This window comes from Muscardinus avellanarius, assembly GCF_963383645.1.
Source record: "Muscardinus avellanarius genome assembly, chromosome: 12".
In the NCBI taxonomy this organism is placed as follows: Eukaryota; Metazoa; Chordata; class Mammalia; order Rodentia; family Gliridae; genus Muscardinus; species Muscardinus avellanarius.
The window spans coordinates 91,940,083-92,185,872 of NC_137798.1; the positions used below are offsets into that span (position 1 = coordinate 91,940,083).

General features: G+C 43.2%; 1 protein-coding gene across 1 annotated transcript; it reads right to left on the reverse strand.

Annotated features, from left to right (window-relative positions):
- Window positions 1–38,111: 38,111 nt before the first annotated feature.
- On the reverse strand, window positions 38,112–181,981 carry KCNK10 (potassium two pore domain channel subfamily K member 10; the record flags this gene model as incomplete). Its single annotated transcript, XM_080707368.1, has 7 exons — window positions 38,112–38,732; window positions 41,065–41,207; window positions 44,856–45,042; window positions 82,874–83,034; window positions 95,689–95,806; window positions 123,092–123,426; window positions 181,930–181,981. The coding sequence occupies 7 exons, from the start codon at window positions 181,979–181,981 to the stop codon at window positions 38,112–38,114; spliced, it is 1,617 nt and encodes a 538-aa protein (XP_080563494.1).
- Between the last annotated feature and the right edge of the window lie 63,809 nt (window positions 181,982–245,790).

The window sequence follows — 245,790 nt, forward strand, 5'->3', positions numbered from 1 at the left end:
TGCGCCTGTTTACAGTGATAGCACCTCGACTGAGCACGGCACACACCGAGCAGCGAGAAATCCTTCCCCGTGAAAAGAAAAAGCTTCATGCCTATATTTTGAGGTTTAAGGTTTGGGTGTTTCTGTTTGTCTGTTTGGGGGTTATTTTTTAATTCTCCATCTAGGTAATATTTATAAATATGCATTTCCTAACATAGAAATTTCTTAACAACTGTCTTTCCCAAGGCCAAGCCCGTTCCACTTTGCCACCCTACCGTGGAGCCACCAGGAGGCTCTGCGGGAATCCATCCCTCTGAGTCGGGCCCTCTTCTGCATTCACAGGGTCGGAAGGAGCTACACTGGTCTGGACCATTTGTCCTCTTCACCACGCCCAGGAGACTGTGTTAGTGGTTACTCCTCCCCAAATAAGAGGGCTTGACTGGCATTCAAGTACAAAGCTCCCATTAAATAAAGATTCCCAAATATAAATTCTATTTTAGCCAGCCAAGGTGGCTCATTTAAGTCATCACGATTAAGACACCAACTATTTCCTGGAAATAAAGCCCCCCTAGAGGTGTTTGGGAGCCCAAAGTATTATCAACACCGGCTGACAGCTAATCTCCAGGGAACACTCTTCCTCCAGTATCTCTGTTACTGGCTAAATATACCCTAAATGTAACCTAAATATAGACGCGCCATCGATTCCTCCCATTCCCTGGCCTGCTGGCTTCAAACAGGGCTCAGACCAGCAGCTGGCAGGGCAGGGCACCCCCAGAGGCTCCCACGGCTCATCTGCTCATTTGGCTCTGCAGAGCTAGAAAAGGCATCAATTTCTCTTCCCTCCAAAAATACGCATGAATTTCCTGATTTTGTTTTAACTAGAGAATGGAGTTTAGCAAAATACAATGTGGACACGAACATTAATCATAAAGTTGCATCTACGAACTTCCCTGTGTTCTTTTTCCACAACATCTTGCCACTTTTGAAGCTTGGACCAAAAAAAAAAGGAGATATATATACATATATATGTGTGTGTGTGTATATATATATATGCATCCGTATGCATTTAGTCAAAGAAGTCAAATGATACAAGAGAGGAAGGACTGCCACGGGAGAGAAACGTAGTGCCAGAGGAATAAAATGGCCTGATTGGAGGCTAAGGACCGTGCTCCTTAATTTAGCATTTTGTAGACCTCTCTAGCCTGAAAAGAAAGCTGCTGGCTCAACTAAAGAGTGAGAATAAAAGATCAATCGCAGGACACGAGAATTGGGCATGATTCCGACTTCTGGGGAAGCAGCGACGCGCATAACCTGAAACTGGCAACTTCCTGACACACGCGGAAAGGAACAGGAAGGAAGCCATCCCCACCACTGGGATCTTCCAGCACAGGAAGAAATGCCATTTCATACCAGGGTCGACTGAACCAGTGGGCCAGACCACATACACACATCAAGAACCTGACACTGCCGTCTGCAAATTCTTTTGCCTTTATGCTTAGAAAATATGTCCAGTGTTTTATTAGAAGTGCTCTGGCCCTGAGTTTTAAATCCCACTCAAAGGGTGTTTATGATTCTTTAAACTCTCTCTTCCTCAGTAGCTATTTTATGCAGGCTATCAGGTATAAAATTGTTTCCTCTGAATATGTGCATCTTCCTCTGGCCGAGGCTTGACTTTGAGATATGCCGTCAAAGCTTATTGCTGGGCTCAGTGGCCTCTCTGTCCACTCCCTCCTAGTGGTGATGCTGGTGGCAGGATATCTCGAGCCAGCCCAGACCTTCTGACCATGCCCTGCCACATCTCATATTCTGTGACCACACCTCACAGAAATTGTCTGGTCACTACCAAAGTCTGATGCCTGACCCCACCCTCTTCTAAGCAATGATGTAAACTGGTACCATTTTTAAAATGGCATTGACGCATGTACTCTTAATATTCCAATAGCAAGCAACTAAGTCATGCTTCAGAAACAAGAAGTCCACAATCTCTGGAAGAGAAAAAAGGAAGAGCAAAATTGGTCATTTCCTAAATATTCTAACAAGTGGCCAAAACCCTTTTTTAATTCGTAATCACTGAACACTACCAACATGTAGAGAACTCTCTTTTAAACATGACTGTAGCTAAGTGTCGGTGTGTTTGTCTCAACGCCTCATGAAAATACACAGAAAATACACCAGAGGACTTTGTTCAGTGAGTCCAGTTCCACCTAGGGGAGACTTGAAAAGGCATATGAGTCGTGAGGCAGGGCCTTTCCTTCATAATGGAATGTCCAAAACAGTCCTGATTTCAAATATTTGGTCCTATTGCACAACCAAAAGATACTCCAACACTTCTTCATCCAAACTGCATCTCTGGACCATCCCACGCACATCAGATTTAGATAGAGGGTTGGGGAAAAATGGTACCCATGCACCCATCCCAGCAGTGATGTCCCTCCAACTTAGGGCCTATGTAGCCACAGCTAAGCAATGCTGTAAAGCCCTTCCCTGGATGATTACAAAAGAGCTTCTCATGCTTCTCTGATAATCCACAGCGAGTCTAGGAAACGCTGGCCCTACAACAAGAGTGGGGGAGCCTGTGAGCAGAGAGCTCTACAGCGCATGCAAAGCACAGGAAGTGGGCAGAGACTGTGTGCCTGAGACAAGGCTCATCCAAGGGTGTGGGGAATGCGGGAAGAGACTTGGAACACGGAAAAGAGGCAGTTAGTAACAACTTACATGGGACTGCCTTCTGAGTCCACGAAAAGCCTGTTTTTGATCCACTGGGATCAAATCACTTCAAGCTTGGTGAAGTGTCCCATAGGAGATAACCACAGAGTTCCTGTACCCACTCCCCCAGACACACTCTAAGGGCTCTTAGAGTGCTGTGTACGAAGATGAGACTCCCCTGACTCTTCCTTCATTGATAGGCTCACCCAAGACATTGACCTTGGAATTAATCTGGGTTAACACAGTCCCTCTTCCCATCATGAGTTTGACAAATTACCCATTCTGGGTCTGAGTGTAAGCCTTGTGCTTAAAGGTGCTCCTCCCAGTCCAGTCTTGTAGTCTTCCCAACCTCATGCAGCAGCCACAGGGACAGGGGAGAGTCTCTGCTCCTTCCACCTGCTTTTGTCAAAGTTCACCTGCTGAGAAGGCCACTCTAGCCATTGCCACCCCATCCGACAAGGAATTCTCCAGTCTCTACTCGCCACACAGCTGGCGTATCCCCAACCCCAAACCCCAAAGGGCATTGAGTTTTCAAGGAGCTGGCACAAGCACCTGGCCATCCAGTGTCCTCCAGACACAGCACAGATGTACCACAGGCAGATAGTGCATGTCCTAGAAAAAAATCTTGCTAGGTCTGATATGCCTATGCGTGGACATTTCACACAATTCACTGACCTCCTCTATCAAGTATCCCTTCTGACTTCAGCACAGTCACATCCCAATATTCTCATCAGCACTTCAGCTTATGGAATTCCTAAACACCCAAAAGAAAGTAAAAGACAATAGCTCAAGACCCATGAGCAGGTCTCAAGGAGTTCACAAACACTCCAATTTTGTTCAGTGTTTTTCTTCTTTATTCTGAAAAAAAAGGGGGGGGGGTCTGTGGCTTTCATGAGCAATCATGAGAAGCCATGACCAAGTGATATCAAGCTCCACTGCTTAAGGTAAAGAAAGAGTTACCTTCTGAGTCTCAAGGGAAGATTTGAGGGAAACCATTTTCTTGTGCCTCAAATGAGAAACCATTACCAAGAAACTTTCGGTGTAACCAATGCCACAACCCCATAGCCTTCAGGTTGTATCCCCCTCCCTTCATAGGCATGAATCCCTGCCCCCGTCTCTCCTTATATCTTCCTGTGCCTGGTTCATCTAGTCCTGGGCTCAGCGCCCACACACTTTGGAGACTCTGTTGAGGGTCTGAGAGCTCATCTGTCTTCATGAACATCAGAGCCAGCTTTGGCATTTATTCCTATAAGGAAGAGCCCAAACTGGAACAGCAGCTTTTGGGTGCCTCTTTTTTTCTATTCCACCAACCCTTTCCACATAAAGATCCAGGTGCAGCCTTTCAGTGGGCAGGAGGGTACCCAAAGTTAGGGGAAATCTACAGCCCTAGAATACAGCCTAGTGCACCTAAGCATTCCTCAGCAGAGTGCATATAGAAGACCACTGCATGCAAGAGTACCCACTAACAGAGTCCTCCAGGACCACCCTTCTGCTTAGTCCTGCAGGACTTGACCAAAGCATTTTCCCCTTCTTCCTGAGATGATTTAGAGTATAAGAGGTTACAGAGCTCTAACTCTTTATTCCACTTTGTTGAATGAAGGTGGCAAGGGCGTACAACAAATCAAGGTGGCGAACACGACTGTCTTCACCTATGGACCAAGAGGCGGGCCTTGCTCATCTTTCACCCAGCAGGAGAAACGCGTATCATCGGATCTATGGTCTTACTGGGGAGGCAGCAAGAGAGCAAGGAAGCGTACCTGCGACCACAGCACCTGAGCTCGGGATCCGCTTTGTGCATCTGGGTCCCTGAAACTTGGATTCTCCATTTCAACGTACAATCTCAGGACAGCAAGCGCCACAGAAACTTCCAGATTTATTGCAAATCCCACTTTGTAAAAAGGTCTGAATCAAAACGTACACATATTTATATGGGTGTGACACCTTCCTACGATCTTGCCTGCGCTCCTATGGGGATGGGGGGAAGCCCCCAAATCTCCTCTGGGGTGGCAGAGCCTTCACCACCTAGAGAACATTCGAAACTCAAGCAGCCTTTCCCAAATCCTGTTCCTCGATTTTCTTCACTCTGAATAAATACCTGGGCTTGCCCCTGCTGCAAGACTTGGCAGATGGTTACCAAACACCGTCCCTAGTGAGCACATTGTGTGGGATTGCCTATGCAGTGTGAATAAAATCAAGGGGGTGTAACAGGAACTGGGGACTTGCCAGGGTCCTAGAAATACCTAATGAGACGCTATGCCAGTCTCCTTAAAACAAATGACCTATTTTAGCCAGGAAATTTAACCCACGTACTGTTTTTCATGGAAAAAAAAAAAAAACTTTGTATATAGTTCAATGAACTCATACCAGAGAAATAGCATACATGGTATTTGCCACAGAGACAGAGGGAAAGGGAGGGGAATCTCTAAATTCATTCCAGTTTTTGGATTTTTTTAGTCATTTGTTCTGCAAATAGAGTTTGGTCTACCACAGATTCTGTTTATGTGCACAGGTCCCCGTTCCTCGGTCCCACAGCATGAAAGGACGATCACAGTCATCCCCATTCTGTGTCTTCATGGTCTCTATACAGTAGTTTTCCAGCAGAAGTTTTCTTGGTTACTAAGAACTGGACATCTTACCAAACTAAACCTGGGCAGAATTCTTGTCTCAATGTCAAATTTAGCAGCCCGTTCGTTCATCCTGTGGAGTGGAGGTGGAAGACCTATCACGTGGTATGTTAGGAAGAGCAGGAAAAGAAAGGTTCCTGGAAAGCAAGTCTGACAGCAGGTGAAGGGGCGGAGGAGGCCGCAAAGAAGACAAGCACAGCCGGGGCTTCACGGCAGCCTTCCCGTCTTTTCCTTGACTCAAGCAAGTAGATAGCACAGCGAATCCCACGATCATGTATTATTATAATGCACCAATAAAAAGAAAAGCAAGGTGCTGTCTCCTGGATGCCCAGCACTGCAGCTGGCCCACTTGCAGTAAGTATACTTTAAGTGACAGACATTTCAACACCAAACCACCAACCACAGCCCGGGAACCAAGAGGCAGCAAGGAGGCGGGGATGACCTGGCGCATCTCAGACTCCAAGAGTGAGCAGATCCTCTTGCAGACTGGGTCATGGGTATAAAGGGAAGGTCACTGTGTTTAAAGACCCATTTTCTTTTTGTAACAGACTCCCAAGTTCACGCTGACACAAAGTCTTGGATCATCCATTCCATGGTGAATCCTGAATTGCTCCTAAACCGCTGGCCTCTCTGAGAGCAAAGTGAGTGGGTCCCATAGAAAACCCCACCCCAGGAATTCACCTGCTTCTCAGGTATTGCCAGGGTTGGCACCTGAGCACACACATGGCACCTCTCCGTTTTTTACATTACATGCTCTCAGCCTTTGGGGCAGGGGGAGGGAATGCTGTGTACATCAACAGAGGGTGCGGGTATTTCTGCCTTCCAGGGGACTGGCATGGCCCCGGTCCCTGTAGGTAGGTTTTCTATTCAGATACCAGGTCAATAGACTTCAAAGAACTTTGGGGAGTATAAGAAGTGAAGCCACTGAGCTTGCCTTCATGGGTATGAATTCATGAAAGAGACAGGTAAAACATTCAGTAAAATTTAATACTTAACTCATGATAGGTAGCTTTCAGCTAGAAGAGAGAGTCAATGACCGTTTGAAGGGTACCTGGTAAAAGCCTATCCACACCGAAAAACATATTCGGAAGTCCAGGTCAGAAACCATATTTTATTCATTCTTGTAATGGAATTTCATAGATATCACGTTATAGTAATTTTAAAAATAGAAATCATTACTGTTTATGATGCTATAAATATCTTTTTACTAATATTCAGGACCAACAAATTAAGATATTTATTAAGAGCCTAGAGAACTACCTGATCCAAGTATTTTTTTTTTGCTTTAATTATTGATTTTAATTTGGTGAGTGACTGAGATGTTTAGTTGACTCAGGCATGTTAAATGTAGGTCACAACAACCTGCACCAATAAAGTGCAAGGAGATGACTTTGGGTCTCATCATAAATGACCTGATCTTCTCAGATGTGTCAACACTTCTCTAGCAACACTGCTTGCAGCACTTGAGTTTCCAGTTTGTTCCAAAATCATCAGAGCCTCCTGGCTTCACCAGCCTGCAGCTTTGCCCATCTCTTCCTCCTGGTATGAGAAAGCGTTAACCAAAATTCCAAATCTTTCCTTGAATCATTTGACCTTGAATCAGGGGCTTTTCTGGTGCTCAGAGAGGGAATGTAATTTTAGACCTCAATGAAGACTTAGTGACAATTGGAAAAGTAAAGTTGTTAGTGTAGTCATCCACTCATAAAATAACAAATCCTGAACTCAGCTTTTTCAAGTCAAATATAACTTGAGTTTACAAAAACCCAAATAGAAGGAAGCACTTTCTTTTTGGGAGTTTACATGGGTCAATTCAACAAATATCTATTGAGCAGCTGATTTTTTTTTTCTTGGACCCTCTGGATATTAAAAAAAAATGAATCAAACAAGATCCCTGTCTTTATGGAATTTCTAGGTTCTTCGGGGAAACCTACATGTAAGCAGGTAATGATAATTGGCAGAACTGAATTCATTGATTGAGTAGTAGAAAAGAAAGTTAAAGAAGGCTTTCCTGAGGGAGAAACTTCTGGGTTCACCCAGAAAATAGGGGCAGAAAATTGGGCAGAAAACTTTCGGGCCAAGGAAAATCCAAGTGGAAAATTCCAGTGGATGAAATGGCCGTACACATTTGACAAATATTAAGAACTTTCCTATAGCTTAAGAGAAGAAGCCAAGGAGAGCCAGAACAGGAGATGGGGTGTCAGGCTGGAGGAGTAAGGCACTGTTTAAACCAGCACCTGTTCCCAGAAGCAATGAGCTGATGCCACAGATGAAAGAGATCTCACACCCCCTGGAAGCAGCAGTTGGGTCTGCCACTTCCTGCTTTCTCAGCAGTGCAAGTCATGAACTAGCAAAGGGTGGGAGTCCGTGTACAGGCTGGGAGGCTCATGCTTTAGAAAAGGAAAGACCTCAAGAGATCTGCTTTGCTGACTCCTCTTAACCTGGAAGAGTTGTGAGGGGTGAGAGTGGAGGTATATTGTGTGTCCTCAAATTAAAGCTTTCACTGGGAGTGTTTGAATAATTTGGTTAACCTGCACGTGGAGTTTTCCAGTTGATGTCAAGATTGGCAAAACCAACATTATTTCCCATCTTCCTGTCCTTCAGGCCAACATGAGTCCAAAGAAATCCACTGAGGCAGCTCTCGCCTCAATTTGTTCAAGCAGCAGGAGAGAAGCCTTGCCTGGCCTGACCTGGCCTTCCAGGTGTGCCAGTATAAAATGAAAAATCAAGAGTCACTAAACATCTCTTTAATCAGAAAAAATGAGCCAAATAAATAGGAGACACTCATCTATTCCCAAAATTTATTATTTGTCTGCAGGGGTGTGAGTGTGTGTGTGTGTGTGTGTGTGTGTGTGTGTGTGTGTGTGTAGAAACCAGAGAGTATTTTAAGTCCACAGAGAAGTTTCTCATTTCTCATTGAAAATTCCTGTCCGCTAAGAAATGGGGTGGGAAGAACTGTGGCACAAGAGAGAGAGTCCAAGTGCTCCTATCTGAAGGAAACATCATCAGGAAGATGCCAGTGTATAGGAGGTAAAAAGAATCCTAAATTACAAGTGCAAATGCCTTGACATCTACTTATTTTCATTAGAAGTGGGATATTGATGCTGACATGAAACAAGTTTGAGATGAAAAGAAAAAAATTATTTCCCTCTCTCTGAGCCCAAAGGTTTTGTCTGGACCTTTGAGTTTCTCTCTTCCTATACTAATTGAATTTATTGTACTCTCCAAGTAATTCTTTTGGGGCAAAAAGAAGGCCCATCTATCTATATTTGGCAATGAATCTGTCTCTTCAAGAGCCATATCCACCTTACCCACAGCAGAGCACCTTCCACAAGGTTGCTGAGGGGTCCTGGCTCAGTGTTCCTGTATCCATAATGTACTTCTACTGAAAGGACACTAGATCAACTTCCCTCAAGCTCACCGTCCCCAGACAAGGTAGAATCTCCTTAAAGGAAATGTGTGATCTTATGGAAGAGAGTGTCTGGCAAGACATTAAGGTTAACTCTATTAAACCACTGTCGGCTCACTGATGAAAAAGGGTCCTTCACATCCTGTTGCTCTAGACAACTCAAGTTATTTCTTTGGGTAACAAGCCATGATGTATAATATAAGAACTCTGTTTTCAGGCACTATAAAAACCCCAGGAAATAAACAGCCTGGCCTCTTATTAGGGTCTTACAGTTAAGCTCTATAGACGCTCCTTGGGTTATAAAGTACCCACAGGCAAATTTCATGTTCACAGATTGTTCTTGAAGGGTCTTGAAAAAATCACACATTACCAGAGTGGGCACAAAGCAGGCTTGAGCAGATGAAACCAACGGAGAGAGAGGACATCAGGAGGGGTGAAAAAGGGAGAGACTTTCTTTATTTCAGGCTCATGTTTCTGAACCATCTAGATTCTTCCTTCATCAGTCATGTTATCTCTGTTTTGTGTATTATTCCTTCCCTACCTGCCTTCTTGCACACTGCTATTACATTTTCATTGCGATTTGATTACAGTTCAGGCAAATGGTATAAACCTCTTTGAGGACATAAAGCTTCCTAATTCATTTTGTAACTGGTCATGACTGACACAAGAAATTTAAGATTTATGCCCATCGTATGATGTCCAAGTGATTTATAAGGCTTCTATGAAATTAAAGCCAATAAATACATAGATAACATATACTAAAGCTCTCTCACTAACTTATAGGAAATCTGAATTGTATTTGAGTTATTGCTTCAACGAGGGATGTGTTTATAGGTGTGGGCATATAACCAAAATATACACACATCATCAAGTAACTAAAATGGATGGAATACCAAAGTGGGAGATGCCCATCTGTGTCTAGAGTTCCCCGGGATAGGAAACGTGAATGCCCACATGGCTGCATGGAGGAGCTGAGTCTTGAGTAAGAATGGGTAGGAGTCACAAGGGGAGGCAAACAGAAAGGGGCTTCCTCCAGAAAGGAGGAATTCTGCAAGAAATTTTCATAGAGGTAAAAGAGTTAGACTCAGAGGTGCGGATGGACCCATTTGGATGTGAGGTTAATGTAGGCAAGCACGGTAAAAAATAAATAAATAAATAAAGGGGTGGACTTGTAGGATGGGCCCACGGCATGTAGGGCCATATAGCTCCAATGGGTAGCCAGCAACCACATTCAGGTACTCAGCAGGGAAGACTCATGACAGTAGCTATGGTTCTGGAAGCTTTTCTAATATATCTGATAGTCCCACAGCTCCAAACTTTCAGAATCAACCAAAAAGTCATTGTCCAAAGTGAATGCAAACATTAAGAGAGGCTAACTTCTTTTTTCAGACCATGGCAAAAATGAACTGATTACTTTTTCCTTGACTAGTTTCTTTCCCTAGTCCCTATGAACTTTCAGGCTTTGGACACATATCCATCAGATACGTCTAGAACAGATAGAGAACAAACGGTTAAGACATCCGAGGATCTTGGAACAAGAAAAGCTCTGGAGCCACAATTCATTGTCAAAACTAATGAGTGGAATCCGGAAGAGGTGATTGATAGTAAGAGACCACACAAAGACCATACTTAGAGCCAGGCGTGTGTACAGGTTTACAAGTGCAGTCACAACAAGATACGCAAACAAGAAACCAAGTCACCATTCAGCCATATGACTTCCCAGATGAAATAAAATGTGTTATGTGAATTTCAGTGCTCCAGGGTTTCATTTTGGTTTTGTTTTCTCTTATTCCTCATTTTAATTAGACCCATCCCCATAGTTATCCCCACTTCCTACATGATCAGAACTGCACTGTTGCAACTATCAGAAATCATTTAGAAAATGACTTTGTGAATTTGAGAAAATATAATGCATTGTTCAATGCAAAAGCAGGCAAATGAACTGTGTAATACATAGTATAGCAGCAAATATGTAAAGGCAACATCTATGATTATTACGTGCATTTCCATTCTTTTAATTCAGGGGAAGAAGTTAAATATAAACCAAGTAAGTGGTTTTAGGTGAGGGGTCTTCAGTGCTTTTCTTCCCCTTAATACTCATGTGTAATACTGAGCATGTATGTTACCACTATTTTTAAAACTGTGGCTTTTTTAACTATATAGAATTTTGGATAAGAGAAGACCCAGAGATTATAATTTAGATTGCCAGAGAGATTACTGAGCCCCTTGCCCTTCTCCTTCTAAACAATTTGACAGTAGAAAGCATCAAGAAGAATCACTGGCTGATTTAAAACCATTACCAGCCCTCTGCTACTGCCAAGTCGGGTGCTTTCTAGATGTCTCGTTGAGAGATGAAGAGCCCAGGCATTTCCACAAGCTATTAAGCTCATGTAGCTAGAGCAAGAGGGAGTGTGATGGATGCCTGTGAATAGAGGGGAAAAAAGATACTTTTTTTAAAAAGTTGAATGATAAGTAATTCACAATATTGAATCCAAGCTGTTTGTGTGCTCTCACAAACACTTAGTCACTTCCAAGAACTCTCTCAGTCTACGGCTGCCAGAGTGATGTGGGTTTTATTTAAATGATGGATGGCTTGCTTCCTCATCTCCCAAATCAAAAGCACTTGCAAACAATGGATCCCGCTGCACCACCGTGCAGTGCAGAGACAAAGGGCTGCTTGGGGGCAGACAGTTCTGTTTCCATCCTGGGTCATTGCCTTCAGGGGGGGGGACCATGAATACATAAGGTCCTGCCTGCTGCCAGAGTGCCAGAAAACACGCAGGCAGTATCTCTCTTCCGATGGGTTCCTTACGCTGTTGTCCCAAATGCACTTGCTTCTGTGTTATAGATGTTTTCAAAGCCAGAGTCTACTTCTTCCTTAATGCGCATCCCAAAACCCATTGGTAATTAGAATTATGGGGCTGCATTTTGCATCTGTAAGTCTATGGATGGAAGCTAGAGCGATCACACATGGTTTCTGTCTACATGCTTTTCTTTTTTTCTCGGGAAGAAATGCCAATTTATGTTCACCAGAGGCTGGCAGTAGGATGACAGACAGGCTTCACATCAAGACAGATGGGACCAGTTCCCACAGTGCCAGTGCTTCCAATGGGGTTTCCCCTTATCCTCAAAAGACTCCCAGTGGTCCCTGTTTCTCTTTCCCTGAAAGAACTTTTTAGGAAAAGAGAGGCAAAAGGCCTCTGAGGCAATGCAACCCCGGAAGTTGTAAGTTGAATACAGGGTGAAGGATAAAAACCTGAGTATCTGAGCCCATGGGTCTTTTCATGTTCTGCCTCCTCAGATGGAGCCACTCTGCACATTAACATGTCATCTGATGGGTGCTTTTCAAACTTTTACATTCACATGAATCTCCTGGGGACCTTGTAAAATGCAAATTCTAAGGCCTGGACTGTGACCTGCAATTTGGGATTTCTATTAAGTTCCCAGATGCTGCTCAAGATGGTTGGTCCCTGGTATTAGGGCTCTTGATCCTTCTAGCTTTGGCATCTTCTGGATCTCACTGGCTAAGATAATTCGTTAAAACCAGTTTCATCTGGTGATATAGGGGCTCACCCCTGACCAGGAGGTACTATGAAAGCAGTTCAGATCCTTTGTGCCCTGAACACTCTGCAAACAGGGAAGATGAGAGGGAGACGGAGAGCACGAGACAAGAAGTGGCATGCAGTGGGGAAACCTATCCAGAGTTGCTACAGAAGCTTCAAAGGGGAGAAAATGGCAGACCATGTTCTTTTATTGAGGTCAAAAGAAAGCCAGGAATCAAAAGAACCCCAGAAAGAAAACAAAACTGAAACAGAGCAATTTGTTTTCCTATTTTATCTTGGAATACAAAATTCTGGGGAAAAGAAAGGCTTTTTCAGGACAGAAATGGGATGGTATTGCCAAGGCCTCTGATGGAATGTAGGTGACATAGTGCCTGCTGAAGGCCTTAAGAAACCAAGAACTAACAAGGCTCTCCGTGCACTCAACACTAGACATGCAATTATACAAACATGAGCTATAGGGCAGATCACTTAAACAGCCTGCAGCAAAAGAGACTCAGTTCTTATTTTTGATGTTGTATGATTACAGGAGACTCCTGAGTGAGACTGGAGAGATCCACTTTCTTCCTATATGAAATACGTGTACCTACTTGTCCCTGAGCCCATCGAAGATGCCAGACCTCCTTGATTCCCATTTACACAAAATGGGTAAGGTTGTCTGGGTGTGCTCAGATATCCCACGCCACGACATTGCGAAGTTAGCAAGGGTCATACACCCAGACTCTTGGGTCCGCAAGGGACTCCGAGGACCACAGTTCTATATCTGAAGCCAATTCCCAGGAGAGGGAATACTCTACTGTACCAGGAAATGGGGAGACCTTTAGGAAAAACCACAGAGGCTCCACACCGTCTGGATGTATAGTTTCAGCTTGGCCCAGATTCAGAGTTTATTTTTAATTCCTTTGCCTTCAACATGTCACAAGGTTCAGGGAACAAACAAAAAGCCAAAGGAGAAATTTTTATCAAAAATGTATTCTTCCTCTATAGTGACTTCTTTTAGAAAACAGCAGATCCCCTGAAAAGGGCACAGAAACTGATAATCTGGCTTATGTTTCTCAGTCCTAGTGAGAGGATAGGTGGTTGAATTGAGGACCAAACAACACATCCCCATAGCTATGAAGGAGCCTAATTTTGGCACCTGTGTGACGGCTTTCACATGAAAGATGTTCCTTTTTTTTTTGTCCCAGGTTACTATAGCCAGAAGCAAACGCTTGGATTCCTGCCAAACAAGGCAAGAATCTAACAATTGAGGTAGAAGGAAGTATTATCATATATTTAAGAGATGGACTCCCTATAATCACCTGGTTTTCTCTTTTTTAAGTAACTTAAAAACTAGGAAAAGGAAGGAAGGCATTTAGGATGGCCTCACCTGCACTGTCAATTATCTCGTGGGAATGTGGATTTCTCACTCCAAGACAGAGAGAAGTGCAGTTAGATAGTGCTGATTTGAACAATATGTTAACCCAATAAAAAGTCTGCTGGAGAAGGCATTCCTCCAACAGCCAGACCTCCATCCAAAACAGCACCAAATCTGAAATATTAAGACCTGGCCTCCATCTCTCATTATCCGCCTCTCGATTCCTCTTTGTTTCCTTCCCCTTACACCAGCTCTTTGGCCTCACTGACCCAGTGCAGCCCTCCCAAACTCCCTCCTTCCCTCCCTCCATCCATCCCTCCATCCCTTCCAGCCATCTTCTCTTTGTGGCTTCCCTTCTCATTCTGGAAGGACTCATGGTGAGACTACCCATAAAGCCCTTTCCCATTCCTCCCGGCATCCTCCATGCCACAAAGCCACTCATTTTCCAGCCCCACTTGACCCATGGCCACCCTTGGATCGATCCAAACATTCTCTCCCTCCTAGGTTTCTGTTCCTGCACTGCTGACCACTGCTTGAAAAAGTCACCACACCCAGATCCTGCAGCCCCTCCTGGGATCACAGGTCCCATAATGACCCTCTGCCATTTCCCACCACAGCTGCCCCAAACCCTCACCACTCTTGCCAAATCCCCATCCCATCACCAGGGAAGGACTTCTGCTTCACTGAGGACAATACAGTTCTCAAAGAGATCGGGAAAGATGCCATATGCCTATGAATGAGTCTAAATTAACCTCTATCTTTGCCCCAGCGCCTTTTTAGAGCACATTGTCTATTCTTCTGCTCAAGGTAATCCCACCACCAGTGCTCTACATGTGACCCATCCCTTTTCTCTCCCTCTTCCTGGCCCAAGCCCCCATGCCCTCCCAGTGCCACCTCTCTCCTGCATCCTCAACTTCTCTCATCAGGTTCCCTTTGTGCAGCTCAGAAATGTGCCCCGGTGCCTGCCATATTTGTGGAAAAGGCAAAGGTCTCTCTTGATCTTCTTTCTTCTCTAGAAACTACTGCTCCATCTTCCTGGCTGGACTTGGCAAAGCAACTACACTTGCGTCTTTCACATTTCACAGCCTTCTTTGGCTCATCCCAACCACCGTCCTCACTCCCTCACCACTGAAACATTCTGGCAACGGTCTCAAGTTGCCTCCAAAATTAACAAAGGCAGACACCTTCCAAACTCCTGTGAATATGCTCCGTGACTCCCTTCTCAAAACATCCCTGTGTTCCAGTCTTGGCTTTCACCTTCTTTTTTTTTTTTTTTTTGGTGGTGGTACTGGGGTTCCTGGAAGCCCTTCTACCTCCGGGCTACACTCCCAGACCTATTTTATATTTTTGAAACAGGGTCTCTTATGCCAGCGCGGCTGGCTTCGAACCCGCGCGATCCTCCTGTCTCCGCCTCCCAAGCGCGGGGATTACAAGCGTGCGCCACCACGCCCGGCTGGCTTTCACCTTCTGATGCCACTTTTCCACTTCTCTGCCCCACCCTCTGCTTTATTAATTTTCAGTAAGTCTCTCTTGCTTGCTTCTCCACTTCTTTTAGGCTTCTTTCCACATGCTTGGGCAGAGGATGTGGAAAGATGTTCTGCTCCATTTTCATGGCCTTATCTCCTGGATAAACAAGTGACCCCACAATAACCAAGCCATTTTCTAATGATCTCCTGCAAAACTCATTAACCTTGCCGGGCGTGGTGGCGCACGCTTGTAATCCCCGCGCTTGGGAGGCAGAGACAGGAGGATCGCGCGGGTTCGAAGCCAGCCACGCTGGCTTAAGAGACCCTGTTTCCAAATAAAAATATAAAAAATAGGTCTGGGAGTGTAGCCTGGAGGTAGAAGGGTTTCCAGGAGCCCCAGTGCCACAAAAAAAAAAAAAACTCATTAACCTCATTTTCTGATCAATTTTCCTAGCCCACAACCTTAAGTCACAAAGTGGAACTCACTAAGTGCGGGCATCCTCATGTAGAAAAGAATCTCAAAGTTAGAAAGGTTGAAGGAGCAAGAGAGAATAGGTCTGTACAAAAACCAGGGACAATGGGATTATTGAGGAAACTGACAGAGGACATACATAGCTTTAGACCTAAAAACAATAGTTGCTTTTGTTTTGTTTTGTTTTAGGAAGAAAACCTGTATCTATTGAGTGCTTATAAGCACCCACAGATACCCAGCACTTGGCATTTTCAGTAACTTGGGTTAGACTCATAATAATCACATGGGGTGGGGATAATCACTTTGGTTTTACAGAATAGGAAAACCACACAAAATGAGGTTAATTTGCCCAAGGTCACAAAGCTAGTAAGTGCCAAAATAAAGATTCAAACCTAAACCACTCCCTCCAAATAAACAAAAGAAATAAAACCAGGGTCCTGGAAAAAAGAGAGATGGTAAGGTGGGGAGAAGGGAAATTGAGAAGTCTGATAAACTTATTTGAATGTGGATAGAAGGAGAAAAGGAGGAACGTCAGAAAATACAATAAACACAAAAGTCTGGGGAAGAGTTTTCTATACCAAATCTCCCTTTTCAGGATTTATAATATTCAATAGGCAGCTGGGTCAATAGTATTTCCTTTCCAAATAGTGTTGTAAAATATATTTTAAAACAACTATCATAAAAACTCTCATTTCTGATCTTTATTATTTGATTGAGTTTTGAATAGAAGAGGAATAGAAATTCTTGGTGTCTTGGTCTGGTGACTTCTATGTTTTTTTTCTTCCACCTTCTCCCTTTTCTCTTTGCCACCACCTCAAATGTTGGGGAGAGAATTCTGTACTCCCCAATCCTGGTACCAAGCATTTGACACTCATAGCAGCTACACCACACCCTGGGAGCTCGGCTATGTTAAGAGTGTCATCAAAGTTGGGGTGGGAGATAGAGTAAGAGCTCCATAGAATTATTTTTTTAGATTTTTCTCTAAACTTGGTTTGATATTCTATCAGCCAAGCAAGTAATCTCTCCCTCGTTTGCTTAGTTTTGGAAGAACCATACTGGGCGCTCAGGGATGGCCAACAGTTCTATGCAGGATGTGTGTGTACGCGTGAGTATGCATGCACGCTCCAAGAACAGGCTGAGGACTCTGTCCCTAAGTGAACATCAACTGAAATTATATTTCCAGAAATGTTACCCTTCTCCAGAAGAATCAAAAACTAAGAAGTTGGGTGTTCTCTGCAAATATTATAGTAAGAAATGCCATGTGAGGCTGGCTAGTAATAAAATCACAATGTTAATGCAATGGTTCCCATTTAACGCCTAAATGCATTGTCTATTCAATAAACACTTCTGTTATTCACTTAAGCACTGCTGAAGTGCAAGCACAGTTCAAGACTCAGTTAATAAAAGCACACTATGTTGATGTTCCACTGGTTTTCTCCTTGTCTAAAACACTCCTCCAACTAGACCTCCAGATTTCTGGCGACGTGCACAGTGAGAACCACAATTCCTCTATCCCTCTGGGCCCTGCTCGGGTACTCCTGAGTTACCTCAAAAATCCCACACTCGTTCTAACTCCTCAGAGTAGCTTTCTTACAGAGTTTGTGCTAAAGAACAGGCTATCTGTGCCCCTGGAGAACCTTTGACCCCATGTCTTCATGAAATTCACAGAGAAAGATGGAGAAAAATCCTTCCAAGCTAAACACCCAGTCTGATTTTGTTTTGTTTTGTTTTTGTGGTACTGGGGGTGGAAGCCAGAGGCTTTCTACCTCCGGGCTATACTCCCAGACCTATTTTATATTTTCTTTGGAAACAGGGTCTCACTAAGTTGCTGAGAGCCTCACTAAGTAGCTGAGGCTGGCTTCGAACCTGCGCGATCCTCCTGTCTCAGCCTCCCAAGCGCGGGGATTACAAGCGTGCACCACCACGCCCAGCTCCAGTCTGATTTTGGAAACAGGGTCTCACTAAGTTGCAAAGGACCTTGCTAAATTGTCGAGGCTGACTTCAAACCTGCAATCCTTCTGTCTCAGCCTTCCAAGTACTGGGATTACAAGTGTGTACCACCACACCTGGCTTGAAAAGCCCATTTTTAAAACACACACACAGAGGGGAAAAAATGATGAGAGCTGGAGAAATTTGATGTGGACCTTGAGATTCAAGGTAACGCAGACACACAGGGAGAAGCCAGTGCCGTGTCTCTGGGGAAATGTGTTCCTGTGCAAGTGACCAGGAGAGCCGAAGGGCAGTTTAACTGAATGGAACCTTAGGGGGAACAGAATGCTCAGCAATCCCCAGCCTTGGAGGAGGGTCTTTGGGGGCTACAGAGCTCCCCACTGTGGTCGCTCTCATGTTTCAAGTGAACGTGTGGCACTTCTATAGTCGCCACTCATTTTTATTTTATTTTCTTGTTCATCTCCCACTTGGTTACAGGTAATTTAATTTCAGTGCCTCAGCTAAGCCTGGCACATAGTAGGCTACCGATGAACATAGAAGAAAAGAATGGAGGGAAGGAAATGGGAAGGAAGGAAAGAAGAAAGAGAGGGCAACTGGAAAGCTTATAACAAAACGTAGGAAACAAAATCTGAAATGAATAGTAGCAGTAAACTTTTCAAGTGGGTAGCTGAAAGAAAGGTCCAGAACATTTTGTAGAATTTCTGGACATTTCCATGGGTTCATCTGAGCATAGAAGAAGTCTAAAATGTTCCTTATGGTCCAGATAAACAGAGCAAGCCTGCGGATGGGCACGCTGAGCTCATTTCTTCTTCTCTGTTCCCATGTGAGTCAAGGCCAGATGTTAACACACAGCCTGGCAAACAGGTGCTCCCTAAAAAACAGTAAATGAATGTGAAGCTCCTCATCTCTAAGGCTCTTTCCAGCTCAGACATTATGAGACTTTTACTGTCTCCTATGGCAGGAAAAGTTCTCTGACCCCCATGCGTGGACCTGACCAGAGAAGAATAAAACTGTAGTTTACAGGCGAGAGAGATAGAAGTGACTGCTGGACTTTGAGAAGCAACCTTGCTGCTCCAGCTTGAAGGGCATGCTGCTGTTGCTGACCAAACTGATGTTTTCTCTGCAAAAGACCATTCTGCCAATGAATGGTGGCAGCAGATGATGCGCTGGGAGGAGGAGGGTCAAGATTCAGCCTCTGCCTCCTGATGGCCTGCTTGATTGATGTTCTACACCGCTGATCTCTCTTCCACAGTTTCTCCACTGGAGCTCTCCATAACCCAACTCTACTAAGAGGAGGGCTAGCTCCTGGTTTCAGGCATATGCCCACTTTTCCTTAGTTTTCTTTTCTCTTCTGCGCTCACTAATGAGGCCACTCAGGTGGCTGGTCTCACCTAAGGATGCATCATACAGGGAAACTTCTCTGTGCCTTAACTAGGAGACACACAGATCAGGGGGGTTGCATGCTGGGAAGGATGAGTTTTTTGCCTGCATTTACAGATGGACAATATGGAAGGAAGAGGGAAGGAAGGAGAGAAAGACAAAAGGAAGGGAGGGAGGGAGGGATGACAATAACTGATAAGCATATATGCAGTTGAAGCTGTGTCTCAAGTCCACAGCTAAAAAAAAAAAAAATTTTAAAGAAACAGATAACTTTAAAGTATTTGTTTCTAAGAAAGGAAAAGCCACTATGTCAAAATGCTAAGTATTTAGGGTTGGTTCTCTGCTGCTCTTTTCTAGCTGGGTGAAGAAGTCTCTTTAGCCCAAACATCAAATGCCTTTCCTCCTTGGCGAAGCTCAACACACTTTGTGCCTTCACCGTACTCTCCCTCCCTGCAGTTTTGGGTTTGCGACCCTAGACAAAGTTTTGATAGGACGCCCTTCTTTGGCCTCCCGTTCTCATGCATAACTTCAGTGCTGCCCCAAGGCCTGGAGTATAAAATGCACATTCTTTCATATGATATTTGGGGAGGTCCTGGCTCCTCCCCAAACCCCCATTTTGGTCTTTCCATTCTAACAGCACCAAGTGGCTCATAATTCCCCTGAGTCCACCCTAACCTGCTATACGTAGCTCTGTGCAGTTGCTCAGAGATGCTTTTCTGCCTGCAACCTCCACCTGCCCCGCTTCCAGTCCAACTGCTTGCCCAGGCCCCTGCCTCCTTCATCTACATGTGACACCCACACATAACCCCCTGGACATGCCCTCTTTCACCTCAATGGTCACGCTCCGTGGCATTGGTCAGCTTCATGGCTTCACCTCCACGAGGTAGTGAGGTCTTTTGGGCAGGAACAATGTCTCACTTCTACTCTAGCTCTCTACTTGAGGGCACCATGCTTGGCACACAGTAGGCACTCAATAAATGTTTGTTGGGTGAAGTGAATGAATGGTCATCTCCCTTCCTGTACTTTAGAAGCCAACCATCCTTTAGAAGACTGAGATTTAAGTTTGAAACCCTTCTGTTTGTCACTGCTACCCTTTGACTTCTTGGCAGGTACATGTTTTGTGCACCTTTTACTCCTTAGACCTTCTCTCCTGTCTCTCTCTCTCATTCCCCTTTGTCACAGTCGTAGTGTGCTAGCTGGCTGAGCAGCTGATAAGCCTGGGAGCTACAGTGCTACCACCAGAAAGCATCAGCCCCCAGAAATGGCCACAGGGTGAATTAGAGGCCCCAGCTAGGACAGACCTTCCTGAAATGTCTTCCTGGGAGGTCAAAGCATGTGCTGAAGATCATTTCTCTTTTGACAAACCCCTGGAAGGCAAGGGTGGGAATACATCAGGAATGCTCTATTCCATTCTAGACCCTTCCGCACTCCTAGGAAATGTGTACAAACTGCACCTGAAGAAGGACATCAATCAAGGTAACTGGAGTAGCAAGTTTGGAGTCAGTGCAGAAGCTCAGAATAAATTATCTTGATGGTCTCTGCCTCTTTATTGGCAGCTCTCAGTCTTCTGAGTTGAGTTTGGGAACTTGCAAAGAGTTTGGAATGGATGCTCTGATTCAGACCTTATTACCTCCTCCCCCTTTCCTTCCCCTCCCCAGTTGGGACTAGACAGGATCCCTGCATATCCCTTCCTCCAGCCCTGCTCTAGGAAAGCCAAGGCCAGAAGTTAACACAGAGCCTGGCGAACAGGTAGGTGCTCCCTAAAAAACAGTAAATGAATGTGAAGCTCCTCATCTCTAAGGCTCTTTCCAGCTCAGACATTATGAGACTGTCTTTTACTGTCTCCTATGGCAGGAAAATTTCTAGGAAAGAGTTCCAATTTCTCCTCTTCTTTTCTGTTCTTCCAAGGTCCAGCCTCTTAAGATTAAAGTAAACAGTAGAGTCATATAAGACACTGAGCAAAACTCAAGTGATGAGAAATATTCACCCAAGGTCCCTGACGTTGCGTGATCTGCATGCACAAGACATGTAGCACCTCCTCCGGCCTCCAAGGTGACCGGGGCCCCGAGGGGCAGCAGAAGCAGCAGGCCCGCTGGCAATGTTCTGAAATTGGCCTTTGGAAGGAGCAGTCCCCTGGACTTTGCCTAGGATATCTGTCCAGAGCTAAGCTCCAGGCACAGCACCTTCTGGCATCTTCTATAGCTTGCCTGCTGGTTTGAGCCCTGGCAGCAGCCCAGAGCATCAGCCAGCCGAGCAAGGGAAGCATAGAATACTGAGCACTGTGTGAGAGAGTCCCTCTTTGGGGAGATGGACTGGAGAGGCTGGAGCCTTACAGGGCAGCAGGGGCCAATGCCTGGGAAATTATGCTTTGTGGCCACCGCTACAATTCTAACCCTCCAGGAAATCTGGTCATCTCCCCATGTGGTCTGGAACAACTCAACTAAGATGGCTACCTCCTGAGGAAGAGTTTGGCAGTAAAGAGGAAGGAATGATGGCTCAGGATCCAGGGACACCCAGAGCAGTGGAGGTAGCAGCAGATACCTGCCAGGCTGCAGAGCAGAGGGGAGCCTGGTGTTTGAAAGCAGCGAAGGGGGAAATGACAATGCTGGAGTCGAGAGAATGCAAACCATTTTTTTTTTTATTGTAATTACACAACTGTTGGCAAGGACAGGATTTCCTGGCCCACAGGGACCTGGGAAATGGGGACCCTGAGGACTTTGCTGGGTTTAGTGGGACAGCAGCACAGGTTCTAGGCCAGGCAGAGCCATAGGATGCAATACAACTGCTTGTCCCAGCCCTGCCTAGAATAGGGCACAACCCTGGAGTCTCACCCCAGATCACACGCATTCCTGCACTACCGTCACCCTGGCCTCCCAGACATGGCAAACCTCATGGGATGGATTCTTAAAAATATTAGACTCTTAAAAAAAAAAAAACTAGAAGGAGCAGAGACTAGATTTCAAAGCACAGGCAAATTCTCTTGCAATCTCCAGCTCCTACACCTCACCCTCACTTAGACTTTCTGGTCTCCTAAGAGCAAATGGAAGTGGGTCCTTCCAGTGGGACATGATTGTCCTATACCAAGAGGGATTTTTGAGTAGAATCCTACAGCACTTGAAAGGGCTCATGCAAGACATAGAATGAGGAGAGATGCAATAGCACTGGCTATAGCCAAAGCTTCTCAAATCATGGGGGCGAAACCCCTGACAAAGGACCAGCTCCCAGTAGGGAGTTCTAGCCCAGGGCCAAGGCAAGGGAGGAGAGGCAGGAAGGAGTGAAGGAGAGGGAAAGGGATGTCCCTGTTGCCTCCATTTTCTCTCACCAGGAGCCACATTGGGTGAAGAGAACCCATTCTGGGTAGAGAGGTCCAGCATGGCTCTCCAACAGTCCTCCCTTCTTAACTGATTTAGAGAGGACAAGTGTTAGGAAACAGTAGAGGGAGAAAGCAAAAGAGGAACAGGAAAGCATTCCCCGTCTTTCCCCTGTAGTGCCTGTGCTTGTCCTGGGCTAACAATTGGGGAGTCTAAAGGGAATAAGCCAAGGAGTCTCTTGATTTCTCCAACACTATTGTGATAGTACAGCCAGCGCTTGACGAGGCAGGAAGGAGGAGGGCAGGGTGCTGTTCTGTGTGTAGGTCTGAGTCATCACAGAGCATCACCGAGGTGAGCGCCTTATCGCTAATTCAGCACTAAGCTGAGACACAGGGACAGCAGATGGAGGGAGGAGGTTCTGACAGGCAGATGATGCCTTCCCCTCTCCCATCCCCGGTTTGCTGCCCGTCTTCTAGCTGAGGGGAAAGAACTCCTAACTCCAGGGGTTGGTGGCAGTCTGCCCATCCTGAATAAATTTGTCGAAGTGATCCTGGGGATAGTTGAGATGCCACAGGCCCATTCCATGTCACTGAAAACAAAGAGGTGGCATCTCTGGGAGCTTCCATTCTCTGTTATGGAGTGGTTTCCATGTTTGGATTAGAGATGTCATAGTAGAGAAGTGCCAAGGGAAAGATGGCAAAAAAAAAATTGAGCTAAGCATGTCTTGAATTTTCAGGCCAGCCCTGGCACCCATTGGTGAAGAATATCATCTCAAATGAGCCACTAAGTTGTCTGAACCCTTAAGGTGTCCCCTCAGCGATAGAAATTGAATTTTTGTTTTCGTTCACCAGAAAGGTGGTAGAGAAAGGTGGGTCTACCAAACCAGCAACTGTTGAAAGTCTCTTCCTTTTCTCTTAGGATTTTTTTTTAAGTTTAATTTAAAGGGGGGAGGGCAAGAAGTTGTTTTCTGTCTGTTTCTTCTCTCTGTGTTTGGCTTCAAATCTTCCAGAGATTCCCCAGCGAAAGTCAAATGGGCTTCCCGCATGTTTTTTTCCACTGGCTGAGCTGTTGTTTTCTGTATGGATAATAGCAGATATTATAAAAAAAAGAATCATCATAAAATAGCTATTAAACACTTATTCCAATATGTAATAATCAAGTCCTTAGTTTTGTGCACGTTTGCGTCTAGATCATATTCATGAGTTCAGAGTATCTCTTGGGGATTCTAGCCCAAAAAATTCCAACCTCCTGATTTCTTTTTAAATATTTAACAGGCCACCTGTTGCTCTGTTCTAATTGCCTCTGGGATACCTTCTGAGTTCTTTTTTGAGAAAAGGCCCAAGAAGCTTGGGCTTAAAGATACAGAAACCAAGGAGAAATCTCCACCAGCACCAGGAGAGAGTTGCACTGTACATTCCTGCTCACAGGGGTCCTGATTTGTAACTTTGGTAAAGACACTTACCATTTCTCCAGGTTTCTCTCCCTACTTGGTAATCATGAACACAATTTTTCCAAAGCCTGGCCTTCAACAGATGGAGCCATTTGCGCAGAGGCACAGAACCTGACATACTGCTTGGGTTCAGCCTACACTTCAGCGCTAACTAAGCCCCTCTGTCCCTGTGCTGGCTCGAGTTGAAGCTAGGCACTTCGGGTATCTGGCCTTGAATCTTCAAAGACACCCCCGCCCTGGTCAGAGGCAAGTGGGCTTCCCACGTGTTTCAAACTACATTGAATTATGTCTTTTGTCTTGAGCACAAGATGGACCCTTTGAAAGGTCGGTCCCCTCAGGCCACCACCTCTGTCCTAGGAATTATTTTTCCTTCTTGTGGAACACAGCCAGGTGTCCTAGAAGGAAACAGAGCTGCCTGGAGCCAACAGGACTCCAAGCCCTCTATCTACTTCCGCCTCAAAAGATCTCGCCAATCCCTTTGGTTCCCTTTGGGTCATTTTCATTGATACCTCTTCTTGCTTCTGACTGTTACCAAAGTCATTTTTCCCAAACTTACCTGCTCAGAGCCTAACCCTTGGATATAAATTCTGTGCCCCCCATCAGCCGTGTTATTCAATGGATTTGGTTCACCCCTTCCCTTGTCATGACACTGAAATAGCACCATCTGTCCCTGGTAGAACCCATGCCCCAAGTGGAAAACGAAGCCTCAGGTTCCCTCCACCCAACCCACATACCCCATGCAGGCATTGCCTCTTGGGGTCCTCCCCTCTTCCTCTTTGCATTTTTATTTTTCTCTTCCTAGGGTAGGGGAATACCCCCTTACCTGCGCTAGCTAAATTCTTTGGTCTTTCAGTTTGTTCAATATATTTTTGTCTCATGATGCTTTTGGTGTTCCCCCAAGAATCTGGGTTTTTGATAAAAATAAAAAGCCAGAATAGCGTTAGGCTATTTCTGTTTTCCTCCTAGTTACAGCCTTGTCTTGTTCAAGGAGTTGGAGCTGGTGGCGTGTGCAGGGGATGGTCTGTGAGGAAAGGAAAATTCAAGGAGAATAAATGTTGTGCCATGCAATATTATCTGACCCCATTCATAATGTGCAGTCAAATGATTGTGATCTATTTAAAGTTTTTTCTTCTAGGAACTCCTAGGAGGCCTAGGGAGGGAAGAAGGAAAGAGGGGAGGAGGAAGACAGGGAGCTGCCCCCATCCAACCTCCCCTTGGTGCACACAGGCCTGTTTGCTGGAATAAATGCACCCATGTGTGGACAAGAAATTGCTCCTCATGCAGTGCTCAGCTAGAAAGGGAGCTTGTCCAAGAGTGGGCACCAGGTATGTGTCTGGATTCCCAGAGTATACACAGTTCCAGGGACTGAGGTTAGGTTCTTTTTCCTGGATTGCTCACAGGGCTGACTGGATCATTATCTCCTCATGATGACTCCCGCCAACTCTTCTTCTCCCCTCTTTTCTTTGCTCAGAGGAGGGAGGCAGGCTCTGCTCAGCATTGGGTGGCTCTTTGCCCCCTACACCCACTTTTCAAGGCAGAAAGGGGCTATAAAGCAGGAGCTCAGCTAGGAATGTTCTCAGCCTCTAGTTACAGGTAAGTCCCTCTTATGGCCCCTTCCTTGAGAAGAGATGTCCGGTCTCTGGTATAATGCATGCTCACATGGTGTCTCTGGGATACGAGTCTTCCAAATATCAGGGAGAAAACCAATCTTCTATTCTTGCCTAGGAAGCAAGATGATACAGGTCCAAACTAAAGAAGATTACACAAAAGGTAGGGAGAGCTCAGGTGTACCAGAAGTATCAAGGCTCTTTGTTTTCTGTAAATCAACATGGCTTCAGTTTCTAGACTCATCTTACCATGGTGGTGAGAGATTTTACCTCCATTGATGGTTTGGATTGGGATTCCAGGGCCCTGTACCTACCCGTGAACCTTCTGGCGATGCAGCCCTGGATCTCTTCTACTAAATCCCCACAATGCCCTCTTTTTGCTTCAAAGGGGTGGTTTACTGGGCGCCGCTCTGTGCCCTGTCTCTGATCTAGGGTGAAGCCCGCCTTTCCCAGCAGTGTGTCACGAGTCCCACTGCTATTTGTCAAATGAAATACTCCTGCCGGTCTGGCTTTGGAAGGAGAGCCCAGAATTACTCTGCCAATAAATTCCTCTCCAGAGGAAATGAAACCAAAACCTTTTATCCATTTGATGCAAGACAAGAGGAAGGGAAAAAAAAAAAACCGTAGGGAGAAAGGAGAAGTGTTAATATTCTGCAAGTTATTCAATCACACTTGCTTTCAAAAGGAGTTACAATTACTGTTGCAATCGGTGACCATAGTGCTGACCTTCTGTCTAGCTTTTACATTTGGCTTAGAGTTTGTGATTTATTTCAGTCATTTTATAAGGCATCCCCGCTTCACAGAAAATGTCTTACAACAAAGTAATCCCAGACAAGGATATATATATATATATATATATATATATATATATATACATACATACATACATACATACAGTATTCTCAGGGTCAAACAGATCAACCTTAAAATTTATTACACAAAATTAGGCTGTAATTGTTTGGAGCCACCCAGGTTCCTTTGCTCCCTAAAGATCCTAACTTGGCCTTAGGATGCTGCCCCCTCTTGGTGCAATACCTACCATGACTGATGGGCTGCACACTGGCCCTCTTGTGATCATTCCTTGTACTTTGGGACCTGATCCCATGCTGTCTTGTTGCTGGCTTTCTGCCTCCCCAGAGCAAATAACACGGATACTTCACTCTGCATTGTGTTACTGTGAAGTGCAGGAACATGTTCTAGTTGTCTCTACACACACACACACACACACACACACACACACACACACACACACACTCACACTCTCAGGGCCTCATACATAGCTGAGCTCCATCTATTACGGCTCAGTGAATAGATGGATTATACAATTTTAACCAGTTACCAGTGCCATTAGTTAATTCTCCCCTCCTCACTCCACTCCCTGGGCTACAGTGAAGTGGAGAAATTGTTTTGGATTTTTATTTACTCGTGGAAATAATGGAAAGGCCCATTGCCTTTCTTCTTTCTGTGGATTCAGAACGACAAGAAGAACAGAATGTTTTTTAAAGGCATGGATGAAGATCGTACCTAAAATATAGAAATGCACAGCCATACATTATGCTGGCATTATGTGTATTTCTGTTTCCTTACATTTGCCATTGATGCTGTTGATTCCAGAAAAAAAGAGAGTTCTGCAAGACTCTTCATTACAAAATAAATCCATATCTTACTGAAATTCTGGAGGTGTTCACTGCCTCGGGCATTTGCAAGTAATTCAAAAGGGCTTTTGGTGGAGCAGTTTAAAGACAAGAACATAAATTATTATACTGGAAATTTTTAAGTTTTCTCACATTCCAAGTGAGGAAGAACTTTATGTACCCAGAATAATTTCAAATGATCAATAACTTTTAAAATTCATTTAATAAAAATGACGTTTTCAAATAGGTCATGCGAGTAAACATTTTTTTTAAGACTCTTTCAATGACTAGGAAAACAACTCGTCAAAAATGTGAAACATTTCACGTGTAGAGGATGGACGCTGACTTGTGTGCCATCTCAGACTCAGGTGGGCAGTGGCACCTTAAAGCTGAAATCGCTTTGTTCCGAGGGAGTTTGCACTATTCTCATTCCACTGGTGATGCAAGTTCATGGAAATAACTAGGTAAAAAGCTGCCATCATGGTTGGAGTTTTGACTCCATAAATCGTCCAAGGTACTTTCTCGATGTCTGGATGACTGCCCTTTGTCCTAGGCTCCTCTCATACACTAATACACTACAGCCTTCTGACATTTCCTCTGGCTCACTCCAAATTCTAGCTCTCTCCTGCCCCCCCCAGTTAACATTATGGTTTTGAATTTGCCATTTGTTCTGCAAATATCTTTTGAGCTCCTACCATATACTGTGCTGTCCCAGACCCTGGAAAGCAGTGAGAGAAAGAGGGCTTCCTCCAGGAGCTCCCAATATGGAAAAGATGGACCGTTAGAAAAATGGAGAGACCGTTGTCACTGGGGGATTATGGAAAGGCCATCTAGTCTAGTCCTAGAGCACCAGAGAGGCTTCTAGAAAGCTCATTCCCACGGCATGGTGGCCCAGAAATGGAGCATGTGCGAGCATCCCCTAGGAACTCTCAGGACTATTAGAGAAAAAACTAAAGGGCCAGAGGCTCCATGGAGCAGCTCGGGCAGGGCCAGAGAGACATTGGTTTATGGCCACTGCTATGTTCCATTCCTATGAGGACAAGTGGGAAGCACTTTCCAATGAAATTTCTGTATCAAGGTGCTTTTGAGTTATCTTAAATGTAGGCCAGTTTACTACCATTTTGGAAAATTCTTTTATGTTCAGCGAAAGATATCAGATTACCTTGCCTGTGTCCTCAAAGTGACTAATGCCACTCGGCTCTAACTACTATCCCCTCATGAGTGGACGAATGTGAAAAAGACAAACCGTATCTGGGTATTATTCTGAAAATAGCTCTGACGAGTTTTTGTATGTGCTGAGGTGTTTCCCTCTTCAAGCCTTCCTCCCTCCTCCCATCTCCCTCAGATTAGGTCCTCTCCTTTGCTCTGCTAAGGTTTCTCCAGTGTCTGGAGTTCCTCCTGTGTCCCAGCTTCTCTCTAGTTTCCACAGATGAGGGAGAACGTCCGACTCTTCATTTTCTGTGACTGACTAATCTCAGTATAAAATCTTCCAGTTCCATCCATTTCCCTGCAAATGACATAATTGTGTTCTTCTTTATGGCTGAGTAGAATTTCATTATGTATACATCCCATAATATTATAATCCATTCATCTGTTGATGGGCATCTTGACTGGTTCCATAGTCTGGCGATTATGAGTTGTGCAGTTATAAACATGGATAGGTGTGCATCACTATGGTATTCTGGTTTCCGTTCTTCCGGGCAGGCACCGGAAGTGGAGTGGTATAGCTGGGTCATATGGTGGGTTCGTTCTCATTCTTCTGAGGACCCTCCACATTGTTTTCCAAAGTACTGGCACTAATTTGCAATCCCACCAACAGTGCATCAGAGTGCCTACATCTCCACCTCCTTGCCAGCGTTTGTTGTGTTTTTAATGACTGCCATTCTAGTTGGAGTTGGGTAGTTTTCATTTGCATCTCTCTGATTGCTAATGATGTTGAACAGTTTTTCATACGTTTATTGGCCACTTGAATTTCTTCTTTTGTGAAGTACATACACAAACTCATCAAAGACGATCACTATGCTGAGCACAGGAAGGTAGAGAGGGAGACTGAGTGTGGTGGGACACCTGCGGGAGGGCCCAAAGGGTACTGTGTACATGTATGCCTCTACCACCCTGAACTGCATCAAGTTGTATGATTACAATGCACCAATAAAAAAAGAAAAAATAGCTCTGATTTCATAGACCCTGTGCATTCTAAAAATAGTTCTAATCTCCTAGACCCCCACGCAAGTGTCTCAAGGGCATACAAGGGGTCAACAGACAATACTTTGAGAACTACTAACTGGGAGGATAATCTGAAAATGGGACACTAAGAAAGCACATGAATTAATGAGGCAGGAACTCTGTGCTTGATGGATGATGTCTACCTTGAGCGCAGGAGTAAGGAGGGGCAGCACACTTCCTGTATCTGACATCCCCACTGAGCATAACCTCATATTTCCTAAGTACATGGACATCCCAACTCTCTAATAATCCTGGCTTTTAAATAAACGTTCCATTATCTCTACATCCAGATGAAAGCTATCCTTTCAGTCCTTTCAGTCCAGTTATTTCAATCAACAACTACCCGTGTAATTACAATTTTGGAGTTCCTTAAGGATTCAAAATTCAAATTAAACTCATTACATTATAAGAAAACTTGGTTTTACAAAAAAAAAATACTTAGAAGTTGGACAATTGGCTTATCCAGCTTCTTTTAAAAAATCATCCTCCTTCCATTGGTGCATTCTAGTCTCACATGATAATGTAGTTCACAGTGGTCGTGCCAGACATGCACACAGCACTTGGTGAGCTTTCCCCTGGTTCCCTCCCCACTCCCCCTTCCCCACACAAAATATTGAGATTGGCATTGCTATTCTCACACATGGAGGTGTTCCCTTCATTACTTCTCCCACCTCCCTCCCTCCCTCCCTCCACTGGAGTTTCTCCTATATTATCTGAAGTTCTTCTTATATCCCCAATTACTCCCTAGTTCACACATAAAAAATAATTAAGACCCCTCACTTTCTGTGACTGGAAAATGTTCTCCATATCCAACTTCTAAGTCTTGGCTCCAATGACTTCCAATTCATGAGGAAAGAATTAAACCTGTCCTGATGGATTAAAAAAAAATTGCTATCAACAAAGGCATTAAAATTATTCCACTGCAGGATGTGGTGGTACTCACCTATAGTCCCAGCTACTCAGGAAACTAAGGAAGGAGTATCAGCCTGCACAATTTAAAGAGACCCTATCTCAAATTAAAAAAAAAAAAAGCCAGGCGTGGTGGTGCAGGCTTGTAATCCCAACATTTGGGAGGCGGAGACAGAAGGATCGTGGTTCACCAACAGCCTCGGCTACTTAGTGAGGCTCTTTGCAACTCAGTGAGACCCTGTTTCAAAATAAAGAATAAAAAATAGAGCTGGGGGTGTCGCTTGGGGTAGAATGCCCCTGGGTTCAATCCCCAGTACCGCAAAAAATATTTTTTTTTAATTATAAGCTAGATGTGATGATACACACTTGTAATCACAGTATTTGGGAGGCTGCAACAGGGGGATCGCAGGTTCATAGCCAGCCTCAGCAAGTTATGCCTTCTGCAACTTAGTAAGACTGTGCTTAAAGCTATAGGGCTGGAGGTGTAGCTTAAAGGTAGAATGCCCCTGGGTTCAACCCCTAGTGTGTGTGTATGTATGTATGTATGTGTGTGTGTGTGTGTGTGTGTGTGTGTGTGTGTGATATATATATATATGCATTGCTATTTGCACACATGGAGGTGTGTAAGAATATATATATATTGGATATATATATATGTAGCTGGGATATGTGTGTGTGTATATATATATATATATATATATATATATATATATATATAGCTGGGATATGTATATATATAATCTAGGATGTAGTTCAGTTCAGTCATAGACCACCTCTATTTTTCATCCCTAATGCCACAAAACAAGTTATTTCACCAGTAATTGGAGTGTCTATATTATATGAGGTACCTTGTTCAGTCCTGAGATAGAAATAAAAGGCATAGTCCCTGCCCTGGGGAGCTTATAATCTACATGAAACAGGTAAAGAAACCAGCAGTTCAAATCCAGCCTAAGGAGCATCTGGTGGAGGGGCCTCAAGCTGTGTTGAAGGCAGCTGACGGGCTCTGAGCAGGGCACTGGGAGGAGTCCAGAAAGACTCCCTGGGGGCGCCTCTTCTTCTGTGTCCCAAAGCACTTGAATGAGTCGGGTAGTAGTGGCATGGGGAAGGGGCACATAAATGAGGAAGACTTCCAAAAGAGACAGCAGGTGCAAAGACCTGAAGATAGAAGAACTCCTGAGCCATTAGAGGAGCTTGCAAGAAATTTAGAACGGTGGTGTCAGAGACTGGTACGTGATGAGACAGGAATGTACACAAGGCCTGAGAGGCCAATGCTTCTTGGGTTTTATCCTAAAGGACCAGGAGATGGGCTGACCTATTTGCATTTTAGAAAGATCACTTTGAGCTCCTAACATGTGCTCTGCACTATGCCGAGACCAGAAAGACAAAAATATGAGCCTGATCTGTCCCTGACCCACTCATGATCAGCAGTCTCTTTGGGTCAGCCTGGGTGAAGGTCTTAGCGTTGACTCTCATGCAGGCTGCTTGGCCTAGCTCTGTCCCACAGCCAAGAGTGCACCTTTGACGTTGTGCCACAAAGGGGAGGAGAGAGGCAGAAGAACACTGTAAGAACCACATCACCTTCACTGGAAAAGTGACCAAAGCACTGCATGACGTCGTGAGAGGCTCAGGTTTAGGGCTGGATTGGGGCAGCTCGAATTGATTGGAGCTGTCCCGTTCTAAGTCTCAACATCCTCACCCTCACAATGAAGATACTCAACTTGTTGTTTGATTTAGGAGGATAAATGGGATGTTTGTAAACTGCCTAGCAGAGTACCTCGAACATAATAGAGACTCAAAAGTGGTCACCATTCTATCTTTGCCCATTATCCACAGGCCTGTGGCTGGAAGACTTACATTGCAAGAGCAAAGCCAAATACAGCTAGAAATGCCAGCTTCCAAGAAATTGCTCATTTTGGACTGGCAGACCTGGTACAGTGTCCAAACTTAGTTTTTTTCCCCCAGCAAATGTGAATTCTCCTGCTGTCTGACCCCCAGCAGCATGCAATCAAGATCAGATAAAAATTGTGAAATGAAAAAAAATAGGCCAGGCGTGGTGGCGCACGCTTGTAATCCCAGCATTTGGGAGGCTGAGACGGGAGGATCGTGGTTTGCAAACAGCCTCAGCTACTTAGGGAGGCCCTTTGCAACTCAATGAGACCCTGTTTCAAAATAAAGAATAAAAATAGGGCTGGGCTGTAGCTCAGAGGTAGAATGCCCCTGGGTTCCATCCCCAGTACCACAAGAAAGAAAGAAAAGAAAGAAAGAGGAAGGAAGAAAAGAAGGAAGGAAGGAAAGAGTGCAGTAACAATACTAGATGATTGAAGGTTCCTCTGTGTGGGAGTTTAGGGCTCCTCCTCCTCCTGCCAGACAGCGGGTCTCGACAGGCTCTGTGCTGGTGAACGCATGGAAGGAGTGGACATGCTGCAGAAGGATGGACCAGTCCCATGTGGAGCCCTCAACCCACCTAGGGTGAACCCGCGCGGCCCCACGAAAGGAAGGAAAACAGTACAGGTGACAAATTGGATCTTCCAGAAGGTCTTTGTTGCAGTTTTCTCCATCATTGGAAAAAAATTACATCATCAAATAAAGACAATAGCAGCACAGCTTATTGAAATGTTACAAGCAAATACGCTTTTGGACTTTTCCTAAGAACATTACAAAATGCCCTCCACACACATTATCTGTAAAATGCCTATTTTTTTTTTAAGCACCATGAAATCCTACACAGAGAAAAATAGGTAAAACACCTCTGCACTTGGGTTTACTGCCATAGTCACTGGGTCCCCTGCCTGCAACTCTAGGAAGGAAAGGGTCCCCGGGCTGGTGCGTGGGAGAGTTGCGTGCCAGTCTAGGTTCCACTGCATCTCCTTGCTTCGAGCTGGGGGCCTGGTGGTCAAGGAGAGGTTTTGTAGTTACCCTCTCCACACAGGCCTGCTGATGGATGGAACAGATGTCCTCTCAAGTAGATTATTTTTTTAATGTACAAGGAACTCTTTGAGATTTTTCACTTAAGAACCAAGAACACAGAGAAGACTCCAAATCTCAGGCACCTGTGAAAATAATTATTTTCAGTAAAATCAGAGACGCCTCTCTTCTCAATGCCGCTGGACTGATATCCTATGACCCACAGGCTGCCCTGGGAGGGCCAAGGTTTACATGAAGCGTGGAAGGGGGCAGGAGGTTAACGAAATTGAAAAGCTACCACACCTGGACAGAGTACAGGGCTTTATTTAGAGCCACGTAATTAGCACGTTATTCCAGAATGTTCGTATGTGGAATTGACAGCATCCACGATGCTGAATTAGAGTAGCTTCTGCTTCAGAGAGTTACACTTTTCTCTTTTAAGGCCGTACCTAGCTAGCTCTTACTCTGCATGACTCAGCCACCGCCTCAGCACCCGGCTGCATGGTTGGCATCGTAACAGCAAGAATAGCCCCACTTGAGAGAGTCCCTCTGTTGGTCTCCCCGCGCGTCTTCCTGTGGTTCAGAGACCGCAGCACCTGCTGGATGACTCAGATTCTCACACCCAATCCACTGAGTCCAAACCTGCCCCGCCCAAGCCCTGCTCATAAGCTCACTAATCCCCCAAACCAACCAAGCATACACATAGACACACACACACAGCAGTGGCTTAGCTTGGAAGTGATATCATCTCAGGGGGAGGCAAGGGGGCAGTTTGCTAATGTTTAGCACAACTAAGACTTTCAGCAAGAAATGGTCCCCATGGAACTCAAAGCAGCTATACTCCCCCGCCGTGTGTGTGTGTGTGTGTGTGTGTGTGTGTGTGTGTGTGAGAGAGAGAGAGAGAGAGAGAGAGAGAGAGAGAGAGAGAGAGAAGGGGAGGGGAGGGGAGGGGAGGGGAGGGGAGGGGAGGGAAGAGAAGAGAAGAGAAGAGAAGAGAAGAGAAGAGAAGAGAAGAGAAATATATGAAGTAACAAAAGGGAACTTTTAATACAACTGACCACAAATAGTAATGCCTTAAAATTCTTCAACTGGTCCCAACATCCTACAAAACAATGCCCACATAGCATGCACACTCTGGTGAAATGTACTGCTGCAATCTAAGGGAGGATGGTTTGAGACTACACAGAGCACAATCCTAATTTTTTGAATACCAGTCTCCCAAACACATCTGGTTTCCATCGATCACCCAGGAAATAAATTCCCAAAGGAAACACTGAACTCCCACCTTGATTTAAAACAGTGGGACCATACCAGGCGTGGTGGCACATGCTTGTAATCCCAGCATTCGGGAGGCTGAGACGGGAGGATCGCAGTTTGAGGGCAGCCCCAGCTACTTAGTGAGACCCTTTGAAGCTCACTGAGACCCTGTTTCAAAATAAAGAATAAAAAATAGGGCTGGGGGTATAGCTCGGAGGTAGAATGCCCCTGGGTTCCATCCCCAGTGCCCAAAAAATAAAAATAAAAATGGCGGGACCATAAATCAGTAATTACAAATCCAATTTATAATTAATATATTTAACTCATGGACTGGGGAAGTAGTCATTAGAGAACTTATGAAAAGGGCCCTTGACGCTCCCTTCATGAGCAGGTAAGGTACAAGGAACGTGAGCAAGCCTGTGCCCACGACCACGGGCTGTGACTTGTGGAGCACAGAGTACTCTAGGCACCTGGAGGCCACGGACGCCCCTCATGCCCTACACACCCCACTAAACAATCCCACCTCCAAAGTGACAACTTATGGGAGTCATTATTGGGCTGAGACTGGAAATTGTCCCTGTGCTCTCCTAAAGCTCCAAATATGTTTTGAGAGAGAAATTCAATACCCAACTGCCACGCCTGGTAAAGCAAAGGACACTGCCCACCGGAGAAGTGTGCTCTTTCTGTGTGCACTGCAGAACACTTATTCCAGGTTTATGGTGGAGTGGGAGTGCAGACGGTGCCGATGCATGTAGAACATGTAGTATCCTTATCATGGGTGTTCTATGTGCTATTTGGCCCCATCTCTGAAAAGATAACATTCCTAACTTAAAAACAATGGGCTCCTTAGATCTTAGGGTATACACATGAAGAGGCACCCAACCTCTTGTTCCCTCTCAGCTGCTCCTTTGGAGAGTACTCTCTAGCTCTCAAAATACTGTGCCCACATATTTAGCAAATCCATCTCCATGGGGTTATAGCAAAGATTTCTACACTCCCAACTGAAAGCTGTTTTTGATGCTCTGTATCACTGTGATTTGGCCCTTTGGAGAAGCATCTATGTTCACACCAACACATGCAACCTGTTCCATTTGGTAGAGTATGCAACTTCGTGCTCTGAACTGTTTTATTCCTGTTGTATGCAAAGTTCCTGCAAGGTAAGCAAGTAAAGTGCAAAAGAGTGCTTTCAAAGGGCATTTTTAACAATATGGAAAAAGTGCCATATACAGTATTTTTAAAACCAAACCTAAACTGAGTGTACAGCAGATATCTCCAAGGGCAACGCTGGAGGCCACATTTACACAAAGACCCCTGCCCTCTTGGGGGTAAAGATTTCTCTGTATCTTCCTTAATCTTCATAAACTGTATTCATGGGCACACAACACACACACACACACACACACACACACACACACACACACTCACAAGGGAGCAGGACAAGACACTGTAGGAAAGTTGAAAGCAGACTTTGGTCATACTTTGAGTACCAGATCAGCCACCTTCTTGCTGTGTGCCATTGGGTAAGTTACCTAGCTTCCCTGAGGCTCCATGTATCATCTCTATCATGGTTTTACAAATACTTCTCGCATAGTATCTTGAGATGCAGTGAGCTGATGTCCACAAAGTGCCTGATCCAGTGCCTGGCCCGCAGAGAGATGACAAGAGCCTTTTTGCCAGATTGAGCCACAGGCCCTACAATTTTAACACACTACTCTAAAGAGGTACCGAGGTATTATAGGGTGGAAACCCAAATGAATGAGGCCATGGACAGGTTAATCAGGAAACTTCAACTCAGAATAAGAAAGTCCCAACTATCTACTTGATTGATTGCTTATAACATATTAGGTTATAATCATTACCATGGAATGATTTCCATAGTAAAAACCAAAATCCACACCAGCATAGGCACGATTTCCCCAATGCCTACTAAGTATCATTCAGACATAGATGTCACCAGCCAGACTCAGCTCTGGCCCAGTGGAGGAGAGCTAACCCAAACCTACCCTTAAGAATGAAAAGACAGGAAGAGCCACACCAGGGTGGATTTTTAGTTGGCTTCTTCTCAGAACTTTACTGACGCCAGAACGATACCAAGATCCTAAAGGTTTGGGGGGCTGGGAGAGGGGAACTTCCTGTGCTCTAGGCAGGGAAAACTGTGCATTTGTGGGAAATAAGCCAGGAAGGGTCTTCTATGGTACCAATGGCCAAGGCTTAAATCAAGCAAGATTTTCTTTCCCCTGGAAGTCAAATGGTGTTTGGAAGCTTCCCCTTGTGCTGTGATCTTTTGGTAAATCCACTCTGTGAATTAGTTACATAAAAGCCCATGAAATTTCCAACAAGTACTGAGCCTGTCAGGCTCATACCCAATAACTTCCTAGTATGTCCAGATCGACATTCTTAAGTATGTGGCCCAAATAGCTGTCTTTGAACCAGTATAGTGGACAGCCAATTAGAATGCAAACTGAGGCACACACAGGATAATAGCCTCATATTTTCCTTTTCTGATAGAAATCTATTTTCAAAGCCTCTGACTAGCCAGACCCCCTCTTTCCTTCACTGAATGATCATAATTATCACGTGATGATAATTATTGTTAGTCTAGAGACAATCACAGGCGTGCTCCAATTTTTGTGAATAACAGGTAGGAGAAAAAGAAGAAAAAAAAATGATGCTTCCAGAATAAAGGAGTAGCCAAACATAAAAATCAAACGAAAGTTTAAACACTTCTATTAAGTATCAGTTTTTAAATAGCATTAATGGCACTTTAAGCTGAAAGCAATTTAAACATTTCAATCTTACTATACAAGGGGTGGCTGAGGGATTCGTTTTCCTTTTGTTTGGGAGTAGCAAGATTGGATCTCATGACTATGTCTACCCTAAGACACCCCAAGGGACAAAAAGTCCTGAGATGGAAGGATGCCACGGTCCCTCCTCGGTATGTCTCAGAAATGCAGGAGGTCTACTTTTGTAAAAAAAAAAAAAAAAAAAAACTTAGAGTGGGCTAGACAAAACAGCAAGCCACTGGCATCATGCAAGGCAAAAGTTTTGGTATTTTTGCCCTTATCAAAACAAGTTATAACCGAGAAGTTCCAGTAGAAAAGTGAACGTGGACATTTCAAAATCAGTTTATTTTCACCATCACACCCACTGAGAAAAATGCACGATTGGCCTCTATAACCATGCAGTGGCTGAGGCTGAATATCCACCAGTGCTTGTAAGTTCACTCGGACTACCCGCCCCCAGGAGAAGGACGCAACTCCATAGGCATCCGTCCTTGACTAAGGTGATAGCCACAGTGTGATGTGTTTGTGGGCGTTTTTTTTTTTCTTTCTTTTGTAATGAGAAAAGCAATTGCACCTTTTAATACGTGTGCTCTGATTTGCTGCTTCCAACAAATTCCAGGTGTGCTTAGGTCCGGTGGACATTCATTCGGAGCTTAGACAGAGTAGGTATTATGCACTGAACAGTTTGTATCAAAATTCAAGCTCAGAGCACATGCAAACATGTGAGCTCTACATACAGTTACCAATTCGGCAGCAAACAGGTCTCCCTCCTGCACATGACAGCTCTGGAGGTTCAGGAAAGGAGACTCCATTAAAAAGACACACCCGTTCCTTCCGGAGGCTGGTGCCAGCACGGACCTCCCCTTTACTATGCGCTCAAAGCGCCCTGGGTGTCCCGCGGCTGCTATTTGAAACAAGATTCTTGTTCTTTGACTCATTTTGGCAGAGCAAGCTTTCTGTCATTTATGGCACAGTGAAATATATTCTTCGATGCTATGTAATTTTGGACTAACAAGAAGTCTGTTTAAGGCACGTGTCTCAGTGTGAATATATATATATATATGTATATTTAGAAAAAAAAAAAAAAAAGACCACACAAACTCTTAGTCGGAGTCCAGTGTCTCTAACATTTAGTTTCTGTCTTCAAGTAGCACGTTGTTCTCAAGCTCCCTGTCTTTGGTGTCTGTGGGTAGCATGCCGTTCTCCAGCTCGGCATGCTGCTGAATACACTCTGTCAGCATGGCCGTGCTGGAGTTGTCCGAGTTACACATCTTTTCCGTCTCCTCCTCTTTCTTCTCTTCGTCCAGGGAGTAGTTCCGGAAGGTCTTATAGATCTTCTGCACATCCTCGGGCAAGGTCTTTTTGAGGTCCTTGTTTTTCCTCTTGGTGAGTTTGGAGGTGGACCCAAACTTGTTGATGATGTTGTCCTCAGAGGCGCCCTGCCCGTGTTTGTTGAGCTGTTCTGACCCCTTAAGGCGCAGGTTGTTGGGACGGTTATTGATGCTCTCCTGGGAGGAGGCCTTGAAGCGGCCCGTATCCAGGGCGGCAAAGACAGAGCGCTTCTCGGGGGACAGCATGTCCAGCGAGTGGGCCCTCTGGTCCAGGCCCAGGCGCCGGCGCTCCATGCTGCGAATGGTGGCCGCCCGCTGAAGCTTGTCATGGATCTCGACACTCAGCCGCCGCCTGGTCTCCCGGAACTCGGCTGTCACATTGGCCTTCCATTCAGCTGCGTGGGCCTTGATCTCGCCGACCTGGCCAAGAGACAGAAGAGCAGCAACGCGCTGAGAAATTCCTCTCTGCCTGGCGCCTGCCAGTACCCACAGCCTTCTCTGTCCCTATGGGGAAGTCGTCTCTGGGGAGACCAGGGAGTGATGGAACAGGGAGACAGGGTCCCCAGGGAAAGGAAAGAGGCACCGTGCTACTTCCACCCCAGTTCTTTTCTGCCACCCAGATTCCCATCTTGAATTGGCTCCTGACGAATGTGGATCAAGGAGGAACCCCTGGGACGTCTGAGATTGGGAAACAGCGGCTGAAGGAGAGCAGACAGCATCGCGGAGGAGAGATCAATATCTGGGCTTCCAGCTGTGTTTCCACTTTCTGAAAAATTATATGGCCTCCTTCCTCCCACATTAGCTGGGATAATCACATCCATCTCACAGGGTTTCCTTCTTTACATAAAACAAGGAAATACACCTATCTCAGTCTTGGGCACAAAGCAGATGCTCCCTGAGCCCCTTGTCCTTCCCTGTTCTTCTTCCCTGTCTTCTACCTCTATCTGGGTAGGAAGATCAACCTTTTGTCTGGGACTGTCTGTTTTAAAACAGAGTTCAATACCTTAGGAACCCCCTAAGTCCTGGGCAAACTAGGATAGTTGTCGCCTTATATCTGGACCTTACTGTGACCTTATGCTATGGGCTTGCCTTGGCTGAAGCAGACCCACCAGGGCACCTGGTAACCAAATCTCTCAGGTTGGTTATGAAATTCGGAAATTTTTGAGAATTTTCAGAAAAGGAATTTGTTTTGCCAGAGCACAGAGACCATGCTTTCTTAGAAAGTGAGATTTAGCTGGGGATCAGCACCAAATCCCTTGGCTTTTAATCAACAGGGCAGACAGTACCCGTCCCATGCTTCCCTACAGAGATGAGCGACTCACAGATTTGCATTTAGGGAAGTCAATACTCGTGCCATTCTTTTTTGTTTTGCTGATCTTCAGCAGGTCAGCTAACCATCTGGGGAATCAGACTAGAAATTGTATTGACAGTGTTTATGCAAGTCAGGAAAATTAACACATGGGCCCAGAAAGGACGGGCAAAGTTTCTCCTTCAGCCACTTATTCCTGGGGCACCTATACAGAACGGGCAGCTGCCCTCGAAGAAGAGGCTGTCCCTCTTGTGTTCTCTTTGGTTTTTCTGCTCTCTTTTCCTCTCTTTCACTCCTCCTTACCCCTTCTGTTCCTCTCTTTCTTATTTCTTTTCCTCTCTTTCTGGAAGAACTACAGGAACTTCCTTTCAATCACAAAATGAATGTCTCCCTTTTCTGTGTTCTTTCCTCGCCTTTGTGTAGGTTCTCGTCTAAGTCCGTGCGAGGCAGCAAAGACAGGGTGCTCCTGGCCACAGGGATAGATTTATCTCCGTGGATCTGCCAACTGGGGGACAGGGTGAAGGGGTAGTCTGGTGCTCACTTCCCCAGGGCTGGCTACCATTCCATGACCTCAGTCTAACGTGGACCAGAGAAGGAGCCGTGGTGTTCAGCTGCACCTCCTCACGGACCCCGAGACCTGCGCCTCCTAAGCCTTCCCATGTGTTCTGATAAGAGGCAACTTCATCCCTCCTTCATCCGTAGTCTACCTGAACTTTTTGTTTCTATTTTTGTTTTCTTTTTGCATTATCAATTTATTTGGGACTGCAGATTGATCCTAGAGGCTCCACCTGATTCCACCTCCAAGTTACATCTCCAGCCCTATTTTATTTTTTATTTTTTAATTTTAAAACAGGGTCTAAGTTGCTGAGAAGGTCACTAAATTGCTGAGGCTGGCCTCAAACCCATGATTCTCCTGTCTCAGCCTCCCAGGTGTGCACCAGCTTTTACATTTTTAAAAAATCAGTTGTTGTTAGCCGGGCGTGGTGGCGCACGCTTGTAACCCCCGCGCTTGGGAGGCAGAGACAGGAGGATCGCACAGGTTCGAAGCCAGCCACACGTGCTGGCTTAGGAGACCCTGTTTCCAAAATAAAAATGTAAAAATAGGTCTGGGAGTGTAGCCCGGAGGTAGAAGGGCTTCCAGGAACCCCAGTACCACAAAAAAAAAAAAAAATCAGTTGTTGTTTACTGGTCTTCCCAGGGTTTGTGGACTGTTTATTGAATCGCCATGTTTTCTTACCTGCCAAAGGGGGGGGGGGCTCTAGAAATAACTGTTAATCTATTTTTTTCAACCTGGCTTTGAAGTAATGATTCAAAAGGAAGCAGCCTTATGAGCCCTGTGCGGGCTCACACACACACAGTAGCCCATAGAACAGAGACAGGCAAGTCTTGACATGAGTTAATCTGATAGCAAGAATATTCATAGAATCTGGGAGGGGGTCCTACCTCTTCTTTTGTCTTTTTGGATAGAACCCGTAGCCAGTCTCCGATCATACTGAGAACAGCTGCGAAGTAGGCAAGGCCAACAAGGATCCAAAACCACACCAGGGGCTTATACCACTCCCGGTAGTTGATGCCAGCGTTTCCCCCTGAAAACAAGCAAATGTTACTTCGACCATGATCTAGACAGCGCTATTAGAGTCCACACAGTGGAGATGGTGGAGATGCTCTTCCACCGTCATGCAGCACTCGGCTATTTGTCTTGTCATGTACAAGAGGTAGTAGAGAGTGTGTCCCTCCCCCAAGGAGGCCCAACTTAGGGTTTAACTCCTTTGAATCTTGACAGCCAACCTCAACAGCTAGACCCAAGAAATATCAGTGGCCAAGTTAATCCACCTATTCTCAACCCGAGTATTTGTGATGAGTGACTTTTACCTAATACACCCCAGATCGGGCCAAGGTGTCATTTTAATAAAAATTAAATCTCAAAGATCCCAAAGGGTTCGGAACGCGAACCATTTCCATCTTAGGCTAACACTAATTTATCAAGAGATGAGTGGAATTGGGCATAATGGCATCATTAAGACTCTCATCTACACGAGAGTGATTCAGAGCAAAAAGATGATGTTTACATGATGCTAACCCAAAGGGTCAATAAAGCAGAGTAATTAAAATCACCAGAAGCTAGAACTAAAGGGGACCTCTGTGGCCAGCTAATCCCATTCCTTTATTTTTTAAATAAGGATCACAGTAAAAGTTCATCAAATCAGCCAGTTGCTTGAAGGTATTGACTAGCTGTTCCACTGAAAGGACTAGTCATTAATTGCAAGTAATTAGCCTATTTATTCTAGCCTTTCCCACAAGCGCAAGCATGGCAGAGGGCGGCCATGCAAAGCAAAGCTCCCAGCCCAGCCCAGCCCAGCCCACTCCCCCACAGAAGTGAAGGAGTTCCACCAGGCAACCGACAGCAGCCTGGTCCTCAGAAGCAGGCAGGGGCCGTTTCTAAGACGACAGATGTTAGCAGCGTGTCTGGAATCACAGTGTCAGGTGATGAGTGGCTGCCACGCTTTCTCACTGGGCCACTGTGGGAACCACATCTAACACCACTGAAACCATACTGTGCTCTGACTGCATTGATATTACTCTGGAGAGCCAGCTGGACAGATGCTACACACACACACACACACACACACACACACACACACACTCCTGGCTCTTCTCAATGTTCCCAGACTCATGGGACATTGCAGAGCCGGAGGCCTTGGCAGCTTCGTACCAGTTCTTTCTTAAAGTGAGAATTCCAAATACGGCTCCTGCACTTAGTGTCAAGTCCCCTTTGATTTGTTTTAGCTACCTATGCTTTGTCCCTGTAGGCAGCTCTCCCCTGCAGCTTCCTCTAGGATACAATCTGAGCTCCTACAACAATTAAGTGGCTCTTGAGGGTCCTATTGTTTGTGTGCTAGGCCAGAGTACCCCGTAGCTTTCTTTCTTCTTTGGGCTGAGAGTAAATGTTGACCTTTTCAAGTCACTAGTGCCCACTAGGGTGCGCTAGCAAACAACACAGTAAACAGCCTTTTTAGAATCCTTCCATCAGCTGACAGCTTGGAATCGAAGCTCTGTGTGTGTTTCCAGATTGGGATACAAAACACTGCGTATCGCTGGGCTGTCCCGAAGTGGGTTATCTACAGATAAGCCAGCAATCAATCCCGTGTGATCCATGTTCCAGTTATATTTCTATCAGAGTTGACACTACGTCAGATCACAACAGCCACTCACTCTCGGTCCTGAATCTTTTTAATGATTGGGCAGCCTTCCCTGTCACTCTTTGAATATAGTTGACCCTCCTTATCTGCTGATTCTGCATCCACGGATTCAACCAAAGTGCATCAAAGATATCCAAAAAGTACTTGCATCTTTACTAACAATATAGGCTTTTATCCTTTTTATTATTCCCTAAACAAGATAGCATAGCAATTATTTACATCGCATTTACATTGTATGAGGCATTACAAATCATTTCATTATGATTTAAAGTATATGGAGGGGATGCTCATATAGCAAGTGTGAGTACTATGCCATTTTACATAAGGAACTGGAGCATCTTGCAGGGGTCCTGGAAGCAAGATCCTGGGAATACAGAGAGATGGCTGCATTAACAAAAATAGGGACAAAACTTCCAGACTTTGAAGGCATGCATTCTCCATATTGGTCTATGTATGCTCTAGAAACTAGAACTAGGACCTAGTTTAATTACAATCAGCACTATGAATAAGAGATTGCAACCTAGAGAAACAAAGAAATATGGCTCTGTAACCTCGACTGAGTTTTCCCAGGGAGCAGCTATAGATGCTGCTAAGGAGTTGGCCTGAGTACACCAACCTTTGTTCCTCTGAGTTTCTCTCTGTGGTTTATCACTAGAGCTCAGGGTCTCTAATCAAACAGCAATGGTTAAGTGCTGTGCACAAGGAAAGACTGATGGGGTCCTAGGTCCAGGGTTTTCTGTAAATAATTTTTAATCACGTTGGCTCTGCAATTCTTCATCTACAGTCCAGAAAAGAGGTAAGTGGGGAAACATACTACAATTTTTAGAAAGTGGGCATCCATCTTCAACTGTCCAGTGGGAAGCTGCTAAACCACCCTGCCCATCATCTGTGTTACAGAATTGACATGGAGGCACTGTTCTCCTGTTGACGAGCCTCCAACATCCCTTAAAGAAGTTCCTGTTCATCAGGTTCCCAGAGACCAAATCTGGGTCCTCTTTGCCCCATGGAGAAACCAAGGCACTGCCGGGATCACACGCCAGAGAACAGCCTGCCTGGGAGTTCAGGCTGCAGATTCACCAGGAAGTGGCCACAGAGGCACACATACAAGTACGTACGTGCGCACACACACACACACACACACACACGCGTATACACATCCTATCCAAACATTTCAAATGTAAGAATTGTTTCATCAAAGTGTTACTTCTCCAAGTAGAAAATGACCAATTATCTGAACTCCTAGAACTATCCCTGCAAGGAAGTAGAAGAAGGATTAAGAGACTTCCTTTCGTCCCTGCCTTTCTACTATATTTTGGGAAAGAGCAATAGTTGTACAAGTCAAATTTCATTCTCAAGCTTCCTGTTGTTAGGTAGAATTGGCAGCAGTTTTATTTAACCTCTTTAAACAGAGTTCATTGCCATTTTTGCAGTGAGGACTATTGCATTTCTATACATTTATGTAGAATCCATTAGATTATATTCCTTCTGGAAAGTACTCATCTCCTGGGAGTCACCAAAGTTCCATATTTTGCATATGGGCATCCCCGGGGCAACTTCTGCAGAGACTACAGCCCTCGCCTCAGTATCCAGAAGCCTAACCTGCAAGTCACTGCAGGCCGGCTTCTATGCTAACTTCTTCCAAGTTCCATACAGATTTACCCTCTGCTAATAGGGCTTTTTATCAATTGATTCAAGACCCTCAACAGAATGGAGGAGATCAAAAATCAGGGAGAAATTCTTTTCACTTGTGGACAATGCATGTGATGACAAGGGCACGAATGTCTGAATGTCCGGAGGAGGAAGGGGCTGGCTTTCTTTTCATGGCAGAAAGACAAAAACCCAAACCTTCTGCTGTTTATCTCACATTGAACTAGGGGCTTGAAATGAGCCTGCGCACAGCGTGGTGGCATGGAGTCATTTGCATTTTTGTTTCTTTCATAAATATCTGTGACTGTGATTTTGAAAAGCACAACCAACAGGTGACTCCCCCCAACCAGGACCGACCCCAGCGGCTGTGATGCCCAAAGTGCTTACCTGCCACAAAATCACCAAATCCCACCGTGGTCAGAGTGACCACCACAAAATAAATGGACTCCAAGGCTGTCCATCCCTCGATATATTTAAAAATGACAGCGGGGATCGTCACAAACACCACGCAGCCGGCCAAGATGAACAGGATGGTGGAGATGACCCGGATCTTGGTCTGACTCACTTGCTTTTTCTAGGAAGAGCAAAGGAGAGCGACAGGCACGGTCAGCGGTATTACCCTGGCTAGAGTCAGGAGACGGGTGCACAGGAAAAGGTATCAGGTTTTTCACCTTTCTTCAGCCATGGACTGCTTTGTAGAAATCTGATGAGAGCTGTGGAGTGGGAACAGGCATACACACAGGAGTTTTCAGGTGGTCTAGGAGAATTGGGGCCCCTCAAAGTCTACTGGGGCCACCACGCCAAGAAAACCTGCTTAGCTCATGCTTTGAATATTCTCCGTGTGATTCCACGCCTGCTTCTCGCTAGTTCCAAGTGCTGATTTCTCACTTCTTCATTAGTGTAATTATTTTCCAAGAAGCGCTTGCTGCCACTTGGCACGTGGTATGACCGGCCCTGCACTGGGAAGCCGGGATCGGCGCTCTGCGCACAACTAGCAGCAATCGATCTGCACCTAGTTTTCCCGTGACCCAAATGGCTCATTAGAAGTAGTAGAATCCTTGCCAACACCCTGCACCTACCCACTCTATGCCCCCCCACACACACACACACATAAAATTCCTTGGATCAGGTCAAAGTGTCTGAATGGAGAACACAGCCATCCTCCTCTGTGACAGATTCCAGCCATGCACTGGTGTATTTCTGCACCCTCCTTCCTGAGGAGGTTGTACATTTGTAACACACTTTTGTCTTAGGGCACAGTGGTCTGAGCTGGAGCTGAGGTCGTATGCTCACTGGCTAATATTACCCATTAGAGACAGTACGGGAGTCAGAATGATAGAGTCAAACGGGGCAATTGGAGTTGCATCTCTTGCCACCTTTTAGAAGAGTGATCAGTGGAGGTGGTAAAAAAAAAATGCACTGAGAGAGGGAGAATTGGGCTGATACAGGAGCAACTAATTCATGCCAGTGGAGTGAGAGGTGGACAGGAAACACCTGTGGTGAGCAGCTCACACACAGAAGATAACACCGTACCGCCTTTTGGAGGAATTATCCTTTAGGTCTTTCCCAGACTCCCAGAACTGGCACTGAGGATTGCCACATGCTCTCACAAATATATGAAATAATATGTTTAATACCAGAGCACATAGCTTGTCTACACTGCCTAGGCTGATTTTAAGCAAAAACACACTGTGCTCAAGTCCATCGATATAGGAAATATTTTTTCTTCCCTGCAAAGAATTAAAATCAGAGTATTATAGTGATACCTGCATATTCATGTTTAAAGCGGCACAATTCACAATACCTAATTTGGTTATTAGGAACCAGCATGTCTATCGACAGATGAATGTATAATAGAGACGTTGAATATAAGCACATTGGAATTTCACTCAGTCATAAAGTACAGCAAAGTGATGTCATTTACAGGAAAATGGATGGAACTGAGAATGTTAAGGTGAGATCAGCCAGTCACAAAAGTTCAAGGGTTGAGTGCTTTCTCTTTTATGTGGAAGCTAGAGAGGAAGTAGGAAATGAAACGTACTTCGGATAATTGAGGAAAAGACCTGTACAATAGTAAAAGAAAGACAGGGAAGGAGAGAGAAGGAGAGGGGGAAAGGAAGAACTGGTGAAGGAAACAGTTCAAGTTATGTATGAAGGCATCACGACCAACCTAGCTGATCTGTATGGGAGGGCTGGGTAGAGGGGTGGACCCGAAGGGAGTCACACCAAGACCTGCGTGTATGTTTGTTCATGTGACTTTCAACCTCACTCTGATGTATAATTACAGAGTATCCATAAAATCATAACAAACCTTAGTTATTATGCTTCTTGATATAAATATTACAGACAGACCGGTATGTAATTTTAAGAGCATGCTAAAATATGATTTCTATGAGTGTCGCTGTCTGCCTCCCAATCACTGCTTTCTGGTGAGTCAGAAAACAAAGAATCCAGAGCACAGAAAGGCCTTTGCATTTGTACCCTGCATCATACTGATGCAAAACAGAAGCCAAGAGGGGTTAAGGGACTCGCATAAAATGCTGCTGCTAATCTAGATTAGAATCCTGCTGTGATTAACTCTCTGCCCTGTGTTTAATGATGGAAATGGCTTTTTGAGTTATTCAACAATTCAGCAGCTCAAAGGCAATTGCCAAAGTTGTCCTCCACTGACACAAGACACCAGAGTCACTGCCACTGAGGAACAGGACACTGTGTGTCCCTTCTGGGAAGGGAGACTGAGAATAAAAGCCAGTCCCAGGCAATCTGTCCAGGAAAGTCTAAGGAAATATAAGGGAAAGTCCCTGCTCTGGCTCCCATGAGGGTACTCAGTGTATACACCGGGATCTGTCCTCTTCTATTGTCCCCTCCTTATAGCCTCAAAAAAAAAGAAAGAAAGAAGGAAAGAAAGAAAGAAAGAAAGAAAGAAAGAAAGAAAGAAAGAAAGAAAGAAAGAAAGAAAAAATGGTGGTGCATGTTTGTAATCCCAGTATTTGGGAGGCTAAGACAGGAGGGTCACAGGCTTACAACCAGCCTTAGCTACTTAGTGAGGTCCTCTGCACCTTAGTGAGACTCTGTTTCAAAATAAAAAATAAAATAGGGCTGGGGTGTAGCTTGGAGTTAGAATGCCCCTGGGTTCAATCCCCAGCCCCCTCCCCCCAAAATTATAACCTACGGATATTATTAAATCTACATGTGAAAATACGGAGTTTTGGGCCACACATGCAAGTATCATGACAAGATAAATTACCCAAGAAACCATGGGAAATGTTTGGCACATTTTATGAAGTTCCACAGAGTATATTAAAAGGAGGGCTTTGAGGATACATTTGAGCCCCTTGAAAACCCAGGAACTTATTAGTCTAGTTCTGTTCATAGACATGCATGAAAAGTCCAAAGCCCAAAAGGAGATTTCACTGTCGATTATTAAGTTCATTTAATTGCTGGTAATGGGAACATCAACTCCCCCTCTATAAATCGTCCTCCTCAGATGCCTAATGAAATTAAAGTGAATTAAATGTTTGTGAGACGCTTGTTAAGTCATAAATTAGGACGTGAATGCAATTGCCATCTAAATGAGGATGGGTTTGGCAAAGAAGAACAGCATGTATGTAGGAAGCTGGAGATCTGCCCGGGCTTCCCGAGATGGGCAAAGAGAGATGGGGATGGGCAGGAGGGGCTTTGTTCTTTGCTTGGTGCAAGAGAAAGTGGTGTATAACAAAGGTTACATGGAAGTGTCTTCGTTGCGTGGTCTGCTGGAGAGTTTATTAGCAAGGTAAACATGTCTCCTCTGCTCTCTCCCCTAGCCTACCAGTGTGTTCTTGGGTTACTTGTTCCAAGTACCCAACCAAAGGTGATGCTCAGAAAATGATGGGAGCATTTAATGATTTGGAGGTATTTGGGGAACTTGGGAAATAAATATTGTGTGTGTGAGTGTGTGTGAGTGTGAGTGTGTGTGTGTGTGTGTGTGTGTGTGTGTGTGTAGGCGTCTGAAAATATGTGTATACTCATTCTCCATTATAAAAAGAAGAGGCGTGGGAGTAAGGTTTTATCAACAGCTGCTATTCTGGACATTGGTGTTTTCGCTACCCTCTGGATGTCAACAACAAAGCAGTTGCCTCCATTAAACAAGGAACCACACCTAGCATGTCCTGTGGTAACCTTTAGGTCTCTCATCCCCGCTAGATCTGCAACCATTTATTCCTATAGTAAAGCAATGTTTAAGAAGCCAAGGGGTAGACACTTCCTGAGACACTTCCTGTCCCCGCAACCGAGAGAGCAGTGTGCGCATTTAGTCTCTTCCTCAATAAAATAGAGATAAAAGGTGGGCGTGTATTGGTGCATGCCTGTGATCCCAGCACTTGGGAGGCTAAAACAGGATCACAAGTTGGAGGACAGTCTCAGCAACTTAGTGAGACCTTGTTTCAAAATAAAAATAAAATAAGGCTGGGGGTATAGCTAGGAGGTAGAATACCTTTGGGTTCAATCCCTAGAACCAATAGGGAAAAAAGGAGATAAGGAGATAAGAGAAGATAACCTCATAGGGTCCTTTGGAAGATTAAATGTGTGTAAAAGCTTCATGCACTGCCTGGGAAGTGCTCCTTCCGTGATTGTTCATAGGCATTTTAAACATAAAAGTTAAAGTCTCTCCTTGGGTGTAGGCAGTCCCAGATGTGGCGCTTGTCTCTGTTGCTGAGGAATGTCCCCTCACAACTGGCTTAGGATGCTCTCTGTTTAGCTGCAGGAAGTCACTGCCCCTACTCCATCCTGGATACATCATCTCTAATTACCTCATTTGCATTGGGGGGGAGGGGGAGGGCTCATTCTTCCTTAGTTCTTCCACGCCAGCTCCATATTAGGCGCTCAGACATGCTTAGCTCACAGTTTTGGAAACTTTTTTAAAATTGGCCTTTCAATTCATTTCCCCCTCATTTTGCATCAATGCTAAGAATGTCAGGAGCCAGCCACAGAGAAGCTCCCCCCTTCCCCACACCGGGGCCATGTTGTCCCCGCCTCTGCAGCCCCATGTCCCACGTGGCCGTGGAGCTGCTAGGCAAAATCATATTGCTGATTTGCCAGGGAGCAGAATAGCCAGATCTCAGAGAGCCGAGGTGTCCTTAGGCTGACGCAATCGCCATCTGGGGCGAGTTGGCTGGTGTGACATTTGGGCAGAAGCGCGGGGATGACTGTCTATTGCTGGCCCTGTCTTGTCTTCCCGTTTTGTCCATTGCTTAGAATAGAGGATGCGTTCTTCCCTGCTGCCTATACACAGAGCATTATGCAAAACGGTCTCCCAGGCCCCCGCTGGCGTTGACTGCAGGAATTTTTGAAGAACTCAAAATTCATCTCCGGGAGACTTTATTTAGCTGTCACAATTTTATATGTAATTATTCCGAGGAGCAAATGCGCACCCTAAACAGGAGAAAGGGAGCCAGCGCTCAGAACTCCCCTCTGAGAGAAGGACGGATGCTTTGGCAACTCGGCGGTCTTTACTTATTTCAGACCTCAGAGGGTGAGCCTCGTGTTCTGTTCCCACTGAGCAGACCACACTGCCTGTTGTGTTTACTTCCACAAAGCTATTTTAAAGAGTGTAATATACATATACATATACATGTATACATATACATGTATACATATACATATACATGTATACATATACATATACATGTATACATATACATATACATGTATACATATACAAATACATATACATATTTACTTATTTATTTCTATTCCTGTGTGGGCTGCATTTGTCATCTGATTTTCCCCCTCTTCCAGTACCTGCTCTTCTCTCATGATTCAGTGATTTCTTAGAATTCTGACATTAACAATCCACATTGTTTTGTCTGGCCGAGAACTATACTTTTTGGTGTGATTTTTTTTTAGCCAGGACACTGGAGATTTTATATTCAAAGGTACTGCAATAAGAATCCTCACACAGAAAGCTAGCTCTGCAGACAGAGGTCTAGTTGATGGTTGGCTCTGGCCAAAATGCAAACTCGTCACCATGGAAATACAACTGAACTGAGGATAATGTCTGGAAATGGAAAGATAATACCGACTATCTCACACAAGGATTGACTTTATTTTCTTATACTATGTTTTCTTCCAAGATTTCTTCCAAGGGTTCCACTTAGAACTAATGGTTTCAACATTGCCACCAAAGGCTAAGAAGTACTATAAACTTAAGAGAGCTTTTAAACGCTGTTTGCCTATAATCTTCATGGTGGAATACTCTAAATACACATTACTGAGAACAGTGTAGTAAAATCTCCATGGAGACTACTAAAAATGCCCCACTCAAAAGCTGAGTACACAAATGGACAATATTTCTATTTTTTTCAGCCTCTAATTCTGTGTCACGTTGCAACATATAACAGATTGGCCAATTCGGTACTGTGAAGTTTCACCACGCAAAGATTTGAGGAAGATGTCAGTATATACAATTAAATTGCATTTATCACTGGACTGGCAATGCAGGTGTACCTCAAATGGAGGTAAATTTAAATTTGCAAACAATAAAAATTCTTAGCTGTTCCACTCCAGGAAGACTTTAACTAAAGTCTTTGAAAGTTGGTGAGGGTTAAGGTTTTGCATTCAAAACTCAACTCGTTAATTCACTCACCACATAATTATGAAGAACTCTGATAGGTCAGGAAGTTGAAAGAGAGGGGAAAATTAAGCTTTTCCTTCATGCACAAAGTCTAGCAGTCCAGGGAAGGGCAGCAATTTCTGAGTTGAGTCTTTGGCTGGGAAGTCTTTGTGGTTGCCCACCGTGGTTCTGTCCTGATGGCCACTGAAGGCAAAGTTTAGCCCCCCCCCCAAGGCATTCAAGTGATACAGAAAATATCACCTGAGTGAGATGGTGGAGGAAAGAATAATATTCTCATAGCTCTGGTGTGTGCCAACCATGACGGATGATCTTTGGGTCTTTGTTGACCAAGCATTGAGAAGAGATGTCCCAGAGGCTGAAACAACCCCTAAGTAATCACATCATGTGTTGGAAACATTCAGACCATGCCTTAGGAGAAGAATGGTCTCTTTCTTTAGTTGAGATTTGAAAAGAAGGTCCATGGAAAGAAAAGGGGGATAAGGATACTTGCTAGCGAGCCCCATCAACTGAGTTACTCCTGGAGATCATGACAGATGCCTGCCCAGCTGCCCACCCATCCAAGCTCTATATTTATACTATGCAGATTTCAGTAACATAATGAACAATGTCCTTACCCCAAAATGGCCTCCCCACTCTTGCACACACAAGCATACAAGAACACTACAGCAGCAATATTACAGCTATAGATACTGGAGATGGGCTTGCTTCTCCTTCAACTGGCTAATAATTCTCAAGGTCATTGCTTGTTGGTTAGCAGTGCACCAAAGATAAGGAACAAGATTCCTCTGATAAATGCTCATTTCTCACTGTGAGGCTCCTGTCCTTTGACAGGAAGCTCCGCCTGGTGTAACACACATGGCCACTCAGCCCTTATTCATGAACTTTCTCTGTTCTTATTTTGAGAATGTGATGCTCCCAAGACATTGCTCTCAAGATGCACCCCTTGTAGACTCCTTTCAAATTCTAAGACTGACTACTGGGTATCTTTCCAAAAGAGACAGAAGTAGAGAACTAGAGTAATATATGCATACCCATGTTCATAGCAGCACAATTCATAATAGCCAAATTATGGACCCTACCTAGGTGTCCATCAACAGATAAATGGATCACAAAATTATGGGATACACATACAATGAAATTCTACTCAGCAACAGAAGAACAAAACTACGTCATTTGCAAGAAAATAGAGGGACCTGCAGAATATTGTGTTAAGTGAGAGTAGCCAGTCACAGAAAGTGAAGGGTCATATGTTTTCTCTAATATGTGCAAGCTGGGGAATAATTGGGATACAAGTGGGACTCCAGATAATGGAGGAGAAACCTCAGAAGAGACAGAGAAGTGGCCTAAGGAAAGGGGAGGAGGAAGAGTGAGATTCATTAATAGAATTACTACCATCAACTATGTGTACATATGTGATAATACCAATATTTATCTTAATACTCTGTATTGGGGAGGGGAAAGATGGAGAGGTGAGGGACTGTCAACATGATTTACATTATTATGATCTGAGACTGTAGTACACCAATAAATAACATTTTTTTTAATTTATTTTGTGGGTTTGGGGATGGAACCCAGGGGCATTTGACCTCCGATCTATGCCCCTGCCCTATTTTTTGTTCTTTATTTTGAAGCAGGGTCTCACTAAGTTGCAGAGGGCCTCACTAAGTAGCTGAGGCTGTCTGCAAACTGCGATCCTCCAGTCTCAGCCTCCCGAATGCTGGGATTACAAGCCTGCGCCACCACACCCACCCAGTTTAAATCATATTTTTAAAAATCTAGAGTTGCATTAGGAAACCCATCTGGCCACAGATATAAGCCATATTCTCCATTATTGTGGGAACATAGTAATCTTATGCTTCAATTCATCATCTTCTTTGTTTTATTTCTAATTGATTTAAAACTGGGGTGGGAAACAGAAAATTCTACTTATCAGATTCTTTCAAAGATTTATTGGATTCATACTCCTGGTGCCATGATTTTTTTTTTTTTTAGCAGAAAGAGTTGTGTCCAGCCTCTGAGTCACCTTGAGACATCTAACAGATTGGCCAGTTCAGTGCTCTGCTGGTCTCCTCATGCAAAGTTTTTAAGAAAGAGTTTGGATTATTCCGCTATGAAGGAGGAGAGAGGTCAGACCATCTGCTGCGCAGTGCATTCTCCCAAAAGGAAGGCAATTTTCCTTCTCTGAAGTATGGATGCTCACCAGGAAGGAACAAAAAATTAGAAAAGAAAAACAATGAGAATGAGATAACAACAACAGTAAGTCTGATGCTGAGAGTGTGCTCCTAAAATTAGGTATGAAATTGGGAAAGCCCTTAAGAATGCCTGAGCCCTGAGTGGAGTTACCTGTGAGGGGCAAGAAGCTTTCACAGGACCTTAGGAAAGTGGGAGAAACAGAGGTTGGAATCATGACGCAGCTACAAAGCTCGCTAGGTGAAGTAAAACGCTCACTCGCTCCTTCTGCTCACTGGAACCGGCATCCAAGGTGATCGGGAAGTGTGAGAAGGAAGAACGCTGTCATTGGCCCCCATCTCTCATGCTCAGGTAGGAGTAACTAGAAGAAAGGCATCTGCAAACTGGTGGGCTCCCCAGAGCAACCATCTGTAGGCCCAGGAATCAAGGTAAGTGAAAGACAGGCATGCGTTTTCTGTGGCCTTACTAATTTACCTGTTAGAAGAGGTGAAAAAAGCCCCCAAGATTAGCAAGATTGAGGTCAATACCTATGAAAATGCCTACGTATTATTGAGTGAATGATAAACAATACCCCCCATAGTTCCCTCCTCTCCTCTTCTCTTCCCTCCTATTTATTTATTTATTTATTTATTTATTTATTTATTTTTGGTGGTACTGGGGTTTCTGGAAGCCCTTCAACCTCCGGGCTACACTCCCAGACTTATTTTATTTTTTGAAACAGGCTCTCTTTAAGCCAGCGTGGCTGGCTTTGAACCTGCGCGATCCTCCTGTCTCTCCCTCCCAAGCACGGGGGATTACAAGCATGTACCACCACGCCCGGCCTTCTTCCTTCCTTTATAGACAAACACATTTAATGTAAGCATATAGGGATGCTTTTGTACCTAATACTACAAAGAATAATGAAATAAGCATTAAGAGATCTTATAGGGAATAGATTGTGAGCTAGAAGAAAAAAAAACCAATGAAATACAAGAAAAATTAAGAAAGTTTTAAAAAGAATAGTTTGGGAACATAATCAAGAAAAAATATCTTTAGGTATGAAAAGCAGAGATGGAACAATAGTTGAGGGATTAGAATTCTCCTGAAGGTATAAGATGGCTTCTCAGCTAAGCTTGTGCCAAATTGTTTCAGAGACAGAAATAAACTGGAGAGAAGAGAGAAAGAGCTATCCATGCACTTTCGGTCAGACTGGGAACAGAAAAGGTCATGAAGGAAGGGAATACGGCTTTGTAGAAAGCTGTACAAAGAGGAAGCATAAACTAAGAGGCCTACATTGCGCAAACTCAACAGAAACACCTAGAACTGAACATTTTTCTTAGCAAGGTATTTTCCCAGTCATGGATCAAATTGCATTGTATAACTTTTCTAGTCTTTCATTCAGTAAATATTTATCATGCATCTACTTTCTGTCAGATATTGAGTTGACTTCAGAACGGCCCCCAGGCTCACAGAGCTAGAGAAGCCAAGATGCACCCTGAACAAATCACACAAGCGAATATGGAATCATATCACTCCCTATGACAAGAAAAGACCCTGCCAAGTAAGAAAGCATCTGAAGGGGGCCTGAGGACACTGCTGAAGTATTTTTCATCAGAGTCCCCATGTTTATTGCCAGCACCTCAAGAATCCCCCCCACTGTAGTTACTGTAGCAGTGTTGTAACAAATGGTCTAAGATAAAGGCTTAGTACTGGAGAGAAATACTACCTTGCAAGGAGATGGAGGTAGTCACAGTGACCTTGGACTTTGCTTACAGGGGCTGCCTTCTGCTCCTGACCAAGTTCGCACTGATGGCCTCAGGAGCAGAATCCTGCAGGATTCTGAGACATCTGAGAGACTGGGCCTCAGTGAATCTCACCCTAGGTGCATACAAATGCCCCAGGGAAATTCCAGCTTGCAAGTTTGCATGGATTGTGGACAAATAAGTGAGTACCTAATTCATCTGCTTATTTACCTATTGTTCAAATACAGTTATTAAAGAGTAACATTGCTCTTTAGTTTGGTTAGAATAAATTTGGTTAGAATGACTAGTTGAAAAGCTATTCGGATCATTGAGCACATATGATAAATGCCTGTTTTTAGTTAGTTAGCACATATTTCCCTTTTAAAAGATTTGAGTTACATATAAACACTTGAAAAAGCTTAACATAATGATCCAAGTACAGTTTACCTTTTGTTAAGTTAGCTAAGCACAAGAAAGCTGGTGTGAACATCACAAGACTGTGAAGCTCCAGGGACACACCCTCCATAAGACGCAACAGTCAACAGTGGTCCACCCTCTGGTTTTATCACTGCAGATAACATCTTATTTAGAAAAATCACTCCCTTTTAAAAACATAGTTTTAGAATGCACTGTCCCTACAAAGTGTATAGCAGAGAGATGCATGCCTCATCTAAACGGTTTTTCACAGAAGACCAGAAACTGAGACCCTAAAGGCAAAAAAGAAAGAAAAAGGCATCCAGACCTCCTGATATTCACCTCATGTCGGAAGAACAATTAGAAAGTGGAATGGAACTGCTCCTGGTGGGGCTCCGCCTGCAGTCTGCAGTTAATGGCCATCTGTCATGCTGCTGTTAGAGATCACCAAGCCACACTACCTCCACATCCTCGTGGTGGAATTAAGCTCGGGAGGACACAGGAAATGGCACCTTTAGGGCACACTGGCTCTCCTTTCCATCCACCCACCACTTGAGCCCCCTTTTATAATCTAGTGAAAGATAGAGACCTCTTCCCAACAAAGAAGCTGAAAAAGCACCAGCTGCTCGCTCCCCCAGCCTCACCACGAGACCAGAAGCGCATGACCTGGGCTTCCCCAGCCCTAGAGACGGAAGTCTGACTCTGACCCATGTACTGGTGATGCAGACATGACAGGGATCCATGCTGAATTTTTCATTTGATGCTTTTTTAGGTTTTCCCCTCCTTCTCTCACCAGGGCCCCAAGGACCTTCTTCCCTCACTTTGCTCCTAGGTGAGGCAAAAAGAGACATGCTCACAGAACCACATTTTTGCTCTCCCACAGACAAAGTGAGACCCGGAGGGGGATGGAGAAAGAGGATGCAGAATGACCACTCAGCCTGGGGAGGACGGCCAACGGAGAGATGTGGTCTTCCAAGGGTCCCCCAGAGTGCAGAGCGGAAGCCATTACATGAAAAGCCCTCCTCCAGCGTGGGCACAAATGATCCGCCTCCTGGACACGCCTGCCTCTCAAGAGCCCTGGCTCCTCCCAAGTCCTCTGAATTGAAGGTGAGGGAGTTAGACACCTGAGTGGAGTGGGGACATGGAAGGAGCGCTCTGCCCAGGATCAAGGTGGAGCTGAACTGCACCAGGTAGAGCCACCGTGGTGGGGAGGGCTGGCTGGCAGCACTGGACACGCCACGGGTGTTATATAAAAACCCAAGGGACCACATGGCATCCCTTTCAGGGCTGGCGGCGGCCGTGGCAGCATTATACTCCATTTCAGCGGCCGTCCCAGGTGCTTCGAGCAGCAGCAGCCGGCACCAGCTGCGCCATCTGGGCCAGGCAGGCACAGCAGTGGCTTCTTCCAGGACCAGTTCTGCAGTGTCCTTTTGGGTCACTGTTCTTGGATGGGTACCTCCCAAGTTGGGTTATCCAGCTATCACAGGTATTCAGTAACTCATATACACTTTTGGAAAATTTTCCCTTCTGCTTCAATTAGCCTGCCTTGGTTTCACTCGTGTTCAGCTGCACTGCCTGCCCTCCACAGCCATACCTGGAGCTCAGGTAAGCTGGCTTCAGCCACTTGGAGGCAGGGTGGAGACACCCCCCAGATGGACACTTTGATGGCAGGCCTGAAATTCTGGGCTCCAAGAGCAACAGAACTATAACCAGATGTGACTTAACCACCCGGGGTAACATCTCTGCCGTGTGTGTGTGTGTGTGTGTGTGTGTGTGTGTGTGTGTGTGTGTAACTGAAGATGGAACCCCAGGAGCTTTCTACCTCCAGGCTATACTCCCAGACCTACTTTTATATTTTATTTGGAAACAGGGTCTCACTAAGTTGCTGAGAACCTCACTAAGTAGCTGAGGCTGGCTTCAAACCTGCACAATCCTTCTGTTTCAGCCTCCCAAGTACTGGGATTACAAACACGTGCCACCACGCCCAGCTCATCTCTGCCATTTCTAAGTCTTAAGAAGTCTTGTCAAGAAGCACGGCTGGTTCTGCTGTCCTGTGGTAGGAGTTGTACCTCTGCCTGGGATCTGGAGTCCTGAGATAAAGGGCAGGGGGAGCAGTGTCAGTATCACCTCTTTAGGCAGAAGTGCCTGCCGCCTGCAGCAGGGGACCAGTAGCACTCTGAGAACAGTCAGGTGAGAACAGAGATGGGAGACCCAGAAGACATGAAATGACACAGAAGAAGCTCAGACTGTGATTAGAACAGACGCAGGCACACGTGGTAGCAGGCCCGGCAAGTAGCAGGGGGCATCAAGATGTGGAGAGGGACGCAGCAGGGGGCTGCGCAGTGCTGGCGAAGCAGCAGGCATTCGGCCTGGGTATAGCTGCCAAGAGGACAGATTCAGAAGTACAGTTGTCAACATGCTAATGGCAGGTCTCTCTGGACAAAGCCTGGTCCCATGGTTTTATTTTTTCCTTTGACCTCCTCTCTACAATCATGGTATATTTTCTTTGTAATCTTTATGATGAAAGAAAAGGAGAAAAGAGCGAGATGGGGGAGAGCATAAAGGAGAAGGCTACAAAGAAAAAGGAAAGAAACCAACCACCGGGCTCCTGAACATCGCAGTGGCTCCCCCGAGAATGAACAGCACAACGCCCTTGAGAACCCTTCTCTTCTGTCTTTCTTTGGGGAAAGCCGTGACAGCCATGCCTTTGAGGGAAACGACAAGAGAGAAGGGGTAGCTAACCCCCATGGTACAGTAGGAGAGATGGGCCTTGTCTGAGCCCTCAGAATCCCAGGCACAGGTGCCAAAGGTGGCAGGAGAAGCCACAAGGGCCTGGTCTCATTCCCACTCAGTAACTGCATCCTGCCGGCTCCTCTGCGCCACCTCCTCTATCCACAAAACACAGCAGCCCCTTCCTGAATGAATCTGTTGGGGTGCCGTGCCTGCTGCTGGCCAGCACTTGCTGTCCCTCCCTCTGGCCTGGAAGAGCAGTTATTTTGCAGTTGGCTCTCTGGATGGAGTGGCTGGTTCACTAAGGGCCAAACATAATTCTATGCTTTTTTCTTTTTAAGATTTTTTTTTTTTGGAGCAGTTGTAGGTTTACAGAAAGATTGAGAGGAAAATAAAGAGATATTCCATTTACTCCCCATCCCCGCAGGAGCATGGCCTCCTCCATTACCAACATCCTCACTCCACTCGACTGGTACATTTGCTAAAACTGAAGCATCTATATGGATACAGCATGCCGTCCGAGGCCATCGTTTACATCGGGGTTCACTGTGGTAGCCACACACCTCGTGGGTGTGTGAGACGGCGTGTTCGTCAGCATTCTCACGGCTATCATCCAAAATCTGACCATCTAATTTGAAGGGAGGCAGACTAATGGACTCATGGTTCAGTCCATGTGAGGCCGGGAACTGAATATCTCAGAGCATGGCAGTGGGAAGCGGAGTCAAGCAGAACACATGAGCTGGGCTCTTAAAATCACGGGCGCCCAAAGCAAGAGAGAGCAAGCAAGCAAGCAAGGGGAGGAGAAACCATATCTAATCCCCAAGGCTGCACCCCTGGGGGACCCAGCTTCTCCAGCCACACCTTAGGAACCTAGGCCACCGCCACTGCTGGGATTACAACCTCATGACTCAATTACATCAGCTCCAAACGCCAGTGTGTGAGCTCTGCGAGGGCTATTCTATGTCTAATAGTCAAGTTTCTGCTGCGGTGAAAAATAACCTGAGAAAATCAACATAAAAGAGGAAATATTTATTGGGCTCATGGTGTCAGAGGTTTTGCTCCATGGGCATTTGACTTCCTTGGCTCTGGGTCTGTGGTGAGGTAGTGTCACAGCAGGTGAGTGCAAAGCTGATGGAACTGGCTTCTAAGGCGAAGCCCCATCCCGGAACCTGGCTGGGCATGAACCCATCAGTGGGCCAATCCACCCATGAGATCAGAGCCCTCGGGATCCAGTCACCTCAGAAGCCCCACCTCTGCTGCACTGGGGACAAAGGAGCTTTGGGGGACATCTCACATCTAACCCTCACCGTGGGTACCAAGACAGTATCATCCCGAGTAATTTCACAGCCCTAAATCTCCCTGCACTCCACGTCGTCCCCCCTCTCTCCTCACTAGCCGCTGGCGACCACTGAGCTCACTGCCATCTCCTTGGCTTGGCCTTTTCCAGGATGTCCTACCACTGGACTCATACAGCAGGTGGCCTTTTCAGATGGCCCGCCTTCGCTTAGCAGCATGCAGATGCATTCCCACCACGTCTTTTCATGGCTTGATGTCAAGCTTTTTGCTTTTACTTGTTTATGTATCCATTTATTTTTAGCTCCTGTGGCCTCTTTAAAGGCTGTTCCATCTGCTAGGATGCTGTGGTTTCTCTCCCCTTTAGTGATTGTCAAACTCCTGTTCATTCCTCAAAACACAGTGCTGGCGGTACTTCCTGCCGGAAGAATCCCAGCCCCTCAAACACACATCACGCGCGCACGCAGACACACACACACACACACACACACACACACACACACACACACACACACACACACGTATCTGCTGGCTAAAGTGAGTGTTTCTTCCTCTGCTGCCTGTCTTCCTTGCATATTCTCTGTCACGGGAATCACGCAGTCTGCACTGCTGTCTATCTGTCCGTATGTCTCTCTATTGTGCAGTGTTCTCCTACCGTTGTGTTCTGGGTGCCAAGCACAGTGCCTATTTTTACACGTGGCCCCTATATTTTAGCACCTAGAGAAAATATGAGCATATGCACACATATACATTTTTTTCTTGCTGGTGATGGTGGTACCAGGGATTGAATATAGGGGCATTCTACCTCCGAGCTACACCCCAACCCTGTTTGTTTGTTTGTTTTTGAAACAGGGTCTTGCTGAGTTGCTGAGACTCTTGCTTCATTGCAGAGGCTGTCTTTGAACTTGCCATCCTCCTCTCTAGACTGTCCTTGAATCTTCAGTCCTCCTATCTCAGCCTTCCAAGTACTGGGAATAAAGGCATGCCCCACCATACCCAACTATTGGCACGATTATTAACAAAATTAAATTATGCATCTGGCAATAGAGTTAACTGTCAAGATTTTATAATATGTAATGCTAGTTTAAGCATATACAATAAAGAAACAAAGCAGACGGGTATATACACACAGGTGCATACCTATACATCTGCACGTGATAAATGTGTTACGTTGAATATTAGTAGCATAGGAACAACGAGCAAAGGCTTAACTATATGACTATGGCCATTGACAAGGAATAGGCATCTATGCGTGAATTCCTGAAAGTTACGCAGCAGAGACGTCCTAAAGTTTTTTTCTAACATGATTTAGATTATAACACCCTAAGAGGTTGTTTGTTAAGTCTGCCGGGGTGTTTGTGGTTGTCATGGCAACCGGAGGGGCACTCCTGGCACGTGGTGGGTGCAGCAAGACGTCCAGACATCCTGCCACACACCAGACTTATGCCACATGTAGTGTGAGTTTTGAGTATCCCATTGAGAAAAAAATCATGGTTGCCATTATCTGAGCCAAGAAGCTCACCCGCTCCCTTTGCATATAAGCACACATTCAAAAAAATGTTTTGCACCATTTCGATATAAGCTGAGTTTTGCAGGAATGTGACTAATGCTAGCTGTAAGGAAGCTGAATTTAGATTAGCTGGACTTTACTGAGAGTTGTTTTCTGTTTTGGAAAACCACATCACTGGAGGGAAAGCCCTGGTGGCATCTCTGTCACCAATACAGCACACCTGAGGCAGTCTGCCCACGGCGATGCATGTGGAGCTATACACAGATTCAAAGACGCACTGCCTCAGCAGGCCCTTATCCCTGAAACATACATTTATTATTACAAGTTACTTTCTTCTCATTTCTCCTTCACATCGCAGCTAGAAAAATAGCACGGAACTTTTCAAAATCATGTGCCTGGGTAAGCCACACTATCTATGGGATTCGCTTCGATGTAGTTAAAAAAAAAAAAGAAAGAAAGCACAACAAATCTTTGCTATAAAAGGAGATATTGGAGCCGGGCGTGGTGGCACACGCCTGTAATCCCAGCATTTGGGAGGCTGAGACCTGAGGATCACGGTTTGCGGACAGCCTCAGCTACTTAGTGAGGCCCTCCGCAACTCAGTGAGACCCTGTTTCAAAATAAAGAATTAAAAAAATGGGCAGGGGGGTGTAGCTTGGAGGTCAAATGCCTCTGGGTTCCATCCCCAGACCCGCAAAAAAAAAAAAAAAAAAAAAAGGAGATATTGGATACTACAGAGTTTAGGACCATTGGGTGAAAGCAAATTCTATACTGTTCTTAAGAATATCATAACCGCTTGACACGTCTGCAGAATTACACTTCTAAGTGCCACCCGATGAACTAAACATCTAAATGTATGTGTGCATGCACACACCTGATAACGTAATAGGCATTACCACGGTTCATTAACCCCTGAACCATCTTTTCATCAAAATAATAGCACATCGAAGGTTTGGATCTTTTTTTCCCTCCACTGACATTTCTTTGCACATGATGCTACTGTTGCTTTCAAGGTCGTTTTCTATAGCAAGATGCTTGAGGGGACGTCTAGGGAGGTTCATTCATTTATTTACCTGGGTATAGATTAAGAGTTCTCTGGGCACCAGCATTGCACCAGCTCCTGGAGCTGTAGTGGTGACCGAACAGAAAGGAGCACACTGCTCAGGACGATGGGCAGCAGGTGTCGGACACTAACCGGAACGCAGAAGAATGTTATTCAAGACGTGTACAGGGTGCAGTGGGGGTCACGACCCTAGGAACTGGCATTTGAGCTGAGACCAGGGAGGGAGAGGGCCGTGATCTGAAGCATCATATCACACACACAAGCCACTCAGTGCAAACACAAAGGCCCTTTAAGTTTCCCATGGGGAAGGAGAGATTTCTCCCCACACATGATGGTCACCCTCCAGGAAAAAATGTTCACTGTGAAAAACTTTAAAATTTTGGAGCCGGGCATGATGGCACACGCTTGTAATCCCAGCATTTGGGAGGCTGAGACTGGAGGATCACGGTTCACAGATACCCTCAGCTACTTAGTGAGGCCCTTCGCAACTCAGTGAGACCCTGTTTCAAAATAAAGAATAAGCCGGGTGTGGTGGCATACGCTTGTAATCCCAGCATTCAGGAGGCTGAGACCGGAGGATCGCGGTTCGCAGATAGCCTCAGCTACTTAGTGAGGCCCTCTGCAACTCAGTGAGACCCGGTTTCAAAATAAAAGAATAAAAAATAGGGCAGGGGTGTAGCTCAGAGGTCAAATGCCCCTGAGTTCCATCCCCAGATCTGCAAAATAAAGTAAAATAAAACAAAGAATAAAAAATAGGGCTGCAGATGTAGCTCAGAGGTAGAATGCCCCTGGGGTCCATCACCAGGACCACACACACACACACAAAAAAAAAAAAAAAAAACATTTGGATCAATGTGAACTTTTCACAAAATCTAGTAGGTGAGTTCTTTTTTCTGGTGATAGTGCTTAAACCTGGAGACATCTTACCTCTGAGCTACACCCCAGCCCTATTTTATCTTTTCATTTTGAAACTGAGTCTCACTAATTGTAGAGGGTCCACTAAGTTGCTGAGGCTGACCTCGAACCTGTGATCCTCCTGTCTCATCCTCCCAAGTACTAGGATTACAGGCGAGTGCACCACGACACCCACTTATTATCGACTCCTAAAGTCTGCCAACGGTGGCTCATGGAAGCAGGTGTTGCGTATTTATGTGGCCATCCAGACTGGTCAACTTCCTCCTCTTCCTGGGGGAGAAGGATGACGAGCTTCCACTGTTAAAGATCAGCAGAGGCAAGAAACAAACAGCGGTGTCAGGGGAGGGATGGAGCCAAACGGGAGCAGCAGTGAGACCGCAAGAACACCATATGGCGCTCGGATGTCACGCGTTTCGCTTAAAATGTTGATATTTGCCTTCTTGTTATCTCCAGTGCCAATTCTGTCGCAGTTCTCAGTAAAATTCACTTAAAAAAAAAAAAACTCTGAAGCTTCCCATATTCTATTTTTAAAATGATATAAAAATTCCTTTTTTGTTTGTTTGTTTCTTTTGCGGTACCAGGGATGGAACCCAGGGGCATTCTACCTCCGAGCTACACCCCCAGTCTTATATTTTTATTCATTATTTTGAAACAGGGTCTCACTAAGGTGCAGAGGGCCTCTTTAAGTAGCTGTAGCTGAGGCTGTCCTTGAACCCAGATCCTCCTGTCTCAGCCTCCCAAACACTGGGATTACAAGTGTGTGCCACCACGCCCAGCTTAAAAATTCCTTTTCTTTTTTTCCATTTTGTGTGTGTGTGCGCGTGCCAAAGGTTCAACCCAGAGCCATTCTACTTCTGAGTTACACCCTTGGCCCTTTTATTTTTTATTTCATACAGGATCTAAGTTGCTAAGGATTTCACTAAGTTGCTGGGGCTAGCCTAGAACCTGCGATCCTCCTGTCTCAGCCTCCCAAGTACTTGGATTATAGGCATGTGCCACCACGCCTGGCTCTTTCCTTTCCTTTTTTAACTCCACAATATACATTCCTGTTTCTCATTGTTCAAACTAATCTGCAAAACAGTGTCAATATTGGAACGGTAAGTCCTGCTATGAGATGCATAAGGCATTTATTTGTACCTACTCAGCAGTGAAAAAGGGGACCTGGAAATATGGAAATAGACTGGTAGGCAGCCCAGCATTACTGATAATAATAATGTTATAATCTAGTATAATAACAATTTAGTATTAGTCCTTTTGATCATTCCTTGGGCTCATGCTAAAATATGTTTGTTGACTCTCACAGTAAAATTCTTTGCTGCCAAAGAATGGGAAAAACTACAGGAAACATGGCTCCGTCCAAGCAGGGAAATTACAGAAATGATAGTACCAAAACAGGAGGAACGGCATCTGGGCTCAGCAAAACCCATCTTTCGAGGGTGTCTGTTGCGATGGGGAAGGCCCAGTATCTTTAGAGAGGAGACTTCAGTCTTCTTTTGGTATCTTTACTGGTCCCTGTGTTCAAGACCCACTAAAAGCACAGGAAAGCTGAGGCACATTCAGCATGGAGCTAAAAAAGATTCTCATTCTTTGATTTTTTTTTTAACTAGGATCCCTATAGGTGGTAGGATATTTATTTGTAAGAACAGTTGCAAGCTGGCAAAGTGCAGCCCAGGCTGCACTCCATGAAGCCCTGAAGGAGCAGAACCACCTGCCTTCTATATTCTTCCCTTTTCATTTGACTTTCAAAAAGGGCTCCCTTATAATCCCCGTACTGGGGAGGCTGAGACTGGAGGATGATTGCAGGTTCAAGGCCAGCCTCAAAAACTTAGTGAGACCCTGTTTCAAGATAAAAATATGTATTTATATAAATAAATAAAGGGAGCCAGGAGTGGAGCTCAGAATCCATGCCCCTGGATTCAATTTCTAGAACCAAAAAGGGTGGCTCCCTAAGTCATAGTTAAGGCAGTTCCTCCTCCTAGGGCAAGAAAGGATGGCTGAGGTTTTGTCTAAGGCCTAACCCGTTTCCTTCTCTGTTATTGTACTTTCTGTGGCTCCCTCTGGTTCTCCAGCACCAACCCTCCTACCCACTCCTAGGAAGGCTATGACAGAGGGCGGCCCCAGCAAGCATCTCTTCTTCCTTTGGGTCCGGCAGGAATGATGTGTAGCCTACATAACCTGGATGTGGGGAAAGGAACCAGGTTTGTGTCTCTCTCCTCTCCAGCCAGTTCGCAAGCAAGATTTACTAAACTTTACTAACTGAGGGCTCAACACTGAGCAGATACCGCAAGGCCCTTGAGCTTTCCCTGAGGATTACACTCCTTTAGAAAGATAAGACAGATGCTAGCAGGGCATGGTGGTACACACCTGTGATCTCAGTGTTTGGGAGGCTGAGACAGGAGGATTGCAGGTCCAAGGCCAGCTTCAGTAACTGGGCCAAGACCCTCAGCAACTTAGCAAGACCCTAAGAGCAAAATAAAAAAATATTTTAGGGCTGGGGGTACAGCTCAGAGCTAGAATGCCCCTGACTTCAGTCCCCAGTACCAAAAATAAAAATAAGACAAGTGCTATGTGATAGCCAGTTTATAAGCCAGAATTCTCAAGCCCCTCCCCTGGTTCCGTCATTAGTGGAGCGCTGTGGTGGAGCGCGGCGTGTTTATGGAGAGTGGGTGAGTGAGTGAGTGAGTGCCAGGCCTTGTTCTTGTGCACCCACTGAGAACCAAAGAGACGACGCTCTATGATGCTCCACTTTCAATAAGGAAATGTGGCACAGCCGGTGCGTGGCAGGTGAGGGCTCACACATGGGGACGGTGATTTCAGAGCCCGCCTGCACTGCACCATTCTGTACGCTACCTGAGACTCTGGTCTTTCTACATGTCTGTGTTCTCCTTGGGAGAAAGGACAATCTGCTGATTATTGCCACATGCCCCCCCACCTTGGGTCGAGAACGCAGTAGGTATTATTTGATAATTGCTTATTAAATTGGCCTGGGAAGATGTCTGCAGGAGCAGTCTCAGTTGGGGGGCTGCAGGATGGATCATTAAAAGACGAAGATAAGGATTTCAAAGTCAAAGAAATGCCCAGTGGAAAGCGGATGCCATCCATATGCAGAGAGCCCCGTGGGCCTGGCACTGAGCCGCCCTCCCTTGGGCCAGCTCTCTGCAGGGCTGAGGAAGAGGATGAGGTGAAGCGGGAGGAGGCCAGCCACGACGCTGCCTCTCACTCTGCCCCGGCTTCAGGAGCAGGATTCGGGGCCAGTCAGATCGCAATGCATCAAACACCGTCTCTGTGGCATATACATGTTGAAGGGGGAAAACAACAACCACAAGGGTTGGTGAAGAAGTAGAGAAGCAGGAATGCTTGCACAGTGTTGGCAGGAAGGAATGGTGGTGCAGCCATTGTGGAGAATAATATGGTGGCTCCTCAAAAAAAAAAAAATAAGGATAGATTCACCATGGGATTCAGCAATTTTACTTCTAGGTATGTATGCAAAGTAATGAGAAACAAAGACTCAAATGGATATTTATTTGTCTATGTTTATAGCAGCATTATTCAGCATAGCCAAAAGTCAATCAACAGGCAAACTGATAAGGAAAATGTGGTATATACATAAGTGGAATATTACTTAGCCTTTATAAGGAGGAAAATTTTGACTACATGTGTGCTACATGCTACAACACGTATGAATCCTTAAAAACATCATGCTAAGATGTGTGATGCCAGATGCAAAAACACAAATATTGTATAATTCCACTTGTGAGTATCTAACATAGTCAGATTCATAGAGATGGGAAATAGACTGTTCATTGCCAGGAGCTGCAAGGAAGGGGGATGCAGAGTCACTGTTTAATAGGTGCAGATTTTCATCTGGAATAGATGAAAAAGTTCCGGAAATGGGTAGGCATGATGACTGCACAAGAATGTCCAGGTACTTAGTTGACACTGAGGTGCACACTTAAGAGCGTTAAGATGGCATGTTTTATGGCGTGCATTTACCACAATTAAAAATAGGTCTAAGGGCCAGGCATTGTAATCCTAGTGCTTAGGAGGCTGAGACAGGAGGATCGCACAGGTTCGAAGCCAGCCTCAGCTACTTAGTGAGGCTCTCAGCAACTTAGTGAGACCCTGTTTCCAAAGAAAATATAAAATAGGTCTAGGAGTATAGCCCAGAGGTAGAAAGCCCCTGGGTTTCACCCCCAGTACCACAAAAGAAAAAAAAAAGAATAGGCCTAACAAGATTGAAGCTAGGCTTGCGTATTCTATAGGAAAAAAGAACCCCTTTGTAACAGCAGCTATGGCCAGACCAAAAAGAAAAAAAAAAAAATGTTTGTTCCATGGAAAAAAGAAACCAAAATGACATAGAACCAGAGGGATCATTTACAAAGCCCATTTTTTTTTTTACTTTTCTTATTATGGGAACCCTTTTTGGATGTTAAAAACATAATAATTCAGCCGGGCATGGTGGCACACGCTTGTAATCCCCGCGCTTGGGAGGCGGAGACAGGAGGTATCACGCAGGTTAGAAGCCAGCCTCGCTGACTTAAGAGACCCTGTTTCCAAATAAAATATAAAATAGGTCTGGGAGTGTAGCCCACAGTTAGAAGGGTTCCATCCCCAGTACCACCAAAAATAATAATAATAATAATAATAATAATAATAACAATAATAATAATAATAATTCCTTAACCCCCACATAACAAAAGAAATTACCCTGGTGCCTACTGATACTATGAACTTGGGAATCAACCTTGAAGATGAATTTAAATGAATTATTGATGGCAAAACCTCTGCACACATTTGAAAAGGGGGCGGTATATACATGGAAGAAATTGTTTATTCTGCTTCCCGGCAATGTTTGATGCTCAAAAGTATTCTCTGATCTTTTAAAGTAGCACCTCAGGCCCCTGGGGACCCACCATCCCTGGGGTGAGAATGACAGCTGTAGACTGCTAGCAAGAGCCTGGAACCCAGCAGTGAACTTCGAAAACACACCGAGAAACGGTTCAGTCAAAAATGCTGTACCGCGTGGACGCAGCTCTTCTCAGAAAATCAAAAGCAACGCATCCTCCAGGAAAGCCTCTCCCCTCACAGGAGCACAGGAGGCTAGCCTTGCAGTCTGCTGACGGCCCGTCTCCACATGGACAAAGCCGCTGTCAGAGCTGACCGCACAAGCCAGACATGATGTCACCCCCAAGGGAGTTACCTCTTTGGAGCGATGGTTCAGAATCTCAGCACACCTCTTGCCATCTTCCCTTCCCTAAGGCAAAAAGCCCCAAAGCTATCAGTAATTTATCAGTGACTCCAGACATGACAGTCACTTCAAAATCATTGCCAGCCAGGCTTGGTGTAAACATACAGATCACACACCCAGCTCGGGATGGGCAGACTCCACTCAGTAAGGATAACTGTCCGTTTTCAGGAGCCGAGTTTGTTGGAAGCTACATCAGAAGGTTATGACTTGCTTGGCTTGCAAAAGTAGCATAAGGCTAAAGGTAAGAACAAAAAAAATTGCATTGCTAAAGAGAATCTTAGAAAAAGAAAAGAGTTCTATAAAAGAGCAAATGATTATTATTCTATTGGAGGAACCAAACTAGCCTGAGAAAACTGGTGATAAAGGGTGAACAGGGGAAATCATACACCTTTTTAGCTGATTTTAAGATATTAATAAAAATGTGAGTGCTAATAAAACTCTTGCACTAAATTCATAACTTGAGGGTACCTGTTAATATTAGACACGGGTTATCAAGCACCACTGGACTTTCAGTGTCCCTAAAAAGCCAAGACAAAGGGCACCTTAATAAAACTTCTGGCACTCTAGGAAGCAACTGTCTTGCCAATGGTCAAGACCTAGCAGATAATGAATGCCCACGACATTTGCTAGAAAGTTTCCTGGTTTTGACCATGCTTTAAGAAAAACACTGTTGGTGAGACTAGACTGCAAATTAATGCAACCATTACAGCGATCAGTATAGAGGATCCTCAGAGGACTAAGAATGGAAGCACCATATGATCCAGCTGTCCCGCTCCTCAGCATCTTTCCAAAAGAATTAAAGTCAGAATATTATTGTGCTACATGCATATCCGTGTTTCTAGCAGAATAATTCACAATGGTCGAACAATGAAACCAACCATGGTGTCTGTCAATAAATGAATGGATTAAAAAATGTGCCATATACATATGGTGGAATGTTACTCAACCACAAAGAAGAACAAAATTATGTCATCTGCAGAAAAATGGAAGGAACTAGAAAATATTACATTTAGTAAGCTCTGCCAATCTCAGATAGGGCCATGTGTTTTCTTTCATATGTGGAAGCTAGAGAGAAAATAAGAAGCCTGAGGGACTTTAGATAAATGAACAGAGAGACCAGTAGAATAGTCCAAGGAGATGGGGGAGGAGAGAGAAGAGGAAAGAGAAGGGCTGAGGAATGAAAAAGGTCCAATAATGCTGCATCCTCATATATTGCGGTATCACTACCAATCTCACTAACATGTATGTGAAAGGAGACACACAAGTGCTATGTGCGTGTATGTTCATATCACAGTGACCCTCAGTGTGAAGCATACTTACAATGCAATAATAAAGGTGTACGAGAAAAAGAAAAACTTCTACAGCTTTCCTTTAAGGCTGGGCTAACCAACAGAAAGAGAAAAGGAATAGATAAATCACATTACCGAATGCCTTCCGGACAAATGGGTTGGGGACTTGGGTCAAGGCACAGAAACAAAGTTGGCCTGAAAATTTGAACCTGGAGCTCAAACCACTTAATAGAGCCAATGTCATGTGAGCCCTAGAGCTTCTGAGCAGACCGCTAGGGAAGCAGGGTTAGAACCGCCCTGTGCTCCCGTGGCGAGATGGTGAAGTTCCTTAGCCTCTACCTCTTACAGTTAAAATACGATGATGGGATGTCCGAGCCCCCAGGGTTATTTTAGGGGCTGCTATCAGATGCTGAATATAAAGCAGGGCCCGGCACAAAGTCAATGCACAAAGTCAATAAATGCTAATTATTAGGATTTTCTAGCAGTTATTGGCGACTCTTCATTGTTGAAGCAAGGCAGAGTCTTAATCTCTTTCTCCTACACAAATGTATGGTTTCTCACTCCACAGCTTTTCTCAACCATAACTGTCTCTTCCAGACATAGTTCTCAACTGGATTAGACAACTAAACAGTTATTGAAAATTGCTTTAAAGAAAATCTGAAAGACCTAGCTGGGATCTCCAATGCCTTCTCCTTCTAAAGAAGGAAAACATTCATTGGTTTTTCTTGGGTTCGCATGTAAAGGATCTGAACCTAGACATAGAAAAAGAAAAATGATGCAGATGGGGAAGAGGAAGGGAAGGGAAGGGATATTCACTGAGCACATAGTGTGTTTCCAATATCCTTTCGATGCTTTCAAACTCCTCCTGTGAGAAAGGCATTATTACCTCACTATATAGACCAGGAAACTCAGGTTTAAAGAGGGAAAGTAGCCTGTGCAAGGTCACACATCTCATAAGCATGGACACAGGTCCCTGCCTTCTGACTCCATGTCTTCTGATCTTACAGAAGAAGATGAAAGCACATTAACCCTCACCCTAAGTTCATCATGCAAGCCAGGCATGGTGGCGCACGCTTGTAATCCCAGTACTTGGGAGGCTGAGACAGGAGGATCACAGGTTCTCAGACAACCTCAGCTACTTAGAGAGGCCCTCTGCAACTTAGTGAGACCCTGTTTAAAAACAAAAAATTGGGCTGGGGATGTAGCTCCGAGATAGAATGCCCCTGAATTCCATCCCCAGTACTGCAAAAAAAAGAAATCCCTATGCATTCAAAATGCTCATATATCCTGCTGATGGTTGGTAGACACCCCTTAACTTGGAAGTAACTCTCACTGAGATGGGTCCACCTAAAAAAGTAGTTGAATTAAACTTGTGGACTTTGTAGGTTCTCTCCTGATATTGCAACAAGTCTTTAGAGTTGATGAGTTTTGTATGATCTGCAATACCTACTGAGTAAGTATTGAGGTATTCTAAGTAAGAAGGAGGGTCCAGGCCTTAAAGACTACAGGGATTAACAGCCTGTAGAGTCTAACAGTCTCCCATTTCCTGTTAGAAAACATATTATTGCCAGGTGTGGTGGTGCACACCTGCAATCCCAGTACTTGGGAGGCTGAGATAGGAGAATCACTGATTCTAAGCCAGGCTCAACAACTTAGTGAGACCCTGTTCCCAAAAATAAAAATAGAGCTGGGATGTAGCCTGGAAGTAGAATGCCCCTGGTTTCAGTCCCTAGCACCACAAAAAGAAAAGAAAAAGAAAACAGCCTGTTGTGACAATCCTTTTCTACCTCATCATCTGCATGCTCCATCTTTTCTTTCAGAAAAAGGTATAGAAGGCTTCAGCAGCTGTTAGAGTAGAGGCTGGAGATGTTTTAAGGATTTCAGAAGCCTTGGAGAATACCAGCAAAGTCTGAATACAATGAAATGGCAAACTGTCTTTGAAAGGAAGAAATATTTTGAACTATCTGCAATGCAGACTTTAAATTTAGGACTAAATTAACCCCCCAGTGGAAATTAAAATCCTGGAGTTGACACCCTCTAACTCCATGTTCTCAGCTCCACTGAAGCAGAGCTCAGAGGCAAGCCTGCTGCCCTCACTGCCCAGGAGGTTGGGCATGGGACCCTGTGTTTCCTCTCATTTTTGGCATGGAGTCAGCTGCACTGAAGGGAGAAATGAGGTGGAAGAGCGGGAGGGAGAATGTTCCTGCCTAGCAAGCGCTCAGAGAGGTGGGCAGAATGAGTCAGCCTTCGGGACCACATAGGCCCCTCGATTATAAACCCACCTTGTACTAGCTGCAGATACAGCAAGGCATGATCTAAACCCCAGAGTAATCTCTGAGAATGGAATACTCCAAGAAACAGATGCTCACTGATAATGAACCAGCCTTCAGGAAATCCAGCAGGCTCACCAAAAAGACTCAGAGGCTGTCATCCAGTTCAACGTACCAAGAGAATTAAATAAAACCCTTCAACAGTAGAGGAAGACAGGGCCTATATCAGCTTTCTCTGAGTGGCCATTTTTATCTGTCCCCTGATCTTACTAAACCTTTGATGAAGACTCTGCTATCCCTGCCTTACTAGAGAAAGAAGGAAGGAAGGAGAATGGAATGACTAAGTCTATTCGTGCATTCTGGAGCAGTGGCACGAATTCTATTCTCTGTCACTTATGGGCTGGGTGACCTGGGGCCTATGCAAGCACTCTGATCTTATAAAACTGAAAAGATGACAATGGTCTCTTTGAGAGGGTTGTCATAAAGAACGATTTGGGTAAAGCCTACAACCAGTGCCTGGCCCATGCTATACCCTCAAAACAGGTGAGTAACTTATCTCTAGAATTCAACACTGAGGTGCCAGGACACTCAGTCTGACCTCAACCAAATCCTATCAGGCAAACAACAAACCTAAGGCTCCCCACAAAGAGCCCTAAGTACAGAAATCCACTTGTAATTTTCCCATCCCAAAGGAACAAGCAGATTCCCTAAGGTTACCTATGATCAAAGTTTGCCAGAAAGAAAAAAGAGAGTCATTGCTAAGGCTACCTTTAAAAGGTTTAAATGTGAAACACAAAAGGAAGTTTTTTATTTCGTTTTGTTTGTGGTACTGGGGATGGAACCCAGGGGCATCCTACCTCCGAGCTACACCCCCAGCCCCATTTTTTATTCTTTAGTTTGAAACAGGATCTGACTAAGTTTCTGAGGGCCTAAGTAGCTGAGGCTTTCTGCAAACCACGATCCTCCTGTCTCAGCCTCCCAAATGCTGGGATTAGAAGCATGTACCACCACGCCTGGATAAAAAGCAGTATTTTTAAGTAGTTATATCTTAGGCTGAGTTTGATGGTTTCAATGCTCGTGGAAAAGAGTGAAAATGCATTTTAAAGGTCATTAATATCACTTGCCATGATTAACAGGAAACATCAAGGGAATGTTGCCCAAGTATTAAAGATAAGAAAGAGGAAGAATCCTATATTAAATGAGTCCTTCCCAGGGCAGCTAAGGGAGCACAGAGGGTGAGCTTGCTAAAGAATGAAAGCAAAGTACCTCTCATTTTGGGGGGGAGGAATGAGGTAGGATGGGGGATTGAACCCAGGAGCATTCTACCTTCAAGCTACATATCTAGCACTTTTTATTTTTCATTTTGAAACAGAGTCTTCTGAAGTTTCTGAGGGTCTCACCAAGTTGCTGAGGCTGGCCTCCAACCTGCAATCTTCCCGTCTCTGCCTACCAACTATTGGGATTACAAGCATAACATCTATCTTCATGTATATTTATCAGAGTCAAGCCTCCAGGCATTTTCTTTTCTTGGTAAAAAAAAAATTATCTCATTCCCAGAGTACAAATTCTCCAAAGCCCTCTTTAAGGACCCCGCTGAGACAGGAGAATTCTACATCGGAATGACACTAGAACCAAAGAAACAGGTAGGGCCACAGAGGAAGACACTAGAACTTCTGTGGAAGATTCAGCAGGCACCGGAGTGTGTACCCCAGGCCTGGTTGTCATAACTGTGAGCAGCCATGACACTGGCATCTGATAAGTCAAAGCCAGGGACGTTGCTGAACATCCTGCAGAACAGGAGGCAACTCCCAGGACAAAGAATTATCCAGACCAAACTGTCAGCCACACCAACACCAAGAAACACTGCAGTAGAAAAAGAAAGAAAAGACGGGATCATTCATGGAACACTGTCAGGGGCAGCCTTAAGAGATGTTAGAGTCTGCTTTGAGGGTTGGATATGTCTGCCTCTCCTGCATACTGACCACCTCCGCCACCTTCTTGGTCTCTCCTAGAGTATGTTGTTGTTAAGTATTCCTGTGCATGGGTGGCAGGAGCAATTTGCTTTCTGATCTGTTTTGGGATATCCCTCCAAAAATTCACTTTTCTTGCCATAGCGGGTGCCACACTGTGGTCTTGCCTCTAATTCCGCCATTTTCCACTTTCCTATATTTCAGATAGGAAGTCATGACTGAAAATGTTTCTGTGTGTTATCCCAATCAGCTATTAAATCAAAATCTGTTGTCCAGGGTTTCTCAGGGGGGATGCATATCCTATTTGGCTGCTGCTAACCATCACGGCTGCAGTCGTGGTCACCGCTGCAGCTGCAGCTGCAGCCACCACCATCTTCCTCCCTCTTCAATATTTTTTAATAAAGCAGTATGTGTCTTTTGCAGGCGTTGGGGGCCCAAGTACTTAGTACCAATGTGTTTTATCTCCCCAAAAAGAGCAAAGGCTCACAGCTTCACCACAGAGAGAGGGTTCTGAGCTGGGGCTGGGTGCTCTGAGTGCACCCAGCCCCAGCGCCGCGTAGAGGAGCCCAGTGGCTAGGAGCGTGCTTGGCTCCTGGGACACACCGTGCCAGCCAACCCGACTATGTGGGGCTCCATCTGACTTGCCCCGAACATTTTTCTTACATAGTATGTTGTCCAGAGTTCCTGAACATGTGGGGCAGGTGCAGTCTACTTTGGGGGAGATTTCCTCAAATGTTCAGGGTGGATTAGAATGAATCTACCTGCCTCTCCCTGATACTGGCCATTGCCGCCGCCACCATCTTGACCCTCACCCTGAGCATTTTTCTTACATAGTATGTTGTCTAGAATTCCTGAGCATGTAGGGCAGGAACAATTTTTTTTGGGGGGGGGGATTTCTCCAACAGTTCAAGGCATGATGGATTAGTTTTATCTACCTCTCTTGAATACCGGCTACCGTTGCCGTCTCCATCATCTTGGTCTGTCTCTTTTTTCTTATATTTTAGTCAGGAAGTTATGGTTATAAATGTCTTTATATATTGTCCCAATCAGATATTAAACCAAAATCTGATGTCCAGGGTTTCTCAGAGGAATACCTGTCCTATTTGGCCACTGCCAGCTATTGTTGCTATGGCCGCCATTTTCCCTCGGTCTCATATTACATCTTTTCTACACTACTGAAATGAAACCCTTTCTTAGACTAAAGACACAGCCCACCACCTTACCTCCTTCTCCTGTCTACTCGGGTATGTGCATCAGTAATATCCCAATGAGCATTTTCATTGCTATTAGGAATTGGAAGCTGTGGTTAAACCCACAGTGCTGAAAATAACAGCCGGCTTCCAAAACAGGGATATTTATCTGCTTGAAATAATATTAATTTGCAGTTAACTCCTTTGCTTCTGGGTGCAAGCTCAAAGATAGTTTGTGCAAGAAAGAAGCCTCCTGACAAGTGCATGCTTCCAAATGCCCCCTTGCTTCACACCAGGCATGTGGCAGAGGCTTCCAGGAGCCTAGTTTCAGCCACCTGTCTCTTCCCTGTAATGAAAGTGATAGAAAAGCCCACTAACTAAACATCAGCAGCAAACTGAGAAGAGCAGCAGCAGGACTTGAGCATTTGGCAGGATCTAAAGTCACCAAGTGCTCATGGCACCTAGTCTAGGGTAATATGTTATTTGTCAGCTGCACACTGACTTTTTTTTAGCTCCAAAGGCAAGTGCACTGTATCCTTAGGATGAAAGACTAAAAAAGAAAAAGATCGCCCATTGGCTTTGGAGAAAATATCAGAAAGCCTGCTGCTCAGCCTGATACAAAGAGGCAGCTTCATTGTCTCAGAGACCAAAGTCTGGCTCAGAGCAAGAAAGTGGAATCTGGTCCAAAATGTGACCAGTTTTCCTACAGCATGCTCTCAAGTGACAGTCGGACTGGCCCGGCAAAGGAGGGAGCCAGCCCACAGCAGGGGAGAGAGGGGCCGCTCACTGCCAACCTCTGCTTGGGAATCCATGTTAGTCCTGTGTAATCCCAATAATTCTCTTTCCTCACTAACTGCCCAGATCTCTCCCTGGAAACCCGAGAAAAAATTGCTTTACCTTAATTAACATGTTATGATAAAAATTCTCAAATGCCACATTGGTTTTGTGATGTGAATTAACACCCTATATCTGATAGCAAATATTTTCAGCCCACCCGGAAGAGGTTAAGGTAAGATTACTGGTTCAAATCCCAACCCTGGTACTAACTCACTACAAGGTTCCAGGCAAATGAACTAGCAAAATCATGGGCTCCACCTTCTCAGATGTGAGATGAATGAGTCGCATAAGGATAGCCTTCCAACTCACCAATTTTCCTATCCCCTCTTCTTAGAGATCAAACAATGCCTTCCTTCCAGGCCCCTTTGCAGTTGTGTGGTCGGCATTCTTGCAGCTGTAATCTAAAAGACTGACCACATAACTTAAAGGAAAGAAGATTTATTTTCAGTCCATGTGAGCCCGGGGACCGTGAATCTCAGGGCGTGGTGGCAGGAAGCAGAGAAAGGAAAAGCACATGGGCTGTGCTCACATCATCGAGGCCAGAAGAAAGAGAGAGCTACAGAGGGGGGAGGAGTCATTTATATAATCCCAAAGGCAGCACTCCCAGGGACTCAACTCCAGCTGCAACCTACAGCCCTGGGTCACCACCCAAATAAATTCATTGAGATTACAACCCTCTGACTCAATTATATCAGCTCCAAACATTAATAAATGGATACCTTAGAGGACATTTTATATCTAACTATAACATGTGTGGCCATGTGACTAGTTCAGGACATTGGACTCTCACTGGATGCCCAAACTGCATGCAATTTCCACCTCTCCCCCTGCCGTAGCCTGCAGAGTTGCCTGGGCTGCAGTAACCTGACAGGGCTGAGACTAAGCTGGGACTGTTTGTTACCAGAGCATAAACTAGCCTCTCCTAACTAATTCAAGGATCCCAAAGGACACCTACTTTATGATAAAAGGGAGAAAAGATAGCTTCCCTATCTAGGAATGGTCCATGTAGCTAGTGTTGGCTGTGGCAGATGCTACCATCTGCTTACTCTAACTCCTTGCTAACAGAAATCTAATTTTGTTCATCAGAGCAAGTCATAATCCCAATACTTGGGAGGATAAAACAAGAGGATCACAGGTTTGAGGCCAGTCTCAGCAACTGAGTGTGGCTCTCAACAACTTGACAAGACTCTGTTTCCAAGTAAAAAATAAAATAAGGCTGGGGGTATAGCTTGGATGTAGAATGCCTCTGGGTTCAACACCCCCCCCAAAAAGCTGCAAGAGCTGAAACATGATTCCCCCATTCCGGGGGTTCTCAATCTTCAACAGGCATTAGAATCAAGAGAACTTAGTAAGCATATTTCTGGGACATCCCCTCAAAGTATATTCACACAAAATCGCCATTATTCAGACAATGCCAAAAGCTGGCAAGAATGCGAGGCAACAGGCACTCTCACATCTGGTGGGAATGCAAAGCGGTGCAGCCACTTTGGAAATTAGTGGTTTGTTACGAAACTAAACTGCTCATACTATAATTCCAGTAATCCTACATCTTGGTGTCCACCCAAAGGACTTGGAAACGTATACACATACAGAATCCTGAAGAAAGACGCTTGTGAAAACTTGATTCATGAGTGCCAAAGGTGGGAAGCAACCAGGATGTCTTTTAGTATGTAAATGGATCATTAAACTAAGTATATACCAAAAATAGGATAGTATCCAGCACTAAAAAGAATCTGAGCTATCAAGCTGTAAAAAGACATGGACAAAACTTAAACACAGATATAACTAAGGAAAAGAAACCAACCTGGAAAACTAGGTACTGTATTCTTCCAGCCATTTGAGATTCTGGAACGGGTAAAACTATGGAGTGAAAAGATCATTTGTTGTCAGGGGTTACAAGAGGGGGAGAGATAGATAGGCAGAGCACAGAGGGCAGTAAAAAAAAAAAAAGAAAGTTAAAAAAAACTCTCTATGACCCTGTAATGATAGCACCATGTCATTGTACATTTGTCCAAAAACAGATCTTACAACACCAAAGTGAACCCTAATGTAACTTATAGGGAGATACAAAGGGAAATATATTAAGTCATGTGTGCATGTGCATGTAATGTTTGTGACACTTTGAGTCTCAGCATGATGTATAATTGCAATGCATCAATAAAAGCATGAGAATAAAATAAAATGTAAAAATATATGCACGTTGAATAATAATGATGTGTTAGTGTAAGTTGATTACTTGTAAGAAATTTGTCACTCTGGTGGGAGGTATCGATACTAGGAGGACAAGGTATATGTGGGAAATCCTCCTCTCAGTTTTGCTGTGAACCCAAAACAGTGAAAAGCCAACACACCATGGAGAACAGAGCACAGAGAACAAAGCTGGGTACCCGTGACACAGTGGAGCTGAGACATCAACCCTGCAACAACCTGCCTCCAGGATTCCCCCCATGTGAGATAAATACACGTCCATATTTTACCCACTGATAACCAGTGATGGAAGGCTTTCCCATTTTCCTGGTTTTGTGTTCCACATGGAAGGACTTTATATAAAGTATTCAACCAGGCAAGTGACATAGAAGCTGAGCCCCAGGGTCTTAGAAGCTGAGCAACTCCAGCCCAGTTCCCTTCTTCAGCCATTTGCAAACATCTTCCTGCAGAGATGTTCTCCATGATGTCTGGAGGTTAGAAAAGCAACTGTCCTTGTAGAGGAGGTGTGACTATGACTCCATGACTCAAAGTGTAGAAGAAGCAGAATGTCTAAAAGTTATCCCAGGATGATGAGCCAAGAGTGGTTCACCGTCTCATCATACCCCAGACTGGGATATGATGAGCTAGCAGGCCCCCAACTACATGAGATGATACAGTACTGCTGACCTTGAGACAGGGAGATTATCCTCACAGGCCTGTCGCAATCACCTGAGCCCTTCACAGGGCAGAGCTCTTTGCATCTGGGCCAGAGGGGGAGTCAGAGAGATGCCAAGTGTGAGAAGGATTCAAGGCCCCTTTTGCTGGTTTTGAAGTTGAGGGGCTGTATGTCAAAGAATGCAGATGAAGCTGAGAAAATTGTTCCTAACTTAAAACCAACAAGTAGACAGGAATCTCAGCCCTACAATCACAATCAATTTTTTTTTGCCAAAACTTAAATGAGTCTGGAAGTAGATTTTTGCCCAGATCCAGAGGCCAGTCTGGCCTTGTGATGGCCTAACCATACCCCATCCAAGCACAGTGAGCTTGTGATCCACAGAGCTGGAACATCATGAATGGGTGGTTTTATGCTCCTATTTTCAGTCATTTGTGGTGGTTCATTGCACAGCAATAGAGAACTAATAAGTCCTTTTGGCAACAGCTAAAGCTGCATTTTTGGTCAACTTCTTAGCAATAAAACTTTTCTAATTCTCTGTTCTGAAGTCCAGAAAAGAGTTTTTATTTATTCACACCAAAAAAAAAAACCACCAGGAGTCATGTACTTTATCATTCTGAAGCCCAAAGCATTCCTTTAATACAGTACACACCCCAGCAATTCTGCAAAATGAGGCTCAGACCTGGCATTAAAGGGACCTAAACCAGAGTCGCCTGAGAATCCAAGCAGCTAGAAGGTTGAGTTCATATTTTATTTTATTTTATTTTATTATTTTATTTTATTTTATTTTTGTGCTACTGGGGATGGAACCCAGGGGCATTATAACATCCAGCTCCACACCCAGCCCCATTTTTTATTCTTTATTTTGAAACAGAGTCTCAGTGAACTAAGTAGCTGAGGCTGTCCACGAACTGTGATCCTCCTGTCTCCCTCCTGAATGCTGGGATTACAAGCATGTGCCACCACGACCGGCTTCATATTTTATTTTTGCTCCACAAGAAATTTTCTCCTCCCAAGAGCTCAGAGAACCGCTAATAGATAAAAACTGAATGGCTTCCGCCGGGCGTGGTAGTGCACGCTTGTAATCCCCCCGCTTGGGAAGCGGAGACAGGAGGATCGCGCAGGTTCGAAGTCAGCCTTGCTGGCTTAAGAGACCCTGTTTCCAAATAAAAATATATAAAAAAGAGGTCTTGGAGTGTAGCCCAGAGGTAGAAGGGTTTCCAGGAACCCCAGTACCAGCAAAAAAAAAAAAAATGGCTTCAAAAGCATTGTGCAGATTCTTTTAAAAAATGAATCTTCCCATGAGAACTGAAAATTCACAACCTCAAGCTTGGTTGGGTCATTACAATTCTCATTGCTCAAATAACCACAAGCTCTGAAATGTTCAACCAAAATGTTACACTCAGCAAGCTAACTGCTGAAGGATCAGTCATTTGAATATTCTGGAAATATGCTTGTACTCTTTCTGGAATTGGTCAGCCATTTGCAAACATCTTCCTGCAGAGATGTTCTCCATGATGTCTGGAGGTTAGAAAAGCAACTGTCCTTGTAGAGGAGGTGTGACTATGACTCCATGACTCAAAGTGTAGAAGAAGCAGAATATCTAAAAGTTATCCCAGGATGATGAGCCAAGAGTGGTTCATCGTCTCATCATACCCCAGAATGGGATATGATGAGCTATCAGGCCCCCAACTACCCCTTCCAACACTCCCCTCCTCCCCCCATTCACAAATGCATCTGTTGGGTGCTGCCCATTCCATAATGTATGTCTGTCTCACCTTCCTGAAAGACTCCCAGTCTTCTATGGTGCTGAGTGGGCCATCAGCATAAAATAAAATGCAAGCTTCTTAAGCCTCTGCCCCAGAAGCCATCCGATGATCCAGTTAGAGGCGGCTTCAAGGAGAAAGAGAATAGTATGCTTGACTTGTAGTTGGAAATTCAAAGTACCAAATTTGGTAGCAGATGTAGTAAAATGGTAGAAACCTATTCCCTCATTTCAAATACATTTTAAATTGTTTTATGCTAAAGGGAGATTTGAAAATTATTTATTCCAACACTTTCTTTTATAACTAAGGAAACTAAGATATAAAGAGACCAGTCATTTCTCCATGTGAATCCTGTTTTTCTGAATGTTCATCTGCCAGATTCCTTTTCTTCTAACTACAAGGTCCATGAATCCATAGCTAAGAGGCACCTCTGAGAAATTCAAAATAGGTCTTGGAGACAGAGCTGCCATGCCCAGCTTAGAGAGATCTGAGCATCTAAGAAGCAGAGAAGCTTATCAGGATGGTTTCCATGGTGACGACCGAGGAGCCCACTGCACCTTTTAATGAGGCTGCTGGACAGCCAACAGCAAGGAATAAAGACTGTGGGACCTTCCAGAAACAATCCCACACCAGGAGCTACTCAGATCAGACCTGAACGGTGGCTGGCTAGCCAATGAACTCTCCTCTCAGACACACAGCAGTTATGAACTCTGCCTCACCCTGTGCCAGGCTCTTCCAAACACATTATTTCACTTAACCATCATTGAAACCTTATGAATATCATTTGGATTCTGTCGCCTTTTACCAATGAGTAAAGCTTACCCAGATTTTACCACTGAGGCAGCTTACCCAGAACCACGGAGCTTATCAATGTAGGTTCAGCCCAGCTATAGTGTCTGAGTTCTCTCACTCTACTAAAAAAAAAAAAAAAAAAAATACTGAAACTGCTGGGGAACTCCCCTGCACTTTTCTAAAGAGAACTATAATTCTTGATTTCAGACATAGCCTTAAAGATTTTATCTGGGGGAGGACAGCTTTAGTGCTTACCACTTTTCTGTCTTTGCCCATTATTGCTAGATTCCAAAATGGTCTCAAAATGTCATTTTTGAAAATTAAGTCATCATAAGAATTTCCTAATGAATATTTGGATTAGATTGTTACTGAGTATGATAAATGACCTTACACCTAAACTCAAGAGTTCTGTGATGCTGGACATAGTGGCACACACCTGTAATCCCAGTACCTGGGAAGCTGAGGCAGGAGGATTGCAGGTTCGAGGACAGCCTCAGCAAGGTAGTAAGATCCTTAGGAACCTAGAAAGATTTTATTTTAAAAGAAAAAAGAAAAAAAGAGGTGGGGGGCATAGCTCAGAGGTAGACTGCCTCTGGATTCAATTTCTAGTAAAAAAAAAAAAATACTGTGAAGTGATATGGGTGGGTGTTTGCTGAAGAGCACTGAAAATTTTAGTGCAATCACATCTACTCCACATGCTTGTCATTGATGCAAGCATATCATATTGAAAAAAGAATTATCAAGTTGAGATTTTTGCCTCTTGCTTAAATAATTCCAAGAGGAAACCCCTCACTAAGGCTATAGTAGATCATCAATACCTTAGCATGAAGCAGTGCATCCGCAAGCTAGTGCTGAGGGGCACTCAGCAGCAGTAGGCAGGCAGGAGCAGTCATAAGAAGATAGGTGCAAAGCACAGATAGAGTTCAGAGAAGGCTGGCTTCTGGAGGAAGCCACTCTGTATGGAAATAAAATAGAGTGCAGGAGTTCCAGTAGCAAAACAGATGGACTTAAGTTCTCCAAAAACACTCAGGAAACCATCATCCATCTTTAAGGAGAAGCTGAGCGCTGATTTGAATGTGTCCGCTCCCAAGAGATGGAGCTTAACGGCCAATGTAATAGTATTAAGAGGTGAGATCTTTAAAGGTAATTATGTCATGAGGAGGGTCCCTCCCTCATGATCAGATTAAGGTCCTTATAAAAGAGACATCATTCAGCCTTAGTACTTTTTCTCTTCTATCCCTTCTGCCATTGAAGAATTCAGGATTCTTCCCTTCCTTGAAGATTCAGCAACAAGGTGCCATCGTGAAAGGGGAGAACAGGCCCCTCGGCAGACATCCTGCCAGGACCTTGATCTGGGACTCCCAGCCTCCAAACTATGAGAAGTAAATTTCTTTTTTTCTCTTAGTAAGTCACCCTGTCACTGGTATTTTGTTATAGCTGCATAAAAATACTAAGACAGTGAGTATGCCTCACCTCTTCAGAAAATCCATGTTGGCAAATGCAAAGTTGTTTTGTGATTCTCTAAAGTAGGAAGCAACTCAAAAGAAGGGCATTTAAGCACAGTACCTCGGATTGCCATTGGCCAAAACAGAAAACATGATCATAACATTAAACTATTTCATTAAAGGGAAATTATGCCTCTGGTGATGCTTTCTGCACCCTGCTATGGTAACGCCAACTGGATGGCCACGATTACAATTAGAGAGATGAGATGCAGAGATAAGATGCAGTACTCACTCGAAAGACCTTCTCCACTCTTGCAATGCTTTTCCCAAAGATGGTTCCAAGTTGATCTCCAATTCCAGCCAATAAGAACCCAAAGAGTGGGATCCCAAAGATGGCATATAAAATACAAAAGATTTTGCCTCCTTCAGTGCTTGGAGCAATATTCCCATACCCTGGTGAGAAAGGGTAGAAAGAGAGAGAGAGAGAGAGAGACTGGTCAGGTAGAAGACAAAGCAGACCATTGAGCAAAGAATTCAGACTTGTGAAAAGATTTGGATGTTCACAACTTCATGAGCCTTAGGGAGCAGAACCTCATTGCAAAGTCTCTGTACATTTCAAAATGTTGTTCTATTGCTCCTGTCCTTATAAATAGTTTTAAGTTTCCCTAGATCTTAATACATATTAAGGAATTTGTTGTCCCCTGGGGTTGCATTTCTGATGGATAATGGTACCATCCTCTTCAGAAATTCCAAACACTGACATGACTGGTTTAAGCACCTGAACACCTAGAAAGTTTTCACCATTGCCGTTTTAGATTAGACCAATTTTCTCCTGTATAGTCCTGTCCTATGAACATCCCTTGACCTGGACAATCTGTGAGTGTCTTCAACATCTGCTTTCATAGAGTAGTGGGTGCTGCACATTAAAGAGGAAATTTGGTCTAGTTCAAATTCAGAAAGGAGACGATGACTTGTAGAGCCCCATCATGGGAGGCCTGGTAACAGTAAACAACAGAGGAGTAAAGACTTTTGTGCCTCTTTCCCCACTGACAATGAAGTCTAGCTCTTCCTAGATCCCTTTTTCTCTTTACTGGGAACACCCTTGACTTCTATCTCTCCACCCACTGCCTCTTGCACCAGGGCAAACAGTGACAAATAACTGTTCATTGGTGGGCTGATTATTTGAGTTTATAAGAGAATCCCTCTAGAGTCAGGTCTATTAATATGAATTTTGAATAGTGCTTTGAAAACATCAACATTTACATTCTTAAGAATTTTGCAGTTACATAAATAACCAATGTATAGTGAGTACTGGGCCCGCTCCATATGGGTAGGGCTAAAGGAAGTATTACTGGAGGGAGACAATTTACACAGGATAAGAACCTCAATTATTTTGACAATTCATTTTCATGCAGTTAGCACTATAGTTTTATGCAAATTAGTATGATGATCACCTAATCATTCTCCCAAATTTAGGTAGCTCATGCGGGGCCTATTTCTGAAACCATGTGGTGGGCGAGTTATTGGGTCCACAAATGTGGACACTTTGGAATGCAGCACAGTAAGGAATGACGTTGGTGGTTGGCCCATCAGTCATCCTCCTACAGGCCTGGAGAGCTTATTGTTGATTTCTGTCTTTGGGAGGATGAGTCACTTGGCTATTTTTCAGTTTTCTGTTCAGAGTCATTCAAACTTCTTATCACCAATTATTTAACTTACAGTTTCCATTTCTTTAATAAGTGTTCAGGCAAGCCTTCCTAATCTTATAATTCTTTTACTCACCATCATTTATATTTAAAATGTGCCCAAAAAAAAGTTCTTAGAACTTTTCTCAAGCACTTTCAGGAACTTGGACAAAATCATTTTCCCAAGAGTTCCCCTCAAGAATAATCCAACTTAGATTAACCCAGCCCTATTGGAAAAGAAACCAGCGTGCCTATACGGCTTTGCTTTGAATAGAGAGTCTTGCAAACATTTTAGAGATCTATGGAGACTCTGAAGACCCCAGATTGGCTGGCTCAATTGCCTGATTTTAGGAAATAGCATGTTGTCTTTTAGTCTGAGTGCCTCAGAAAGAAACCATGCAGACACAGACAAACTGAATCCTTGAACTACTGAATATACATCTTATTAATCTGCCAAATACCACACACCTCCTCCAGCATCCAGAGAGGACCCTGCCCCTCCTGGGTAAGGTACAAGGCGCAACATGTCGGTGTCACCCAATGAACCTCAAAAAGGTGTGGGGAGATGGAGGCTACAGGTCCCATTCCACCTCACACGACCTGCTTGTTCTTAAATCCTCCTTTTTTTTCTTTCTTTTTCTTTTGGTGGGGGAAGGTACTGCTACTGAGGATTGAACCCAGGAGTAGTCTACCACTAAGCAATACTCCCAACGCCATGTTTTTATTCCTTATTATGAAACAGGGCCTTGCTAAGTTGCTGAGACTGGCCTCAAACCTGTGATTCTCCTGTCTCAGCCTCTCAAGTACTGGGATTACAGGCAGGTGCCACCATGCCTAGCTCCTTAGATCCTCTTAACTTCTCCAAATCCTGGAGGTAGAGAAATTTTAAAAATGCAAAAATAATCAGTAAAATGTAAACTACAATAGCAATGAGAATTATTGCTATTACAATTAGCTGTGTCTCAGACTAGAACACTAAAATAAAATTAAAGGCAAGTTTTTGGGTAAGTGCACCAGCAATATAATATTTAAAGCCTTTAAATATATTTAAGGCCATCTTTCGTGGTGACTTGCTTCACAGTTGACAGAAAGCGATCACCATTCTTAAGTAATGTTTTATCTCTGTGTTCTAGGCTTCTGGTGAACTTATGTCACTCTGGGAAAATTCTAGAATTAATTCCCTGGAGCTTTTCTCTGGGGCAATGAAAAGTTCACATTCTGAGATTCTTTGGCTCTGGTTGTACCAGGACTATTAAGCTGCCCTGTCCATCTTTCTAGAATGCTTGGAGGAACTTTGAGACAAGGAAAGATGGCTACAGGCAGGCTCTAGAACTAGACACTGGATTCCTGCTCTGATCTTTCTATTTACTTACAGATCTTGGGAAAGTTATTCAACCTTGCTTTCCCCATCTGAAAGATGAAGCTATGTAAGCACCCACCTTAGAGGGTTGTTTGTTTGTTTGTTGTTTGTTTGTTTGTTTGGGTTTTGGGGTTTGGACCCAGGGGCATGGAGAAATTCTACCTCCAAGATATACCCCAGTCCTTATTTATTTATTTATTTATTTATTTATTTATTTAATTTTGTAATAGTGTCTTGCTGAGTGGCCTCGAACCTAAGATGTTCCTGTCTCAGTCTCCCAAGTACTGGGATTATAGGCATGCACCACCACACCCAGTGACCCACCTGACAGCTAGCTTTTAAAAGTTCAGCAAGTTATACATGAAGCAGGGATGATACACGAAGATTAATACAAGTGAATCCCTTCACAAAGGAAGCACTCAGGATTAGCATTTATCATCCTGCCCTGTGATTTTATGTGGGAAGAAGTCATTTCTGAGTGAGCAGAATTATCTCCAGGAAAGCAAAGCCCCGGGACAAAAAAAAAAACCAGATGTTTGGTTCCTCTGTTCCTTCTGGAAACTCCAATGTTCTCCCATAGTATCAGGGCAAAGGACAAAATGTCTGTCCCTTGAGCGAGGTTGGCCCCATAGGCTCATGACTGGTGAGGTATGGCTGTCTCATGAACAAGTGGACGCAAAGAAGGCTGAGAAGAGGGAATGAACATCTGCTAGACAAGCAAGTGTCCAGCAGACTAGCCCAGAGCATTAGAACTGGTTTTAAACCACAAAAGGAGTCTAGGAAGTTTCTCCACCAACGGGCTTCTGGTAGCTTACAGGAGAAAAAGGCCAGCCCAACAGAGACACACTCAGAAACAGGGAGGCTGTTACAAATGAGTAGAACCAAGACGGGCTCAGCCCAGTTCACCGCTAGCTAGAAAACAGTTCCCAGTCCTTTAGGAAGAGGGCTGGTATGCAAAGAGGACTAATGCCACAACCGCACACAGGCTAAGCTCCCATTCGCCGCTCACATGCTGAAGTCAAATCCTTGCCACACTATTCAGTGTCCAGCCCCAGTCGTTTGGTTAAGAATGTGCATGCTGACCAGCAGAATAATGGAAGAGGGGCCGGGGACAGAGGAGGGAAAGGAAAGAGGAGGTATGGGGAAGGAAATCAACTGTAGAATGTATCACTGTCAATCTCTCCATCATGTTGGGAGAGGGAGAAGAAAAGGGAGAGGAGAAAGATAGGAAAGGATATAGACCATATAATGCATATGTGAACCTACTGCTGTGAATCCCACCATCGTGTACAATTACAATGCGCCATTTTCTTTAAAAAACAATAAAGGTATATATAAAAAAAGAGTGTGTGTTCTGGAACTAGACTATGCACGCAGGATGCATTATGGACGAGCAGACTGTGCGATCACACGGGCCCCACACTTAGAAGGGTTCCATGCTTGGTTTAGTGTTCTGCCACAGCTAGCTTGATGCTCTTTGTCATTTTTAACAAGAAAACACACTGTCATTTTGCACTGGGCTCCGCAAATTATGCAGCTGGTTCTGATAAAGGAGGCTGGGCTCCATTGCTTACTGTGAGATGACGGGCAAGTTATTTAATGTCTCTGGGCCTCAGTCTTCCCAAAGACAAAGTTGATACCTTCCTGGGGTGGTTATTGTGGAATTAAATGAGATCATGTATGTGAAGCATATTGCCTGAACCTTGTAAGCACTCAGTAAATGTTAGATACAATGACTGCTGTTTCCATGGCTTTCAGTTAAACCTTCAATCTAAGTGCTGGCTGATGACAAGCAACTACCCCAGTACCTTGCCAAGTAGTACCCTTAAGTCTGTCTGCCAGGCAAGTTACCAGCTGCTACCTGGGACCTGACCAGGGGCTGCCTCTGAGGTAAGAAGAGCAGGATACTCAATTTGAAAAATGCCTCAAAGACTAAGGTCTAATTGCATTTCGTTGCTATTGGTAATAACACGATCATTTGCCACCCTTCTGCAAATGATGGTCTATGGGGGGAAAAATATACATGCAGATGTGAGCTTGTTCCTTTTGTTTAGAATAGCTAGTGGCTGGAGGTCCACTAGCAGAGTCAATAATGAAAGGCAAGTGGGACTTTCTCACATCAGAATTAGCTAAGTGTCAGGGTGCTGGCTACCATCGGCAAAGACTGTTCTTCCTTCTGGTTTGGAGAAGTGCCTGAATATATTCCCTTTACTGTACAGTTGTCCCTTCATGTCTATGGAGGGTTGGTTCCAGGACCCCTGCAGAGAGCAAAATCTGTAGATTTTCAAGTCCCTTCTTTAAATGGCTTACTATTTCCTGGGCATGGTGGCGCATGCTTGTAATCCCAGAGCTTGGGAGGCTGAGACAGGAGGACTGCGCAGGTTCAAGGTCAGCCTCAGCTACTTAGTGAGGCTCTCAGCAACTTAGTGAGACCCTGTTTCCAAATAAAGTATAAAATAGGTCTGGGAGTATAGCCTGGAGGTAGAAAAACCCCTGGGTTCCACCCTCAGTACCACAAAAAAAAAAGACTTACTATTTGTATATAAACCTACACATACCCTTCCATTTATTTTAAATAATCTCTAAATTACTTCTGATACTTAATACAATGATACTGCTATGTAAATAATTGCTCTACAATATTGTTTAGGCAATAATGACAAGAAAAAGGTCAGTAAGATGCATTTTTTTCTCCTGAATATTTTAGATCCATGGTTGTTGGTTAAATCCATGGATACAAACCAATGGATACCAAGGGTCAACTGTGCAAGTATAAAGCTATTATCTCAGCATGAGAAAAGCTTTTTAAGAAAGAAGTACTTTGATATCTTCAGATAAACGAAACCTCTGATATTGATTGCTGATTTTCAGAATAGACCTCACTATTCCTAAGAGATATCTCTCTCTCTCTCTCTCTCTCTCTCTCTCTCTCTCTCTCTCTCTCTATCTCCACACAATCTAAATAAAAAAATAAACATATTGTGTATAAAGTATAGAATTCATGCTGTTCATGAGAGTCTTTCTCAAAAGCAATTTGGTGAGGCCACGCCCTTTGATGGATTCGAAATATCTTGGAAATCTTTCCAAGAAGACAACTGGAGATGAAAACCATGCTTCTCACACCAAGATCTTCATGGCGACATTAACACTGATACAAAAGTCAAACTAGCTTAAGCTTCCACAACATGTGATTACACTGTGAATAGTGGATCCAATGGGAATCACCAAAGACATGCTTTTCAAAGAACTCTAAATTCCCAACCCTGTTTGTATCTAGTGTCCTTCTGAATTTTGGAAAAGGTCCTGTCATGTACATCAATTGATACAACACACGGTCCTGCCTCCTGCTAGAGAGGAAACAGCCTCCCAGACAGCCAAGATATGGGCACATGAATTTAAAGGCTCATCTGCCAGGATGGCTCTGTCTAGAACTTTAAATCAGGAGCACATAGCCCAAAGATGGCAGGAGACACTAGCTACAATGGCCAACAGAGTCAGGCACTGCCCGTGGGGCCAGAGGACACTTCCTGGGCTTCTAGGAGCTCTCACCAATAAATGTGCATTAGTTAGGATTTTTTTCATTGCAGGTAATAGGAAAGATAGGAAGGAAGGAAGGAAGGAAGGAAGGAAGGAAGGAAGGAAGGAAGGAAGGAAGGAAGGAAGGAATCCAACTAAGTAGGAAATTTAACTGATTTCTGAACACTTCATGAGTTCAAAGGATGTGATCAGGTCCCCTGTTGCTATCTACTCTGCTTCTTTAGTATTAGAAAATTCTAGGCAGAACAACCTACCAAAGGAAGAAAATTACAGCAGTTCCCTTAGTCTCCTTCCATATTTTCCTCCAATAACAAAGAGAAGAAGTCGATCCCTTCAAATTTTCTCAAGAAAAAGTCCAGAAGGGCTGGGCACGGTAAGGCACATCTATGACACCAGTGACTCAGAAGGGTGAGGCAAGAGAATCCCGAGTTCAAGGCACAAGTGAGACCCTATTTCAAAAATTTTAAAAAGGTTTGAGGATATAGATCTGAAGTAGATTGCTGCTGGGTTCAATCTGCAGTAACAACAACAACAAAAAAAAAAACTCCAAGAGGATTTTCTTGGCTAATCCAGATCATAGGTTCATCTTTGAACTAATGACTGTGGCCAAGCACTGGGAGACAAGGTGATTCTTCCCCGAGGCCGGGGGCCACCAGGGAAAGAAACTTGAAGATGGCATTACCAAGATAAAGGTGAATAAATAAATAGATTATGTGCAGCAAAAGCCAAGCATTATAGGCCATGCACAAGCTCAAAGATTCCAGTGTAAGTACACGCCAAAAAGGGTAGAAATGTTACATATCAAGTGCTCATTGGGCAGATGGAGTCTCCGTTCTTCAATCATACAATATCATGTGGGCCAGTGAGCATAGCTGTGCAAGAAACCAAGTCTCGGGTTTCCTAACAGGTCGACACAATAAATATACCATTAGACCATGTTCCAATGTTACTACGGGTTTTTTTATGCATCACACACCCATCATAAAGCAGGAAAATTAAGAGATTTCTTTTGCTGTCTTTTTTAATAAACACTATCATCTCATGGATACAATACTGGGTATTAGAGACGATGCTCCGAAATGTACCTCTAAAAGCCAGGCGTGGTGGTGCGTGCTTGTGATCCCAGCATTCGGGAGGCTGAGACAGGAGGATCCGGGCTCACGGCCAGCCTCAGCTGATTAGTGAGGCCCTTTGTCACTCATTGAGACCCTGTTTCCAGATAAAGAATAAAAAATAGGCCTTTGGGTGTAGCTCGGATGTAGAATGCCCCTGGGTTCCATCCCAGTACAAATAAATAAATAAATAAATAAATAAATAAATAAATAAATAAATAAATAAAATGTACCTCTAGAAATGGATCCAATTTTCTCAATTTTACAACAAATCCTCCTGGAATACATGACATTTCCCCATCTTAATAACCAGACTTTTGAACACAATTTAACCCAACTTTGGTCTTCTCTGCTGCTGAGGTTTGTAACACATTTGCCCTTACATCAAGCCGTGCCAGGCCACGGGCTTCCTTGCCCGGATGTTGTGAGAACATGACCAAACCTGAACTGAAGTGTCAGAACAGGCCTCCCTACCCCACCCCCTCAAAACATAAAGAACACCAGAAATACTTCTAAGTGCTCATGTTAAATGTTTTTGCAGATTTGCAAGTATACATCTAGAATGTCATTTAAGTAGATTAAAAGACTGATAATTACTTGTAGGCGTCAACTGCCTAGACTAATGAGGTTCTAGAGAACTCGTAAAGCACTGTTTCCGGATGCGTCTGGAAGGGTGTTTCCATAGGAGAGTGGCATCTGGACTGAGTGGGGAAGAGCTACTCCCTAAGTGGGTAGATAGCATTCAATCAGCTGGGATCCTGGATAAAACAAAAAATGCAAAGAGAAGATTTCTTCTCTGTTTCCCAGAGCTTTCTGATTCAATTAAATAAGCCAATTCCCTTAACACCACACACACACACACACACACACACACACACACACACACACACACCTTCTCTTGGTTCTGACTCTGAAGAACTCTCACTGGGTACTGGGGTTCATGAAAACCTTTCTACCTCTGGGCTACACTCCCAGACCTATTTTATATTGTTTTTTTTATTTGGAAACAGGGTCTCTTAAGCCAGCAAGGCTGGCTTCGAAACTGCGTGATCCTCCTGTCTCTGCCTCCCAAGTGCGGGGATTACAAGCATGCATCACCACGCCTGGCTATATATATCTTTCTTAACTTCACCAATGTACAAGCAACATAGATCCTAAAAGCTACATTTAAAAACAAACAAAAATCTGTGCCTCTAAAACACTCCTTAAGCCAGGTGTAGTGGTGCACACCTGTAATCCCTGTCACTTAGAGGTAAAATGTCCCTGGGTTCAATCCTCAATTCCACAAAAAATGAAAATAAAATAAAATAATTCTAGCCAGGCATGGTGACACACGCTTGTAATCCCAGTACCTGGGAGGCTGAGACAGAAGGATCACACAGGTTCAAAGCCAACCTCAGCTACTTAGTGAAGCTCTCAGAAATTTAGTGAGACCCTGTTTCCAAACAAAATATAAAATAGGTCTGGAAGCATAGCCCAAGGGTAGAAGGCTCCTGGGTTCCATTCCCAGTGTCAATAAATAAATAAATAAATAAATAAATAAATAAATAAATATAACCTTTAGCCTCTAAAACATGCACAAATAAGAAATAGACTGTCAACTCTGTGCATCAAAGGAAAGGACTTCCTGGAAGGTATAATTGGACCCCACAGAGTAATAGAGTCAGAGATCCTAATAGAGTCAGAGATCCTCCCAGAAAGTATAAACAAGTTGTAATAAAGAAGCCCTCCCATGGTGAGGGCAGAGAGTCTCTCAGTACCTGTCCATCACTGGCCTGGGTCAACAGCTATGTGTCTCCCATTCTTATGACTGAGAATTTTTATTGTGATGCCATTTCTCTGTTGTATGGGAACAGAATTTCTTCAAACTCGTTTTCTACAGAGCTGCAAGCAAAATGTATCTATAGATTCCAAAATATGTGTAAGAACTATCAAAGGCAGGTGAGAATGAACAGAAGCCATATGGGGGCAAAAAGATAGAATGATGAAAGGACCCATTATGGGCAAGCTTCAGAAAGTACCAGCAGATACCCAAGTATACCAATAGGGTCTCGCCTTGAACTGTAAAAGGGATATTCTTGGATGCACCTGGTATCGAATATAGGATGAAAAGAGATGGCAAAAGCCATCCTGAATTTGATCTGGTTCCGAAAACAAAAGAATCAAGACTCTACAGAGAAAAACACGGATGGGTCATACCTTCAGGAAGCGCTCGGCTTCATCAACGGGCAGCAGAAATGAAGAGAGTTCAGGAGGTGCCCTGTGGAAGTGCTCTGCCCCACCTGCTCTCCTCGTTCCAGACCCACAAACACAGGTTATGTGTTAATGTTGTTCAGGAGTATCTGGATCCTTGGAGGTTTTTAAAACTTATTTTAAAAAGAACCTGCCTGACCCAGCACAAATATAAAGCTTCCATAAGAAAAAGTGTGAAAAGAAGAGTAAAACTTTACCAATGGATGAGAGATACTCCCCAGAAAAATGGTGCCTGAACCAGACAAAAACTGTAACTGACTATAAAATGGTCACCTCGGAGAATCTTCCCCAAGAAACCTCAAAGCAGCAAGGCAAGAAGCCAGAGAAGGGATGGTGAGATGACAGGCACAAGTAGAATGTGAGCCAAGGAATTAGGAAAAGGGAAGAAAAGACCCCTAATAACTGCAGAAATGAAGATAAAATTGGAAGGAACATGTGGAGAGTAGGCATCGCGAAACATGCACACACAAAACGGAATAGAAAAGATAACAGTGAGAAAATGAAAACTAAATTTTCAGAGCTAAAATGAAATAGAAGGTAAATGACAGACATAGAAGTCAGGCAATGAAATGATAATATGTGCATAATTGGAATCCCAGAAGAACAAAACCAAAATCACACGGCGAAGAAAATGTTTAAGGATGGCCATCAAGAAGGCATTCATGAACCAAATGAAAGGGACAAAACATAGCAGTGTTATATGAAGTAATATTCTTTGAAGGAGTTAAACAAAAAGATCAAGACTGTGATAAAAGGGAAAAACATCAGGGCTGTCCAGCTGTCCGGCTTCTGCACAGCACCCCTAACATCAGAAGCCACGCCCACAGGACCGGTTACAAAGACAGCACCAGTCAGTGAGATCGTGAAATGGATTTCTTTCTTTCCTCCAAACTGTGTTTCAAGTGTAAGTCTACCATTGTGAGCAATGTAAGATCGCAGGGTTAGGGCATATTTGAGGTTTTTTGTTTTTTGTTTTTCTTTTGTTTTTGTTTTGTTTTGTTTTGTTTTGTTGTACTGGGAATTGAATCCTGGGGCATTCTACCTCTGGGCTGGGTTTTAAACTGGGCCTAGCAGTTTTAAAATTTTAAACAGAATCTTACTAAATTGCTGAAGGTCTTAATAAGTTGTTGAGGCTGGCCTCAAACTTCTGATCCTCCAAAGTTTTGAGACTACAGGTGTGCGCCACCACACCTGGCCTTTGATCCTTTTCTTTTCTTTTCTTTTCTTTTTGGTGGTACTGGGGTTCCTGGAAGCCCTTCTACCTCCGGGATACACTCCCAGACCTATTTTTTTATTTTTGGAAACAGGGTCTCTTATGCCAGCGCAGCTGGCTTCGAACCTGCGCTATCCTCCTGTCTCCACCTCCCAAGCGCGGGGATTACAAGCATGCGCCACCATGCCGGCCCCTTTGATCCATTTTTAAAGCAACTACTAAACTTAACTTCCAGCCGAGCAGGTAATGATAAAGATAACCATGTCAAACAGACTAGAGATGAACATTGGCAATATTTAACTGTAGAGCAACAACTAGTGCCAATGTATGTATAAGGGTAAGAGAAGAGAACGCAAAGTGTATGCCCTGGTGTTATATGCAGAAGGATACAAGGGGTGGTAGTTGGTGTTGGATGGGAAAGGAAGTTGGGAGGCCGAGTAAGTTCACTGACTGCAATATATGGAATCCCCAAGAGCCAGGAGTTGTTGTTTAAAGCTGACAAATCATATAATAAGAAGACATGCATGTTTAATCATTTAAATGTAAACATGTAAAAGATGTCATCAACTAATATTGTGTGATTTAAAAGGAGTGGGAGGAGAGATGTCACCTCCTGTAATGGGGCTCAGATAAGTACTAGTTAGTGAGAATAGGATACTAGGGTTATTGTATACTGTTATAATTTTAAATCTAGCTCCCAAGACAAAAAGACAAAACCCCCAACTATCATAAAACGCAAACATACACACATAAATAAAATGAGATAAAAATCTGTGCAGGAAAAAAGTAATCGTGGTGGTGATACATGCCTATAATCCTAGCTAATTGGGAGGCTGAGGCAGGAGGACTCCAAGTTTAAGGCCAGCCTGGGCAACTTAGAAACTCTCTCAAAATAAAAATGGGCTATAACTCAGTGGTAAAGTTGGGCATGGTGGTGCACACTTTTAATTCCAGTATTCGGGAGGCTGCGACAGGACAATTGAAGGTTCGAGGACAGCCTCCGTAAGTAGTGAGACTCTCATTAACATAGTGAAAACTTGTTTCAAAATAAAAATAAAATACAGGGGATCGTGTAGCTCAGAGGTAGAATGCCCCTGAGTTCAATCCCCAGTACCACAAAAAATAAAAATAAATAAATAAATAAATAACTCAGTGGTAGCACATCTTTGGGTTTAATCCCCAGTACTACAAAAAAAGAAGTAATCATAGTTCACCTTATGAAAAGAGCATTTACCTAGTCAATTTAAGGAAAATTTCATCTAAATTTATTTGGGAAGATCTAAATTATATTGGGAAGATAGGGAGACAGGAAGAGAGGCCTTCTGCAGTGGGGTAGGGAGGAAGAAAATGAACTTCTCCTCTTCTACAATGAGAAGTCAAGAAGTAACTCCTGAATTCAAAAGTTCCAGAAGTAGCAATGCAAGCATCATATCTAAAGACATATAGATCAATACCAAAAACCATCAAACAAAAAAAGTTGAAAGTGGTTCTTTCCAGAAAGGTGGAAACAGAGGAAAGAGACAGAGAGTGGGGTTTTTTTGTTTGTTTGTTTTTTGGGGTTTTTTTGGTTTGTTTTTTTTTTTTCATAACAAACTTGGTAGAAACATTTTGGTTCTCTGATCTATAACTTTCATAAGAAGTACCACCTTTACAAAAGAATTTGAGCTCAACAGAGCAATCTGTGTTCAACTGACCAGATCAGGTTTGTGATGTCAGCCTTTTTATTAGATCCTCTCAAATGACACACTCGCTAGCCTTTTGTTTTGAAGAGTCTTCATTCTGCCTTTTATTGAAAATCAACACAAGGACGGTATTCGTTTGCTGGTGTTTCATGAGCCTCCTGTTAGCCTCAAATCCCCCTGTATCTGTACCTGTATCCAGGCACGCTGGCTAACCACGGCTCAGGGTGGCCTGCAGGGGAGAAGGTTTCAGCAAAGAAACGGATACCTATGGTGGTGATGACGGTCCCAGCAAAGAAAAAGGCACTTCCGAGGTCCCAGTGACTGTTGCTGTTAGATGAGTTTCCTATCGGGCTGACTCCCGCATTGTCTGCATCCAGGGCATGCTGCAAAGGAAGGGGGAAAACACAAGATTCAGTTTAAAAATTTATTTTTTGATTTTCCAATTTGCTTTCCTGCTCAAGAACTAGGTAAATAAATCAGGGTATAGTCATAAAGTGAAATACTATGAATACATTTACAAGAATGCAAATGTAAGTTTTAGGCAGAAGGAGAAAAACTAGAACATATAGTACGGTGTCATTTATATAAAACTTGCAGGCACAAGATGACCTGGGTTATGCAAAAGGTCAACATACTACTGTCCATACACATCAAAAGACGCCTGAAAGAGCATTCATCACAAGTGGTTGTTTCTAACAGGCAGGATGTCAGTTGCTTTCTGTGCTCTACTCTTTTCTGTCTTATTAGAGTGTTTTACACTGATCTTGTCCACAGCACAGGAGTTAGGCACTTAGGCTCCCAGGTCAGACCATCTTGGCTCTGCCCCTTATTAACTTCTCAACTCCCAACAAGTTACTATTTCAACTTCTCTGACCCTAGTTAACTCATTCGCAAACAAGAGGTAAAACCTTCCTACAGAGAGCTGTTCTAAGAATTGAAGGTACTGGTCCATGTAATAGCCATTGCTCAATGTTGACGTTTGTTAAGGTTTAACAAAGACAGTCATGCATTGTTTAATGCCAGGGATAGTTCTGAGAAATGCATGATCATTTCATCATGTGAACGTCATGGAATGTACTTAAACTGAAATGGCTACAACATCACTAGGTGATAATGATGGACCACATACATGATAACCCAACGAGACCATCATATACGTGGTCCATCGTCTACTGAAATGTTATGCTGGGCCCAACTGTAACACACACACACACACACACACACACACACACACACACTGTTCTCTTTTGAAATAAACTTCAATAAGGTTTAAGGTATATGCATTTGGAATTCCATACATCTTTAAACTTCCACTAAATCAGCTTCAGTGATTAGCAGGACACCGCAGGAGATGCCCACTAGCTCCTCTCTGCTTTTGCTTATGCCCTCCTGCACGCTGCACCCATTTTTTTTTTCAGAGTCTAAGTGAAGTTCCCACTTCTGGGAGATTCAGTGTGTGCACAGATGCCCCACAGTTGCCCCCTTTCCTGGGCTCACACTTCTGCACCAACTGCACATGCCCCTAAAACCCTTCCCCAGCTTCATGAGGAGCGGAGGGTGAAACCCCCTCCGCAGCCCTCGCTGAGCTGGCCCTGCCCGCCTCACTCAGGCCAGAAGAGAAGGAGGGAGGTTCTATCACTGCGGCACGAGTGTGTGCTGTCCACACAGGTGAGCTGTGGCCAGAAAGGGACAGGTGGAGGCTTCGGAGAGGAGGTGCCAAGCACACGAGTTGCTTCTGGAACAACAAATAGAGAGACTCCATTTCCTGGGCAAAGTTGGAATAACCCTGCGTAGAGAGGGCAAGACTCAAATATTGAGATAAGATTATATTTATCCTCAGCAATGCCCATTAAGCTTTGTTTAAACAGGCACTTAGTGACTGTCACAAACCCGATTACAACTGAGAAAAAGCCAATCATCATTTTGCCTTTAATAATGTTATTTAATGAACTCTTTCAAACTCTCTACACCAGGGATCAGCAATCTTTTCTATGAAAGGCCAAATAGCAAATGGTTTTGCCTTGGCAAGCTACATATGGTCTCAAATGCTGCAAATTTTTCTTTTCTTTTCTTTTCTTTTTTTTTTTTTTGGTGGTACTGGGGTTCCTGGAAGCCCTTCTACCTCCGGGCTACACTCCCAGACCTATTTTATATTTTTGAAACAGGGTCTCTTACGCCAGCGCGGCTGGCTTCGAACCTGCGCGATCCTCCTGTCTCCGCCTCCCGAGCGCGGGGATTACAAGCGTGTGCCACCACGCCCGGGTCTTTTCTTTTTTTTTTTAATAAACCTTGAAACATTCCAAAAATCATTCTTACCTCAGACATGGTACAAAAACAAGTTACAGGCTAGATTCCCAGATTCGGCAAACAAAAAGGCAATTTACTGGATAATAGGTGAAAAAAATCTCTTTTGATTGAGTCCTTAGACTATTCATTTTTGCCTTTAAGAACATAAAATATGATGAAAGATGTAGCCAGCCACCATTTGTAACATAAACCCTGGCATGCCAGAATTTAAAATCTGATTTCATGGGCCGTGTACAGACTGTCTTTGCCAATGGTTTATATTGGCCTAAATGACAAGATCATTTTTTCATTCAGAGTTATATTCTGCACTGCTTTTGAGGGGAGACAGATGGTGAGCCCTTTCTACTGATAAAAGATCCATTTTTCACTGTATTATGTGAGTGATATCAGACCAAACCACAAAGCCTCAAACCAAGTGTTTATAACCTCATTATCCATCTAGCACTGATGGACCCACTTGGAAATTTCACCCCAGAGAAAGTTCTAGATGTCAGTTACTCAGGTTACCTCAATCACACCATAGATACCCAATATTTATATCTCCCCTAGAGCTACAAAGAGAGTTTAAGCTAATTCAAGTTTCACAGTGCTGAGAATCACACATAAACGTTATTAGCAGACCCAGTATGGTACATGAAAATAGAAATTTACAGGGAAGACGAATGGGGATGATTATTTGTTTCATAAAAAAAACATCCAAAGCAAGATGCCTTTCCAAGTTTCATTTTTCTTAAATTAATGCAACTTATAAATATATGATGTTTGCATACATAACCTTCAAGGGAAGGGTTTGCCAGTGGAAAACTAACATTTGTTAAGTGCCTGCATTTAGACAGGTGCTTCAGAAATGCTATTCCATGTCATCTCTCTGCAGCTTGCAAAATAGTAGTATCATTCTCACTTTAGAGAAGAGGAAGTGGGCGCTGAGCACTTAAGTAATTGGTCCTATGTCACACAGCCAGGAAGCAGAGAAGCCATGATTCCAATATTGATTAGCCCAAATCAAATGATTTTGCCCTTTTCTCCATATATGGTACAGGGAACACACACTACCCCTTCCCATTCCCATCCTTTTCCCAGATCAAGATGAAAGAGGAGGGTAGCCATTGTCCAAGAATCTAGACAGAAGGGACCATTTCTACACTGCTTCCTGGAACATTTAAGTGTGCCCCAAACTTCATTTGGCTGTTGGAGCTGGTGAGCGCTGTACTATACAGCAATAAAATAAAATAATAAACGCACTAAAAAATTGTAAAGGGGGAGCAGAGAAAACAGAAAGAAGAACCTAAAAAAGAGAAAGAAAAGAAAGAGGTATTAGTTGACAATTGGGAAGTCCAAGCTCAAGTAATTTGGGGAGACTTGTGAAGAAAAGCTCCCTCTAGTAACCAATTTTAACTTGCTTTGTATCTGTGATGCAAATTACCCCCCCCAAATCTTCAGTACAGTGGGCAACATACCCAAATGCCTAGACAAAGCAGTTTGGGGGGAATATATAAGGTTTGTTATGGGCACAATGGGACCTCTGAGCTAATTCATTAGGAGTAAGATTTCGATCTAGATGCAAGAAAGATAAAAATAAGCAAGAAAAATTTAAAAAAGATAAAATATTAAGCTCCCCCCAAATTCTCTCTTATTCTACCTCCAAGTTACATCCCCAGATCTTTATTTTGAAACGGGGTCTCACTAGGTTGCAGAGACCCTCACTAAGTAGCTGAGGGTGGCCTCGAACCTGTGAGCCTTCTGTCCTCAGCCTCCTAAGTACTGGGATTGCAAGCGTACACCACTACGCCCAGCTCCCTCTTATGGTTTGGATCTAGAATATTCCCCCAAAAGCTCATGTGTTGAAAGCCTGATACTTAAAGAATAAGGTTCAGAGCTAGGACATGGATGAACGGGGTGGGTCACTGAGGGCTTGGTCTGGAAGGCTACTTCTATCCCTGGTACCCTCCTTTCTCTTTCTCTGCTTCCTAGTTGCCACAAGCTGAGCAGCTCTCCTCTGCCACACCCTGCCACCACCATGATTCTGCCTTGGAGCCAGCCAGCCATGAACTGAATATCTGAAACCAGGAGCCAAATAAACCCATCCTCCTCTAAGTTGTTCTTGTCAGGTGCTCTGGTCACAGTGATGAAAAGTTAACAATAGTCCCCAAATTCTTAGCAAGGCTTTGGATAAATCCCAGCCCCAGAGGTCTGATTCTAACTAAAATTAAATGAATCAGCAAATTGGATATAACTGATTACTGTCATTTTAACTAGGAGCATTGTTTTTTGAACTGAGATATAAATGTTGTACATATTTATGGGTGCCATGTGGTATTTTGATACATATACTGATAGATGTATAATGTTAAAATCAGGGTAAACATCTCTATCTTCTTCAATAATTATAATTCCTTTATAATGAAAATATTCAAAATACTTCTAGCATTACATATTATACACACACACACACACACACACACACACACACACACAAAGTAGGAGCATCATTTCTAGCTCAGTAATAATTCTAAATGAGTTCATAGCTCTAATTGTTATTAATTCTAAAGAATTTTCCAATAATCTTTTTTTTTGTGTGTGTGGTACTAGGGATGGAACCCAGGGGGGCTTCTACCTCCAGGCTACAGCCCTGACCTATTTTATATTTTCTTTGGAAACAGGGTCTCACTAAGTTACTAAGAGCCTCACTGAGTGGCCGAGGCTGGCTTCGAACCTGCGCGATGCTCCTGTCTCAACCTCCCAAGTACTAGGATTACAAGCGTGCACCACCACGCCCAGCTCCAATTATCTTAATTTTGAAGTCGAGTAAAACTTTTTAAAATTCAATGCATTTGCTTTAAAGTTTTTTATTTCTCTACTCAGGCTGCAAAAGTGAAGATAAGCTATCCCATTAGGAATGTCTGAGTGCACAGATAATGAAATGACACAATTGAGTTGTGCGCAGTTGAGCTTAAAAGATGCTATGGGGCAGAAGTTCAACAAACATCAGCATCAATTTAAACCACAATCTTAGACTTGACAAGCATCATTTGTTCACCAAGAAGTTCAACCATTATCAAGAGAAGTCTTAGAAAGGTCTTCTGAGCATGGTGGTGGTGGTGGTGGTGATGATGATGATGATGATGATGATGATGGAGGAGGAGGAGGAGGAGAAGATGAAGAAGAAACATTGATAGATATGATAGATAGATGATAGATAGATAGATAGATAGATAGATAGATAGATGCATACATACATAGAGGAATGGATTGCTATAGATAAGAAGGCATTACTTTATATTTTAATTCCATCACTTCTTGAATTTTCTTTTTAGCCTCTAAGTTAGAATTTTCAGCACCCCCCCCCCAGCTTCCTAGCACTCAGCAATGAATGCAATGCTTAAGTCAATAATAAATGACAGTACTTGGGGGAGCTGAAATGGAAGGACTGCAGGTTCAAGGTCAGCCTCAGCAACTTAGCAAGGTCCTCAGCAACTCAGTAAGACCCTGTTTCAAATTAAGAAATAAAAGCTGGGTGTGTGGTGTACACTTGCAATCTCAGTACTTGGGAGGCTGAGACAGGAGGATCAAGGGTTCGCAGCCAGCCTCAGCTACTTAGTGAGGCCCTCCACAACATAGTGAGACCGTTTCAAAGTAAAGAATAAAAATCAGGGCTCGGGGCATAACTCTGAAGTAGAATGCCCCTGGGTACAATCCCTTAGTACCGCAAAAAAAACAAATAAATAAACAAGAAATAAAAAGAAATAGGGCTAGGGGTATATCTCAGAGGTACAATGCTCCTGGGTTCAATCCCCAGTAACACAAGATGGTAACAACAACAACAATAATAATGATAATATGCATGAACAAACTAAAATAATAAATGTAGGAACATAATCTTCCCAGGGGTATAAGAAAACTTTGGGGTTTTTTTTGTTTTTGTTTTTGTTTTTGTTTTGCGGGTCTGGGGATGGAACCCAGGGGCATTCTACCTCTGAGCTACACCCCCTGCCCTATTTTTTATTCTTTTTTATTTTGAAACCGGGTCTCACTGAGTTGCAAAGGGCCTCACTAAGTAGCTGAGGCTGTCTGCGAACCATGATCCTCCAGGTCTCAGCCTCCCGAATGCTGGGATTACAAGAGTGTGCCACCACACCCGGCTTAGAAAACTTTTACTTCGGCTGGGCGTGGTGATGAACGCTTGTAATCCTCGCTCTTGGGAGGCAGAGACAGGAGGATCACGCAGGTTCAAAGCCAGCCACGCTGGCTTAAGACACCCTGTTCGTAAAATAAAAAAGTATAAAATAGGTCTGTGAGTGTAGCCCGAGGTACAAGGGCTCCCAGGAACCCCAGTACCACCAAAAAAAAAAAAAAAAAAAAAAAAGAAAAGAAAAGAAAAAGAAAAAGAAAAAGAAAGAAAGAAAAAAGAAAGAAAACTTTTACTTCTTGGTAAACCAGACAGAAGTAACACCTCTCCTAAAAGTGTGTGTGTGTGTGTGTGTGTGTGTGTGTGTGCGTGTGTGTGTGTTAGATTTGTTTTAGTTTTTAAACAGTGAGGAACTGACCTAGAGAAGGACGAGACCTGAAAGAATTTGTGTCTCTCCTTCCTCCCTCCTCCCCTACCTCATGCATTAAGACCATCTTGAAAGCATGAGAGACATTGCAACCTATTGCAGAGCAAGCCAGGCCTGAGGCCGACTTGAATTGAGAGAGGAGGGGAAGGTAATTCTTCCCCTGGCAGGAACCCCTCCCAGGTTGCTCCCAGAAGGCAATGCTGGGCTGTGTAAATCACCATCCCCGACAGTGCCAGATACCATCATGAGTGTTAGTTCTGCCCAGGGAATGAATGATGGCTGACAAGGGACCAGTAACTGTCCAGGGCTTTTCTCCTATGATCTGTGTATTCGGTGAGATCATCCATTTCTCTGTATCACTCTGGGCCACCAAAAAAAAAAAAAAAAAAAATAGAAAGATAAACAAGTGGAGCAATAATTACTCAGCTTCTCTCAGATTTGCTGAAAACTCCAGCTGACCCATGCCACGCGCCTGGACACCGGTTGCTAAGCTAACTGTGGGATTTGTTGTTCAAACCAGATCTGGTAGCAAGTAAGCCGGGAACACAGCACACAAGTAACCCAGGACGCATAGTCATTTTGTTAATACTTACACCGTACCCCTGGGACAAAAAGAAAGGACCTCATCTGAGGGCACAACAGTGGCTCTGTGCCCCTGATGGTCTCGACCTTCCAGAGCAGTCAGCAAAGGGATTTATGAATCGCATACTCGGGGACTGAGGCGGAGCAAGGGCACAAGTGTGGAAAGTGGCCCCATAAGTGTATCAAAAACGAGCAGACTTTTGGCTATTAATGGAAAGAAGGAAAACCAGAAAGGCGTGGCAGACCACACCCATTAAACCCAAAGTTGCCCTCTAATGATTCAAAACACCAACAATAGGGTGACACCGTCTATCTAGCTCCTCATTGGTTTGTGGCAAAGAGCCTCAGGCGAGAGGCAGAGGAATATTAATTTGTTTGCTATAACTGATTTTCCTTCCCCCTGCTTCAGAAGTACTCCACGTATAAATATTCCACAGACACAGAAATGTTTGTTGGGGGAGGGGGCTTTGCCAAATGCAAGGCTGCGTCCAAACATTCCCTGTACAGTCTTGGCTTCAATAGAGACGGAGGGAGCATATGCACCTCAGACACTCCTCTTGCAACAGAGAAAGCACTTGGATAAAATAAAAAACGTTCAACCTGTGCAAATTACTCTGCTTCTCCAAGCCTTGGTGTCTTCTTTGCTAAAACAAGAAGCTAATATCTTCCTTGCATGATCGTTGCCAAGTTTCCTTTTATTTTTTTTTAATGTATGCAAGACTTTGGGCACTGTGCCTTGACATTCTTGTATAGTAATAATAATAGAATTCCTGTCTGAGTACCTCCTAGTGCACAGCTGAACTCTTCCTTCTTGAAGACCATGTGTGATGGGCATTGCTACCTTTTCAGAGAAACACAGGAGACTTGGTGTACCTGGTCCACAGCACACAGGTGGTGCACGGCAAAGCTAGAAAACAATGTTAGACTTGCCTACAGGAAGTTTGTCATGCTCAACTCTAGAAAGCTGGCTTCTCTCCACCCTGAGTTCTTATTTCTCTCTCTCTCTCTCTCTCTCTCTCTCTCTCTCTCTCTCTCTCTCTCTCTCTTTTTTTTTTTTTTTTTTTGCAATACTGTGGATGGAACCCAGGGGCATTGTACTTCTGAGATACATCCCCAGCCCTAGGTTTTTTTAGTCTTTTTTTATTTATATATTTATTTTTTATTGATTTATTTTTTGTGTGTGGTACTGGGGTTCCTGGAAACCCTTCTACCTCCAGGCTACATTCCCAGACACCTATTTTTTTATATATATTTTTATTTGGAAACAGGGCCTCTTAAGCCAGAGGGGCTGGCTTTGAACCTGCGGAATCCTCCTGTCTCCGCCTCCCAAGTGCGGGGATTACAAGCGTGCGCCACCACGCCCAGCTAGTCTTTTTTATTTTTGAAACAGGGTTTCACTGAGTTGTGAAGGGCCTTGCTAAATAGCTGAAGATGTCCACAAGCCGCGACCCTTCGGTCTCAGACTTCTGAATGCTGGGACTACAACAGTGTACCACCACACCTGGCACCATCCCAGACACTCTTGACCCACCTCCTACTTCCTGCTCACACACAAACTAGGACACCTCAACTCTTTGAAAGACTGAGGGAAGAGAGAAAAGAGGCCTGTATATGCATCACCTCCCAGACAGGAAGATAGCCAATATGGTGACCACATTGTATGCTGGCCTGGCCACCTGAATACCCCCTATCCCCTCAAAGTCCCCCACAAAGTGATGCCCATAAAAGGCAAGGAGGGGGGCACCTCCAGGACTGTGGTAAATATTATGACTATGTTTACTTTCCTGCTGCCCTGAGTAGTCAGGTAGGTGCAAATATTAGCCTTTCATTGGGTCCCCAGGGCAGCCAGATAACAGCCTTTCACTAAAACTTTACAGTCTGTTTATAAATCTAAAGTGAAGGACACCTGCAAAAGGGACAGATGAGCAGAGAATCTGGAAATAAGAGAAGCCTAAGATAAGGTAGCCTGGCCCTCCATAGCCCATGATCTGAGACAAGCTGGCTTTCCTTGTGACCCCCAGTTAATCCTTTGGACAGGGGAATGGTCCTGATCTCCATTCATTAGCACTTTTGTGTATACTAATGACTTATCCATCCCAACCTTGTCATGGAAGGCCAAGCCACATTTGGGAAGCTTGTTTATCTTCTAAATTGTGCCTTATTATATACAATGAAAAATCTCAATCTCTCTCTCTCTCTCTCTCTCTCTCTCTCTCTCTCTCTCTCTCTCTCTCTCTCTCTCTCCTATAATGAGGAGGAAAATATGAGAATGTTTTTTTCCCTTTGCAATACTGGTGATTGGACCCAGGAACATTCTGCCACTTGGTTGCATCTCCAGTCCTTTCTATTCATTGTTATTATTATTTTGAGACAGAATCTTGTTAAATTGCCCAGGCTGGCCTCAAACTTGAGATTCTTCTATCCCTCCACAAGTCACTAGGATTACAGCCATATTCTATTGTGCCCAGCAAAGTAAGAGAAAGTTTAAACCACAAGGAAAGCATTAAGTCCACTAAGGAAATCAGGACATATGCATCTACTTTAATTCACTCAGTAACTTTCCGACTAACAGCCACCCTTTCTTCTCAGTTTGGACTCCACCTCTACAGACTGAACAACTTTTGCCAAGTGATGTTGAAAAATCACGCTGGTCCTGAGGATAATATTTGATGTATACATATATGCCCTGCATTCTCTGCACTTGAGATGATTACTATTGAACATAAATCTATCCAATTTCTGTAATAAAAATAAATAACACTAAAATAATGTAATAGGTTACAAAAGCAGCTCCAGGAATCCTGATTCATTGCAGCATGAACTAGATGAGAGATTGTTATTCCTCTTATTGTCACTGCACTGCAGAGGCCTGAAAGTTAACAGATGATTAATAACGCCATAAAAAAAGAGATGCTCCTGCTACATGGTTTTTGTTGTAGCTATTTTCTTAGAATTCCTTAGAGCTCTTGAGTAATTAAAATTAATCCCAAATTAACCTTTTATGTCCTGTGCCCTTTTGGAGAATGAGTCACCACCTACCACCAGCAAGTCTCTGATAAGCACAGTGTGATAAGGGGGGCAGACAAGGAAGTAGAGATAACCCCAGAGACTTTGAAGGAAAAAGTTCTACAATACCCATAACAGTCCTAGTAGTCAGAATCTGCAATGTACTATAGTGACTCCGGTTTCCCAAGGCTGGGATTGCGCCCCCCAAGGGACACTGAACAGATCCAGGGAGGGCAGTAGTAGCCTCGGGTGCAATTAGGGGGCACTGAGTAGAAATGAAGGGTGATAGAAGAGCCCAGGGGGGTTCTGAGTAACTTTTGTAAAGGGGATGGTCAGCAGGAATCTATACCTGACTCACTGTATTTGGTTCCTCATAAAAATGCTATATTAATAGGATCTATTACTGCTCTCATTTTATAAATGAAACAACAGAAAACAAAAGTATTTCACCCAGGGTTACAGTAGTTAGTAAGCAAAAGAGTTGAGACTGGTTAAAGTCCTCTCTTTGACTTCCTGCCTTCTCCTGTCTCCCACAAATAGCCCTGTATCCAGCTCATAAGCATTTTTCTAAAGCATATCGATTATGTCACCTTATAGGGCAATACAGAGAAATAAGAATTTTGTCCTCATTTTTAAAAGAACAAAAAATAGAATCCTTTCTTACTAAGTCAGTTAACCTGCACCAGCAATTTTTTTTCTTCTCCTCACCAAAAAGGAAGGAGAAATAATCGGTCTCAATATACACAGATAAGCTACTCTTAATTGCAGACTTGAGTGATAACCCATGTACTTTGGTTTCAAATAAAATATATTGACCCAGCCTCAACACCTTATGTTAAGACAGAAAGCCCTGTCCCTCTGGGAGACAGCTAGCGAGCAGTCACAGCTCTCTATACTCTACTCACTGGTCAATCTCTCCCTTTTGGGGGTCTTGTAAGTTGAGTCAGAGACTCCTGCTCTGTGACTAGGGATCTTGGCACTCCTTTGCCTTCTAGAAGTAATCACAGTAGGCTCTATACACGTCAAGTCATTCCTTCACCCAGGAGTGAAGTATGGTGGTTAAAAAGCCAGACTGGAGCCAGACTACCCCATGTACATATCAGTTCTTCATCTCACTTAAGCTTAGACAAGTTATCTAATTTCTCTGTTCCTGGTTAACTTACCCCTATCTCAAAGGATCACTGTAATGATTAAATGAACCACTATATATAAGGGACATAGAAGAGTAAGCACTGGGCAATGTTAGCTAGTGACATAAATGAACACTCTACTGCAAGCTCCTTCAGGGCAGGGTGATGGCACTGCGCATATTTTGATATTTTTTTTAATCATTAGAGCCTAACATGGTACCTGCTTCATGACAGGTACTCAGTAAATATTAGATTTGCTGAATAAATCTAATATTAGAGGTTTACTTTATTGAGTTATCTAAATGAATACATTTGGTTATAAGTAATGAGAATAATTTATAAGCCACACACCATCAAAATCTCATTATCATATTGTATACACAGCAACACTTTAAATGAGAACAAACATGTGCACATTTGTATAGAAATGTGGGCATGGTACCCATTCATTCCTGGGTTTAGGTTTTATTTTTATGAGAGTTTTTTTGGTTTGGGGTTTTGAGAACACTGAATTCTCATTTGCAAAATTCATTTCCCGGTGCCATGCCAATTTCCATTAGCACTTTAATTTCTGGCTTAAAAGCCTTAGATCTTCACAAAACACAGTGATGGAATCAGTAAGCCTGGGGTAAAAACAATAACAATAATGAAGTGGAGGCCTTTCGAGGCAGGCTGGGGGCTGCAGGCCCAATTGTACATGCGTTGAACAATCTTTTACATGACCAATCCCCCGGTAAATGGGTAGAGCCTCTAACTTCAAGGTGACATCCAAGAGGAGCCCCTTTAAACCCCTCACGGCTGTCTGCACTAAGAACCGAAGCCTGTACCCACCAGAAGTCACCTGCTGCTGGGCTGCTGCCTAAGCTTCCTGGACAAAAAGAAACTTGGAAGAGAAGCAGCCCAGCACAGGAAAGGGGAGGCTGACCCAGTTGTGAAGTCTGGGGTCACAGCAAGGATTTCCACAGCCCAGTGCCTGACCATCTCAGGGGCCGTGCTTTCTAACAGACGTCTTTCCTTAAAACCCTCACATTCCTCAATCTGCAAAGCTTTGGGAGTTATAAATATCAAGGGAATCTGCTCATGCATAAAGAAGACAGAAAGAAGGTTTGGGAGAGAAGTTCTACTGACAACCAGACAGAAAAGAAAGGACTCCTATTCCCTAGAAACGAGACGATTTTCTGCTCTGCTTCTATGAAAGTTCTAAATGTAGGGCTCTTGGCCTCCCACAAGGATATAAAAAGTACCCAGTTCTTTATTGGTCACATCTTAATCACCTTTTATTGCCTGGCCACTATTGGGCCAGGCACCTCAACTTGCCCCCAGACACAAACTCACCCTCAAGGACCCCCGCTCACGAGGAGATAGATTAGAAAAGTGAAACAACCAGCTGAGAGTTAATTAAGCAATGTGAGTACTGAGTGCTATGTGGCCACGGGAAGGGCCCATGAACAGTGCCCCCAGGAGCTGAGCGGTTGCACCACTGAGGCTCTACCAGTTCAGAAATCCAGAACAAAGCATTTAGCAGAGCGACAACTGTGGAACTCCATAAATGCTCAGCTGTCAAATGACTGAATGAACAAATGACTTAAAACTGGTGATGAAATGAGTCAGTAGGCCAGAGCCCAGCAGCCCAGCATCAGGTCACAGGCACTCTGAGTCAGGAAGGTTATAGGTCACCAAGGTGCCTTCCTATTGGTCACTTGAATGGATTCCCCTGTGAGGGGGAATTGGCCTCTATCTGGTACACACTGTGTAGTCCGTCTGTGTCAAGCCAAGGAAAGAATCTACTTAACAGAGCACAGAAGCTGGGTGTGGTGGCGCACGCCTGTGATCCCAGTACTTGGGAGGCTGAGACAGGAGAATCGTGGTTCGAGGACAGCCGCAGCTACTTAGGCCCTCTTCAACTTAGTGAGGCCCTGTTTCAAAGTAAAGAATAAAATAGGGTTAGGGGTATAGCTTGGAGGTAAAATCCCTCTGGGTTCAATCCCCAGTACCACAAAAAAGAAAAAGAAAAAAGAGAGCACGGGCTCTGGGGTTGGAGAGATCCAGGTTCAAGTCCTACTTCTCCACTAGCAAGGTGTGAGAGCTTCACCTTCTATAAAATGGGTCAGTTACAGTGGCCACCTCTTGGGGCAACAAAAAGAGTCACATGAGGTTCAGTGATATAAAAAACAAAAGCTACCTAGCACCCGGCCTACACAGTCAGTGCTTAATAAATGGTGCCAAATGGTATTCATTAAGCACAGCTTAAGGCCCAAGTACTGAGCAAAGTACCCGAGATTCCATTAGGAGAGGATAAAAGTGCCTGAGCGTCATAAAACAGAAATCAATGACAGAGGTCCTGTTCACCCACATGAAGAGCCACTGAAGGAGCTGGAATGGGGGGAGCCCAGCAGGACAGAAGAGACATCTGCGCTGAAGGCAGGGAGGTCCAAGGAAGTCCAAGCCTAACTCACAGCAGGAAGACAAAAGCTTCAGAACTTTATTCAGGCAAAGAGACTGCCATAAACCCATGAACCAAAGCATGTGTGTGTGTGTGTGTGTGTGTGTGTGTGTGTGTGCGTGCACACATGCACATGGCTACTGGGGATTGAACCCAGAGGCACTCTACCTCTGAGCTACATCTCTATCCCTTTTTAGCTCTTATTTTAAAACACGGTCTTACTCAAGTGCAAGGCTGGCCTCGACCCTCTGATCCAGTACTTGGAAGTCTGAGAAGGTGCTCGTTTTAGGGTCCCCAGAGAGTTCTAAGAAATTAAGGAACTTTCCTGAGGCAAGGACCAAAGTCCAACAGGAAAGTTGTTTTTTTTTTTTTTTAGGCAGCAAAGCAACCTGCTCATCCCGACAGAAATGACAACAGGCTCCCAGAAGCATTCTCCGTTGAGAGAGATTTGCCTTTTGTTGTACGTCCAGATTCTTCGGATGAAAAACTCCCTGGTAGGCAGCTCTTCCAGAAATAAACCTTCTCCCATGAACTGACCCCTCTTCAAACTGGCTATTATCAGGAGCAGCAGCAACCAAGGGAACCACTGAGCACGTTCAAAGTCCTAAAACACCCAAGAATGCACACTCTGCACAATGCCTACTACAGATCACGGTCCAGCTGGCTGAAGCATCCTTCCTTCCCCTGTCAGTCAGCCATGCCTCTTCATGACTGTATTCTCTAAGAATAACAGAAGATGGAAGTTTTATGGCCCTCAGCAAGGCTAGTAGTACTAAGCTTCTGAGGCAATTGTATCCGGGACAGGGAGATAAACAGTTGAGGTAAGTGCTCCGTCCCGGATAAAGACGTTCTTGGAACAGAGTGGCTGTCAATCAAGTTCACAGAAACTTCCAAACCACATTTCATTTCCTTCATTCTGCTGCCAAAGAAATGTAACTGTATGCTTATCTCTGTCTTTTCAACTGCATTCCCTGCAATTCACTTTGAGAAGACAGCGGGAAGAAAACAGCCTTTCTGAGCAGGCAAGGCACTTCCTCACCTGCACTCTCGCCCGTGACCCCAATGAGAAGGGGTGTCATTTATTGAGGGGAACCTTAGGTTTGGTGAGTTAAGGGCCCAAGTCTATCTGATTCCAATGCGTCTGCTCCTCCCCTGCCTTGCACCTCCTTTGAAAACACAATCACCTAAACTTGCAGAGTTAGAACACCAAGCCCAGTTTCCCAAATCATTTTTCCTTCTCTTGCCAGTCTTTTTTTCCTTTGGAGTAAAAGCTTTCAGAAGAAGCCTTAACAGAGTTCAAGAAATACTTGCCATGGATGCCAGTAGGCAGCCCAGCACAGGTGTTAGGTGGCCGGGCTCTGGAGTTGTGCTTCCTGAGGTTCAAATCCCAATCTAGGAAAGTAAACCAGTAGGTGGTAGCTACTCTTTTATTTGCTAGGGTGATGGGGACTTAGAAGCATTTAGATTGAACTTAGAAGCATTTTACCTCCCAGATACACGCCCAGTCCTTTTTATTTTTTTAATTATTTTGTTTTGTTTTGAAACCGTCTCACTAAATCATGAGTACTGGGATTACAGTGTGCACCACCATGCTCAGCACTTTTTATTGTTCCCTGGGTTCTGTAGGATGCTGCACTTGCATCTCAGAGATAAGATTCTAGTTATGGGTGGATCTCCTGTATATAGGTCAGATTGCTGAGCCCCAACCTAAGAAACAAACTTATTCCAGTAGCAGGGATTAGTGTCTCCTTTCCAACATAAAAGGGGTTCACGTTGAAGGGCCTGACTCTTTCTGTAGAAGATCCACATGCCTAACTAGTAGTTAAAGAGTGATCAGACACTTCTTATTGACAGCCCTGGCAGCAGCAGGGAAAGTTATCTTTTTGTGAACACCCACCATGTGCCAACCATGAAAGCCCTTCTCATGAATTATTGCATTTATTCCTCTGACACTCTAACGGGAGGGGATTTTTCATTTTATTAATAAGAAAACTGGAGATAGAGAGGTTAGTAACTTACTCATGGTGTGTCTTACTCTTACCTTGTCTGTTTCAAACACCCAGCATGTTACCTGATACAACAGGAGTTTAGGAGCAATTCAAAGAATGAGAACATGGATGGGGGGATGGATGGATGGATGGATGGATGGATGGATGGATGGATGGATGGATGGAACCGTCTCCTTCATAACAACTATCCTTTCTCGCCTCTTAGGAACAGTGAATCATTAATCTCCTCCAGAGTCCCACAGCACCCCATAAAGTGGTTTAATTTGTCATACATTCCCCCCTGTTCTACGGCTTTTCTAAGCTATCCAGATATTTCATGGGGATGGTGCTGTTCTGAATACTCTGTGTTTGTTATTAATAATATGAATCACACCTTCCAGCTTCGCTTTATGGTGCATTGATTCAATCTAGCCAAGAGATATGACCAAATAAATATCATCAATCTAATTTTTTACCCACCAGCCACTTTTTGCAGATTCTGCTGAGATCCAACCTTACTATTTTCCCAGTTTAGGCCACAGTACACTGAAACCCTTTGAAATGTGAAGACAAACTGTTTTTACATACGGTTTCCCAGGAGCACTATATACAGTGCTGCCTAGAAGCATAAAATATGAAAATGCTCCCCTGGCCCATAAGTGTGGACACTTTCTTTTTTATAAAGGATCAATGAACTAAACGGCAAAACATAATGATTTGTTTCTCGATTAACACAGTGTCAGCAGTTAAACCTGCTTAACCCATATTGTGCGAAAGACTGCAGATAAACTCAAGTGCAAATCCTACACTTTAACCTGGAGGACTTCACGCTAAGTGAAATAAGACAGACGCAAAATGAACATATTCACTTACATATGAGCTCATGTATATGCCGAATATTTAAAAAGTTAAATAAATTGAAATAAAGAGTATAATAAGATGGTTAACAGGAGCAAGGAGAAGGAAAATGGAAATCACAAGTCAAAGGATACAAACGTGTAGTTAGGGAGAATAAAGAGGTCTAGAGATTGAATACACGGCATGAGGACTATAGTTAATATTGTATTATATTCCAAAAAATCTGCTAAAAGAATAGATTTTTGTTCCCTTATCACACAAAATAAATTACAGAAGCTGTTGAGCATGTTAATTGCTTGGCTATAGTAATTGTATCAATATTATATACCTTAAATATATATAATTTTAAGTATTAGTGATAGTAAAATAAAGATAGGAAAATAAAACTTACAACAATAAATTCTTATACCACAGAACATTCACTGAGGAGAGAGAAGTTTGCCTGTTAGGAAACAAGGCATACCAGTGCTTTTTTACTACTAAAATTCTGAAGAGTGTTAAACATTAAACAAGTATTTCACATTCGGGAGGCTGAGACCAGAGGATCGCGGTTCGCGGACAGCCTCAGCTACTTAGTGAGGCCCTCTGCAACTCAGTGAGACCCGGTTTCAAAACAAAGAATAAAAAATAGGGCAGGGACTGTAGCTCGGAGGTCAAATGCCTCTGGGTTCCATCCCCAAACACACACACACACACACACACACACACACACACACACACTAGTATTTCAGAGAGAGTTGATTGTCTTATAAAACAAGACCTACATTAAGGGCTTGTAGGCTCAGGGATGAGGCAACATGATGTCAGACAGACCTGATTTTGAATCCCAGCTCTGCAACTTTGGTGGTTAGAAAATTACTCAAACCCTTTTAACATCAGTGTCCTCATCCTATAAATGGGAAAAATAATACCAACTTCAAAGAGATAATGGGCATACAGTACCCAGCTCATAATAGCTACCTGATAAAGGACAGCTTTTCTTTAATTGTTATAAGATTTTCTGAAGTACACACACACACACACACACACACACACACACACACACATTCCATTTTACAAAGAAATCCTTGTGGTCAAAACAGGGGCATATGAGGAAGGAAACAGACCAAATAACATTATGTGCCTGTGTGATGTACCATTATAAATCTCACTACCATGTATAATTACAAAGCATGAATAAAAAATAATTTTAAAAGAAAATGTACATGATAGTATAAGTACCTTTAAAGGGGGGGGCAAAAGTTCAATGCAATCCCCATCTAAACACTAATGATATTTTTCATAAAACTAGAAAAAAATACCCTAAAATTCATAGGGGAAAAAAAGACCTTGAATAGCCAAGCAATCCTGAGCAGAAAGAATAAAGCTGGAAGTATCCCAACACCCAACTTCAAAACATAGTTCAGGGCCTTAGTAACCCAAACAGCACAGTATTATAAAATAGACATACAGAATCGAATAGACATTCCAAAATTAAATCCATGTAACTTTAGCCAACTGATTCTCAACAAAGGTGCCAAAAACATACATTGGAGAAAGAACAGCCTTTTCAATAAATGGTGCTGGAAAGACTGAATATCTACATGCATAAGACTGAGGCTTGACCACTCTCTCTCACCCTGTGAAAAAATCAACTCTCAATAGATCAGAAACCTTAATGTAAGACCTCAAACACTGAAGCTACTAGATGAAAACATAGGGAAAACACTTCAAGATATTGCCAAAAATAGTTGAGGAAATAAAAACAAGAATTGACAAAACGAGGTTAAACCAAATGAACAATCTGTACAGTAAAGGAAACAATCAACAGAGTGAAGACTCTGCCTACAGAATGGGAGAAAATATCTGTCCATATCTGAGAGTTAACATACAAGGAACATGAAAAACTTAATGAAAAAGTCATCTAATTAAAATGGGCAAATGATCTGGATGGACACTTCTCAAAAGAAAAAATATAAATGACCAACAAATATATTAAAGATTATCAGCATCATTAGTCATCAGGTAAATGCAAATCAAAACTACACTGAGATACCATCTCACCCCAGATTGAACAGTTCTTATAAAAAAAAATAACAGTCCTGGAGAGGATATGGAGAAAAAAAGGAACACATCCCTGTTGGTAGGAATGTAAGTTAGAACAGGCATTATATAGTACGCTGTGAAGGTTACTCAAAAAACTAAAAATGGATCTACCATATGATCCATCTATCCCAGTTCTTGGTATACATCCAACGAAAATAAAATCAGCATATCAAAGAGATACCTGCACTATTCACAATGACTAAGACAGGAAATCAACATAGGTGCCCATCAGCTGATAAAGCAATAAAGAAAAGCTATCTATACACAATTAAATAACATTTAGTCAAAGGAAGAATAAAATCCACTGTTTGCAGAAAAATGCATGGAACGAGAGGACATTATATTAAGTGAAATAAGCCAGGCACAGAAAGAAAAGTATTGCATATTTTCTCTCATCCAAGGAAGTTGAAAAAGTCAACTTGATAGTATAAGAGTAATTACTAGAGACTGTGAAAAGGGAGGTGGGGAAACATATGTTAGATCTGACCCACACACATAATATGCATGTATGGAAATATCACACTGAACCTTGCCAATATGTATAATTAATACATTTTAATAAAACATTTTAAATCATGGAGAATATGCATGCTCTGGTTTTAATTATGAAATGGCAGGGTGTTTTTTTTTAAGAGGGCAAAGGGCAATATCACTTACATGTGGAATCTAAAACAGTTGATCTCGCAGAAGTTGAGAGTAGAATGGTGGCCACCAGAGGCTGGGGGTTGAGGGGGTGGGACAAGGAAAGGTGGGTTGAGAGTGCTAAGTTATATTTGGGTAAAAGGAAGAACTTCTGTTCTTTTTCACAATAGGATGTCTATATCCTATTGTGAAAAAGAACAGATTATGTTATTAGTAACGATTATGTTCTCAACATTTTATATAAAGCTAGAAGAAAGAATCTTTAATGTTTTTATTATAAAGAATGGTAAATGTTTGGGTAGACAGATGTTTGTCCTAGCCAAATGTGGTTGTACAAGCTTGTAATCCCAGTACTTGTGGGGCTGAGACAGGAAGACAGGAGGTTCGAAGCCAGCCTCAGAAACTTTGCTAGACTCTCTAGAATTTAGCAATACTGTTTCCAAATATAAAAGAAATTAAATAGGGCTGGGAATGTGGCTCAGAAGCAGAATGGCCCTGGGTTTTATCCTCAACACCCCTACTCCCCTGCAAAAAAAAAAACTATAAAAATAGATATGTTTTCCCTGGTTTCAACATTATGCAATGTATACATATGTCTAAATATCACAAAATACCAAAATAAATAAATAAATCTAAATAAACCAGAAGAAAATATATGGAACAGGCCTTGATGACAACAGCAGAATTAGGGCCTCCCCCTGGTGTCCTTCATTCTAGCCTCTGAGCTCTTTCAGAAAGGTCATGGACCAGCCAATAAAGAAATGCAGAAATAATCAGCAAATGCATGAATAATCCCGGATACCTGGTGACATTGCCTATGCTAGAGACATACTCTGATATCTCACTCAAAAACATGTATCTAGACTTCCGGTAAGATGGCGACCGAGGAAAGCAGCACTTACAAGTCCCGCTAACAATTGAACTCTATTACCACAAAACCAGCACCTTTCAGAGCCAGAAAACACCACCAGCAAAGAAATAAAAACGGTAAATACAAGGGACAGAGAAAAAGGGCTGGAAAAACAAGACACCAGAAAAAAAACAGCCCGAAGGGCCGCCCCGGCGCGGAGCGGCCGGAGGAGCCGGAGCGGCCAGAGCCGCAGCGTAGAGAAGTCAGAGCCGCGGCGCGAAGTGGGGCGGCCGGAGCAGCCGAGCGGAGCGGCCAGACCAGCCAGAGAGGAGCGGCCAGAACAGCCGGAGCAGCCAGAGCCGCTTCGCGGAACCGCCGGAGCGGCCGGAGTGGCCAGACCCGCGGTGCGGAGCAGCCGGATCCGTGGTGCAGAGCAGCCAGAGAGGCCAGAGCGGCCAGACCCGTGGTGCGGAGCAGCCTGAGCCACAGCGCAGAGCGGCCAGAGCAGCGCGGCTTACATCTCCCCTAGCAGCACCAGGCTCCAGAGAGGAGGGAGACTCAAAACAGAGCTCAAATCCAGAGAGGAGGTACTCTGGCCTCACAGTCTAGGATGCAGAAGCAGTGTCTTACTGCTGGCGGCAGCGGCGAATTCACCAGACGGCCCTAGACCAACCCACACAACCAGCCACCAGACGCCTGAGAGGAGGGGTGGACAGCGAGCCAAGGTAATCCGCTGCTGAACAGCCGGGCGGCAGTCAGCAGTTTCTCCGGTGCAAGGAGTGTCTAAAGCTCCCAAGGGCTGGGCACAGCACACCTGGCAGGGACTCAGCGGAGCTCAAAACCAGAGAAGAAATAGGCCACATCACAGCCGAGGGCGTGGCAGTGGTGCCATATTGCCAGTGGCGGCAGCAGTGAATCCACCGAGTTCACTACAGCTCCATCAGCGCACTCAACAAATGTGAGTCAAATTGCGGCCCCAAGGGGAGAAATCCCAGTACTGCACTCCCAGGGACTTGCGCAGATAGTCTCCCTGGGTCGGAGATTTTAGCAGTGCAGCCCAGTGGGGGAGTGGCAGTGGCAGAGATATCATACCATAGTCACAACTCCCCGCTAGAGAACACCCAACTTGGCACCCCCCACGGTCTAAGCAGCCTCAATTGACTCCCTGGGTCTGAGACTTTGTGATACAACTCAGTAAAGGAGTAGTGGTGACTGAGATACCACAGACTTGAGATCCAGAACATCTTAAGTGAACTCGTAGTGACTCAGGGAAGAACCCAGAGAAGGCACAAACTTCCAAAATCATGGGAAAGAGAAATAACAATGGAGCAGTGAATGCCCACAACCCCACAACATCAGAATATGATAACCCAGAAATCCAAAGATCTCTAGAAGATCAAATTAGGAAAATAACTCTAGAAATAATAGAGGACTTTCGAAAAGAATTTAGAGAGAGTCAAAAAGAGATAAAGGATGCAATTAATGAAGTGAAGGCTTCAATTCAAAGTATAAACAACAGATTAGACCACATGGAGAATAGAATCTCGCTTCTTGAAGATGACCATTCCAAAAATGAACGCATAGTTTCTAATTTAGAAAAAAAAACCCGACAGCAGGAATCTGACATTGAAGAAATATGGGCCCATTTCAAGAGAGCTAACCTAAGAATAATTGGAATAGAGGAGGGAAAAGAAGGTGAAACCAAAGGGATCAACAATCTCTTCAAGGAAGTAATAGCAGAAAATTTTCCAAACATAGAGCAAGAGGTTGATACACAGGTCCAGGAAACTTATAGAACTCCCTTTAGACAGGATCAAAGAAGAGGATCCCCACGCCACATAATTGTCAAAATGACTAATGTGGAAGCCAAGGAGAGAATCTTAAAGGCAACAAAAACAAAAGGCCACGTGACATACAGAGGCAAACCAATTAGAATCACTCCAGACTTCCCAAACCAAGTTATGAAAGCCAGAAGGGCATTGAGTAACATATTCCAAACTCTGAAAGAAAACAACTTCCAGCCAAAAATTTCCTACCCAGCAAAACTATCCATCAAATTAGATGGGGAAATAAGAAGCTTCCATGACAAACAGCAACTGAAGGAATTTATGTCTTCAAAACCAGCGCTAGAGAAAGTACTCAAGGAGATTAACTGCAAAGAGGAAATGGGTAATACACGCCAGAACCAAAGAAACAAGAATTCCCATCCAGCAGACAACTAAGCAAAGAAGAATAAACAGTATCTCAAACAGAAATAAGATCTTAACATGTTGGGAATTAAAAATTATCTCTCTATAATCACACTGAATGTAAACGGCCTCAACTCCCCAATAAAAAGACATAAAGTGGCAAAATGGATTAAAAGCCAGAATCCATCCATCTGCTGCTTACAAGAAACACACCTTACAAGTAAAGATAGGAACAAACTCAAGGTAAAGGGCTGGAGCAAGGTTATCCATGCTAATGGTACTTGAAGACAAGCAGGAGTAGCAACTATGATATCAGACAAGTTAGACTTCAAACCCAAACTTATTAGAAGAGACAAAGAAGGTCACATTTTACTGGTAAAAGGAATAGTCCAGCAAGAGGAAATAACAATAATCAACATCTATGCCCCAAACATAGGGGCAGCTACTTTCATAAATCAAACTCTTTGTGACATGAAGCCACACATAAATCCCAACACAATAATACTGGGAGACTTCAACACACCTCTCACAATACTAGACCGATCTTCCAGACAAAGGGTCAGTAAAGATGTCTCAGAACTAAAGAACACCATTAACCAAATGGACCTGTTGGACACATATAGAATATTTCACCCAACTACAGCAGAGTTCACATTTTTCTCAGCTGCTCACGAAACCTTCTCCAAAATAGATCACATCCTGGGACACAAAATAAGCACTAGCAAATTTAAAAAATGTTACATACTTCCCTGTGTCATTTCAGACCATAATGGAATGAAACTAGAAATCAACTATAAGAAGACCCAAAGAAACAACATAAACATGTGGAGGCTGAACACCACACTTCTGAATGAAGAATGGGTCATAGAAGATGTAAGAGGTGAAATCAAGAAATTTCTAGAAACAAATGAAAATAAAGAAACAACATATCAAAACCTCTGGGACACTTTGAAGGCAGTATTAAGAGAAAAATTTATAACACTGAGTGCTCACATAAGAAAAACAGAAAATCTTCAAATAAATAGCCTTACGACACACCTCAAAGCCCTTGAAAAGCAGGAACAATTGAACCCCAAAGCCAGCAGAAGACGGGAAATTATTAAAATTAGAGCAGAAATTAATGAAATAGAGAATAAAAAAACAATACAGAAAATCAACAAAACCAAAAGCTGGTTTCTTGAAAAGATTAACAAGATTGATAAACCACTGGCCAACCTAACTAAAAAAAAGAGAGAATCAACCCAAATTATGAGGATAAGGGATGAAAAAGGAGACATTACTACTGACAGTGTAGAAATCCAGAGGATTATCAGAAACTACTTTGAAAAACTATACTCCAACAAAATGGAAAATCTGGAGGAAATCGACAACTTCCTAGATAAATACAACCTTCCTAAACTGAGTCAAGAAGATATAGAACACTTAAACCAACCAATAACAATCAAAGAGATTGAAACAGCAATAAAGAGCTTACCATCAAAGAAAAGTCCAGGACCAGATGGTTTTTCAAGTGAATTCTATAAAACCTTTACAGAAGAGCTAATCCCAATACTACTCAAACTATTTCGGGAAATAGAAAAAACCGGGACTCTCCCAAATACATTCTATGAAGCCAACATCACACTAATACCCAAACCGAATAAAGACAGTTCAAGGAAGGAAAACTACAGGCCTATATCTCTGATGAACTTGGATGCAAAACTATTAAACAAAATACTAGCAACACGTATTCAAAACCACATCAAAAAAATCATTCATCACGACCAGGTAGGGTTCATCCCAGGGATGCAAGGCTGGTTCAATATACGAAAATCAATCCATGTAATTCATCATATAAACAGAATCAAAGACAAAAACCACATGATCATCTCAATAGATGCTGAAAAAGCATTTGATAAAATTCAACATCCATTTATGATAAAAAACACTGCAGAGAATTGGAATAGAAGGAACATATCTCAACATTATTAAGGCAATCTACAACAAGCCCACTGCCAGCATCATATTAAATGGGGAAAAAATTCAAGAATTTCCCCTAAAAACTGGAACGAGACAAGGATGTCCACTATCACCACTTCTCTTCAATATATTACTAGAGACTCTAGCCAGAGCAATAAGGCAAGAAAAGGAAATCAAAGGAGTACAAATAGGAAAAGAAGAACTTAAGCTTTCACTATTTGCTGATGACATGATACTATATTTAGAAAACCCAACAAACTCAACCAAAAGGCTTATAGAACTGATCAACAAATTCAGCAAAGTATCTGGATACAAAATCAATCTTAAAAAATCAGAAGCTTTCCTGTACACCAACCATAAATCCACTGAAAAAGAAATTCAGAAAACACTTCCACTCAGGATCTCCCACAAAAAAATAAAATACCTAGGAATAAATTTGACCAAGGAGGTAAAAGATCTCTACAAAGAAAATTATAAAACACTGAAAAAAGAAATCGAAGAAGATCTTAGAAGATGGAAAGATCTTCCATGTTCATGGATTGGCAGAATAAATATCATTAAAATGGCCATCCTCCCAAAAGTGATCTACAGATTTAATGCAATGCCCATTAAACTACCAACATCATTCCTCACAGACATAGAAAAATCAGTCCTTAAATTTATCTGGAATAACAAAAAGCCCAGAATAGCCAAGGTAGTTCTCAGTAACAAAACCACGCAGGAGGAATCACAATACCCGACTTTAAACTATACTACAAAGCCATTGTAATAAAAACAGCATGGTACTGGCAAAAGAACAGATATATAGACCAATGGAGCAGAATAGAAGACCCAGAAACAAGCCCACACACTTTCAGCCAATTGATTTTTGACAAAGGGGCCAAAAACATACACTGGAAAAAAGATAGCCTCTTCAACAAATGGTGTTGGCAAAACTGGTTAACCATATGCAGAAAATTGGATGTTAATCCCACATTTTCACCCTGTACAAAAGTCAACTCACGATGGATCAAAGACTTGGAAATTAAACCAGAGACTTTGAAGCTCCTTGAAGAGGGCATAGGTCCAACACTACAACACATAGGCACAGACAAACATTTCCTCAATAAGACCCCAAAGGCACAACAAATTAAAAGGAGAATCAATACATGGGATTGCATGAAACTGAAGAGCTTCTGTTCAGCAAAGGAAACTATCAAGAACCTCAATCGAGAGCCAACAGAATGGGAGAAGATTTTTGCCACCTACCCCTCCGATAGAGGACTAATATCTAGAATATACAGAGAACTCAAGAAACTCAACACTAATAAAACAAAGCATCTAATAACAAAATGGGCAAATGAACTAAATAGACACTTCACAAAAGAAGAAATTCAAATGGCCAATAAATGCATGAAAAAATGCTCAACATCACTGGCAATCAGAGAGATGCAAATCAAAACTACCCTGAGATTTCACCTAACTCCAACTAGAATGGCAATCATTCAAAACACAAACAACAACAGATGCTGGCGAGGATGTGGAGAAGTGGGAACTCTAAAACATTGTTGGTGGGATTGCAAATTAGTGCAACCACTTTGGAAAACAGTATGGAGAATCCTCAGAAGAATGGGAACACACCTACCATTTGATCCAGCAATACCACTGTTGGGTATCTACCCAAAAGAAAAGAAACCAAACTACCAAACTAATGCATGTGTATCTATGTTCATAGCTGCACAATTCACCATAGCCAAACTATGGAACCAGCCAAGATGTCCATCAACAGATGAATGGATTACAAAACTGTGGGATATGTACACAATGGAATTTTACTCAGCCATCAAAAAAAACTCAATTACATCATTTTCAGGGAAATGGATGGAACTGGAGGACATTATGCTAAGTGAGATTAGTCAGGCACAAAAAATAAGAAATCAGATGCTTTCCCTAATATGTGAGAGTTAGGGAGAAAAGAGGAGCAAACAAGATAACCTAAAGGAAGAGAAAGGAGGGGGAAGAGAAAAATCTCTAAAGCACACAATGTACTTAAACATATCGAAGTCAATCACTAAGCCAAGCAAGGAAGGGAGGGACGAGGAGGGAATGGGGTGGTATTTGGGTAGGGGTTAAATCAGCGATGAGTACATGTTTGTACACACAAGTTTTTTACCCCAATAAGTTGTATGAATATAATGCACCAATAAAAAAAATAATTAAAAAAAATCTAAAAAAAAAAAAACATGTATCTAGCGGGCAGTAAGCAAGTGCAAACTAATGAATGGATGGCTGTGAAGTCATTGATTCCTGGGGAGGAAGTATCTATATTTCTATTTATTTAAAAGGCAAGTCAGATTATTGTGATTAACTTAAAAGGACACAATTATTAAGGTGCCAGATCATAAATAGCATATGAATCCCCTACAGTGTGGTTTAGAATAAATAAATAATAAGCCAGCCGAGACTTGTCAATATTACATAATCAGGGAGTACAGTAGCTTAGAATCTAATGCACAAGACCAGAGCCAAAGTGACATGGTCTATCTTTTAGGTTACAGCAGTGAGAATTCTGGCTAAGACAATCCCCAGAAACCCACTGAAATGAGTCTCTTAAGCCACCAACAGCTTCTACAGCCTGGAAAACTAGGTACCTTCTCTTTACTCATCCTCATTGACCTTGGATAGATAAGACATCCCAGCTTGTTTAAAAAAGCCTTTCTTTGGCTGCTAGGCCACCCTCTTCTCCCGGCATAAACCAAGGGGTTCCTCTGCATACATTGGTGTACTTAAATTTGAAAATTCAAAGCCCTTTGGCCTGCTGCGGCCTCTGGCAGCAAGATCTGAAACCAAGAGATAGAGAACCCAGCCAGCTCCACATCAGGGCCATGGCATCTCTGGTCCCTCTTCCCCGCAGTGTCAGAGGTCTCACTCTCTGGTTTCTTTGGAGTCTCAGCTCAAATGTCAGCTGCCCAGAGAAGATTTCCCTAACTCCTAGGACATCTTCACCAAAGGCAAAACTCGGTGACTGACCAAGACGAAATCCATGCTGCCATCCCAACCCACAGGTTGTCCTGTGCCCACCTCACACCCTCCTCACCTGGATCAAGGTCTCCAGCTCTTGGGGGCTCACACAGATGTGGTCCCGCAGGAACTCTGCCTTCTCCAAGGCGATGGTGTTCTTCTGGCTGCTCTCAAAGGGCTGCTCCAGTGCCCGGAAGACGAGACCACCCGTGACAAGGTAGACCACGACGACCACAAAGATGGCCACCACTGTCTTCCACTTCATGACAGTCTGCAGGCCCCCCTGGGAGGCGCCTTCCATTCTGGCTACCACCGTGGCTCGGGAAGAAATGGAGAGGCGGGGAGTTGGGTGGTGCCCCTCAGCGGGGCTCTTGGGCTGGCACACTGGTGGGGCTGCTGCGGGAACGGCCACTGAGGAATCAGGGTGGGGGAGAGGGAAAGAGAGAGTTTACTTATTAGTACAACACAAAAAAACTTGTCTGAAACAAAGCTCAAGATGCACATGTCTTCCTTAAGCCTGCTTCCAGGGTAAGGATTAAAAACCGCTTTACCAAGGCCACCACTGGATAATTCGATCAGTTGCCAGGTACCCATTTTGAGTTCTTAGAAATGAGCACACTTGTTATTTTCTATGAGTATCCAAATTGGAAAGCCTGGGCTCTGTTTCTTATAGTTCATCTCCTCCCTTAGTGCCCTTGTTGAAGCAATGTGTAAGCAAACAACAGATTACTGCACTTGAAAAACAGGCCTATCATTCAACTTGGAGAAAAATAAATAGGAGAGGGATATGCAGCTGTTCTGAGTCCAAGTGCAGAGAGGAACATCAAGCAATTTGAGCTCGTCTTGTCACAAAACAAAGAAGGATGGGCTTGCTCTAATGAAGAGTCAAAAGTCAGACACAGTAAAGAAGACTTGGGTTTCTTTTTTTTTCTTTTTCTTTTTTTTTTTTTTTTTTTTTTGGTGGTACTGGGGTTCCTGGAAGCCCTTCTACCTCCGGGCTACACTCCCAGGCCTATTTTTACATTTTTATTTGGAAACAGGGTCTCCTAAGCCAGCGTGCACGGCTGGCTTCGAACCTGCGCGATCCTCCTGTCTCTGCCTCCCAAGCGCGGGGATTACAAGTGTGCGCCACCACGCCCGGCGAAGACTTGGGTTTCTAAAGACTATTAGTCATGAAGATAGAAAAAGGTGGCCACAATGAGGGAAGGAAACAAGAGTCATGCTCGATGTCAATTAACCTGGCTTTGTGGTAAAATAATAAGAATAAAATCGATCCCAAATGTATTTCCTAATAGGAAATTCAACAACGTAGATATAACCATTCCTGGTCTATTAGCATTAGAATTTTTCTTCCATTGTCTTCCAATAAAATGCCACTGGAAAGGAAGCTTGCCCTGGTTTGTGGAACACACAGAATTCTCCAAGGTCCCTGGTTCTCTGTGAGGTCAATTTCATTACCTTGGAAATAAATACATTAAGCTGGCAGCTTTTCTGCAAGGACAGGAAATTCGAGGTGGTGTGTTACGTGTACTGCTATCATGCATTAGAGAAATCTGTGCAGTGTTCTCCCCGTATCGTTGTAATTCTTGTTATGGCCTCTGTCTTACTGCAGCCCATCTGTTGCATAAATAAGGTATCAGGAGAAGACAAACCTAAGGGGCACCAACGATTCCACTCCACTGGGGGCTGAGTTGTTCAATCTCTGCATTGACAAAGACATTGAATGAAAGAGCAAGCATGTCACTCTTGCTCAAGACATCGATGCTCCTCATACGGCCTGGCTATCGGGGTGGCCACTTAGGAGACTCTAAGTCTGTAAATATCTGCCTTTCATCCTAGGCCCTTAAAATCAGCTTTCCTCTTTGGAAACAAGGCTGACTTATCAGCCGTTTACTGTATATTATTCTGTCCAACAAAGTCATCCAGTACTAAATTTCCCTCCAATTTAACACAAGATTCTCTGGAATCTCAGATTGAATGATCTATGGGTTAGAATCAGCCACCACTCTGTGGTATGTGGAACGGTAACCTCCAAAGATGTCTATATTATACTTCCCAGGATCTGTGATGATGATATCTTACATAGGAACAGGGACTCTGGAAATGTGATTAAATTAATGATCATGAGGTAGGGAGATTATCTTGGATTAGGACTGAGCCCAGTGCACTCAGAGGAAGGACAGAGAGGAGACTTGAAGGAAGAAGCAGAGGTGAGAATAATGCAACCGTGAGCCAAGAAAGGTGGTCCCTCTGAAGGTCAAAATGTCAAGGAACAGATTCTCCCCTGGAACCTCCAGAAGAAACCAACCTTACATGTTGGCCGTGTGAGACTGATTTTGACTTTTTGACTCTGAGAACCACATGATTATACATTTAAATTATTAATTTATAATCCAATTACTAAATTATCAGTGTATAATTGCCGCTAAGTTTGGGGCAATTTGTTACAGCATCCACAAGAAACTAGTACACCCTCCAGTCAATCAGGTCTCCCTTGTCTAGCGCTCACTGCACCATGATGTTGATGGAGCCTGGTCATTTTTCCAGACCACTCATCAAACTAAAAGCTCCATGAGGGTGGGCACAGCGCCCTGCCCCTCATCAACTCTGTGTCCCCAAATCCTGCACAGTGTGAGGCGCACGGTGATACTTGAATCAGTGAATGATGGATGAAATGAAGAAACGTTGACACAGCAAAACCACATATACAATGTTGATGAGAAGTGTCAAATGGAAAACAACTATATAGTCCAGCAACACTGAACAGCAGGTCCCCAAACATAGCAGCCCCCTGGTCACACCACAAAACCCCTGCAGATGTTCTCTGGGTCTGCTCAAGAACCTCCTCCCCAATCCCATCTGGCAAACTCACACCCTCCCCAATCTCAGCCCAAAGCTGCCTCCTCTATGAAGTCCTCCTGGGCACTTCCAAACAGACTCAGACTGTCTCCTCCAGTAGCCTGGAAATGTGTGTGCACATACATGTGCACGGTACTGGGGATTGAACCTCTACCTCTGAGCTATACCCCTAGCCCTAGTTTATTATTTTGAAGCAGAGTCTTGCTGAGTTTCTATGTCCTAGCCTCAAACCTGCCAATAATCTTCCTAATTTTCCCAAGTTCTAGGATTACGGCCTACACCACCATGCCTGGCTTAACCACCACAGTTCTTAGAGTCAGAGAGCTCATCTTTAAAAAAAAATCACTTCTTGGCACAGTGCCCGGCATAGAACAAATGTTTGCTTTCTGTCGTCCTCCTTCATTCCTCCAGACCACATACAGATAGGTGCCCACTCAGAATCGCCTCCCCTCTCACTAACGAGCATTTATTTAATACTGAATGTACCATGGTGGGGATCAGTCACAGTTCCTCTTGGCTTCTGGACACATACTCCACGGTGCTGGATGCAGCCTCATCAGGCAGCCAACGATGGCCCAGCATAGAGGCTAGTCCCCTTCTCTCATCTGCATCATGGATGGTCCCATAACTGCTAGCATCCCAAAGGTGAGGCGGAATCAGGTTTGAGAAAGGTCTTTATAGGTCAGTTAGTTCCTGGTGCCAGTTTGCTGGGAGGCTGTGCCTGGGATCAGAGTTGGAGCAGAATCCAGCCAATCCTTGAGCTTCCAAATCACAGGAGAACAAACAGTTTCAGTCCTCAATCTGTCAGTGGCTGGGTGACCTTGGAACAGTCACTTGGTTTCTCTGCTTGCTTATCTTTGAAATGTGAATAATGACTGCCAGCTTGTTGTTGTTGTTTTAAACCCACAGGGTTCTCAAGAATAGCAAATGAGCTGCCCTGGTTAAGCAACTGGAGTATATTTGTAGACCTCAGGAAGACAGGCAGAGACCTCAGACCACTGCAAAACCCTTTGTGCATTAAACTAAAAATGGAGTTGGCTGCTTTAGCAAATATGACCGCACATTTTGATGGCTGGAAAGGCGTTTGAGTTGTGCTTTCTCCTGAAGTTAGATAAATTTCCAAAGGGGTGTGTTAATTAGTCTTTTTATTCTTCTTGGAAACCAGAGTGGCCCTCACTGTAATCCAGAATTGCCTGTGGCCTGGGATGAGCCACTGGTGCTCTCTGTGTCTGGCGCAAGCACAGCAAGGTGAGCACAGATGGCGGTGACAGTGGCGAAGGCGACAGGAGCCTCTACCACACACGGAGCACTTACCTGTGCCTGTCACTCTGACAGACACTTGGCTTATGTGGTTGCGTTTGGACCTCACGACAAAGTATTATCACACCATGTGCATCCAGATCCTCCCAGAAGTAGATGTCAAGAGAGGATTAAGTGTGCATGGGATTTAGTAGGGGGAATGCGCACGTGAGAGAAAAGGAAAGGGGGTCAGGGAGGCTGGGGGAGCCATCAGACACTGGATCAGTCAGCCTGCTCCTGAGCGGAGGAGATGGGGTTAGCATGCTTGGATGGTCTGCAGTCTAAGGAAGGCTTGGGGATGTTGTCAAGGAGTTCTTGAGCCGAAGTCAGTCATGGGAGGAGTCTGTGCATCTTTGTGCTCTCAGTCTCACTGGAAACAGCCCCGTGGGCAAAGCACCCGACATAGGAGCCCCACATACGAGCCCCGCAGTGGATTTCACAGCAGCAGCTATGACCCCTGGTCACTTTCCTCCCTCCAAGAGGAAGCCTGTAGGTGTGCACTCATGGCCACCGCCCAGACCCATGGAAATGAACCCCAAGAGGTCAAATGGCTAAGCCATCATCAAGTGGCCAGAAAGCAGTGGACCCAGATTAAAACTAGAAAATTCTAAGCCGGGCGTGGTGGCACACGCTTGTAATCCCCGCACTTGGGAGGCAGAGACAGGAGGATCGCGCAGGTTCGAAGCCAGAGTCTCTGGCTTAAGAGACCCTGTTTCCAAATAAAATATAAATAGGTCTGAGAGTGTAGCCCGGAGGTAGAAGGGTTCCATCCCCAGTACCAACAACAATAACAACAAAAAAAAATCTAGAAAATTCTAATTTAATTGATCCAATAGGGCACAGGAACAGGAAAATAGTAAACAAACTAATTTCAGGTAGAAGGACACATCTATCCAAAACTGAGAAGGGCATTTGTTTCAGACAGACATAAACATATTTTGCAGTCTGTGAGATTGGCTGCTTCAGCTTCCTAGTGGTGTGGAGTTCTTTTCCATATAATGTATTAATAATGGATGTATACATCCATAATTCCAACAGAAAAATATATGGCAACAAAAGGGCTGTAGAGAGCTGATAAGAAAGGAATAAGAACAAAATTAGCCAGGCATGGTGGCGCATGTTTGTTATCCCAGAGCTTGGGAGGCTGAGACAGGAGGATCGCACAGGTTCGAAGCCAGCCTCAGCTACTTAGTGAGTCTCTCAGAAACTTAGTGAGGCCCTATATCCAATAAAATATAAAAATAGGTCTGGGAGTGTAGCCCAGAGGTAGAAAGCCTCTGGGTTCCATCCCCAGTACCAAAAAAAAAAAAAAAAAAAAAGAAAGAAAGAATGGAATAGTGCTTGCCTGACTGGCAGAAGATCCTGAGTTCAATCCCCAGCACTATAAAACAAAACAAAACCGCAGTCGGAGTATTGGAAGACAATATCCCTTCAGTTAATTTTATTTTTAAATGTTTCTTCACAAATGTTAGTGCATTTTATTTTTACCTAAACATGGTTAGGATATGGAGGCACATGTGGAAATCCTTATCTTCCTGATGGCTGACCAAGTTCTAAGTCATTTTACATTACCTACTTCCCCATGCTCCATAATCTTCACTGCATCATTCATGCATGCATGCATTCTATCAGCAAACATGTGAGTTTGGGTGGTACCATATTCGGCCCTCGGGATACACACATGAATGACACATTCCTGCCTTCATGAGACAGTAGGAGAATAGACAAAGGCCTTATGCATGCGTGAGCCTATTCTCTTCCACAAAACTTTCTGTGGAAGGCAGTAATCATGAGATGAGAAACTAAGGCCCAGAGAGATGGCCTTGAGTGGCTGGCCACGAGTTAACATACAGTGGCATGTTTGAATCGGTCTCCAGGAAGACCACCCTTTTCCCACACCCTCTGAAACAAGTGTCTCTTAATAACCTGAAACACAGCCAACTCAGAGTGGCCACTGTCACATGGCCACTTGACTCCTCCTGTTGACCCAGGCAAAGTACGCCTGTGGCTGCAGATGCAGTGGACGCCGCCCTGTCAGCCACTGCTCAGGTCTAGAGTCCTCCCAAAGCACTGATGTGTCTCCGAGCTTTCCAAGAGTCCCTAGGAGGCTTCCCCAGGCGAAGGCAGACCTCAGGCTGGGGTGGGGAGCAGGTGTTAGGAGGAGATGAGAAGCTCACAATATGTGTTCCAACACACCTGCCCACAGCTGTCACTACAGCTATGAGAACAGAACGGGGAGTGTGCGCCCACCCCTGACTCCAGATACGCCAACAGCCGAGTCTTGCTCTTCCTGTTCCAATGCGGCAGGTGCTCAGCCAGTCCCTGTACAAAAGGCAATAAGGTGCACTCTCCACCCGCCAAGTGAGCAAGCCCCGTTCCCAAAGGGCCCCACAGGGAGGCTCTCCCTGTGGGCGAGGCGCTGCCCTCTGCTCCTGGCCCTCTTGAAAACTGTGGCCTTTGCTTCCAGATGGAAGAGATCAAGTTACCATGAAATGACTGGGACCCCAAGAGCCAAAGAGAGGGCACAGGGGGCTGAAAGGGAGGAGGAGAAGGAAGCTAAGGACAGGCTGTCCCTGGCCCCCTCCTCTCCTGTCAGGAAGACCTTCATCTTCTCTCACCTGAGTCACAGCGACAGCCTCCAGTCCTGTCCCCCTGAAATCCATCCTGAACATCCCAGCCGCCAGGAGCTCTCCCGGGATAAATGTGATCACCCCACACTTAACAGCATCTGAAGGAACCACAGATTCAGGGTAAAGTTCAGCCTCCATGCCGTGCTCCAAGACTCTCCCTTCCAGGACCTGGTGCCTGCCTATCTCCCCAGACACGCAGACACACCCCCACAAGCAACCTTTGCCCCAACCAAATTCGGCAGCCTAGGTCTGTGGTGCTGAGCCTCCACTAGCGCCACCCTCTGGGCTGAAGAAATCCCTTCACTCCCGATTCCTTTCTCCTCCCAACTATTCATTTAGCAAATTCATATCACACTTCAAAACTCACTTCAGGGGTCACTACCTCCAAGAAGCTCTCTTTGACTGCCAACTCCCTGGGATGTTCAGGGGCCCCTCTACATCTCAGAGTGGAGCTTCATAGACTGCCTGCCAGGAGGCTACTCATCAGTTAATCCCATGTCTGAATTGGTCCATTCATCTGTTCATGAGTTCTTTTCTTGGACTAACATTTTTTATATCAAGTTGACATTATTTCCCCAAAGGAAACTGGATTGCAGCCTGCCTACCACATTAGAGGCAACCTCAGTACTAGTGTGTTTTTTCTAGGGACAGACATCCAGAGTCAAAGTGTAAACATTCTGAGAAAGCAAAGGGTCCACAGAGAGCTCTTCATGCTATGGACAAGTATAAAGATGATGAGAAATGAAGCCAAGCAGTAATTCACCTCCGTGCTCCTCATGTGCAGTTCTGGCCTTGCTCGTTCTCTTCATGAAGGGCTAGAAGGTTCTCTTTTATTCAGGAGTACAAAGTACTTATTAGGTTTAAAAAAAACTCATTGAGTTTCTCAAATCATCCTTGATGAGTCACCTCTCTGATACCAATGGGGAAAATTTCCCCAAAGTCGGCCCGCCCTACATTCCTCTGTCTAGCACCAAACTGCGTGACCTTGGACCCGAATACCCCGAAGACTGAATGCTTTTCTGGGCTCACCGCGCCCTTGCACACTCCACCTTGAAAGGAGTTCAAAGAAGCTGGTTCATATGGGTCTCCAGGGGCCAGTGACTTCATTCTAGGGACCAGTAAGCAAATGGTTTCTGCTTATCTCCCCCAAACTCCTTGCATTTAAAAAGCAATCACGAGACAGTCAGGATCCCTCTCTACCAACAGAGCCCAGAATATGAGGCTCTTAGGACTGAGGAGTAGGGAGCAGTCCACTCCACACACACAAACACACCCAGGTTTAAGTTCAATTATGTATGATCCCTCCCCTCCAGGGAAACTTTAGGTAAGACAGAGAACAAAGGTGCACACTTGTAATCCCAGCGCTTAGGAGGCTGAGACAGGAGGATCGCGCAGGTTCGAAGCCAGCCTCAGCTACTTAGTGAGGCTCTCAGCAACTTAGTGAGACCCTGTTTCCAAATAAAATATAAAATAGGTCTGGGAGTATAGCCTGGAGGTAGAAAGCCTCTGGCTTCCACCCCCAGTACCACACATTAAAAAAGTAGTAGTATTTAGGGAAGATTCAACACAATAAGGTGTTTGTTGCTCAAAGCCTAATTCTAAGCAAGTATTCAATCACTGTGAGCTAGCCACATCTTGGAGGGTGGAGAGGACTATGGGATATATGTAAATGTAGCCTTGTGCAAATCCTTTGCTGGATAGAGGCGTGGGACTCAGAGACACAGGAAGAAAGAGTGGTCAATTCTACCAAACAGGAGATCAGAAAAGGCTTCAAAGACAGGGTGCCCACTGATACAGAAAGAGGAAAGAGGACTAGGTGTCTGCCGGGGAAAAGGAAGCCAGAGAGGAGGGCAGACCGAAAGAGAGGCGATAGGTGCTGGTGTGAGTGTAAATTATTATAACTACTATGGAGATCAGTATGGAGGTTCCTCAAAAGACTAGGAATAGAATCACCATACAACCCAGCTATACTCTTCCTTGGTATCTTTTCCAAAGAACTAAAGTCAGAATATCATAGTGACACGCATTACCCATGTTTACCGCAATTCACAATAGCCACGGTGTGGAACTGACCTAGGTATCTGTCAACTGATGAATAGATAAAGAAAATTTGATGTAGACACACAATGGAATTTGCTCAGCCTTAAAGAAGAACAAAATGATGCCGTTTGCAGGAAAATGGGTGAAACTAAAGAATACTGCTCTAAGTGAGATCAGCCAGTTGCTGAAAGTCAAGGATCATGTGTTTTCTCTCATATGTAGAAGCCAGAGAGAAAATAAAAAAACAAAGGAATGTCATATAAATGAGGAGAGAGACCAGTGAAAGAACAGTGAAAGGGGGTTGGGGGAGGGAGGTGGGGAGGGGACTATGTCCATTTATGAAGGTATCGCCAATCTCACTAACATGTATGAAGAGGAAGGGGAGCAGGGTGGGATCCAGAGAGGAACACACCAAGTGCTGTGTGCATGTATGTTTCTACCACACTGAACTTCACTATGTTGTATAGTTACAAGGCACCAGTAAGTATAATCTAAAAAAATTATAAAGAAAAAGGGGCAACAGGTGCAAAGACACTCAGCTACAAACCAGCCCGGGAGGTCTAGAAAATTACTCAGGGTCTGTGTTATCAGAACTAGAGGGTTTGAAGATCACTATACCAAATGAAATTGGCGACATAGGCAGCAGGGACCATAGGGGTTAGGGTGTGTAGGTCTTTTTTGTGTATGTGTGTGGTACTGGGGTTCCTGGAAGCCCTTTTACCTCCGGGCTACACTCCCAGACCTATTTTTATATTCTTACTTGAAACAGGATCTCCTAAGCCAGCCCGGCTGGCTTTCGAACCTGCGCGTGTGCCACTACACCCAGCAGTGGTGTGTAGATCTTAATGAATAAAGGTAGCCATCAAGACCATCAAGATAAAGAGCCATGGGATCAGACTTAGGTTTAGCAAGTCAAGTCTGGAAGCCATACAGAAGATAGATAGTGCAAAGTGAGAGACCATGAGAAGTCACTGTGGGCAGGAAGTTTTCTGGGGTAGATTCTGAGAACCTCAAGGCAGGCAAGCTGCAAGGGAAGCAGAAGGAAGGGGTCAGCGACAAGAGGTGTCAAGGAAGTGAAATCTATAAGTCCTGGGATCATCAATCATTGATGGAAAGAAGAGCTGGGGAGGAAGGGGCCTGGGCTGACTCCCCCAGGTCTCTAGCTATAAGAGCTTGGTGTCCCGGAGGCAGGATATACAAAAAGACTCAGGTCTGTGGTCCTGTGGTGCATTCAGGGGGAGCTGCCTGGTAGACACTAAGCACAAGAGACTCAGGGGCCTCTAGCTGTGTCACTTGGTTGAGAGTGATAAGTACATAAGTGCTATCGAAGCCATGGAACCGAATGAAACAGTCCAGAGGGGGCTGTAAAATGAGGAGAGAGTAAAAGATAGTGCTCAAGGGAGCAACATTTAAGGCACAAAGAAGGAAGGAGGCGGGGTTCACAAAGAATGGGAAAACTCAAGATGGGGCTTCCTGGACAGCAGATTGGACAGCAGATGTGGTGGATCTTATTCCAGATTCTGTATCCTGCACCGTCCATGATGCCCGGGCCTCGGGGAGGCCACAGCATGTGTCTGCTGAATCCATCACTGCAGCAGAGGATCCGTTTCTGGCTGCCATGAAACCGTCTCCAACTGTTCTAGAACCTCTGGGTTCCTCCCAATAGCAGTGGAACATCTTTATTGCTCGAATGAAGTAACCCCACCTCATCTGCCAGGTACAAAGAGCCCAGGCCTCCAGCTCCTCCTGCATGCTAAGCTGGTTACAACAACCCAGGGGTTTCCCACTGGAACTTTCAGTTTTTGGGGATCCAAGAATGCCTCCCTCTAGTCCTCCCAGTAGACTCCAGTCTGTCATGTGGACCAGATGGACTCATTTGTCCTGATCCACCTGGTCAAGGACCAGCACGGGGTTCCTCTGTCTCGTTCCAGAATGCTTCCTGAATAATGAATTTTGCCTCCTGCTCAGGGTTTTTTCCTCCATGATTTAAATTAACCAGAAGCACTTTTAAAGGGAAATTTCTTTTTCCTCCCATTGGAATTGAAAATAATATAAGCAGCTGCAGTTCCCAAAATATCTCCTTTCCCCTGGGGCTAAGTGTTTTAAATCCTAACGGCAGAGCCACTCTGAAAGAGAGAGGTTTGCCTCTAGCAGGTGCCTGGTGCAAAGCTGTTACCTCCCCTCACTGGGTTTCCGCGGGTCTCCCTCCCACCCAGGCCCCACACAGCAGCCAGGAAATCCTTCAAAAATCCCCACCCTGCTCCTGCTTAAAACCCGCAGTTCCAGGCATGGTGGTGCATGCCTGTACCCCAATACATGGGAGGCTGAGATAGGAAGTTTTCAGGTTCAAATCAGCCTCAGCAATGAAGCAGAATTCCCAGCAACTTAGCCAAGATGCTATTTCAAAAATGGGAGGATGCTGGGGCTATAGGTGGAAGGGAGAGTGCCCTGGGTTGAATCCCCAGTGCCCCAACCTACACACACACACACACACAATCTCCATATCTCTATCTCTCTCTCTCTCTCTCTCTCTCTCTCTCTCTCTCTCTCTCATAGCCCAAAGCCTTTCCTCCAGGCCTGGCTTTCTCTCTAGTGATTGCAGCATCCCACAGACAATCCACCCAACACCGGAGCCTCCCAGTTCCTCGAATTCCTCACCATCCCCATCGCTGTCATCCGCTCCAACCACTGACTTAAGTCGGGCTTCTCGGAAACAGATCTGCTGGTGATTAATTGCAAGTGATTTTTCAGAAGAAGCCCAAAACAGGGTTGGGGAGCAGGGAAGGGCACAAAGCCAAGTACAGGAACAGTTCCAGGTGAAGACCACTCGCTGCCTGAGATTTCCCCTGGGGAACCCTGGAGCCTGGATTCCGTCTCAGAGTTGCTACCACTTTAAGGACAGTGAGTTGGTCTTTAATACTTCTACCCAGTCAGTGGCTACAGAAAACCCCTGGGGGACAGAAACTTCCAGAAGCATCCCAAAAAGAGATTCTAGAGGACCAAGGAAAGTCCTCCGAAGAAGGCTGTAGGCACAAGCCAGAAAGCAGGAATCCCTCAGCGCTGGGGGACTGGTGCCCAGGGCAAAAGGCCTGTGGGAGACATCATCATACCAATAGCGTCCACGACAGCTGCCTCCCCCATGGCCACCTTCTGGACCTCACCATCACGAGAAATCTTCCTGACTAGAAATATTCCATCGGAGAAATGATGATTCCTGTGGCCAGAATGTTTGTGAGCCCCCTCGAAATCCATACACTGACTCCTAATCACCACTGGGATGGCCTTGGGAAGTGGGGCCCTTGAGAGATGATTAGGTCAGAAAGGCCGAGCCCTCCTGAGTGGAATTAGTGCCCTTACAAAAGAGGACCCAGAGTGACCCCGTGTCCCTCCCACCATGGAAAACGGCCCTGGCCAGACACTGCCTTGACTTGGGACTTCCCAGCCTTGGGCACCAATACACCAAGTGTCATGTGCCTGCGTGGTCCTATCACTCTGCACCTCGTGGTGATGTATAATTACAATGCACCAATAAAAGCATACTTAAAGCATCAAGTAATTTCAGAGTTTATGGTAAAACAAAAGAAAGAAGTTCCTGTTGCTTCAAAGCCATCCAGCCTCTGGTATTTTGTTACAGGACACTGCCTTACACATTTTGTTCCCCAGGGCCCCTCCCTAACCCCTCCCTCCTCACACCCTGCCTCTGCTTCCCCCTGTACCATGCCCTCCCCACCCCTTCTCTCCTCTTCCACACCCAGCTCAGAGTCCATGCTCAGCATTATCCTTCAACTAAGTCTCCATTCCCCCTCCTTTTGTCTTTTCCAGTAACTACCTGGAAATATTTTCCTCTATTACTGCTTCTCTCTGGTCAGAGTTCACATCCAGGCTGCTCAACATGGTTGTCACTCCAGACCCATAGTTTTCTGTCTCCAACTGGCCTTCAGTGGCCCACGGCAGTCCTGCCCTGCCCAGAGACAAGTGTCAAGATGAACGCCATGAAGATATTAAGGAGGATCTGGCTATGAGCAAACCTAAAATCATATATAGAAATCCTACTCTATAAGATACCTAGTTTATAAAAAAAATTCTGCAGAAAGCACATTAAAATCACATTCCATGTGCATCTATAATGAGCTTTGGGTTATATCATATATTTTGTGTGTGTGTTACTGGAGATTGAACCCAGGGGAATTCTACCTCCGAGCTATAGCCCCAGCCCTATTTTATTCTTTATTTTGAAACAAGGTCTCACTACATTGCGGAGGGCCTCACTGAGTAGCTAAGGCTGACCTTGAACCTGCAACCCTCATGTCTCAGCCTCCCAACTGGGATTACCAGTGTGCACCACCACGCCCAGCTATATCCATATGTTTTTAAGAATAAAAAACATATGAAGAATAAAGTGTGCCTTGCCTCTTGCTGTCCTCCCTGGGGTGCTGAGAAGGAGGCTGAACTCCCTAGCACATTCTGCTTTACCAGCAGCCTCGGCTATCTCTGTTTGCCAACGGAGCTGCTCAGTGAGCCTGGCTCATTTTATAGTCACTAAAAACCTCCTACAAAGAAAAAAAAACAAACTCAAAGGGGGAAAAATCCTTTTTTAGATGGTTCTCCTTTCACTGTGCCTACTAAGCAGCAAAAATATACAAGATCCGTCCACGGGAGAAGACAGTTTGTACAAACACCCTACAAAACAGCTCTGTGCCTCCGAATCACGCTCTGGGCAATTTCCTCTAACGTGGCTTCTCTAAATACACACCAGGGCTGCTGACGTCAGCAGGATTTCGGTGGCTTACTGCAAAAGCAGCCAATCAGAAGCTGGGAGTGGGTGCAGGTTGGAGAAAGAGAACCAACCCAAGAGGGAGATGGATGCCACATCATTACTCCTGCAGCCGGGGAGACGGTGACGACGCAAATGTACAAATCTATTCATCTGAGGACGGAAAAGTGTTTTGAAATATTAACCACCCTGGTGAGCAAAGTCTTCAAGGAATTGGCAGACTCACTAAGAACTTAGGGAAATCCACTCCCTTCCGTAAAACAGCTAGTTGTACTTCCAGGGGCACCTAGGTTTGGGATTAGATACGGGATCTGATGAAGGCAAGACTCAGTTCTGCCTCGGAAATGTCAGGGCTGAGCCAGCCTCCAGAAAATTTCTGGACCAGAAGGCTATTGAACGTAGGCTGGACCTGCTAGCTAAACCAACACCTCACTTTTGTCTCACTAGCGACTCCTCCTGCTGGAGGGTAAACCCCTCAAGAGGTCCCTTGATAGTGGCCACTTTCATCCCTGTCTGAATCTTTCATAAACTCAGTCCCAGTACATAGCATATAATAAGTACTCAACTAAAGTTTATGAAAAGAATCCAACCTATCTTTGCCAAATTCCTATTGGGCATAGGCACCAGTAGACACTAGGGGAATGAGCAGGATATCTTCTGTCCAGGATCTAGCTGAAGAAAAAGAATGGGTGAATTGGGTGTGGGGTACAGGGGACAGTACCCTCATCCCCAAGTAAGGCAGAAAAAGTCCCACACTCAAGGTCTAGAAAAGGCCTCCAGTAATCTCAGATGGCAAGCACATCCTTGTATGGATCACAGGGAAACTGCCAACCTGCTGTGCTGGTCCTTAAGCTGCTCCCCAAGAAAAGAAAAAAAGCAAGGCGGGGGAGACAAGTTTGCTCCAGTAACACTTTTAAGGGATAAATTCCTCTTCCCTGCTATGAGAAAAGCTCATAGACCCTCAGACCTAAATCCATTACCCAGGCAAAATCTCCACGTGAAAGGTTCACTGCAATTAAGCATCTGCGGTAAACAGATTTCCTTTCAAAGAACTCCCCAGTTATAAGAACCATGCAACATTATCTGAGAATCTGAGACAAATTAAATATTGAACACTGGCACATAGAAGAATTCGACAAATTAGTACAGAAGGAAAGAACTACATTCAGCTCTCCGTGTAAATGGGCGTTAGCTGTCGAGGCGCCATCCTTGTAGCAAAGGGTGGGGAAAACCACAAGAGAATGAAACGTCTGCAGAGACTGCAAAATCTAACCTTTAGGTTCTCAGGTGTTAGCCAAGGAAGGAAATCTTCACCGAAAATCCTAGCTGATATTTAATTCATCATTCACTTTAAATTCAACCCTTATTTAATTGCCTTGAAATTGGCCCTGAAGGAGCCATCTGCAATAGCCTTGTGGTTCCACCTCCTTCAGAAAGAAAGCCATAGGAATTGGCATGGACAATTAAAATAGCCCATGAGCTACTTGGCCTGGACGTCCTGGAATTTGTGGGCATTTCCAAGAGTTCCCCTACCGTTTAAAGATGCTTAATGGCCTCGAGGAATTCAATCGCATTTAAGTTGTCGTAACTGAGAAGTGTGGGACTCAGCACAGCCATCTGTATTATAGACACGTGGTGTAAATACTGTTTGTGACTCCACGAACAGCCCTACAAGCCACATCGCTAAGCTCATGGAAGCCTTCTACGTGGGGCTCACTCCACGCCTTCTCTAAGTTGTACTACACGTGTGAGAGTATTTAGTTTCTTTCCATTCAGCTATCAATATCCCCCAATTTCCTCCACAATGCATAATGCAGTTTTTGTCAAACTAGAATTTGATGAGAGCCTACTGTGTGCTCAGCGCCACGAGGTGAATAAAGGGAATTTAGTAGATGTGTTTACTGTGACCAGAACAGCTTCCTAAAAGGCTGGCTTTCCTTATAGGCCCCAATGGCTTAACCCAGAGGTGGCCCATGTGCCAGCTTCTGGACAGTAGTGTAATCAGGGGAGAGCTGGCTGATTCCTGTGTCGTAAAATTCAAAGAACCTAAAATTCACCACTTAAAACTTTTAAAATGACCAATGCAATGTGGGCTGCCAGGTTCAGAAAAAAAAAAAAAAAAAAAAACTCTAGGACCTTGAGCAAAATTGGAATTCAGGAGCCAAATGTGGTGGTACATGCCTGTAGTCCCAGTACTTGGGAGGCTAAGTCAGGAGGACTGCAGGTTCAAGGCAGGCCTCAGAAATGTAGTGAGAGCCTGTTTCAAAATAAAAAAATTTTAAAAAGCTGGAGGTATAGATCAGAGGTAGAATATTCCTGGGTTCAAGCCCCAGTACCAGAGGAAAAAAAGAAAAGAAAAAGAAATTCAGGTAAACAACAACAAAATTTTTTTAAGTATAAGATATCTCCAATATTACATGGCGCATACTTATCCTTAAAACAACTTCAAATTGAACTGGTATTTTTTTCTTCAAGCCCTAAATTAGAAACAGGAAAAGCACAACCATCAACCACCCAACACAACCAGCCAAAGAAGGTCATGAAGAACTAACCTGGGTGCCATGGTTTCAACATGTCCCCCAAAACTCATGTGCAGGAAACTCCCAACACAGCAGTGTTGAGAGATGGGAGGCCACAGTTGGGGCTGGGTGGCACTTAGCATGCATGAGGGCATGGATTCCATCCCCAGCAACAAAAAGCAGGTGCTTAGGCTAAATGGATTAATGTCACTACCACAGGTGTGAGCTCACTGCAAGAAGGTCTATTATAAAAAGCCAGTTTGGTCTCTTACATATTTAAATTGAATAATTGTTATTAGACAACTGTTAGAATTTATAAGCATTGAGTGCCATGATTGAGTAATAGATTCTTCCAGAGTGAATGTGTCCCTCCCACCAACTAATGAAGCAGCATTACACACTAATTTAATTTTAATAGAGGATGAATGGCTACGCACGCTAATTCTCTTCTTCACTCTCGTGTTTATAGCATGAGTTGGCTTAAACACCCTGACTTAACAGTCAGCAGTAAGATGAGCTATGGTTGGGCGCGTTCTCTCTTCTCTCTCTCTCTCTCTCTCTCTCTCTCTCTCTCTCTCTCTCTCTAAAACACACACACACACACACACACACACACACACACACACACACACACACCCTCTTCCTATGCCATGGATGATGTAGCCAGAAGATCTTCACCAGATACAGCACCTCAATCCCAGACCCCAGAACTGTTGGAAAATACATTTTTTTCCTTAGAAATCATCCAGTCTATGTATGGCATCATGCTACAGCACAGAAAACAGACTAAGATACTGGGTGATACCAATCCTTAAAGTGTGTGAAAACACAGGGCTTCCACACCTGTCCCTCTTCCAAAGCTCCTCTGCTCGGGTTCTTCATGATCCCCATGATGGTGTCGTGGCCACCATGGTGACCAAAGGTATGGCCTCTCGGCAACATGCCACAAGACCTTGCACCATTGAAACACTACCCACCTATGGCCTCTGGGACGTCACACTCTCTGTCTCCCTCCATCAGCTCTGCAGGTGATTCTTCTACCTAATTACTGAACTTTTGTGAATTCATGACTGGACCTCTTGGGCTCTATATTTTCTCCCTGGGTATTTAATCTCTTCAGGGCCCGGGTTACAAAATTAAGACCAGCCACTTACTGATGAATGCCATACCAATATTCCCAGACCTAAAATGACCTCAGAACTCTGGCCTCACACTTGGATTCTGTCTCAAAATACCAAAGTCTACATTGTACTTGATGGTCAACCCAACCAGAGAAGGCTCATCTCCCAGAACAATATTAACAGCCACTTAATTTTTAACTTTTTATTGGTGCATACTAAGTATGCAGAACAGTAGCCTTCACTGCAATGCATTCATACATGCATACAATATGCTTTGATTTCATTTCCCCAGTACCTCTCCTCCCATCCCTAATGCCTTCCCCAATTCTCATAATCTCCCTTTACTCTCCCTTCTACTTTCATGTACTACTTTTTTCCTTTGTTTTCTCTCTACCTTCCATATATGAAAAAAAAACATATGATACTTGTCTTTTGGAGTCAGACTTATGTCACTTAATGCGATTCTTTCCAGTTCTACCCATTGTCCTGCAAATGACAGTTTTGTTCTGTGTGCCTGAATAAAATTCCATTGTGTACATATACAACATTGTTGTTATTCATTCTGTTGATGAACAACTGGCTCCATAATTTGGCTGCTGTGAATTGCACTGTGAAAAGCATGAATATGTGTCTCTAATATATAATGGTTCCCCTTGTTAGGCGTGATGGTGCACGTTGATGGTCCCAGTACACGGGAGGAGGATTGCAGGTTTGAAACTAACCTCAGCAATTTAGGCTCTCGGTAATTTGGTGAGACCCTGTTCCAAAAAGCAAATAAAGCTGAGAGTGTATCTCAGAAGTAGAATGCCCCTGGGTTTAATCCTCGGTATCAAACAGACACAAACACACACAAAGTATAACAGCCACCCAATTTGCTTGAGCCAAAAAAGGAAGATTCTGAGAGGCAGCCTCGCTGTCTGGCCTCTTCTCTACCCCCCTTATCCAATAATTCTGTCATTTCTACCCCCAAAAGATATCTAGAAGCAGCTCACTGCCATCTGTCTCCCTACCTCTAGCTTCTGCCCAGGCTACCATCTCTCTCCGAGGCTTCAGCACAGCCTCCTCACAGGTTTCCTCACATCTACCCTAGCCCTCTCCTTGTCCACGCTCCACAGAGCAGTCAGAAGAACACTTTCAAGCCAGGTGTGATGGCACATGCTTGTGATCTCAGTACTTGGGAAGCTGAGACAGGAGGATCATAGTTCCAGAACAGCCTCAGCAAGGAGTAAGAAATTCATCAACCTGGAAAGACTCTGTTTCCAAATAAATATAAGTAGGGCTGAGGATATATCTTGGAGATGGAATACCCCTGGGTTCAATCCTCAGTGCCACACCAAAAAAAGAACCTTTTCAAAACACTGGTCATTTCACATCCCTCCCAGCACAAACCTGTCAGTGCCTACCACCATTGCACTGAGCACAAAATGTAGGCTCTACACATGGCTTCCAAGGCCCCACAGCAGCCTTTCCCCATCCTCCATGGCTGGCTTCTTCCCAACCTGGGAGTCTCTATTTAAATTTTACTACCTCAGCCGGGTGTGGTGGCACACACTTGTAATCCCCGCGCTTGGAAGGCAGAGACAGGAGGATCACACTGGTTCGAAGCCAGCCTCGCTGGCTTAAGAGACCCTGTTTCCAAATAAAAACATAAAATAGGTCTGGGATTGTAGCCCAGAGGTAGAAGGGTTTTCAGGAACCCCAGTACCACCAAAAAAAATTTTTTACTACCTCAGACAGGTCTTTTTTGGCCACTCTAAATAGGATGGTTAACTTTATGTCAACTGGACTATGCCATAGAATACCCACATACCACATATTTACTCAAACATAATTCTGGAATATTTCTGTGAAAGTGCTTGTTTTGGGGTGAGATTTATATTTGTATGTGTGTGTGTGTGTGTGTGTGTGTTTACTGGAAATTGAACCCAGAGGCATTCTACCTCCAACCTATACCCCCAGATCGATTTTATGATTTTATGTATTTGGAAACAGGGTCTCACTAGTTTGCAGAAAGATATACTGAATTGCTAAGGCTGTCCTCAAACCTGCAATCTTTCTGTCTCAACTTCCCAAGTACTAGGATTACAAGAGTAATCTTCCTGTCTCAGCCACCTCACCTAACTTAGATTTGCAGTTAAATCAGTAGCCTGGGTAAAGCCAACTGCCCCCTAATGTAAGTGGCCCAACATCCAATCAGGTGGAGGCCCGGATAGAACAAAGAGGCTGAACCTGTCCTGAGTAGGAGAAACTTCTCCCTGCCTTCAGACTAGAACTGGAACTGGACCTGGAAATGGAACAGGGCCTTTTCATGGGTCTCAGGCCTTCTGGCCTTCCAACAAGAATTACACTGTCAGCTTTCTTGGTTCTTAAGCCTTTAAACTTACCAGAACTACACCATCAGCTCTCTTGGGTCTCTACCTACTGATTCATGCTGCAGATCTTGGGACCTGCTCACTTCCAAAATCATGTAAGCCAATTCCTTATGTCTACCTGTATATAGATAGATATACACATTATAATATAGATATACGCATATATAATTTGTTTACATGTTATATATAATATAGACATACACATATATAATTTATTTACATGTTATATAAATTTAAATGCATATAAAGTTTTTTTTTTTTTTTTTTGTGTGTGTGTGTGTGTGTGTATGAGTGTGTGGATCCTCTATTGGTTCTATTTCTCTGGAGAAACTTGACCAATACATGGGTCCTCTCCATTAGTCTCTACCACAGCAGGTAACATGATTGTAAACATACTGTTTGCTGGTTTGATGTTGGCTAGCCATCAACTCAGCACCTTCCCAACTAGAGAGCAGATACCTTGCTCATTTGGGTTGCTCTTACACACTCATTGCCTAGTTTGGCATTTGGCATGAATAAATATTGTGAATAAATATATGAAACAAAAAAGAAATTGTTGTTAAATAATTATACCAAAAATTAACAATGTCATTATGCATTTAAAGGGGGTTGGAAATATCAACTACTCCAATCCCTCAACCAGAAGCTATAAGTACTTTGCCAGAGCCAAGTGCCAGGACCAAGAGATAAGCCCAGCGTCCATCCAACTCTAAAGTTGGATTTCCTGCCATCTTTGAGTTCTGCTATATAGAATTCTCTAAAAGAGTATTTGAGACATGAGTTCATATTAATTTGCAAATTTATCTTGAGTTTTTCAATTTGGTATGAAGTCTGTCAATAATCCCAAATTTTGATCTTTGACATCAGGACTATATTTAGTCCCGTAGAAGCAAAAAACAGGTAACTATGCCACAACTCAAAGCCCAAAAGTCAAGGCCTGGAAGACCCCTAGTTTGGGGGAATATCTCAAAACAAACCAGCAAACTAAACCAGTTAACTCCTGGCACAAAGGGTAATTGCATCTATCCCTAGCATCCTCTGTTTCTGCACAAATGCACTCTATCGCAAGCAATTACTTTTTCTTTTTATTTCTGGGAATCTATTAAGGGTTCCAGAAGAAATTCCCTAAACTAAAGCAATAGAGTCACAGAAAGGCACAATCTTAGAAATGACAGTACATAATACCTTCTTAATCTTACAATTGTGAAGCTTAGTGTCAAGCTCTCCCACTAAAAGAGGCAAGAGAGGCTGGAATTCACGACATCCTTGACAGTACTGCCACATGGCACAGCTCTAGGAGATGCCTTTCACAGTGACACAGTATACACCCTGCACGGCCACACATGGCGACCCTTACCTTTAAAAGCCAACTTCAACTCTATGCCAAGTTTCTTTGGGCATGAGCTAGAATGGTCTTTGCATCAAAAAAAAAAAGTTCTCATTTCTTTTTATCACAAGTGAAGAAGAATTGCTATATGTACCTATCAAACTTTGCTATTTTCCACAACAGCTGATTTTATGGATTTGTGTTTGTCATGGCCCTTCAAAGTTTGTAGTAGATGGTAAATGCAGAGTTTGTCAAAAGACTTCAGCTACTGACTCAGATCTCAAGCCTGAAGTCAGAATAATGACACAGATGGTCAGAATAACTCCAGACCGAATCTTCGAACTAACAATCTTCAATAGCTATGTGGAATTTAAGTGGAAATTCAATTCAACATAATTCAACCTTTAGGTGGAAATTTAAGACACTGATATAAAATTCCACTTAAAAGAAAGGAACCAGGGGTGGTGGCCCATGCCTGTAGTTCCAGTACTTGAGAGGCTGAGATAGGAGCATCACAGCATCGAAGTCAGCTCCAACAACTTAGTGAGACCCTGTTTCAAAATAAAAATAAAAAGGGTGGGGTTATAACTTGGAGATAGAATGTCCCTGGATTCAATCTCTAGTACAAAAGAAAATAGAAGAAGTAGGTTTTTCTCTCATATGTGGAAGCTAGAGAGAAAAAAAAAATAAGGGGAATCTCATTAAAATAAAAGGAAGACCAATAAAGTAGAAGAAGAGGACCACGGGAATAAGAAAATGGGGAGAGGGGGTATGAGGAGTGGAATCAATCAAATTATGCATGTATGAATAAGTAACAATGAATCCCATTGTTTTGTGTAATCATTATGTACCAATAAAAATGATTTTAAAAGTGCCTAGCACAATACCTGACATATGGTAAACAATAAGTGTTGACATGACTATTACTAACGTCATTGTCATCATATATTTATTGTAGCATAAGCATTGTGTCTTATCCATTTTGTGTGCTCAGCACAAAGCAGAAGGTCTGGCACTCTGTCAGGACTTAAAGTCAATTTTTACGCAAAAATTAGAATGGTAGGTAGAATACTGCTACCCCAAAGATGCCTTTATTCTAATCCCTGGAACCTATAAAAATGTTACCTGACATGGTAAAGGGGCTTTGCAGACGTGATCAACTTAAGGACCTTGCACCCTGCAACCAAAGAGAAGACAGAAGAGCCAGAGGTGAGAAGGGGATGTGAGTTCCCAAAGAAAGGTCTGGAATCCCGGAGTGTGTGCAGCTTTCAGAAACTAGGAAACACAAGAGAAGATTCTCCCTTAAAGCCTCCAGAAGGTGCATAGCCCTGCAAATAGCTTAATTTTAGACTCACATCAACCATTTAGGAAATGTGACCTGTAAAACCATAGGAACATAAATTCGTGTTGGTTTTAATCCATCCAATTAGAAGTAACCCAATTCAGCAGCAATAGGAACCTAATACAACCAATAGTGTTCTGGGTGACTCCTCAGTGCCGGGCACGGTGTGTTTCACATGAATGCTCTCATTATACCTGAACAGTCCAAGGCCCAGTACCCCAATCTAACAGACGGAGAAACTGAAGCCCAAAGTTAGATAATTTGCCCACTGTCCCAGAACTTGGAATAGATGACACGGGAGTGACCTTCTAATCACACTACTGTGTGCAAAGATGAAAACCTGTACATAAAAGCCTGCCTAAAGACTACCAGTCAATTTTTCTACAAGGCACAAAGCCCCAAGATAATATGGCCAACGAGAAAATATTTCTTCCATTGGGTACACAATCATCACAAGGTGCAGGGTCTTCAACTTGATCATTTCTGCAAAACCCTTTGCTATGGAAGGTAACATTTTCATAGGTTCCAGGGATTAGAGCCAGAGGCAGAATATCAGAATATATATTTATTTATATGTATGTATGTATATATATATATATATATATATATATATATATATATATATATATATATATATATATTTTAACGCAGCTACCCAGCAAGTCTGCGCAGAACCAGGGCATTCACCAGCAGCCTCTCCATCCATGCCAGGAGGCAGAGAAGCAGGTATTCACCTGGCAGAGCTGTGCACCGTGAAGAAGACCCCCATGGTGGCCCAACTGGTGGTCCTCTGCAGCAGACATGGGCCACACTGGGATTCCTTGCATCCCATACAATGTACAAAAACTATCATTTCCACCATAAAATTCTGAACAAGTCAACCACTGCAGAACTGTAACTAGTGGGAAAGTCTGCATGATGGATGGCTCTCCCAAGCACAGAGGTTTCCAGATTGCATAAAGGAGCCAGCCTTGGGCAGCCTGCCTCATGCTGCCCACTGAACCCCACATAGAGCCATGTTCACCCGCTTTATACACTGGACTTCCCTGAAGTTTTCACTTGAAGAGTTTCTATGTCACAATGCAATGTTAGTAGGGCTTTTCCAGTTAGCTCTGAGTTCATACTGAGGCCCTGATACTGAAGACCAAGTTGTTATCTATGCAGAACTTGCTTTGAGGATGTCGAAGTGGTTCAGAAGCTGCCTCCAACCCTCATAAGAGAGTTCACTGGAGAAAAGGCACTTCTTAAAGGAAAGAACAGCTGTTAGGGCTTGAATATAGAATGTCCCTCAGAATAGCTTGTGCAAAAAATTTTTGTTAATGCACAAAATTTGCCAGGCACGGTGGTGCACACCTGTAATTCCAACTCTTAGGGGACAGAGACAAGACGATTGTAGGTTCAAGGTCAGTCTCAGCAACTTAGCGAGACTCTGTTTCAAAATAAAATAAAAGGGCTGGGGGTGTAGCTTGGAGGTAGAATGCTCCTGGGTTCAATCCCTAGTACTCCCTCCAAAAAAATATATATATATAAATTGTTCAGAGGTGGAACAAATGAATTGGGGCTCTAATCTCATTGGTGAATAAATCTACTGAAGGATTAATAATTTAAATGAATTTACTGGGTGGTAATTTAGGCAGGGGGGGCAGAGCTGGAGGAAGTCAGTACTGATGGTATAGTCTTAGAGACTATATCTGTGTTCTCTCTCTCTCTCTCTCTCTCTCTCTCTCTCTCTCTCTCTCTCTCTCTCTGTTTCAGCTGCTATGACAAGCTGCTGTCCTCTTCCATGCACCATGCCACCATAATGTATGTCTTGGAGTTGGCCAACTCTGGACTGTACCTCTAAAACCATAAGCCAGATAAACTTTTGCCCCCTTATATTGTTTGTGTCCAGTATTTTGGTCACATCAACAGAAAAGTGGGCTAGCACGACAGCATTAGAGAGTACAGTGACAAAGAGGCAGCAGGAGACCTGCCCAGAGAGCTCAGGTGGTTGGTGCAAGGGGACCAGCACCTGGGATGCCGGCTAGCTGCTTGCTGAGCTTCTTAGGCTATAGGTCTGCCTTGTGCTACTCTGGAAAGGAGCATTAGAGACAGGTCAGAACTCAGAGCTGCTACATGAACCGCAGAAGTCCAGAACACACTGTGCATGGCACCCTCTGGGAGTGTCCAAGGAGACAATCTGGGAAAACTAGGCATGGGCTCTCAGAGTTTGGCCAGAAGCCACAGGTTGAGGACAGAGGGCAGCAAAGGAATGGCCTGCTCTACCTGAGCTGGGCAGCACAAAGATGCTCGAAGTTTTTCATGGGCAAAGCAGGCATGGGAATGGGGTGGGCAGGTAGCCAGAGCCAAAGCCTTCAGAAAAGGCCTTCCCCAAGGAATCCATCCACTGGAGCAAACACAGCTAAGGTAGAGTACAGGCAAAGCTGGAGGGGTGGAAGAGTGATAAGGGACCCCCAGAGATCATCCATGCCTGCAGCAGGAAACGTTGGGAAACTTCAGTGAGAACTGAATGCTAGTGAGACAGAGGGTGCTCTGTGGCAGCAGAGGACACCGTCATTTCTGCTGCCTCGTCACACCTCTCCCTGCCACCTAACTGAAGGAACAAGGAGCAACAAAGCTGGAAGGACAGACGTCTGAACAAAGGCAGAAGAGGAGCTGGCCTGGCGTCCGCCGTTCACTCCCGCCCAGAGGCATCTCTGATCCGACCTGGCCCGCTGGAGACTAGAGCTTTGAATGGGATGGGACATTGACGTTTGGGTTTAATATGGAACTGAACTTCTGAGTATCTCTGAACATTTAAAGGTAAAGTTTTGGTTTCTATCTTCTTTACTTTTATTTTAAAGGTGCCTGGAGACTCTGTGAAATATCTCTGGAAGATCATTCATGGTTGGTCTGACAAAGCAAGTGTGAAGGCAGCAGTCAAAGATAAATAAAGCCAGCTCTGGCTCCACTCTCAACAAGGCTAGTTTTATGGATTTAAAAAATAAATTTAGGGCCAGGCATGGTGGCACATGCTTGTAATTCCAGCATTTGGGAGGCTGAGACAAGAGGATCACAGTTCAAGGACAGCCTCAGCTGCTTAGTGAGGCCCTTGCAACTCAGTGAGACCCTGTTTCAAATTAAAGAATAAAATCTGGGCATGGTGGCAAAGGCTTAGAATCCCAGCATTTGGGAGGCTGAGACAAGAGGATGGGGGTTCACGGACAGCCTCTGCTTAGTGAGGACCTTTGCAACTCAGTGAGACCTTGTTTCAAAATAAAGACTAAAAATAGGGCTGGGGGTGTGGTCCAGAGGTAGAATGCCCCTGGATTCCATCCCCAGTACCACAAAAAATAAAATAAAATAAAGTAAAATAAATTTTTAAAATTACTGCAATTGCCCCTTTCTTTTTAGATTCCATGAATATACATTCTCAGTCCTACCCTGTATAATTCTAGAGTCCTAGCTCCAACCCTTAACTGACATTTCTACTCAGATATCTGATAACTTCTCAAATCCCACAGAACTGGAATACCACAGTTGATTTTAAAATAATAAAATAGCCGGGAGTGGCGGTGGACGCTTGTAATCCCCGTGCTTGGGAGGCTGAGACAGGAGGATCGCACAGCTTCGAAGCCAGCCTCAGCCACTCAGTGAGGCTTTCAGCAACTTAGTGAGACCCTGTTTCCAAATAAAAAATATTTTTTAAAAAAGGTCTGGGAGCATAGCCCGGAGGTAGAAAGCCTCTGGGTTCCACCCCCAGTACCACCAAAAATAAATTAATTAATTAATTAAGTAAGTAACATAAAATTAAAATTTTTCTGATTCACCTATCTCAAAAAAATGCTATCACCTCCTCCCATGTTGGTCCATTTATAAACCTAGGAGGATTTTTTTTAATCTGTTTTGGGGTTTTTCTTCTTGTTTTATTTTTTTGGTGGTCCTGGGACTTGAACACAGGAGCATTCTACCTCCAAGCTCCCCGTACCCTCAGTACTTTTTATTTTTTATTTTGAAACAGGGTCTTGCTATGTTGCTGAGGCCAGCTCCCAACCTGTGATACTCTGTTTCAGCTTCCCAAATACTGGGATTACAGGCATGCCAGAGCCTTCCCAGCCTAGGAGTCATTTTTAATTCTTTTCCTCACTACCTCTGACCTGTATTCCATCAGCAAAGCCTACGGATCCCATCTCCAGAATATAAATCAAATCTGTCCACCTCTCTCCCTCTCAGCTGCCACACTCCTTATCCAAACCACCCTGATTCTTTGCCTAGAGTTCAGCAGCTGCCTGACTAGTATCCCTGCTTCTGTTCCCATGGGCCCTCTCTCCCCCCATCTTGACTTGACAACTGTATTCTGATTTTATTCTGGAAAACCACTACAGCCCAACTCTCAGCCCCTAGGCTGGGCTTCACTCTGAGGCTCCCCAGGGTGGAGTCCAGGACCCAGCCTGAGCCAGTGAGCAAGTTCCACCATCCCTCACCACGTCCATGACTAGTTAAAGATATCTGGCCCTACACAGGCCAGTTACGACCAAAGAAGATTCCACAGCAAGACATTCATTTTAGCCTTAGAGAGCTGAGTTTGTCTCCTACAGGATGTCAATTTAAAGGAAGGATGTTCTGCAGTCACTGGCAGCCACCTTAGAAACTCTAGGAAGAAATGGGGGCCTAAGAAGGTAGCAATATGAAGACAACCAGAGAAATGAAGAACCCCTGGCCCTGGGCCTCAGATAGAGTTCTGCCCGGGTTGTTCAGCTGTGCAAGAGATACATGGGCTGATCTGGGGTGTGTGTGTCTCTGCCTGGGAGACTCAGATCTCAATCAACGGAAGCATGCAGATGTCCTCAATAGGGTCACATGGTGAGATTCCACAAGAGATTCTGACCAGCCTTCAGAACACTGATTCCAGCAGCAAAGTATTGCCTTGAGGATTAATTCCTGATAAACACAAGGGATAGAAATATAAAAAAAAAAGATTACAACACACAGGCGCGCACACACACACACACACACACACACACACACACACACACACACCTGTTCAAAATGCTCTAATCAATGAGGCCAGGAAAAAAAAATCTGTCAACCATATTACAATTTAAAAGCAAAATGGGGGTGAAGTTTTTCCCCCTCTCCTATGCCAGAAAATGTCATCCAATATTCTGAAAGCTAAGGCGACTAAATAAATATATGTATAGCATGTTCTGCAATTCCATTACATAATAGCATTTATTCCCTTCTCCAATTTTTTTTAGTATTTTTTACTTTTTTTTATTGGTGCATTATAGTCTCACATCATAATGTAGATCATGTTGACGATGGCAGACATCCACACGGTCTAATATTGTTAATACAAAGCAGTTGTGTAGAAAACAAAGGTGTTTTTACCAAAAAAAAGCGGGTAAGCCGGGCGCGGTGGCGCACGCTAGTCATCCCCGCGCTTGGGAGGCAGGGACAGGAGGATCGCACAGGTTCGCAGTCAGCCTCACTGGCTTAAGAGACCCTGTTTCCAAATAAATAAAAAAAGGTCTGGGAGTGTAGCCCGGAGGGAGAAGGGCTTCTAGGAACCCCAGTACCACAAAAAAAGCAGGTATGTGCATTTATTCCTTCTTAGGAACAATATCTAAAAAAAAAAAAAAACTGCCCTCTGCCCTCCCCCAAAAAAGAAAAAGAGTCAACCAGACACAGTAGGAGATAAATATATGTATGTATGTTTGTATGTATGTATGTGTATATATATATATATATATCATAACAGATGCCACCCCAAAGATGCCACTAGAATACCCCCAAGGGATACAGAATCATAAAAATCATAGTGATACTAGTTTTTTTATTTTAATCAATTTTTTATTTTAATCATTCCCTAAAGGTTTGAACTGAGGTTTGTGTACTAACAGTTTCTCGTTCTGTTATCTGTACTCTTGTCTAGATAGATATGCTAAGAATGGACTACTCTCCCAGATTTTTACTCTCTTTTGAAGACCAAGCTAACCAGCAACCACTTGGTATAGCTCAGGGCCCAGCCAGCTATCTCTTTCCTCACCTAAATAGACACACAACTTCTAGGACACTGGCAGCCTTCTCTCAGGTATACCCACCTTCTCCCCTTAGAATATGTTTCAGTGCAGTCACCTATGACTTTTATGTAAATTTCTCACAGAGAATAAAAGCTGGAAATTTTTCTTATATTTTGTAAAATTCTTTTTTTTTATGGTACTGAGGATTGAACCCAGGGGCATTCTACCGCTGAGCTACACCCTCAGCCCTATTTTTTATTCTTTATTTTGAAACAGGATCTCACTGAGTTGCAAAGGCCTCGCTAAGTAGCTGAGGTTGGCCACGAACACAGATCCTCCTGTCTCACCCTCCCAAGTACTAGGATTACAAGTGTGCACTACCACACCTGCCTATATTTTGTAAACTTCTAACTGGCTCATCATTAGCTTGCAGCAAATAACCTAGTGATTTTAAATAATGAACCAAAACATTTTAATTTTCCTTCAGTTCCGCAAAGGGATCAAATCCAAAGGGAATCCATGACAGGTGCACATCTTAAATATTAGAAACCTAATTACAATTGTTCATCAGCTCCCAGCTATGAACTTGCTCACCACTGTAGCAAGCTCCTCTAGGGATAGTGGGCTTTATTAAAAATAACCCATCGCTGAGTTCTAGAATTTTGGCTACAACAGCACTTCTGCCCTTTGGGGGTCTGATTCGAGTACAGTAACGAATCGCTGAACCACAGAACTTCACTCATCAGGCAAGCAGCTCTGCCCTGGACCCTTTGAGCATCTGTTCCTCCCAGTTTGGTCCAGTCCCTGCCCCTGACCAACAACACACAGAAAAGTTGACCAAGACATCTGTGGAATCTTGCTGGGTAGCCATATTCTTAGATTCCAAGGCTCTTCTATATAACTCTTCACAATCTAACCCTGTGTGGCTTCTGAGATGTAAAGCCAATGCACATTCCGATTTGGGGATACCTTGCAGCACATTGGAAGTGAAGTAGACTTTGATGACCCATAGACCAAAATTTGAATCCTGGTTCTATCACTTCCTAACTGTGTGATGTTAAGCAAGGCACTCACCCACTCTGAGCCTCAGTCCATGCATGGAACAAGAATAAGAACAGTGCTCACAAATGCCTAGCTGGCTGTCAAATGTATGTCTGACAAATGGTCAATGGCAGGACCAATGATAATGGTAGGACCAATGGATGGAGCTGCCATCATTTAGCCCTCTTGTCCACTTTCACAGCATTAGGTACACAAACTGGTCCTAATCTTTTTGGGGTGAGTCCCCATCTTGCAAACCACAGCCCACACTGCTTTGTCTCATTCCTCCTGCTCTGTTCTGATGTCTGGTAGAGTCATCCCAAGATGAATCTGTGGAGCATCCAGAAGAGAAGATGCAGAAACACAAGGCATTGGAGAATTGTTCTCCATCCTGTAGTCACTGCCTACACAGCTCGCATCTGCTGACTCTTTATCCACCTCTGATTCTTCTCCCCTAGACAACCAGGCAACTGAGTCCTGGGTTCATCTCAATGCTGAAAACTAGAGGCTTAATATTAGTACTGAAATCCAAATTAGTCCTAACACAATGCCAATTTACTATTGTGCAAATATCTCCTAGCAAATCTAAAATGTCATAAATTACAAAATGTATCATTCTTCTATGTGTCTCTCAATTATTAAAGTTATCAAATAAATTAGGAGATAATTAGTAGTAAGGCACATTCTGATTTTAGAAGTGTTAAATAACTACAAATTCATTTTATAATTAATGTCGAATAATAGAATATTTCTCTTGAGGCATAAAAAGCATGAAATATAGCTCTGATTCATGTTTTTCAGAGTCTGGCACAGGGCCTGACTGCCAGTAAATATTCAATAAATACACATATACACAAATAAATGAGTTTCATAATGGCCATATTACTATGGGGTTTTATCATATAAAAAGAAAAATGTAATGCAATAAGAAAGTCATGCTAAAAATTTAAAATCTAAAAAGTTAAATACTCATTATCTCTCTAACCTTCCATTTAATTTTTACTTAATAAAAATAAACTTTGCTCCAAACAATATGCTGCTACTAGAGCTGGAGACCTAGATCCAGTAATAGATTTTAAAAATATAGTGTCTACTTAATAGCCAGTTTCAAAGTAGATGCTATTTTTAACTTTGCCATTTCTGAGATCATTAAATGTAAGGTGTTTAATCAGAAACATCCAGTAGGATCCTCAGGGCATTTTGGGGTTCCCATTCACTAGGAGACAGTGTTGGCCTCTTTGATAACTGAAAATATAGACCCATTTGAAAGTAGCTTCTCCTTTCTTTTGTACCACTAAATTGGCTGTCGACTTCCAGCCATTCCCTGGAACTGAACCAATACCTGCTCAGTGAGGGGGAAGAAGGCCAGTGAGTCATGGTCTTAAAAGAAGTTCCCACTAGAAGAATCCAGCCTCCGCTTCCTACCCAGAGCAGATCCCAAGAGTTGCTTTGCCCTATTCGTTGCAGTTAAAATTGGTGCATTTCATCCCAGATACTACAGAGGTAGGCATTATATAAGACAGATAAAGAACAAGAGCTCCAGAAACACAGACTAGATGACAGTGGGGTGGATTTTGGAGACTCAGACATTTAGGATGTTCCCTGGGGAAACTTCCAGTGGGTTACCCTTCTCTCTGCTCTGCAGACTCCACTCTGATTAAGCCTGCGTCTGCTTTTTGCTTATCCACAGTCACATCAGAGTCTTTTTGTGTGAAGGAAGGACTGTATCCGACACAGCCACTGACTCCTAGTTCCTTTTCAGAGAACAAAGGATCAAAATAGATTAATTTCTCTGGGCGTGGTGGCACATGCTAGTAATCCCAGAATTTGGGAGGCTGAGAAAGAAGGATCATGGTTCGCAGACAACCTCAGCTACTTAGTGAGGCCCTTTGCAACTCAATGAGACCCCGTATCAAAATACGGAATAAAAATTAAGGCTGGAGGTTGTCACTCAGAGGTAGAATGTCCCTTGGCCCCATCCTAGTACTGCAAAAAAAAAAAAAATGAATGAATGAGTTTTGTCACATATGGGCAAAAAAGATAGGGCGGTGAAAGAGGAAATGTCTACTTTAGGGATAAAGTAACTCACATAGCTTTCCACTGAATGCACTGGGCCAGTCTCCCAGGACACATTATCCTTGTACAATTCAAGAGCCAATAGTGTCCATTTCCAGTGCCTCTCGGACAAGAAAAGCCACGTAGAAATTATAAAGCTATTTAATCCTTGAGTGTACTTAAGGATGAAATGAAAGGAATTAGCTGCATCATGGGCTGCCTCTGTCCCTTCACAGCAAAGAGTACTTATCCATCAGGTACTGGAAACACAGTCATTATCTTCCTCCCCCTACCACACAATCAGTGCTCCTCCTTATTCCATACCTCACCAATGACATTGCTTTCCTCCCTGTAATTAAAGAGAAATGATGGATTATACCATGCTGAAGGCCAGCTGGTCCACAGCCCTCAGCACCGCACATTTAGACCGTTCTCCACTTACCCAGTGGCCCCTCTTGCCCAGATCGGTGTCACAGTGACCATTCTCGACCTTGTTATTTCTCACCAGATCAATGCATTTCTTCCTAAGAGTCTCTGGCTTGCAGTTACCCCTCCCTCTGATTCAGATTACAAACACCCACCTTGTTTCTGTAAGTGCAACTTGTAACAAGGCTCCTGGCTGCAATAGAGATAAACCCATGACCAACCTAGTATCTCAAGTGCCCACAGGAAGCCAGCATTCCTGCCCACCTACATCTTCCCACCAAACTGGAGACTTGCTCTTTCTTACCCAGGTGCCTCAGTTTCCCTGTTTGGTGACCCTCCCTCTGCTGGATCCCCCCCCATCGTGGCCTTTTGCTTTATTTCTTTCTTCAAAGTGCATCTCAACTGCAGGATGTTATGCTAAGCGAGGTCGGCCAGTCACAACAAATGAAGGGTCTTATGTTTTCTCATATATGTGGAAGCTAGGGAGAAATCAAATATACAAAATGAACTTCAGATAAAGCAGGAGAAAGCCTGGTGGAGTGGTGGAAGAGGGCCTCGGGGAGGGAGGCAGGTAAAGAGAGGGAGACTTGATGAAGGAGACACTTCAGCTGACACCATGTACGTATATAAAATGGTTAAAGCCAATCCCGGTATCATGTATGGGGATGGGGAGGGAGTGGGATGGGAGCTGGAATGGAGGAGAAGCTCAACAAGTTCTGTGTGCATGTATGCTGCCTCCATCACTCCGAACCTCAGTATAATGTGTGATTACAATGCACCACTTAATTTTTTTTAAGTCCATCTGAAATGTCACATCTTCTAGGCAGCTTTCCTGGGTCCCAAGCTGGCTATGAACTCTTCCTCCTGAAATCCCTAAGCATACATCCATTGCATCTCTCCTGTGGTACTTAACCCACTCCGCCTCCCACATCATCCTTTGGCTTCTGGTTTATCTACTCCCTAAAGCATAGTAATCTCTTTCATATTCCCCAAAGCACCGTATAGCACCTGGCAAATACTTGCCGAAGCAAACTGAATTTGAAAGGAGCTTATTCAGCCCTGGTTCCAAACTGGAAGCTCATTCAGCTGCTCAGCTGACAAGGCTGCGGTTGGGTGGCATATTCAAAAGCTGCTCCACGCTACTGGGATTGGGCTCATCTAGCCCACGCCTCACCTTCTTATGTGAGATGTGCCTTTCTCTACCTGCTTTGTTTCAAAGCCATTACAAGTAAAGACTCCATCTAATTCCCATTTTCATTTTTCCAGCAGAGGTGTTTGAATATACTAAGTACTTAATAAATGTAAAATGAGCTATTTGATTTCATCATGTCACAACTAGAGAATTATAACAGCACCTAGGGTGTTCCCAACAGTATAGCACGTGAACTGTTGGTGGTACGCGGGTAAGTTTAGGTGACATGCAGATGAACATTTCTGCAACCACTATGAGTTTAACACACAGTAGGCAAAACAGGATAAGCATAGGATACCTGGGATTATATAGGTACTATTACTTAGGGTACGATTACATTTAGTTAAGTTTTTCCTAAATGGGAGGATAACTTTTTTTTTTTTTGTAGTATTTATTGGGTATGGAATCCAGGGCCGTTCTACCTCTGAGATACACCCTCAGCTCTTTTTTTTTTTTTTTATTCTTTATTTGGAAGCAGGACCTCACTGAGTTGCAAGAAGCCTCACTAACTAGCTGAGGCAGTCCATGAATCACAATCGGGAGGATAAGGTTTTAAAAGTATTCAATATGGTAGATATCATTGCTTATGGCAAAACCAAATTGATTTAAGTTTTTAAAATTGCAATCACTCCTTAGGAAAGAGTGGTATGGTGATAGTTAAATAGGGCCCCCAAACAATTAAAAAGTGGAGGTAGCATAAGAAAGACTAAAGTTTAAGAAACCCTAATAGTATTTCTACTTTTAATCTGGCTTTGCTCCCAAATGTGCACACTGCAAGATTTAGCTCTCACAGACATTCCTTCATGTCATATCAGACCTCAGAAATCCCAAATAACTCTCACAGCAACCAGCCTATTCTTACTGCCTCTGCTGACAGTTCTCATCTCCCTATTCCTCTTTTCCAACTCCCCTCTGACTTCTTCCCCACAAGTCTCATCCTTTCTGTCCCTTGGGCAAATTTTGAAAATGTGTACCTTTTTACCTGTGCTTAAACCATCCTTCCCCATTTCTTCACCAAACCATGACCATGTCTTCCCCTGAGTAATGTAGTTTAAAACCATTAGCGTCATCCACTTCTTATCCAGGCCCATGGGTCCTCCAATGGTCAACCCAGTAGAAAACCAAAATCCCTCTTATAGCACATGTTGTCAGTGGCACCAGTGTTTTTTTCTTGTGACTTTGCAACTTACCCACATGCGTGTTCCATCACCCCCATTAGACTATGAGCTCAGTAAGAGCAAAAACCATGTTGTTGATGTTAGGTAAGGTCTCAAGCAGGCTACAAGAGTGCTGAGCGTACTACCACAAACACCAAACATGTCTCACAATGGAACAAAACAGACATCAAGGTGGCCAGAAAACATCTAGACTGTCAAACATTGGATCTGGATTAGGCTGCACCCATCCCAAGCCTCACCCAAGCAGGGTTTTAGCTACACTCATCACATAATAGAATCCAGCTCATTATTAGAGTCAATCTTCCGGGTGTTTTAATAATAAAATCACTCAATGGGAACTCATCCCCAATACCTTTGCAAAACTCAACTATGCCTTCAAATGAATAGATGGAATCCAAAATTCAGAAAATTTTGCCTGAAAATTATTTTTATCATATTTTAATATAAATAAGAAATCACCTATCTTACATTTCACCTTCTCAATCATTTAAAGGTTATTTCAGACATCATCTGAGCCAACATAGGCCAGTGGCTATACACATGAACTTTTGATCCACTCAGACCTAAGTTGGTCTCTCAATTATACCATTTACCAGCTCCAAGATCTTGGGAAAATTCATTTACTCACTTATAAAATGTTAATTGGAAACTACTTTCTATCAGACAGCGTGACTGGCCTCCCCAGGTCTCAATGAACACCATAAAGTGGGAATGGTAACAACAATGGTGACAATAAAGACATTGGCAGGATTTAAATAAGATAACATATGTGAAACATCTGGCACTATTCCAGGTCCACAGTAACTCCAGAGTGCTGTTGCTGTCGTTATCCCCATCCTCATCATCATTATCATGATCATCATGGTCCTCGTTACCATTACCATTATCTTCAGTCTTTGTAAGAGCATTTTACACTACTAATTAAGTTCTTCTCAAAACTCTCCTTCCTTGACTTCCTGGTGATATCATTTTAGTGTTTTTAGTTTATTGATTATTTTAGTCTTGTATATTAACAAAGAGCAATGTTTCGAGAAGTTGTAAGCATAAGGTGGAGAATCATGACAGTGTGCTACAACGGAAGGTATCTGGCAGGTGGGAATGGGTGGTTAGAATATGCTTCTCTGAGGACAAGACATTGAGGCTAATATTTCAGAGGTAAGGAGGATTCAATAATATAAAGATTGGGCAGAAGAGAATTCAAGGAGGGGAAAAAACAGATCAGCAAAGGTCCTCCAATAAGGAAGAGCTTTGTCTGTTCCAAAAATAGAAGTCCAGAGACAGCTGGTTGAAATGCCTCTGGACAAAGACCAGAGAGGAGGTAAGCGACAGCCATCACTCAAGGCTTTGCAGACCCGTGGATCCTCAGATGGTCAACCAAGTAAAGAATCAGAACACTGGTCCTATAGCTGAAGGGGCTACAGAATTCTGCTTTGCAGTAGGCAATTGCCCTGAATCCCATGAGAGGAAATATCAAAGAGGTAGCTGGAAATATCAAAGAGGTAGCTCAGAAATGGTGGCTCTTCTCCTGCCACTGGGTATTAAATCCAGAGACGAGTTACCTCTGAGCTTCTGAGCTGTACCCCCAGCCCTTTTTATTTCTTCTTATTTTGAGACGGAGTCTCACTAAGTTGCTGAGGTCAGCCTTGAACTTTGATCCTTCTGTCTCAGCCCCCCAAATACTGGTATTATAGGCATGGGCCACCATGCCCAAGGAAGTCCTGGTATTTCTGTTGCACAGAAGGGCCCCTGAGATCACCAGAGACATCCCGTAGAAGAAGAGCAGATGATCCTCTGGTCTAACATGAGAGCATTCACCCTTGTAGAGAGATGGAATAGCAGGAAACTAAGCTGTAGTCAGGAAGCTGGCAGAAAACGCAGAGGAAAAAACATCACAAAGCAAGTGACAGAATGAAGTACTTTAAGAAGGCAAAGGGGGTCGGCTGTCAAAACTGCCACAAGGGGTCAAGGGAGAGGTGGCAAACACCTCCTGTTACTTTCACTCTCTCTGCCTCCTTACGGGACCCGGTTTTACTGAAATGTTGACTCGGTGGCAACATTTCAAAGAAGGTGGACCCCACTCACAGACGGACTCAGGGGATGAGTCGAATTTGGTCCAGGACACCATGGATAATACCTTTCTCTTTTGCTAGTGATTGGTGTAGGGGTTGACATGTAAGAAGTATGTGTGCAACTTCCATGGGGAGGGAAAAATAAAAGAAAGTCCTCCATGATTAAAACAAACAAACATAAAGGAGAAGGCCACTTTGCCCCTTTTCATGATGCCCATGTAATGGAAGCCCTTATAGCACCAGCTGGGTGGCTACAGTGAGGGGAGGAAGGAAGACAGGACAGGAAGCTGAGCAACTATGGGTCCCGGATGGCATTATCTAAAAGCAGAGCCAGCCCTGGAGCGGCCTTGATCTATGAGAACACAACTTTCTTAGCCGCCGGTGTCTGTATTGTGGAAACCACTTTTAGCAAGACATTCTACAACATACAGCAAAAAAAGCATCCTAATTGATATTTAAGACAAAAGACCAGAAATTGATGCAGGATCTACCAGTGACCTCAATAAGAGAAGACAATGACCTCAGGTTGCTCTCTCCAGCAATTTTGCTGTAAAACGAGAAAAAGGAATTAGGTATTGGCTGGAGAGGTTGTGGAATCAAGGGGGATGGTGGGTAAACTATTTTATATGCTGGTGAGAATGTTCAAGTAAAGATGGATAAATTGTGCATGGTGGTGCACACCTATAATTTCAGTACTGGGGGACAGAACTAAGACAAGAGGATTGTTGGTTGGGGCAGCCTCAGAAACTGGGGGTATAGTCAGAGATATAATGCCCCAGGATTCAATCTCCAGTACTAAGAAAAAATACGAGGACTGACCATTGATTCAGAAGACAAGATGCCCCAAAGAGCAAAGGAGTCCCCATGATAAGTAGAGGGGTTAGCCTTAGGAGAAGATACACTTCATCCTTAAAGGAATAAATTAGACCAGAGGATACAGATGCAGGTAGGCTGGCAGATTTGACCACAGGAAATGAGGTTGTCTGACCAATGGCCTCTTTTTCTCAATCACACATGGGTACTCAAAATGTAAAATGTTTTTCAAGACCTATCTAGTACTTCCCTCCAAGTCACCCTTCCTTACCCATACTCTCAGTTCCCTTCTTCACACTCCCATGAAACTGTTTCTCTCTTCTGGACTATGTATTCCATCTTCTATGGAAGTAGGAGTTCTCTGGACCACTAGAAGAAATACTCATTAAGGATAGGGACCATCTCATTAGCATCTCAGTATCTATCACAGAGCCTGGCCCACACATTTATAAATAAAAGAGTTAAAATAGTCTTACCCTGGTAAGAAAAAAAGAAAGACATTTGACCCTCATTGTTTATAAATCTATTTGTACAAATTCTGCTAATAAATAAAATTTATTTACAACCTAAAACTCAGTATTTGTGGTGTTTTGTGGTCACTCGCAGGTATGGGAAAGGAAAAAATAAAATAAAATAAAACCTTGAGTCCCCTGATACAACACGTCTCCAGCTGAGGTTGAACAAGGCCACGTCTGACTTCTCATTTCAACTCTTAGACTGTAAACAAGTGTCCTTTTTGTGATGTATTTAACACTCAGTTTTTCTCATGTTTGTGTTTTTTGTTGGTGATTTCACTGTTGGAGATGGCCCCTAAGCCTAGTGCTAAAATGGTGCTTAGTGTTCCTACATGCAAGAAGATGTGAGGTACCTTTCAGAGAAAATGCATGTGTTGGATAAGCTTTATTCAAGTATGAGTTACTGGGCTGTTGCCATAAGTTTAACGTTCAACATTATCACACCACAAATGATAACTTCAAGCCAAAACACGCAGAAAACAAGGTTATGTTGTGACCACTGGATGAGAAGGCTATCACCAGAGGTTTTCAGGAGCCTTGCCCAGTGTTCCCCCTAGAAACAATGGTTTGCATTTGTTTATTCAGTGTTTCCAGTGACTTTGTAGAACATAATAATTATCATAAATAATGAGAATCAACTGCACTATATTTTGCCCTCTCTCTGCAAAGAGGAATCATGGAAACAAACTGATTTAATGGTGCTGGGAAGAGCCTCATCCAGCCTTAACCTCTCTTTTCATGCTTTATGGATACCAATCAGCGCCGGGATTTGTACCAAAGATGTCTCGGGGAGACAGCTGCTGGCTAGCTATAGATCATATCCCCTGAGGGCCAGTGAGTCTGCGTGAGAAGTCAAGCATCTTGGGTCTGTGTGCTCTCTCCCATCGTCAAGGCTCACTGGCCGGGGCATATGGCAGGGAAGAAGGGAAGGATAAAGTTTTGCCATATGTCTTAGTTAAGATTCACCCAGAAGCTGATCCTGCAATAAAAATTCAAACACGAGTAATTTGCTTGAAAACTGAAGAAAGCACCAGTAGGGATTGGAGAAGAAAACTGGGAATGGGAAGGCAGCCAAGAAATCCCATCAAAGGTGCAGGATCAAGCTGGCTAGTACTAGAGGCAAACGGGATTTTTCCTACTGGCAAGACTAAGACCCAGTGCAAAACATATTCCTAGGTTATCCTCCCAAGGCTGACCAAACTTGGGTGTTTCTTTCTCTCTCTCTCTCTCTCTCTCTCTCTCTCTCTCTCTCTCTCTCTCTCTCTCTCTCTCTCTCTGCCCCACCATCAGCCATTGTTTGAGAGCTGTTCTGGGGGTACATTAGCTCCCCTGCACTTTGCTTTCCAGGAGAGCAGCAAAGTAGGGTCCATCAAGAAAAAGGTAAAAATTGGCCAGGCGTGGTGGCGCACACTTGTAATCCCAGCATTTGGGAGGCTGAAACAGGAGGGTCGCAGTTCATGGCCAGCCTCAGCTACTTAGTGAGGCTCTTTGCAATTCAGTGAGACCCTGTTTCAAAAACAGAATAAAAAATAGGGCTGGGGATGTATTTCAGAGGTCGAATGCCCCTGGATTTCATCCCCAGTACCGCAAAAAAAAAAAAGAAAGAAAGAAAGAAAAAGGTAAAAATTGCAAAAATTGGCAGTCAGGAGCTGGTAACATGTGGAGGGTCCCGCTGACTTGCTGAGAATCTTGATAAGATGCTGACCTCAACCTGCCATCCAAGGCAGACCTGGACACAAATCCCAGCCTGAGTCGAGTTGGGTGACCATGACCAAGAGCACACACAATCTCAGCTTTATTTTCTTCATTTACAAAGTGGGGCTAATACTGCTGTCTCAAACAACTGTCCATTTCTTCATTCGAAATAGATATGGATATAACATATAACAACAAGTGCCAACCTTTATTCTTTTTTCTTTTTTCTTTTTTCTTTTTTGCAGTACTGGGAATGGAACCCAGGGACATTCTGCCTTCAAGCAACACCCTCAGCCTTATTTTTTTATTCTTTTTTTTTTTTTTTTTTTTTTGGTGGTGGTACTGGGGTTCCTGGAAGCCCTTCTACCTCCGGGCTACACTCCCAGACCTATTTTATACTTTTTTATTTTTGGAAACAGGGTCTCTGAAGCCAGCATGGCTGGCTTCAAACCGGCGTGATCCTCCTATCTCCACCTCCCAAGCGTGGGGATTACAAGCGTGCGCCACCACGCCCGGTTATTCTTTATTTTAAAACAGGGTCTCACTGAGTTGCAAAGGGCCTCACTAAGTAGCTGAGGCTGGCCTTGAACCATGATCCTCCTGTCTCAGCCTCCCAAATGCTGGGATTACAAGTGTGCACCACCACCACCCCCGGCCAGGCATCAACCTTTAAAACATTACAATAAGTAAAAGAAGGGAATCACAGAAAGTCACAGGTTGTATCACTCCATTTATACAAAATGTCCAAAATAGGCAAATCCATAGTGACAGAAAGTAGATTTGTGGTTTCCTGGGACTGGTAGAGACTAAGAGGAAATGGGGAGTGATGGCTAACGGATATGGGGTTTCTTTCTGGAGTCACTCATATTTCCTAAAATCAGATAGTGATGATGGTTGCACAACCCTATGAATATACTTAAAACCACCGAGTAGTACCTTTGAGATAGTTGTAAATTTTATGGTATGTAGATTATATTTTTAAAAGCTAATTGGTGCGTGTTTGTGTACTAGGAATTGAACCCAGAGACATCCTGCCTCCAAGCTACACCCCCAGCCCTATTGAAGTTTTAATTTTGAGACAGGGTCTCACTAAATTACTGAGGGTCTCACTACATTGCTGAGATCCTCCTCAAACCTTTCCTCCTCCTGTTTCAGCCTCCCAAGTACTGGGATTACAGGCATGCACCACCATGCCTGACTTCTTGTTGTTTTGTTGTGTTATTTGTTTTGGTTTTTTTTTTTTTAATGATATGGGGCCCTCACGACAGTCAGTTTCTTTGGAAGCATGAGCAGATCTATACGTTGGCATGCAGATATTAACTGGAAAACCAAGCAAAGTGATTCAGGCTGCTATGAAGAGTAAATTATAACTCTTTTTTTCTTCCCAGGCAGCTGGGAAGATGCTGGACATTCAGACTGAGCACAACTACCAAAAACAGCTGACAATCATCTTTCAAAACAAGGAGAGGGTCTTGCTAGGAAAAATTGACACACAGAAGCCAAGACATTGGCCAAGACACCCAAAGAGGCCACTGAGGGTACCTACATTGACAAGAAATGCCCTTCCCTGGGCAACATCTCCACTTTAGGGCAGGTCTTGTCGGCATGGTGACCAAGAGGAAGATGCTGAGAACCATGGTCATCTACTGGGTCTACATCTCCATTACATCAACAAGCACAGTCACTGAGAAGTGCCACAGGAACATGCCCATGCACCAGTCCCCTGCTTCAGGGACCTCGAGGTCAGCAATATCCTCATAGTTGGGAGAGCGCTGACCCCCGAACAAGATGGCGGCTTCAACTTGCTCAGGTGTCCAGGCCACTGGTACCCAGATGCAATTCCAGAGATTTTAAGACTGGATGCTGCCCACTTCCCAAAGCAAAGTAAAGTTTTCCATCTCACAAAAAAGGAGAAATTACATCTTATGCGTTATGGACTGAGTACTTTGATGCAAAGAAGACCCTCAGGTGCTGAAAGTTGCATCATGGTCCCCATTTATTAGGTGCCTCCCATGTCCAGGCACTGTGCTGTGCTCTTGGTGTGCACGGTCTCATTAGGTCTCACAACACCTCAGTGGTAGGTATTGCTACCATTCCTGGGTCTTGGGTGGAGGCCCTTAGAGAGGTAGGCTGCATCAAAGCTAGCTACCACAAGATCAGCAGCTTGGAAGAGTTGGGGCCACACCTGCACACCTCCTTACCTCACAGCTCACCTCCTCTGGCTGACAATCATCTTTGAATTTAAATGAATGGGAGAAAACAGCCATTCATTTATTCAGTGGCCACTGCCACCAACAGCAACACCACCAGAGAGGGTTCACTCAATCACTGGGACCAACTTCAAATACAGCCGAAGGCTGTGGGAGCTGCCGCAGGGTGGCTCCTATAGGTCTCGTCCAGGCGCTCATCTGACAGCCCTGGGGGTATGAGGATAACAAACTCCAAGGAAGACACTCACTTGGGACCCTTGTTCTCAGTGGACACACCCAACCCAGGATCCTTGATTCTCAGGCAGCTGCACCTCACTCTGCCCCAGCAGCCAAGATGCACCCAAGAGACCACCAGGCACATTCTGAACAGAAGCCCCAATTTCCCCCTATTCAGAAGACATATAAATTTAGACACTTTGGAAATCATGTGTAACAGTAAGTTCCCGTCTTCTGGAGTATGTGCTCACACACACGTGTGTGTATAAGTATCTCACGCTGCAAGTCTTTGGAGATTAATTTACATACACCAACATGGGGAAGACTCAGACTCTCCTCTCCATGCACAAGCCACAGAGTCCTAATTAACAAAGGTTCTTAACAAAATGTAAATACAAACTAGGCAGCTCTGAAGCTGTCTTTGCAATCACTGAATTTTCTAATAGAATGTTGCTGCCTTCAGCAGGATCAACACTCATTTCGTACTGAATTGTCAATCCAAACATTTTTTCGCAGAGCGATATAGCACCAAAATGCCTTTATTTTCATACATCTTACAATATTTTTGAACTCCTTTACTTGTCAAATGTGTGTCTGAAATAGATCTATAACATGCAGAAGGAAAGAGATTTATAAAATGCAAACGCAGCACCTGGGTGCAGCGGTGCACTCCTATACTACCAGGACCTGGGAGGCTAACCCAGGAGAATCCCTGACCCACACCACTCCTTCCCATAGCTCTCGGGATGTCCACAGTCTATTACCAGCTGTTATTTTCTGCTTTTATTCATCTGCTTTTTTTTTTTTTTGCAAACACTTACCGAAGACCCATATAAAATGGGGGGTTGGAAGTAGGGCATAGTGAACATATTTAAAATCCCAGTACCTGAGAGGCTGAGACAGGAGGATCACAGTTTCCTCAACTTAATGATACTCTCAGCAACCTAGCAAGATTATGTTTCAAAACAAAAAAAAATAATGAAGGATGAGGGCATAGCTTGGAGGTAGAATGCTTTTGAGTTCAATCCCCAGTACCAGAAGCAAATAAGAAGAAACCCCACAAAACAAAAAACAGGATTGGGAACTTGACACAGAAAGATGAAGGAGATCTAAAGCTCAGAAAAGTCATAGACCAGCCACTGAGACAGGCACCTAACCACATAGTTATAATGTGCCATGATAAACACGTTGATAGAGATAAGGATCAAGATTTTATCTCCAGAAGGTGTCTTGTCAAAGTGTGATACAGCTCCTCAGGGCCACCTACTACCTTCCAAACACCCCACAGCTAACTGTTTGCATAAGAGGGCTGGGCCAAGAGGGAATGGAACCAGCGTCCAGGTATATGGATGGACGGTGTAAGGTAAGAAAGGAAAAAGTGGGACTGCTGTTTAACAGGTGTTAGGAGGCATCCTGTGGGGAGGAGGGGAGAGCCCTGGAAGGCAGGAGGGAGCGCACTGGAGGCAGACTTCCACCAGTGCAAATGTCCAGGACTAGCCGGGTTCACATTAACCTCACTTCTGTAGTTGGGAGGGATGCAAGATCTCCAAGCCCACCACAGTTCCTCAGAGGACACACTGGAGTCTAGATTGGTCAAATGTTTTACCGGCAACGTGGACGAAGTCTATCTTTGAACCCCATGTATCACCTCTGTTATCCCAAGGTGCCTCTGTGGTAATGGTAACAGGTGCTGGGCATGATCTTTGCTTCCTCTTCCTTTGAGAAAAAGAATGTTTAATGAGCTCTCCATTCTACTAGAGCCTGGAGTAGACTGGCTCTGAGATTTCAAACTAAATTCTCCAGAAGGCTATGGAAAGTGCAGATGTGCGTGTGTATTCAGCCGCTGGGAAAAGAGCTCCATCTGTTTATTCCGTTTATTCAGTGGATATTTATTAAGTGCCTTCTTTATGCCAGGCACTGTTCCAAGACATGGCACAGTGGTGAACAAGACAAAGTCCCCACCCCCATGAAATCCCCATAAAGTCAGAGTTTAGCTGCTATGTATAGGCACTCAGCTCAGCGTCTTCTGCATTTTTTTTTTCTTTTTTAGTACTGGGGATTGAACCCAGGGGCATTCTACTTCCAATCTATACCTCCTCCAACCCTTTTTAGATTTTATTTTGAAACAGGGTCTTGCCGGAGTTGCTGAGACTAGCCTCAAACTTGCGATCCTCCTGGGCTGCTCAAATTCCACCCCCTGCAGCTGCAGGCTCTTCTGGTCTTAGAACTGAGGCTGAATGCAATGATTATCATGGGCTGCCTAGCAGGCATTCCTGCTCCCAGAAAGCTGTGTTCTCACTCCGCCTCTCATTAATTCAGGCTCTGGGCAGGCCTCCTGAGCTGAGGCCAGAAGGACAGGACTAGCAGGGGTCCCATTATAGTCCGAGGAGAAATGCCTCAGCGTTACAATACCTCCAGACACACCAAGAGCAAAGTGACAGCCGGCTCGGAGAGGGAGGGGACGCTGGCAATTTTTATTAGCCCCATTGTGCTCAACCGCTAGCAACAAGCTTCTCAGAGGCGTTTGAAGAGAATGTGGACGGAGCCCACGGTTTGGGTTTATTGATGTAGTCACTCCAGATATGTAAATGATCACAGAATCAAGGGCTGGGTGGCCAAGCCCAAGAAAGGATTATTTTAATTAGCAAAACTTGAAAAGTGATAACCATAGCTTTAAGACACACCTCCCATTTGCAACTGGAGGTTTGGAATTGGTTATCATAATCCAAAGATGCCAACAGACGCCTCTTCCTGCCTAGAGCTGTTTCATCAATTCCTAGGATACCCACAAGAAGACACAGATACCCCGGGGGTGATTCCAGCACCCAGCACTGTGCCTGCCACCTAGTAGGCATTCTCCATAAACATTTGCTGAATCCATTATTTCTGAGAGGCTTAAATAATCTTTTGAATAAAAAATGCAATCATGTCATCCTCCTAGTTTACACCATCCCAGTCCTTCTCATTACTCTCAGGGAAAAACAAAACTCCTTGGTATAACCTGCTATTCCTGCATAATCTATTCACCTCCCCTCCCTCACCTGGCTGCACCACATTCCCGCCCTCCAGCCCCAACCAAAGTCCAAATGTTTTGACTAAAGGCCAACTCCAGCTACCATGAACACATCCCAAAACTCTCCAGGTTTCAATCATCCGGAAATCTCAGAACCTGGACCAGCCCGCGAACAAGCACAGGAGTGTCGCTGGAAGCACTGAGTGCCTGCGGGAGCCACCCTCGTTCGGCACAGCTGCAATCACATCTGCAGAGTGTACACTCTGTGCTTTACCACCGATTTCTCATAGTAAAAATGGAAACGCTGAGGAAATTAAGTGCACGTGGCTTGGTCTGAGTCACAAGGACTCCACTGTGGTTCCAGGAATTGAAAACGGGGTCTTGGAAAGTGGAGAGTTAGTTAGAAAGTTAAAAAGAGCAGTGTTTAAACCAGCCAGGAAGTCCGTCGCTCTGGGGACAGGGGATTCCGGGATGAAAGGCTAAAGGGGGCAATGACGGGACCGGAGGGTGGGTACGATGGCAGATGGGCATCCATCCACAGACTTTTCCGGCCCTGGTTGCTATGGTTGCAGACACCATGAGAGCTGGCTCTGGGACGTGACGGGCCTCCCTCACCCTCCCAAGACCCTGTCTTTGTCATTTTGTGGGGAAAGTGACATATTCAACAATGTGCAGCTCTCAGTCATTCTCAAGTCCAGCCTGGTGCTCAAAGGAGACCGTATTCACTCTTTTCTGCCCAGAACACAGAAGCTCTGAAGCTTCCTTCAGAATATAAAATTGCTTCAGGAACGAGCCAGGTGTATAATGTTGGGAAATATGACAACCCCTGGGCATCGAGTGTATTCTGCTACCAGAAAGCCATTTTCTCAAGAATGTACAGAAAAGCAACGAGAGTATTAAAAAAAAATGTTCAGTAGAAACACGACAGGGATCAGGGACACTCCTCCCTCCGGCAGACCCAAGGCCGCACATCCCGTCCCTGGGTGTTTCCACTGCTCAGTCCAGAGCCCATCCTGGTTTTCCCGCCTTCTCAAAGAGTTGGGGCTCTCAGTTACTAAATATACAAAAGAAGGGAGCTTGCAAAGAATCTGTAAGAGAAAAGGGGAGTGTGAGTTTTCACATTTGACCTCTGGTTTCATAGAGAGGAAGAAACGGGGTACATCACGTGGTCATTTTGCTGTTGTTATTGATTTAACAGATTTACATAGTACAGTTCCCACATGACGGCCTCAACTTCCGCTTTTTGTATTGAAATAATACAAAGTTTAGTCTAGTCGGTGTACTGGGACTCATTATGAGGCCATACGTTCATTTTTCTATAAGCCACCATCATGCTCACTCTCTTTCAAGGATAATATCTCAAGTAGTGGGTAAAGTGAAGAGGGAAATGTTATTCTTACATGAGCCGTGGTTCTGTACTTCAGTTGGAACTGTGGGGCCAAACAAAATCTGGACTGCAGGATTGTCTGAAAAAAGACCCACAAGGTGGAGGTGACACGCCCGAGTCCAAGTCAGAGCACTGCTGGCAACTGTGGGCAATTTGTTTAAGCTCAGAAGAACTCAGCCTCCTCATTCGAGAAGCAGGGATCATAATTTCACCTGTTCTTTTTAGATTATTTATTCATTTTTATTTATTTAATTTTGGTACTGAGAATTGGACCCAACGAGCATTCCACCTCTGAGCTACACCACCAGCCCTTTTTATCTTTTATTTTGAAACAGGGTCTCACTAAGTTGCTGCAGCTAGCCTCAAACCTGGGATCCTCCTGCCTTCGCCTCCCCAGTATGGGGATTACAGGTGTGTGCCACAGCACCATCTTTTCATATGAAATGACTGTAAAGCACTTAGCACAGTGCCTTTCACTTGGTGCATATCTAAAACACATAGGAAGAAAATGCTTATGGTGTTTTTAAAATAGGTTCTCTAATTCTTTTTTTTTTTTTCCAGTACTGGGGATGGAACCCAGGGGCTATACCTCCAGCCCTATTTTTTATTTTTTATTTTGAAACAGGATCTCACTGAGTGGCAAAGGGCCTCCACTAAGTAGCTGAGGCTGGCCATGAACCATGATCCTCCTGTCTCCGCCTCCCAAAAGCTGGGATTACAAGTGTGCGCCACCATGCTTCTCAAATTTTTTTTAATTTTTTTGATGCTCCTTCCTTCCAGCATGAGCTTAATGCGAACTGAACTTAGTGACTCGACATTGAAAGACAAGAACATGGTAGTGGTAGCAACGTGTGAGTCCTAAGGTTAAGTCATAAGAGACATCGCCATTTCTACGTTGCTCTGCCTGGAAATCGCTTGCTCTGGGAAACTAGCCGCCAAGTAGTAAGAACACAACGTAGCCCACGGAGAGACCCACCCTGGCAGGAAGCAAGGCTTCATACAAACTCCAGCAGGCACCTGCAAGTCCCATGAAAGGGCCACCGTGGGAGCAGATCCTCCATCCCCAGGTGAACCATCAGTGACAGGAGGCCCAGCTGACACTGACCACAGCCCTCTGACAGACTCCTCCCCAGACCACCCAGCTAAGTGCTCCTGAGCTCCTCAACCACAGCCCGGTGAAAGACTCCTCCCCAGACCACCCAGCTAAGTGCCCCCGGAGCTCCTAAGCCACAGGACCTGTGAGATAATAAATGTTTCACATTGGTTCAAGCCACTAAATGTTGAGGTGATTTGTTACACAGCAACATGGTGAGGTGCTAAGGTAATCAAAGACTCTCTGGGAAGACTGAGCATACACCATCCTAAAATCACTTGACATAACTCTTATTTCCCTCACAGCAATTGTTAAGACTAGTTGGTGCCTCATAGAACACACTTTGGAAAATGCTGGTCTAGAATTTAGCAGGTTATAAATCTTACTCAAGCAGGGTACAGTGATGTACACATATAATCCCAGTGCTTGGGAGGCTGAGACCAGAGGATCGCAGGTCCAAAGCCAGCTCAGTAACCTAGCAAAGCTCTTAGCAACCTGATGGGACCGTTTCCAAATAAGATATAAAATCGGGCCAGGAGTGTAGCTTGGAGGTAGAATGCCTCTGGGTTCAATCCCTAGTACAGAAGAAAGAAAGAAAGAAAGAAAGAAAGAAAGAAAGAAAGAAAGAAAGAAAGAAAGAAAGAAAGAAAGAAAGAGAAAGAAAGGAAGGAAATCTTAAAAGGACAGAGTGTAGGTAAAAGATAGAGCTACCCTGAGTTCAATCTCCATTACCACTAAATAAATAAATAAATAAATAATCTAATACTTAGCTCCACTGGTCATCTCAGCCACTGTGAAGTGCTACTGTGGTTTGTATTTCCTCAAGAGAAAACTAAGGCTCAGGCAGGTTAAGTGACTTGCCCAACTTCACACAGTGGTACGTACGGCCTGAATGTTAGTAGCTCCCCCCAGGTTCCTGTGTTGGGATCCTAACCCCCAAAAGTCTTTTCTCTGGTTTATCAAGAATAGCATAGGTCTTTTTATTTTAAACCTGCACCATGAACACCAGGAGTGTATGAGTGCCAGAAATAGTGGCTCTGGGTGGGCCACCCTCCCAAATGATCTGGATGGTGAACCAAGATGCTTCTCAAGAGGCCCCAATTAAGCCTGCCCAACTTAGAGACCAGGAGCCCTGCAACCTTGGAAAGGCCACAACAAAGCAGGCATGGTGCTCATACCTATAATCTCAGTGCTTGGGAGGCTGAGAAAGGAGGATGGCAGGTAGAAAGCCAGCCTCAGCAACTTAGTGAGGTCTTCCACAACTTAATGAGACCCTACTTCAAAATAAAATAACAAAATAGGGCTAAAAGTGTAGTTCAGAGATAGAATGTCCCTGGGTTCCATCCAGAGTAGCACTCGCACAAAAATAACAGCGTAATGCAGGTAAGTGATGAGAGGAACCATCAAGCTCCAGCGCTTTTTTTTTTTTTTTTTTTTTTTTTTTTTTTTTGCTGGTACTGGGGTTCCTGGAAGCCCTTCTACCTCTGGGCTACACTCCCAGACCTATTTTTACATTTTCATTTTGGAAACAGAGTCTCCTAAGCCAGCGCGCGCGGCTGGCTTCGAACCTGCGCGATCCTCCTGTCTCTGCCTCCCAAGCGCGGGGATTACAAGCGTGCGCCACCACGCCCGGCTTGGCTCCAGCACTTTTGTAAGAGCTTTGCCCACATCACATTATCCAATCTGCCTACAAGGCCAAGGATGTACTGGCTCTAATTCTATCTTACAGATGAGGAGACTGAGTCGCAGAGAAATTAGGCAACTTGTCCAAATCTACCACAATAAATGGTACAGCTTAAGTTAAGTGATCTAAGATGATCAGAGAACGAAGAACTCTTAATGATCCATTTCTCAACCTTCTCCCCTTCCACCTAAGCATCAGAGGCAGCCGTTGGACCCAGAGCTACCCACCCTAAGCTCCTACTCTGCACAGAGGGTGACCTTGCCCAGAGTCCTGGCTAAATGACTACCACATTCATTTAATTTCCTATCAAGCTACCGTAAGACGGTGTATGCTGCCGGGCGTTGGTGGCGCACACTTGTAATCCCAGCGCTTGGGAGGCTGAAACAGGAGGATCGCACAGGTTCAAAGCCAGCCTCAGCTACTTAGTGAGGCTCTCAGCAACGTAGTGAGACCCTATTTCCAAATAAAATATAAAATAGGTCTGGGAGTGTAGCCTGGAAGTAGAAAGCCCCTGGGATCCATCCCCAGTACCCCCAAAAAATGTATAGCCTGAACCAGATTTATCCTTTTTCCCCTGCGACCTCAAATTCCACCATGAGAAATGAATGCTTTGGGCCTAGCACATTTTCAACCAGTAGAATCCAGGAGCCAACTTGACTTGGTTCCTGGTTAAAATGGATGAAAACATACTGTCCCCAATTTGCAAAAGAAAATTTAATAAGTTCATGGGTAGAATCTTTTCATCACTAAACTTCTCCCCTCGTTCATTTTTCTTAAACGTGTGGTGGCTGACTTCTTGTCTCACGTGACAAAGTGGGTGATACTCAGTTGTCAAATATCACACCTGGCACCCAGCACCTCTATTCAGCCTATCCGGTTCACTTCACATTAAAGACAGTAAGTTATGCTATTTATCTTTATCCTGCCAAAATATTGACTCTGAGGTAGGATAGGAAAAATAAAAATAATAGGTAGAGACAAACTGGAGAGAAAGGAGAAATAAAGTTTTAAAATCTAGGAAATTCGTAATTCTTATCTTTACCCTACAGGGCCTGCTTCTTTCTTGGGCAAAATTTCTCAATTTTTAGATGGCCCCTCTCCCCACCTGAGATTCCTGGTAAACAAAGCCCAGACATCACCCAGCACTGACCAATGAAATGTCAGGAACCTGCCAATTCTAAAAGAAAGACCAGAGCCAGGCATAGTGGTACACACTTGTAATCCTAGTACTTGGGAGGCTGAGACAGGAGGATCTGCAGGTTCGAGGACAGCCTCATTAAGTAGACTTCAACCTAGCGAGACCCTGTTTCAAAATAAAAATAAAATAGGGTTGGGGTGTGGCTCAGAGATGGAATGCCTCTGGGCTCAATCCCAAAAATAAATAAATAAATAAATAACCAGACCTCCATCCCTGCCATCCACCCCTATTCACCTCCCTAATGAGCATCTTTTATAAAAAGAGGAAGACCGTAAGGACCCCAAAGTTGCTCTCTTCCTCCTAAGATGGCCCAAGTTTTCCCTTGAACGTGTATCCCTCACTTTCCTAAATAAACTCGTCTTTGTCTCTGGCACATGCTGACATTCTTTTCTGCTACAGAAAGGACCTTGTGGATCCTGGGTTCCTGAGGTGAGGAATCAACTCTTCGTACCTCCCCGGCCCCACAGCTCTGCTGTAATTCTGGGACCAACTCTTAATACTATCTGAATGATAAGCACTCTTATAGGAGATTTCGAGTACAAAAAAGATGGTCACTTTTATTCACCTTTCTGCCTCCGCCAAAGGAGCTGTTCAACAGAAACCGATCAACGGCTCTGGGCAAAATGGCTTCTTCCTGTTTTATCATTGAATTCTCTTTATCTGTGTAATTCTCTATAGACTAAAAATAACAAAGAAGCTACTAGCTTACTGTAACTATGTTAAATATACTTTACACCATATCCCAATTATGGTAGAAGTTTTCCGGTTTGGGGCAAGATTGCATTGTATTTTTAAATGGCCTGATTTAAGAGGAAGCCAAAGTGCAGTTGTCCGAGACACAGGATGGAAGAGGAGAGTCAAGCTGCCCAGCTTTAATTCCACCCGGTGATGGCTGGGATTGGGGATTGGGATAAGGATGGTGCACTCCCTTAGACACTGCTGGGAGAGAGCCCTGAGCCAAACCTTGGCCCATATTTTTAGCAGTACAGTGGAACATTGTTCCTCTGTACTTTCTCAGATAATTGTGGTGATTTGCGCCCATTATTAATCTCATTTGGAATGCTGATCTTCTGAAAGTTGGATATCAAATCAAAAATAAATTATTTTCTTTCCAGAAAATCAAAGCTATGCAAATGTGTGTTTGGAAACAAATTAATAAAGACAGCACTTGAGGGACCCAGCAAGTTACTGAAATATCTTGTTAGCCAGACAGCAGAAGCAGGATCCCGGGGCCTCCGCCTGGACTCCTGGGATAATGAACGTGCTGGCCAGATGGCCACAAAGGACTTGCTCATCAATGAAGAGATGGTTCTCTCGGAATCTCTCAAAAAAACTTCTGAAAATACTTCTGGGTAGGAAGTGAGAGAGTAGGAGATGAGTATGTCATGGTTTGAAAATAAAATGGCCCTGGGACCTCATGCTCTGGAGGCAGCCACGCTCAGAGGTAGGTTCCTGGAGGTGTGGCTGGGTGTGTGTGTGTGTGTGTGTGTGTGTGTGTGTGTGTCCATCCCAGATCCACCAAGCTGGAACATCTGCCTCTAACCCTCTCTGTCTGACCATTTGCACTTGCCCTCCACCCCTTTACTCTCTCTCTCCTCCCCACCATCAGGCCTAAGGACCTGCAGCCCCAGCTCCTGCTTGGCAACCAGTGTAAAGCAGGTTATATACTTATATGGAATGAAATCTCCAGATCCACGAGGAAATAAATCTTCCTTCCCCTAAGCTGTGGCTGTCAGGTATTTCGGGTCACAGCAGTGCGAATGCTGGCTGAATGAGACAAAGACCCCAGAGGGAAGAAAAGCTCGAGGGGACTTGCTCTGCTGGAAGCATCCAAAGGTGCTTTGGGAGCTCAGGGTGGCCCCAGCTCTGCCTTTTTGCAACTCTTGGCATCAATAATTCATTTGCTCTTTCTACAGCTCAGTTTTCCCATCAGTGACTCTAATACTCGACTATCTATAAAAATAGGGTTGTTTAAAGAACAAATGAGATGATTTGTAAAAAGCGTTCTGTAAACTGAAAAGTACTTTCTGGAATCCTGGTTTTAAAGTGTGCACTAAAAGTGCAGCTTTAAAAAAAATAATAATCCAGCTTTAGTTCTTCTTTCTTAAGTGGATTAATGTACCTAAAAGTGGCCACATTCCAATAGCTAATATGATTTCCTTATTAACTGAACACTGACCATATTTTTAGCAGGCTGGATGAGCCCACCTACCCATCCCCACCTTGCTTGCCATTTGACCTTTCACTCCTGGTTTTAAAAAAAGGCAAAAGAAAGAAAACTCTGTGCTAGAGACTTCAGAGAGCAGGGAAAGAAGTGGGACCATTTGCATCCTTTCCCCTACCCCATTATTTGAGGCTATTCTTCCCTCTTCCCTATTTGTACTCTGCCATGTATAATTTAGAGGAGTCCTCCATGTGTAATTCCCGTGATGCACAGAGCCCTCCTTCTCTGACCTATCCCTCCATCAACCCATTCAGCAAAGGCCTACTGAGTGCCTACTACATGCCAGGAACTTCCTGTGGCACTAGACACATGGCAATGGACAGAATAAAAAAAAGAAAATGGAATTGCAAATTAGTGCAACCACTTTGGAAAATAGTATGGAAGATCCTCAGAAGAATGGGAACAAACCTACCATATGATCCAGCAATACCACTTCTGGGTATCTGCCGAAAAGAATGAAAACCAAACTACCAAACTAATGCATATGTATCTATGTTCATAGCTGCACAATTCACAATTGTCAAACTATGGAACCAGCCAAGATGTCTGTCTATAAACAGATGAATGGATTACAAAACCATGGGATATGTACACAATGGAATCTTACTCAACCACAAAAAAAAGAACAAAATTATGTCGTTTCCAGAAAAATGGATGGAACTGGAGAACATTATGCTAAGTAAGATTAGTCAGTCACAAAAATAAGAGATTGAATACTCTCCCTAATATGTGGAAGCTAGAGAAAATGGGTCATAGGAGAAACTCTAGACAAATAAGGAGATTCTATAGATGATCAAATAAGGTGACTTAACTGAGGGGATGGAGGGAGAAGGAGGGAAATTCCCTAGTGTACATTCACAAATGTATCAAAATCAATCACTAAGCCAAACATGAAAAGGAGTGAGGGGGAGGGAATAGGGAGGGAATTGGATAAGGGCTAATTGGCTGATGTGTGCATGTATGCCTCTACCATCTTGTACTCCATTAAGATGTATGACTACAATGCACCAATAAAAAGTTAAAAAAAAACAAAGCAGCAGAAAAAAAAAGAAAAAATCCCTGCCCATAGAGTTTGCATGCTAGTGAAGGAGGGAGGCATCAAATGTGACCATAAGATGCTCCAAATCATGACAACAGCCAAGAGAACAATTGAGCAGGTGATAGAATAGGAAGAGACAAGACTGGAGGAAAAAGAAGAGGTCTCCAAGTGGGACAGGGAAACCCTTGCTAACATTTGACCTGAGAGTCAAATATTGGAAAAGAGCCCCCACCCACCCACTAATGCAAATCTTAATTCTAAGCAGAAAAAAACTACCAGTGCAAAGGCCCTGAGACTGGAACAGTTTTGATTTACTTGAGACACAAAAGGAAGTGAAGGTCAGCTGGGGAACTGAAGGAATAAAGCCAGAGAGGTACACAAAGGCCATGTCAATGGCCCCTCCCCACCTGAAAAGAAATCAAAGCTCAGAGAAGTTAAATGACTAACCCAAAGTCACACAGGCCAAAATTTTTAAGTTCAAATTTTTTCCCGTTTTTTAAGTGGTACATTATGGTTATATATAATAGTGAGATTTGTTGTTATACTTGTTTGGTCAATTTCATTCCCTAGGTCCTCCTCTTTCCCTCCCTTCCTTCCTCCTCCTGGTCCCTTCCCTCTACTTTACTGGTCTCCTTTCTATTTTTGAGAACAGAAGTCCCCCTCCTTTCTTTTCTTTCTTTCCACTTCCACCTATAAGAGAAAACATGACAACCCTTGACTTATGAATGTGGCTTATTTTACTTAACATAATGCTCTCCAGTTCCACCTATTTACCTGCAAATGACATAATTCCATTCTTTCTAATGAATGGCTATGATTCAATTATGTATATAAACCACATTTTATTTATCCATTCATTGACAAACACCAAGGCTGGTTCCATAATTTGGCCATTGTGAATTGAGAGTGCTATAAACGTGCACATGCATGTAACACTATAGGATTCAGAACTTAATTCTTTTAGAAAGATACCAAGGGGTGGTACAGCTGGGTCATATGGTGGTTCCATTCCTAGTTTTCTGATGGACCTCCTTACTGATTTCCATTTCCAGATTTACAACCCAACCAACAATGTATAAATGTTCCTTTTCCCTCGCATCCTTCCCTGCATTTATTGCTATTTGTATTCTTGGTGACTGTCATTCTAACTGGAATGACATGGATTCTCAGGGTATTTTCGTGTGTGTGTGTGTGTGTGTGTGTGTGTGTGTGTGTGTGTTACTAGGAATTAAACCCAGTGGTATTCTATCTCTAAGCTATATCACCTGCCCTATTTCATTATTTTTCACTTTGAAAAAGGTCTCACTAAGTTGCTAAGGGCCTCACTATGTTGCTGGTTTAAGGCTGGTCTTGAACCTGTAATCCTCTTGTCTCAGCATCCCAAATACTAGGGCTACAGGAGTGTGCCACTATACCTGGCCTCAGTATAGTTTGTTTGTTTTGTTTTGTTTTGCGGGTCTGGAGATGGAACCCAGGGGCATTCAGACCTCGGAGCTACACCTCCTGCCCTATTTTTTATTCTTTATTTTGAAACCAAGTCTCACTGAGTTGCAGAGGGCCTCACTCAGTTTCTGAAGCTGTCTGCGAACCGCAATCCTCCGGGTCTCAGCCTCCTGAATGCTAGGATTACAAGCATGAACCACCACACCCAGCTCTCAATATAGTTTTGCTTTGCATCTCCTTGATTGCTAAAAATGTTGATTTTTTTGTATATTTGTTGGCCATTGGTGTTTCTTTTTTCGAAAAGCCTGTTTAGTTCATGTGTCCATTTATTGATCGGGTTGTTGGGGAGCTTGGGGTGGTGTTTTGAGTTATTTATATATTCTGGATATAAATTATCTCCAGGAAAAGTAGCTGGCACAGATTTTCTCCCAATCTCTAAGCCTTTATCTTCATGTTCTTAATTGTTTCCCCTGCTGAGCAAAACCTTTTTAATTTGATGCCATCCCACTTACTAATTCTTGGTATCATTTCCTGAGTTCTGAAAATCCTGAGGATGTTGCTTGGGCATTTATGTTGGAGTACTGACCCTACAATTTATTCTAGCAGTTGCAAACTTTCTGGTCCAATTCCTAAGTGTTTGATCCATTTTGAGTCACACAGCTAAATTACTGCTACAACTGGTTCTAGATCCTAATTTGCTTGCTCCCAAATTCAGAGGGTTTTTTTTTTTTACACTATATTGATTGTCCTGCCTCAAGGCATGGAAATACTGTTTGCTGCTCTCAATGGTTTTAAAAGTTCTTAACACGCATAAGTAAATCCCAGTTTTAAGCAGAAACTCGTTCCTAAGTGATCCTGGTGATTTAAAACACTATAAAAGCAACGACTGGGTACCAGTCCACCTCCATGCAGCTCCTGCCCAAATAGCACCCCTCTTAGTAGAAGGCTCAGATCTCTGACTATAGGGGGAGACCAGAGCTCACCAAGGACTCACTGTATATTGAGGTTTTATTCTCGCACCTACACCTCTCGACAGTGCTTTGCTTAATTCCTCCAAGTGCAATCAAAACCAATCTGCTCGCAAACCACCTTCAGATGTTGCTATTAAACTGTCAGGTAAGGAGCTGTGAGCCAAATACCCTACTTACAACTTTTTCCCGAAACTCCTGAGCACCTCCACCTGAGAATTTGGCAGCCAAATCCCAACAGTCCCTGTCACAGGACCTCACTTTTCTGGTGCAGTTCTAGGCTCCCCTTTTTCTTTGCTTTGCTAAGTACACTGGATGTGTGAATCTGAAACTCAGCAGAGTGGACCCAAAATCTGTCCAGCAACCAGCAGATGGTCTACAACAGGAGAAATCAAAGTTGCTATGGCCAGAGTGGGTAGTGGAGAAAGGAATGAAATGAACCAGCTAATTCACTAACTCACTCTTCCACTCCCATCCTCCTCATCATCATCCTCTTCCTTTGACTCCTCTTTCTCCAGTCTTGTCTTCCCAGTGAGCTCCTCCAGTCCCTAAGCTATGGAAGCCCCTCCAGGCAAAAGTCAGAGGTTCCAAAAGCTCAAAAGACACACACTAGAAGTGTATCGAAGAGCCTAGATTCTAGTCCTGTCCCAATACCCACCAGCTGCGCTTCTTGGGCAAGATACTTAGCCTCTCTGTTTCTCATTTCCCGCATCTGTGAAATTAGGATGGTACCCGCCTTCTAAGAGCTTTGTGAAGATTAAGTACTAACATATGCAAAGCATTAGCCCAGGGTCTGGCACGTAATTCTACACTGATGTGAGACACGCTGCCCTCACTCCCCAGCTCTCCTCCTCTACTCATCACCTAGCTAGGAAGCCATCAGTCACCTCCACCTTCAGGGACAAGCATGCAGGAAAGCCCCTGGAAGGCAGCTTAGGGGAGTCATAATGGCAATCAAGTGTCCCAGGGGGCGATGACACACCATCAGATAAATATCACAACAACAGAGCTATGAAATAATCTACACCTGGCACGCAATGCTTGCTCATTAAATGTTGCTATTTTTATTGAAGTCTTGCTATTTTTAGCACGAGTGACTGTAACTGTGGATGCTGTAAAATGTGGGAAATTCATCTGCATTTGCTCCAGGGACATGAATTTATAGAATGACAACCCCATAGAACTGTATTGGAAAGACAAGGCCAGCTTCACACAATCAGCTCCAGGGTCTCTACCTCTACCCCAGCTCCTGGAAGATCTCCGCCCACTGATTAGACAATGGCCCACTTGCCACACCCTTGGATGCTCAGGGACTTCACCTGCTTGGCTAGTCCTAGGCTGAGGTCCTGAGCCCTCTCAGCAGGTCCTGCCCTCCACAGCCCCCTTCTCCACCCACTGCTCCTTCCCCACCACCCAGTACCTGCTGCTTCCGATCCAGAGCATCTCTTGAAACTTAGTTCAAATCACATCACTTCAGAACAAACCCACTTGGTACTTAAATAAAGACTTGCCCTTCTCCCCCCACCACCTTATACCTCCCTTGATCTCAGTTCTACTCATGGGAACCTCTCTTCCGTTCCTCAGAGACACACAGTCCCTGTGCCTCAGGCCCTTTTGAACTTTCTGTTCCCTCTTCTGCAAACAGTTTTCCTTCTTACTGATCAATTAACTCCTGATCTGGGTCTCAGTATTGGTGTATTCCTCAGGAAGACGTCCCTGACCACCTGCCTCCCCTGGTCCTTGTCAGTCTCTTCTCTCAGACACTGTCTTAGAACTCTGGTGCTCATGGAACGCACGTAAATTCCATGATGCACCTCTGATGCAAGGATGGCTTTCTGTGTTTCCCTCCCTGCCAACTCCAAGAAGGTCAGGCCTTCTGTCTCTCCTGTTCTGAGCGTATCTTCAATGCTGAGGACTGGGCTAGATACTCAACAGAAAATGTTCCTCAGGGATCAAGAAAAAAAGTCAAAGCGCACTTCCATATGTCTGGGGATTTGGGGACAAGATAGGTTTTGGTTGTATTTTGGGTGTTTAAAGACACCTCAGTGTTTTCAAAGGGCAACAGCTCTTCTTTCACTTTTCAACTGCTGGTCAATTGATCTGACATTGACTCAACAAATTGAACAGGTTTCCTGTTCTCAGCCTGGGGAAGAGAAGAAATAGACTCATAAAAAACATTCAACACAACACACACACACACACACACACACACACACACGCACACCAAAGAAACAAATTTAAAAAATTTCAACTCCAAAACACACATAGAGGCAATAGCCAAACTGAACCTTCGAATGGGCTAAAAGAAGTGCCGTCACAACTGGACGGGAGGTTTCAACTATCGGACACCCGTATTACCAGGAGCAACCGTAACATCTGTATGCTAATTTCAGACAAGGTGGCCGAAGCTCTCCACACACGCACATCTATCTATAAGGCGCCCTTTTGCGAGAGTGAACCGTGTCCAACAGTCATAAAAGCCTGCAAACAACAGGGCTGCGCTGGTGGGCAAGCTTGAGACCCCTCCCAGAACCTTAGCCAGCCCCACCCCTCTCCAAAGCCACTTCCCCCGATGCCTTCCACACCAACCAGAGCTAAACCAGCTGCCTCCTTTGGTAATAAGATTGAGCGAGGACCAGGGAGGCCCTATGGGCTCCATTATTCTGTGTGTCCTAGGAGAAGGGCTACCCCCAGGGACCGTGGCTGCAGATGCGAGCCTCGCTCGCTGCCAGGAAACCTTTCCCACTGAGGACACCCAGGGCAGGCAGCACACTCTAGGTCGGAGGTGGGGGAGCACCCCACCCATCTGCCAGAGAAACAAAGATCACCAGAAACAAAGGACACACACACACACACACACACACACACACACACACACACACACTTGCACACCCGAAGTCAAAAGCAAATACCAACACTTGGTGCAATTTCAAACCCTACAGCCTGCTGGCTGCATCTTTAAATAGACTGTGAACCAACAGATCCAGGCGCTATCTGGGTTCCGAACCCACGCTGCCTCCGCCCTCCTCCCACCCGCAGCGCCGCAGTTCCCCGGCGCATTTCCCAGGCTGGGCACACACGCCGCCAGGAGCGCGAGGGCTTCCACGCCCGGACGCGCGCACGCGGGGGATGGAGGCCGGGCGTCGGCAGCCAGCGTCGGGAATACCAACCTTTAGGATCCCAGTTCACCTGTTTTCTTGGCGTCTCGATTGGAAATTTCATTGCTCCGTTGCCCAGATGGGAAGGAAATGGAAAAAAAAGATTCAAAATTATAATAAAAGTCCTCGAGCGTTACACGCCTTGCTGCAGCAGTCCTACAAAAACGATTTCCGAGGACGGGGAGCCTTGGACTGGCTGGCGGAGGAACTCCAGAGAAAGACAGGTGGGGAGCCCTGGCTCAGGAAAGAACTGGAGATAGATAGATGCTCGGGGTGTTTGCACCCGTTGGGGAGGGAGGGTGGGCTGCTGCGCCCGGGTGGGTCTAAGAAAAAGTAAGATCGTCAAGGGGTGGATAGCAGGATGGAGAAGACGGCTCGGAGGGATGGAAGCCGCCCCAGCCGCTTCGCCAAAGCGGTGGTGGCGGCAGGTTGGGGGCTGAGGAGCCGGAAGACCGAGGCTCGGGAGAAGCCCACTGCGGTGTTACCCGGCCCCCGAGGGCGTGTACGCATACTCTCGCACACCACGGCGGCACACACTCCTGGACGCGCGCTCGCTCGCTCACTCGCGGGCACGTCAGCCCAGCTCGCAGCGCAGAGCGCACACGCCCCACCCCAGCCCCCGGGCGACGCCCCCGCTCCCCACCCCCCGAAAGCCATTGGATGCAGGGGTGGCGCGGCAGAGCGACCCTCCCCGGTGCGCGGGGCTCCGGCTGCTGGCGGCGGAGGGAGGCGCGCGGAGCCGGAGCCGCAGCCCCCCCACCCGGCGGGGGGCGGGGGGCGGGGGGCGGCGGACCCGCGGGGCGGGAGCGAGCGGCGCGCGCTGCTACTTACTGGCGCGGCCGGCGGGCGTGCGGCTGGGAGGCGGCCGCCCCGCGATCGCTCGCTCACCCCGCGGAGTTGCAGCCGGAGACACGCTTGGCTGCCTGGAAGGCGCTGCGGGAGGCGGAGGAAGGGCGGCCGCGGCCCCGCCGCAGACCTGGGCCGCCGGGTGACCCGATCTCGCCCGCGCCCGCCCTGGACGCCTCTGCCTTATCTCTGGTCACTTCGTTTGTTCACTCCGGTCCCCTCCCGCGCCTGGTGCTCCCGCCCGAGCCCCGAACCCACGTCCCTCCGAGGAGGCCGGAGCCAGCCATGAATGAGCCTTTTGTTCTGGGGCCGCTTGGCGTCGGCAGCGAGCTCGCCACCGGGGATGCTGGCTCCCGTGGCGCGCCCCGGTCCCTTCCCCAGCTACCTGCAGCCGGACTGGGGCTCCCGCTCGGAGGCTGGGGAGGGGGCTGGAGAGAGGCGCGGCGGCCCTGGAGGGAAGCCGAGTTGCCAGGGCCGGGCGGCTCCGGGAGGCGGTGGCCCTGGGGAACCCAGCACCGGCAGGTGCAAAGAGTCCCCAGCCATGTTCCCAGCAAGTAGCTGAGCCTGGAGCGGCAGCCCCACTCCAGCTCTCCCCCACGGCGGGGGGGGGGGTGTTACGATGCGGCAGAAATAGCCAGCGAAGCCAAATAATGCCGGGGTCCTTGAATAGGCCGCTCTAAGTATCAGTGTGGAATTCCTTAGGATGCCTAGCAACGGAGCCCTGCACCGCGCAGATGCTCAAGAAACAGTTGCTAAATGAAGACAGAAATTGCGTGCAGCGCTGTCCCATAGGAAGTCGCTTAAGCCCTTCCTTTGGCCTGTAGATAGGTTACTACAATCCTTCGTCCATTCGGCATATACATATGGAACCCCTATGTGCCCTCATGGGGCTCGGTGCTGGACCCTACGGCAGAAAATGAAGTGGATGTAGAACCTTCCTTCGTGGGATTTACTATCCAGGGCCAGAAGGTCAGATTAGAGTGTTGTTGCCTTGACTTTATGAGAAAGAACATGACTGCTGGCCCCAGCCCCGGGCTGCCCACTGACCATTGCACTCTGATCGCATGCAGCCCTAAGGCATCTTGAGGGTCCTAGGGAACCCCGGGCCAATAGCGTTGTCTCATCATCCTTTCCCTTCCAGGCCGCACTCTGCTCCGTGGGAAAGGCTGGTGGGTGCTTTATTGGTGAACCTCCCTCCAGGCAGCCCAGGCTGGAACCTTGACTTCATGTGTGGAAATGCTGTTTCAAGCCCAAAGTCAATTGCTTCCAAAAAGAGCCCGTGAGCCTCACTCTGCCGTCTTTTACTGTCCACTCTACTTCCCTGCAGTGCAAAGTTTTTTACTTCTATCAGAGTTCCAGAGGTCTCAGCAAAGAAAGTACCTTCTCTCCTGAGTCTCCCAGTGATGGGGAAGGGAGACTGAATGTGTCGAGCGCCTCTTACCTCCTCCCCATCCATCTGCCCTACCTCGCTCTCTGAGGAGGCCTCCACTGGCCTCCTTGTACAGATGGTCAGGAACACTCCCAAGGTCACAACACAGAGATTCAAACCCAAGTTTGTGGACCCAAAGGCCAATACTTCTTGTGCCCAAACCTCACAAGCTCACCTGGTCCTTGGACACAGGAGTCTGACTTTGAAGCTATCAAAAGTGTTCTTTTGGGTAATGATGATCTACATATCATATTGTCTAAGACTCCAGCCATTTCCCCTCCTTTGCAAACTAAATTGAGCTGTATTTGCATTCAGGGATCAATATCAGGGAATTAGTTCCCTGTCTGAGGCAAATCTCCATGGCACAAGATGCAGCCTTGGGAGGCATCTTCACTCACCCAATCAACAAACACCTACCAGCATCCCCATGTGTGAGATAGGTTGCAGGTCCTTGCTAGAAGTTACCCCCCCCTCCCCATCATCAAAGAGCTTCCTCTAAATGGCATCAGCAGGGCAGTTACTGGGGGCTGGGACGGTTGCAATGGATGCTACTGGGGTGGGGTAGAGCTGCTGGCCTGGGATAAAGACACTAGCTACTGGCCCTTAGGATCAGCCCTGTTAGATAACTGGACGCTTCCTCCTTACCTGCCCAGCCACTAACCCCTGGGGCTTTCTCTCAGCCTCCCCTTTCTAGCTCCCTTCTCAAAATGTGTTCAAAGTCAAGTTTGTAAGGGGGGGGGGGGGGAGAATCACCATGAATAAACAAATCCCAGCGCCCTCTCCTGCGACGCCCCTAAAATCCACAGCAACTCTTCCTACACTGCCCAAGAGATAGTAGGGGTGCGGGGTAGGAAGACCCCCTTTCCAAGAACAAAAACAACTTAGCGCCTTAACTCCTTGTGCTATCCTTAGGATAGCCTCTCGACACCTTCGATTCTGCCCTTTGGCCATGTCCAGATTGAGTCTGCTTACCCAAAGCAGGAAGAAAGACGTGGTCCGTGCAGAGGAAAAACATTCAAAAAGGATGCAGCGCCCAGGGGTTCCCTCTCGCTGGGCGCCCCGGCAACTCCCATAACTATTGCTGCGGGCCAGCGAAGTCTGGCGGGGAGAGAGACAGCCTCGCGCTCCTGCTGCAGAAAAACAAAGGTCCCTGCTCCCTGCACACGCAGCGCCGGGCCAGGAGCCCCAGGCGGGCTGCGGCTGTGGCCGGACTGCCCTGGGCGGCACGGCTTTGCTGCCGGTGTCTCTGCGGCTCAGAACCAGCCCTGCCGAGCGCAGCTGGAGCGCTGTTGGGATGACCCGGCGTGGGAGGGCTGGGGAAGCCCCCAAAGCCCAGGCATCTCGGGCCACGAAGTTTCCTTGGAGTTGGTGAGCTCTTCTACCCCCTCCCCAAGTTGCAGTCCCGGCCGTCAGGGAGACCTGGGGAGTCTCTGGCTGACAATGAGCAGCACAGCCAGAGGAGAGTTGAACAAGGGATTCCGAGGTGAGGCAGGAGAATTTCCAGGGACCGCCAGCCGCAGGAGTGCAGGAGCCGCCTAGGGGATCCTGCTGAGTCTGATTCCGCAGGCAGAGGGAGGAGGGGCGGTTCTGGTGGCGATCTACTGGATTTTCACGAATAGATCTGCCTGGGACGGTTTGCCTCTGGTTTCATCTCCCCGAGATCCAGAAGAGATCGGAGTCTTCCATTTCTTTCCCGCCGGAAAGACGCCTGCCAGGTTGTCTTTTCAGCACCACAGCCTGGTTTCCAAGACATAGGATGGAGAGATCTCCCCTCCCCCCCACACACACGCGGTGGATACCCTCTGGTTAGGGAATTGAACCGGGTTATACACGAACATTAACAGGAACTTCTGGCACCAGACATGTTTTCTGGCCCCAGTGAAGTTTCTGCGTTGATGTCAGCACAGAATCGCTCCTGCATTCGTCTTCCTTTCCCAACCAGCCTCTGCAGAAACCCTTAGATACACTTGGGCTTGGAGGATCAGGAGACAACCCGGCAGTGAAAGGGCAGAGGGTGTCATATATCGCGTCCCTGGAAACTGTGACGTTGGGCTGCTGAATAGCACCGGGTGAGTAAATCCCGCAGATTTATTTTGATGACTCAAACCTCTGATTGGAGATTAATGAGGACAGCGCACTAGGAACTCCAAAGAAGTTGTAATTAAAGCTTCAGGCTGATGAGCATGTTTCCCAACCGGAACCGCATCCTCTGTCCCTTTAAATCTCTAGATTTTAAATCTCATAGCCCCTGGCCAGCGTGTAGTCTCAGTACACGGAAGGCTGAGACAAGAGGATTTCAGGTTCAAAGCCAGCCTCTGCGACTTAGCGAGGCCATTTCCAAATAAAAAATAAAATGGGTTTAGGGGTGTAGCTCAGAGGTAGAATGCCTCTGAGTTTAATCTCCAACACTACAAAATGATAGCAACAGTAATCATCATCACCGTCATCATCATCATTTTAGCCCTTGGGAAAATATTATTTAAGCTCCTAAAAGAAAAAAGAAAAAACATTGTGCCAAACATCTTACCAAAAATATACAGAACTCTAATCCTGCTTCTTATAAGACAAGTTTGAAAGGGAGTCCCTCTCTCTGAGAAATCACCAAAGTATAACCCCAAGTAATTTGTTTAAGAGGTTGGACTAAAATTTCTTGTTTTCCCCCCTCAACTTTTCATTTTGGAAAGTTTCAAACACACACACAAAAAAATTACAGCTGTTTGGTAAAAGTGCTATGGTTTGAATGTTGGTGTTGGCTTGGGTCCCTCCTCCCAAATTTATGTTAAAATTTAACCCTGGATAGCCAGGCGTGGTAGCACACACTTGCAATCCCAGAACTTGGAAGCTAAGACTAGAGAATCACAGGTTCAAGGATAGGCTCAGCAAGTAGTGAGACGCTCATCCATCTAGTGAGACTCTGTTTCAAAATAAAAATAAAATAGGGCTGGGGGTAGAGCTTGGAGGTGGAATGCCTCTAGGCTCAATCCCCAGTACCATACACACAAAAATACAATTTACCCTGGTGTGTGTGTATATACATGGATGTGTGTGTGTGTGTGTGTGTGTGTGTGTGTTTGAATCACTTCAAATTTCACTATGATGTGTAATAATGCATCAATAAAGGTATAAAAATGAATCCCCAATGTAATAGTATTAAGAGGGAGAGGCTTTAGGAATTGATTAAGATGTGAGCAGTCCACCCTCATGAATAGAATTAGTACCTTTATAGAAGGACTTGAGGAAGCCAGGCCTCCTAAGAATACAGCAAGAAGGTCCCCTCTTAGAAACAGAGAGCAAGCAATCCCCTTACCATGTATAAAATAAAATGTTCTAGTACTTGAACCTTATACTTCTCAGCCTCCAAAACTTGAGAAATAAATTTTTATTTATAATTTGCCCAATTTAGAAAATTTTGTTATAGTGGCACAAATGAATTAACACAAACAGGATCTAATTGAATATTGCATTCAGTTATTATGTCTATTTAGTGTACAGTCATTCTCTGTTATCCACTGGGTTGGTTACAAGAACCCCCCCACACACACACCCAGATATGAAATTCAAAAATATTCACTCATCTTATGTAAAATGGCAGAGTATTTGAATACAAACCATGTTCGTCCTATAGTATACTTTAAGTCATCCTTTAATAACTAATCCCTATAATAACTAATACACTGTAGGTGCTACGTAAATAATTGTTATAAAATCTTGTTTAGGAAATAATGACAAGAAAAATGTCTACATTTACAGTAGAGATACTTTTCAAATATCTTTTTAATTCAAGGCTGGCTGACTCCAGGGGTCCACAACACACCAATATGAAGAGCCAACTATATTCCCTCATCTTTCTTAAATAACATTAATTTAAAAAAACACTAAACTCATTTGGTTTTTGGTAATGATATAGCTAAAGATAAGTGAGTCAAAAGGGAAAGAATATTTCCTGACCACAGCAGATCATTAAAATAACTTAACACCTTCTATGAACGTGGCCTCCAACCAACATTCGTAGACTAGAAGGCAGTTGAGTTCCCACTCACCCATAGTCACAGAAGTTATCTTGTTTCTTGTCCCCCAAAAGGCCATGTTTCATGGATAGATGAGTGTTTTCACACATACACACCAAATTGACAGGCACATATGGCTTTTCACTAAATTTTTAAAAAAGAATTTTAGCAAGGTCACATACCATTAAAAATGAGCTCTGATTTTCATGTCAGTCTAAGAAGGTTTTACTTTGAGCCGAAACTTGAAGGCTGTGTTTTCAATAACCTGATTATTTATGGGCAAGTACTATTCCCAGAGTCTTTAGCTTGGCAGAGTTGATAGAAATTCTCCCAGATAGCCAATGAAAATGGTTGAAATAGTCTTACCAATAGAAAAAAAATCTAATTTTTCTCAGAGATGAGATGTTTGAAATATATTTTTTTCATTTTTGCTGCTTTTAAGTCTAATATTTGTTTGGTTAAAAATGATTGGAACAAATGTAATGTTAGAACATTCCTTTCCTACTACTAAATCATCTAAATGTAGGCTGAATCATGGAACTAGATTTGAAAGAAGTCATCACTTCTTGATTCAGTTTTCTACCTCAAAATAATATTCCAAGTTATATGACCATACAAGATTTCTAAATATGACTAGGGTAAGAGATTTTAAACCCTTTATTGATAGACTTTCCCAGAATCTAAGAACTCTGGTGACATAAAAATATTTTCTTACTTCCAGTCTAAATCTCTCCCATCCTTAAGTTTTCTAATACTTAAGTGGAGATAAAAAGCAGTAGGGCCCTTCCCATAACTTTTCTGTTAGAGATTAAATTGTCCAGCATCCTCTTCTTTGTGTCTAGGAGCTTTTTTGTCCCTTTATCAATATGTATAAGCATTTAACCAACTTGTAGCTTTCCTAAATGCATCTCTTTCACTATGAATTTCAGAAAAGAAAATCAAGATCTCTCTAAGCCTTTATGAGTTTCTCCATCTATAAAACAGGAATTCACAATAAATACAAAGTATTGAGCCAGCTTATGAACGTTTTAGCCAATCATCCATCTCAGTAAGGAGTACAACTAAGCAAATGTATTGTTTCAGTTGGCATTTTCACCCACGTGATCTTAACACCTGACAACTACAACTTAGAGAAAGAAACATTTATAGTCTATTCATGCCAGCTGCCAATCAGGAGCTGAGCCACAGGTCCTTAAGGCATGATGGCAAGAAGCAGAGAGAGAAAGGAGAGAGGGTGAGGGACAAAAATAGTCCCCTTAACCATATCCCCAACACCTCACCTCCTCTAGCCACAACCTACCTGCCTACCTTACCACCCAATAAATCTATTCAAATTATTAATCCGCCAATGGATTTATCCACGATGCAATTAGAACTCACGTGATCCAATTATTTCACCCCTGAACATTTTGGCATTACCAATATGTGAGCTTATCCAAGGGACATTCTATATCAAAAAACATAATAAGAGTCATGCCAAACTCTACTTCCTTGCCTGTAAAAAATAAACACTAAATATTCTGACCAGTTCTACTTACAGGGTTTCTATTAGGAGATAGTAGATGGGAACATGGTTTGTAAACTGTGCAGAGATTTACAGACAAGAGGAATCATCCTTACTCTGTAAAACTATTCTTACTGTGGCAGGCACATAGCACTACATTTGGAAATTATCTCATTTGTTTCTCATAACAATTCTAAAAGATTGGTACTACTGTTGCTATGATTTCATTTAAAACAATGTCTATCACATATTAGGCACATAAATATTTGTTGTTTGGAAGGAGCTGTGCCTGTCCAAATAAACATGGTTAGTTAGAGACAGAAGTAGAAATCAAACCAGAGTTCAGGGCTGTCTGACTGAAGTCCAGGACTCACTAATCTCTAAGTCAAATTATCATTTCTTATTATACAGAGCTGATCATATAAAGTTGTTTTGACCTCCGGAGTAGATTCAATTCCTCTTGAAATTGCAGACAAAACTGTCTCAACCCTGCCCCATCTTACTGCCATTTCCCCAGCTCTAGGTACTATCCTTTTATATTTTTCTCCCTATAAAACTGTGTTTTCTGTGCTCTCTTAGAGAGCTGAAAACTATCCCAGAGATATCTGCATTTTAATAGCAGATGAACTTTTCAGCCAAAATAGCGAATAATAAATCTTAGACCACCAGGCATTATCAAACAAACATAAGAAGTATTGGAGAAGAGATGAGTGGAGAAGGCAAGAAAAACTTTCGTTCTGTCCCTGAAATCACACAGATGTGTGTCCATCTTGAAGTATTTACTCAGATATTTGTTCTGGTTGGAATTACTTTGACTTTTCACCAGTTCTTTCTGACCACATGACATTGCTCAGCCCACTGTCCTCTTTCAATGGTCAGTTAATAATGCTGAGTACAGAAAGAAGACTTCTTTCCACTTTAAATAATATTCTTTTTGTGTGTGGGGGGGTACTGGGGTTCCTGGAAGCCCTTCTACCTCTGGGCTACACTCCCAGACCTATTTTTACACTTTTTTATTTGGAAACAGGGTCTCTTAAGCCAGTGCAGCTGGCTTCGAATCTGTGCGATCCTCCTGTCTCTGCCTCCCAGGCGCGGGGATTACCAGGGTGCGCCACCACGCCCGGCTTTAAATAATATTTCTATATTTAGATTCTGATGCTTTCTTTTAATATCCATCTCCTGTTACTGATACATATTGAAATATTGATCCTCTCAGACCCACAAAATAATCGGCCATCTGCACCACTCTTCTTCAGAATCATAACTAAGACAGTAACTATAATTTTTAGAAATCCTATTGTATCTCTGATGAAAGATAATTCTTTCTCATCTCTTTACAAATTCAAGTCATTGTTTTTTAAGAAGAGTTTCACAAGAGCCAGTCATCAGGTTCCAAAAATTTGTAAATGACCACAATCTTTGGTTAGAAGGAACTCAACATTTTTAGAAAACTTCCATCTACTTTGACCCATGATTCAATGCCCCAGAGTAAAATCTCAGCAGGTCATGACTTACCCAATTAAATCGTCCACCAGCAATGTCTTACAAGAGTCAAATAGTAGTATATAAAATGGGCACTGCCAGCTGGCCTGTGATAACTCACCTACGTAAGCAAGGTCACTTCTAAACCATTTTGGCAATTACAGAAAGGCGGCCCCTTCAGGTGGAAAGCGCATATGGCACTGCTTAACTTGCTGACCGTGCATTTGGTCTTTGCTCAGCTAAAAAGTCACCTTTTAGGGATGAGAGGAAAAGGGAGGGACCAAGACATGTGGATACCAGGAAGCACAGCAATGTGTCTAGAACTTGGGTTGGATTTCAGTTCCCACTAACCTCCTCAGCCGGGTGCCTGTATATAATGCACAAAATGAACAGCTGTATATTCTGACTTTTAATGTAAGACAGGTAGATGGATATAACAAGCAGGAGTATCTGATGAACTCTAATCACGATCGATTTCTAGAAAAAAATTTAATTGCTTCATGTTATAGATGAGTTAAATCAATTTTAGATTAGTATTGAGAGAGAAAATACGCTATTATATTTGTCATTTCTGGACATTTTCAGTATCTCATTTTCCTAGGTTCTGTTTTTTCTCTGTTGGACAAAGATCAACATATCCTAACTCTGCAACTTTGTGACCATGTTCTTTCTTGAAATCATAACATTAGCTTGAACTTAATATTATAATGATGCCTCCACTGCTTTTGACCATGAATGTTGGAAATAATAAAGCACTTCTAAAATATAGGGGAGGGATACCAAACTCTGTCTCTGACCAGCTAGTTAATTTATTATTTTATTAAGAAAGCTAATGAGAGATTAGCTTGAGCTCATACGATCTTAGTGATTCTTTGCTGCACTCCCTAAGAGAGAGTATTATGTATTATTTTCTGGTTTTCATGCTAGAACTTTTACTTGTGCTATATGTTTATTGGATATAGAGCACTTTTTCTGGCAAATAGAATTTTAAAAGCTATCATCAGGGACTTCATCTATTAAATTTTATATTCAAAAGGGAGTAATCTTGAGTTAATGTATTTTCCATTCTCCTGCTTCTTTCCCATAGAAAGCTAGAGAACTTTGTAATGTTTATAATATTCACAGTGATCCCAATTGAAAGCAGTTGCTTTAGAAATTTTGCATTTCTCTGGTGAGAGAACCGAATTATGGAATGTAATCACAAGACTTGACTACAGAGATCACGTAATGAAAATTTTCTTATTTTTCTTCATGTCTTTGTTTTTCCTGCTATAACAAAACACTTCAAACTGGTGACTTATAAAGAAAAAATATTTAACTCATCATTCTGGAGGCTGGGAAGTTCAAAAGCACTGCACTGATATTTGATAAGGGTCTTTTAACTTTATCAAAATGTGGTAGAGAATATCAGAGAGCAAGTTAGTACAAGCTAGCCAGAGAGAGCTCACTTGCAACATAAAGCCACTCCGAAGATAACCCATTAATCCAGGAATAGATTAATCCATTTATGAACGCAGATCTCTCAGGTCCTAATCACCTTCCAAAGGTCCCATCTGTCTAATACCATTAACATATGACAATGAGGATCAAGTGTGCAACACATGAAATTTGAGGACACTTTTGAGCCATAGCACCTGGTGTCAAGAAGCAGATTCCCAAGTCCATTAGGATCTCCAGGATCCAGCAGGAACTCCCTGGGGACTTCTTTCTTTCACAAGAGCAGGAGGTGATTCTGCTGTGCAAAGTCTGGAAAGTGCCTACACAGTTTGTTTTACAGATACCATGAGGTCCTGAGAGGTAACTTTCCTGAGGCTGGGCAGCTGGTCCATGAAAGAGATGGGACTGGAATGAAAATCTTCTGGCTGGCCTCAAGTATTCAAAAAATGGGCTAACATACTGGAGAAACATTTTCAGCCATAGTGGGGGTTATATATACAAACTTGCACAGTTAGAAAATTCAGTTATCTAAACCCCTCATTCCAGATGTAGTCTGGTAAGTCAAGCATTTATGACATCTTTTTTCTTTCTCCAGCTGGTCCCCCAAATCCTGCTTTCATATGGATTATGGGGTGGCCCTCTGTAGCTCTGGGCGTCCTGTCACCCTATCTTTCTCATGCCCCTTTCAACGTTCCTTCTCTCCTTAAAATTCCTACGAAGCCAGGCATGTCTCCTTTGATTCATGTTGTAGTTCCTCCCGTACCATTCACCTTACCTTCTGTTCATTTTGCTGCTCTGTTTCTCCAGTTGTCTGTGTCTAACTTCAGTGCACACTTGTTCATATCAGTGTTGTGTTTTCATATATAAGATGGCTTTCCTAGAGCAGAGGGACCACAATGTTAAAGATTGAAACTACCAGTCTAGTCTAGTCTCCGCGCTCATTGTTTAATAAATACATTAAACTCTAAGATTCTTAGTAATTTCTTTCATGTGTCTGTCACATCTCTTTAAGGAAGAAATCATCAGCTGGGTGCAGTAGTGCACACCTGTAATCCCAGTACTTGGGAGGCTGAGACAGGAGGATCAAAGGTTTGAGGCTAGCACATTGGCAACTTAGTGAGATCTTGTTTCAAAGTAAAAAATAAAACAGGGCTGAGGGAATAGCTCGGAGGTAGAATGTCTACCCCTGAGTTTAAGACCCTGTCCTAAAAAAGAGAAAGGAAGGAAGGAAGATCTTTTCTTATTCATTTTTCTCCTTGCACTCAGTCTGTTTCATAAAGCACATACTCGCTGAGCACATGCTGACCCTTGCTTTCTTGGTCTGGTTTGACTCCCCTCTCCTATCACAGATGGTCCATGAGCCACATATCTGATCACACCTGATGTCTGATTTTGGTAGGGTCTAGATTTTTAAGAAATAGTACAAAGTGTGTGCCGTTCTAGTGTTGCCATTTCTTCCCATGAAATGGCATGTCCTGTTGCTTGGCCCTCCATATTTGCCATTTTAAAAAAATGACATTATTTTTAGCCAGGTGTAGTGGCACACACTTGTAATCCCAGTATTTGGAAGGCTGGGACATCTGGATCATAAATTCATGGCTAGCCTCAGCAACTAAGGCCCTCTGCAACTTAGTGAGACCCTATTTTAAAATAAAGAATAAAGTGGAACTGGGGATGTAACTCACAGGTAGAACGCCCCTGGGTACAGTCCACAGTACCAAGTAAATAAATCAATCAGTAAATCAACATTTTATGCATTCTTTTTGTTTTATATCTTCCTTGTAACTTTAAGTATAGTTCTCCTGACTTTTGCTTTTATCAAGCAAACTATTAATGTTCATTCCTAGTGACCTGATCTGACCTTCTCTTTATTTTGAATTTCTATTTACACATAGGGCTCTATTTAGCCATAGTTTCAGTCATGTTGATTTGTGTTTCTGATGTTGTTTAGAATATATTTGGTCTCACAATCATAACCATCCCGCATTTATTTGTTTTGGTGAATTTTTCTTTTAGAGAAGTAGCTCCTAAAACATATGGCACTCTCACAAATTGTTCTATTGTTCTATTCAATCAGCTTACTCATATTCAAACATATTAACTTTGTACAAACACAAATAAAATAGGATATGATATGCATGAAGTGATAGAAAGTGGGTGTTCAATGAATACATTACTTCAAGTTCAAAATAAATCATAAGATTGTAGAATGGGAAAAAAGGTGACATTTCAGGACCTTGGACAGTTAAAAATATCTAGCTCTGGTATTGCAATTTCATAATACACTTTAAATCTACAGGATTGTATCAGACGTGATGCTTTGAAATATTCTTCCACTCTTAATCAGAAAAGGCAAAATAGAACTTCTTCCACTTCTGGAAATGAACCGTTCCTGAGCCTATCTCTGGAATGCAATCCTCTACCATGGCTTTCTCTTAAACCGTATTCCTACTTCCCTAAACAAGCTTCTTATATTCCCCTTAAAAAATAAAAACTGATGATTCATAAGTAATGTAGAGAATGAGGGTTCTCCCACATTTTCTCTGAACTTCTCTTTAAAATTAATACAACAGGAAAATGTATTCCTGAATATTCTGATACTTCAAGTTATTTGAACTTTAAACTGAATCCCAAATATGATAAAAAAAAAACAAACAGTAACAAATTCAAATTACTGAGCCACATTCTGAAACCTAGATTCTAAATCTAATCTTTATCATTTCCTAAATATATATTGTTAGAAAATATAAGCACCCAAGCCAGGCATGGTGGCACATGCTTGTAATCCCCGTGCTTGGGAGGCTGAGACAGGAGGATCGCGCAGGTTCGAAGCCAGCCTCAGCTATTTAGTGAGGTTCTCGACAACTTAGTGAGACCCTGTTTCCAAATAAAATATTAAAAAATAGGTCTGGGAATATAGCTTGGAGGTAGAAAGCCTCTGGGTTCTAATACCACAAAAAGAAAGAAGGAAAAAAGGAAAGAAGGAAAGAAAGAAGGAAGGAAGGAAGGAAGGAAGGAAGGAAGGAAGGAAGGAAGGAAGGCAGGCAGGCAGGCAGGCAGGCAGGCAGGCAGGCAGGCAGGCAGGCAGGCAGGCAGGCAAGCAAGCACCCAGCTTTTAAAACTGATCACGGAGGATTTCATGTAACTCTGCATTTTGCAAGAAGAAAATAAAGACTTCCCTGATGGAGCCATAAAGCCCAGACTGTGTGCCCACGTACAGAGGAGCCAACAGCTTCAAAGCATTGCTGGAACTATGCTCCATGTCATGGTAGTGGGCTTGCTGCCCTGCAGTGCTGAGTGGCTTCCTTAACGAGTTTGCTATTGCTTTTTAAAGTGTAAGCAAACACTTCTAATTACACAATCATGAAGAACTACAGGTGAACCATATTAGAAGGAAAATAAAGCTCATTCTCACTATCATTCAAAAAATGCAAATTGAACAATGGGATGCCATTTTTCATCTCTCATTTTGGAAAGATTAAAAAGATTTCCTGGAGGGTGGGGAATGAGCGCTTTCATGCACTGCCGGAGAGATGCAGATTTGTACCACGCCTTAGGAAGGCAATTTGGAAACATGGATAAAAAGCCTAAAAAATTGAATGATGGAGCTGTAGGTATAACAACATGAAAGCAAAAGCATGTTTTTAGTTCTTGTTAAGTGGAAAAACAAGTTAACAATCTATAGAAACATCTATTTATGAAATGCAAACATATATTATGAAAGGATATACCCATCCAGAGGGTGGGATGGAAGGGTGAGTGTTTACACTTTGATTACACGTTTTCTAGTGTATCTGTATCTGATATGAATTACTATTTATCTCCTTTTTTTAGGTACTGGGGATTGAACTCAGAAGCATTCTACCTCTGAGTTAGATCCTCATCCCTATTTTATTTTTCCTTTTGAAACAGGGTCTCAGTGAGTTGCTGAAGGTCTCACTGAGTTGCTGAGGCTGACCAAGAACATGTAATCCTCCTGTCTCAGCTGCCCGAATACTGGAACTACAGGTGTGCACCTCCGCACTGGCTGTTTCCCTTTTTTATTCATTTAACCAGACTGTCTAGTTTTGAAGACACCAAAGGAAGCCTGGTGGGGCCAGACAGATATGACAAGAAAGAAAATGGACTCATTTTAGTGTAGACAATAAGTTGGGAAATTAATTACTCCCCGTTTTGAAGCTATGGTACAGTTTATATTTTATTCTGGAAGCAGTGGACCACCATTTCAAGGATAGAGCAAGGAAGAGGAAATAGTTAGATTTTCATTTTTTCTTTTAATTTCTCCATCTGACTTCCATGTACAGAATAGAATGGATGAGGCAATGTTAGAAGCCAGTACAAACTTCATAGAATTTCGTCAATGAGATGAAGGCACTGAGAGTACAGACAGAAAGAATTGGAGAAATTTTATTTAAACTTTGGGAGTAAAAGTAGAAAGACTTGCTTATGTGACAAGACAGAGAGGAAAAAATTAAGAATATCCACACATATATCAGGGCTGTTATAGGTTAGCTATAGAATGTCCCCTAGAGACATTTATTAATATTCAGAGTTAAGCCGGGCGTGGTGGCTCATACTTGTAATCCCAGTATTTGGGAGACTGAGACAAGAGGACCATGGTTTGCGGCCAGCATCTGCTACTTCAAAAACAAAGAATAAAATATAGGGCTGGGAGTGTACCTCAGAGGTAGAATGCCCCTGGGTTTCATCCCCAGTACCACAAAAAAAAAAAATTCAGAGTTATATGGTGGAGTCATGAGGGCTGTAATCCCAGCAGTGGATAAATTCATTGTAATGGGTTTACCTGGATGGTACCCATAGGGTATGGTCAGAGGAGGTGATCCCTAACAATGTGGCTTTGGGGATTATATATGGTTCCTCCTCCTCTCCTCTCCTCTCCTCTCCTCTCCTCTCCTCTCCTCTCCTCTCCTCTCCCCTCCCCTCCCCTCCCCTCCCCTCCCCTCCCCTCCCCTCCTCTTCTCCTCTCTCTCTCTCTCTCTCTCTCTCTCTCTCTCTCTCTCTCTCTCTCTCTCTTTCTCTCTCTCCTGGTATCTGTGATGTAAAGAACAAAGCCCATCTCCCTCTGTCTCCTGCCCCCATGCCCTGAGACCTGAGTTCCCCAGCCTCATATAAACTAAACCCAAAAACCATAAAAAATAAAGCTTCGTTCCTCTGACTTTCATGGTCAGTCTTTTAGACTATAGTTGCAATAATGCTGAGTGGAACAAAGACTAACTCTAATGATTAGTCCTTAATATCAAATGTGTAAAGATAAAACCACTTCCTTTAGTTATCAGTTTTCACATTTTTATAATAGTATTTAATTATAGTGGATTTAATGTTGATCCCAAAAAAATGCTCATGTCCTTATCCCAGTGAGTTTATCTTTATTTGGAAAAATGATGTTTGCAGATATAATTAATAAGCTTGACAAAAGATCATCCTATATTATCTGGTAGGCCATAAATCCAATGACTCCTTATAAGAAACAGAGAGAGACTATACAGACTGAAGAGAAAGCAAAATAACAACGGAGGAAAAAAGTAGTGATATAGCCACAAGTCCAACTAGGCCAAGAACCACAAGAAACTGCAAGAGGCAAAGAATTAATTCTCCCCTAGAGCTGCAGAAGACCCTGCTGTGTATCAGACTTCCAGTCTCCAGAACTGTGAGAGGATAAATGTTTGCTCTTTTAAGCTACCAATTTGTGGTAATTTGTTACAGCAGAACCAAGAAACTAATGCAGTCATATGTACGAAAACCTGTGCAAGTCATTAAGCATATAGTTTAATCAGTTATCACAATGTGTTTATTAACTTTTCTCACTTTAAAAAAGAAATTTCTATGCACGTTTGTAATGCCAGCATTCGGAAAGCTCAGACAGGAGGACACGGGTTCGCGGATAACCTCGGCTACTTAGTGAGGCCCTTTGCAACTCAGTGACACCCTGTTTCAAAATAAAAGATAAAAAAAAAATAGGACTGTGGGTGTATCTCAGAGGTAGAATGCCCCTGGGTTTCATCCCCGGTACTGCAAATAAAAAAGAAACTTCTAATTACCAAAATGTTAACACACACACACACACACACACACACACACACACACACACATACACACACACACATACATAGGGTAATACAATAAATTTTCATGTACCCAAAACCCATTTTTATGAGTTGTCAACATGTGACCAACTAGTTTCATCATTGTCAGCTGTTCTTATACAGAGGAAAAAATTGACAATGAGGATAGCCTAGTGATTAGTCAAAATCACTCACCTGGCTAGTAGCAGGATCCAGGTATGATCCCAAGTTCACATTCTTTTTTTCATTGTAAGATCATGAGATGGTTAAACTATCATCTTATTAAATATCGTGCTTTCATATGCAGAGCAACCACAGTAGTTAACCATAATAGTAAATACCATCACTTGGAGGGTGTATCAGTCAGCATTCTATCACTGTGATAAAATATCTAAGGTAGACAAAAAATTAAGGCAAGATGTATTTTTAATCACGGTTACAGAAGTTTCCATCCATGTTCAGTTGACTGCTTTGGGGCCTGCGGTGGGGCAGATCATCTTGATGAGGGGCCCACAGCAAAGGAAAGCTCTGGGAGCTCAGCTCAGGGAGGCTGAGAGCCAGAAAGAAAGGACCAAGGCCCAAGAACTCCTGCAGGGCACACCTGGACCACCTAACCTCATTCCACTCGGCCCCACCCCCTAAAAGTGCCATCAGCTCCCAGCAGTGCCCAAAGCTGGCGACCAAGCCTTTAACACCTGGACCTGAAGATAGAACTGGATCAGAGGGTAAGAATGCAGAATATAAAAGGACTTCTTATTGTGGTTTGGCCAAGACAGTAAGGAACAATTTGTGCACTGAAAAAAATGATTAGAACCAATTGCTAAATCAGTGGACTGAGTTAAAGCTAGGAGAAAAACACTTCCATTTTGACACAGAAAAAAAAAAAAAAAAAAAAAAAAACCTGTTATACTTACCTTTTTTTGTAGTGTTGAGGATAGAACCCAGGGGCATTTTACCCTCAAGCTACACCCTCAGCCCTATTTTTTATTCTTTATTGAAACAGGATCTCACTGAGTTGCAAAGGGCTTCACTATATAGCTGAGACTGGCTGCGAATAGTGATCTTCCTGTCTCAGCCTCCCAAATGCCGGGATTACAAGCATGTGCCACCACATCTGGCTTTTTACTTACTTTTTTTAAAACAAAACATGAACTGAAAAAAATTAGGACAATTCCTACAGCTTGTTCTACCCCGCTTTTATTTATACTTTAATTGTATTTAAAATTAAAACCAAATTTGTTTTATTTAAACTTAGTGAATTTTAAAATGAAATAGATACCAATTTTATTTAATTTGAAAAATACTTTTCAATATTAAATACAGTGTAACATGCAAATATAAAGTCCCGGACTCATGACTCTTTAGTACAAAGATTTAGATAGAACATGGGTCCCATGTGTCTTTAAATTATCATTTATGTTTTGTTTTGTTTTGTTTTGTTTTGTTTTTGTGGTACTGGGGTTCCTGGAAGCCCTTCTACCTCCGGGCTACACTCCCAGACCTATTTTATATTTTTATTTGGAAACAGGGTCTCTTAAGCCAACGCGGCTGGCTTCGAACCTGCGCGATCCTCCTGTCTCCGACTCCCAAGCGCGGGGATTACAAGCGTGCGCCACCACGCCCGGCATCATTTATGTTTTAGTATATATGGTTTGTATGGCATTAGAATTGAAGGAACTAGAAAATGTTTGCCTGGGAAAAAGCAATAATAGCTCACTTTTTATCTAGTATATGCTAAATATTCTGCTCTGCTTTCTTCATTATGGCTTCATACAAAGACCAAGCTGTGTGAAATACAATGACATCTATTTTGTGTGTGTGTAGAACTGGGAATTGAACCAAGGGACATCTTACCTCCAAGCTATTTTTTATTCTTTATTTTGAAACAGGTTCTCACTAAGTTGTGGAGGGCCTCACTAAGTAGCTGAGGCTGGCCAAGAACTTGTATGATCCTTCTGTCTCAGCCTCCCAAGTACTTGTTTTACAAGCGTACAGCACCACACCTGTCTCCAGTGGTATCTATTTTGACATAGTCCTGCCTCAGGAAAGTAGAGATGGAATTTCTTCTGTCTTCCCCACAAGTGAAGTATCCCAAAGGAAAAAAATATATACATATATATATATACATACATACATATATATACATACATACATATACACACACATATATATACACACACATATACATATACATTATATACATATACATATACATGCCTTCACAGTTCCAGACCAATGTATTTTTTATTTCTAAAAAACTCTTGTTCTTTATTTTTTATAACAATTTTTTTATTGAACATAAATAGTATACATTTACACTATATTTGGTGCCCTCCCCCCCGCCCCCATTTTCCCTTCCCTCCCCCACCAATGGTTGTCCAGGTTAACCATGTCTTATTCATAATTTTACACATGTTCAAGTGTAGACCCTTATTAATCAAGACCGGCCTTCCTCCTCTCCTATCTTACCATCCAAACTTAGCTAGTATTTCCCCTTCAATATCTGGAGTCCCTCTGGTATTCTTTGTGTTTTCTAGTTTGGGCATATTAGAGGAAACATATGTATCTTCTTCTTCTGTGCTTGGCTGATCTCACTTAACATAATGTTCTCCAGGGCTTTCCATCTTCTTTCAAATGATATAATTTTGTTCTTCTTTATGGCTGAATAGAATTCCATTGTGTGTATTTCCCATAGTTTTGCTATCCATTCATCTGTTGATGGTGATCTGGGTTGGTTCCATATTTTGGCTATTACAAATTGTGCTGCTATGAACATAGGTATGCATATGTTGCTGTAGTTCTCTGAATTCAACTCCTTTGGAAAGATACCCAGGAGTGGTATAGCTGGATCATATGGTGGATCTATTCCACCTTTCTTAGGAATCTCCACACAGATCTCCATAGTGGTTGAACTAGTTTGCATTCCCACCAACAGTGTAAAAGAGTTCCTCTTTCCCCACATCCTCGCCAGCATTTGTTGTTGTTTGATTTCTTTATGCTTGCTACTCTGACTGGGGTTAGATGGAATCTCAGTGTAGTTTTGATTTGCATCTCCCTGATGGCCAGTGATGAAGAACATCTTTTTATGTATCTATTAGCCCTTTGTATCTCTTCTTTTGTGAAGTGTCTATTTAGTTCATTTGCCCATTTCTTGATTGGGTTGTTTGTTTTGCTAGTGTAGAGTCTTTTGAGCTCTTTGTATACTCTGGATATTAGCCCCCTATCAGAATGGTGGCTGGTAAAGATCCTTTCCCATTCTGTAGGCTTCCTCTTTAGGGTATTGATAGTTTCCTTTGATGAGAAGAAACTTTTTAGTTTGATGTTATCCCACTTGTTTATTCTTGCTTTAATTTCCTGAGCTTTGGAGGTTTTGTTGAGAAAGTTACTGCCTGTGCCAATATGTTGTAGTGTTGAACCTATGCTTTCCTCTACTAGCTTCACAGTCTCAGGTCTAATTTCTGAGTCTTTGATCCATCTTGAGTTGATTCCTGTGTTTGGTGAGATATAGGGGTTTAGATTCATCTTTTTACAAATGGTTAGCCAGTTCTCCCAGCACCACTTGTTGAAAAGGCTGTCTTTTCTCCAGCGTATGTGTTTGGCCCCTTTGTCAAAGATTAATTGACTAGAGATGTGTGGGTTTGTTTCTGTATCTTCTATTCTAATCCACTGGTCAGTATATCTGTTTTTGTGCCAGTACCATGCTGTTTTTACTACTATTGCTCTATAGTATAGTTTGAAGTCTGGGATTGTAATGCCTCCTGCGTGTTTCTTGTTATTGAGAATTGCTTTGGCTATTCTAGGTCTTTTCTTTCTCCATATGAAATTCATGATTGATTTTTCTAGGTCTCTGAAGAATGACACTGGTATTTTAATGGGAATTGCGTTGAACCTATAGATCAGTTTTGGCAGAATGGCCATTTTGATGATATTTATTCTGCCTATCCATGAGCACAGGAGATCTTTCCATCTTCCAAGGTCTTCTTCTATTTCTTTCTTTAATGTTTTATAGTTTTTGTTGTAGAGGTCTTTTACATCTTGGGTTAGGTTTATTCCTAGGTATTTAATTGGTTTTGAGGTTATAGTGAATGGAATTGTTGTTTTTATTTCTTTCATTGTGGATTCGTTGTTGGCATAAAGAAAAGCCACTGATTTCTTTAGGTTGATTTTGTAACCTGCGACTTTGCTGAATTTGTCAATCAGCTCCAGAAGTCTTTTGGTTGAGTTCTTTGGGTCTTCCAGATAAAGGATCATGTCATCTGCAAATAAGGATAATTTTAATTCCTCTCTTCCTATGTGAATTCCTTTGATTTCCTTCTCTTGTCTGATTGCTGCAGCAAGAGTCTCAAGGACTATATTGAAAAGGAGTGGTGAAAGTGGGCATCCTTGTCTTGTTCCTGACTGTAGCGGAAATTCTTGCAGTTTTTCCCCATTCAATATAATGTTGGCTTTGGGTTTGCAGTATATTGCCTTAATGATGTTGAAGTACTTTCCTTCTATCCCAATTTTTTGCAGTGTTTTTAACATAAATGGGTGTTGGATTTTGTCGAATGCTTTTTCAGCATCTATTGCTATGATGATGTGGTTTTTGTTCTTGGTTCTATTTATGTGGTGAATAACATGTATTGATTTGCGTATGTTGAACCAGCCTTGTTTTTCTGGGATGAAACCGACTTGGTCATGATGTATTATTCTCTTGATATAGTTTTGAATGTGTATAGCTAGTATTTTGTTTAGAATTTTTGCATCTATGTTCATTAAGGATATTGGTCTGTAGTTTTCCTTTCTTGAGGTATCTTTATTTGGTTTGGGGATTAATGGGATACTGGCCTCATAGAAGGAATTTGGAAGAGTTCCATCTCTTTCAATTTCCCGGAACATGTTATGCAGTATTGGTATTAGTTGTTCACTGAAGGTTTTGTAGAATTCAGCTGGGAACCCATCTGGGCCTGGGCTTTTCTTTGGTGGAAGAATTTTTATTGCCATTTCTATTTCTTTGGTTGTTATTGGTTGGTTTAGGCTTGCTATGTCCTCTTGGCTAAGTGTAGGAAGGTTAACTGTGCTTAGAAATCTATCAATTTCTTCCAGGTTTTCAAGTCTATTGGAGTATAAATTTTTAAAGTAGTTTCTGATAATATTTTGAATTTCTTCACTATCTGTGGTGATATCTCCTTTTTCATTTCTAATTTTGATAATTTGAGTTGATTCTCTTTTTCTTTTGGTTAGGTTGGCCAAGGGTTTATCAATTCTATTAATCTTTTCAAAGAACCAACTTTTTGTTTTATTGATTCTCTGAATTGTTTTTTTGTTCTCTATTTCATTTATTTCTGCTCTAATTTTGATGATTTCTTGCCTTCTGCTGGCTTTGGGAATAGACTGTTGCAGAATTTCTAGATCCTTGAGTTGTGCCATTAGGTTCTTTACTTGGTGGTTCTCCGTCTTTTTTATGTGGGCACTCAATGCAATAAACTTTCCTCTCAGTACTGCCTTCATGGTGTCCCATAGGTTTTGGTAGGTTGTGTCTCTGTTTTCGTTTGTTTCCATAAATTTCTTTATTTCTTCCCTAATTTCTGCTCTTACCCATTCGTCATTCAATAGTGTATCATTCATTCTCCATGAATTTGAATACTTTCTTTCGAGTTTCCTGTTGTTGATTTCTACTTTTATTCCGTTGTGGTCTGAAAAGATGCAAGGAATTATATTACATTTTTTGAATTTGCTGGTATTTTCTTTGTGTCCCAGGATGTGATCAATTTTGGAGAAGGTTCCATGGGCTGCTGAGAAGAAAGTGTATTCTGTAGTTCCTGGTTGAAATACTCTGAAAATGTCTATTAGGTCCATTTGGTTTATGGTTTCCTTTAGTTCTAAAACGTCTTTACTCATCTTTTGCCTTGAAGATCGATCCAGTGGTGTGAGAGGCGTATTAAAGTCTCCCAGAATTATTGTATTTGGGTCTACTTGGGATCTTATGTCCAGAAGGGTTTGTTTTACAAATGTGGTTGCACCCATATTTGGGGCATAAATATTTACTATCATTATATCTTCTTGGTATAGTGTTCCTTTTAGTAAAAGGAGGTGCCCTGATTTGTCTCTTTTGATGTGTTTTAGTTTAAAGTCTGTTTTGTTGGATATTAGGGTTGCTACCCCTGCTCTTTTTTGGTCACTGGTGGCATGGTATATCTTTTTCCATCCTTTCACCTTCAGCCTGTGAATGTCTTTGGCTGTGAGGTGTGTTTCTTGCAGACAGCATATATTTGGATTATTTTTCATAATCCACATTGCCAATCTATGTCTTTTGATTGGTGAGTTAAGTCCTTTGACATTAAGAGATATTATTGAAATATGATTTTTGTTTTCTGCCATTTTATGTTCTGTCTACTCTTGGGTGGTGTGATCTTTCTTCTTTACTTAAGTGGCCCACTTATTAACTTCCTCTCTTCTCTGATTCTGAAGTCTGCTTCTTTTTTCTTCCTTATGGTTTATTTCTTTAAGAATTTTCTCTAGTGTTGGCTTTGAATTCATGAATTTTTTGAGATTCTGTTTATCGTGAAAGATTTTGGATTCACCATTGATCTTGAATAGTAGTTTTGCTGGATAGATTAGTTTGGGCTGGAAGTTATTTTCTTCCAGGGTCTGAATCACGTCGTACCAGTCTCTCCTAGCATTCCTAACCTGGGTTGTATAGTCTGGGGTGATTCTTATTGTTTTGCCTCTATATGTCACCCGTCCTTTTGTTCTTGCTGCTTTTAAGATTCCTTCCTTAGCCTCTATATTGGTCATTTTGGTTATTATGTGGCGTGGAGTGGTCTTTCTTTGGTTTTGTCTCAGTGGAGTTCTGTATGCCTCCTGGACTTGAAGATCGAAGTCTCTTTCCATATTTGGAAAATTCTCTGAGATTATTTCCTTGAAGATATTACAGATGCCCTTGGTCTGTACCTCTATCCCTTCCTCAATGCCTATTATCCATAAATTAGGGCGCTTCATATTATCCCATAATTGCTGGATGTTTAGGTTTTGTTGCTGTAAAGATTTCTGTATATCGCTGACTGTGTTTTCGGTTTGGGATGTACTGCCTTCTAATATTGATATTCTGTTTTCCATTTCATCTAATCTTCCAGAGTTTCTTTCAATTGCTGTCTTCATTTCACTTATTGCCTCTTTCATTTCATTCCAGACCTCTTTCTGATTCTTTTTTAGTGTTTCTAATTCACCTTTAACCTCCTCTATACTTGTTTTGAATCCTTTCATCATATTGAACAACAAGATTCTGAACTCCCCTTCTTGCATTTCTAGTAGGTCAGTATTCGTGATTTCTGCTGTCTCTTCATAATTCCTTGTTCTCATATTTGTAGCGTTCTCTGTCCTGTTTTTCTGGTTTCTACCCATCGTTCGTGAGTATTATGCTTAGGCAAATCTTAATATTAGGAGTTGGGGTATCGGCTAGTCAGCAGAGCCTTTCCAGTGTTGGGGGTGGGTGATGTGGGAGGAGCTGGGGTGATTAGTAAAGGAGTCGGATTAGGTAGAGGATATGTTTAGGTTGAGAAAGACTTTAAGTATGGTAAGGTGAAATCTTGCTAGGAATGAGAGAGAGTTAACTACTAGGACTCTTGTCGTTCGTGGAGTAATTATGAATGTAAGAAATACTTAGAGTATTAGACCAGGAGGTATATTATGTGGAAAAGTTTTGGGGGAGAAAAGTATGTAGGGTTAGTGTAGGAAGGTTTGTAAATAGGGGTGATGGAAGGAGCAGACAGACATTAAAAAAGAATAGAAAAAAAATCCACACAAGATACCAAGACTATTATGTAATCCAAGAAAAAGGGAGGAAGACCAATCAAAGGAGGAGAATGAAAATAAAGGAAGGAAAGAGGAAGAAAGAGGACAAAAGAACAGGAATAAAATAAAAGGAGCTAGCAGCTGTGTGAAATAAAAAAATACGGCAAACTATCCAATATATATATTAAAAAAACAACATGTGAAAGTAAGAGAAGTGTGGGTTGAAAGAAAAAAAAATAACACAGCAATAACCATACCAAAACAAAAGTACTGTAAAAGCAATATAAAACAAAACATCCACATTAAAAGTAAAATAAACAGTCCTCCTTATTTACGCATATGGGGTCAGGTCTATATAATATGTGCGTATCTGATTGCTTTGGTAACTTTCAGAATACCATCCAATGTCTCTTAGTTTTCTTTGTACTATATTTTTTATCTTCTTAGGTCACTCTGGGTGTTTGGACACCTTCTCTCCTTTAGCTGCTTTAGGTTTATGTGTCCGGATGTCTGGTTTCACTTTTATTTGATTCTGTACAATTCACAGGTTCTGCGAAATTCTAACCTGTGGTCAGTACCAGCCTGTGCTTCCCTACAACATGGGTGGAGCATGACCAAGGTATAATTAGAACCTCCCCCTGAGGTCCTGTGCAGATATTGTGGCCTGATGGATTTTCCTGTGTCTCTGGAAATTCCAGCTGGGTTAGCCGGTGTGGTCCCAAGATGTACCCTGGGCAAATGGGTGCTGGTTCCTGGGTGCCCACGCTTGCTGCCAGAGCTCTGCCTATTCCAAGGGTGCAGGCTGGGTGTGCTGCTTTTACTGGACCCAGGAGTGAGTGGATGCAGCTGTCTGTTGCTGCTGGTATGCTCTTCCAAGGTGTATTGAGCTGAGTTCTCGCTTAGAACTAAGCCTCTGGCTAGCAGGAGGGTGGGAACACCCAGCGGTGGGCCAGGAGTGCAGGATAGGTGCTCAAGGATCCAGTGCGTGGTGCCCAGTAATGGTCTCTGCCTCCCGCGGGATGTAGAAACTGGGGGTACCCCAAGGAGATTTCCGGTTTACACAGGGCTTTCGCAGCCTTGAAGGCAGTCTCTGGCAAGGTGGCGGGGGGGCTAGACACCCAGGTAGGCTCCAATTTAGTGGAGAGAGTGGGACAGGCAATGACTGCTAGCAGGGAACCGGGGCGCAGACAAGGTGTGCAGAGGGGAGTGCTCGGGTCTGAGGCTTGGGCGTGCTGGGGGGTTGGAGTGCAGCGCACGCTAGGGTCTGTGCTTCCCTGGGCGCCCGCAGGTACCTGTCTTCCTTGGTTCAGGATTCGTGGGAGTCTCTATGCTGTTGTGATCCAGTCGCTGGTGAACACACAGAATTCTGACGTGGGAGCTGCTCGCTGTTTTCAGTCCCAGATTATCTTGCTGTGGGACTATCGGGACTATCGGGCAGGCAGCTCCGCGGGCCCGCGAAAGCAGCCCGCGGCCGCCAATCAGCGTTTGCAGCTGGTCCGGTGTCGGGTCTATGTTCTTCTTCTTCTTCAAGTTCAGAGTTCCCCCGAGGTACCAGGATTTGTTTTGGTTCCTGGTATGTATTTATTTTGTTGATTAAGACACAGCTTTCTAAGTATCTGAAGTTTTATTTGCTTCAGCTACTGAGGAGTGCTGTGTCCCTCAGTCGCCATTTTGAAAAAAAAAAAAAGAAAAAAAAAACAACTCTTGTTCTTTAAAAATAATGTTAACAAAGCCTCTCTTCCTTCCCCACTCCACCTCAGAAATCTTCAATATTTTAGCAGTTATGTTTCTCTAATGACCTGTGTGCATTTCTCTCTCCCTTCTCTAATTTTATCTCTTGCCCAGCTTCTTCCCTTGTGTGGTCAGAATTCATGGATGAAGAAAAACAGGAGCCATCAGTGAGTATTCAATGACTGGGGAAAGGGGAGAATGAAGGGGAGGCTTATAATAAAACATTGGTTCCCAAATACTGGAGTTTGTTTGAAAAGAGTTTCTAAATACCACCCCACATTTAGTGACCCAGAGCTCTAAAGATGGTGCATTTTTGTGATGACCTCCAAAGGATTTTGTTCCTTGAAATGAGTCTAAGGACAGGTGTCTGGGAACCACTGTCATGAGGCACAGTGATTATTCAGGACCATAGACAGAGACACATCTTTTATCTCTTTTCTCACCTCTCCCACCCCCCAAAAAATGAATCCTAGCTAAATATTTTCACTATAATAAAATTTTAATTCCATATACCACTCCTTAAGAAACTTTAAATCCTGGTGTCTACATTTAAAAACTGTTATTTGAAAAAAATATTTACATTTCAGGTGAAGGCTCTGCTCAAAACCATATAGTAACCTCCCTTTTAATATCACATGCAATCCTGGAAACATCATCTAGGCCAGATAGTTGCATCAGCAAAGCCTCTTTAGGTTTCAAGTGTCAGCAAACCCAACCCAAAACACCTTAAGTTACAGTCCCACATTACTGAAGAGAACAAGCATTACTGGCTTTAGCCAAGGCTTGAACCAAAGGGCCTCAAACATTACCAATCTCCCTATCGCTCAAGCTTCACTTCCTCTGAGCTGGCCCTACTTTCACTGAGATCTCCCCTCACAAGGCAGCTGGGGCATGTCTGCATCCCATCCTTTAAAGGCAAATTCTCCAGGGAAGAGGCTGTCTTTCTTTCTGAAATCCTAGCACAGGTCTCTTTACATGTTAGTGATGGCTACTTAACATGAATTACCTTGCTCCAGCCCTTTACCTTGAGTTTGTTACTACCTTTACTTGTAAAGTGTGTTTCTTGTAAGCAGCAGATGGATGGATTCTGGATTTTAATCCATTTTGCCATTTTATGTCTTTTTATTGGGGAACTGAGGCCATTTACATTCAGTGTGATTATTGAGAGATAACTTTTAATTCCTAACATGTTAAGATTTTATTTCTGTTTGAGATACTGTTTATTCTTCTTTGCTTAGGTGTCTGCTGAATGGAAAATCTTGTTTCTCTGGTTCTGGTGTATATTACCTATTCCTTCTTTGTAGTTAATCTCTTTGAGTATTTTCTCTAGTGCTGGTTTTAAAGACATAAATTCCTTCACTTTCTGTTTGTCATGGAAGCTTCTTATTTCCCCATCTAATTTGATAGATAGTTTTGCTGGGTAGGAAATTTTTGGTGGGAAGTTGTTTTCTTTTAGAGTTTGGAATATGTTACTCCAAGCCCTTCTGGCTTTCATGACTTGGTTTGGGAAGTCTGGAGTGATTCTAATTGGTTTGCCTCTGAATGTCACTTGGCCTTTTGTTTTTGTTGTCTTTAAGATACTCTGCTTGGAATATCCAGAGAACTCAAGAAACAACACTAAGAAAACAAAGCATCCAATAACAAAATGGGCAAAACTAAATAGACACTTCACAAAAGAAGAAATTCAAATGGCCAATAAATGCATGAAAAAATGCTCAACATCACTGGCAATCAGAGAGATTCAAATCAAAACTACCCTGAGATTTCACCTAACTCCAACTAGAATGGCAATCATTCAAAATACAAACAACAACAGATGCTGGTGAGGATGTGGAGAAGTGGGAACTCTAAGACATTGTTGGTGGGATTGCAAATTAGTGCAACCACTTTGGAAAACAGTATGAAGAATCCGCAGAAGAATGGGAACAAGTCTATCATTTGATCCAGCAATACCACTTCTGGGTATCTACCCAAAAGAAAAGAAACCAAACTACCAAATTAATGCATGTGTATCTATGTTCATAGCTGCACAATTCACCATAGCCAAACTATGGAACCAGCCAAGATGTCCATCAACAGATGAATGGATTACAAAACTGTGGGATATGTATACAATGGAATTTTACCCAGCCATCAAAAAAAAAAAACTCAATTACATCATTTTCAGGGAAATGGATGGAACTGGAGGACATTATGCTAAGTGAGTTTAGTCAGTCACAAAAATAAGAAATCAGATGCTTTCCCTAATATGTGAGAGTTAGGGAGAAATGGGTAATAGAAGGAACTCTAGATGAAAAAAGGAAATCCTATAGAGGAGCAAACAAGGCAACCTAAAAGAGGAGAAAGGAGGGGGAAGAGGAAAATCTCTAAAACACACAATGTACTTAAACATATCGAAGTCAACCACTAAGCCGAGCAAGGGAGGGAGGGACGAAGAGGGAATGGGGTGGGAATTGGGTAGGAGTTAAATCAGTGATGTGTACATGTCTGTACACACAAGTTTTTTACCCCAATATGATGTATGAATATAATGCACCAATAAAAATTTAAAAAATAAATAAAATAAATAAATAAAATAAATTTTAAAAAAGATTCTCTGCTTGGCTTCCACACTGGTCATTTCGACAATTATGTGGCATGGGGAACCTTTTCTCTGATCCTGTCTAAAGGGAGTTCTATAAGTTTCCTAGACCTGTGTATCGACCTCTTGCTCTATGTTTGGAAATTTTTATGCTATTATTTCTTTGAAGAGATTATTGATCCCTTTGGTTTCATCTTCTTTTCCCTCTTCTATTATGATTATTTTTAGGTTAGCTCTCTTAAAATGGGCCCATATTTCTTTAATGTCAGATTCCTGCTGTCTGCTTTTTTTTCTAAGTTAAAAATTATGCATTCATTTTTGGAGTGATCATCTTCTAGGAGTGAGATTCTATTCTCCATGTGGTCTAATCGATTGTTTATAGTTTGAATTGATTCCTTTACTTCAATGATTGCATCCTTTATTTCTTTTAGACTCTCCCTAAATTCTTTTTGAAAGTCCTGTATTATTTCTACAGTTATATTCCTGATTTGATCTTCTGGAGATCTCTGAATTTCTGTGTTATCAGGTTCTGATATTATGGGGTTGTGGACATTCATTGCTCTATTGTTGTTCCTCTTTCCCATAATTTCAGAAGTTTGTGCCTTCTCTGGGTTCTTCCCCAGGTCACCACAACTTCACTTAGGGTGCTCTGGATCTGGAGTTTGTGGTAATCTCAGCTGCCACTACTCCTTTACTGGGTTGTATGGTAAAGTCTCAGACCCAGGGAGTTAGTCGAAGATCCACAGGACCATGGGGGTGCTAAGCTGGCCGTTTTCCCATGTTATCTAAGGTGTGTTATCTTTGCCACCACTACTCCTTCACTGGGTTGGACTGCAAAATATCATACTCAGGGAGATTATCAAAGCTACGCAAGTCCCTGGAGGTGCAGTTCTGGGATTTCTCCTGTAAGGGCCACAATTTCACTTATAGTTATTGTGCGTGCTGATCTAGAGCTGTCACAGGCGTGGTGAACTCGCTGCTGCTGCTGGCAATATGATGCCACTGCCACGCCCTCAGGCGTGAAGCTGGTGTATTTCTTTTCTGGTTTTGAGTACTGTTCTGAGTCCCTGGAAGGCATGATAAGTTTGGCCACTGGGAGTTTTAGATGTTCTTTGCACTGAAAGAACTGCTGAATTACACCCAAATGATCTGCAGCTGCTCACTTCAGCTCCTTTACCTTTCCTCTCTGGAGCCTGGTGCTGTGAGGCATGATGGTGTTGGTTCCACAATGCGGCCTGGTTTCTTTTCTGGCCTCTGGTTGTTCTTCTAGTCTTCTTTTTCTCTGTCCCTTGTGTTTACATTTTTTATTTCTCTGCTAATAGTGTTTTCTGGCTATAAAAAGCACTGAATTTGTGGAGATAGAGATCGAGTGTTAGCAGGACTCGTATACACTGCTTTTCCCGGTCGCCATCTTCCCGGAAGTCTTGTGGTTTTGAATGCATGTTTCTAGTATTTTGTTTAGCAGTTTTGTATCCAAGTTCATCAACTATATAGGCCTTTAGTTTTCTTTCCTTGAGCTGTCTTTATTTGGTTTAGGTGTTAATGTGATATTGACTTATTAGAATGCATTTGGGGGAGTCCCATTTCTTGTATTTTATGAAATAGATTAAACAGTATTGGGATTAGCACTTCTATAAAGGTTTTATAAATTTTATTTTGGAAACCATCTGGTTCTGGGCTTTTGTTTGATGATAGGTTCTTTAATGCTTCTTCAATCTCTTTTATTGCTATTGGTTGATTTAAATTTTCTATATCTGTGTGTGTGTGTGTGTGTGTGTGTGTGTGTGTGTGTGTTACTGGGGGTGGAACCCAGGAGCTTTTCTACTCCTGGGCTATACTCCCAGACTTTTTTTATACTATATTTGGAAACAGGGTCTCACTAAGTTGCTGAGAGCCTCATTAAGTAGCTGAGGCTGGCTTCGAACTTTTGCAATCCTCTTGTCTCAGCCTCTCAAGCACTGGGATTACAAGTGTGCACCACCACTCCTGGCTTTTTATATCTTCTTGACTCAGTTTAGAAAGGTTGTATTTATCTAGAACATTGCCAATTTCTTCCCGATTTTCCATTTTGTTGGAGAATGGCTTTTCAAAGTAGTTTCTGATAACCCTCTGGATTTCTACACTGTCCGTGGAAGTATCTCCTTTTTCATCTTTTATATTCATAATTTGGATTGATTTTTTTTGTTAAGTTGGCTAGTGGTTTATATAGCTTGCTAATTTTTTTTTTGAGGAACCAGATTTTGGTTTTCTTTATTTTCTGTGTTTTTTTATTCTCTACTTCATTGATTTTTGCTCTGATTTTAATAATTTCTTGCCTTTTACTAGCTTTGGGGTTAGGCTGCTCTTAGTTTTCAAGGGCTTTGAGTTGTATGACACAGCAATTTAAATCCTAGAAATATACACAAAAGATAGGATCATGAAGGTTCATTCAAAGCACAATTTGTAGCAGTCAAAAACCAAACACTGACAAAATATCCACTGGCAGAAAAACGAATCAACAAACTGAAGTACAGTTCTGCTCTTTAATGCTCCTCCACAGAACAAGTAGCAATTACAAGCGAAAACATGGATGAGCCTCATAAACAAAAGTAAAATGAAAGTAGCCAGACACAAAGAGCACATGCTGTACTATTCCATTTCTATGAAGGTTAAAAACAGGCTAAATGAATCTGTGCTCTCATAAGGCAACGCTACCAGGTAACCTTAGGAGGACAGTGGCTGGGAGGAACAAGGGCTTGGTAATAGGCTGCTTCCTGATAGGCTGCTAGCTGCACAGTTGTGTTAAGCTGGTGAAAATTCAGGTCGCTAGGACTTGCATGCCTTTCTCTAAATACATATTATACTCTCAAGGTGTAAAGTAAAAAAGGAAGAAATCAGTTATATCTTCAGCCTGTCATCCCTTACATTTTCAATTCTCTTGATGTTTTATTCAGTTGCCTTTCAGTGTTAAAATACTTGCTCTGTTTTAACAAGTGGTGGGTGGTTGATATGATTTCTCAACAAATGGTTTATACAATGGTTTGAGAAGCACAATATAAATGTCGGTTTTAAGCATTTGGGGCTGTGCACAATAATTTTTCCCATAGAGATCATACTATTAAGTCAGAGTACTTTGATTCTGCTTTATTTTATCTGTACAGCTGAGAATCCAAAAACATTCAGAATTTCTAGCTCCAGATTATAACAAAATTGATTCCCATGCAAATCACAATTAGAGACACTATGCTAATGTAAAAACCAGATACAACCTTCATTGTTGTCCCAAAAATCCTTTTGAAATAATGAAAAAAGTGAGAAGATTTGTAACCCTTTCTTTTTTTTTTTATTTTACATCATAGTGGGATACATACTTTTGTAGACATACATGCACACATTGCCCAGTCAGCCCCCACCCGATCCCCACCCCATTCTCTCCCTATCCCTCCCTCCCATGCTTGGCTTAGTAGCTGACATCTAGTATTATAGCAATTTATCAAAAATTAAAAATGATAATCTCACATAACAGTTTCATTTGTCTGATACCAAGCTTTTGATGACTTAAAGATAACATTTCAATATTTCTTTTTGCTTTCTTTCTTACCAGAGAATCTATTTTTTCTATTTTTTAGGTGAAACTATCATATATTTATATATTTATTTTTCAGAAAAAAAATCTATCCTAATATGGAATATGGACTCTAGGTACCCACAACGATCTTGAAAAAGAACAAAGCTAGAAGATGTACATTTTCTGATTTCAAACCATATAAAGCTACAATAATTGAAACAGTGTAGTACTATTCTAAAGGCAGATATATAAACCATTGGAGTTAAATAAAAGCCTAGAGCTAAATTCTTCCCTATATTTTCAAGTTATTTTTGACAAGGTTTCCACGAACATTTGGTGGTGGGAATAATAATCTTTTAACTAAATATTGTTGAAAAATAATAATTACATGGAAAAGAATAAAATTGGACCCTTACCTAATCCCATATACAAATATTAACTCAAAATAGATAAAAGACCTAAATAAAAATCTTAAGACTATAAACTTTTAGGAAAAAATCTGGGTCATAAAACCTCACAACATTGAAATTGGCAGTGATTTCTTGGTTATGATTTCAATGGCACAGGCAACAGAAGAGTATACAAACTCCCTAAAAAATAAAAAAAAATTGTATATCCAAAGACAATGTAAACAGAGTTAACAGTTACTAATAGAATGGGATAAAATATTTCCAAATGCTATATCTGAAGGTATATTAATATTCCAACTAGAAATCCTAAAAATTAACAACAATAAAGGCAAACAATACCCTTTACAGATAGGTAAAAGACTAACATAAATAATGAATCTCCACAGATAACCAATCTTAGTTGTCTGTTGGATGGAAAATCTTGTTTCTCTAGTTCTGATGTGTGTTACCTATTTCTTCTTTATAGTTAATCTCTTTGAGTATTTTCTCTAGTGCTGGTTTTGAAGACATAAATTCCTTCAGTTTCTGTTTGTCATGGAAGCTTCTTATTTCTCCATCTAATTTGATAGAAAGTTTTGCTGGGTAGGAAATTTTTGGCTGGAAGTTGTTTTCTTTCAAAATTGGGAATATGTTACTCCAAGCCCTTCTGGCTCTCATAACTTGGTTTGGGAAGTCTGGAGTGATTCTAATTGGTTTGCCTCTGAATGTCACTTGGCCCTTTGCTTTTGTTGCCTTTAAGATTCTCTGCTTGGCTTCCACATTGGTCATTTTGACAATTATGTGGCGTGGGGATCCTCTTCTCCGATCCTGTCTAAAGGGAGTTCTATACATTTCCTGGACCTGCGTATCGACCTCTTGCTCTATGTCTGGAAAATTTTCTGCTATTACTTCCTTGAAGAGATTGTTGATCCCTTTGGTTTCACTTTCTTTTCCCTCCTCTATTCCAATTATTCTTAGGTTAGCTCTCTTAAAATGGGCCCATATTTCTTCAATATCAGATTCCTGCTGTCGGATATTTTTTCCTAGATTAGAAACTATGTGTTCATTTTTGGAATGATCATCTTCTAAGAGCGAGATTCTGTTCTCCATGTGGTCTAATCGGTTGTTTGTGCTTTGAATTGAGGCCTTTACTTCATTAATTGCATCCTTTATCTCTTTTTGGCTCTCTCTGAGTTCTTTTCGAAGCACCTCTATTATTTCTACAGTTATTTTCCTGATTTGATCTTCTAGAAATCTCTGATTTTCTGTTTTATCGGGTTCTGATGTTGTGGGGTTGTGAGCATTCATTGCTCCAGTATTATTCCTCTTTCCCATGATTTTGGAAGTTTGTGCCTTCTCTGGGTTCTTCCCTTGGGTCACTATGACTTCACTTAAGGTGCTCTGGATCTCGAGTCAGTAGTATCTCAGACCCCACTACTCCTTTACTGGGTTGTATCACAGAGTCTCCGACCCAGAGAGTCGATAGAGGCTGCTTTAGACTGTGGGGGGGTGCCAGGTTGCACGTTCTCCTATGGTGTGATATCACTGCCACCGCCCCTCTCCCACTGGGTCAAGTCCCAGTGAGTACAGTACTGGGATTTCTCCTCTGTGGCCCACAATTTGACTCACTGTTCTTGAGTACGCAGATGTAGCTGTACTGAATTCGGTGAATTCGGTGCTGTTGCCGCCGGTGGCAATATGGCGCCGCTGCTACGCCCTCGGCTATGGGGCTGGCGTTTTTTTTTCTTGGTTTTGATTTCCACTCTGAATCCCTGCAGCGTGTGCTGAACTCAGCTACTGGGAGCTTTAGATGCCCTCTGCGCCGAGAAATCCCGCCTGGCTGTTCCGCAGCAGCTCCCCTCGGCTTGCTGTGGCCGTCCCCGGTGCCGCCGGCAGCGTTCTCGGGCGTGAAGCCGCGTCCTCGGGCGTGAGGATCTCCTCTGTGGCTCTGTTCTCAGTCCGCTTTCTCTCTGGAGCCTGGTGATTTTTTTTGTTTCTCTGGTGATGTTGTTTTCTGGCTTTGAAAGGCGCTGATTTTGTGGTAATGGAGATTTGTTGTTAGCGGGGCTCTTAAGCCCCGCTTTTCTCGGTCGCCATCTTTTCAGAAGTCCTCCCATTATGCTTGTAACCCTTTCTTTTGCATGTCATTGTTATTTCATTGGTAGCATATGTCTTAGAGATATCAGTGGTCATTTGAGGCCCAAACTCCAGCATCCTCCATGTGAGATCACAAATCTTTCCTTCAACCAGGACTCTTCTTCCCCTGCAAATAAAAGTGTTGTGTATCAATTCAGATAGATTGAGCTAACATGGACAATAAACAATTTATCACCATGTGCAGTCCCCAGTATTCAGAGAAATGGAGTTCATGGGTTGTACAAAGCCATAGGAAATCTAAAAGAATATAAAACTCAAAAATTATGGAATCATAAGTCAATGCGTAGACATTTGTTGAAAGAAAATATAGCTGAGGGCATGCATCAAGCAGTAAATTGTTTTATTCTAAGGTCTTATAACAAATAGATAGAGGGAAGCAAACTCATATCAGTGACCCTGGGCGTCAAATATCAAGAGAATCAGAGCAACAGTTTGCCAACTCATGATGCTGAAAATAATGATTATCATCTTTTGAAGTTGCTTTACCTTTTATTTTTTAGCATTCTCTAGAGACTCATACCTTCTTTAAAAATTTTTTATGACATTGTTTTCTGAGATTTCTCAGATTATAAATTGCCTTTTAAAATGGAATGAGACATTAAACTTTCGAGGACCACTTAATGATGCTCAAATTATGTTCTGAGGAAGCCACTTCTGTGGACACTTCTGTGTCCAGAGTGGTTGGAAAAGAGACAAGAGAGGAACACTCAGGACCCTCCAAACTGAGGCACAAAGTAGAAATCCACGTGGGTTTTATTTGAAGAGAGCATCCAACCTTTCAAAATTAAGAAATGATTTTTTTTTAGGTACTGAAGATTGAACCCAGGGGCATTCTACCTCCAAGCTACATCCCCAGCCCTATTTTTTATTCTTTTTTTTTTTTTTAAACAGGATCTCACTGAGTTGCAGAGGGCCTCACTAAGTAGCTAAGGCTATCCATGAACTGCGATCCTCCTGTCTTAGCCTCCCAAATGCTGGGATTACAAGCGTGTGCCACCATGCCCGGCATAAGAAATGATAAAATTTTAAATCGATAACTCATCTAGTCCAAATATCCTTGAAACTGGGGCATTTACCAAAAAAAAAAAAAAAAACTGAGACCCCAGCAAGTTGAAGTGATTTGCCTCAAATCCCAGAGCTGGCTAAGGGCAGGATGAAAATTGGAACTCGTGTTTTCTGATTCAGACGTGGATGGGCTTCCCAAACTACCATCAAAAAGCCCCTGCAGTTTCCAAAAACAAAGGTTGCAAACACTGAGTTTGCTTTTTCTATGTGTGCGTATGGTTCTGGGGATGGAACCCAAAGGCATTCTACCTTCAAGCTGCACCCCCGGCCCCAATTTTATTTCTTATTTGGTTTTTTTGTTTTGGTTTGGTTTTCGTTTTATTTTTTTGTTTTTTGGTTTTTGTTTTGTTTTGTTTTGTTTTTTTTGGTGGTCCTGGGGATGGAACCCAGGGGCCTTCTACCTCTGGGCTACACCCCCATACCTATTTTATATTTTATTTGGAAACAGGGTCTCACTAAGTTGCTGAGAGCCTCACTAAGTAGCTGAGGCTGGCTTCGAACCTGCGCGATCCTCCTATCTCAGCCTCCCAAGAGCGGGGATTACAAGCGTACGCCACCACGCCCGGCTTTGTTTCTTATTTGGAAACAGGATTTTGCTAGATTGATGCAAGTCTCACTACTTCCTGTGGCTGGCCTCAAACCGGCGATCCTCCTGTTTCAGCCTCCCAAGTACGGGTATTACAGGCGTGCGCCACCATGCCCAGGGAGTCTGATTACTGCATGCTTATTTACCCAGTCTTTATAAATTTATTTCCTTTCAGTGCCTAAAGCCCTTGATAGCAAGATGATCTGCATTTTAATAATGCGCTGCATGCCACGTGAAGTAATATGGATAATAGAATCAAGGACAAACTATTAAGAGCCCACCTCCTGTTTATTCCAAAGTGGTATTTGCAAATGGAAAAGGAAATTACCAGCTCAAAACATTAAACTGGTTACAATCTGGAATCCTTCAACAGCATAAAGCTGCCATGGGAACTGACTAGCTCATTTTAAAGCTAAAATGAGCCTTTTTAATATAAACTTCAATTTTTTTCTAATATTGGGGTGGTGCTTCAAAAACGCCTCTGTAATTAGACACCAGCTTTTTGTTGTTGTTGTTGTTGTTGTTGTTGTTGTTGTTGTTGTTGTTGTTGTTTTGTCATACCAGCTTGTTTCCTGCAAAGAAAAAAGTCTACTGTAATTTATTGCTTTATTCAACCTGGTAGTCAAAGGGTTAGTTAAAGATAGGGACCTCTATTTTTAGCTGTTACTATAGCCAGGCTCCCATCCAATCTAAAAACAGTCCTGTCTTTTGCACCATTTTTAACCCTGCAAAGCGAGACTCGTGCCTATCCAAATTAAGGAGAAGCTTAAATAACCCATCCTCAGTCAAAGCCATGGCAACCAGAGCAAGGTACACACCCTGCATCTTGCCCGGCAGTCCTGAAAATTCTTTAATCACAAGACAGGAAATTCATTTTGTCCAGATATCACTTAAGGGCAGATTTACATCACATGAAGTTCAATCGTCTCCTTTTATTTAAGAAAAAATTGGATTTATTAATAAATTATAAGTAATTAGGGAGAGATAAAAGTTATTTTCTTATTTATTTTATTTTGTTTACTGTCTTGTTTCGTAGGAAAATCCATGGTGAGCCTCAGAACCCCTGAAAGGAGAGACAGAGAAAGTGAGAAATATAGGGGCTGGGCTTTCTGCAGTTACAATTGCTGAAATGAACTGGTTTGACAGTCAGGGTACATCATAAAAATAAAACTAGATTCTGCACAGTGACACTATCCAAGTAACATTATTAATTTGGGAAGCATGAAGGGATTTTTATTTATCTGTCTTTTCTTTCTAATTTAAAATAGCTTTATGGGGTTTTTTCAGATTATAAAATCAATATATGTTCAAACAGAAGACCCATGCATTTTAGAAATATATAAAAAGAGAAAGTAAAAATCAGACTATATAATCCAGAAACAACTATTGAAATTGTGGTGACCACCAGGTGATGTCACATATGCCTAAAATCCCAGTATTTGGAAGGCTGAGACAGAAGAATCACAGGCTTGAGGCCAGTGCAAGGTCTCTTAGTGATAATCTGTTTCAAATTTTTTTATCAAAGGCATGAGTGGTGTGGTTTAGAGGTAGAGCTTACCAGATTCAATCCCCAGCACCACACATATAAAATAAAAATAGGGCCGGAAAGGTAGCTCAGTGGTAGAACGCCCCCGGGTTAAAGCCGCAGTCCCGTTTAAAAAAAACAACAATTTGTGGGGACCATCATATCGACATTCATTTGTACACACAGCACATGCATGCCTTAATAATTTTATAGACATGGCACTATACTCTGCATAATATTTTGTGACTTGTTTTTCCTCTGAATTCACTATGAAGATCTTTCCATGTCAATAAATATCAATTTTTCCATACATTCTACTGTATGGGTGTACCATACTTCAACTAATCCCCTATTTAGAAATATTTAGTGGCTGGGCATGGTGGCACATGTTTTTAATCCCAGCATTCAGTAGGCAGAGACTGGAGGATCGCAGTTTGTGGAGAGACTCAGCTAATTAGCGAGGCCCTTCGCAACTCAGTGAGACCCTGTTTCAAGAAAATAGAAAAAGACTTAAAAATAGGGCTGGGAGTATAGCTCGGAGGTAGAATCCCCCTGGGTTTCATCCCCAGTACCACACACAAAAAATGTAGAAATATTTAGGGTGTTTCCAACATCTTACTATTATGAAGGACACTACACAGAAGATATTTCCTATGTATTTAGTCATTGTACAATTGGCCAATTATGTCTACAGGTTGAATTCCTAAATGTGTAACTGCTAATAACCATCAACCAAATTTAATCCTAGAAAAGTTAGGCCAATTGCTACATTCAGAAACAAGGCATGAACATAAAGTGTTTCCATATCTTCATCAATATTGGTTATTTCAGTCTTTTTTATCTTTTCCCATCTGCTAGACAAGATGTCATTATATTTTGATAGTGGTGGCTTTTTTTCCCATCAGTTCATAACTCTAAGAAGAGGAAAAATATCACTGAATTCAGAAAGGTAGTTGGAAATAGATAAATTTGAAAGATACTTTCTTTCTTTTTTTTTTTTTTTTTTGGTGGTACTGGGGTTCCTGGAAGCCCTTCTACCTCCAGGCTACACTCCCAGACCTATTTTTACATTTTTATTTGGAAACAGGGTCTCCTAAGCCAGCGCGCAGCTGGCTTCGAACCTGCGCGATCCTCCTGTCTCTGCCTCCCAAGCGCGGGGATTACAAGCGTGCGCCACCACGCCCAGCTTGAAAGATACTTTCAATTTTAACATTCTACAATTTTATAAAATGTACTTAATTCACTTACCTTTGAAACATCTTCTATAAGCAAGATCCCAGGGGAAGAGAAGATAACCTTGAGCATCGGATGTGTGTGAAAATAATCCTTTGAGATAGCTGAGTTCGTGCTCCTTTTATAGGAAGAACATGGGGCTCAGAGAAATTTAAATAAGCACAGAATTAGAACAGGTTGGTCTGACTAGAAAGCTGAGATCCCCACTCCTATACTCTACTGTATCTCATTGGGGTTCCTGTTCTTCAGAAACACTGGTCTACTGTGAAGCTGGGGTAGAAGTTTCTCCAAGGACCACACGCACATGAAAGTGATTCAGATAGCATCTCCTGACTCCTGTGTTTGGGTCCTTGTCTCCCTCTGCCTTTCCTACCATCATCTTGCGTCAACCACAGCACTCAATATGCTGCGTTTACACTTAGCCTGTGCTCAGCATTGCCCACACCCCTCCCTGTCTGCCTGACTACCTGGCTGAGAGGGCTAGAACTTTCTCACTGTGGACAAAACAGCCCTGTTCACTGTCTCATATGATAACAGCCAAATAGCTGGAAATCTCTTAGCCTGGAATTGGACAGACCCCTGAGGCCCCTCCAGAGAAACAGACTGAGCTCCAGAGACAGCCAGACCTCAGGTCCAGGGACAAGTGAGATGCTGAGATGATGAGATGGCTCTTTCTTTCTTTCTTTCTTTCTTTCTTTCTTTCTTTCTTTCTTTCCTTCCTTCCTTCTTTCCTTCTTTCCTTCTTTCTTTGCAGTATTGGGGATTGAACCCAGTGGCATTCTACCTCTGAGCTACACCTCCAGACCTATCTAATTTTTTATTTTGGAATATGGTCTCAGTTTCAGAAGGCTTCACTAAGTAGCTGAGGCTGGATGTGAACCTCTGATCCTCCTGTCTCAGCCTCCCAAGTACTGGATTATAAGCATGGACCACTAAGGATTGAACCCAGGGTTGTTATACCTCTGGGCTACACCCTCAGCTCCTTTTATTTGTTTCTTTTGAAACAGGATCTCCCTAAGTTCTAAAGGCCTCATTAAATTGCTAAGGCTGGCATTTTGTCCCAGCCTTTCAAGTACCTGGATTACAGGTGCACACCACCACATCTGGCTACAAGTGATATTTTCAAAGTGCTGCTTTTACCCTTCTATATAAATTGATAAAAATTATTGTCACATCTCTCACCTTTGACTTTTTATCTCTAGCCTTTAGATGTTTTCAGAGTACCTTTGGGCTCATCAGGATAATTGTCATCATTGTCATTACTGTTACTAATCACTAACATGGGTGTCCTCATCCATCTGGGCTGTTTTAACAAACCACCACAGACTGGGTGTTTTTGAATAACAGAATTTATTTCTCACAGTTCTGGAGGCTGGAGTGCCCAGAATCAAGATGTTGCCAAGGACCAGGGCTGATGAGGGCTCTCTTTCTGGTTCATAGACTGTCGTCTTTCCCTGTATCTTTGTATGCTGAGGAATCTCTCCGGGACCTCTTTTATCAACCACTAATTCAATTCTACTTATGAGGGCTCTCCCCTTGGGACCTAATCACTTCCCAAAGCCCCTAACTTCTAATGCCATCCATTGGGAATTAGGATTTAATATAAGAATTTTAAGGAAACAGCAACATTTAGACCATCGCAACATAATTCACAATTTCTGTGGCTCATGTTGCTTTAAAATTACATTCTCAGGGCCGGGTGTGGTGGCGCACACTTGTAATCACCGCTCTTGGGAGGCAGAGACAGGAGGATTGTGCAAGCCAGCCATGCTGGCTTAGGAGACCCTGTTTCCAAATAAAAATATAGAAAAAAATAGGTCTGGGAGTGTAGCCCGGAGGTAGAAGGCTTTCCAGGAACCCCAGTACCACCAAAAAAAAAAAAAAATGCATTATCAAGTATCACTACTTTAGTTTAGTTACTGAGTTCTGAGAACTACCGTATAATGCTAAAAGAGAAAAAAAAAAAAAAAGGCCAAGAAGTCATTCAGTTCTAACTGGGTAATGGTCACTGTGGAACAACAGGTCCAAGTGTCGGTGACTGACAGGCATCCAATTTGGTCTGGCACCCAGATGCTACATAACCACTCTTGCAAATAAATCATCTAGCGCATGCTTAATATTCTACATACTATAAGATGGCTTTTAAATTTTTTTTCTAGCCAAGTATGGCGACTTGTAATCTTAGTACTTGGGAGGATCACAGGTCTCCAGCCAGCCTCAGCAACACAGTGAGGCCCTCTACAACTTAGTGAGACTCTGTTTGAAAGATGGAAGGAAGGAAGGAAGGAAGGAAGGAAGGGAGGGAGGGAGGGAGGGAGGGAGGGAGGGAAGTGGTCTGGGGGTGTAGCTCAGAGGTAGAATGTCCCTAGGTTCAATCACCAGCACTAATAATAGTGAAATTGGTTTTCTTTTTTTTTTTTTTTTAAGTACTGGGGATAAAACCCAGGGGCATTCTACTTCGAGCTATACCTCCAGCCCTATTTTTTATCCTTTATTTTGAAACAAGATCTCAATAAGTTACAGAGGGTCTCACTAAGTAGCTGTGGCTGGCATTGAACCTGCCATCCTCCTGTCTCAGCCTCCCATGTACTGGGATTACAAGTGTGTGCCATCACACCCAGCTAAAATTGGTTTTCTAAATAATAAGCTACAATTCAATGCTTTCTGCAGATGAAATATCATCAAAAACACATCTAGAAACAATCACACTTTTATATTATGAAATTCATGTATGTAAACTAGGTACCACGGAGCATGCCTGTAATCCCAGTTCTTGGGAGGCTGAGACAGGAGGATCACAGGTTCCAGGGCAGCCTCCACAACCTAATGAAAACCTCAGCAACTTAGTGAGGCCCTGTTTCAAAATAAAAAAGAACTGGAGCTCAGAGGTAGGGCACCCCTGGATTCAATCCCCGGTACAAAAAAAAAAATAATGTAGTAAACCTTATTTGGTAAATAAAGCCTGACCACATTACCACGCAATGACTATATGTTTCATAAGCTTTAGGCTGAGAAAATGTTGATTTGGGTGAACATTTATGGGTTTTCAGGTTCTCTTCTATGATAAGCCCTAGACTGTGACCTATCTTATTATGAGTCTAGCTTTTATAGGAGATTTTATAGGAGAAGTACTAGGCTTGAGCATACTTGAGCCACAATGACAGCCCAAAGACTTATGCTATCTTTTCTAATTTGCCATCTCTTTTTTCTCCCCTCAAACAAATGTGTTATTACTTTGCAACAAAGGGTCTTGAAAGATCCCACGGAGCTCTACTGTAGAGCTACATAAAAGCAAGAAATGATGACTGTTAAGTCGGTTCTGGATTGATTTGGTATAAAGAGATCACTTCCAAGAAACACTTAGGATTGGTCCTTGTGGTATTAGAGAAGTGTCACGACGGCTGGGGTTTATTGGAACAAGTGCACCCTTGTTCTCTTGTATGCCCATTTATCCCTGTGTATTTGCCACCAATGATTGCTCACACCAAGGGCAGGCAGGTGAAACAATAGAGCATCAGAAAAGAGGGGCGACGATGGCTGCTGGGGAGGAGAGGTTGGCTGTCGGGGCTCTGTTTTCAACAGTGGCTGCCAAGATGATTTCTAAAATGCGGTCCTTACAAATGACTCCATGTTTGGGCATCAGTATCCATGTGTACAACAGAACCCCAAACCTCTTCCTTCTATGCACAGAGCTAGCCTCTGTTTCTCAACCTCCCTTGAGGTTTCTGTAATGGAACGTGAACAGAATTGACATGGAACAACTCCCTGGAGACTTGTCCTGGTTCTCACTTTCTCCATCCAACAGACGCCTAGCCATACCCTGGTCACCGGGAAGTCATGTTTGAAGAATCGTGCAGCCTCCAAGAACCAGAACCTTGAATGATTGTGTGGGGCTTCGGATTTACTTATAGAAAATGTGTCAATGACATCAGCCTTCTGAGATGTGGCAGGGAGGTGGGAGGGTTTGTTGCAGTGTTTGGCCTGCACTGGTTCCTACAGCATGCAAGAAGAGCCCCGGGAAAGAAAGGTGAAACAGCCAGGTGTGGTGGTGCATGCCTGTAATCCCAATACTTGAAAAGCTGAGACAGGAGGATCACAGGTTTAAGACCAGCCTCAGCAACTTAGACTCTCAGCAACCTAGGGAGATCCTGTTTCAAAGCAAATAAAAAATAAAAAGGGCTAAGGATATAGCTTGGAGGTAGAATGCCCCTGGTCAATCCAAAGTAGCTTAATTAATTAATTAAAGAAGGGGTGAAGTTCCCTGTGAGTGAGTCCCCTCCAGCAGCCTTCCTGGTCATTTTTTCTTTGACCTTCCCCTCTGCTTATTTCTAAGAACTGACCTGAGTGCGGGGATGATGGGGGCAAACATGTTGGGTTTGCACTCCAGCACGTTAATGACTTTGGAAAAGAGAATGTGAAGGCGTTGAAGAACCCACAAGTCTTGGAATAGAAATGCTGTCCAACCGACCACAGTCTGTTGACCATGTTCCCTAAAGCAGCCATTCCACTAGGTGCTGGAAATACAAAGGTATAGAGCTTCGCCTCTACCTTGCATTTAAACAAGATGATGTAGGTCTATCCCTCAACAAGCTTAGAAACTATTTGGAGGATGATAACTTAAAAGATAGTTTATGAATCAGTGAGATAAGCTCTATAATTACCCATACATCATTCATTTCATAGCTTAGTTTTGGGGGGGTTCCTTTTAGACTGGGGATTGAACCAAGAATGGTGGACTTGCCAGGCGAGCGCTTTGCCACTGAGTTACATCCCAGACCACATCATTCATTTCATTGATGGGAAATCACTCTCAAGTTCTGTGTGTGTGTGTGTGTGTGTGTGTGTGTGTGTGTGTGTGTGTGTGTGTGATTTAACCAAGGGGGGTTCTGCCACTGAGCTACATCCCCTAGCCATTTTTAATTTTTTATTTGGAAACAGGGTCTTACTAAGTTACTGCACACTGACCTCTAATTCGTAATCCTCCTGTCTCAGCCTCCCAAATATTGGGATTATAGCCACCATGCCCAGCTGTTTTCTCATCTTTAAACTGTCTTGATACCTTAGGAATAGAATAAATATTTTGTGGGTTGGGATTGTAGCTAAGCATTTCAATCAACCCCCCAGACCCCCCAATCCCCAAAGCCCAGCAAAACACACACACACACACACACACACACACACACACACACACACATTTTGTGTTTTATTTTTAATTTTTGAAGGACTAGGGATTAAACTCAGGGGTGTTCTACCTCTGAACTGCACTCCCAGACCTTTTTATTTATTTTTTTAAACAGTGTCTTGATAGGTTGCTAAAAGTCTTGCTACAGTGTTAGGCTGGTCTCCAATTTGGGATTCTCCTGTCTCTGCCTCCAAGAACTGGGATTGCAGGCATGTGCTACCACAGGCAGCTAAAAACTTATTTATGAACTCTGTCTTCTGTTGCTTTCATCTGTGTTTTATTCTTTCACCAATACCACCTTGTCTTGATTAATATAGCTTTAGAATAAGTTGTAAAATCAGATATGAGTTTTCCAATTTTGTTCTTATCATATAAAATTGTTTAAACCACTCTAGTTCCTTCACTTTGGCATAAAAATTTCAGATTCAGCTTGTTGCTATCTTCAAAAAGGCATATAGTCAAGTCTTGTTTTTTATCCAGTATAAATATAAATATAATCTCTGTTATATAGTGTTTAGACCATTCACATGTAAAATACATTAAAATCTACCTTCTTACTAGTGATTTTCTATTCTATCATTTCTCTCTCTTATTTTCTCTGCTTTACAATCATTGAGTATTTCTTAGGGTTCATTTGATCATCAAAAAATGCTTAATGTTTGCTTTAGGTTTATACATCTTTTTTGTGTGTGTGCATGGTACTGAGGGTGGAACCCAGAGGCTTTCTACCTCCGGGTTATACTCCCAGACCTATTTTATATTTTATTTGGAAACAGGGTCTCATTAAGTTGCTGAAAGCCTCACTAAGTAGTTGAGGCTGGCTTTTGAACCTGTGCAATCCTCCTCTCTCAGCCTCCCAAGTGCAGGAATTATAAGCATGCGCCACCACACCCAGCAAGTTTATACATCTTGAACCAGGTAGACCTACAAGTATATTTTACTAGTGTAAAGGACTTTTTTTTGTAATACTGGGGATTGAACCCAGGGACATTCTACCTCTGTGCTACATTCCCAGTCCTATTTTTATTCTTTATTTTTGAAACAAGGTCTCATTAAGTTGCAGAAGGTCTTAGTAAGTAGCTGAGGCTGGCCGTGAACCTGCAATCCTCTTGTCTCAGCCTCCCAAGTACTGGGATTATAAATATGTGCCACCACATTCAGCTGTAAAGCATTTAAAACAGTGTATCTCCAGCTCTTTTCTCATCAAGTTGCTTGAGGGTGGCCTCAAACCTGCGATCCTGTTGTCTCAGCCTCCCGAGTACTGAGATTTCAGCTGTGCACCACCACACTGGGCTTCTCCCCAGTACTTTTCAATCATGTTGCACATAAGGGTCACCAGAGGAGATGTGAAAAGACATACCATTGCCTAACTCCAATCCAAAATAAATCCAAACAAAATTTCTAGAAGGGAAGGGCCAGGGTCAGTATCTGTCAAAAGTCCTCCAGGAAGCCAACACTGGTGGCATACACCTGTACTTCAGAGGCTGAAAAATTGCACTAGTTTGACCCCGTTAGCATCTTTCCATACTAGTCCTCAATTGGGCTCTCTAGAGTTGACCCCTGCCTTGCCCTTACCCCTTAAAAATGCCCACCCTAGACTATACGGATGGCTGTCTCTGTTCTGCTGAGAGAGTCCCTTCCAGGCTTGCATTAAAGCTTTCTTTTTATGCTGCCAAGCCGCATCCCTTGTTCTCTTTTTTTTTTCTTTCTTTCTTTTCTTTTCTTTTTGATACTTCAGTTTGGACTCAGCTACACCTCCTGCTCTATTTTATTTTATTTTATTTCTTTACGTTTGGAAACAGGGTCTTACTAAGTTGTGAAAGGTCTCACTAAGTAGCTGAGGCTGGTCTGGAACCTGTGATCCTCCTGGCCCATCCTCCCAAGTACTGGGATTCGAGGATGTGCCACCACACCCAGTGGTCCTCCTTTTTTCTAACATATTTCAAACCGAACAATGTATATCCTCACTCCCAAACTCCTCATTTTTTTATTTTGTTTTAAATTTTAGTGGTGAATTGTGATCATACATCTTAATTGGGTAGAAGATGGTAGAGGCATACATGCACACATCACTTATTTAGCCCTTCCCCAATTCCCACCACATTCTTTCCCCCCTCCCTCATTCTCATGTTCGGCTTAGTGATTGACTTGGATATGTTTATGAATGTATGTCATGTTCATTAGGGAATTGTCCTCTTCTCCCTTCCCATAACCCTCAAGTAGCTCATCATATTTGCTCATCTATGATTTCTCTTTCTTAGTCTACAGTTTCTCCTATGACCTATTTTCTCCCTAGCTTCTGCATATTAGGAAGAACATCTGATATTTTACTTTTTGTGACTGACTAATCTCACGTAGCATGTTTTCCAGTTCCATACAGTTCTGCTTTATGGCTGAGTAAAATTCCATTGAGTATATATTCCATAGTTTTGTAATCCATGCATCTGTTGATGGACATCTCTACTGGTTCCATAGTTTGACAATGGTTAATTGTGCAGCTATGAGCATAGATAAGCATACATTAGTTTGGTGGTTTGGTTTCCTTTCTTTTGGGTAGATACCCAGAAGTGGTATTGCTGGATCATATGGTGGGTTTGTTCCCGTTCTTCTGAGGATCCTCCCTACTGTTTTCTAAAGTTGTTGCACTAATTTGCAATCCCACCAACAACGTATTAGAGTTTCCACTTCTCCACACCCTCACCAGCATTTGTTATTTGTGTTTGAAATCATTGCCATTCTAATTGGTGTTAGGTGAAATCTCAGGGTAGTGTTGGTTTGCATTTCTCTGATTGCTAATGATGGTGAGCATTTTTTCATACATTTATTGACCACTTGAATTTCTCCTTTTGTGAAGCATCTATTTAGTTTACCTGCCCATTTTTATTGGGTTATTTGTTGTCTTAGTGGTGACTTTATTGAGTTCTCTGTATATTCTAGATATTAGTCCTCTTTGGAGAAGTCTCCCATTCTGTCATCTCTCTGTTGAGGTTCTTGATAGTTTCCTTTGCTGTAAAGAAGCTCTTAAGTTTAGTGCAATCCCACAAAATGATCCTCATTATCCCTTCAAGTTTGGGCTTGAAGTCTAATTTGTCTGATATCGTAGTTGCTACTCCTGCTTGTCTTCACGTTCCATTGGCATGGATTACCTTGCTCCAGTCCTTCACCTTGAGTTTGTGACTATCTTTACTTGTAAGGTGTGTTTCTTATAGGCAGCATATAGATGGGTTCTGGTTTTTAATTAATTTACTCACCCTATATTTTTTATTGGGGAGTTGAGGCCATTTATATTTAGTGATTATTGAGAGATGATTTTTAATTCCTAACATTTGGAGTTCAATTTTTGTTTGATATAGTGTTTATTCTTTTTTTTTTTTTTTTTGGTGGTGGTACTGGGGTTCCTGGAAGCCCTTCTACCTCCAGGCTACACTCCCAGACCTATTTTATATTTTTATTTAGAAACAGGGTCTCCTAAGCCAGCACGCGCAGCTGGCTTCGAACCTGCGCGATCCTCCTGTCTCCGCCTCCCAAGCGCGAGGATTACAAGCGTGCGCCACCACACCTGGCCTAGTGTTTGTTCTTTGCTTAGTTGTTTGCTGGAAATTATAGTTTCTCTGGTTCTGGTATTTATTGCCTATTTCTTCTTTGCAGTTAATTTCTTTGAGTATTTTCTCTAGTGCTGGTTTGGAAGACGTAAATTCTTCCAGCTTCTGTTTGTTGTGAACCTTTTCTCTGATCTTATCAAAAGGGAGTTCTATATGTTTCTTGTGCTTATGTATCAACCTCTTCTTCTATGTTTGGAAAATTTTCTGATAGTACTTCTTTGAAATGATATGAAATGTTGGTCTCTTTGGTTTCACCCTCTATTCCCACTTCTATGCCTATAATTCTTAGGTTAACTCTTTTAAAATGGGCCCATATCTCTTCAATGTCCAATTCATGATGTCAATTTTTTTAAATAATATACTATGTTCTCATTTGTGGAGTGATTATCTTCTAAGAGTGAGATTTTATTTTCCATGTGGTCTAGTCTATTGTTTATAGTTTGTATTAATGACTTCATTTCAATGATTGCATCCTTCACTTCCTTCAAAGTTTCTTTCTGACTCCTGTTCAAGGTGTCAGATTCTTTGTTTACTTGTTCCTTTATTTCATGCTCTCTCTAAATTCTTTTCATAAATCCTGTATCATTTCTACTACTGAAATTCTTCTTCTTCTTTTTTTTTTTTTTTTTTTTTTTTGGTGGTGGTACTGGGGTTCCTGGAAGCCCTTCTACCTCCGGGCTACACTCCCAGACCTATTTATATATATATATATTTTTTTTAAACAGGGTCTCTTACGCCAGCACAGCTGGCTTCGAACCTGCGTGATCCTCCTGTCTCTGCCTCCCAAGCGCGGGGATTACAAGCGTGCGCCACCACACCCGGCTCTACTGAAATGCTGATGTGTCTTTCTGGTGATCTTTGCAATTCTGTGTTGTTGGGTTCTGTTATTGTGAGGCTGTGAGAGCTCATTGCTTCCTTGTTATTCCCCCTTCTCATAATTTCAGGTTTCTTAAGTTTGTATCTTTGTTGCTTTTGATAGCTTTCTCTTACTCTGTAGGTGTCAGCTCATATGTATTAGAATAAGTTGGAGGAAGGTGCTAAAGTAGTAAATGCAAGAATAGGATAAAGTAGAAAACAGAATCAAATAGAATGAGAGTTTGAGTGTGGTAGGGTAATAGATAGTAGAAAGGATTCTAATAACCATTGTAGAGTATTTAGGTATAGTGATATAAAGTGGATTTACTATAAGACAAAGAAAAGAGAAGAAAAAAGGGACAGAGAGAAGAGAGTAGATCGGAAAGAGAGAGGAAGCCTGTAAAAGGGTTAGGAAGGAGAGCACAAAAATAACACACACACACACACACACACACACACACACACACACACACACACCTCACCACCACCAATAACAACAACAATAACAAAGTGAAACAACCCTAAAAATATATGAATAGTGATCAGACTTGGCCTCTGCAGTCCTCTTGAGTTTACATGGAGTCTTTTAGCCATTCAAGGTTCATTTTCTACATTAGGTTCTTGAGCATGTTCCAAGCACTCTAATTTGCTTTAAAATCTATAGTAATGATGTCAGTTTGTAGCTCCACTTTTTTGTTCTCCTTCAATGATTGTGACTCTGACCTAGTGTCTGTGTAGGCATCAAATGCCACAGGCTCTTCTCCTGCTGCAAGCCTTTGGGTCTCTGAGCTCTCAAAAAGGGACTGTCTCAGTCTTCACAGGTGACTGGTATCACTGCGGCCAGATCTAGGGTAAGCAAGGGTTTCTATGCTTTTCACAGACCCTGAGTCTGAGTCTCCCCCTCCCTGCTTCTGGGACCAGACCCACTGTATATATAGGAGTACACATTCTTCACAGGTAGAGCTAGGTTGGTCATGGAAACTATAATTAAGTGGTCTGTGGTGATCTCTGGAGGTCCTATTAGGGCACTGTACCCTGCAGACTGTAGGTGTCTTTGCCCAATTGGCAATGGGGGCTGTCTGCTAATCAGTGCCTCTGCCATGTCCCACAGCAGACTACATCCCCACCTTCACCAGGGAGAACCACAAAGTCTTAGACCCTGGGAGTCTATCGAGTCTATCTCTTGCTGTGCAAGTCCCTGCAGCTGTGCCAAGTGATCTCCTGCAGGGACGACTGGTTGACTTCCCATGTTGTTGAGCACCACCCTGAATCTTGGAAAACAAGCTGAACTCAGCTACCACTGCTGCAGGTCTAGCTAGGGTCCAGGCAGTAGTGTTTCTGTGGAGCATGAGGAGCCAACTGCTTACAATTCCGCTAAGCTGCAGCTGCTTTTTTGCTGAGGTCTCTAGAAGCTGCAGTACCAGCAGTCCCAACACAGTGAGGCAAGATGGGATAGCCTCAGCCTTTACAGATGAGCAAAGTACTTTCTGACCTTTGTTCTGCCTTTTAGCTTTGTTTCTACTGCCTTTCAATTCTTGGTGCTCTGTTCAGTTTGATGCTGTTTTTTTTATCTCTTGAAAAGATGCTGTTTTCATAGTGATAGAGATATAGTGTCACCAGGACTGAGTTGTGCTGCTTCCCTTGGTTGCCACCTTCCCCAAACTCCTCATTTTAATAAATAATATGTTGAGGACTTCCGGGAAGATGGCGACAGAGAAAAGCGGGGCTTAAGAGCCCCGCTAACAACCAATCTCCATTACCACAAAATCAGCGCCTTTCATAGCCAGAAAACACCATCACCAGAGAAATAAAAAAAATCACCAGGCTCCAGAGAGAAAGCGGACTGAGAACAGAGCTCAGAGCCACAGAGGAGATACACTGGCCTCATGCCCGAGGATGCGGCAACAGCGCCATACTGCCGGCGGCAACGGCGAGTTCACTGGACGGCTACAGCAAGCCGAGGGACTCAGAGTGGAACTCAAAACCAAGAAGAAATAAGCCAGCCTCACAGCCGAGGGCATAGCAGCGGCACCATATTGCCACCGGCAGCAGCAGCAGCGAATTCACCGAGTCCAGTACAGCTACATCTGCGAACTCAAGAATAGTGAGTCAAATTTCAGGCCCCAGAGGAGAAATCCCAGTACTGTACTCCCTGGGACTTGACCCAGTGGGGGAGTGGCGGTGGCAGAGATATCACACCATAGGAGAACGTGCAACCTGGCACCCCCCACAGTCTAAAGCAGCCTCTATCGACTCCCTGGGTCGGAGACTCTGTGATACAACCCAGTAAAGGAGTAGTGGGGTCAGAGATACTACAGACTCGAGATCCAGAGCACCTTAAGTGAAGCCGTAGTGGCCCAGGGAAGAACCCAGAGAAGGCACAAACTTCCGAAATCATAGGAAAGAGGAATAACACTGGAGCAATGAATGCCCACAACCCCACAACATCAGAACCCGATAAAACAGAAAATCTGAGATTTCTAGAAGATCAAATCAGGAAAATAACTGTAGAAATAATAGAGGTGCTTCGAAAAGAACTCAGAGAGAACCAAAAAGAGATAAAGGATGCAATTAATGAAGTAAAGGCCTCAATTCAAAGCACAAACAACCGATTAGACCACATGGAGAACAGAATCTCACTCTTAGAAGATGATCATTCCAAAAATGAACGCATAGTTTCTAATCTAGAAAAAAATATCCAACAGCAGGAATCTGACATTGAAGAAATATGGGCCCATTTTAAGAGAGCTAACCTAAGAATAATTGGAATAGAGGAGGGAAAAGAAAGTGAAACCAAAGGGATCAACAATCTCTTCAAGGAAGTAATAGCAGAAAATTTTCCAAACATAGAGCAAGAGGTTGATACACAGGTCCAGGAAACTTATAGAACTCCCTTTAGACAGGATCGGAGAAAAGGATCCCCACGCCACATAATTGTCAAAATGACCAATGTGGAAGCCAAGCAGAGAATCTTAAAGGCAACAAAAACAAAGGGCCAAGTGACATTCAGAAGCAAACCAATTAGAATCACTCCAGACTTCCCAAACCAAGTCATGAGAGCCAGAAGGGCTTGGAGTAACATATTCCAAACTCTGAAAGAAAACAACTTCCAGCCAAAAATTTCCTACCCAGCAAAACTTTCTATCAAATTAGATGGAGAAATAAGAAGTTTCCATGACAAACAGATACTGAACAAATTTATGTCTTCAAAACCAGCACTAGAGAAAATACTCAAAGAGATTAACTACAAAGAAGAAAGAGGTAACACACACCAGAACCAGAGAAACAAGATTTTCCATCCAACAGACAACTAAGACTGGTTATCTGTGGAGATTCATTATTTATGTTAGTCTTTTACCTATCTCTAAATGGTATTGTTTGCCTTTATTGTTGTTAATTTTTAGGATTTCTAGTTGGAATATTAATATACCTTCAGATAGAGCATTTGGAAATATTTTATCCCATTCAATTAGTAACTGTTAACTCTGTTTACATTGTCTTTGGATATACAATATTTTTTTATTTTTTAGGGAGTTTGTATACTCTTCTGTTGCCTGTGCCATTGAAATCGTATCCAAGAAATCACTGCCAATTTCAATGTTGTGAGGTTTTATAACCCAGATTTTCTCCTAAAAGTTTATAGTCTTAAGATTTATATTTAGGTCTTTTATCTATTTTTAGTTAATACTTGTATATGGGATTAGGTAAGGGTCCAATTTTATTCTTTTCCATGTAATTATTATTTTTCAACAATATTTAGTTAAAAGATTATTATTTCCACCACCAAATGTTCGTGGAAACCTTGTCAAAAATAACTTGACGCCGGGCGTGGTGGCGCACGCTTGTAATCCCCGTGCTTGGGAGGCAGAGACAGGAGGATCGCGCAGGTTTGAAGCCAGCCGTGCGCACTGGCTTAGGAGACCCTGTTTCCAAATAAAAAAATATAAAAAATAGGTCTGGGAGTGTATCCCAGAGGTTGAAGGGCTTCCAGGAACCCCAGTACCACCAAAAAATAAAATAAAATAACTTGACAATATAGGGAAGAATTTAGCTCTAGGCTTGTATTTAACTCCAATGGTTTATATATCTGCCTTTAGAACAGTACTACACTGTTTCAATTATTGTAGCTTTATATGGTTTGAAATCAGAAAATATATATCTTCTAGCTTTCTTCTTTTTCAAGATCGTTTTGGGTATCTAGAATCCATATTCCATATTAGGATAGATTTTTTTCTGAAAAATAAATATATAAATATATGATAGTTTCACCTAAAAAAATATTCTCTGGTAAGAAAGAAAGCAAAAAGAAATATTGAAATGTTATCTTTAAGTCATCAAAAGCTTGGTATCAGACAAATGAAACTGTTATGTGAGATTATCATTTTTAATTTTGGATAAATTGCTATAATACTAGATGTCAACCACTAAGCCAAGCATGGGAAGGAGGGATGGGGAGAGAATGGGGTGGGGATCGGGTGGGGGCTGACTGGGCGATGTGTGCATGTATGTCTACAAAAGTTTGTATCCCACTATGATGTATGAATACAGTGCACCAAAAAAAATTAAAATTAAAATAAATAAATAAATAATATGTTAACAATATGGCTATTTGAATATAACTTAATACCATGAATAATTGAATAATTTTCTAAAAAAATATTAGCAAAATCACCACACTAAATCTTCCATCCTCCTGTGTCTGATAACATAGGTTCTAAAATAACTCAAATGTTTTAGAGTTTGGGCCTTTGTCAGAACCCTAGGAAAAGTCAGCCCTTAAAATACATGTTTTTGTTGTCATTTTTTATAGTAATAAAGAACTGGAAGCAACATACATTTTTATTTAACTCTTTTATTTCAAATGTTAGAAAAATGGATATTCAGAACAGTCTATTGAAGTTCACACAACTAGTTATGACCATTTCAGCCCAAGGAGTCTGGTATCATAATTCTTCTTTCTGTAATGTTTCCATGATACTCCTAAACCTTTAGCATCATCAGATTAGTTATTCTGGATAACTCCAAGAGTAGAGTATACAGTAAGGGAAAGGCAACCCCTTGTTAAATGTGAATATTCATTTGGGTCATTTATAAAATTACTACTATCAAGGCCGGGCATGGTGGTGCATGCTTGTAATTCCAGCATGGGAGGCTGAGACAGGAGGATCAGGGTTTGCAGCCAGCCTTAGCTACTTAGTGAGGCCCTCCACGACTTAGTGAGACCTTGTTTCAAAATAAAGAATAAAAAATAGGACTCGGAGTGTAGCTCAGAGGTAGAATGCCCTTGAGTTTCATTCCCAGTAACATACACACACACACACACACACACACACTACTACTACTACTACTACTACTACTACTACTACTATCAGAAAATATGAAAATACCTGGGTGTGAGTAAAAAAGAGTTACATTTTTCTCTCCAATCCAAGTAAGAATTCTGCATTGAATGACTACTCCAAATTGTTAATAAAGATAGTTTCTAAAATAGGCATGGTGGTACACACCTATAATTCCAATATTCAAGAGGCTGAGATGGAAGGATTGCAGATTTGAGACCAGCCTCAGCAACTACTTAGGCCTTCAGCACTGAGTCCCTGTTTCAAAATCTAAAGGTCAGCCAGACATGGTGGCACACACTTGTAATCCCAGCATTCAGGAGGCTGAGAAGGGAGGATCACCAATTGAGAACAGCCTTGGCTACTTAGTGAGGCACTTTGCAACTTAGTGAGACCCTGTTTCAAAATAAAAAATAAAAAATAGGGCAGGAAGTATAGCTCAGAAGTCGAATGCCCCTGGGGTCTATCCCCAGTCCTTTAAAAAAAAATTGAAGGTCTTGAAGTGTAGTTTGGAGATAGAATGTTCTTGGGTTCTATCCCCAGTACCAAAAAAAAATTTTTTTCCTGGGGAAATTCACATTCATAATCTAGTTTGAACATAACAGAAAGCCCAACTATAATTATTTAAGATTATGTATAATTGTGAATAACTGAAAATCCAAATATTTACTTTTATCTTGTGAAAGTGTGAAGAGAGCATAGCCTCTATATTGGCATGAACCCCCATGATGTTAGGGACTTGAGCTCCTTCTAGCCAGTTCCTGTGCTGAGCATTGCCTCCCTTTCCAGGACCACTAACTTCATGGCTTAAGATGGTTATTCCAAGCTGGGCGTGGTGGCGCACGCTTTTAATCCCCGAGCTTGGGAGGCGGAAACAGGAGGATCGCGCAGGTTCGAAGCCAGCCTTGCTGGCTTAAGAGACCCTGTTTCCAAATAAAAATATAAAAAATAGGTCTGGGAGTGTAGCCCAGAGGTAGAAGGGCTTCCAGGAACCCCAGTACCACTTAAAAAAAAAAAAAAAAAAAATTGGTTATTCCAGGTCCTGCCATCCCAACCAAATTCCAGAGAGCAGGATGGAGGAGAGGTAAAAAGAGGGGAACATTCTTTCCTCCAAGGACCTATCTGTAATGTTGCATACATCTTTTCTATTTTACACGTTAACCAGAATTTTATCATATCTTTTTTTGTGTGTGTGGTGCTGGGAATTGAACCTAGAAGCATTCTACCTCTGAGCTACACCTCAGTCTGAGTTTTTATTCTTTATTTTGAAGCAGGGTCTCACTAAATTGCAGAGGGCCTCACTAGTAGCTTAAGCTAGCTGCAAACCCGGATCCTCCTGTCTCAGCCTCCCAAGTACTGAGATTATAAGCATGCACCACCATGCCCGGCTTGAGAAATATCATTTTGATTCCATATGGCCCAAACAAAACTGAGGAGTGCTATTATTATATGAGAGAAAATAGACATTGGAAACAAATCACAGTTTCTGCTTTAATTTGTGAGAGAATCTTCTACTTGTTATATATAAATGAAAATCAACATTCTCAGTTTTCTGGGAAAGCAACTTCCTTGCTGTTTTGCTTTTAAATCATGCTGGAAATTAATGGAGATTTTCTTTCTTTGGGACAGGATAGTTATAAGTTCTTACTGTTATTTTTCCCCCTGGGCTTTCTAAATTGTGACTAAGACCCAAAATCAGAACAAAAAGCAATGGGTACCATGAAAGAAAAATTATTCAACAACACTTGTGAAAACATAAGAATGCTAGGGTGGGAGTCAGTGTATAGAAAATTACTAAGTTACTAAGAAGAAACATCAGGGAGGATTCTGGCTAAACCTACTTAACAGAATTCTTGCTAATAACAGAACAGGGTGATCAGACATCATCTGGGAGGATGAGAAACCTAACCAGACACCAAGGGTGATCAGATATCAAAGGTAAGGGTTTCTTGCTAAACCGACTTATGAGGATTCTTTGCTAAAACTGAATTTCACAAGAAAGTGCACAGATGGGCCTTGAAGAAGTTTCAGGAGCCTAACTAAAGCTGGCTAAGCAACGAATCCTTGTTAGAATCTACATTATTATTTCTAGGACATGCTTGTCCTGAAGCAAGTCACTGAGAGGTATCATTTCAGCAAAAAGCGTCTTACCCCACTGTATTCATTACATAAGACTGCTGTGACAAATTACCACAAACCTGGATAGTTTAAAACAGCAAAAATTTATTCTTTCAGAATTCTGTGGCCTCGAAGTCTGAAATCAGTATTGCTGGACTTAGGCAAACTCATCTTTACCATTTTATATGATCAATAATGCGTATGCAAATCACTTTTCTATTATTTTAGGCAGCATGTGCATAAGAGAGTGGATGTGCGTGAGAAGTCACTAAAATCACTGTTCTGCTGCCCATTTCCTGACTTAGTGAAATGAGCACTAAATCAGGAGTCAGAACCCTGAGTTTACGGGCTAGTTATCTTTTCTAGTAGTCTTTTCTGCGACAAAGATTTCAGCTTAGTCGTCATTGACATCCCTCTAGCCCTCAGATTCTCTGACAGTCTTAAGGAGTACATTTGAGCTCAGTGTGGTGGCGCACACCTGTAATTCCAGTATTTGGGAGGCTGAGACAGGAGGATCCCAAGTTCTCAGTCAGCCTCAGCAACCTAATGAGGTCCTCAGCACTTAGCAAGGCCCTGTTTTCAGATTTAAAAATAAAATAAAAAGGGCTGGGGGTGTAGAAAGCCCCTAGGTTTAATCCTCAGTAACACACACACACACACACGTACATTAGACCTAGTACTTGGGAGGCTAAGACAGGAGGATCACATGTTCTAGACCAGCCTCAGCAATTTAGCAAGGCCCTCAGCAACTTGGTGAGATGTTGTTTCCAAGTAAAAAATAATATAGGGATGAGGGTGTAGCTTAGAGGTAGAACACTGCAGGTTCAATCCCTAGTACCACACACCCAAAAAATAAATTAGGAAGGCTTGAAACATCATTTATTCTGTGTTATTCATGTCTCACCTGAACCCCAACTGCACATGTTTTAAATAACACAGGAGTCTTTCTGTGTCTAGGCCATCACCTAAGTCTCTAGATTGTCGTGCTTATTTTCTGACCTTACTATTTTTTTTAATCCAAAATTGCCTATGTGTAAAAACTTCAGGGGATATTTCATGTTACATAACTAGGAGCTGTTTTCATATTGTTGCCCAATTTTGATTTTGCTTAAAAACAAGCAACATAATGAATAATTGTTTGCAGGCATGGAATGGTTCGAAGTGGGTACGAGAAAACTTTTGAGTCAAGGCAACTATCAAACATGTCTGAAGGAGTTAAGAGTCACAACCTCCACATCTATTTTCTAAGCTTCCCAGCTCAAATATTTAAAGAAATTCTTTCTAAAGAAATTGTTAAGACACTGAACTCTTTTTTTTTTTTTTTTTTTTTTTTTTTTTGGTGGTACTGGGGTTCCTGGAAGCCCTTCTACCTCCGGTATACACCCCCACGGGCTACACTCCCAGACCTATTTTTTTAACATTTTTATGTGGAAACAGAGTCTCTTAAGCCAGCGAGGCTGGCTCGAACCAGCGCGATCCTCCTGTCTCCGCCTCCCAAGCGCGGGGATTACAAGCGTGCGCCACCACACCCGGCTGAACTCTTATTTTTTTAAGTGGAATTATCAGGAAGGAGCAACAATTTAGTTGAGTGTTTTTTGTTGGTGGTGGTAGTGGTGATTTTTTTTGTTTGGTTGGGGTTTTTTGTTTTGTTTTGTTTTTGCTTTGTTTGCAACAATGATGAAACTTGTAAACAGAATACATTCAGTAAATATTATCAAACCTTTAGGCTAAACATCCTCCCTAATGTATCGTGGCAATTGATAGTCAGCGGAAGAATAGATAAAATGCTCTTCTGAAGCTATGGGGACAGGTTACCTAGTAACCACAGAATGATTAAGTTCTGTTCACAGAGACTTGGATGAAAAGATTTAAATAATACAGCTGGGAGAAATGGAGTGGGGCTGGGATGTAGCTCAGTAGCAAAGCGCTTGGCTGGCAAGTGCACCACTCTAGGTTTGATCCCCAGTCCAAAAAGACACACACACAAAAAAAGACTCCCCTTAAAAAGAAATGGAAAGATGGAGGACTGTGGCCATTATATGTAGCAGCCGTAGCCAAAGGGTCACAATCTGAGAGCATTTTTCATTGGTAATAAGAAGCCGGCCAAGCTACCTACGGTCATAAATTTTGTCTTCTTTTCCAATGTAGAAAACATGAAAAGTAGAGAATTAAGCATATTAAAAAGTACAGGGAAAACTCTATGTGGTTTTAGAGTTCTGCGAATGTGCACTTCCTAGGGGCAAGGTTATATTTGTGTTTCAATTTCAGAACTCTATTCTTTAAGAAATGGTCATTTGGGGGTCAGTCTATCCAATTATCACTTTTTTTTTATTCCTACCTGCACTTCTATTAGGTACATATTGCTTTATAAAGAATTATGGCTATTCCTGCTCTGCTGCTTTAATACTAAAATTAAATAAAATCAAATTACAGGTTGACAATGATAAAGATTGTTTTTATCCATTAAGGACCTTTAGATAATAGAGTGATTTTTTTCTGTGCTTGAAAAAGAACTGAATATACTTGTCATTTTCTATAATGGGAAGAGTCTACTGTGAAATCATTTTTTTTAAATGTTTCTCAAATGTACCTTACAATCCCTGGATATGATTTGTAGGTTAATATTGTGTCAGCAAGCTGTTTTGGTGTTTTTTAGTATTATTATTATTATTATTATTATTATTATTATTATTATTATTACTATTTTTGCAGTACCGAGGATGGAACCCAGGGGCATTGTACCTCTGAGCTACACCCCCAGTCCTATTTTTTTTTAGTTTTTTTTTATTTATTTATTTTTATTTTTTGGTGGTACTGGGGTTCCTGGAAGCCCTTCTACCTCCGGGCTACACTCTCAGACCTATTTTACACTTTTTTTTTTTTTTTTTGAAACAGGGTCTCTTAAGCCAGCACGGCTGGCTTCGAACCTACGTGATCCTCCTGTCTCCACCTCCCAAATACGGAATTACAAGCGTGCACCACCATGCCCGGCGTATTTTTATTTTTTGAAACAGGGTCTCAGTGAGTTGCAAAGGGCCTCACTAAGTAACTGAGGCTATTCGCCAAGTGAGATCCTCTGATCTCCACCTCCTGAATGCTGGGATTGCAAGCATGCGCCACCACGCCTGGCCTGTTCTGATTTTGTTTTTATTTTTGTTTTTGCTTTCTCACAGAGACGGAGCTTAAAACTTTCCTAAAGCCCCCTCTAGTGACAAATGGCAAATTTATCTATTATTTTATAATATAATCCCAGCAAACTCTAGGCTTCCTTTTTTTCCACTCAGTTATCAAATGAATCCATAGTGAAAAGGTTAGAGCTGCCCCTGCCCCACAAAGGGGCAGGGCGGGAAGCTAGGAGGCGTATCCCGGTGATTCCGAGAGGGGACCACACCTCCCGGTCAGGAAGAAGCGAGTTCAGAGTTCAGAGCGGAGCCCAGAGAGATGGAGGGACTTACTCTCCCCCACCAGCCCCAGGCCGACCTCCCACGAATAAAGCCTTTCATATCATATTATGGATCTCCGCGTGTCTCTGTGCGACAGGGGGATGCGCCAAATACCTTTCAGATAGGTGTAGTATTTTGAATAGGCAATGACTGGGAAATAGTCAATAGCTCAGACTCTCAAGCATTCTTCAGTCCCCCAAAACCTAAAGCATTTTTTTTTGAGGCTGAGGTTAATACACACACACCATTTAATTCTTTTTCTTTTGTCCTAGTGTGTATGCCTTTTTTTTTCCCAGTACCGAGGCTGGAACCCAGGGGCATTCTACCTCCAAACTACACTTCCCGCCCTATTTTTTATTCCTTATTTTGAAACAGGGTCTCACTGAGTGGCAAAGGGCCTCACTAAGTACCTGAGGCTGTTTGCATCCTGTCTCAGCCTCCCGAATGCTGGGGTTACAAACCACACCCAGTTCATGTGCATGCCTTTTTAAGAATTCCCTTAATTTCCCACATTTTTGTCTTTCAGGGACTTTAAGGTTTGTAATAACCAAATGAATAGAAAAAAAATAGAGTCTTGATCTTTGCTTCTTGTTGCTTTTACTGCATTTGTTTGTAATTTTCATTGATGGTGCTACACACATTCAGACAAGCATGAATTCCAGGAATCTTCTGAATTATAAAATGAAAAGCCATCTAAAAGGTATAGATTAAATGTGCAATAATAATATAGCACTTTGCAAATAATAGTATATAATAAAATGTCATAAATATAAACTATATACTGTTTGAATTAGACTATATGTTGTTTTATTTAAATCCTCATTTCCAAAAGGCTTACAGCTCATCCAGTAAGATGAGTCGAATTTTTTGTTTTGTTTTGTTTTGGGTGGTACTGGGGGTGGAACCCAGAGGCTTTCTACCTCCGGGCTATACTCCCAGACCTTTTTTCTATTTTATTTGGAAACAGGGTCTCACTAAGTTGCTGAGAGCCTCACTAAGTAGCTGAGGCTGGCTTTGAACCTGCACGATCCTCCTGTCTCAGCCTCCCAAGCGCGGGGATTACAAGCGTGCACCACCACGCCCGGGTAAGTCTAATTTTTTAATCATTAAAATAAGAGTAGCTGGGCCTGGTGCATGCCTGTATTCCCAGTGTGTGAGAGACAGAGACAAGAGATCACAGGTTTAAGGTCAATTTCAATTTAGAAAGACTCTCCTCACCGTACTAAAATCGTGTGTGTGTGTGTGTGTGTGTGTGTGTGTGTGTGTGTGTGTGTGTCACTGGGGATTGAACCCCAGTGCACTCTACCTCTGGGATATTCCTCCAGCCCTATTTTTAAAATTTATTTGGAAACAGAGTCTCACTAGGCTGATGAGAGTCTCACCACTTGCTGACACTGTCCTCAAACCTGCAATCCTCCTGTCTCATCCTCCCAAGTACTGGGATTATAGATGTATGCCACCATGTCCTGCTCTAAAACCATTTTTCAAAGCAAAAGGGTTGGGGTGTAACTCAGAGGTAGAATGTTCTTGGGTTCAGTTCCCCAGTGTACACACACACACACACACACACACACACACACACACACACCATAATTGGCTTACCCATGCCAATTCATTAGGGAAGACAATGTTTTTCCTTCTAAAATACAGATAAAACAATTTCTAAATATTGATAACAAAAAGAATAAAAACCACATCCCCAGTGAAAGGGGGTCAAAGAAATACATAAAAGTAGGCTATGAATAACATCACAACTGAGTATAAATATTAGTTTTGAGCTACTGTCTTTATAAAGCTAAGACAAATTAGACATGGTGGCACATGCCTGTAATCCCAGTACTTAGGCTAAGATAGGAGGATCGCAAGTTCAAGGACAACCTCAGCAAGTAATGAGACTCTCATCAACCTGCGAGACCTATTTCAAAATAAAAATAAAATATGGCTTAGGGGTGTTGCTTGGAGATAGAATGCCCTAGATTTAATCCCCAGTAACACACACACATACACACACACACACACACACACACACACACACAAAGAAACCCATTAATTGGCTTACCCATGTCAATTCACTAGAGAAGACAATGTTTTTCCTTCTAAAATACAGATAAAACAATTTCTAAATATTGATAACAAAAATATAGCATTGAAATAATTTCTGAACATGAAATTTATGTAATTTATTCAATAAAAGGTCTTCAGAATGCCTTCTTACCAAGACCATTGCAACGGGTGATAATTCCTCCAGTGGAAGAATGTTCTTAGGAGCTTACTCTACAATAAGTTTATGCCAGCTGTATGCATCTGCCCAAGATCATAGATTATCTCCCGGGAATAGCAACCAGAAAGGATCTTCTCTCATACACATATGCAGAATAAAAAAAAGGACAAGTTAAATTGCATTTATAATAATGTGTTGACTCCTAAAATAGGAGAAAAATAGGCCTTACTGTAGATATTTAAAAGAATTAGAACAAAAAACTACTTAAGAGCCGGGTGTGGTGGCACACACTTGCAATCCCCGCGCTTGGGAGGCTGAGATGAGAGGATTGCGCAGGTTCGAAGCCAGCCACACTGGCTTAAGAGCCCCTGTTTCCATATAAAAATATAAAATAGGTCTGGGAGTGTAGCCCGGAGGTAGAAGGGCTTCCAGGAACCCCAGTACCACACACACAAAAAACCTACTTAAAAGTGAAATAATGGCATGAGGATGGCCTCCACCAAAACTGGATACCAGGCAACCTTGTCTTTGGAACCCTCCGCATCCCACTGTCCTCTCCTCCTCTCCCAATCATGGAGCCCCTTTCCTACTTCAAAGCAAAATTTATTTTTATCCCCAAATTTACTTGTCTAAGAGGGGCTGGCATCACTTCCAAGTGAATCGAGTCATTGTGTTGCCTTTCCCAAGGGGCTTTGCCCTTTAATCTTTAGACCTAATTCCATGTAACAGTTGCTTACTGGAGACCTACTATGTGCAGGGCAATTTTGAGCTGCTGATAGTAGAATAAAGGTCTTCACGATCTTAGGAAGAAATTCAAGTACTAATGAGTAGAAAGGAAAGTTTTTGTTTTCAGGGTAACATCTGATGCCTGCTTCCACATTCTTCAGGTTTTGGGTCTAATTTTCTCCTTACTATATCTTAAGAACTATGAGTTCAGGCGCCTTAGGGACCAAGGGTTCAGGTGTTGCTATAACTGCATTTCTCATTTCTCTTTCCTTGTTCCTCATAAGTTCCCTGACTTACTTAAGTCTGAACCCCCTGATACTCACCTCTTCTGAGATGTCTTAGACTCAGAAGCTCACATTTGTTGAATACCTCCTTTTATTTGCCAGCCACTATACAAATCATTACTGGTAAGCACTCGTAGCATCATTTACATTTTAGGAAAACAGACCTGAGGCTGAAGGAGATTTAGAATCTAATTCAATATCAAATTTGTAAATAGTAGGAAGCCCACAATTAAGTTTTATTATTCTGGCTCCAAAGCCAGTATGTCATTACCGCAGTAGTTTTGTATTGAGGTATGATTCTCCCCCTCCCCACAGGTGACACAGGGATACTGCTAAGCATCTTTTTTTTTTTTTTTTCGGGTCTGGGAATGGAACCCAGGGGCATGCGACCTCCGAGCTACACCTCCTGCCCTATTTTTTATTCTTTATTTTGAAACCGGGTCTCACTGAGTTGCAGAGGGCCTCACTAAGTAGCTGAGGCTGTCCGCGAACCGCCATCCTCTGGTCTCAGCCTCCCAAATGCTGGGATTACAAGCGTGCGCCCAGCTGCTAAGCATCTTTTAATACACAGGGACCAACTGCCCCTCCCTATACTGGATGTATAACAAAGAATTATACATCCAGTCCAAACTTTTAATAGGGCCAGCTGTTAAAAAAGTCCTGCGTACAAATGCCCTTTGCCCTATCCTGATCTTATTTCCAAGAATCCACAGGAGTAAGGGCTTCAA